The 274,561-nt window shown below is 56.0% G+C and overlaps 9 protein-coding genes and 1 long non-coding RNA gene across 23 annotated transcripts; 6 read left to right on the forward strand and 4 right to left on the reverse strand.

Moving 5' to 3' along the window:
- Window positions 1-4,020: 4,020 nt before the first annotated feature.
- On the forward strand, window positions 4,021-7,728 carry LOC116964529 (regulator of cell cycle RGCC-like). The gene is made up of 5 exons (XM_042807246.1): window positions 4,021-4,092; window positions 4,779-4,934; window positions 5,430-5,510; window positions 5,704-5,766; window positions 7,089-7,728. Exons 2-5 carry the CDS (start codon window positions 4,781-4,783, stop codon window positions 7,094-7,096), a joined length of 306 nt encoding a protein of 101 aa, XP_042663180.1. The 5' UTR covers window positions 4,021-4,092; window positions 4,779-4,780; the 3' UTR covers window positions 7,097-7,728.
- An 8,372-nt stretch (window positions 7,729-16,100) lies between these two features.
- Window positions 16,101-59,396, forward strand: LOC104360177 (H(+)/Cl(-) exchange transporter 5). 8 transcript variants are annotated; one of them, XM_042807271.1, is made up of 14 exons: window positions 16,101-16,212; window positions 16,464-16,540; window positions 32,362-32,511; window positions 43,864-44,015; window positions 46,283-46,382; window positions 47,847-48,031; window positions 48,670-48,792; window positions 49,314-49,520; window positions 50,455-50,535; window positions 51,439-51,981; window positions 52,930-53,116; window positions 54,516-54,914; window positions 57,227-57,443; window positions 58,056-59,396. In XM_042807271.1, the coding sequence occupies exons 2-14, from the start codon at window positions 16,537-16,539 to the stop codon at window positions 58,144-58,146; spliced, it is 2,439 nt and encodes an 812-aa protein (XP_042663205.1). In that variant the 5' UTR covers window positions 16,101-16,212; window positions 16,464-16,536; the 3' UTR covers window positions 58,147-59,396. The 8 variants fall into 8 exon arrangements, with proteins under 8 accessions (XP_042663205.1, XP_042663207.1, XP_042663201.1 ...); XM_042807273.1 differs by having other exon boundaries at window positions 16,464-16,516; XM_042807267.1 differs by having other exon boundaries at window positions 16,107-16,212; window positions 16,464-16,577.
- Window positions 59,397-65,881: 6,485 nt separating this feature from the next.
- On the reverse strand, window positions 65,882-71,971 carry LOC116964531 (tumor necrosis factor ligand superfamily member 10-like). 2 transcript variants are annotated; one of them, XM_033004397.2, is made up of 5 exons: window positions 71,681-71,971; window positions 68,671-68,817; window positions 68,330-68,366; window positions 67,760-67,867; window positions 65,882-67,514 (listed from the first exon to the last, which is right to left on the reverse strand). In XM_033004397.2, the coding sequence occupies exons 1-5, from the start codon at window positions 71,912-71,914 to the stop codon at window positions 67,072-67,074; spliced, it is 969 nt and encodes a 322-aa protein (XP_032860288.2). In that variant the 5' UTR covers window positions 71,915-71,971; the 3' UTR covers window positions 65,882-67,071. The 2 variants fall into 2 exon arrangements, with proteins under 2 accessions (XP_032860288.2, XP_032860289.1); XM_033004398.2 differs by lacking the exon at window positions 71,681-71,971 and adding an exon at window positions 68,938-69,803.
- An 11,290-nt stretch (window positions 71,972-83,261) lies between these two features.
- LOC116964530 lies at window positions 83,262-88,961 on the forward strand. The gene is made up of 6 exons (XM_033004396.2): window positions 83,262-83,402; window positions 84,103-84,432; window positions 84,541-84,810; window positions 85,008-85,067; window positions 86,043-86,094; window positions 87,163-88,961. The coding sequence occupies exons 1-6, from the start codon at window positions 83,318-83,320 to the stop codon at window positions 87,164-87,166; spliced, it is 801 nt and encodes a 266-aa protein (XP_032860287.2). The 5' UTR covers window positions 83,262-83,317; the 3' UTR covers window positions 87,167-88,961.
- A 972-nt stretch (window positions 88,962-89,933) lies between these two features.
- Window positions 89,934-127,097, reverse strand: LOC116964527. Its single transcript, XM_042807538.1, has 24 exons — window positions 126,745-127,097; window positions 120,782-121,001; window positions 119,503-119,557; window positions 117,401-117,736; window positions 116,147-116,416; window positions 115,524-115,640; window positions 114,871-114,972; window positions 114,190-114,312; window positions 113,871-113,963; window positions 113,391-113,483; window positions 106,655-106,829; window positions 104,462-104,516; window positions 103,280-103,411; window positions 102,324-102,645; window positions 99,115-99,378; window positions 98,874-98,990; window positions 97,714-97,815; window positions 96,796-96,918; window positions 96,480-96,575; window positions 96,005-96,094; window positions 94,783-94,859; window positions 92,293-93,837; window positions 91,051-91,206; window positions 89,934-90,400 (listed from the first exon to the last, which is right to left on the reverse strand). Exons 1-22 carry the CDS (start codon window positions 127,095-127,097, stop codon window positions 93,685-93,687), a joined length of 3,468 nt encoding a protein of 1,155 aa, XP_042663472.1. The 3' UTR covers window positions 89,934-90,400; window positions 91,051-91,206; window positions 92,293-93,684.
- A 309-nt stretch (window positions 127,098-127,406) lies between these two features.
- LOC122154853 lies at window positions 127,407-137,042 on the reverse strand. The gene is made up of 7 exons (XM_042807539.1): window positions 136,967-137,042; window positions 136,341-136,649; window positions 135,139-135,540; window positions 131,516-131,917; window positions 129,989-130,090; window positions 129,205-129,242; window positions 127,407-128,297 (listed from the first exon to the last, which is right to left on the reverse strand). Exons 1-7 carry the CDS (start codon window positions 137,040-137,042, stop codon window positions 128,196-128,198), a joined length of 1,431 nt encoding a protein of 476 aa, XP_042663473.1. The 3' UTR covers window positions 127,407-128,195.
- A 7,387-nt stretch (window positions 137,043-144,429) lies between these two features.
- On the reverse strand, window positions 144,430-163,090 carry TMLHE (trimethyllysine hydroxylase, epsilon). Of its 4 annotated transcripts, XM_033004392.2 has the most exons (10): window positions 162,947-163,090; window positions 162,558-162,788; window positions 157,633-157,693; window positions 156,625-156,806; window positions 155,047-155,223; window positions 154,033-154,312; window positions 152,798-152,917; window positions 149,447-149,683; window positions 148,567-148,705; window positions 144,430-147,421 (listed from the first exon to the last, which is right to left on the reverse strand). In XM_033004392.2, the coding sequence occupies exons 4-10, from the start codon at window positions 156,803-156,805 to the stop codon at window positions 147,290-147,292; spliced, it is 1,266 nt and encodes a 421-aa protein (XP_032860283.1). In that variant the 5' UTR covers window position 156,806; window positions 157,633-157,693; window positions 162,558-162,788; window positions 162,947-163,090; the 3' UTR covers window positions 144,430-147,289. The 4 variants fall into 4 exon arrangements, with proteins under 4 accessions (XP_032860283.1, XP_032860282.1, XP_032860281.1 ...); XM_033004391.2 differs by lacking the exon at window positions 157,633-157,693 and having other exon boundaries at window positions 162,558-162,748; XM_033004390.2 differs by lacking the exon at window positions 157,633-157,693 and having other exon boundaries at window positions 162,558-162,783.
- A 14,988-nt stretch (window positions 163,091-178,078) lies between these two features.
- On the forward strand, window positions 178,079-190,979 carry SPRY3 (sprouty RTK signaling antagonist 3). Of its 2 annotated transcripts, XM_032999457.2 has the most exons (3): window positions 178,079-178,304; window positions 184,035-184,996; window positions 188,908-190,979. In XM_032999457.2, exons 2-3 carry the CDS (start codon window positions 184,082-184,084, stop codon window positions 189,055-189,057), a joined length of 1,065 nt encoding a protein of 354 aa, XP_032855348.1. In that variant the 5' UTR covers window positions 178,079-178,304; window positions 184,035-184,081; the 3' UTR covers window positions 189,058-190,979. The 2 variants fall into 2 exon arrangements, with proteins under 2 accessions (XP_032855348.1, XP_032855349.1); XM_032999458.2 differs by lacking the exons at window positions 178,079-178,304; window positions 188,908-190,979 and adding an exon at window positions 179,863-180,277 and having other exon boundaries at window positions 184,035-186,883.
- Window positions 190,980-252,347: 61,368 nt separating this feature from the next.
- Window positions 252,348-255,566, forward strand: LOC116963292 (brain-specific homeobox/POU domain protein 3). 2 transcript variants are annotated; one of them, XM_042807304.1, is made up of 4 exons: window positions 252,348-252,459; window positions 252,888-252,965; window positions 253,813-253,915; window positions 254,522-255,430. In XM_042807304.1, the coding sequence occupies exons 3-4, from the start codon at window positions 253,829-253,831 to the stop codon at window positions 255,428-255,430; spliced, it is 996 nt and encodes a 331-aa protein (XP_042663238.1). In that variant the 5' UTR covers window positions 252,348-252,459; window positions 252,888-252,965; window positions 253,813-253,828. The 2 variants fall into 2 exon arrangements, with proteins under 2 accessions (XP_042663238.1, XP_042663237.1); XM_042807303.1 differs by lacking the exons at window positions 252,348-252,459; window positions 252,888-252,965 and having other exon boundaries at window positions 253,734-253,915; window positions 254,522-255,566.
- Window positions 255,567-258,500: 2,934 nt separating this feature from the next.
- LOC122154842 lies at window positions 258,501-263,111 on the forward strand. Its single transcript, XR_006166970.1, has 3 exons — window positions 258,501-258,540; window positions 260,440-260,777; window positions 262,289-263,111. It is a non-coding gene; the product is annotated as an uncharacterized LOC122154842 (long non-coding RNA).
- Window positions 263,112-274,561: the final 11,450 nt, after the last annotated feature.

Here is a 274,561-nt window from a genome sequence, read left to right on the forward strand (position 1 = left end):
ACCACTGTAGGGTCTTTCTACCACCACTTTGCAAGACTTGAAAACTGCTCAGCACTGCCGATGGGGATGTTGCTCAGAACTCCGCCTGAGGGCAGCCCAGGACCGGCCCGCGCCGCTTTCTGCCTGGGAATTGCCGTCTCTCAGCAGAACGCAGGCTTTTCTCTCCCTCAAAAGCACGCCGGCTGTCGCTGCCTGGCACGCCCAAGTCTTTATTTATAGCTTGTTTTATTTCAGCCTCACAAAATAAACCCCGCTTCACAAATCCTTCGCAAAGCACCGTCGCTCGTGGAGCGTTAGCATCGCTCTGGACCCGTTCTGAGACTTGTTACGCTTCACATTTAGTTATCGCCGGGCTCTTCCCCCCTCCTCCCCAGGCTGAACCTGCAAGCCTCTGCGATTTCACCTTTTCAAACAATCTGAAAGTTTCTGTCTTGATGTTTCAAGCCCCCGGTGCCGGCACGGGGCGGGGGGGTGGGTTCCTGTTGGGGGTGGGTGCTGGCTGGTTGTTAGCACCAACATCACCAAAACCATCTGGGGCCGCTCAGCCCTGGAGGGGTTTTTACAGCTGGAGTCAAGCTTAGAGGTCTTAGGAAGGGTGCAACAGGGAGTAGCTTGCAGCAGTAGGATCAGTTACTCACATTCACGAGGGAGTGATTTTATAATCAACGGCAAAGAAAGCAGGGTTCTTCTTTTTTTTTTTTTTTTTTTTCTTTTTTAACCCATGTGTCGCCCTGACGCTGCTGAATCAGGATACACACACATATTGAATGGCATCATAATGCCATCATCTAACACTTCATCAGCTCAAGTTCCCATGGTAAACTGGAAGAACATAAGTGACCTCAGATAAGTTCTTCCATTTTAAGCAAAAACATTGCCTTATTTGTATTTCTGAGACCAGAGAAACTGCCTGAGGGATTAAATCCAGCGAGGAAAGGGGTCACGCTCACCTGGCAGATAATATTGCCCCGGTCTCTTGAAGCAGTGCTGGGTGCCACGGGATCAATGCGTGATTTTGTTTGACCTCAGAAGTCCGTGAGGGTTCTCTGCAGCTGGAAGGAGCCGTCGGGGGAAGGAGCAGCGTGAGCAGCGTTTTGCTGGCAAAGGGCACGACGAGATGACCGGGACTGTGTCTCCCCTTCGGAGGGAGAGCAAGAGACGTGGAGCAGGAGCAGCCCGAGGCTGGCTGAGCATCACTCGCCACTCCATGCGAGAGGAGCTGCCGGGGCTCCCGGCTTTCGCCCAGCTGTGCCAGTCACCGGGGAAAATCCCAGGGCATGGCAAAGCAGAGCTGGGTCGCTCCCTCTGCGGCGGGCGAGCCTGCTCTGACGCCGCTTCCCGATGTGCAACGTCTGCTAAATACAGGTTCTGCACGGCAGAAATCACGAGCTGCACCACCCCGCGCTGGGAAAAGCGAGGGACGCTGCCGGCTTTGGTCACTGGGCATGGTTACCCAGAACATGAAAAAATCAGAGATGAACAGGAAAGATACTTTCCGTCAGTAACTGGCCTCTTCTCCCCTGCAGTGCCTGGCCTCCCGCACCTGCAGGAACCCACGTGGGCAGCCAGGTTTTGTCAAAATTGGATATTAGGAAACATTTCTTCACTGAAAGGGTTGCCAAGCACTGGGACAGGCTGCCCAGGGAAGCGGTGGGGTCACCACCGTGGAGGGATTTAAAAGGCGTAGAGGTGGCACTTAGGGACATGGCTTATTGGTGGACTTGGCGGTGTTAGGTGTACGACTGGGCTTGACAATCCTAAAGGTCTTTTCCCACCTAAATGATTCTGTGATTCTCTTCCGTGGAATCGCAGCACCAGGGGGGAATACTGTCCCCATCCACGAGCCAGCAGCTAACGGCGAGGGGTGGCGAATGCCTTCCTCTGCTCCGCAGGAAAGATGGGGGAGTCCCCAGCACGGCCCGCGATCCAGGCGAAGGTCTCCGGCTGACGACCCAGTGTTGTCCTTGGCACAAGCGGCGAGACGGCGGTTAAGGGCTGAGGACCCCCGGAATTGCTCAGCGCCGGGCTGAGCGGCGGTGCTGGCCGCAGCGATCGGCCGGGCAGCATTCTGTAGAACGTTGCCCGGACAGGATCACTCGACTTGAACTCTCCCTAGTAAAGCTGAAGGAGAGGAGCTCGCCCGTGTCACTCGCTCCCGGAGCCGCCAAGGTGTCAGCATTCACCCGTGGTCACATGAAGGAGTCAGAGCTAAAGAAAACACCAAGCCAGCACAGCCAGAAAGCACACGAGTGTCCGTGCATTCTGCAGGGGCTGTAGTTCCCCCCCTCCGGGACCTGCTCACCGGCTCGGGCTGATCCAGGGCTGGAAAAAGCCAGCAGAGCTCCTGACGAGCTCCTGAACCCAACGAGGCAGCGTGGACTGAAACTGAGACAAACCACTCGCCACTCTCAGCCTGGAGATGGCAAACGAGCTTTCAGCCCCCTCATTTAGATATTGGTCCTTAAAATCCCAAAGACTTCCAGCACAGCTGTTTTCAATACGCCCACCCCTCTACTAGAAAAAAAATAAAAAATACTGAGGTGGTCTGAAGATATTTAGGCAGTCAGGAGCATGTAGCCTCTATAAAAAGCAAGCACAGGCTGAACCCACCTTTTCCAAACCCGTAGATGAGAGTGAGGGAGCATCTGCTGCCATTGCCCTCCTCCTCCTCGCCCCCGGGGCAGTTCCTGGGTTAATGCCACCAGAAGAGCTGATGGCTTCTCGCTGGTGGCGGGGAAGAAGAGGTACAGAGGAGGAGTAACTTGGTGAGGGCCTCTTGTCTCAGGAGCTCTGTCGCGAAGAGGACAGACCTCAGCAGAAGCCGTGAAGGCAGAAATGATTGTAGACTGCAAAGCGCTATTGTGGGGCTGTGCCTGCCTTGGGCAAGGGGACATATGAGAGGGTAAAACACGGGAGAAAAAGAAAAATCTACAGCAAAGCCCTTTCTCACGTGCTGAGGGGTGACTTCAGGCCGCGGAAAGCATGAGGAGGGGGGAGCGCTGGGGAAAGGAGGCAAAGCTTGGTTGAAGGAAAGCGAATGCAAGTGGAAAACACCTCCTGCGAGACTTTTAAGTTCAGGTGGATGGACAGTGATGCAGGGAGGGAGACAGGGCACCTGGGAGGAAACCTAAAGGTCTCTAGAACATCGCCAGCCTCTGGAGAAGCCGGCCTGGACCTGGAACTGAAGGGAGAAGCGCCGAGGCATGGGCTGGGGGGATGCCACCGGCAGCTTTCTGCCGTGGGTGACCCCCCCCCGTGGCTGCTGTTGCATGGCAAGGCTTTGGCCACCCGGCAGTCATTGTCCCACCCCGCTCGGCGCTTGCCAGGCCACCCCTGGAACACCGTGTTTGGTTTTGATCCCTGCTATGCAAAAAACCCGTGGCCAGGCTGGAGGGGGCCTGGAGAAGGGCCACAAAGGTGATCGGGGGACTGGGAAAGGCTGAGAGAACCTTGTTCAGCCTGGAGAAGAGGAGGTTGAGGGGAGACCTTGACCCTGGGTGCTGGTATTTAAAGGGTGGGTACAGAGAAGAGGAGACTCCCTTTGTCCAAGGGGCCATGCAGAAAAGCCAAGGGGGGACGGGCAGAAGTGACTCCTGGGGACATCACCACTGGACACAAGAAGAGAATTTTTCCCAATGCGAACAATCAGCCATGGAATAATCTCCCGTGGGAGGCGGTGGGTTCCCCACCACGGGACGGGATTAAGGCTCAGCTGGGCGAGGGGCTGGGCCAGTTTTGCCTCGGCCGGGCTTTTTCCAGGCAAGGTCGGACCAGCGGATCCTCGAGGTCCCTTCCACGCCGCGGTTATTCCGCCGTTCTAGGAAGGTCCCCGGGGCGTCACCGCGGGGCCATCAGAGCGTGGGGACACCCCCGGCACCCCCACCCTGGCTCTGCAGGGGGGACCCTCGCCCGGGGACGGGCTGGGGGGTGACCCACGGTCACCCGTGTCCGGCGGGGCGGGGAAGGGCGGGACGCTGAGGCCACGCCCTCCCCCCCCCGCCACGCCCCCGCGGCTAAAACTGTCGCGCCCGGCGGGACCCGCTGTCGCTGTCGCTGCTGTCGCCGCCCGTCCCGGAGCCCGCCTGCCCGCCGGTGAGTGCCGAGCCTCCCCGGACCCCCCCCCCCCCCCCCACGCTCCCGAAGGGGCCCAGCACCGGTACCCGCCCCCCCCCCCGCCTTGCTGACCCTCCCGTCGGGAAGACCCGGGGAGCAGGACGCGGTTTACAGCGTGCGGGACGGAGGGGCCGGGGCGTGTGTGTGTGTGTGTGTCCCCCCCCCTCCCCCGGAGCCCCTCCCGTCCCGGCGGGGCGGGGGCTCGCCCAGTCCTCCCCCCGGCCGTGCCGGTGTCCTCAGTGCCCGCTCCAGCCCTCCCTCCCCGGGCGCGGACCCGAGGGAGCCGGCGGCACATCCCCCTGCTCCGCTGCTGCCGGTCACCCAGGCCCAGTACGGCCCGGTTCACCCCGCTGTGAACTCCCCTGAAGGCAGGAGCTGGGTCCAGGATGAAGATATTTTTGCCTGCTTAGAACCAGCTCTTACTGGGCTGGGCTGCTGCTCAGCTGTGGGATGAGCTGGAAGGACGGCCGAGCTGTCCAAGGATGCGCTCAGAGCTCGGGAGGGGGCTGTGGGGAGGGTGAGGGGCAGTGTCAGCCCTGAACTTACTGCATGGGGCGAGAGCTGGCAGCCTGGCCACGCTCCCCAGCCCACTACGGCTCCCGGGAGGCTTTTGCTGGGGCTGCCAGCCCCAAACCTCCCCTCTCCGGTGACTTCTTGCCCCCCAGCGATGGCTGATGAGCTCAGTGACCTGCTGCGGGAGTTTGATGAGGTGCTGGAGGACTTTGACAGGGGCCCCGCGTGTCAATACGAGCAGCACTTGGAGGAGCTGAAGAGGAAAACGGGACACAGCGTGTACGACAGCGGCATCGAGGAGCTGGAGAGTGAGTCTGGGGCTGGGGGAGGATGGTGTCTGTTGGGACAGAGTTGCTGTGGGAGCTGTGGGATTCCTCCGTGGCAAACCACGGAGCTTCCTGCTGATCCCGCCTGACTCGCCTCTCGCGGGCTGGGTGAGTCGCAGGGGGTGACGGTGACGCAGGGGACCCTGGCCCAGGGCCTGCCAGCATCTGCTGGGGCTCCTTCTGCTGGGTTGGCTGCTGCAGGACTGCGCGGGGCTTGAGATAACTGGGGGCTCCCAGGGAACCAGTTTGCTCTAGTAACCCCGAGGAGTCCCTGTGGCCGTGCCCAGGCAGCCTCTGGTGCTGTTTTCCCCAGCAGAGAAGCTCAGTTCCCTTTTTTCCAAGCATCCCTTGCAGCAGGGGAAGAGCTGACGGGCTGCCCAAGAGTGAGGGTGGGCCAGGGACCCTCTGCCACGCACAGGATCGGTCCCTACGAGGTGCCTGTGGCCACGGACAGCGACTGATGCTTTGCACCCGCAGGTACCAGCACGTCCCCAGGCAGCAGTCTCAACTCCAGCGAGGAGGACCTCAACACCCCTGCCGACGCTTACCCCTCCAAAGGTGAGGCTGAAGGATCTGTCCAGGGCTTCCTTCTGCATGCTTGGCTTGGCTCAGCAACGCTGGCTGGCGCAGAAGCAGCCGGAGCAATTGTGGTTAGAAGCAAGGGGCAGGGACCTTTCTTGTCCCAAATTAGAGCCGGCGGGAGGTGGGGGGGGGAATGGGAGAAACCTGACGGTGTGTTTTTCTCCGCTAGCTAAGCTCGGCGACACGCAGGAGCTGGAGGAGTTCATTGCAGACCTGGATAAAGCGTTGGAGGGTACGTAGGCAGCTTGGGTCCCTGCGCTTCCCGAGCCAGCGCGGCAGCACGCCCGGGCTGCGGCTTCTCCGCTGCCTCCGGCTTGGCAGAGCCTGGCCCAGCACCCCTCCTGCCTGGGGCTCAGGAGGCTTAGAGCCTGGTTTGGGCTGCAGGGGGGGAATCTTCTGTCTCTTATGGGGGGAGACACCTCAGCTGGATCTCGTCGTCACCCCCCACCATCCCTTTTCAAGCATCTTCCCTCGCCGGTGCCTCAGTTTCCCCCAGCTGGTGAAGTGGAGGGGGCAGCACTGTCCTGGTGGGGAGGGGGTTTGGGGGATGTGGAGGCCAGGTTGGCCGTGACAACCAAGACATGCAAAAAAGGTCTCCAAAGAGCGGCAGCCTGCAGGGTTACTGGTATTTTCAGGAATATGTGGAGATGTTTGGGGCTCTCTGCCTACAGACCCCTCTGACTGCTGCTCAAAGGCTTTTCTTTGCTGTGGTGGGGGGAAGGTGAGCAGGAGGAAAAGAGAATTTTTTTCCTTGTGGCATACCTCAGCCTGGAAGAAAAAAAAAAAAAAAAAAAAAATCAGCCCGGTGGAAATATCCCATCTGGAGGGAGGAAAGTGGGGGTTCAGACTCGATAAGTACCACCTACCACCCGTCCCTGGGGCGCGCTGGCACTGAGCGAAGCCGTGGGCAGGTCTGGGAGTGAGATTTCTGCCCCTGCGGAGGGTCTGCGCGGTGGCAGGGAGGGGAATCCCAGCCCTTGGGGAGCACAAACGGGCCGTGGTCTCCTCCTGCAGATGTTTTTCTCCTGGTAAAGGGTTTGGCTGCAGGTACCCCCGGGGAAGGCGGTGCTGGGCATCTCTGGCAGCTTTAGCCAGGCAGCTCTGCAGTCCTGAGAGGTTGGCTGACCCCCAGTAGCTTCCCTGCTGGGGAAACTGAGGCAGAGGCCACAGTTCCTTTCCAAAGGGGTCACTGGGTGACAGGCTGCAGGCAGAGAGAACTTGATTTAAAAAAAAAAAAAAAAAAAAATTTCCCCCCCTGGGCAGGCTGCTTAAGCCACAGTTCTCGGTATCTGTTCCCTTCCCAAAATGAGCGTCCAAAATAAGGCGGCTGGTGGGAAGTGCTGCGTCTGCCAGCCCCGAGCTGGACTGGGGGGGCAGTGAGGCAGGAGGGGGACTAGAGCCCCCCCCCTCCAGCAGTTCTGCTCTCACCCTGCTGCCGGTGATGCCTGGAGGGGGGGGGACAACACACCACTCAGCCCTCCCCCCCAACAGTTGTCTCACCAATTTTTTTTTTTTTTTTTTAATATTTTCCCCCCCTCCTTGATTGTCCTGCAGATATGTGAGAGGCGGTTTTGGTGGCGAGTTTGGAGAGGAGGACCCCCCGCAGCAGATGAGCCCCGTGCCCCTTCCCCCCCCCACCCCCCCCCGTGCACCCTCTGCTCCCCTGCCCCTGTCCCCCACCGCTCGCGGGGGTGACGGCTGTCTGTCCGGGCACGGGCAGTGAGTGGGGACCGATCCTGCACTGGGACAGGGCAGCTGGGCCCTACTCTGCTCCCCACACGCAGGGCAGGACTCGGGGGAGGTGGGACGAGCTCTCGTGGTGGGGGGGGCACCAGGCTTTGCCCTCCTGGGGCCGGGGGGGGGGGGGGGCTGGCAGCTCTTGTGCCTGCGAGGGTTTGGGGTGGGGGGGTGTCTATGCCACTGCTGGAGCCAGAAGAGGAGCCCTGGGTGATTTTAGGGAAGATCAGCTTGCAGTACATCAGTGAGACCCTGGGGTGTGTGTCCCCCCCCCCGGGGATCTGTGGCAGGCAGTGACAACCGCTGCTGGCCCTGCGCTTTGCACACCCGGCCCCCGAGAAAGCCCCTTCCCACACCCCGCGTGCCCCTGCCCCAACCGCTGCTGTAAATACTGTAAAAAGGCTGTTACACACTGTACAGAGGGGATGTAATTTTTATGAACGGGATTTTAAGTCTCTGTGCTTGTCTGTGTGTCTGTCCAGCCTTTTTCCCACAGGCTCTTCTCCGTAGCTGCCCACAGGGGTGGGAGCGGGTCTGGGCTGTGCCTAGATGTGGCTGCCCCCTCCCTGGAAGGGTTCAAGGCCAGGTTGGACGGGGCTGGGAGCCCCCTGGGCTGGGGGAAGGGGGCCCTGCCTGGGGCAGGGGGTGCCACTGGGGGGGATTTAAGGTCCCTTCCCACCCAAACCATCCTGTGATTCCACCCTAAAGATACATTGCAGGGTGTATTTCTTGCTCAGCCTGGAGAAACAAGAGGTGGAAGGAGGCTCCTTGCTGCAGAGCCGGGTTTGCAGCTCTGGGTTTGTTCCTGATGTCCTCGGAAAGGCTGGGGGGGTGTCGGTGGGTGACGCTGCTCCGGGGGTCCCCCCTTCCCAACCGACGTGCCCTGGTGACGCTTCCTCTGGTTACTGCCAAACCCGGGGAGCGTGTCCCCAGGGGATGGGGGTTTGCAGTGTTGGGGGGGGGGGGGGGAACAGCCCCTCCCTTGCTGTGTCCCTGCGTGTCCCTGCCGGGTGAGGGTTTCGGTGGGGTGGGCAGAAGGTGCTGCTTTTCCTTCTCCGTGACGTCCTCGTGGAGCAGGACCACGTGCTGCTCTGTTGCAACCCTCTGAGCAGGAAACAAGATGGTTTTTCGCGTCTTCCCGCTCCCCTTGGTTCCTGGGGTGCTGATCAGGAGGATATTGCTCATTTAATCTGCCAGCCCAGGGCTCGGCGCCGTCGCAGACGTTGGCTGAATGCACGTTAATCCCCCAAACTGAAGCGCTGGGGAGCGAGGGCAGGAGTGGGGCCCCCGCAGAGCCCTGCACCGGGCAGCTCACACCTGGGCACGCTTTGTGCCGTCACTCTCCCCACGCTGCGTGACGTGGCCGCTGAGCTGCTGCCCACACAGAGCCCCCGACCCCGGCCAGGGGCTGCCAGAAAACGGGGGTGAAAGCAGGGCAGAGGGACCGGGGGCAGTTGTGATGCTCGGAGGTCTGCCCGTGATGCTCGGCTGCACCACGGGGCCGGAGCACCCCCCTCACCCCCCCCAGTGGGGCCAGGGCAGCAGGAGCTGCGGGGACTGTCCCCGCCACACACACTGGTGACAGCAGCGATGTCGCTCGGGACAATTTTTTCCCCTCTGAGTCATTGCACACAGGCGTTTCGCCCCTGCAATCTAGCTCTGACTCCGGTATTTATTCCACCCACGGTCCCTTTCTGCCTCTGGGCATCACAAGCTCCAGCCCCATTCCCTGCGTGGGAAGGGGATTTTGAACAGACACCCCCCCCCAGCCCACCCAACCGTGGTGTCTCTGCCTGGGTCGTGGCAATTCTGAGTGCTGGGCTGGGGAACCCCGCGCCGTCACCTCCCCTGGCTGTTATTTGCCGGCTCACGCCAGCGCGGCGTCTGCAAACATTGCTAAACAGCCATAGATAAAAATACTTTCGAGCCCCAAGTCTGCTGCGGCTGATACACCCCTGCAGCAAAATAACAGACCGGGTGACGCTCCAGGAGGGGTGGTTTGTGTGGGGGTTGCCTGGAGAGGGGTGTGGGTTTCACCCCGGGGTTTCCTCCAGCCCCTCGAATGGGGCAGGCTATGTGGGTGTCCCGTGCTGCTCAGGATCCTCTCCAGGGCTCGTGGTACCTCCTGCACCCAGCGCTACAGCTGCCTCCTTGGGTTGGTGCTGGGCCCCCCACGGTGCCGGTGCTACGCGTGGGCGACGGGGTGACGTGGGACCTAATGCCAGCACCGGCCTGCCCGGCCTGCACCGACAACGGCAGCAACGGTGACGCTCAGCCTGACACCCCCCCGCCCCGGGACAGAGTCGTGCACATGGCTGCAAGCAGACCCCTTTGGGCACAGGGGCTCTGGCAGGTCCTCTGCTGGGATGGGGTGGGGATATATTTTTGCCTGGGGACCCTGGGCGGGTGTTGGGGACGCGCCTGGGTGGCAGAGTGGCACGGAGATGGCGGCTGCAGCATCCCACAGCGGGGACAGTTGTCCAAGGGCTGTTGTGCAGCATGGGGGGACCACTGCCTCCAGCCACGCTCACGGGGCGGCCGAAAATCCAAGAGCAGGGAGGGCTGAGGCTGAGCGAGGCGGTCGGTGGGGAGAGCTGCATGGGCCCTGCGTGCGTGTGCCGCGGAGGTGCTGCAAAAATAATCAGCGCGAGCGAGCCCGTCCTGCCACACGTCAGTTCCTCCCCTGGGCCCCTCTTGCTGCAGCAGCCTGGGGGGAGGCTGGACCAAGGCCGGGGAGCCCTGGGAGCGGCAGGGCTGGGCTGGCCTTTGTGTGGGGCTCTGCAAAGAGTCTTGAAGGTGCTTTGGGCCTGCCAGGGTGGGAAGCCACCCTCCGGAGGCACCGGGAGATGAGGGTGCTGGAGGAGCCGGGGGCAGTCAGCCCCTGCCCGGGTGATGCTGGAATCCCCAGCATCAGCTGGGAGCGGCTGGTCCAGGCTGGTCGGGGCGCAGGCAGCAGAGGGCAGGGATAACAGGCTGCAGTCCCCCAGTCAGCAAAGAAACCCATCCCAAGCCGGGCTGGAGGGCCACCTGCAAGGCTGGCACGACTTCCAGCCATGCGCCCTGCTCCCTGCCAACTGCTCGCTTGTTTTCTTAGAAGCGAGAGCAGCGTGCGCGGGGCCACCGAGGGACGGGAAGTGGCTAACCAGCGTCGAGGCAACAGCACGGGCCTCCTGCCTGCGCCTTTTCCTCCAAGCCCAGCTGCAAACCCAGCCTTTCCGGAGGCCGCGGCGGTTATTTGCTCGCGGAGCAGGCACGGGGTCCCACACGCTCTTTTAATGGGGTCTCCGGTAAGCCCCCTCCTCCAGGCTGGGGGCATTCAGCTCCAGCTGCGGTGACAGCTTGCAGAGGAGCAGATCCTGGGGCATGGAAAGGAGAGATTTAGCACCACAGGGACCACCAAAAGTTCCTCTTCATCCCCGCGTAGCCATGGCTCTCCGGTCCTCTCCGGGCTGCTGAGCTGGTGTTTTCTCCTCCAGCAGCCGGGAGGGCACTGGCGTGGTGCTGCCCAGGGCTGGGTGCGCTCAGGGACGTCTGTGCCAGGCTGCGTTTCAGAGAGGAACCACATCCTTCTGGGGGAGGGAAGCCCTTGGCTGCCCAGACAGTCTGGCCGTGGTGATGCAAGAGGCTGTGACTATTCTGGGAGATAACCTAACCCTGGGGATGCCGTCTGCTGCTGCCTTTCTTTCCTGATAAGCCCTCTCACATGCTTTGCAGGGATCTTTCTACATTTACAGGAAAGAAGAAGTAGGATCCTTTCGGGTCCTGATTTAAAAGTGTAGTTTCCACTACGCTTCTTAGCTGGAGCTGGAGAGCTGTGTGAGGGCAGGCACAACTCTCCTCGTAGGTCACGTTTACCCCAGTTCACTCCTCCTTGCTCAACCCCAGCTCATCCCGTGCTGGTTTGAGGGTGTGAGGTGCCCCCCCCCGGGGCTGGCCGGCTGGTAGGAGTGTGGGGAGCACCCGTGGGGGTCCCGTCCTGGGGAGGGGGCGAGTGGGAAGGAGCACCGGGACCTGACCGTGATGCCGGCTCTAGGTCCTAATTAGCTGGTCCTTCTCCTGATGGGTTTATATGAAAACATCCACGGCCGTGCCGAGCAGCTCGGCTCTCGAGACCTTCCCTCCCTGCCCTGCCTGCCTGCCAGCCCGGGGGGTGTGGGGGGGCTGCCTTGTGCCCCCTCCTCTCCCCGGGGGGCTGCCAGCCCCCGCTGCACCCAGCCCAGGTCCTGCCCGCGGGAGGTGGCCAAGCAGGACCTGGGAAGACCAAAGTCTCCATCACCTGAATCCCTGCCCGAGAACAGCCCCGGTGGTGCCTGCGAGGGGGCGGAGGACCGGCAGGACTGCTGAGCAGAGCCGGAGGAGTTTTCCCCGGGGCGGGGGGAGTTGTGTGTGTGTGTGTGTGTGCAGATCCCCGTTGCCCCAAACACCGACTCGCTCCCCTCTGCGGCCTCTCACTGCCTTGTCGGCACAGCCAGGCGCAGGCTCTGGGGCGCGTCTCGGTTTTGGGGACCAAGGGAGGACGGGCACGGTGACCCTGCCTGCCTCAAGACATAATGAACCCAACCACCTCTCAGCTCCTGGACAGGGGTCCCCGCCGTCGGCCACCCCAGGAGACACCCCGCTGCGTCCCGTGGGGTGGCTTTGCCTCTTCCAAGGGGGACCCACACGTAGGCAAGGGGGGGAGATGCATGTAGGCTTTGACTGCTCCTCTCTGTTGAAACTACTCCCCCAGAAACTTCCTTCCCAGAACCAAAAGGGGTGACGTAGCCCAGTGTCACCAGTCCTGTAGCCTGGTGTCACAAGTCCCGTCAGCTCTCCACTGGCCTTACCCACAGCTTCCACCGTGGAGAGAGCGGACTTTAGCTGCCATGCCGTGGAGGGATGTGAAACCACAGAGGGATCCGGCGGGGACATCGGGGAATTGGGGTGTCCCTGGTGATGGTTGTGCTGGGGGAGTCCCCGGGGCGGCCAGCCCGGCAGCGGGAGGGAATGGAGAGAGTCTGGTTGGTGTGGGGCTGCGAGGAGAGCTGTGGTTCGGGTTGAAGAGCCTCAGATCCCAACTGAGAGTGATGGGAACGTGGCAACATGGCCCTGAGGGGCCAGGCAAGGAGTCAGGGGCTTCAGTAGCCGTGGTGGGCTCAGGCTGCCCACACAGAAGACCGGTGCAAGGATGAAACTGGCTGAGCTGCAATGGGCAGCGGGGTGCAGGAGGTCCCCATCACACACAGAGCCAGGCTGAGCATGCGTCTCCATCCCACCCGGCCCCCGCGGAGTCCCCGGCTCCACCAGCCCTCAGCAGGATCTTCTCCAAGGAGCGGTGCATCTCTCCCAGACCGTCCTTCAGGATGTGGTAAGGCCTGCGAGCTGCACCCCTGCTCCAACCGGTGCCCAAAGGACCCCTTCAGAGCTCAAATTCATCCCCGCAGCGAGCCGGGCGGCTCTGGCTCCCACCTGTGTCCCTCCAGGCTGCTGAGAGTACTGGTGCAAAGCAGAGCTGGGGGTCTTGCTCCTGCTTTACACCCTCTGCCCTCACTTCTACGGCCAGTGCCCCGAGGAAACCCCAAGGACGGTCCCCACCTCTGGGCACCCCGGGGGAGTCCCTGGGAGGGTCGGCAGTCCGTGCAGGCAGCACACTATCTTTAAGAGCTACCAGGGCAAGCGGCGGGCTAAATTTGTCCAGGGTAGCCTGGAGGCTTGTGCCAGGGATGTCAGCGTCCCCGGATGAGAGGAGACAAACCCCTCCAGGTCCTCGCTGAGGTTTCACCCAGCTGGGGACCGAGGCAGGTGCCTGCGATCGGAGGGACTTTGTGTTTCTTTCCCCTGGCCGCTGTTCCCCGCTCAACCCCCCCACCGCGCTCTCTGGGCTCTCTGACTTCATCCCCCAGGTATCCAAAGAGACAATGCCGGCGGTGGCGGCCAGCGCGGCATCCTGTCCCTTCGCCCCCCCCGGGTCACTTCCCGGGATTGTTCTGCTCTGTTCGGACAGGAGCTGGCCGCTGACTGTCCCCGGGGACCGGGAACGGACAAACCTCACGTGCCTCTCGGCCGGTGGTATTTCATTCAGCAGCAGCGCACGTCTGAGGCATGGGATGATGCCAGGGAAAGGTTTTTCTGTCTCTCCGGGCTTTCTCTTGCCGACTTTCCCTCTTCTGGCTGCCCTCCTGCGGTGCCCACCAGCAGCCCCAGCCCGCGGGGCAGGAGCCCCATTTCCCAACGTTGCCCAAAGTGGCCCAGGTCTCGAGGGAGAACGGAGAACCGGGGCCGGGGCTCCCTGCTGGCTTAGCTGGCATTAACATCATGATTAAACTAATTAAACTAATACCAGGTGGGTCCAGCCCTGTATCACCACTCCTCAGGCACCAAGCCTTCATTCAAGCAGAGGGCTGCAAATAACCCTCCTCGACATAATCACACCCAATTTTCTGCACCCAGACGCTAACAACCTCTTTATGCAATGATCTTTGAACTTGAAATATCATTTTTTTCCCCTGGTAATTCTTTATGGTTTGGTTAGCATGATGCCCAGCTGCACACTCCTCTCCTCACTGTGTCCCATGAGTTCCGTGTCCTGCTTGTCCTATCTCTGTAGGGCATGTTTCGCTTTTGAAGTTCAACTCTTTTCCCATTTTGCTGTGATATTTGCTTATTTTTGGGGTGTGTTCCTTGCTATCTCTTGGCTCCCAGCTGCATGCTGGCTGTCAGTACTTGGAAGGCCGATGCTGGGCAAACATCACTGGTGGCCACAGCATGCAAATTTCAGGTGGAGGAAGCAGCATCCTCCTTCCCGCAGCCTCACGTGGGCCAGAGCATCCCCCTCCTTCACGCTCGCCTTCTGCGTGGTCAGCTCGGACCTGGCTCGTGATCCTGCTGCCCACCCCGGGTCACCACGCAGGGTCAGCAGCTCCATCCCTGCTGGGTCGTGGGGTGGGCTTGGACAAGAAGCTGGTTGCTTGCTTTTTTGAGGATCGCCTCTGGTTTTATCCCCACTGCGGGAGGGTACGGGGCTGGGCTCTCTGTTAGCAGCAGGATGAGGCCATGTCTTCTGCAGGCGGCAGTGACAGGCGGCACCCATCCCTGGGACCTCTCTCTGGGTGCCAAGTGGGGTGCCAGGTCCAGGGTGACCCAGAGCAGGGCAGGGACAGACCCAGGAGCACCCAGTGCTTTGGACTGGGGTCTGGTGGGATGAGGTGGATGGGGAGAGAAGAAGACCGCAGTGGCAAAGGGCAGCGGGCTCATCGCAAAATGATGCCAAGGGGCAAACCAGGGGCTGTGCAGACGAGGTGGTGGGACGCTGGACGCTCCCAGCTCCGCTCCCACCCCAACCATGTGTTTCCAGTTTCTATTTCAAGTCTTCCTGTTTCCCTGAACCGAGTGGCTTCCCGGCATGCTGGGGACAAGGCAGCCGGCCCGGGCTTGGCCCTGTCTCCTGTGTGATGGGGCTGATGTTCACATTCAGCCAGGGGGATTTTTTTCATTCTTCTGATGAAGCTCCAGGGCAAGCAGCTCAGAAAACAAGGAGCAGGAAATTGGGGATGGGGTCTGCTTCCCCAGTCCCCCTAGCTCTGCCCGTGGAGCGGCTGCAGGCACCTCCAGGTCTGGGTTTCTCTTCCTGGAGCTCTGCCACCTAGGATCTTGCTGTCAGGATGAGCAGAGCCCTCTCCTTCCCTCTCTTCCCCGGCCCCACAGCCCTGTTCCTCCCTCCCAGAGATTCTCCTTTCGCAGAAAGTCTGTTTTCTGCTGAGGTTTCCAAGCTGCAGCTCCCTGTCCTGTTTGTTTCTAGAGAGGTTCCTCGGGGAAGCAAAGGCACCTGTGCAGCATCTGCGCATCCCCGGGAGCCGGAGCGGGGGGCTTGCGGGGACTCCCCAGCCCGGTGACCCGCTGCTCCTGGGGCGAGGGGCAGCCAGGGGCTTGGACCCTGCCCTGGCCCGGGCCTCTTGCTGGGAACGGGGCAGGGTCTTGCTCCGTTTCCAGCAGCGTCACCCCGCCGTGTCCTCAGCTCCTGCTCTTCTGGGTTGTCTCCCAGCAGGGACTGGCCACGCTTCCAGGCCCAGAGAAGAAACCAGCTGGGATTTGAGCCAGTCTCCACTGGGAGGACGAGGAGGTGAGGAGGCGGAGGAGCTCAAGCAGGATGCTCCTGGCTGGTGGTGGCCTCTGCCTGGCCATTGCTGCCCTCTAGTGCTACCAGCATTCCCACTCCCGCCTGTCCCCAGGCAGACTGGGGGGACTGGTGATGGACTGGGAGGTGGGCTTTGGTGGCGGGGCTGCATCGTGGGGGGCTGGCTCCTACTGGAGGCACGATCGTAACTGTCCCAGCTGCTGATCCAAGGAGCTCAGTGCTGCTGAGGATGCTCGTGGCGGGGGTCGGGGGGGGGGGCGGAGAATGGGGGGCGTGGAACCCCCCCTAAAAACTGCTGCCCACGAGTCTTCCCTCAAAGCGCTCGGCCTCGGGAGACAGGCGGGGAGAAGGGAAACTGAGGCACGGTGGATGTCCTTCCACACCCCGCCCCCGGCTCACACAGCAGCTCAGTGACAGGGGGGTCGTCAGTGATGGGGGCATCTGCGGTGGGGGTGGGCAACGATGGCGGGGAGAGGGTACGGTAGGGCCGGGACAGGGGTTAGGGCGGAGGTGCGAGTCGCACTCACGCTGGCCCCACGCGGGGAACCTCCGCACCCTCTTGCCCCGCCTCTTGCGGAACGAGGCGCCTACCGCTTTAAGAGGCGCGGCGCCCGCACTCAAGATGGCGCTACGAGGCTTCAACACCAGCGCAACGCGCCTGCGCGTTAAGCCCTGCCCAGCCAGAGGAAGGGGGCGGGCAGGCGGGGGGGTGACGCCACGCCCCCCTCCTCGCCGGGGGTGGAGTCGCCCATCACGGAGGGGCCGCGGCGGCGGGGGGGGTGGCACCCGGCGCGGCCTCAGGGACGGAGGCGTTTGGGCGGCCGGGGGGTACGTGTGGGGCCCGAGGGTGCCGTTGGCCTCGGGGTAGGGGGAGCGGGAGCTTCGGCGGAAAGTCGAAGGGAGTGAGGAAATGGGAGAAGTCCCGGTGTGGGGCCGGGCTCCAGGGGCTGCGCGCCCCTCTCCCCCCCCCCCCAACTCGCAATGGCGCGGCTGGCACTTCCCTCACAGCTCAGCCCTGGGATGGGCTCTGGGGCCTGGCTGCCCGTTCTCGCCTGAGCGAGTCCCTCTTGCTTTTCCAGCAGCTCCAAGAAGCGTCAGAGTGAAGGCAGGAGCAGCTGAGCCTTGGGAGAAGGTACCGATGCCGCTTGTTGGATGGGTAAATGATCCTCTCGTAATCGCGGCTGACCTCTCCGGTGGGTGCTGGGAGCCGGGATGGGGCAGCAGACGGTGGGGTGCACCACCCCCTTCCATTCTGTCCGCGTCTGCCGGTGTGGGTGCTCGGGGAAAATTCCCACCTGAAGGAGCCTCCAGGAGTCACAGACTGGTTTGGGTTCAAGGGTCCCTAAAGCCCCCCCAGTGCCACCCCCCTGCCCCGGGCAGGGCCCCCTTCCCCCAGCCCAGGGGGCTCCCAGCCCCGTCCAACCTGGCCTTGAACCCTTCCAGGGAGGGGGTGAGAAACAGGGCAGCCAGAGTCTGGGAATCCATTAATCCCATGTGTGTTACCAGCTTCTGGATGTTGTGAGCTTTCATTTGTCCAAGCTTTAAAGCCTTCATTAATCTTGAAGGTTGTGCCTCAATTTTTTTTTTTTTTTTTTTTTTTTTTTTTTGGCAACCAGAACAAAAGGGGTGATTTAGCTTTTCACACTCGTGCAGGGCAGGTGTTTGTGAAATGCTCGTTTCCTCATTTTCCAGGTGTTGGTGGTGCTGTCCTGGGCTCCTCGTGGAGCATCACCGGCACCTGGGAGACAATGGGGACGTGTGGCTGGCAGACACTGCTGCACCTCTGAGTCCCTTTGATCCCAGAAGAACTTGAAAACAGGATTATTATTGTTTTTAAACTACTGCTTGAATGATGGTTGTATAAAATAATGAGTTGGTTTTAATTCTTTGGGACTCAAGGGCCAAATCATCGTCTTGCCAGCCCAAGCTGGGGCCTTGCTGTGTTGCTCCTCTCTGAAATGGCCTCCTGCCCTCTGCGTGGTGACAGGTGAAGGTCTGTGGTACGTGACCTTAAACTTGGTTGCACCAAAATATCTTTTGAGGTTTGCCCAGGACTTTGTGGTCTTGTCACTAATAGTTGTTCTCCAGAAACTCCAGAAGCTGAAATGGTTTGGGAGCAGCACCCAACCAAAGGTCATCTTTTTTAATGGAATTGTGTTGTCTGTGCATCTTCTCACCTGCCCGTCCACTGCACATACCTGAAAACATAACAGCAAATTTCCTTTGGTCTCCCTGTGGACTCGTAGGCCATGATCTTCAGCTACCAGAAAGCTGCAGAAGTTAGAAAATCACCGTGCGCCCTAAAATGCTAAAGCTCATTTCTGTTTTCTCCATCTGTGTGTTATAGGAGGTTCTTGAGAAGCTGTGCCACACGGACATACTTTTCTTTGCTCTCGTGTCCCTCACCATACAGCTGTGCTGCTCCTGTCTGCTGCTGTGTGTTCTTGGCACCCCCATTCTGTTACAGGACTGGGTAGTGCTGCGAGGCAGATTTTCTTTTAATCTACATACTTTCCTTTGGTCATTCTCCAGCATTGTTTCATCCAATTTGCATTTAATCTGGTTTGTGTTTGGGTTTTTTTTGTTGTTTTTTTGTTTGTTTGTTTGTTTGTGGGGGTTTTGTGGTTTTTTTGTTTTTTTTTTTTTTGTTTTTTGTTTTTTTTAAAAGCCATGAGGCTGGTAATTAAGAAATGTCGCTGTAACACAAATATTTCAGGAAATATCTGTTAATGATACATTATTTCTTCGGCACTAGATGTTTTGGCAAGGCAAAACACCGCTTGTGCAATTGTGGTGTTGCAGTGTGCAATTAGAACGTGGAGTCGCTTGCTTTCTGGGGAGAGAGCTGCTCTTCAAGCAACTGGTTTAATGGGAGGAACAGTGGAGTGAGCTCTCGGGCTGGCAGATGTTACTGTCACACGAGGCGGCGGGGTTCAGCAGGGGGGGTTTCAAAAATTGGGGGAGCCCGACGGCACAGCGGGGCAGCGGCTCTGGCCTGGGGCGGTGGTGGGAGGGTCTCCTGCTGCTGAGGTGCCTGGAAGCGTCTCCCGCAGCGCCCAGGCTGGTGCTGCTGCCGCCTAGATTTGCCATGGGGATTTTCAGCGCAGGCTGATGGACGCACGTTCTCTTTTTTTACTTGGGAATAGCATTTTCAAGGACGTGTCTGTGCGGCAGGGGTGGCATCCTCCCCTCAGACTGAGGTGCTGGCTGCAGCTCTGTGGGCTCTCAAGGCTCTTCTGCTGCTTTGCCCCGTGTCCACCTTCATCCAGCTCCTCCTTCTCCAACACCCGTATTGTTTCTTTCTCTCTGCCGCAGTTCCTCGTGTTCTTCTTCCATCCTTGGTGCGGAAAGTGGCACCAGCTGTGTCTCCAGCTGGATCTGGTCACTAGTGAAGGCAGGGAAACCTGCCCCCCAGAATTCCTCACCTTGAGCGTGCCTACCTAGGGGTAGAGTTCATCCGTACAAGTTCACAAGTCATTTGGGTGTTCTGGGGGCGGACGGAGTCCCAGGCTGGGGGTGGCTGACGTTGCCGTCCTCTGGTCTCAGACTCATCCAGCGGGTTTGTCCAGGAGTTTGGATTCAGGTCCGAGTGCCCGAGCGCAGAGCTGACAGCCTGGGTTTGAATATTTATGTGCATCTTGCCTCATGCTTTTAATTATTCCCTCTGGAATAACAACTCACTTCTGGTTGCGCAGCACAGCTTCACGTGCAGTTGTTTCCGAAGGACTGCCCGCCCCGGTTGTGGAAGAAGATCCTTTTCTGGAGGAGTCCCTTGAGCACTGAAGTGTCTCCTCGGTGTAGCTTGGGCAGCATCTGAAGGCAGAGGAGATGAGGGGCCCTGGGGAGCCTGTGGCGTGAGAGGGACCGGGCACAGAGCCTCAGCCAAGGCGACCCTGGGCGCATCCGCGTCTGCTCGGCGGCAGAAGCTGCACGGCCGGGGGATTTGGATTCTGCGGTGCTGCATACCCATCGCTGTCGCGCTGCCGGTGTTTGTGTAGCACTTTCAGTTTGAGGCCGGTGCTTGGATACTGTGAAGGGGCGTGAAAACACCGTAACTAGTGTTTCAGGGCTTGTGGTGGTGACGCTGGCAGTGTTTCATAGTTGTTCCCTTTCTGCACAGCTCTGTCGTGGAAGGTGGGATGTCGTGTGTGTGTCCCTGCATCCTCAGAGTGAAACCAGCAAGGGTTTCCTCAACAGTCGTTTCTCAAGGCCGAGGAACGGAGGAGCCTGTCTGCGGGCTGTTGCGGTGCCCTGTTGTTACCTGGAGAAGAAAGAAGAGGCTGTGGTGTAGGGCAGGAGCGGGTCATCTCCAGGCGGAGCAGGCTGCCGTGGAGGCTCCTTCTGTCTCTGTACAGCTCTTTTGCAGTCGAACTTCATCAGCCGACTGACTGAACTTTGGCTTTGTCTGTGTAGCGGATGTATCTGTTTTATTCAGAAGAAGGGATGCTACAGGCATGCTTGGATAATAGTTAGGGGAGATGAGAATACCCAGACAAGCGCTTTGGTCAGCTTTTTGGGGGGTGGGAGATTTTCATCACATTCCTGATTTTTCATCTTAATGGTCCTTTTGCCTTGTCATGGGTTTTTGCTTTAAGCAGGAAATTCTGAAGGAACTTAAGTACTGTAGTGAGACCTACATAGGGTAAGTAAATTTCTCTCAGTTTTTTTTTTTTCTTTTTTAATGACACCTGCTACAATATCACTTTTTTAAAAGTTTTAAATAGAAATACTGCTGCAGTCGGTGGCAGCCCATTTCTGCTCTTCTCTGAGACCATAAGGACTGTAGTCGATAAAGGGAATATCTTTTGTATGTTTGTACAGGGTCCGTGATCTCTTTTAAGTGCTGCATGACAATAAATTGAACAGTTCCTGATGAAATGCATGCGCACTTGCGTTTTCCAGAACACTTTATAGCAAATCATGGGAGGTGTCTGTGAACAGAAGGTCTGAAACCCGCGTGGTGACTCTGCTGTGTCTGAGGCCAGCCTGCTGCCGCCGCGGCTCAGCTCCCAGAGGTGCTTCCCAAGAACCTGGCTGGAAATTAAGTAGAGGGCCAGGCTGCTTATTTCAGTGGCCGTAGCTGCTTTGCTCTCTAGCCAAATTTCACTTTTCCCAAAGGGGATAAGGAAACCTCTTTGTATTTTGAGGGCGCTGGCATTGTGGGTAGCTGCAGAACATTTGGATACCGAAACGCTGCAGCTTCTGCTGCTGGAGGGTGGAAGGTGAGCTACTGAATGTGTGTCCTGGTTTTGTAGGAGGCTGAACTATCTGTAGAAGTTCAGTGAGTCCTGAGAGCTGCTTCAATATTGCAGTCAGCGAGTTAGCCCTGTTGTTTGCGTGCCAGCTTGTTCTGGTTCAGTGCAATGGGTTTCAGACCCGTTGGGCTGCAGCTCAGTACTTCCAAAATGCTGGTTTTATTCCGCCCTCTTAAGGAACTCCTGCTTGTTTTTTAAAACATCTAGCAGCTTTGCAAGGAAAGAGCGTGTACACTTTGGATCGAATAGCCAGTCAGCCTGAGGAGGTGCCTCCAAACAGGGTGAAATCCATTGCTTTGACAAAAATGTATGAAATCATCTACGTCATGTGCGCTGAGCAGGGTTGGATGGATTTCATGGAGAGGGAGATGCTGGGGAGGTAACTTGTGTGCGCGACACTGGGGGCCTGGCCGCTTCATAGCGTTCGGTGCATGCCAGCGGTAGTTCTCACAGCCGCTTGGCAGCATCTCGTTGGGTCCTTAACGCCACCTCCCTGGGGAAGCTGAGCAACAGTTCCTGCCAGGGCTCCGTTCCCCTCCCGTAACCCCCTTACTGTCGCGACAGGGAGGCTTTCAGGAGGCTTTGCTCACCAAGGATTTTGTGCGAGTTGGGTGCTTTACGTTCTCTTTGTGCCTGAGAAAACCTTGTTAAGTCCATTGTGGCCTATATTTCAACAACTTGGCCGTTTTCTACCTTGCCAATCAAGAAGCAGAACTGCAGTCTCCACAGAATAAGTCTTAACCCGATACCACGTAATGCTGTTTGAATTTCAGGGTGTGCTGTGAAGTGTCATAAAGACAAACAGAAAAGACAAGGTACTCCACTGCAAGAGGTACAGTCCTTGGCACTTAACAAAAGTATGAAGTGACAGATTTCCAGCTGAAACTTGATGCAAGCTTGAAACTAAACTGGACTATAAAATGTATTTGGGAATATTTGTTGAAATCTTGCTATCGTAGCCATGATGGTTCTTATTTGTTAGAAACAAAGGAAAAAGGAAAGGAAAAGGGGAAAGGAAGTGATGGTATTTGAGGAGAGATAATATTTTATCAGTGGTTATTTGGCTTTTTTTTTTGTCTGACACACTTTTGGGCATAAGCTTTCTCCATTAGATCTGAAGGACTTCAGCTCTGTAACAGCAAATTCTTGTCCTCTTGGAATTCCAGTACAATAACTAAATGTAACAGATACAGAAAGAATGGGATGATTGTAGGTAAATGTAATCTGAAAGTGAAGATCCACGGTGTTAGTGTTGCACAGCTAGTGGTTATGCTGTATGAGTAGCGTGTGACTAGAGGAGTTACATTTTTAACCTGGAAAGTGGAAATAAGTTTATAAAACACTAGGTCTGTGGCTACAGTAACTTGTTTCAGTCAGGAAGTAGAAAACTATCTGTACCCTAAATAAATTGACTAATATTCTTGTTTGCTCGACTGGAGTAAACATGAAAGCACCAGTATTGAAAAACTCTGCTGTCTGGCAAGTTGTCCTGCGTGGGGTGTGAAACTGTCTCGTGGGTGCTGAGTGTCTGTGGGTGTTGCTGCGGGTGAGTACGGGTGCGGAGCCCTGGCTGCGTGATGGCCGGGGACCTGGGTGGCCGTGCAGCGATGCCGCTTGGGAATGGGGGAGAGAATAGACATTTCTTGCTAGACAAGTTCTTGGGATCTGCCCGATGCAATATCAGGGATCTCATTTAAGAAACATTACTGAGCCTTGAAGTGTGTCTGGGTTTAAATGAGGCTAGCACGTATATTCTCTGCTCTTCCCTACCATAAAATGGAAAAAGAACACTTGATATAAAAGCCATATTTGTCCAGTACTATTTGTTTTCATGCTGCCTTGAACACTTTTCTGTATCAAGATCCTCCCGTCTTGCATCCAAGTCATTTTCTCACTTGATTTTGGGGCGGATGTGCTGTGGCTGGTCTGATGAACTCCTGCGTGTCGCACCGTGCCGGACCGAAGCCGCAGGTCACAGGTCTGGTCCCTCCGGACCCCGACACGGGGAGAGGATGGAGGGGGGGTGGTCCTACAGCCTTCATTCGCTGGAGCATCTACACTGCCGTGTGCCTGGGAGCCCCTGGCTCCTCTCTGCTCCTCGAGCTCGGTCTGTGGCCATCTCGCCTTGGAAACCGTCAGCCAAGAAGCAGCCCACCTCCTGAACGAAAATGGGGCCCGTAGGGTGGTTCTGCTTCCTAGGGCTCTCCTAGGAGAGGAGTTGGCCGTGAGCACAGCTTTGGTTGTGATCCAGTTTAAGACTGGAGATTTTGGCAGGAAGTGGCTTTAGAGTTTTCATCCAAGACTTTGATGTTTTCAGGACGAAAACCATGTCAGCTCTGTTCTTAATGCTGAGGCAGTCTCCCTGATGGAAACCACCTCCGTTTCTTCTGGCTGTTTAGCTCTGGGTCATGTGTTAATCACACTCTCCCCATTTGCACTGGGAAGGCTGAGTGACTGTGGTGACATCTGACTGTTTGTTGCTGAAGATTCACTAACCTCAGGATGGCCCGTAGACGCTTTGGAGTCATTGCATACCAGCTACACAGGTATGCTTTAAAAACAAGGCCCTAGCTCAGCTGATACTCCTACACAGAGCCGTGCTAGTCAACCAGTTTTACCAGCCTGGATTTCCAAAGAGGGTGGTAATGGCAGAGGTTCTGTCGGTTGTGTTTCAGTATGGAAACTGCTATAAATGACTGAATTTAGTCTGGAAAATACAGAAAGCTTAAAAACCAGTAGGAAAACCTCCTTAACTGTCTGTTGCATGGTACAATTGCGAACTGCCTGTATATTTTTGGTCTTTTGCATTTTCAAGTTAGGCTGCTTTTTATCAACACATTAACCTGAAAAGAAGCTGGAAGTGTTTTTGAAGAAGCTCTTGGAAAGAGGTGTCTAAGCTAAGATTGTGGCTTTTAACTGGAACTTAAAATGGAAATTACAAAAAGCTTAGGAGGGGGAAAAAAAGCAACCCAGCAAAAGCAAGGCAGTCTGACTTCTGTCCCAGCACGTACTGTGTTTGTTTGATGACGTGTCTTAAAAAAAGCAGTGACTTCTGGAAAAAAAGCACTGAAATGTCCGCGATCCCTGTAAACACGCTGGTCGTGCTGCTTTGATCTGAACGTTGAGCAAAGCTACAACAGGGGTAATACTGTACAAGAGGATAAAACCAAGCCTGTTGGCGAAAGCTGGGTGACTAAATGGGAGGTGAGCCTGGGCCTGAGAGCTGCCCGAGGCCCGTGCTCAGGGGTGCAAATCAAAGCGTCGTTTGGTAACGTGGAGGGCGATTGTGCAGGGCCTGGGCTGGAGTTGCTGTGGGTCCTCTCCTGAATCCTGGCTGGCTGGTGCTGGGCACGTCGCCGTGGGTTGGAAGCTGAGGTGTCCAGCCTGGGAGCAGAGAGAAGCAGCACGTACCTGGGAATGGGAGCAGATATGGGGGGAACCCAAGGTGTAGTCTGCCTCTGTAAACGGGCCGGTTATTTGAAGCGTCACAGAGGCTTGTCTCAGTGGAACAGGAAAAAATCAAGCCCTCTGAGAAGAGCGGTGTGGCTGCTCTGAGGGACTCTGGGGTCAGTCTGGCTGTGCGCACCCTCCCACGCTCATCCTCGGGTGTCTGCAGGGGGGGGAGGCCTGCCTTGCTCTGCGTCTCCCGTACACCAGTGTCCCGGCTTTTCTGTCCTTCCCTGCCTCCCACACAGCTGTTTGCTTCCAAAAGCCATAACCTGCAGGGACCCAGCTTGTAGGTATAGTCAGCTGTAGAAAAAAATGGCAATATCCGTAAAAATGTTTAAATGGCAGTTTGCTGCTTTGGGGGGGGGCGGGGGGTGGTTTGGGAGCTGTCGCTGTGTGTGAATAATTATCAGGAAGAACTGCTTTTTGGCTTTTAGGAAGTAGAGCAAAGTGGTGTAGCGTACCGAAAGGATGCTATCTCTTGGAAATGTAACCTGCAAGCGGTTGTAGGACTGATTCTGCTTCTGAACTCCTGTTCAAATTCACCTTCAAATAACAGGGAAAGCCCTGAAGGTAAGAAAGGCTTCGTGTGGGTTGGGGAGCTAACACCGCATACCCAGTGACTGCTTAGAAACCTGTTTCCCCACTCAATTTGTAAGAAACGGGAGTGCTACGTGCAGGTCAGTGCCCAGTGTTGGTGTGTTCGCTTCCCCTGGTCTGTGCCTCAGAAACTTGCTGATAACTCCTCTCTGCACAAGAGCTTTCCCTCTCGCTGTCTCGTGCCGTCGTAACAAGTTTTTAATGGGAATTTGCCCCCGGCCAAAACAGGATCTGGTTTGCCAGAGATGATTTAGCAGCCTAACAATTGGTAAGTCCAGTAATGTTGTAAACAGTCTTGTTTGCTGACTGTTAAATGTGACTCGTCTTGTTTTAATGCAATTCCTTAAAACTATACCCGATGTGATTAATACTGCAAAGAACTGGAGCACACCCAGGAAGAGGGAGGGAGACTGAGGATTCCTGGAGAAGCCAATTGATGCAGTGGATAACTGGGAGGAAGTAACTAAGAAAATATGTTTCTAATAATGAGGTTGTGATTTACTGGTGCTACCAGCAACAGCTGAGCTGAACTTGTTCTAAATAAGGTTTCTTTTAGTGTTTGGTTGGTCTTGAAAGGGGCCGGCGGTGCCTTTGGTTGCATCGGCGTGCTCCCCGCGTCGCGCTGCCCGAGCAGCTCCCCTCGCTCGGTACCTGTTTCGAGCTGTGCCCGGGGCGCTGCGGCAGGTCCCAGCGTGGCGGTGGGATGGGGAGCACGAGCACAGCGGTCTGCTGCTGGAGTCGATGTCACCTCGCCACGGACGACTGTTCTGAGTGAACCCACGCGGTGTGAATTCCCCCTTCCGCCAGCCTGGGCCCACAGGTACCCTCCATCCGAGTTGGTCAAAACCAGCAACTTCCTGCCATTGCCACAGGAAATAATTAAGCTTTTCCCCCCCTGTTTCGTGGATGAAGACGCTAAAGCAGATGATAAGCTTTAGCTAAAACCACAAGTTGCTTTGTGGGATGGGGATGCAGCCCCATGGCTCTTGGCTCCTGGTCTCGTGTGCCTGTGCGACCTTGTCCCGTAACGGCTTTTTGCTCGTTGGTACCGTGGGATGTGAGGGCAGGCTTCGTTGGCAAGGAAAGCACGGTGCAGGAGTGAGAGGATATCAGCTGTTTTCTTGAAGCCCTGTGTTCGTGGGGTGACTCTCGGGAGCAGATCTTCCCCAGGACTTTGACTTCCCTCTGCTCTTTTCCATCTCTTGTCTTCTGTGCAACCCGAGGGGTCCGTGGGCGGGTGGATGGGCTGGCTCAGGCTCTGTAATAGCACTAACGAGCCTGGGCACTTTGTGGACATCCTTGGCTTTTCGGAAAGCCAGATGTTTCCAGAGCTCCCACCCCACTCTGTCTTGTTGCCTTTTTTTTTTTTTTTTTTCCCCCCAAAGCACTTGGAAAATACGTTCCTAGGTAATTTTTGTTTAAATGTGCAGGTACCCAGGGATTAGGAGCAGCACACACAGTGTTTATGCTTATGAAGACTCAAAACTTTTCTCACAAATACCAGGTTTAGAAAGTTGTAGGAGGCCTTTACAAAGGTGTAGGCCTTCCAGGTACTGATGGGGAAAACTAGTTGTAAATCAGTGTAGAAGTTGGGTTGGAACAACTTCCTTGATTGTGATCTGAATAACAAGATCTTTATCTTCACTAGACGTAGCACCCTGTTCTCACTGGATCTGATAGGAATAAATACTGATTTCTTCAGTGACCTGAACAGTTCAAAACCGTTAAAGCTTCTTGTATTGTAGGTGTTAACTGTTTTCACGCTTATTGTGTGGAAAACACCAGGAGAGAGGTCTTTGGCTGCTCGTTCTCCTCTTTCCTCTTCCTCTTCCAGGAAAACTGACACAAAAAAAATTCCACCCCGATCTGCCCTCTTGAGCAAACCCGAGGAGCTTTCCTGCAATGTGCCTTACCGGTATGCTTGGCTTCCCTAAAGTCTTCTGACCAGCTGTGTGTAGCTGGTGTGAGCTCTGGAAATTCCTGGTAAAGCAAGAGAAACAGGCTGCTTTTTTTTTCATTTTTTCTAGAAATCCTTTTTATGCAATGCATCTGCAGCAGGAAACCATTTCTTTAATCAGTGGTGGATGATTGTGAGGGATTATTAACCTAATAAATACTGGAACTTCTTGCTTCTGGAGATGGGCTTTTCTAGTGAGTATACGTGATTCTATTAACAACACTCCCAGAAACAAGGTTTTATTTAGAAGCCAAGCGTAGTTGCTCACACGCCGAGGATGAAATCAGCTGTGATTTGGTGTTTGCCTCCACTTGAGTTTTCCACTGTACTGGGCTCAGTGGCATCAGCTCTGTGGAATGATGAATTACTCAAGAAGAGGTGACACTAACGCGGGCTTAGGGACATCAGCTGTAAGTGTCTGTGTGCCCGTTGGTACAGCAGCATCCCGGGATGGCAGCGAACCCCTTATCACGCTGTATCAGCCCGAAGTGCCAGGGGGACCTGGGACGTCGCAGGATTCGTACGCGGCTTTCCAGCCTTACCTGCTGGAAGGGCGTCAGAGCAGCGCATGGGATATCCTCCCCCTGGGGCCCGTGTGAGTACGTGTCAAAGAACAACAAAAGAGCCCCAAAGAGGCCCTAAAACAATTCAAGTCTTTGTGTTCGGCTTCTGTTGGTAGATTTCCCAGTTTCTCTAAAACCATCTATTGTTCCGGACCAACGCGGCCGTACGGCCCTTGCCCGATGCAAACAGCTTGCCCCGTGTTTGTTTGCCGCCGAGGACGAGATGCTGTGTGGAGCTGTGGGGTGGAGCGGCGGGCTCCCACGGGGTTTGGGGGGCTCCGTGCCTCCTGCTCCGGCCCCCGAGGCACAAATTCCCCAGTTCCCTGGTCCTGGGCTAGCGCTGGGCTGGGGCAGCCCCAGGGCCACCCCGGGAAGGGAGCTGTCGTCTCCCCTGGGGAGAGGAGGGGAAGGGAGGAGCGGATTGAGGCCGAAGCAATTGTCTGCTCTTCAGAGGAGGGACAGGCAGGCGGACAGCGAGAAGTGAATGGAGGTAAATAAATGCTTTTATGACCATAAAATGCAACGGCAAAAGGCACATTGATAATCTTAATTGAGCTGCTAAACCCTTCTTATATGCTGTTTGTGAAACCAAGCCATTGCTAATAGCAACGTGTCTTAGAACATTTAATTTCTCCCTGAAGATATTTGTATGTCACGTACTGCATTTAAAGGGAACTTAAAGATGGTGTAAAAAATTCCTCTTGGTTATCAGCTCGCCTGTTGGTGTAGTTTCATTCTGTACAGGAGGCGAGACTGGCTGTAGCCACTTCAGGCAGCAGCGGGAACTGGCGGAAGGAATGACTGGGAAAAAGCGCTTCATCTCTTTTATAAAGCTACTGAATAATACTTTCAAGGGTTCTACTGGTGCCTGAACCCTGATTTGTTTTCAGATGAGAGCTGAAAACCTTGGAGCTCTTCCAAGAATGCTGTCTCCAACTTTGTATGCATGCTGGTTTGATTTTTTTTTAGCAGTTAGAGAAGAAATTGCAATGGTTTTTTTTTGGGTTTGTTGTTGTTTTGGGTTTTTCTGTTAAGATCATTGCCCAGCCTCTTGCAATTCACTTGAAGTCTGCACATCGAGCCAGGCTGGCAGAGTTACGTGTTTCATGGACTGGGATATGACGAAATCCAAACCAGCTCACATAGTTAACCAGTGCACTGGTTTCTCTCTTGTGGAATCACCTCTTTTTTTTTTTTTTTTTAATGACAAAGTGAGCCTCTGGAGTGGTTATGTTGCAGGAAAGTCTTGCTCTGCTGGCTCCCAGCCAGGTACCAGCAGTATTGACATGATGGCTAAACGATATATTTTTCTCTCCTTTCCCTTGTTTTTTTTTTTTTTTTTCCTGTTTTTTTTTTTTTGTTTTTTTTTTTTTTTGTTTGTTTGTTTTTTTTTTTTTAGTTACAATTGGCTTATTCTATTTTTTTTTTTCTTATTCATGTACCACTGGATCTGGTAATTGTGGGAAGGGATGTGCCTGTGAAGAGATGCCATGGGGATGGGGAGGAAGAAGCTCCTGAACTTATCAAAGCTCAGTTTAGATTTTGCTGATCTCTGGGGGGAAAAAAAAAAAAAAAAGTCTTGTGATCTGGGCTTTGTTTTTTCACATGAAGCACCACTAGGTGGTAAGCTCACTCCTTCCCCTGCAGCAGCAACGACTGATGAGGGCGGCTGGTCAGGATTACTCCCCGCTCCTTTTTAAGTTGCAGTCTCTCGGTGCGATGTCTTGGTGGAGCCGGAGCCAAACCTCCCGCCCGACGGTGGCGAAAAAAAATGCCGCGGGGGTTTTTTTACCACGCTCTGGCTTGGAAAGCATTGAACCTGCGTGCCGGGCGGGGTGCTCCGAGCCCCCCGGGGGGTTGGCGGGGGGCAAACGTGGTGGTGGGGCTCGGCGGTGCTGCGCGCCGCTCCTCCGGGCGCAGCGGGGAGGGCGCGGTGGGGCTGGGACGGGTACCGCGGTGGGGCTGGGCGAGCGGGTTTGCTGGGGGGTGCCGGTGATGCCGAAGCAGGAGAGCCTGCAACGTCTGGGGGTTGCCTGAGAAGTGCTGCGAGGGCTGAGGCTCCAGCACCCCGGCGGAGCTGGGGCCGGGTTTGCTCTGCAGGCGGGCAGCGGGGCGCTCCGGCTTCCTGGTGGCGAGCGCTGTCAGCTGAGTCACTGCCAGGCATCCAGGGGCCGACCCCGGCAGGTTTTGCTTCCCTTTGCTTGACCGCGATGGGAAAGACCAGGACGGACTGCAAAAGGCAGAGGTGGTGAACGGGAGCAGCTGGAGGAGGAGGAGGATGGCTTCTCGCTCAGGCCAGCATTGGCTGCACCGGGAGCCTTTCGGTACGTACGTCTGCTGTGGGGTGACCCGGGCATGCACCTGGCCCGGGAGGAAAGAAGCAGCCGTTGCCTGATGAAGTATTGCAGTAAATTAACAACATAGATAAGCAAGAAAACAGTCTTTTTTTTTTTTTTTGGTGCACATGGTTTAGCCTGGAGAGGCATTGCTCACCCGTAGAGGGAGCGTTCTTGTAAGGAAAAATGACTTAAACCTGTATGTCCAGGGTCTGCTTCAGGACTTGGGAGAGAAGTGAGCGCTGAATTACCATCTCCCGTGTCCCTTTTGTGCTGCATACATGCTGGGTGTTACCTGGGCTCTGCTGTGACTGGAAGGTGGTGTGCTGGTTGGCTTGGTTTTGTTTTTTTTTAAGCTGTAGATGAGACATGACTTGGGGATGGATTAGGGGGAGCAGGAGGTGACATTGCTCCAGCTTTCAAACAGGGACCTGACAGTGCTGAGCCTTCTGTCGGGCTGAGGGACTTTGCCTCTGGCAGGGCTGTGAATTTAGGCTTTTTGTGCAAAGCAAATATGTGAATACAGACATATTTTGAAACTCCCCTCCCACATATATATATATATATATATATATATATATACACACACACATGCAGAATCTTATAGGAAAATACCTATAAAACCATGTTATGCTGCGGACAAGTCCTGTGACGCACGAGCACAGAGTTTCTTTAGTTCTCTGCCAGGGTGAACAGGCCATCCCTGCCTCCTGGGCTGGGAGCTGTGCTCCCTGGAAGCAGTTCACCGGCGGTGCACCACAACACTTTAATAAAACTTAATTATTTTTATTGTTAGCTGGGAAATAATAGCTTTGAATTCCGCAGTTTCTCCTGCCTTCGGTCCTCCACGCACGCTGGTGGAGCACGGCAGCCTGCGCTGCCTCTGTGCTTTCAGAGTGAGCTAAAAGCATTGCTGCTGGCCGGGCGGCATGCAGCAGCTCATGTACCTTCCCGAACACCCAGTTCTCCCCGGCCAGTGCTCAGCACTTTCTTTACTGGTGTATTCTGCTCCAGTTTAATGAGTAAACAGGGCTTGAAAGTTAAGTAACGTTGTGTTCCACAGAGCAAAGCTCAGCGAAGAGGCCAGTGCGTCACTTTGTACAATGCCAAGACTTTTTTTTGTGTGGTGTGGTGGCTTTTTTTTTTTTTTTTTTTTTGTAATAGGAAGTGCTTTTTGCAGAGTGTGTAATTCATACTGTTTGCAAATGCTGGCTGGCTTTTTCCCTTCCCGAAATAAGGCTGAGATGCATAGTTGGTTCCTCTATAATTCTCTTGAAAAATTAGTATGTTTTCAAGAGAAAAACAAACATGGCCTGTCTTCTCATTAAGATGAGAAGCTTCCCGCTTTCAGATTGCAAGAGCTATTTTTGAGGCTGAGACCTGCATTTTTCTTTTCCAATTTAGTTTATGTTTTCAGAGTTTGTGCTTTTGTAGCTTCCCTGCCATCCTAGAGAAGAGGAAGAGAGACAACAGGTCTTGTGTCGGTCTGGCTCGGGCAGCTGCTTGAGATGGCTGGGTCTGGCAGCAGGCTAAGGGCACTTAATTAAGATTATTGATGAAGTTTAACAACACGCTTCCAGATTGCATTTTGCAGCTTCACATGTGGCTCGTTAGGAGTTGTCATTCACTTGGGTTATTTTGATAGTTTGCCTACATCTTGGGGAAGGACAGGTAGGTGAGCTTGGCACATCTGGAGAGCATCACAGCTGCATTTCTGCTGTGAGGATCCTTCCCCTGTGATGGGCTTTGCACAGTGCTCTAGGATTAAATACAAGGACACTGTGGGAGGTGAAATGGCCAAAAAAAAATCAAAAAAACCAACCTATTGAGAGCATGTGCAGAAATTATTTTAAAAATACATTAGCGGATGTCACTCACCTTGTCTAACGTGGTGTTGACCTGAGCCATTTTTTACCTGCTGCTAGAGTGGATTTCTAATTTCTCTGTCTGGTAACGATCAGATAGAAATTGATTCACAGTCTTTGTGGGAAAAACAAAGGAGGAAAAGGAAGTACCATGAGAGGCTTTTTAGACCAAGGACTTAAAAATATAATTGGATTTCTATAGAGAAAAATGTTATCTGAGGCACTCAGGCTGCTCTTGTGTTTGAGATCATGGTCAAGGCAGTTATTGTTAACTTGTGCACGTTTTTCAGATAGTGGACTTGATGTGATGCTTAATTTTCAAAATGATCCCAGTGCCACCTCCAGCAGAGCTCTGATGCACCTGAGTGCGAGCCGTGGCAGCGGGTGACACGGGACAGTGCAGCTGAGGCAGGGGCTGTTAATAGTTTTTTTGGGGGTGGTTGCTTGCAGTTTGTTGGTCTCATTGCCTTGATTAAACCTGTCTCGTGGCTGGCAGCTGGTTATTCAAAATCCAGCATGAGCCCTTTTCCAGCAGGCGGTGGCCTGAGAAGTAGAGGGTCTGTGTGCAGGATCCCTTATTAGGGAAGGATTTTCCTCTGTGGGGCTTAGCTCGTGCAAAGTTTTCTAAACCCGTTTTCTTTTAAGAACCTGGGCACCCTAAAGCTGCTGTGTTTGTATGTCTTTCCAGTTGAGTTCAGATGCCATACTGGGACTTGATGTTTGTTTCTGGCATGTGGCAATAGGAAATGTAGTGCAAGAGCTTTGCTTGGAGTTGTGAACGTCCAGTTCTGTGTTGTTCTAGCCCAAATTTCACGTGGTGTCGCTGCATTTCTCCTTCACACGGGAAGAGCAGTGCAGCCTCCTCGTCGTGTTCAGGACAAAGCGTCAGTCCAGCTGGCTTAGAAAAATCAATCTTCATGCTAGCGCTCTTAAAAAATTTCCCTTTGCTCCCAGGTTTGGAAGCTCTGGCCATGGATCAGAAAGGCTATCGACGGGGGAGTTTCCAGAGCAGCACAAGTGATGAAGATATGCTGGAAATAGCAGGAGCGTCTCTGGACTTCTCGATGGTAGACGATGACCCACCACTCGACAGGGAGATGGGAGGTAATGCCCATGCATCTCTCCTCTTTCTGTTTCTCATAATGACTTTCGGTAGGATTTCACGTTCATATTTTCCGTGTGGGGCCCACTGACCTCTGCCTTGGCCGGGTCTTGCATTTCACCGCCTCAATGTAAATAGTTTGCAGGATTCTGCACTGCATTGCGTCCCTGAATAGGCTTCTGCAGAACAGCTGAACGCTTGCTCACGTGCCACATTTGGCTCCCAGCATTGCTTTGTAACGGAGGCTGGTGGGAGGCGTGTGCTCCCTGCAAAATAGAAAATCTCCTTAAAATAAACAGCAATTGCAGGAAGCGTGTGAGTGACTTTGTTGCGATGGGGAGGTGCTGCTTGTCTGTCCTCAGCAACCGAGCTGCCTGATCTTGGCCTGTGTGCATCCAGCAACCTGCCAGAGGGGAAAGCTGCTCTCTTAGCTGTCTGTGTGGTCACTTTGCTATTAAATGTAGCATATCCTCTCCCACCACTTTGCTTTTAGGGCTTCTGGATGGTCCCTTCCAGAGTTTTCCGAGGTAGCTGCTGTAGGGAAGAGCTGGCCGTGCCACGAGGGAGGTGTTGTGGGTGTGATGGGCAGGGATGACAGTGCGGAGCGATTCTTAGGGGTTTGTGATATGAGCAGGGACTCTCCCCTCCTCTCCCCTTCCCTTCTTCTTTACCTATGATTTTAAAGGTTGTCCATTGTGGAGAGGATCTTTAAATGGAAGGGCACAGAGGGGTGTGGTGCTGGGCTTGCACGCAGTCCGTGACACTTGGCTTCCCCTGCCACCACTCCTCTGTCCAGAGAGGGTCTGTGGCTGCCTCTTCTGGTCTGAGCCTGAGGTGGTGGAATTAATGGGGGGTGGGGGGGGGGAAGAGGAATCGGCGTGGTTTTGCTGAGCTTTGGCACTAGATCAGCCAGAGCGGCCTCATTTTTGTCTTCTGTGAATTATAAGCTAGTCTAAAAGCAAAAATCCTTAATTTTGGACAACAGACTGCAAGTCTCTGTGACTTCCCATAAACCTCGTCCTCTTCTCCGTAGGGCAGAAATTAAAGAGGTACTTCTGTTTTGCTTCTCAGCTATGTGGTCTGCCTCTAGGTAGTGCAGATGAAGACAGACTTTCTCAAACATTGCCTATCAGTAGCTGAAACGACCAGCTCCTCTGCTGCTGGAGGCCCTATAAGGAGCATGTCATTGTTTTCTACATGGCTTGGTCACTCTCACTGCTTTCAGGCTCAAGCGGAGGAAGGATCACTGTTTTTGTAGCAGTTGCATTAACTCTGAGTGATAAGCATTGGTTTGTGGTTAAAAAACCCTGGCAATGTGTGCAAGATTCACGTCCTGAGTGTGGTGTTTCCTGGGTTCTAACGCAAAGGAGGGCGGCTGGTACTTCAAAGCTCCTCACACAGAGCTTGAAATAATGACTTGTGACCGAATTTACTTCTGAAGATCTGTTAAATACTAGCATGTGCAGAATTAGGTACATAGAAATAAGCACACTATGCATGCCGGTAATGGAGTTGTAAATTCATATTGTCTTACCTGCGGGTGAGAACTGCTTTTTCTATAGCCATTGGGGTATCAGCTGTCTGAAGTTAAATGTGTGCTCGTGTTCAATATTTAAAGAGAAGGAGCTGAATCCTTTAACTTCTTGTAAGGAAATTTATTATTCTGTGAAGCTTAGAAGCAGTAGTGGGTAACTTGAGCTGGGTTTAGTTTTGCTGTTGGCCTGAAACAGCGCTTGGTTGTTTCTCTCCTTGATTAAATAGGCTTTTCCCATCTCCACTCTGGGCATTTGAAGGCCTGCGGTGACTTCTGTGGCAAAAGCAGGGGTCTGCCCCGCTGGCACGTGTGGCTTGGAGTGATGGTGGTGGGGCTTCAGGGGGGCTGCCCTCAACGCGGTGGCAGATGCTTAAGTCCGCGGCGGGGTTGGCACAGAAGTAAAAGAGGAAATTTTAAAAGGGGAAAGGGTTGCTTGCCCAAACGCTGGTTTCAGTTCACCCTCTGAATTTCCCCTTCTGACTTCAGGAAATGTTTGCTGGCAAATGTTCGGGTGCCAGGCGCTCAACCTGAAGATGTGGTGGCCCAGGCTTGACTGGAGCTGGAGGGGTGGGAACTGAGGTTGTCCCGTGGTGGAGTCAGCTGCAAGGCTCTGGCTGGGACCTGCTGCTTTTGCTCTCTGGTGTGTTGTCAGGTGGGGGGACGAGTTAGTGGCACCTTTTGGAACCAGAGCCCAGCCCTCTCTCACCACCTTCTCCAAGTCTGGCAAACTCTCCTGCAAAGAGTGGTGGCATCTCAAGTTGAAAAAAAACAGGCACAATTGGAACTTATAGATCCTGTCAAGTGACCAGAGGAGGAAGTGTCACCTACTGCTCAGTAGATTTGTAAATCTGGAGTGCATTTGGCAGCTGGTGCTGCTCTTTGCTGTCCTTAGGAGCCCTTGACTAATGAGCGACAGGACTTCATCCTTTGTCAGGTCCCCGATGGGAGCCACCAGCCTGGCCTGCTGCCTGGAGCACAGGATGCTTGTGGTGAAAAATACCTTCATGTAGGATCTAGACTGACTATGAAACTTTGTTCCTAACTAGTATTTGCAAGAATGCACCTGCCTCCCAAAGGCTGGAGCTCTTTAAGAGCTTGAGCCAAGACGTAGATATTCTGCGTGCTTCAGGCTTGTTTCGGTCCAAATGATTCAGCCAAAATGCCTGCAGTGGCTTTTCACGCCTGCTGCTGTGCTGTTTGTGTTACTGAAAACTCACTATGAGTAGCACATGCTCTCACTCTTATCTTTTCTGCTTTGGACTTCAGCATCTCATCAATAAAAGGTAACAGATAAGACTTTCCTTGATTTCCTCCCTTCCCCCCTCTCCCCCCTCCCCTGCTTGGGTTGTGCTTGGGAATCAAACTTGGCTTTTTTACAGAGTACCCTGATACTTTTCTAGATTTTCTTGTAGTCTTGGTACTAAGGTAAGGGTGTTACAGCAGGCAGCAAGTGAATCTTAGCAGTGCTTTCTCAAAATTGTTGTCAAAGCATAGATCTTAATCTTGACCAAAGGGTTGATGGAGTGGATGAGGCTTCTTAAGGCTACGGTTGTGCTTCCCAGAAGTTGTTTCATCTTGCTGGCATCACCTCCTTCCTGTGCCACAGTAAAGGTGGCCAGAACTACACGTCATGTTCAAGGTGTATGTGTACAGCAGTAAATCTTTTCTGCTTAAGGGATTTTTTTTTTTTTTTTAAAGCTATTTCCTTGTTGCCTGTTCTCAGGTATTGAGCAATGACTTGCAGAGCATTACCCGCAGACACTTGAATTTTTAAGTCAGACATGCTGACTTGGAGCATGACGTTGTTTACAGTTGTCTCTTCCCCCTCCCTTGCTTTGTTGGCATTGAGTTTCTTCTGTTCTCATGTAGTCCAGCTGCAGTCCTTCAAAGCCAGCCGAGGAGGTGCTGGTTACCCAGCACAAGTTACTGTAAGTGCAGGCACCACTTTTCCAGACCACTTACAAATGTATTGAATAGTCCAAAAGTAGCACAAATGAGTGGGATTCTCCCGTTGCCTTCATCCTGCTTCAAAACCAGAAATTTGTGCCTTTAACATCTTCTGTCTTCAGCCAGTTGCTTTTCTGTGAGAAAACTTTCCCTGCTACTTCTCAAGAGCTTAATTTGCTTAAGAGCTTCTAAAGAAAATTCTGTCCAAAGTTTCATGGATACCCAAATACATGGTCAGTTAGATTATATCTGCAGTCCTGCTGATTTTTTTTTTTTTTTTTTTTGGAAGAAATGTAAGATTTACAAGGCCTGATTCCTGTAGTAAAACCTGTTGGAACAGCTGCCTTACCAAGTAATACCTTGTAGATGAGGGCTTGCTTCCCTCAAGTGGTTTGTTATGAGGGTAAGTTGAACTGATTTCTAATTCCTTGATCTCCCTTTTGAAAACTATTAAAATACAAATGGCTTCCTCTGAACAGGTTAAAGTAGTCCTGGTTGGGTGTACGAGTCAGGCAGTGATGCTGGCTTATTTTGTGCTTTCTTTTGTCGGCCCTTTCTCCGCTCATTGAGGTGGTGCGGCCTGGGCATCATGGTAGTCTCTGGATGTACTTGAAATTGCAGGGAGCAAAGGCAGGGCTGGGTGCCCCACTTCTTTCAGAGGAGGATTTAAAAATGGTTCAATGGCTGGAAGGTCTCCTTTTTGCTTTAGGATTTAGGAAGGTTTTTTTTCCCTTTAAGGTCTAAGGTCAAGAATTGAGAATTGCAATGGCAACAAATAAAACCCAGAAGTGCAGGGGGGTTAATGAAGCTTGGTTTCAGGTAGATTTTTGGTTTTATCCACTACACTAGCCCTGCCCTTGCCTGTGCTCTCCAGAAGTACTTGCTCTGCGCAGTGGGGGCAGGTGGTGTAGCTGGCTCCAATACTGGGGATGGCCAGCTGGCTGCTGTTCTCAGAGGGATTAAATCTCTTTCCTTGGTTTGCTAGCCAGTGGATTTCACTCAGCTGCTGCACCTCTGGCGGGTTAGGCTATTTGACCCACCCGTTAGAAGTGCTGAAGGGCCAGCCTCTGAGACGGATCCCTGAGCTGGGAGATGTCTCCCCTTGCTTTTTTTCTTTACCCACCTTCCTCCTTGACCTCCAGACTGAAACCCATGGTTGCCAGAGCAGCCTCGGGCCTGCATATCGGGTGAGACCCAAGTTGCTAGGGTGTAGTATTTCAGCCTTGCCAGACAATGTTGAAATGACAAGCTATCACTAGCAAATTGGAGCCGGGAGAACTTAATCACCAGCCCCTTTGAGCTCTTATGTGCATTGAATGGCAAGATAAAGAGTGCTCCTGGGGCCCCTGCGGGGTTGGGGGAAGCGCTCTGAAGTATTGCCTGTGCAGAGAGGACAAAAGAAAAATTCCATGCCTGCCTGCCTCCTGGGAAGACAGTGAGCAAAGAGCACAGCTACTAGCTCTTCAGCAAAGCGTCAGCTAGGTGGGAAAAGAAAGGGTTTTTCCAGTCCACCTCTAACTGCCCCACCAGCGACAGGGAACTCCAGTGATTCTGTGTTTTCCTGTGCTGAAGCTTGACCTGGTCCAGACCTCTGGAAACGTGCAGGTGCAGAGCAGGGACTGTCCCGGACTGCAGAGCCTCACTGGTCTGACGTGGTTAACTGGGGGCTCGCGTCGGGGCCGTCCCCCCACAGATGGACCGTGGGTGAGGTGGTTCAGTGCCGGGTTTGCCAGATCTTTGGGGCTGGACCGGGGTGGGGGGGCAAAGGGGGGGTCTGGAGGTCTGAGTGAGCAGCTTTAACCTGCCTGACTTGGCAGTGCTTAGGCGAGCAAACAGCGCTAGCCACGAGTGATGCTCCGACTTAAAGCCCTTGCGCAGCGTCAGCTGTCTGCGGCACCGAGTCTGTGCAGCACGGCGCTCGGATGGATTTTTGTCCCCCGGGGAGTGTATTCTGCCAGATGAAATGCCCTGAGCGGCCCCGCTCGCAGCGTCGGGGTGCGTGGGGCGTCACGCTCCCTGGCCGTAGCCAGCTCCCTCTGCCCTTGCCCGTGAGTGAACCTCTCCCCATCCCAGCGAGGTGCAAGGGCTGGCTCATGTGACGGCCGCCGGTGACGCCACGCCAGGCGTGCAGGGAGGGCCCAGCGCTGCTGCGGGCTCCTCTTTGGCCAAGTCCAAACGGAAAGGGATGCAGCGAGTGCGGCTGTGAGACGAAAAAAAGCGCTCGCCGTCCCGCGACCCGTGCGGCCATGGGACGGACGGGCCCCCGGAGGTGCTCCCGCGGGAGGAGGAGTGGCTGAGCGAGGGTGAGGAACCCCGGCCAGGGAGGAAGAAGGGGACGGGAGCCAAGGGGGAACGTGTGTGCGGCTGCGGAGGCTGCGGGGCAGCAAACTGCTCCGCCGCTCGGATGGAGGGGTTGGTTGGGCAGGGCGAGCAGCCGGGGTGGTCTGTGGGATTTCTGCTGTGTAATGGTTGGTTGTTTACCGCCAGTCTCCCTTTTGTCTGCAAACCCCTTTCTTTTTTCCAGATTTGCTAAAGCAAGGGATGCGGTGTGGAGGCAAACCTCTCCCAGGTGCTGTTGCTGTTGTCTTGCTGTGCTGGCAGGACAATTAATAAAGCCCTGTGGGTTTGCTGTGCTGCAAATGACAGATGCCTGTAACTTTAACAAACATTGCCTTCTTTTTTTTTTAAGCCAGGCAGACTCTCCAAAGTAGAGCGTTAACCCATTTTGGGGAGGAGAGGTGATCAAAACGCTAACAAATCTCTGTTTAAAAAAATGAACTGTACTTCTCTAACGGGGTCTCGTTTAACTTGCTGTCTCCAGGCGTTAAATACCGATTTAGAGATCTCTGCGGAGACCTGTACGATCACCTTGATTGTGTTTTGGCAAGGCATTATTGAGCTCGTTTTCTTCCTTTATTCCTATCTGGTTATCCTAGGATCCTTGGTTTGCAACAAGCTGAGGCAGGCAGTATGATCTTGATAAATATTTATGGCTGTCAGCCATTTTATAGTTCAGTATTACTCCTGGAAAAATTATAAGGACATTTTCTCATTATCTCCTCTTAAACGAACAGCTTATCTGCTGGCAGGGCTGTGAAATTGCTGTGTATGGCCGGAGACTTTGGGGTTCTGCTTCTGTGCTATAAACCCTGGTGCGCGAGGGGCAGCAGGCCGGGCTGAAGGGGGCTGTGCCTGGAGAGCAGGATCAGTCCCCAGAGTGGACCTGGCTGGTCCCGTGCCTGGAAGGCAGGTCAGAGCATCCCTTCTGTGCTTCACCTTGTCGTGACGGCCCCTGCGTGGCTGCTGGTCGTGGCGTGGATGGGCTCGTGCAGGCTGGTACCGACGGCACAGTCGGTGCTGTGCATCGGGGCGCTGCTGAGGACGCGCTGACCTGCAGCCCCTCTCGCCTCCCCAGGCAGGGCTGCCTCCTGACTCTGTGCCCTCAGGCTTTTGTTCGTGTCGCTCTGTGGCAGCTCTGAGCTGGGAGAGTGTTCCCAGGGCAGCTAAAAGTCGCTGGTCCGAGCGGTTATTCCAGAAGAGTGAGCAAGGAATGACCCTGATGTCACCTTCTTGCAGAAAATACTTCTCAGAGTAGTCTGTTAGCTAGGTCCAGCACTGCTTTATTAATCCTTTTTTTTTTTTTTTTTTTTAGTACAACTGTATCTTTTTATCTATAGGAAAGACTGCGCTAGGTGTGCTGAAATAAAATTAGACAGTGAAAGCCTGCTGTCTGCAGCATGGAGACAGGAATTGTTGCACTTTTCTAGAAGAGTTGGTCATTCCTGTAGAAACAAAAGCAAGCTCCTCTGGCTGGGCTGCTTGGCTCTGAGAGGCGAGTGTGCAGGAGATAGTCGTTCATCTTCTGTTTCTCAAGATAGACTCGGTGTTGTCTTTTGCATCCCTGGGCTCGGTAGAAACCCGTCACCCACACTCAGCAGAGCTGCAGCCCCCTCCCACACCACCTCGTCACCTCTGTCTGAAACCGCTGTAAAAGCGATGCGGCCGTGGTGGTTCCCTTGTCTGGGGGGACAGAGCTAAAACGAATGTGTGGCTGGGTGCTGGCTTTCCATAATGCTGTTACTGACAGTCAGTAACCACCCCCCCCGCCCCCAAATTTATATTTCAACTTTTCCAGAAAAGCAGCTGCTATCTAAGCAAGGATGTTAAAAACCCACTGTAAGGTGGTGTGGGGGCGGACGCCCTGGAAATGGGAACTGGACCCAGGTGAGCAATCTGGTGACTGTGATGAGAAGGCCTGGTAGGCCAGAGAGTGGCCCCGATGGGCGTTGGGGTGTGGTGGGGTCTGGGAGGTAGTGGCATGCTCGGGGCCCGGTGCCACCATCCAGCTGAGGTGCTGGGTCCGGCCCTGGCTTGCCTGCCCGGCTCAGTCGTTCCGCTGCAGTGACGGTCTCCGCGTCCCCGGCTGTGAAGATCTGCAGCTCTGAACTCTAGGTGTGACTTGTCTGAGCTGTGGTTGACTGGGATGAGGCCTCGCCTGGTCCCCTATATCAGATAGCTGCTGTTCGTCCCCTTGAGAGGCTGTGGGGCAGCTCTCATCCCGACCGCGTTACGCAGGTAAGCAGGCTTGCAGGAGGAGCTGTGGCTCTCAGCGCTGTACATGCTGAACCCAGCTGGCTGCTGTTATTAGGGTGATTTATTCAAGGAGGTTATGGTCCATCAGATTTGTGGAACAGTGCTTGGGATTTCCAGTGGGGATATTTGAACGGGGAGGTGTCTGAAAGCGTTGATGCTAGTTTGTGTGTTTCCAAGCTGTTGGCCTCGTAAGTGCAAAAACGTCGTTAAAAACAGAAAAATTCCTCGAGGCTCTCAAATGTGCCCCATTTACAGGGCAAGTCGGGCAGGTGGGGCTCACAGTCTGTACTCTCACCTCTTGGGAAGAACTCTGGAGAACTTGAGTTAACCTTTTTTTTGTCCAAGATGAAGGAAGGAGCCTTTAAGTGGGTTATTTTGTAGTAGTTGTCAGTTTTGCTACATGACTCATCTTGTTTTCCTGAAGCTTTTCCTCTGTTAAGAGGCAGCTGTGCCAATCTGGGAAATGGGCTTGGGAAGACATCATCGGTCTTTTTTCCCCCTCTCTTCTCTCTTGCTTTTAGATGATGGGGTAGAGAGCAATTGTTTTGAATTTCTTACTTCTCCTCATCTGAAGATATTTTTGCGCTGGTGGTATCTACAACCTGAATATGCTAAATGAAATATTAAATATTATCCTTCTGTAGAAGAGTGTAATACTTCCCTTCCCCACCACCTTTCAATTTTGACTGGATTTGGGGTTTTGCATCTTTTTTTTTTTTTTTTCTTTCTTCTGGATGACTGTAAATGCTTTGTGCCTTACAGAACCAGGATTAGATTTACTCTCCTGTCCAGGTCTGAAAAACCAGCCCCCCTACCTGTGTCTCCATGTGTACGGCCTTGGAAGCTTCTTGTAGCAGCATATTGCTGGAGGAGGAACACGCATGGTTTATGTTCTACTAGTATGGATTACTGGGAGTATGTGAACTCCCGCTTGCTCTGTGGAGCATAGGGGGTATAAGTGGCTTTGATGTGCTGAGGACTGCCATGTGAATGATTTGTGATAATTTAAGGCTGGGGTTCCCAACTCAGGTGAGAAATGGGCTACTGAGGACTTCAGTTTCTTACTGAATCTCACAGATTTTCTGTACTCCGCTTCCCTTTGGTTTGCTCCTGGCTCACAACCACTTACTGGGATTGCTCAACTTGCATGTTAGCCGGCTGACAGCGCCTTATTCCTCTTTTCCAACCATCAATATATGTTGTACAAGACTGTTTTAAAAGGCTTTCAGAGCTGAGATGTCAGAGAATTCATCTGTGCAAATCCCTGTGGCTGTGCAGCTCCGTTCTCTGCCCCCTCCAAATGCAGAGTGCGCCGACTGCATCCCGCTGCCGCGCGGCCTTCCCAGAGGCAGAAGGTGGAGGCAGGCTGTAGGTGGAAAAGGAGGGGTTATCGGGTGCATCCTTCCCTCCTTCACATGCACTGGTTGCATCCTTTGCTCCTGCTCCATTCCTTAAGCAGAAGGGGGCACAGCAGGTAGTCTGGTAGGTTGCTGCTGGCTCCTTGGAGGGGCCTCGAAGTCAAATAGTGGCGGCTGAGCCCGTCGAAGGCGCCTGTGTAGCTCAGCGGGTATCAGACAACTCCAGAATGTGCTTTCGTAATCAGCCAGGCTTCAGGTAGAAAACTGACTGTTCTGTCTCCAGTTGGCTTGTAGCAGAAAAGCTGTTCTTCACCTGGGCTTGGTGTGGATCAGCGCGAGAGCGCTGCTGTGCAGAATGGCTCCAGTCCTGAGAACGAGGGGATTGATTGTCAGCCCTTCCTGGTTTGGGTGATTTCCTTTTAGCGTGGTTTTAGTTTTTAGAAGTGGAAAAAAATCCCCAGCCAACCCCAGATAGCACTGTAGCAGGTATAATCTTAGTTCAGGGGGTGTTAGGGATGTAGAGAGTGCCTTTGGGAGTGAGAGTAACACGAAAGGCTTCTTAAGGGAGTTTCAGAACTAGTATTTGGTATATAAGGTGGTGTCACTTGGATTTTCTGAGGATGCTTTTGCACAGTGGATAATAGACTGCAGGGCACCTTTCACCTCCACTGAAATTTAACAGAGTGTTGCTTGGAGTAACCCAGGCAATTTTTGCCCTTTCAGCATTTGGTCTCATGGAAAGAAAAATATATGGAGTTACTACTGAAGGATTCTGTTGGTGTTGTCTTGAAGCAGGGGCCTCGGTGCTTGCAGAAGCAAAGGAATGAAGCTTGGGCAGAATTGAGCAGGAAAACTTGTTCTGTGTCAGTCTGTCAAGAAAACTGATCGACTTCCTTGGATAAGGTTTAAAAGACCTTTGTTTTGGTTTTCCCTCCTATGTTTCAACACCTTCTTCAAACTTCTTGCACGGGACTTTAAAGGTCCCTTCCAGCCCCAGTTGTTCAACAATTCTGTGATTGATGGATTTCTTTTTTTGGCAGAGGGTGGTGGAACTGGGGGGAATGACACTTCGGAGGCTTTTCTCGGGAGCATGGCTTGTATGTTGTCTTCAGATGGACCTGGGCAACCCTCGTGCCGCTGCAGATTACTGCTGTTCTGTAGGCCCTCACGTTACCCTGCCACACGCGCTTGGTCTGTGTTCAGTCTCCTAACGGAAGAGACTCCTGTGACCAAACTTTGGGAGCGTGCATCCACACTAAGCATCGTTTTCCATGGGCTGGGGCAGGTTTGACAGAAGGCTGAGTGGTTTGACTGAGTGTTTCACCTGAAGGGAGGCTGCAAGCCCTGATTTGGTGTCTTCCCAAGACCCAATTTGATACTGTTTTCTGCTTTCCAGGCCCTCCTGGCCACCCCCCCAGCGATGGGGAGGTCGGATGCTTGGCTTCCCTCGTCTCCCTGCTCCCATACGTAGCCCTCCTGCTCTTTATGCTTTCATCTTCTCGGGATCCACCCGGGACTCCCTTCAGCTCTGCTGGGGAATCTCGAATATTCACCTCCTCCTCTCCCCTCTGCTTTCCTCAAATGGCAAAATATCATCATGACGAGTCCTGGGTTTAGGGAAAAGTTAATGCCTAGATGCTAGGGTTGATTAACTTTGGATCCTGGACACTTGTTTCCAGGAACAACCTCATCTCTGTGTCAACTGCTGAGCTGGGGAAGGGTGTACCCGTGCTGAACAGGTCATCCCTGGGAGGCTTGCTTGGGGTATTGAGCTCAAGGAACAGCTCATTAGCGCTCTGCTTCCACCGAAATCTCTGCTTTTCCCCCCTAAGTTAGTGTTTTGGTGGTGTGTTTGGGGTTATTTTCTAAAAAGAGGGGAAAACTAAGCAATGCTCAATTTTCCCACTTCCTCCCCCCACCAGGATTTTCCTCATATAATGGAGGAGGGATGAACGGCACGAGCACGATGATGGATTTCCTGGAGGAACCTCTTCCTGGTGTGGGCACGTACGAAGATTTTAACACTATAGATTGGGTACGAGAGAAGTCCAGGGACCGGGACAGGCACAGAGAGGTAAAATTTCTTCCTACTCCTTGCTGGCACTGCAGGCAGAATAATTAACTTGCTAAAGCTAATTTAATTCTGATTGCCAGACTAGGGAGGGCCTTACTGGAAAGACAGCTAGGATGGAGGGATTGCCCTTAGGATGGGGACTGAGAGCTTCTCCACAGCACCTTTACTTTGAGGAAGAGGAACACTAAATTGAACGTGTTGCAGTTTATCAATTGCTGCTTCTCTTCCGAGGGCTTTTATTTGCTTAAAAAGCTTTTGTGGATTTCTGATGCACATCTTAAATGCCTTAATGGCACATTTTCTTATGCCATGTTAAACTTGCTGGAGGCTGAAGCATAGCAAAACCTGCAGTCCTACTCATGGAAGGTGCACGCATTATTTGGCAGAACGTGCTATTGCACAGTTTATAATGGAAGAATCTAAGCACCCATGATCCCGTTTATTGATAAAGAGCCAGGCTGGTTTTTTGCTCATGCAATTGCACTTGTGAATTATGCTTTCTCTATTGGAAGATTTTTGGTGCTGCATCTTTGAGAAAACTAAGTGCAATTCTTTCACAAACCATTCCCAGAATTTCACCACTCTGCAATTAAAGGAATCTGCTTAGAAAGCAAGGAATGCTTTTAATAAAGTACCAAAGTCCCCAGCATGCTCCTGATTCACCAGAGACCTTTGCTGGCAGAACTCTTGTAGGGTGATGACTGAACTCAACTTGTCTATTTGCTTGCCAAAATATTCTTTTTTTTTTTTTTTTTTTTTACCCTGAGCCTGTCAAAACAACTTGTGTCATAACAACAGTGCACAAACTGAAAGTGGTCCCTGCTCAGTGTGTGAGTACACACGCTACAGTATAATGCCCAGACTTGAGCAAGTACAGACCCAGTGGAGGGGCTCCATGCCCCCACTACCTCCTGCCCAAAAATACTGTTCCCATCTAGGGATTAAGAGTGCAAACCCAAAAGACTTCTCACCTGTGTGCCCTGTGCACAGATATGTGTGGACAAAGATGGTGCCATTGGTGTGGAACAGGACGATCTATTTCCGATCTGCAGAGATGCTGTTGCATAAAAAGACCGCTTCTGTCTTTATTGAAAGAAGTTGAAATCAGGTCAAGGCAGAATTACTGCTGGCCAAAGAGGTGTAGGGTTGGTCCAATGAGAAGAAATATAAAGGAAATAGTTTTGGCATCCACCCCAACCCCTGCTTTGATTCAGTAGCGGTTCCAGTCATGATCAGTGTGGCGTTTGAAAGACAAAAATCCAGAGAAAAAAAACAAATGAGGCTCATTCAGGCAGAAAGGATTCTTACTTTATTTATTCCTCATTTAGGGAGTATTAGTTGTTTGCATCAATGTGCCTTTTTATCTGGCAGTAATAGTGGTGTACTGGAATGTTTCCCTTGGGAGAGGCAGCTGGGGTAATCGGGACACACAATAGCTGTTCTGTCACCCTTTTGTCCGCCTGTCAAGAGCAGTGAGACTGACAGGCTTCAGCCGTCCCTGCCAGACGCAGGCAGACCAGGCCCAGAGCCCCGGGGGAGCTCACCCTCCTGGGGCATCGTGGATGGGGTCGAGTCCCCCTCCCCGGTGCCACCAGCACAGCCTGGTTCCCAGCCTGACCGTTCCTCTGCGGTGGCATTAAACCTGCGGCCTGCCTCGTGTGCGGCCGAGCAGCGCTTGGCAGGGTCTCCGCCGCTCAGAGCAACGTCTGGTTTGTGTTGCAGACATCAGGGCAGTAGCTGGAGGCTGGGAAATGCTGGTGACAGCTGCTGCTTGCTCTCCCAGTTGGTGGGTATCGGTACCCACGAGGTGGTATCGATAAGTTGCTGGGGGCAAAGCGCTCGAACCGTTTCTTCAGTGTTCAGATTTGCTTGTGGCATCAGGATGTCGGTAACTTGCTATCACTGACAAGTAATGGCTTTAAAAGATTAGGGGATGGATTTTGTCTTTTTTAATGGAGAGGACACCTAGGAGGAAAGCGTGACTTGAATATTTTCTTTTTTTTTTTGCTGGGAAAGAGGGAAGTATCCTTGTTCTTGTACATCTCCTACCCAGAGCTGCATTTACTGCACCAGCTGTAGGAGCAGACACCGCCTGTTACTTTTTCTGTCTCACCCCTCAAAGCAGAATATGTCACGGTAGCTGTTGTTTTGAATGTTAGGGACTCTCTTCCGCTAATGACATCACCACGTAGTTTTTAGAGCATTTACACCAAAGTAGATCAGTGTCTCAACAGATTGTCGTTTCTTTCGGAAAAAAACTTTTCTAGATCACCAGTAGAAGTAAAGAGTCCACCTGGGCACTGATACACAGCGTGAGCGATGCCTTTTCTGGCTGGCTGTTGATGCTTCTCATTGGGTTGTTGGCAGGTAAGAGCAAACCTTGATTTAAAACGAAGTCCTGGTTCTGCACTGCAGCACCGGTAGCGATTCAGACCCTGGCAGACCACTGGAGCAGGAGGTTTGTCCCTGGAGCAAGGGCTGTGCGAGGGGCTGCACTGGTACTGGTGGCTCTGCTTGCTGCCTTGCAATTTAGAGAGAATTATTTTTTAAATGCTTTGAGGCTGTATTTGTGTAAATACGCAGACACAGAACTGAGACTGAAAGCTGTCCTGGACGCTGCTCTGAATCTGCTGCTGCTACTGAGCTCTGAAACAAGAATGAAAAAATAAAAAAAAAGATCAAAGCAGAGCTGATCAAAACGCTGGGTCAGAGGAGAGTACATCATCTTTGCTGAATGTTCTTTGATGACACTGGAGAGGTTAATGCCAAGGACTGCTAGCAAGATTAATTTTTTTTTTTTCCTCCCTTCTATACTTAGATATAGAAAGCAAGAGGGGTTTCTTGGGAAGTCAGGCTTCTTCCAGAGTTTGACTGGCTGAGACCTTTTAAATGACTTCAGAAGCAAACTTTGGACCCAGTGCAGCTGAAGTAAATCGGCTGGTTACAGATCTTCCCGATAGAAAGCAGCTCAGCATTCATCACAAGGAATGAAACGAAATCTTGTGTTAATATTTACCTAGGAAAGCTGCTAGCCAGTTTCTCATTAACTGGAAGATTTGCTGAATGTTTGTAGCTACCTCTGGAGCTTGTGCAAGCACTTGCTCACACAGGTCAGAGGTCTCTGTTCCTGGCCTCTGTGTTGATGTGGCGTTTTAGCTGAGAAGAGAGCTGATTGCAGCATTTGTCTTTGGGGATTGTAAGAGTTATTCTTAACAGAAAAATAAGGAATTACATGAAGATTCCTCTCTTAAAATCTGAATTTCTGTACTGCCTTTCTACTTGCTTTGTTTCACTTGGCACAGTTGTGACTTTCCCCTCATATTTTTTTTTTTTTTTAATTGGGATTGGAAATGTTTTCTCCAAACTCAGAGTTATTCCTGTCACAGTCTCAGCATTGTCAGTGTAACTCCTGGAGACCGGTGACACGGTTTGTCTGTGCCCTCCAGAAATGCAGTATGTCCCCCTCTGCCTCTCAGACTGCTTGCTGTGTCTCTTTCAGCGTAATTGAGAAGAATTAATTTCTAGTGCTGTAGGATGGGTTTGAATGCAGTTTGTGATGGTCTGCCTTTGAAATATTATTAGGCATGCTTTGTTTCCTGATGTTCTCTTTTCAGTATATATGCTTAAGCAAATCTTCCCGTTTAGCTCTCTATAGAATAAAAGTTAATTGTAGGCAAAAATATCATTACTGCTCTATTTGTTGGTAGGTGAGTCAGAAAAAATTAGTAGGGCAGACTGTAACCTTCAGATATTTGAGTCTGTGTAAGACAATTCTTAAATTTTAATTTTTTTTTTTTTTTTTTTTTTTTTTTTTCCTTCTCTTTAAACTAGGTTCCTTAGCAGGTCTGATAGACATTTCTGCCCACTGGATGACAGATTTGAAAGAAGGAGTGTGTTTAGCAGGCTTCTGGTTTAACCATGAGCACTGCTGCTGGAAATCCAACACAACCTTTACAGACAGAGACAAGTGTCCCGAGTGGGAGAGCTGGTCCCAGCTGATCCTGGGCCATGGAGAGGTGACGTGTGCCTACAACTGTTTTTGGTGCCGAATGTCCCGTTTCCCAGCCCGTATCGTCCCTTGCTAGTGACCTGGATGTATATGCCAGAAATGCAAGCTCCAGGTGGTTCAGTGGTTTAACATTCATCGTGGGAGTCTTCTGAGGGTGTAAATAAACAAGTTACTTCTGTGTTGTCCTCGGAGGGGATGGGGGGGCGCAAACTGACACGATTCCAAGTGCAGTGTTTTAATCGCGTGTCTGAGACTTGCTGCTTGGAGGATATTTTTGCCCATGAACCTTTTAGAGGAAGCCCGGGGGAGCTCAGGTCTTGTGTTTCTGGCAGCTCTATCCAGCGGAGCCGCCCGCTCGACTGGGACAACGCTCACCCCGGTACCAGGCTACTTGTGTACCCCGTTTGCTATTTTATGTAACAGCTTTGGAGAGGCGATTGGTTTGTATCCCCGCAACCCAGCAAAGGCAACTTGTCCTCCAGACCTCAGATTTGCCGTAGTTCTCTTTGGTTTTGGCTCATAACTGCATGTGAGATTGCTTTCTGTTGTTATATCTCTGTGTTTCTGTGTGCTCGCTTTAGCGCACAGGTCTGATGTCATCTCGGTTGAATTAATCTAATTTGGGTGACTTTTTCTGTATTTCAGGGGGCTTTTGCATATATTCTCAATTACTTCATGTACGTTATCTGGGCCTTGTTATTCTCCCTCCTTGCTGTGTTACTTGTGAAGGGGTTTGCTCCTTATGCCTGTGGCTCAGGGATCCCAGAGGTGAGTGAGAATGAAAGTGGGTTGGGTTTTTTTAGGGTGGGATAGGGATCCACCATCCAGAGCTCACATGTGCCTGCTAGGGAATGCTAGTTTCTTGCACTTTAGATGGTGGCTTGATATATGTGTTGGGTTTTTTTTTTCCCCAAACTATTTCTGAAACATGCCAAGTACTTAAGTCTCCATGCTTTAGAAGTCTCCATCCTTTAAAAACTAAAATGTTTTGGCATTTACTGCAGGAGGTACGAACAAAACCACGCTGTCTGTGTAAAGACAGGCTACAAAAGCTAGCCTCAGATTTTTCTTCAGCAGGGATAGTGGCCCTGTAGGAAGGACTCAGCTGGCTCTTTCTGCCTCTGCCCACAGAGATGTTTTCGCTGTCTCCGTGTTACTTTAGATAGCTGGTGGGGCTGAGAGCTGTTGTAGGGGAAAGTTGAGGGCAGGGTTGGGAGCGCTTAGCAAAACAGGAGCTCTGACCAGGGCTTGAATGAAAGCCTGTAGAGCTTTGTGTGCTTGACTTCCAGATCAAAACTATCTTAAGTGGTTTCATCATTAGAGGCTACCTGGGCAAGTGGACGCTGATCATCAAAACCATCACCTTAGTGTTGGCGGTGTCCTCTGGGCTGAGCCTGGGCAAAGAGGGGCCCCTGGTGCACGTCGCCTGCTGCTGTGGAAACATCTTGTGTCACCTCTTCACCAAGTACAGGAAGAACGAAGCGAAGCGCCGGGAGGTACGGCGGGCCCCCGGACCGGCCGAGGGGGTGCGGGGCGGCCGGCGGGTCTGGTGCTTTGCCCGGGGCTCGGCGGGGTCTCGGCGTGCCTGGCTGCCGCACCCCGCCTCGGTTAGGAAGTGACTCCGGAGCCTCATCCCCGGCGCGGGTGGGTGTCGTGGGAGCGTTCGCTGGCGCTGACCCGCTGCGGACCCAGTTCTGCGGCGCTCGTTTGGGTTTGCCGTGCCGCCTCATGAGCTGTGGTGGGACGGACTGAGGGGCCTGGATGCGGCCGTAGGAGTAGGGCCAAGGGCTTTGCTCTCCGGGACGCGGTGTAAGAACCAAGCTAACGTCCAACACGAAGCTCGTGAGCGTTTCCTCACAGTGCTGTTTTTCTCTGGACGAGTCACTGGAGAACAGTTAATGTGAGATGTGTAATATCACATTGACCAGTTTACCTTCTGCTAAACCAAACCAGACAGAATCCTCCCAGGGAGCTGACAGGGCTTCGGGCGGCTCCTCTAATTACACTGTGTTACGCTCTTCTGAGAAATGGTATGAGTGGGAGATGGGCAAGCATGGGACAATTCAGGGTGTTCCGGGAGGTGAAATTACTGCTATTCTCTTCTACTGAAGCTTTATCTAAGGTGAAAACATAGCAGGGAATCAGCTGAAGCAGCAAAAGGTAGTTGCCAGTGAGGCCACTTCTACTAATTTGGGGGTGAGACTGTTGAAACCTTAACACCGGTGGTTTTATAGCTCTTTGCAGCCCTTCTCCCTAGGGAATTGCTTCACTCCACCTTTTCCCTGTTCTCTTTAAAACAGGCCAGGCCCTGGCTTACTCTGCACTCAGTGGAGATAAAATTTGTACGAATTTAAGATGAACAAACGAAGGGGGAATGCTGGGGTGGGGGGGAGGCTGGAAATGTCTGACTGTCTTTGGTTTTTCTCTTAGGTTTTATCAGCAGCTGCAGCTGCTGGTGTGTCTGTAGCTTTTGGTGCACCGATCGGAGGAGTGCTCTTTAGCCTGGAAGAGGTAACATCAACATTTTCTATTAGCTCTTGGCGAGCTGTTTTATTGCAAGAACTGACCCTGCTGGTTTAAAAATACAGTCCACTCATAACTGCTTGGGTATGGAAAGGAGACCCTGTTGAATACTGATTGGTGGTGTATTTACAAGGCCAAGCAACCTAAAAGCTTATTGGGGTTTCAGGTAATTCTTACGAATACTGGAGAACTTATTTTGGATGATGTCTCTCCATAGCTTTGCAATAAACCTGTCGGTTTCCCGCGGTCTGTCCGTGCTCAGCAACACTGGCTGCTCACAGCCACAGCCTCTGTCATGTTTTCCACGTGTCCGCTGTCTCCTGACAACTCTGTCCCAGGGTACCTGGGAACAAACCTATCTGGCTTATCAAACCCCTTTTTCTTCCCACGGAACTTCTGCTCCTTGTTCTTTTGATCCAGACGTGAAGTGGATCGCCACTGCTTGCTTCAGGGCTTAGCTCAGAGGAGGGATGGGGTGGTTTAGGCTCAGCCGAGCAGTAGTTGAGGCGGCAGCCGCGGCGAGCACTGTGGTTTGGCGCTTCTGGGCTTTGCAGAGCATGCAAGGCAAAGAGTTCTCTGGAGTCAGCTCGCAGCTGACTTGCAACCGCGTTTGTGAAGCGAATCGGTCGCCTCCACGCCAGGGACCCCAGAGGGCACTCGCTGCGTTGGGAGGGAGCGGGCCAGGCCCCATCCTGGTCATCGCCACCCGCACTGAACGGGAGCTCGCGCTAAAGCCCGGGGTGCTTGGCTGGAGAGGAGGGTGTGTTGCCAGTGCACATCGAGCACGGTCCTTGCTTTTCCTTCCTGCAGCGGTGATGTTGTTACTGGGCAGCGATCGGTGTAGCGACAGGTGTTAAAAGTGACTGAATCTGCTTCGTTTTTCCTTTTTAGGTCAGTTACTACTTTCCTCTCAAGACACTGTGGCGCTCCTTCTTCGCTGCTCTGGTCGCTGCGTTTACCCTGCGCTCCATCAACCCTTTTGGGAACAGCCGCCTGGTTCTCTTCTACGTGGAGTTCCACATGCCGTGGCATCTTCTGGAGCTTGTGCCCTTCATCCTTTTGGGAATATTTGGAGGGCTTTGGGGAGCTTTCTTCATTCGCAGCAACATCGCCTGGTGCAGGCGACGCAAGACGACCAAGCTCGGTAAATACCCTGTGCTGGAGGTGTTTGTAGTGACGGCGATCACGGCCATCCTGGCCTTCCCCAACGAGTACACCAGAATGAGCACCAGCGAGCTGATTTCTGAGCTCTTCAACGACTGTGGGATTTTAGACTCTTCCAAGCTCTGCGAGTACGTGAACGATTTCAACAGCACCAAGGGGGACGACCTGCCAGACCGAGCTGCTGGCCCGGGAGTTTACACCGCCATGTGGCAGCTGGCTTTGGCCCTTATAATGAAAGTCTTCATCACCATCTTCACCTTTGGCATGAAGGTGAGGCTTGCCGGTAAAGGAGCTCGTGTTCTTCTCATTCTCTGCAGGAACCCCACATCTTAGAGTTTTCTTTGCTCAATAAACAGACGCGTTTCCCTCCCCAAGCTCTGTTGAGAAGGGGGCAAGGCGATAAACTGCAATTATTTGTTCTGTTACTCTTAACTGAGGGGCCTGAGTGTGGGCGCCAGATGCAGTCACTGAAGCTGGTGTCTCAGGGCTTCATGTCCCCTTTTCCAGACCCAGAATGCTTCCAAATTGTCCTGCCTTAAGCCTTTTTGATATATATGCAATATAAATCAATCGATACCTTTAATTTGTAAACGCTTACTTATCGTATCCGTTCCTTGGTCAGACGGTTCTGAGCTCGTTTGGTGGCAGCCTCCCGAGCTGTGGATATGCTGCCTGGGTCTGAGCTTTCCGGCAGCTGGGGGTTCAGCAGGTGGAGCTGAACATCTGCCCCTGCCCCCCCTAGCCCTTGAGCGGCCCGTCCAGAAAGGTGACCCCACCACAGAGGTCTGGGCGTCACTGTTGCTGTGAGGTGCTGACTGACATTCCGGGGTAGTCGTCAAGCCTGGGAGAAAGGCATACAGCGTGTGAGACAGCTGTATGACAAATGTGTAAAGGAAAGGGAGGGGAGGAGATTCTCTGACTGCAAAGAGCAGGAGCGTTTGGAGTGCCGGTACAGCTGAAGTGCAGAGGTGAACTGCTTGTTCTGTTCCACACTAACCTCTCGTGTGGCTCTTTCTCCTGCTGAGAAGGGAGCAAGTTCAAACTCTGTCGGAGGGAGTTTAGAACGTGCGGGTGCAGGAAGGGCAGAGGTGATAGAGCAAGGCATCCTTGCCAGCTTTAACTTCAGCACAAGCTCTGACTCAGTCCTGTTTTGAACTTGCAGCGCTAGTCTCTGGGATGGCCGAGGAACGGCGCGCTCACCGGTGGGTGTTTTCACAGGTCCCGTCGGGTCTCTTCATCCCCAGCATGGCGGTGGGTGCTATAGCAGGCAGATTGCTCGGAGTGGCCGTGGAGCAGCTGGCCTTTTACCACCACGACTGGGCCATCTTCAGCGGCTGGTGCAGCCAAGGGGCTGACTGCATCACTCCTGGCCTCTATGCCATGGTTGGGGCTGCAGCGTGTCTAGGTGAGCAAGGTGTCTTTCGGAGCCCAAGCTGCGGTTTGGGCCCTGGTTGGCCGCATAAAGCAGTGGAGAAGTGAACTGCTGCCACTGCTCGTGGAGGCTGGAAGCCTCCTGTTCCCTCGAGGACAGGAAGCTTTGTAGTAGAGCACGGGGTGTGCTCCTCCTCATCCTGTTTGCTTGCTTTTGCCAGCACCAACCTACCGCTGGACGTGACAGGTTTCAGTGGGGAGCCTCCTGAGTGGGCAGCTAGAACAAGAGGCTGGCCAGGGACTTTAGATTTTCCTGTGGGGTTTTAATTCATTTTGCTTCCCGTTCTGGCCTTAAATTCTATGATGCAACTCCTTCTTTCACACGCTCTGTTTTTTGGTAACGCTTCTTCCGCTTGGCTGAATTTGAGAAATTGAGTGCACGTGACTGAACTTCACTTTCACTGTAATTCCCAATCCTCTCCTCCATGGGATAATACGCTTAACTCTCTTAAGGGCCTGCTTTTACTGTATCAGGAGAAACTCTCATTTCAGGAACAGTAGAAACATGCTACCGAAACCCATCTTTGGTCTTTTTAAAGGGGACACACCTTCTTTGCGGGTAATTGATGAAAAAAATAATAAATACAGTTCTGCTTCATTAACTGTTCCGTTTACCACTGGACAGTGCTAAAGGCTGTGTGCCCCTTTACGAGATGGTTATTGGAGCAAAACTCCTCTGAAACATTTGGGAGTAGCTTTGAGACTGGAATCTCAAAACCATAATTAAAATATGCCAAGACAAAAAAAAAATGCTGTCGATATTGAAGAAGTCTCATCTGTTTTCTCTTGAAATGCCTCAGCGGTTTTAGTGTTGAAAAACTACGAAAGTGCAATGAATGGTAGTTAAAATGTCTGGCTGAAAGCCAGCAAACTTGAAAGGTGAGCTGAAGCCCTTGCTGTCAGGGGGGTTACGGCTGGTAACCAGAGGATGCCGGGGTGACCCTGGCCTTTTGCCTCCTACCTGCCAGAGGTCACGTTTCTGGAATCTGCCTGTGGAGGTGTGAGTAAGGCCCCTCTGCGGCGTGGCTGGACTCGTTGGCAGCTAGCGCAGTGACACGAGAGGAGGTCAGCTCTCTTCCAATGTCGCTTCGGGGTTCAGGGGAAGACCTGCCAAACCCGCGTTGCAACGCCGCGCGTGCCAGGGCGCTCTGGCAGGGGCGGGTGGTTTCAGTTCTGTCCCGCTCGTGCTCGGCTCCCGCTGCCGTGCTGGGTGGGGTGCGGGGGTCCAGCGGTACCGCCGCTCGCCGGTACAAGACCTTCTCGAGTCTGCGTTGGCAGACGGCGGCTCTAGCGAACCTCAGGACAGCTCTCGTGCCTGGAAACCCCCAGAACGGCGTGGTCATGTCATCCGTCTTCCTCTGTCCTCTCTGCAGGTGGGGTGACCCGAATGACGGTGTCGCTCGTGGTCATCATGTTTGAACTCACCGGTGGACTGGAATACATCGTTCCTCTGATGGCAGCAGCCATGACCAGCAAGTGGGTGGCCGATGCCATCGGGCGGGAAGGCATTTACGATGCCCATATTCGCCTCAACGGCTATCCTTTCCTGGAAGCCAAGGAGGAGTTCTCACACAAGACGCTCGCGATGGACGTAATGAGGCCACGGAGGAGCGATCCTCCTCTGACTGTCATCACTCAGGACAGCATGACTGTGGAAGATGTCGAGACCATCATCAATGAAACCACGTACAGTGGCTATCCAGTGGTGGTGTCACGGGAGTCCCAAAGGCTTGTTGGATTTGTCCTCAGGAGAGACCTCATCATTTCGATCGGTAAGAGGCAAGATTCTGCGTGGATAAATGATGCCGTCAGAGGCCTTAAATGGCACCAGCTGTAATTTACTTTATGGGTTTAAACACCTGGTAGAGATGGTGCAATGCTTACTGGTGCCCGCGCCTCCATCCCCGAGCGGCGTGGGGTCTGTGTGCACTGAGCACAAAGGATGGGATGGCTTGGTGCAATTAGCACGGCGCGATTAACTGTGGCTCTGCTGAATTCATAAACCCCAGGGCACAGCTGTGAAGCGTGAGACTTCTGGCCAGCAAGAACTAAGCCTTCCTGACTTTGTGGGTGACTGCAAGCGGAAAGCTTTCTTGACTGTTAATGTCTCAAACCTTATTTTATTTCATTATGGAAGAAGGTCTGGTTGGTCCACGCACTGACTGTTGGGTCACTTCTGAGGTGCTGCTGTCAAACCTCTAAATATCCATGCTGATGGCACAGTCTCCATCTCCCGTCCCCGCTGAAAGCCAGCCTGCTCTTGCCCTTGTTTCAGCTGTGCCCCCGCGCTGGCGGTTGAGGCAGGTGGTGTGTGGTGCTGGCAGGACTTGGTAAACACTGTCCTGGCATCGCTCAAATGCAGGTTCCATCCGTGGTGTGAGCTGAGCTCCTTTGGAAACAGCTTTGCTGTATTCAAGGCACATTGAGGTTCCTCTTGCTCTCAAGTTTCTTAGAAACCTGCAAGCGCTGTTTCCCAGCGTGAGACCTGAGTGGAAATGCTGTTCGTGTTGTCTCTTGCTGGCTTGGGTGGGACAGCATGTCTTCTCTTGGCGAAGCAGGAGGAATCTGTGTGTTAGGGTTGGGGGGTACGTGGGCCCGCCAGTCCTTGGAAATTGTGCCTGCAAGCCCCGCGCTCGTGGAAGTTGTGTCCGTGTGGTTTGTGGCCAGCTGCAGCTCCGGGCTCCGAGCATCTGTGCCGAGCCCGGGACTTGCACCCGGTGAGTTCGTGCAAGCCCCGTGGCGAGCTGGACGGGAGAGCTGATCCAGCCGAAACCACATCTCCCCTCCCTGCCCGCCGAGCCCCTGCGGGTCAGGCCCCTCTTCGGGCTCCGGGGGGGGCACAGGGGTGCTGGCACAGGGGAGCGGGTGAGAGCGCGCTGGCTGGGAGGGGGTGGCAGTGACCTTGGACAGAAGCAGAAAGCGATGGTGGGAATGGTGTGATCCTGGAGGGTTGAAGCCACGTGAGCCCCGGGGTGTGGCTGAGGGCACTGTCTGTAGCTCAGGCTGGACGGCTTGCTGTAGGGGAGGCGTGGAGGCTTGGTCCTGAACTGGCTTTGTCCCCTGGCAGAGCTAGAGTAGGGTCTAGCACTGAGTCGCCCGCAGCTGTGGATCAACCCTGTGTGCTCCCCCTCTCTGTTAAGGCAAGTCGTCAGTGTCAGTTTTAGGATGTGCAATACAGCCTTTCAGAACATGTGAATATTGCTTTCGTTCTTCTGTTAAGTGTCTCACCAAATATTTGTGACAATATGGAATGAAATACAACAGTGCTTTTTTTTTTTTTTTTTTTTTTTGTATTATGCACATTGCTTTCCTTCCGTAAGGCTGCTCTGTGGTATGACTGTGAATTCTTGCATCTGTGTAGGTTAAGAGTAGTCTTCTCCCCCAGCTATGCACAGTGATGCACTGTTGTGTGCCACGGGATGGGATTTAGCTTTTGATGGCCAACTCCGAATATCCAGGCTGGTGTTGGGGCTGCCAGGCTAGCCCCTTCCCAGTGAGGCTTGGAATGTAAACGCCAGATCAGATTTGCAATGTGGCAGATACCCAGATTGCCCGTGTGGCAGGAGTGTGATCCACCAGTGCACATATCAGAGTGGTGGCAAGTGCTTCGCTTGTTTTCTGTTCTCAACCCTCGTCACGGGCATGGAGCCTGCACCCAGCAGGTTAAGTGCTTCAAAATACTTCTTTAGCTACTCTGCATGCAACAAATTGGTGACTGATGAAAGTCCAAAGCACTTTATCTACCTCCTCTTAAAACTGGGAAGTTAAAGATCTCCAGAACTTGTGTTTACATGGCCAGGGTGAAATGCTGAGATGTGTGGTGGCAGCCTTGACATTAGGCCAAGCGTGTGCTGCTCTCGGCCCTGGGGGGAAACTCTGGAGAGCTTAGAGGTTACGCTCTAGTTATTGGAAAACAGGATGGAAACGTATTGCACCTTCCCTGGGTTTTGAGAAACGGTGTAGGTGAAGGGAAGGAATGGACTTTCAAGGCCATCCCAACGTGAGCAGAAAGAGAAGAGGGTATGCTCTTCAGTTTGGGGAGGAAAGGAGGGCTGATGTTTAATCCAAACATTTCTTTTTCCAGAAAACGCCCGGAAAAAGCAGGATGGGATTGTGAGCACGTCGATTATTTATTTCACCGACCACTCTCCTCCCCTGCCTCCAAGCTCCCCCTCTATGCTGAAACTCAGGAGCATCCTGGACCTCAGTCCGTTCACAGTGACGGACCAAACACCCATGGAGATCGTCGTGGATATCTTCCGCAAGCTGGGACTGCGCCAGTGCCTGGTTACTCACAACGGGTAAGAAGAGCGCCGGGGGCTGAGCCGGGGGGCCCCGGGCTCGCCTGAGCCCACGCCTCCCCTCCTCCCTGCGAGCGAAGCCTCCGGTGTGCAGGGCACCGGCGGTGGTTAGCGGGGAAACAACCCCGGAGCCTCTTGCAGTTGAGGCAGCGCCATGAGGCCGGCTCCCTCGGGTGACGGGCGTCTCCAAGGGAGGCGGGAAGGAGCGAGGGCAGAGGCAGGGACGGAGCGATGGGGCCGGCGTGGGGCCGGCGTGGCGGCGCCTTTGGCCCAGCCGCTGTTCCCAGCGCTGCGGAGGCACGGCTGCTGGGAGCGCCGCGGCGTGTGGTGCAGCACTAGACGCTCGGGTCGGCCCTTTCGGAGAGGGCGGGTGCTAGTTTGGTGCGTTTTGGTTGTAGCCTCCTTCCTTTTTTTTTTTTTTTTTTTAGTGCAGAGTGCTGGTAGGATTTCTGTTGGGGCTTGTGAGAGTCGTACTCGGGAGCACCAGCGCTGTGATCCACGAAGGCGCTTCAGCTCCTGCAAGGTGTTAAAATCGCCCTACGTGAAGCTGTGTGAGAGCAAGGATCCCTTCTGGGGGTGTTGAGGCGCTAAAAATGTCTTTTCGTTTTCCAGGAAGCTACTCGGGATCATTACCAAAAAGGATGTATTAAAGCACATTGCACAGCTGGCTAACCAGGACCCAGATTCTATCCTCTTCAATTAAAGGCAGACTAGTAGCTATTGTGTGTTCGACACAAGAGAAACTTTTTAGAAGATCCTCGATAAACTTCCCTATTTTTATTGAGACCATGGAACTGTTTTCAGTGTTTCCTTCCGTGGAGCTGGAGAAGATAATTTTTTTTTTTTTTTTCTACCAGATAACCAATTGCACTACATAATCTGTGGAACATAATCTTCTTTTTAGAAGAAAAAGAAAAGACTTTATTTACGTTGCTTTTGTGAAGTTGCATTGGAAAGAGTCCATGAAGGAGTAAAAGCAAAATGCTATAGAATTATATCTCCTCTTATTTTATTTGAACTTTTGTTACTAACGTGGGGAGGAAAAGATAAGGTCTATACTTTTGGAAGTTTTGAAGGAGAAGGATGATTTTGCACACAGCATTCAGGTGGTGGCAGAAAGATACGGTTGTAACTCAGGGGTGATGTATTCCCAGTTAGCCACTTGGTAAGAGTAAGAACCTTGTAAGGGCAAAATAGGGGAGGTAAAAAAAAAAAAAAAAGAAAAATGGGCTAGCTGAGGATCTTTTACTGAAAGAAGGCAAAAAAAAAAAAAAAAAGACGAAACACAACAACCCCCCAGAAGATCAGATCTCCTTAAAATTGGGCCTGGTTTCTGACTGGGAAGAAGCTTCTTTTGATTACTCTTCCGTGAATGTATTTAGTTGCTCTGACACTGCCTTGCCAGGAGAAGCCCGAGGAGGAGGCGGGCGGATTTCACACTTGTACTCTCATCGTGATCCCTTTTCGGGAGATACGCCGAAGGATCTCTTCTCCTCGATTGCCCTCGAGCACGTGATTAAAATCGCAAAGGCCGGGTCCTAAGTTACTGCCCCCCCCCCCCCCCCCCCACCCCCCCACCCGCCTTTACTGCCCTTCCCGGCAAACTCCGATCCTGTTAGGTGTTGCACAACTGACCTCTTCCATAATCAGCAGTGTCTTAGGGGGCTGAGGAGGTCCCACCGGAGAGCCCTGTGCCCGGGACGTTTACATGGATGCGTGTGCTGGTCCCTGCTCCTCTCCTCAGGCCCGGACCCCGGCTCGAGGACCGGCAACGCTGCCGCTTGGCCTGCGCGCACGCCGGGGCTCTCTCCTTCCGCCAACAACTATGCAATAAAGCCCTTCCCGACCCCTGCCAGCCAAGTCACTCCTTCCACGTCTGTGCTCCCCCAGTCCCTGCCCCAGATCTTACCAAATTAATTTTCCTGTTAATAAAACTGTGAGCGTTTGCTGGAATTTTGAAGGTATACGAATGCTTTCGGCGGGCGGTGGTGGTCGGCGTGGCTTCCAGGCTGCAGCCGACAGCCCTTGACGCCCCGCGGCTGAGGCTCCCGCGGGGCCGCAGAGCTTCCCTCTCCCCTCTGGCTCGCCACCGAGCCTGCAGGAGGGAGCCAAGCTGGCGGGTCATGGCCAAGAATTACGGCGCGAGGGCTCCGGCTCCGCTTCCTGACGGGCGGACCTCCGGCTGGCGAGCAGGCGCCGCGCTTGGCGCGGCCGCGGGCCGTGGAAGCACCTGCAGCCCCAGGCTGAGGTTTGGGGGGGGGGGGGGGGTTGTCCCCAACAAACCTCTTCCCGGGGGGAGCGGGGACTCCTGGCTGGAGGTTTGGTCCATCTTAAACTCTCTCAAATATAAATGATTTCCTCGTCTCTTCCTGGAGCAGAAGCCAGCCGGTTTATTTTCCAAAGCCACCTGGCAGCGAGTACCAGCTGCCGCCGCCTTAATGTGGCGGTGAGGGGGGCGATGACTTGAATTCTTGGACAGCTTAAAGCTGAATCGAGCCGAGATGTTACAACGGATCAGGTACCTTCTGCTCGGGAAATAAATGCCTTGACTTTGTCCGTGGTGGTTTTGTAGAGCGGGAGCTGGTTGCGGAGTTGAAACAAAGACCGCGGCGTGCCTGGAAGTCGCTCACAACTTGGAAATGCTTCGCCTTCTGCCTGGGCCGGGGCTGCCGGCGGAAGCTTTGCCTTGGAACGCCGGGGGTTTGTCCTCTTTGGAGGGGGTTGTCCCCCTCTCGCCGGGTGAATGCTCTGTGAGTCTGGGTCCGGGGAAGAAGCTGCGCTGGGTGAGCGGGCTGGAGCATCGCAGCTGGCCGGTGCCTTATCCCAGACACGGATGATTTTCCTGCCAACGGGGACGCTGGCTTTAGCAACTGGGGCTCTGGGAGCTGTGGGTGAGGTGGAGCAGGAGCTGGGAGCGTGGCTTTGTAGCTGCTCTGTGTGCAAAAATCTGCTGACCCCGGAGCCAGTGTGTCTGGGGTAAGGAAAACGCTCATTTCGGCGCCAGACCTGTTCCTAACCCGTAGTTCTCTGAGTAGGGAAACTTGCAGCAAAATTACGTTATTGCGTTAGATACAGCAGCCCTGGGCTGTGCCCCGGGGCGGGGGGGGGGGCACCTATAGACCTGTAGCTCTATCCTGGGATTGGTGCCTTCCCTGGCCCCGTGAGATGCGGGTTATAGCAACTCCTGGCTGTTCCCTGTCTGCTTTTATTGAATTTCTTTAATCCCTCCAAAAATAAGCTCAACTCTTCCATCAAAAATTCTGTGCAGGGGAGAGACCGTACTCATGGGTTTTGTTTTGTTGTGTGTTTGTTTTTTTTTTTTTTCTTAACTCGAGCGTTTTCTCCGTTGGCCCTCGTCAACAGCATGGCCTGGGAAGGGGTTCCCCTTCCCTGGGGCAGTTGGAGCTGCTGCGCAGGGTTTTGCCTCGTCCAGGTCCTGCTTTTCCATTGCTTTGCCTGCGGAGCGACTCCAGGAGGAGCCGTGGGGTTTCTGTGCAGCACAGCCGGTTGTACGAGGCAGGGCTGGGGCCAGGCCCTGCGCTGGAGCGATACCAGCGTTGCAGGGATCTCCCCAGCTGAACGAGGAACACCACTTGCTACCACTGGGCTGAACAGCCGGCGTGGGGTGGACGCTCTCGTAAATCCCTTTTTCACCTTGCAAAAACCTCCCCGCGGGGGTGACACTCTGGGTGGGGACGTGGCTGTGGGGCACCCTCCTCTTTACCCTCACCCAGAAAGGGAAGGGACCTGGTGTGTTGGGGGGGGTGTTACAATATCATATTTATGAAGTACCTTAGTGGGGACCTTTCCTGCTCCAGCTCTCGGCCTTCTTACAGGCGGGCTCTGAGTTGGGGTAGGCGACTTTGCGCTTCCCCCAGCCCCGTGCTGGGGTTTGAGGGGGGGGGATGCGAAATGCACGGGGTGGTTTGTCATGGAGGTACGGGGCCAGCGGGCTCTCGCCTCGTCTCCGCCTGTCCCCGGAGAAGCTCCTGTCCTCTGAACTTTGCCTTGATGAAATGCAGCGGACGAGGGGGCCCGACGCCCTCCCCTTCCACCCTTTCGGGCTCCCAGCGGGGCTGAGGCGGTGGGTATGGGGGTGTCTGTGAGGGGTGGGCTCCCACGAGGGTCAGGACTTTGCCTGGGTGCCCGGGGGGGGGACGAGCGAGGGGCTGGGCTCCTCCTGCCTCCCCCACGCTGCAGGCAGGAGGTGAGGGGAATTATTTCCTCTGCGTCTCTCCAGCTCGCCTCGCTTGGGGAAATAAAAGTGGAAAATCCACGTGTCCTCCGCACACGGGATCCGTGTGCCTGCCTGGAGCTGGCTCAGCTCCTTCCTTGGGGTGCTGGCAGGGGGGCCCGGGACCCTTCCAGGAGGAACGGCCCAGCTCTGGCACCCGCCTCGCCGCTGCAGCACCCCGAGGGCCGGTGCTTGGAGTCCAGGGCCCCGAGCAGCAGAAGGCGATTCACCCCGGGGAGGGGGAGAGAAATCGCCTTCAAAGCAGCATCTTCCCCCCGGGGGCTCTTGGTGGGACCCCGGCACGGGTCCCCGGGGGGGTGCCACCAGTTGGGAGCAGCAGGGCTCACCGAGGGTGAAACGGGGCTCCTGCCCACGCAGCTCCACGTTCCCCCCCCTGCTCGCCCACCTTGCGGGACCCTTCGTGCTCCCCCCCTGCTTTCACAAGCATCCCGCCTCCTTCAGCCACCCGACTCCTCCTTGCTGAAGGAAAAGCGACTCGCTGGTTTGTTTTCTTCTTTTTCAGGCTTCATTCGTGCTCGGGGCAGCGGGGGGAGGGAGCGGTGGCTGGGCGAGATGCCCCGAGGTGCCCCCGGGGCCGATGTGCACCAGGGCGGAGCGGGGGGGGGGGGGGGGGGGGGGGGGGGTGCCAGCGGCATCTGCACACGCGTGACACGGGGGTCACAACCCCGGGTTCGCTTTCTTTGTACGCCTTATTTACAATGTCCCAAGAAATGATTTCCTGGGGTGCTGACGTGGTTTTCGGTGTGGATTTCCTCCTTCCCGCTGTGAACTTGTTCTGGGTTCGGGACTTGAAAGTAAAACAAGATCTTGTTTGGAAGGGAACAAAAGACCTGGACGTAGCGATGAACCGGTTAATAACAACAGCGGGAGGCGGGGGAGAAAAGAGATTTCAGCCCCAGCATTTATTTTGAGACAAAGGGCAGCACAGTCAGCGCTGTAAACGCCCTTGGCTGGCTGGCTGGCGCGCTCGCCTGCGCTGGATGGAAAGCAGAGCTGCGCGGCGGCGAAGATAAGACGGTCCTTTGGCAGCGACTACAAGGAAGCAGTATGTGCCCGGATCAAATTGGCACCACGACGCCCTGAGAAATAAGGTCAACCTCCAAATGTTAGTAGAGCTGCAGCCGTCCCCCCTCGCCCCCTCTGGTCTTTTTTTTTACAGCCGGAGGAAAGGGCTGGGGAGGTTTCTGGGCTGTCACCTGGCAGGGATGAGGCACCCGTGCGGGCTGGGGAGCAGCTTTCAGTTTTGGGTGATTTGATTGTTGTTTTTTGTTTTTTTTTTTTTGTTTTTTTTTTTTTTTTCTCTAGATGCCCAGAGTGCTGGCACCAAGGTTTAGCACCTCTCCGCTTCCCCGCACACCCCTCTGCCCTCGCAGCCGGGCCAAGGAACCCCGGAGCACCCAGGCAGTGTTCTTTTAGATGCTCCCAGGTGCCACACGCCCCGTGGGCATTTACACACGCACATGCAGGTTTTTTTGGTGTAAAATCCCTGACGGCGGGCGGGTGGCTCGAGGCCTTTGCCCGGTGGTGTCTGTGCCACCCGAGGTGGTTGGCTCCTCTGCCACAGGCTCCTACAGCACGATTCTACCTGCGGGTCGCGGAGCTTTGACAAAGACCGACGGCCGTAGGCGTCTCCTACACACGGGGAAATCAAGGCACAGAGGCTTCAGGAGTGACCAGGTCTTCGGGTGAAGAAATGAAGTAGTGCCTGCCCGCGATCTCTGTCATTGCCCAACTCAAGCTGCTTCCTCCATCCCTGTCAGCTCTAGAAAATGAAGGCAGTGAGCGTTAGCAGGTTACGGTTGTGACTTCAACCCCCTTTGGTTAAAGGCTCCCCCGTCCTCTTCGTGCCTCTGGGCTGTTCTGCAGGTATTCCTGAAAAAAAAAAAATCTTTGTATAATGTTGTGTCAACAAACCCTCAGCTTGGAGGAAGGCGTGAGCTGGGTTCTTCTTCCTCTGTAAAATGGAAATGCCCAATTTCTGAGGCTGTTGCACACGTGGCCGTGGGGTTGAGCTTATCCAGTCTTCAGGACTTACCATTAACATCACACTTAGAAAAGCCAGGACCTGCTTTTGTACAAGCAAGCAGCAAGGCAGCCTTGCTGGGCACTGGAAGCGCCAGTGTGACTGTGGGAACACAACTGGGGACGCTCGGAGGGGTTAGGGCTGGGGATGTGCCGGAGCAGGAGGTTCTCCGGTGCCTCTCCACGTGGCCGCAATGAGGCTCTGGCTTCAGCCGCACTCGCTGCTTGTTGCTAAATTTCAGTCTAGTTTGAGAAACTGAAGCCTGTCTTCCCATTTGGCGCATGTCAAACCCGCATCAAATTCCCGGGATTGTTTTGGATTGTTTTGCTTTCGTCAGCCTTGGTTTTTTGGGTTTTGTTTTGGGTTTCTGTTTTTTTGTTTTTTTTTTTTTTTTTTACATTAAGCCTCCTCTAAGCTCACGCCAGGGCTGGGAAGGGTGAGGTTGCTCCAAAAGCTCCCAGGGAGGGGAGATGAAGACTCAGGACCCGGTGACTCTCCCGGAGCAGCCGGTGCCTCTCAAACCATCCCCCCCCCGTGCCTGACTCTCACCTTCCCTTTCTCTTCATGCCCCCGGGGCTCTGCAGGAGCCTGCTCCTCTCCCCGGAGGCGTCCGTGGGCCAGCTCCACCCCACGGCTCTGGGGACGGCCGGGGCTGGGGGGATGCCTGCCAGCCCCTCTCCCCACCGCCGGGAAGAGCCCGGAATGGGGAGAACTGGAAAAGCTGCCGAGCTGAGAGCCGCTCCCCCCCCCCCCCCCCCCCCCCCCCCATCTCTCATCGCCCGGTGCCGCTCGGCTCTCGCCAAGCTGCTAGCTGCCCCGATGCTCGTGGAGTTTATCTTCTCCAAAAACACCCGCCCACGATTCTGCTCCCTTCCAGGAAAGCGGAGCGCCCCGCTGGCGCGGAGCCCGGCTCCCCCCGCGACGGGGGGGTTGGGGGGTGGGGGGGGGCTTCACCTGCCCCGCCGCCGGCTCCTGGCTGCGTGGCAAACGGCAGCCTCCCACCCGCTCCCGGCCCGGGGGGCTGCCCTAAACTCTGTTTCCGAGGAAAAAAAAAAACCTCTGGACGACCGGCTCCGTTTCCTGCGGCCCCGGGTGGTCTGATTCAACCCTGAGATCCCAGAGCTGCTGCCGAAGGCAGCTCGGGAGTTGGGGGTGCAGGAGCCGGGGTGAGCGCGGGGGTCCCCGGGGCGGGGGGGGGTGGGGTGGGGTGTTGCAGGCTGGTACGGATTTTAAAAGCCCTGGGAGCCCGATTCCTGCTGCTGGGCACCAAGGTAGTTGAGAAAGCAGGAGGAGGAATGAAAGGTGGAAAAAAATGGGCCTTTTCAAAGGTGGTTTGGGAAGTTTGTGGGGCTTGGCAACCCCAAAGCAGAGAGAGGAGGAGCAGCCCTGGGGTCCCCCGGGGGCAGCTGGGCTAGATGTACACCCCCCCCCCCCCGAGAGCTGATGGGCACAGAGGAAGATGAGGAATGGAGATCCCAGGGGGGGCTCTGCCAGAGCCGGTGTGGAGCTGCCCCTGGTCCCAGGGGAGGTGAGGGCACCTGGCTCGGAAGCAGGAGCATCTCCCTGGGAATGCCCCGGGTGTCGGCAGAGCCCTTCGAGGGGCTATGGGTGCGAGTTGAGGCAGGAGCTGGTTCCTGCCTGCGGCTTTCGCTGGGCTCCGTCTGCAGCTCTCGGGATCAGAGCTCCTGGGAACTGCACCAGCCCCGTCCCCCGGGGCTGCCTCAGCACCCGGCAGCTCTGGCACCGCACCCGGGCTGCTCTGCTGCTGCCAGCATCCCAGCACCAGCAGCATCCCAGCACCAGCAACATCCCAGCACCAGCAGCATCCCGCAGCATCCCAGCACCAGCAGCATCCCAGCACCAGCATCCCAGCACCAGCAGCATCCCAGCACAGGTGGGCTGGCGTGGTGGTGGGGAGGCTGGAGGCAGCTGGGGGGAAGCTGCCCCTCTGCTCTGCTCCCTTGCAACCAGCCTCTGGGCTGGGCTGGGGCAGGGAAATGGGGGGGCTGATAAGGCCGGGGTGCAGCGAGAGGGGTTGCCCAGCACCCTGGGGTGCTGCTGCCTGCCAGCTGAGCCTGGAAGCTGGGCCAGACCTCAAAATCCCTGGTCTGCACAGCACCAAGCCTGCTCGGGGGCCCAGAGCCAGACCAGCAAGACCGGTGCTGGAGTACAGGGTTTATTTAAACCAGCACTGAGAGCCCCCTCGCTCCCACCCCCGCCGCCGTGCCCGCGTGGGGGGTGCCTGTACCCTTCGTGGGGGTCTGTGCTGCATTCCTGTCCATACACACCAACAGTCTTTATATGATACAGAGATTATACAGGTAATTACAGAGGGGGGGGCTGTGTCCACCCCAGCACCCACGGGCGCCCGGCTCGCCCGTGCTCTGCCCTGCTTGAACCCACCTTCTGCGTCTGACAGGGCCTTAAACACCGAGGGGTGGGCTGTGCTCCTCCGGGGTCCTGCGCCGCTGCCGCTCACCCACGAGCCAAAATCCTGCAGGTTAACGCTGGCCGGGGCTAAAGCCGTGGGCGAGCAGGTGGCCACCACGCTGGCCCTGGCTGCGCTGGCCCGGGCAACGGGGCTGGGAGGACCAGAAGCCCCGGGGATGCTTGGTCAGAAGCGAAGGGGGGGTGCGATGGCCAGCTCCCAGGCTGGATGGTGCTGTGCAGCCCGGCTGGGGCAAAACGCGCCTGTCTGCGGCTGCTTGGGCTGGTGACTAGTTCAGCTTCGTGGCCCTGCTCTTCCACCTCCCCCGAAACCCGGCTGCCGGCATCGCCCCCGGGGTTTCCAATTAACCCGCATGGAGACTCCTTCACGTGGCCGCTGCCGGACCCACGGGCTGGCCCCTGGTGTCCCCCCCCCGGGGGTGCCGGCTCGGGGTCCCCCGCCAGCGGTGGGGGTCTGCCTTGCAGAGGCTCGTCCCCCCCCCGCCCCGGGGACGCTTCGTCTTGGGGTCACAAACGGGGACACCCCCCCTCGGTGCTGCCTGCGCCATGTGCTCCCACGAGAGCCAGGGAGGTGACACGCCACGGGGGGCTGGGACGTTGTGCGTGTCGTGTGTGTCCGTCCCCGTCCCCCCCCCCCCTCCCTGCCTCATGTCTCCCGTGGGCCCTCGCAGACCCTTCCTGGCTCGTGGGCTTCCTCGTGCGGCACCCAGCGCCGCGGGTCCCGGCGGGCAGCCACCCCCCCCCAGCCCCCCAACGCGCCCTCCTCCTCCTCGTCCCTCGCCGCAGGGGACGGTCAGTCACACAGGGAAGGACCCCGCGCTGGAACAGCTGCTGCCCCCCGGGGCCACGCGAGAGGACGGGTGGGCAGGAGCAGCGGGAAGGTGGGAAGCGGCGGCGGCTGGTCACAGGTCGAGCCGGAAAGCCCCGAAGTAGCTGGCTGCTGCGTCGTTGTAGTCGATGGCCAAGGAGGAGACGGAGACGAAGAGCTCATCGCCGGCCTTCAGCTCGAAGAGTCCCCCCTGGTAGAGGGCGTGGAGCCCGTAGTCCGCTTCGGGCGCCCAGCACTTGGTGCCGACCCCTTTGAGGAGGAGGATGGGCTGGCTGTAGGACGTCTTCCAGTTGATGCACTGCACGAGCTGCGGGACGGAGACGCGGGCGCCGGCCCCGTCGCTGGGGTAGCGGAAATAGATCTGGGAGTAGACGTAGTACTTGCCCGCCTGGTTGACGCGCAGCCGGCCGTCCCGGTACGTGATGTTCTGCAGGTGGGAGTGGATGGTGCTGTCCTCCCAGCGGGCGATGGCGTGGCGGCAGGACTGGGAGAGGTTCCCGAAGCGCTTGGAGTTCCCTGGGGAGAAGGAAGGGTCACCGAGGGGCGCGAGATGCTCTGGGGGGGGTGTCGGGGTCAGGGGGAAGGGAGGGGGGTGGCTCTGAATCTCTCCCACAGCTCGGGGGGGTGGCCTTGGACTGGACAGGAGAAACATCTCCCCATCTGCCACCAATGCCATCCTGGTCCCCTGCCCTTCGGGCGAGACCTTTCCCCTGTTCCCACCTCAGAATCCCGCCGGTGCGCAGCGGGGCTCCCCGACTCACCATCCTGGGCCAGGCTCTGCGGGCGGAGGGTGAGATGTGCCGAGGGTTTGCCGGCTGTTTTGGGAGGAACCTGCCCCTTTGAGGTGTTGAAGGCGCTCCGCCGGGCCTCTGCGAGGAAAGGGACACGGGGCTGGAGAGGACAGAGAGCGTGGGGACCCCCAGCCCCGCGCCGGCAGAGCGGGTCCCTACTGAGCAAGCAGAGCAAGCGGGGCAGGGAATCGCCCCACTGACCCATCGAAAAGAGGTTATTTGGGGATGGAAATGTCTAGTCAATCATTATCTAACATTTCTGTGCTGTGTCCTGTGGCCCTGCTTCCCCAGACGCCAGACAGACGGACATGGCTGTCCCCCCGACCCGTTCCCCGGGGATGTTACACCCTTGCCCTGCCCCGTGGGGCAGTCCCTGCTCTCCCCTCTCCCGCCCCAGCTCGCAGCACCGTGCCCGGCGGAATTTGCCCCGGGAGCGACCGAGCTCCCCCCGGCCCCGCCGGCGTCCCCGGCCGCACGTGGACCACGCGTCCGTCTGTCCGGCTGCCGCCCCGGGAGGCGGCTGGGCCAGGAGGGACTCACCCTTCACCGCGCTCCTGCGGACGACGTCCTCTGTCACCTGGACCGTCAGAGAAGAGAAACAGTCCCACGGTTAAGGGTGAAGCGAGCGGTCCCTCGTCTCTCCCAAGCCCCCACCGCCTCGTCTCCCACGCCACGGCTTTGGGCTCCACCAGCTCCTCGCCGCAGAGGACGTGGCGTCCAGCCCCACTCCTCCACCCTCCTCTTAACCCTTCCTTGCAACTGCCCTCTGCCACCCCTCCGGTGAGGCCAACGGGGAAACTGAGGCAGGGAGGCAGAGGGGAGCTCTCCCATTGGTTGTCCCATCCTCCCCCAGGCCCTGAAGCTGGTGGGTCTGGGCTCACCGTGGCCACGTAGGCTTTGATGGTGTTGGCCAGCTTGAGGCAGGACTGGTTGCTGATCAGCTCCTCCAGGCTGGAGCCCTCCTGCTGCTGGTTGATAACCTGCAGGCACCGCAGCTCCTCCGCGCTCCCGGGCGCCTGGGCTTTCAGCTGGAACGGAAAACACCCACGGTGTCTCCTGGGCTGGGAGTGGGGAGGGGGGGGCCTTGGGCGGATCCAAAAGTCTGTCGACGATTAATCTGGTTTTGTGAATCTCAGGTGAAATCTCACCTTGTCCTCCTCTGATCCCCGGCGGAAGCGAGCCCTGCTCATCCCTCGCTCCTTGGGGAACACGACAGCCCCTTCCGCGGGGTCCCAGCGCCGAGCGCGAGGAGGAGGCGAGACCCGGGTAAAGGGAAAGCACCCAGATCTCCCACTCTCCAGCTCCTCCACCTCTTCCTCTCCCGCCCGGGGGTGGGGGAACAAGGCTCCTCAAGCAGTAAAACCCAGCCTGGGTGCTCCCCGGGGGAGCCAGGCTTGGCTCCGGACGGCGCCCGGAGGGAAGAGCTGCAGCTGCGGGCTGGACGTGCCCGGGCAGCCTGGGCTTCCCCGCCGCCCAGCCGAGCTGGGGAACTGCAAAACAAGCTCTCACGCAGCTCTGCCCCTCCGGCTGCCGAGCCGGGCTGGCTGGAGATGGGACCCCAACGCACCCGCAGCGCTGCGGCAGCCCCGGCCCAGCTCAGACACTTCCTAGGCTGCCTGGGCTCTGCGGTTTGGGCTGGGAAGCTTTCCCTTCCCCACGATGGGGGCTGCTGCACGGCGAGCTGCCCCTTCCCACGCTGTCCCGGGCCTGAGCCGGCTCAGCTCGGGGCCGTGGTGTTGCAGCGGGGGGACGGGGACGGCTGGTTGTAGGGGCTTCACCGCGCCGTGCTGCTGCCTAGAGGAAACTGAGGCACAGAGGGGACGGCTGCCCTGAAATCGGCGGTGCCAGGAGCTGGGAATGAACACGGGCACCTCGCCCGTCCGGCCCTTATCACCTGGGTCATTCCCAGATCCCAGGGCAGAACCCAGGAGTCCTCGGGTTTGGCCACATCGTCACCGGGGGCTTGGCCCCCTCCAGCACCCCACACTCCCCCCGGGGCCCTGCTCGCTCCGCACCCCCCCCAGACTCCTCGGCTGTGGTTTCGGGTACCCCCTTTGCCTGGTGCTGGGCTGCGCTCCAGTGCAGGCTCAGCTCCACCTCTAGTACCCGCAGAAAGACTGCAGCGAGGCCCAGGCTGCCGGCAGCACTAATTACGCCACGGGTCCATCTAATTGGGGTCAGCCCTCCTCCCACCAGCCCCCAGTACGGTGGTGGTGGCACCGGTGGTGGTGGCACCGTCCCAGTAGCGGCGTGGGGACTGCAACCGTGGGCCTCGTCCCTCTGGGTCCTACCAGCCGCCCGGCACCGACTGATCACGCTAATTGGCTTGATTAAAGCTCGCTGCGATGGGCTGCACCCCTCTCCTCGCAGGGTAACCCCGCCGCCCGCCTTCTCCCCTCCTGGGGCCCGTGCGCTGGGCAGGGTGTTTCAATTAAAGGAAAAAGGGGGAAAGTTTTGTAAAACTGGAGGCAGGCGGGCCCTGCCGGGTGATTCAGTGTCCCCGGAGGTGCTGATCACCAGCACAGATCCCCTGCGGGGATCCAGTGACTGCAATTAGCCCAAAGCGGGCAACTGAGGGGATTTTTCTCCTCCCTCCAGCCCTTCCCCGTGGCTCTGCCCCCGTCCCCCTGCGCCTTTCACGCAAACCCCTCGCAGCGGGTGCCACCCGGGCTCCAGGGACGGGAACAAAGCCCAGAGCGAGGGCTGGTGTCTGCTCCGAGGGATGCTCCGCTGGGCACCAGACGCTTCCTCCCGCATCCATGGGCAGGGTTTTTCCCTTTTTTTTTTTTTTTTTTTTTTTTTTTTTTTTGTTTTTCCCCATCTCTGTTGTGGTTTTGTGCAACAATCGGCACTGCGGGACCCGTTTTCGACGGCCCCTCCATCATCAGGGCTGGCGGGTACCAGCTGTGGAGTTGCCTGGCAGGCCTGAATTTCCCTCTCCCCACAGCAAAGACCCCTCCTGCTCCGTGTTTTTCCCTCCCTGACCCCCCTCCCCGCCGCTCGGGGGTTGCTGTGGGCCTGAAGCAGCTGCTGGGGGGGTGCGGGGGGGGTGCCTGTTAGCAGGATCAGGCTTGTCGCATCTCAGTTTGGGAATGGTTTGGCACAGTGTGCAAGCGCCCAAGAGCTGCTGGAATTGGGGGGGGGTGTGTGCGTTTCCCAGCCAGGCAACTTCCAGCATCTCAAGAAGTGGCTGAGGGGGATTGGGATGGGGTGGGGGGGAATGGAGGGGGCAGGGGGTGAAGTAGGATCCAGGGATGAACCGGGCTTGGAGCCCGCGGCAGCTGCCCCCCGTCCCCCCCCCGCCCCGGAGCTGCAGACTCCGAGGGGACCCCAGGGTAGGGCCCCCTCGCCCCCCCTCCCCGGCGCAGAGGGAGCCCAGGACAAAGGCTCCTTCTCTCCACATCTGGATCGGCGGCTCTGGGCGGAGCTGGGCGCAAGTGTCCGCCCCCCACCTCCCCTTCTAACCCCCCCCCTCCCCCCAATCTGGCTCCGCGGCTCCCAGGGGAGCGGGGGGGCAGCGTCCACATCCCCTCAAACCCCCCCCCCTAAACCCCCCTCCTCTCCTCCACATCTGGCTCCGCGGCTCCGGGCGGAGCTCGGGGCATGCCCACCCCCCCTCCTCCGCACCCCCCCCCCCCCCCCCCGCCTTCACATCTGGGTGGGCGGCGGGGGCAGCGCCGGTAACTGCCGTCCCCAGCGGGAGGAGGCGCGGAAGGGGGGAGCGGGCAGAGCCCCCCCCCCCCCCCCGCCCCATGCAGCCGCCGGTTCTCCCGTGGGGGCAGCACCCCCGCGGGGCCCGAGGAGCGGAGGGGAGGGGGGGGGGGGGGCCGGGGGAGCGCAGGACAACAGGACAAACCCCCCCCCCCCCCCCCCCCGCGCCGTCGGGCTCACCTTGGAGATGGCCATGGTGAAGTAGACGAAGAGGCCGGTGGTGGAGGCGATCTGCAGGGCGAAGATGGCCACCACGGCCACGCTGCCCCAGAGCGGCCCCCACCGCCGCCCCCCCGCCGCCCCCCGCGCCCCGTCGGACCCGGGGCCGGGCCCGGGGCTGTCCGGCAGCATCCGAAGGGCCGAGCCACCGCCGGAGCGCAGGTACCGCCCGGCGCTGGGCTGGTGCGGGGCCATCGCCCGGGGCCCGGCCCCGCTGCCGCTGCCCCGCGCCCGCCGCGCTCCGACGGGAGGGACCGGCCGTGGGGCGGGGCCGCGGGGCGGGGCCACCCCCCGAGATTTTGGGGGGGGGGGGTGGGGGGGTGGGAAGAGGGGGGGGTGGGGGGTGGGAAGAGGTGGGGGGCGACCCCCGGGAAGCGACGGGGTTGGGGGACGGTTCGGTCTCGGGGTGACCCCACGGGGTTGGGGGGCAGCCAGCTCCAGGCAGCTAGATCCACACACACCCCCCCCCCCCCCCCCCCCGGCGATGCTCCCTGCGCTGCGAACTGAAGGTCTCGGGGCTGGTGGGGTGGGCAGGGTGATGGGGCCACATGTCCGGGGGGGGGGGGGGGGGGCCGGCGGGGCCACCCCGAGATGCTCAGACAGGTCAAAGGTTTCAGGGAGGGGGTCGACGGCTGCTGAGGTTTGCAGAGGGGGGGGCGGCAAGACACCCCCCCCCCCCCCGCCTTGGGTCGGGAGCAGGGTGCCCCCTGCGCACTCTGGCGTTTGGCCCCTGCGCCCCAGCGCGCTGTCCCGCGGGGGGATGGAGCACCCACCCGCTCGGAAAAGCAAACGTGGAATTGTTTGGAAAGCAAACAGAAAAGGCCGGCGAATGGGCCGCTCGGCGGTCAGGTGAGCCCGCGGCTTTCAGGGGTTTTGCCTCTGAAATGAAAGCGAGATCCTGCTAAAGCGCAGAGGCGCTTCGGTCCCCGCCGAGGATGGGGCGGTCCCGGCGGGGTGGCAACACGGGGACCTGGAGGTGAGAATGAATTCGGACCCGGGTGGGACCCACGGTGGGGGTCGCTGCCCCGTGGCCGTCCCCAGGCTGGGACACAGCCCGGTTCTTCACCACTGCTGCTCTCCCCCCCCCGGGGAACCAAAGCCCTGCCAGGCTGAGCTTTGATCCTTTAAAACTGTCCGTGATGTTTCAGTACTAACAGCGGTTCAGGATGTGGCCCTTACTCCTAGATTTTCTGGGCTGGGTCTCGCAGAGCGTGTGTCACCCCCCAGTCTGGGGAACGGGGCGAGCTGGTAAGACGAGGCGGCTCACCGGCGGCTCGCTTCTGCGGCGCTCTCACACAAGGAAGGGGTTTTTGGGTTTTTGGGGTTTCTTTCGAAAAGGAACTTGTCCCGCTTCACATCCCACCTGCCAGGAATGGCACTGTCTCCCCCACCGAACCTTCTTGCACCCCCCCCCCACCCCCCGGCTTCGTGGAGGCCAGTTTCCTGCAGGGCACAGGGGATGCAGGAGAAGGCAGCTATTCACAGCTACCACCTAATTAAAAGCGGAAGAGCAGGTCCAATTTCTCTTTGGGGGGCTGAGGGGAAGCAGCAACTCCCTTTCAGGTCCCTAATTTCATCGGGCCTGGGGACAGGACTTGTCCTTTCCCTTCGCTGCCAGGGCAGTCGCTTGAAGAAAATCCTCTGCAGCATCTTCCCAACCCTACTTTTGGGCGTTCTTGTCCCCCGTCGCAGCTAGTGGCCTTACCCCCGTGGCACTGCCCACCCTCCCGCGGGGCAGGAGGGGGACGGTGAGGCAGTGTGAGGCTGTTTGGGGCTCCCTCCCCAGGAGACGGAGGAGGTGGCCCTTGCTGGAGGACGTTGGGGGGCTGGTCCCCCTGCTCATCCCCAAACTCAGCGGCCACTCAGGGTGTGGGGAGGCGAGGGGGTGGCCCTGGTGTCCCAGCTGCTCGTGCGTGGGGCAGAGCACAGCAGAGGATCAAGCAGGTCCTGCCTTTTCTTCTGCCCGGTTTGCAGCCATCCTGCCTGCACGGGGAGTGACCCCTGGTCCCTTCTTTCTCCTTTCCTGGTCACCCCAGGCTCTATCTGGTTGTGGCAGCAGTCACCCTGGGTGGCCCCGGGGTGTCCCCGGCCTGGGCCGGCGGCTGTTCCTGGCAGCGGGTGTTATCTCTGGGGCGGCCCGCACCCATCACGCGGGTGCTGCACCCTGGCACGGGGGTGCTCAGCACCCGGACAGGGTGGTTGGAGGCTGAAGGCGGCTTTGGCACAGGGAAAGTTGTCTGGAAGGAGCCGTCAGTGCTGCGGGGGAGCCCCTGCCCGGCCCCGAGCCCTGCCCCGCGTTTCTCCCGGAGCAGACCCTCGTTCTGGGGGTGACGGCTGCCTGAGGCCATCAGTACTGGCTCTCTCCTTGCTCCTCGGGCTGACACCCACACACGTGTCCCTCCTCCAGCCCTTTGCTCTCTGGACCCGTCACTGCAGCCGGGCTGGGTTGGCATCGCACGTAGCCCAGGAGCCCTTTTGAGAGGGTCTCCCCCACAAGCTTCCCCCCACCCACGTCTTGCTTTGCCACGAGGGGAGCGTGGGGACACTTAATCTCAGCATTTTGCTGTCCCCAAGCCCATCTTTATCCTTTGGCGTGCACAAATGTGCGGCCAGGCGTGTCGGGCTCCCCCAGGAGCAGGCAGAGGAGCCGCGTGACCGGCTGCCGTGACCTCCCAGACGTGGGAAAGTGGGTAACTAGTCACCTTATCTGCTTTTACTGCTTTTTTGCAAAAGTCTCCGCCAAGCCTTGAATAATGCAAGCTCCGTGCAAATGTCTTTCGCTCACCGATGGAATCACTTTCTCGCTGCACGCGTGTCTCCAGCGGACCGTGATGTGGGGAGGGAGAGGATGTGGGGCAGCGGGTGTGGAGGAGGCTGGCGGTTTCCTTGCTGTCTTCTGGGCAGCAAAAAGGTTTTCCTTTTGCCTCTTTTAAGCAGGAAGGCAGCACCGATGCTGCGCGGGGGCTGCGGCCGCCCCTGCCCCCCACCTCCTGGTGACCTGCACTGCAGCCTGCTCAGAGCAAAGCTGCCGGAGCAGGGGGAGGGAGGAGGGACCCTCTGCGGAGGAGAGATGGGGAAGGGGGGATGCTGGAGGGCCGGGCACTGATTTATTACCAGCGGTCCCGGCCAGAGCCTTTCAGCTCAGGCTGCTCGTGGATCTTGTCTTGCAGGGACCTGGGTGGGGAAAACGCTGCCCCTGCCCTCTCCGTGCTGTGTCGGTCGCACAGGATGCTCCCGAGACAAGGGGATCTTCCAGCCAAAAGCATCTGCCAAGTCCCTGAGTGATTTTTTTTTCCCCCCCGCCCTCCTCTGCCCCACACGCTGCCTGACCAGGAGCCTGGGAGAGGCAGGCGCTGCTCTGCTCAGCACCAGTGCGGGCACCAGCCCTGCCCTGGCAAGGAGCTGTTGCCCCAGGCGAGATGCCTTCGCTGGAGCTGGGGAAGGGCACTGAGCTGGGAGAGAGAGAACTATTCACTGCAAAAAAAAAAAAAAACAATGAAAAATGAACCCTCCTGGTCGTTCTCGTTAAAAACAGCTCAGGACGAGGGAAGAGCTAGAAAACGTCCATCTGTGGCACAACCTACTTGCAAAACTTTGCCCTGTTTTTGGTTTTGTTTTTTGTTGTTGTTTTTTTTTTTTTTTTTTCCAATTCTGCCTGTTTCTGGGGTGGTGGCCAAGGGCACCCATGGCTCTGCTGATGGGCAGGGGGGAGCCTGGAGCTGCAAGACCTTGGTGGCTTGGGGCTGCCCTCCGTGCCTGGGAGGGAGGAGGTTTGCAGAGCAGGGAAGCCTCTGAGGGAGGGCAGGACCAGAGCTGGAGCCGTGCAAAGCAAATTGGGTGGGAGCCAGATAAAAAAGAAAAAAAAGACTCCTGATATTGGCTGAGGAGTTGTTTTTCACTTTTAATGTTTCCTGGTCTGTGCACTAGGAGAGCCAGGGTCAGCTGAGCCTGGAAATTTGTTTCCTCAGCACTCAGCCGTGCAGAGCAAGTGCAGGAGAAGGTGTTTTGCTGGGGTCAGTGTTGTCAGCCAGGCGCTGGGGTGGGGGGAACCAGGCCGGGGGTGCCTGCCCGGGGTGGGTGAGTTGTGCGTGTGGGATTCTCTGGGCTGTCCCGTGGATTCGCCGGGGCTTTGCTTCAGGCAGGACGCAGGTCGGTGCCGTTACATCCCCGCGGGGCCCGGGGCTGGCCCCTCACTCCTCCCAGGGTCCAGCCGTGGGAGCAGAGCTCCAGCGCTCGGCCTCGGCTTCCCGAGGCTGCATTTTTAAGGCAAGCCACAGCCTGGCCTCCCTTGCTGCAGCCGCTGATGATTTCTAACATGTGTAGGCTACATGATCTTCAGCCAGGAAACAGCAGCCCCCCGGGAGGTGAAATCATTGCATGCAGCTCAGGAAGGCCATTGCTAACCTCCCTGGTATGCTTACTCAAACATTTGTCTTTTGAATTGATCAATTCTCTCGTGCTGAGATTTATTTTATTTTTTATTTATTTTTTTTTTTTTTTTTAGGGGGGAAAAAACCTCTTCCCCATCACACCGTCCTTCCAAGTCTCAATGGGGATGTGTTTGGTCAGAGGAGGGAAAGGCTGGTTTGGAAGGAGGTGAGAGATGAGAGAAGATTTAAATAGCAGGAGGGCTCCCAGATTATGTAGAAAGGTGGGAGATGCGGGGGCCAGCTCCCCCCCCCCCCCCCCCCCAGGGTGACACCACATTGCCTGGGTGATGCTCTGATCTGTGGGTGGACACCACCGTGGAGCTGGGCACTGCCCTGGGGCTCTGGGGTACGTCTGGCTGTGATGTGGGTCGGGCTCTACAGCCGATGGGTGCTGGGACCTCCCCCCACCCGTCTATCTGGTTCTTTGGGGTGCCCAGCTGCAGTGTGGAGGGGGTCCTCATCACCAGCAGCCAGCACCTCTGGGGGAGATGCCAACGCAGAGTCCCGGGGAAGAGAAGAGCCTTTAGAAAACGGAACTGGAGATGGATCCATGGGGACCAGGGTGGAGACCTGGGGTGGAGCAGGGTGGGCAACCTTCTTCTTGGCTGGGGCACCTCTGCAAGGCCACCACAGCGGGGACACTCCTGGGAGACACGGCGCTCACACGGCTTGATGCAGCACGGCCGAGTACTGGTCTTACCGGGGTGATTTTCTAGCTGGGGCCGTGCCAGGTCATCAGTGCCCCTCCCTGGGTGTAGAAACCCAAGCGTGGCACTGGGATCGGTTTGGGAACGAGAGGGATGTTGGGGGGCCTTGGAGCGCAAAGGGCTGGATGCCAGCAGCAAAACGCCCGGTGGTGGGACGCTGCTCCCACCTCCTGCAGTCAGTTTGAAGCTTTTCAAGAGCCAATGTTATCCCTTGCCACCCATTTCCGAGCAGAAAGTCACCATCCCTGCAACAGGCATGGGCAGAAACCCCCTGGAGACGGGCCGGGACAGCCCTGCTGCTGCCTGGAGCAAAGAGGGATGATTAAAGCCAGGTCTTTTATGTCCACCCCCCTCCAGAATACCTGTGATTTCACAGCACATGTAACGTGGGGAGATGTGGAGGGACTCATTTGCTGCGGGGTGGTCTGCTGGAGGGAATGCTTGGTTCTCCAAAGAGCCAGCGAGTCGCGGGCTGCTGCGGAGGGAGCTGGGCTGGGAGAAGGGTCTGCGAGGGGTGCAGGGCGGGGGGGACGAGGACACATTGGGGTTTGCCCTCTGGTGATGTGGCAGGCTGGGGAGGCACAGCCCGTGGGCAGGATGCGGGCGCCTGCGGTGCTGGGGGCCGGAGGGGGTCACGGAGGGGGGGGGATGCCTGGTTGGGTGAGGCGGCCACTTTCAGAAGAAATAAAGGCTCCGTTCAGAAGACAAAAACTGGAGTATTTCAGCCCAGGGCTTGTGGTGCCCCTGTGCCCTCCCCCAGAGCCGGGGCGGGGGGGAAACCTCGAGGTGAGGAGTGTGGGGCCACACGGTCCTGCTGCCCGCCTCCTCCCCCCCAGCAGCCTGGCTTGGGGGCAAGGATGTGTCAGCTGGACCAGGAGTGGGAAACCCAAGCAGACATGACTCAGCACCCAGACAGCATGACTCAGCACCCCAGAAGCACTGTCTGACAGCAGGTAAGTGCTGACGCCACAGTAACTGGTGCTGCAGTAACTGGGCGCCCAGTTTCTCCGTGGGCTCAGCATTTCCAACCTGCCTGAGCCCACCCTTGAACCAGCAGAAAGTCCCCCCCCCCTCCCCAACCACCCCAAAAGTTTGCACGATGGGAGAGGTCCTTGTCTTTGGGAGACGCCCAGAGAAGCTTTTCTTTCTCAGCCACAATCCAAAACATCCCTCGGGAACGGGAGCCCCAGTAAGGGGATGAGCAGGACGGTGCAAGGGGCCCAGGGGTGCCCCTGGAGGGTCTGCAGGGGTGAGCACCCCCAGCTCCGGGGGGGCCAGAGGTGCCGTTCTGGTTCAGGCCGTGCCGATGCTCTCGGGAAGGCTTGTGGAAGGGTTGTTTTAGGCTTTTTGACCAGTCCTAACCTGTCTCAACCCTCCTGCCTTTCCTCCCCCCTGGCCCAAGCGCAGGGGTTGGCCCCATTCCTTGCCTCAGTTTCCCCACAGCACTGTGCCATACACAGCATCCCTTGCTGCCGCGTGGTAGGAGTCTACAAACCGCAGTCCCAGCAATCTGTTTAAATTGAAACTTTGCTTTTCAGCCTTGTCCTTCCCCTTAAACTCACCCGGGCCAGCCTCGGACTGCCCGGTTTGCGCCAGGCCGGTGGCCAGACCTGTGCAGGGACCCTCCTGCCCTCCAAGAGGCCCCAGACCCTGCCCCCCCCCCCCGCCCACGCAGGCACACCGCTACGCAGCCTGCTCTCGCTCTGCGAGGGGCAGAGCCCCCTCCGCTTTGGTCCCGGGAATTTGGAGAACGGTGCAAGGCACGCGGAGGCTGCCGGCGGGGACACACACACACACACACACACACCCCAGTTTCAGCAAAGCCGTGGTTGGAGCTGACGCAGAGATTCCCACCACGAGTTTCCTGCTGGCTCAGGGCTTTTTTCATGCCTTCGTCCCTCCCCAGAACTATCCAGCTCCTTGTGAGGATGCTGAGATGCTTTTACTACCCGCAGAGCTGCGGGAGGCCCCTTCCCCTTGCCAAGGCACCTCGCGGGGCCAGCGTGTGCTCGCTGCCTGGCTCTGTCTTCGTAGAAACCCTCTTTCTGGGCGAACCTTGCTCATTTTGGGTTGAAATATGTGGTTTTGGCTGCGCGGTGCTGAGGGCCAGCAGGTTTCGGCCCCTCCGCTTGCTCTCAGCCCACGGCGGAGCTGCAGCAGCCTCCAGCCCCACGCCTTGCCAGGATGGAGGGGCTGGTGGTCACCCCAAATGGGACAGGATAGGGTGGCTTGGACGGGCGCAAGCCGCCCCACGCTGACCAGAAGCTCCCACTCCCAGAAGCTGGGATGGAGAGCTGGGGTGTGTGTCCTCCAGCTGCCCAGCAAGGTCTGGGCTGGTTCGGCCCCGGGACCCGTCGTTGCACCCCGAAGGAAGACGTCTCCATCCTTGGGCTGCTCCTGCCAGCCCTGAGCTGGGACAAGGTGCCCGGCTGCCCCTGGGCTGCGGAGGGTAACAGGCAGCTCCGCGTTGTTTTGACTCGTTGCCTGCGTTTTGCAACCTCCTGGCAAAGCAGAGCAGGGAAAAAAAAAAACAAACAAAACAAAAACCAAAAACCAAACAAACCAAAACAAAGAGAAAAAGAGGAAAAAGGACAGCCAGAGCCCAGCCCAGCTGGGGTCCGGTTGTGTCAGCCGCCTGTGCGGGTCAGCTGTGCCTCTTGTCCCCGGTCCCAGTTGTCCTCCAAGGCATCTGCTTCTGCTCCTGCTCTCCCAGCGGGACCAAGACCCGGGGGCAGCCCGGCATCTGGGCAGCCCCGCCGTGTCCTGCCACCGTCCCCTCCTGCCCAAGGCGTCCTACGGCGCAGGAGGGCACCCGCGCCCGTCCCCGCGCGAGGGGAAGGTGCAGGGGGGCAGGGAAAGGTGGGTCTAAAGGCGCCTGTTCCGGCGCTCTGCGTCCGTGGTGTTAGCCAAACGTGGTGGCAAGCCGTGTGCTAGGAGGGGGCACATGGGTGACGACTTACGACTGGGAGCCCAGGGAGTCGTAAAAGTTCTGCGATCCCCTCGGGTTAAATTAAGGTGAAATGGCACCAAGCGACCGGTTAAAACGTTTTGCTTGATGTAGAAACAACTTAAACATGGAAAGTGATGTGGTCTCTTATTGATAAACCTATAAGGAAGAAAATAAAGGAAAGAAAAGAAAAGGAAAGGAGGGGAAGAGGAGAAAAAAAATGAGTCTGGTTTACCACTCATGTTCCAGTATTGTCTCAGGTCTGGTTTTCTTGGGTGGTGGGTGCACACTCACAAAGTTTTGTCGCCTTTTGAGTTCATTTTATCAGCTGATCCTCACAGGAGACAAAGAGAGGCAGGTATTCCGGGAACTCGTGCAGGAATATTTGAGGCATTGGTTCTTTCAGTTCCTCACAGTGACCAAAACGCCCTCAGTCCCCAACCTCCTCCTGACGGCTCCGGGAGCCGCTGGCGAGGGCCAGGGCCGACTGGAAAACCTTCACAAAGTGCTGGGATGCTGCCTGCCCCCCTTTCCCCGTCCCCTGGGGATGGCCGGGCAGCAGTGCCAGGTCCCGGGGGGGCTCAGCTCTGCCCCGCTGCTGCCTCGGTTCCTCACCTGCAGCATCGGGGCGAGAGCGTGCCGGGCATCCTCATGGCTCTTCCCCGTGCCCGGGGCTGGGACCTGGAGGTAGCTGGGCTTGGGAGCCAAGCAAGAGGGGACGGAGGGGCTCCGGGGGGGCCGTGGGAGCTGCTCCCTGCTTTGCTGGTGGGAGTTCGTTAGGGGAGGGATGGATGGAGAGGGGGAGGCTGGGGCCGGCCCCGCTGTCTGACATCCCGAGGTGGGACTGCTCGCTCCCGGGACGTGTGTGGTGCCCAGGCCAGGAGCATCCCCCGGCTCAGGTTGGGGGGACGAAGGGCAGATTTCTGCCTGCAGCTCCTTGGAGTCGGGCTCCTTCATCCCAACCCTCCCGCCCGCCTCCTCACAGCCGATCTTCTCACTCCCTCTAGTGGGATGGCTCCGGGGCCTCCCCGCTGCTGCACCGCCTGTGCCCACGGTTCCTCTCTCGCTGTCCTCCTGGAGATCTTCCTCCAGCCACGCCGGGTCCTGCCCCTGCCTTTCCCCCCGCCTCTTGCTCCCCTCACTCTGCCCCACATGCAGGCTGGTACCCGTGGAGGGAGCAGAGCATCCTCCAAGCGACAACCCGAAAGCCTCGGCTTTGGCGGAGGCTGGCTCATGAGGTGGTGGCTCCGTCCCTGCCCCGGCTCTCCCTGAGGTTTTGGGCACACACAGCTGCCAAAAGGTGTGAATTCATGACCTGGGCAGAGCTGAGCTGCCTGTTTCCAGCCGCAGCCACCTCAGGCGTGTGGCCTCTGCGTCCTCCCGGCTACCAGAAAGCCAGAGAGGGACTTTATACAAGGGCACGTGGTGGTAGGACAAGGGGTGAAACCACAGGTGTGATATTGGCCATTCCCCTGACAGTGCCAGCTACTGTCCCCACAGCGTCGGTGGAGATTTCTACCATTTGGGTTTTATTTTTTTAGTGGTCTACAAGGTTTCCTCCCAGTGCTTAAAGGGGGGACAGGAAAGGTGGGGAAGGACTCTGGATCAGGGGGTGTGGGGATAGGGCAAGGGGTGACAGTTTTAAACTGACAGAGGGCAGATTTAGATGAGCTCTAAGGCAGAAATTCCTCCCTGTGCGGGGGGTGAGGCGCTGGCCCAGGGTGCCCAGAGCAGCTGTGGGTGCCCCCTCCCTGGAAGGGTTCAAGGCCAGGTTGGACGGGGCTGGGAGCCCCCTGGGCTGGGGGAAGGGGGCCCTGCCCGGGGCAGGGGGGGGCACTGGGGGGGCTTTGAGGGCCCTTCCAACCCAAACCAGTCTGTGATTCATTCTATGATTCATTCCATGATTCAACAATTCAAAGTTAAAGAAGCCAGAGGCCTGTCTGTTCATCTACACATCTCTGATTGACATATACATATATATATATATATATAAGATATATATCTATATACTATATATATATATATATATATATACACACTGTTTCAGGTGAAGTTTGCAGCCCTGCTATACTTGGAAGGACTAACAGTGCCTTTCTCTGGCTGTGGTCCCAGCACACCCCCCCGCTATTTTTCTTTGCTTCACCAGCCACAGGTTCCTCCAGGCTGGGCTTGTTCAGGCTGCGGGGTGCAAGCGGGGCCCCTGTGTCGGAAGATCCCCCCAAACAAACACCAGCGCCCCCCGGTCGTTGGGAGGGGCCCGCGGGGCCCCAGCCACGGCGGGTGCTGAGCAAATCGCATTTTTGGAAGCTGCGTGGGGTGGGGAACAGACGCCGCGGTGGTGCCTGAACCTGCCCTCAACAGGAAACGCTCCTGCACTGGGCGGGGGGGGGATTCTCAAACCAGTTTGGCTTGGCTCAGTGTGTTTTTATTTTTCCTTCTCCCCGTCTCTCCAGGGTTGTTTTCCGCAGAAGCAGGCCACGCACTGCGCAGGGTTTTGCCACGGCAAAACCGCCGTGCTCGCCCCAGCACCCTTTACCACCCTCCTAAGCTGCCAAGGTGATGGAAACGATGTGGGGAAGGGGAAAAAAAAAAATAAACTGCCTCCCCCTGTCTTGTGCTTTATGTGATAAAGCTTCTGTGGGAGCAGCGGGACTCGCAGGCAGAGCCGTTTCTCAGCCGCAGCCCCGTCCCCTCGCACAGCCCTGCCCCGGCCTCGGAGGCTGCTCCGGCAAATGGTTTAAACTCTGTTTTTTGCTGCCGTCGTGGGCTCCTTCACCTGCCCCCACTGTCCCACAAAGGACCTCAGGGACCACGGCGATGCCATTCCCCCAGCGCCCTTTCTGACCTGGCATTTGGGGTGGTTTTGTTTTTCATTTATTTTTGTGTGTGTGTGTGTGTGTGTTTTTTTTGTTGTTGTTGTTTTGTTTGGTTTGGTTTTATTTTATTTTATTTTTTTTTTATTATTATTCAACCGTGGCAAATAGAGCAGGTCCACAAGGGGCATTTGGGGCTTCTTCCTGCGGGTTGAGTTTGCCTGCCCTGGGGAGGAGAGGGGGAAGAGGAGAGGAACTAGGGAGAAGAGAGGAGGAGGAAGAGGAAGAGAGGAGAGGAAGAGGGAAAAGAAGCGGGAGAGGAAGAGGGAGAGGAAGAGGGAGAGGAAGAGGGAGAGGAAGAGGGAGAGGAAGAGGGAGAGGAAGAGGGAGAGGAAGAGGGAGAGGAAGAGGGAGAGGAAGAGGGAGAGAGGAGGAGAAGAGAGGAGAGAAAGAGAAGAGGAAAAGGGAGAGGAAGAGTGTGAAGAAGAGAAGAGAGGAAGAGGAGGAGAGGAAATGGGGAAGAGGAAGAAGGGAAAAGGAGAGGAGAGAAGAAGCGGAGAGGAAGAGGGGCCGGGCCGTTACCCCGCCCCGCCGCTGGCCCCACCCACGACCACGCCCCGCCCGTGCCCCGCCCCTTTCCCCGCCCCACCGGGACCCTCCCGGTGCCTCGTGGCGGAGTCGCCGCCGCTCCGGCCCCGCAGATGTTGCCCCTTTTCCTCCTCCTCCTCCTCCTCCTCCTCCTGCTCGCCTGCCCCGGCAGCTCGGCAGCCGGCCTGGGGGTCACAGGCAAGTCTCTGCCACCGCGGGGGGGGGGTGGGTGGGAATGCGGGCTCCACCCCCGCGTGGGTGCTCGGTCCCGCTCCACGGGTGCCCGTGGGTCCAGCGCCGCGCGGGTTTTTGGGGTGTTCTGGTGACCTGGGAGGAGTTGCGAGTGGCCGTGGGGCTGCGCCCCCTCGCCGGGCGTTTTTCCGGGCTCTTTTTTGAAGCAGTCCCAGGCTCGGGCGCTCCCCGAGCCCGGCTTTTCCCCGGCCGAAAGGTTTTTTTAAGGAAGCTCGGGAAGGGGCTCCCGGGCTTTCCCGTCTCTTCGCGCGTTTTCCTGGCAAGGAATCCGCCGGGAAGGCGCCGGCGAGGGCTCCGTTAGCTCAGTCACCCGTGGGCTGGTGCCCCCGGGAGAGCGAGAGGGAGGAAAAGGGCTCCCGAGTGGGAGCGGTTGGCTGAGCCCCAGGTACGAGCTGCTGGAGCTGTGCAGATACCCGAAGCTGACCAAAAAACTGTGGGTTTTAGGGCGGGAGATACGAAGGGAATTTGTACAGAACCGTCGGGACCTTGTGCTTTTCCACCTCGCTGCTTAAAGCCAGAAATAATTAAATCCCCAGCGCTGCCGTTGGCGGAGCGGCTGAGCCCGGGAGCGTTTCTGCAGCCGCCTCCCCGGGCGGATGAAGTTGAATCTCAGTAGCTGTTGAGTAACACCGGATTTCTTTCTCAGCCCGCACGCTTTCTCCGTGCTATTCTGCTGACCTCAGGCCGGCATCGGAGCGGCTGGTCTCGGCCGTGGGCTGCACTGTGCTCCTGACGGTCCCGCTGCTGAAAGCCAGCAAAGCTGTCGTCTGGGAATACAAAACGGGCTCGGGGGAAGGAGTCATCGTCGATTATGCTCTCGACAGACCCACCAACACGTCTCGCCTTTACGAGAATCGCACGAGGTTCAACGAAACGGATTTCTCGCTGCAGATCGTGCTGCAGCGGGGAGACGACCGGCTGTACCGGGCCCGGTCTGAGTCGGAGGCCACGGGCTGGTTCCAGCTGCGCGTTGTCGGTGAGTGACGGGGTGATAACAAACCCTCCGCCGCGGCCGGGGAGCTCGAGCCGCCGCGGGGGAAGGTGCTGCGGGTTCGCACGCTGACCGTCCCTCCGTCTCTCGCAGAACCGCTGGCCGAGCCAGAAATCCTGGGCAACTCCTCAGTGAAGGCGGGGGCCAACACCAAACTGGTTTGCAACGTCGTGGAAGGGAAGGCGGACTTGTACTGGTGGAAGAAAAACGGGGAGCTGCTGCTGGGAAGCGACCGCATCCAGTTTGTTGACAACACCACCCTGTGCATCGTTAAAGCGGCGATGAACGACAGCGGCTACTACGCTTGCGTGGTCCGCAACGAAGTCAGCCAGAATGAAACCTCCTTCCTGCTGCACGTCCAGAGTAAGTGGGGATTTCTTCCTGGCGCCCGGGAAGAGAAACAGGGGAAATAGCCCCCCCACAAAATATACCCTTTTGCCCGGTGCCTCCACGTCCCTGCGCCGAGTGGAACTGCCTGGTGGCAGGTTTTTGCTTGGAGGGTGTAGGTAGGGGGTTAAATTCGGTCTGGCTGCAGAGCCTGGGGATCTTCTCCTTTGCAGATGCTGCCAACGTGGTGTTGCCCATGATCCTGGCGTGTGTTGTCATCGGCTTGCTCGCAGGTGAGTCTTTACCGTGGCTTTTCGGCGGGGGGGGGTGTGTGGGGTGTGTGTGTGTGCCACGGCGGGTGCTGCGCGCGAGAAGGGAGGGGGTGAGAGGGTCCGTGCTGGGTGATGTGGCACGTCCGTGCTGGGTCTCCCACCCAGGCATCTCGTGGGCTTTGGCCCTGCTGTCACTTCAAGCAGGGTGTCCCCAATCCGAGGGGGTGATGTCATCCTCTGTCGCCTTCCCTTGCCCCCCTGCTCCCAGACGTGGAAGGGAGGGTTGTTGTGAAAATGCCTCCTGCGTGTCCAGAGCAGGCATCCGATTATATGTTCCTTATCTGGGTCAACCCCTGCCCCCACAAAGTCCCATGGGTGCTGGGGGATGTTGCACATCCCTTCTAGGGTAAGAGCACTGAACCTCCCCCCCTGCCACGTTCTGCTGCCGGTTTCTGCCCACAGAAGGGAAACGTGCTTCCTCCCTCAGTGATCTTGCTTTTCCTCCTTTTTTTGGAGCCGGAGAACATTTTTTCCGGCCCACCTCCAGTCCCTGGCAAAGTGGGGCTTTTAATTCTCAGATTGCCAACTGCAAACTCAGAGGGGAAAAAACAAAAAGAAACGCCCAAGTCCGGACCTGAGAAGAGGATCTGGCAGTTCAAAGTAGAAGTGGGAGGTTCTCCCTAGGTGATTTCTATCTGTGTTTTGCTATTGCACAAAGCTGTCAGGTGTTTCCTGTGAAAAGCCTCCAGGCGCTGGGTAGGTGCTGGAAGGGCTCATCGGTGTCCTCATCCCTGTGACTCTCCCCTGGTACCCGCTCGCACGTGGCCGGAGCTGGTGGCCAGCGGCTGGGCTGGGGGGACTGCTACCTGTGGGGCAGCGTGGAGATGGGCAGGGGTGGCTTCCTCCAGACCCCAGATAACCCGCCTGGCTCGAGTTTTCCTGGCCCAGCACCATCCTGAGGGTGTTTAATGGAGATGATGACTGGTTTGTCCCCAGGTGTCTTCGTCTGGTGCAAGAGAAGGGACCGCCCGTGTCGCGGCAGCTGTAGGTAAGATGCCTCCAGCCCCTCTCTTGGGGGTGGCCCTGCTCCTCCGGCCATATCCACGAGCCAAAATTTACAGTTGGTTTGGAACTAAGCTGGACAAGTAGGAGGGCTCGGGGTCCCTTGCCAGCCTCTCCTCACAGTGGTAAGAGGCAGCCCAAGGGTTTCAAAGGATTTGCTGTCCCCACTGGGATTTGCTCTGGAAACATCCTCAATTCCCCCACCCAGAGCCTGATACTGCTGGTTATCTCCAGCACAGCAGGAACCTTGGAATTCCTCCCAGCCCATCACCCCGTTGCTCCATCACCTGTTCTCCCTCTACACTCGTGTTTTAATTCTCATTAAGCTTTTTCTGAAGCCATGTGTACCGGGGTAATAAGTGCTGGTCGCGTCCCAATTCCTCCCGTTGCACGAGCAGTCAAAAACTTGTCCTGTGTTTTTTGGGAGATCAGAAGCTTGCCCGGCGTGGAAACGCTCAGCTTCTCCAAAGTACCTCTTGTGGCTCAGATGGGGCCAAACTCTGGTTTCCAGCAATCCTTTTCGGATTGGTGTAAGCCAAGCGGCAGCCTCTGGGGTGCAGCAGACGCAGAGGATGTGCAGACCTGCTCTGAAACATGCTCTGTAATGGGTGGTGGTTTTTTTTTTTTTTTTTGAATTCTCAAAAGGGCTTCAGATGTTTCTGGGAAGTGATTGATTCTCGAAATCTCAGAGCTTGCTCACCCTATGTGACCACAAAAAGCTTGGATTGTTCATTGAAGCTTCCTGGAAGGCGAGGACAAGGCTGTGATCCCCTAAGGATAAGAAACCTCATCCCACGTTATGGCCAGCTGAAAATAAGCGAGCTCTCAGTTGTCTTGTGCAGCCGGGTCCCAGATAACTCCTCCTGGAGATAAGTCGGCCGAGGTAGCTCCTGAAATTCGGAGTAAAGCACAAGTCCAGACCCTCCCAGCGTTTCCACTGCCAGCATGTGACACCCTGCCGCTGCCCCAGGCCTCGGGGGGGTCTGGGTGGGTGGCAGAAGGAGGATCCGCGTGCAGGAGATGGTTTTGATGGAGATCTCTCTTCTCCTTGCAGGTAGAGAGCTTGAGCGGCTGCGCCCTTGCTGCCCTCCCCGACGGGGCGGGGGGGGGGGGTGGATGCTGCCTGGGGAGCGCCGGACGCTTGATGCTGTCCTGACCTCTTCTGGGCTCACCTCGGAATTGCTCAAGCTGCTGAACCCCACAAATATTTTATTTTTATTTTTTTTTTTTTTTTTTGTGAAAACACAGGCTTGGACTATTTCTGTGTTGTCCTGCTCTTCCCCAGGGCGCCTTGCACATCCCTGGGGGGGGGAGGTGGGCATGGCCGTGCCTGTGGCCTGGCTGCTGCTCCAGACCCCTCCCCTGGCTTCCTCCAGAGGCCGGGGGTGTGTGTGTGGGTGTGGGTGTGGGGGTGTGGGTGTGGGTGTGTGTCAGTGCTTGTGATGGGCGGATGGCTCTGGAAAGAGCCACCAACCCCAGCCCCGGTGCCAGCCCCTGCCTCCCTGGGGCTTGAGCCCCTCACCGTGGCCTCCTGGTGTGCTTGGGTGCCTGGGACTTGCCAGGGTGGCACAGGGGCTGAGACCACGGGCGTTCTGCTCGGTTTGGCCCTCGGAGGGAGGAAGAAGGGCAGGATTTTGCTGTTCTGTTCGCTGGGGAGTCTGGTTGATGAGCAGAGCCAGGGGAGGGCGGCAGGGGATGGAGGAGCAGGAAAGTAGTTTTGTTTTAGAAAGGAAACCCCAAAGAAATCCCAGCTGTGGTAGAGCAGCGATGCAGCCTGGCATGGGACACATCGGGATGCTCCTGAGCCCTCCTCCTCTGTCCTCCAGCCTTGGGCTCCGGGGGGATCTGGGGGTGTCCCCTCCTCTTCCTCCACTGCTCCTGCGGGTGATGGCACACTTGGTCTGGTTTGCCACGGCCAGGGCAGCCCTGCCTCCTCCCCGAGTCCTGCCGCCTCCCTTCCCCATGCTGCTTCTGCAAAGCTCCTCTGGGCTTTGCTTGCAAAGGGGTCGTTATTCCTTTTTTAGAGCTGAAATCACTTAGTCTGGAGGCACAACTGGCATCTTCACCCTGGAGAAAACTGGACGCTCTCCCAGGAGCGCTGGACCTCGGGGCCGGGGCGTTTGCACCCGTCTTGCGTTCTGATGGGGACAACCCCAGGTCCAGCACCCTGTCTGAGCCAGTCCCCAGCACCGCTGAGGGGGGGCAGGTGTTTCGGGTGCCCTCATCTACCTACTGGGTGCTCACTTCTCCCCCAGAGCAGTTGGTGGCCTGGGGACCTCTCCTTGCTCCCAGCCACAGCCAGCAAATGCGGAGCGGTGCGGCTGGATGTTTCTGTTGCTTGGGTCTTGCCTGTAGACTTGCTTCTGCAGCAAAGGGCTTTCCTGGCTGGGGCAGGGGTGGGTTTCCCTCTCCTCGGGGTTATCAGAGAGTGGAATTGCACCCAGGAGAAGCTCGAATTGTATCCCATGGCGTGAGAGTCGCTGAGCTGTCTTACACCTCTGCTCGGGCAGGGGCTGCGGCATGGCTTGGTCCCGGGGAGATAACCGGGATATAAAGGGGCTGGCAGCAAAGGGCCATCTCTCAGCCTGGGATTTCATGTTGCAATTAAAGCGTTAAAGGAAGCTGAGCAGTTTGGGTGGAAAAAAAACTAGATTTCAACCTTTGTTTTAAGATGTAATGCAGATTGCACTTGCAGGTGTAAGATGAATGCAGCCACATGTTTTACAAAAAATGCATCTCGACTTTTCGGGGAGCTGTCTGTAATTCATTTTGGAGACCTGTTGTTTTGGTTTTGTGTTTTTTTTTTTTTTAACATCTGCTGCTACTAATAAAAGCGCATGCATTATCCTCGTTGATATTGCCGTGATCTTCAAGGGTGGGAAATAACCCCTCGGGGGTACCCGAAGCCTGTGGTTGCGGAGGGCTGTGCTCCCCACTGTCGGACCCTGAGTGGGCTTCAGGCTTTGGTGGTGGCTTGCAGCTGGTGACAGACCTTGGAGATGCTGGATTTATCCCTGACGTCTGGCTCTGTGGGAAGAGCCACCACGCTCGGGGGCAGCTGTTGCTGCTGCTGTGGGTCTCCTGCATCCCCGTCCCCTCCCTCGCCCCGCCAGCCCGGCTCCTGCTGCTGCGGTTTCATCTTAAGGGGAATGAGCTGGGATTAAAACCAACCCGGCGACCTTCCTCTGAAGCCGGGTGAGGGTATTTTTAACCTGCACCTGTTCCCTGAGTCATTGGGACCTGGCAAGCAGCTGCCCTGGCAAGGCCCACAGTCCCGGGGGCAGATGGATTTGTGAGAAGATGCCACCCAAATAAGAAAGGGTTGAAAAGTGCTTCTGGGCTGCACCCTGGGGATGCTTTTCAGGGGAGGTTTTAGCTTTGAGGTTTATCTGATGGCCCTTGTAGGCAGCTTTATGCACGGCAGCTGTGTTTGTAATCAGAAAAGCCTCCTCTAGGCTCCAGGAAATACCTTTGTGCAGTGTAACAGCTAAATCTGGGCCTTTGGGAAAGACTGAAAGTGTACGCAGAGTTTAAATGTGCCCTGGGTAAATAGGTCCCTGTGTTTGTACACTGGAGCACGTCAGATGTGCAGGGCTGTGGAAGAGATGTTGCCAGCATCCCTCTCTGCATCCTCCTGCTTGTGCCTTCGTGTCCTTCCTCCCTCCCTGGGAAGCTCTGGCTACACCTAATTAGCAAAGCTGTTACCAAAAGGCTGTGAAATCCAATCATTTTGCTCTAGCAGGGTAGACAAAATCTGACCGAGCACCTGTCCCAAGCAGCAGAAGCAGTTTGGCGTGCTCAAGTTTCCCAAGCAAACAAATTACCATTGGTAAAGCAAGTATGTATTTTACATTACAACAAAATGACTCCCAGAAAAGCAAGTATATGTATATATTTCAGGCTACTATCAAAATTACCACTACTAAAGCAGCAAGTATCTACTTATCTGCATATCTCCCTATCTGCATATCTGTATTAGAAGTATGTATATCTATGATTAATTCCTTATAGGAATACCTATATATACGTATTATTTGAAATGTTACCAGTATAGTGCTCATCAAAGTGCTCCCAGGAGCGAGGCCATTCGACGAGGGACACAGTCTGCCTGCACGGACGATCCATGTCTGGGAAGCTGGAGTCAGTCAGGCATCCCCCTGCACAGGTCCTGACTCATGTAGAGAAATTCTTGCAGGGAGAAGCTCCATTTTGGGTAGAAAGCGAGTAATTTTTACACCATAGCGACGTGAGGGGGCGTAGGACACCACTATTTGGAGCAGTTTCGGTTCCACCTGGAACAGCCCGTAGATAACGTTATTTTCTACTTTTCTCAGGTCAATTTTTGCTTTCCCAGGCTGTTTGTCTCTTCCTCCAGCTGAAGCAGCTGATACTTTTTGCCAATTCCTACATTCCTGGGGAGTTTTCCACCCTTTTTGTCCTCTTTTCCCCTTTCCAGATGGTGAGTTTGTTGTTGCTGTTTCTTGGTTTTGTGGCTATCGGGGTATCTCGGGCTGTTTCAGGCTCTCGGGTACCCGGCTGCCCGTCACGGGTGCCCGAGGTGGTACCTGTGCTCCCCACGGATGCTGCGCTGCCCAAGGATTCTCCCGGTCCCGAGCAGCCACTTTCTGGCAGCATTTTTCCCATTAAGACCTTTATGGCTGCTCCCATCGGCTGCTCCCACCAGTGCCCCTCCTCACCCTCCAGCCCCGTCACTGGCACCGAGTCCTTGCGGCGCATCCCGCACGGGATGGAGAGTGAGCTGATACAGATAAACTAAGAAAGGATTTAATAAGAAGCTGGGGCAGACTGGGGTGATCAGGGCTGGGTTCCCCTCCTTCTCTCCACCCCTTCCCCCAACCCCTCCTTCAGTATTTCTGCACAGCGCCGCATCCCCCCTCCAATAACCCAAACCCTCATCTTCCTCCTGCTCCCCTCCTCTTACCAGTTGCAAACTCCAGGTTTGGCCTCTCCAAAGCTCTGCCTGTCGGTTCTTCGTGGCCCATCAGTTGGTGACTGGAGATTTTTGGTCTTTGGCATCATCTCCCTTTGTCCCTCTACCTGGGCTGTGTCTCCGTGGGCTTTTGTTTATCCCTTCCCCCTTTGCACAGGAAAGAATCTTGCTGGAGTAACCTGAAATGAGCTGGGACAGGGTGGATGCAGCTCTGGCCCTGTACCCCGGGGGCCTGGAGCTCTCAGAGAGCTGTTTCACGGGGTTTGTCGCTCACTGTAGGAAATTCATTCTATTCTGGCTAGTGGCTGGAGCTCCCTGGGTTTGCCACGTCCCTCGTCCTGGTCCCCGCCATGGGGAAGCAGTGACTGCAGGCTCCCAGCCCCGCACTGCCTGGCAGGCAGGAGGTTTTTCCTCCTTTCTATGGGGCAGCAGCCCTCGCTGCCAGCGTTTCTCTGGGGCACAGCCCCCGAGCAAGCCAAGACCCCTGAGGTGCAAGCTGCCTGCCCAGCCATCGCTGCCCTGCCTTCGCTCCTCCTCCCCATCCTCCTCCTCCGTGTGGTCTGGGCTCAGTGGGGCAACAGATGGGGAATTCTCGGGTCTGCCCCCCAGGTTTGAGCCACAGCATCCCAAACTGCTCCCCGTTGGCTGCCGCCGGCCGCACTCTACCAGGCAAGAATTACAGGGCACACGTCCCTGCCCTGGGCTTTCCGTCCCTGGTCCGAGCCCCGCCGGAGGAGACCTGTCCCCAGCTCAGCCAGATCCCTGTGCTGCTGGGGGGGCAGTGGTCCCCTGCACCCCACATCCAGCCGGGGAGAGGGCTGTTGCTGAGGAGGGGCACCCTGAATCCAGCCTGGGGGTGAGGGATGGCCCAAGGCAGCTGGCAGGATAAGTGACAGTGGGAAGAGAGCCCGCCGGCACCCCCAGCATCCCTGCCGGACGCTCAGGCTTCAGGTAAGGATGTTGAGGGATGTGGTGATGGGGGGGGAAGGCCCCCCCACCCAGCAGGGGTGCAGCACCCAGCACCCTCCTGTGACTTAACAGCCCGGACGACTCCTGGCTGCACCAGGGGAGGACCCCGAGCCCCTCACAGGAAAAAGCAGGGCCAAGACAGGGCGGGAAGCCGGCTTCTCCCCCAAACCAGCGTTCCCCTGGCACGGGTGCCAAGCCATGCCCCCCCCCGGCTGGGCAGCCCGAAACTCCCCCCAGGGCCATGAAACCTGGTCCAGCACTCACCAGGGCAGGAACCAGCCCATCAGCGGGGCGGGGAGTAGGATGGAGTCATCCTGTGCTTGAGGAACCAAGATGGGGATACACATGGAAGTATCCTAGCAAAATGTATTTATTAGAACGGCTGTAACAAAATGAAGAAAAAATAAGATAAGGTATTTTTTTCCTTTGCCTTTTTTTTTTTTACAGATGACCATGGTTTAGAGCTGACATCCTGTCTGAGTGGAACAACAAAAAGGACCTCAGCAGAACTTACGACAACGTTACCTAAAATGCTACAACCTGCAAAGGAAACTGCTGAAGGCCATGGCATGAATTCAAGGGTGACGTCCTGTGGAAGGGAAACCAGCTCAGGCCAATCTAGTTTAGGAATGTTTTAAAATACATTAGAAAAAAATCCCACCCTGAAAGTACATAAGGGTGCGGATGGAGCTGCCTTTACTGGTCAGGCATCCTTCCCAAGGGCAAGGCATCCTTCCCAAGGTAGGGAGCGTGGGGTCGAGGGTGGGCCTGGAGGAGCTGGCAGCAGGCAAGGACAGAAGCAGGCGTAGGACAGACAGACAAGGGCTTGGGCTGAGTTTTCCGAGGAAGGTGATGTGGCACGGGGTCATTTGCTTTGCAAATTTGGGGGAAGGCAAGCTGGAGGGGAAGGTGCGATCACACAGCTGCCACCAGCCCCACCCGTTGCACTTTAAAAAGCGACTTAGAAAGGCAGGAGGAGGAAGCGGCACAGAAGCAGCCGTGGTCACACGTGGGTGCTGACACCAAAAACTTCACGGGGTCACAGCCCAGCAGAGCTCTGCTGAAAGCAAACCAGGGCCAGCTTAAAGCTTCGGAAGCAAAAACAGGGGCAGCAGCACATCTCAGCGGCGCTTGGGCAGTGTGGAATGTGCTTCTTTTATACAGGAACAAATATTGACCGGGCCAGCAGCTAAAGCTGGGACCCAGCCTGCTCTTCTGCAGTCGGCTGTGCTAATTAATAGCAGCGATATGTTCTGGTTGAGACGATGGCATCAAATTCCTTGACAAACTTTTTCCCTTGATCGACATTTACATGCCTTTTTGCTGTTTGTTTTTGGTTTTGCTGTTGCTGTTGGCTCATTAACATACTAAACAAGAGGGCACGTGGTGTGACAGTGTTAGTGAGGATGGTTAACCCCCAGCTTGGAGTCTGGTACAATTTTAGGCTTATGGAAGAGCTGCCCTCGCTTGGGTGGTGACCAGCATTAGCAAGAGCAACAGCTCGTATTTTCTCCTAGCCTGGGTTTTATGAATCGAGGGCAGGGAAAGCGGGGTGAGGGGAGTATCTTTTGTCACCTGGAGATATTGCTTGGAGAGCTGGGTGGCAAGATTTTTGCCAAAAGCCTTGCCTTGCTAGTGCTGGGCTAGAGGCAGATCTTAGGTGTGCATTGCTTTAGCCGACGGCAGGTTCCCAGCCCTGGGGGGCTCTTCCCCGGCTGCCCCCGACGTGTGAGCGCAGCTCCCCGGCTGGCGGGGGGGGCCGCCCGTTAACTCCCCTTCTTGTCTGTGTCCTTGAGTTTCTTCTATCACCTGCCGGAAACACAGGGACCATGTCCTTTGGTGGCACGACAGGGACGTGGCGAAGCATCCCACAGGAGGCCATGCTGCTGGGGGGGGGGCGCAGGATGTCCCAGCCCTGGGATATGGCACACGGTGCCGTTGTGCTCCTCTTAAACATCCCGATCCCTTAAATCACCCTAGAGACCTGCTGGGGGGCGGGGGGGGGGGGGGGGGGGGGAGGCAGTAAATCCCCCTCCCTGCACCACCCAAAATGCAGAGGTGCAGCATCAGCCCCCTGTGCTGCCACCAAGCCTAAGGCTCAGGTGCGGGAGAGGTAAGGGGGGGGCTCCCCTGACCCTCAAATCCTTCTGGCATCTCTGAAATAAGGAGACAGGAGAGGAAGGGGGTGCTGGCGTGGGAGGGAGGGAGGTTTCTCTGAGGCAGAGCCGGGAGGAAGGGGGAGAGTGAAGCGAATAGAGGAGGTGTGTGCATTTAGGGTTGATGTTGTGGGTGCAGGACCTGTGGTTTTCCTCTGTGCCTTCTTTGTAGCTGCTTGGGGTTAAGGTGTAGTAGAAGAGGCTGTTTTCACCCAAATCAAACTGCAGCAGCCCTGAGAACTGGCAGACTCGAGCCACCGAGATGTTTCTCCCGGCAACCGAGCACGTCCCTGCAGTGCTGGCACAGGCAGGTGAAACTGCTCCCCCCGAACCCCAAACCCGGGAAAGCTCCCCAGGACGTGGCAGTGACCCCAGGGGTCCCGTGGGACCAAGCTGAGCTAGGGCACCGGGCACCATCAGGCTCCCTGTGTCCCCCCCAGGGTGAGGACAAAGCCCATAGCATTCTGCAGTAAGGCGGGCAGATGCTGCCTTGCTATTATGACTAAAATATTAATAAATGTTCCTTTTGAATTAAATATTCATCACTACATAATAAGGATTTGCGATAGCGGGGAACCAGCTAATGGTAATGAGTTACCAAGGTGTCCGTGACTTGTGTGCTCCGGGTGGTGTGCTGTGTTTTCATCACCGCCTCCTTCCTCTTATTCCTGTGAACTGGAAATAAAAGAAAGGCCACATAACTCCCGGGTTTCCAACAACGCCCCGGCAATTTGGGCCGCACCCTGCACGTCCCGGGACGGGTGAAGAAAAGCTGGCTGCAGAGAGCAATGAAGATGGGAGCCTTTCACCCCTCTGTTTCCAAAAGCGGGAGAGCCCCGTGCTGGGGGGGAAAAGCAAGAAGGCAGCACGGCGAGTGGACTTCTGGCTACGACACCCGCCTCGCCGGCCAGCCCCCGCAGCTCTAACCTGCCTCCCTTTGGCTGTATGGACTCGCTGCAATATTTCTTATATTTCAGCCTTGGAAATGCTCTGTGTGCTCTGGGGAAGCATGCGAGTCCCCTCCCAGCCCTCTCCTGGAGTCCATCCTCCCCTCAGCGTGCTACTGACCTTCCTTTTTTTCCCGTTCCCCCGAGATGCTACCTGTGACCCCAAAGGCTGAGCCAGCGTTTTTGGGTACGCCGCTGGGGTGTCCAGCCAGCCCTCGCGACTGGGGGAGGCCGGGTAAAATTGCTAATCATGGCAGTGAGGGAATTCACATGGTGAGACCACAGAAACCAGGAACTTTAAAAGGAGAAGCTTGAAAAAATGCAGCAGATGTGGAAATCACCTTCCCGATCTCTCCCCTCCCATCCCAGAGCTGGTGGGATGGAAAATGAACCATCCGCCCACACCCTGCAAGCCTCATTTCACTGGGATGACTGGACAGCTGCTCTCCCGGGTCACAAGATGTTCCCAGACCTATTTCTGTCTGTTTATCAGATAGTTTTCTCCTCCCAAAGCTTGCCATAGCTGAGCCTTTTTTGACCAGGGTATGGCTATTGCTAGGGAAGACCTCAGTAGGATGTTCTGGAGAAGAAACTTGCTTTCCTTGAGCATCTGTGGGCGAAGCAGAGGTGGTGGCAAGGACCGTGGGCAGGACCCAGTGCCTACTGTGGCTTTCCGAAAAGGACAGACACCAAAGTTGGGTCCTCGGCGGATTTGCGCCGACCCACTCTTTAAAAGCCTGGCTTTTATCTAACTGAAAGCATCTTTCTTCATACCCACTGCCAGGGGAGGGTGTGAGAGCTGAGCCTGAGGGCGTTGCGGTGGCTGAGAAGCTCGTTACAGTTCTGGGAAGGAAAAACCGCGGGGCTACTTACACCAGAGGAGGAGGAGCAGCATTATGAGGACCGCGACGGCAGCAGAGACACAGCTGGTCAGCAGATCATCGGCCTCTGCGCAGCCTCGCTCTGCCCAAGAGGAAAGGAGAACTTGTCAGCAGTTGCTCCTCTGACCACCCCCCCTTCCTCCTTTGAACAATCTGGCGCCAGTGATTTAACCCAGGGACGTCCTACACGATGTGGGGAGGGGTGTGGGGGGGGGATCCCTGTGATCCAAATCACGGAGCCAGCGGGGCGAACCTTGCTTTGCCACAACCTCCCCACTCAACCCGAAGCTGCCACAACGACAGCTACAAGTTTTTTTGCAGGGCCAGCCATGCAAAACCACCTAAGGACTCTCTCTGCCCTGTGTGAAGACAACACGCCCCCCAAACCCTCCCCCCAGATACCCCACTGCTCCCCAGAAGAGAGGTGAGCAAGGGCACGAGCAGCACAAGCCCGGGCCAGCCCTTACCGTGGAGCTTCTGGATACTGCAGAGCAAGGGGGTGGCGAACAACAAGTTGACTATCAGTGTTGTGGGGGCTGTGGAGTTCCAGATGACACGGTACCCTGGGAGAGGGGAAAAATTGCTACTGGGTGAGAGGAGAATGAGTAAGGAATGCAGGCTGTCATGTGGAGGTGGGAGAGTGAGCAAGGTGTGGGCAATATCTCTGGACAGCGTGCCAAGCCTCTGCCCCCTCCCAGGGGGGAAAACCTACTGAGTTTGCTCCTGGGCTTTTATCAGGCCCTTTCAACCAGAGGTTTAGAACATAAAGAGTAACTTACTTACACGTTTTGATTTTGAAGCGTTTGAGAGTTGCCGGTCTCCACAGCACTGCTGCGACCACCTGGCCGGTTGCGATTAGGGCAGCGAAGAAGAACAGCCCAACCAAGACAAAGGCAGCACAAAGACCTGCGGGAGCAGGGGAAAACCAGGAGGTGAAACGGAACCCGGTGGAGGCCGTGGCCTGAGAGCGAGGAGAGGGAAGTTGGCTTGCGGCGAGCCTGCACCCGAGTGCTGCGTCTGGGAGCGCAGGAGGCATCACCCTGGGCTGTCCCCAAGGTGGGTCCCCAGCACCTGGGGACGGGGCTGGAAGCGGGACTGGCTGGGTGGCTGCTGGCCAAGGGACCGTATCTTACAGCTGACGGGGGGTTTTTATCCTGGAAGTTGGTAGCAGGCATTATTTATTATAAATATGCACACATAGGCAGCGCCCTTCTTTCAACAGAGAACAGGGGGAAGACCCGCACGTTTGGGGCGGGGGGGGTCCTGGGGCTTGTTTGGCTTCACGTCTGCTTGCAGCTCGGCGCATAGCCAGCGAGCACCCGCAGCACGACAAAGAGGGAGCCTCAGCCCGGGGCAGGGAAGAACTGGCTACAGAGCAGTTTTAGAAGAGCTGAGCTGTGTGTTCACACAGCCCACGGTTCCTTAAAGTCTGCTGGAAGTGGTTTCTGAACTGCCTTTCAATTTTTGACAAGTCCTCAAGAAGGGTAGCGGTACCTGAAGAGTGCAAAGGGACAAATTTAGCCCTTTGGTTTCGAAAGAGAAGAGACAGAGGAACCTGCAGGCTACAGAGCAGTGGAGATTAACTTCAATTTATTCAAATCAAATACCGCTACATCAAAGATGCTACTGTAAAGACCTGGAGGAAAGAGAAAGATGAGACACTGAAGCAATCAAGAACAAATCGTGTTAAATGAATCCTACCTTCTTCATGCATCCAGATGATGGAGGTGGCAAGAAGGAGGAGAGAGGAGACAAACAGCAGGATGTGAGTGGACAGAATTACATACTTATGTATGTCATTTCCTGGAAAAAAAAGGCAAATGTTAAAAAAATAGGTTTTCTTTGCAATGAATTGAATCCCTGAGGTTTAGAAACCCTGAAGAGAAAACCTGGTGAACTTTCAAGGGCTTTGTTTGACTTCGGGAGGAACCAGAAGGAACCAGCCAGATTTGGGGTTGCTCCACACTGAACCAGACACCAATTCCACCTAGTGAGCCACTTTGCCACACTTCTGCCTGAGATTTTGCCTCCTATAACGACCCGACTAGTGCTGGGTTGCCTCTGGAGCCCCAGTTCATGGGGGAAAGCCCACAGGGCACAAACTCTTGCCATGAGCACCAGGCATGGAGCACTCCTCGGGGGACACCACCCTGAAGGCAAGCCCAAACGCCACAACCTGCGTGCCCCGCGTTAAAGCTGAGAGACAAATACACACGGGGCAACTTTCCTGCCAGACATAGGGCTTCACCTCGGCTCTCCCGATGGAGAGAAGACCTCTGGAGAACCAGCTCTGTTTTCTGGGAATTACTCGTGGTGGGGAGAAGAACACACAAGCAGATTACAAAGACTCTGTGGGAGGACTTGCTGTCAGCTGCGTCTTTAGGTTTGTTTTCCGTTAAACAATATATATATATGTTGCTACTGAAGCACCCACGTCAACCTGTATGCTCCTTGGGTACGGATCCAATGCCATGACCCAAACACCCGTGTGCTTGGTCACCAAAACCCATGAGACACGATCTCTGGCCACCTCCAGGCAGGAAGGCTCTTCCCACGCAGCTTACGTCTGCTGCGCTTTTTTATTTCTTCCCAGGGATGCCCGAGGAATGACTCATATAGCTTGGTACTGCCATATTTCTGGCTTTGTCTCTCACAAAGCCATTTGGGATTAGCCGCTTCGAGGGAGTTTGATTTTCTGCGCAAGCTACAGAGGCATAAGGAAAAATGCGTGAGCTGAGGACGTTTCCTCCCACCACCGAAGTGAATTAGGACGACGGGGAGCAGGAGCTTGGTCTGCTCTGTCCACAGCGGGGAGAGAAGGGCTTAGTTTGGGGGGCTGGGGTGCAGTTCCTGGCACTCACCGAACCTGTGCTCCCCCAGCCGGCAGAGCAGGATAAGGAAGATGACGGCGGAGATGGCCACGAACATCAGCGCGACGACGGCCAGCCTCTGCGCGTAGTGTACACGGGACGTGAGACCTGCAAGGCAGGGCAGGGGGGAGACCCCGCGCTGGGGACAGCCCCGAAACCCAGGGCGCCGGTCTCGGGAAACTGCAGGGTGCTGGAAAACCTGAGGGAGGAGACACGGCGGGGCAAGGCTAACCTGTCACTGTCAGGTTCAGGACTGCCTCCTTCCAGCTTATCATGTTGCTGACGTTGCAGGAGTAGGAGCCGCAGTCCGACCTCCCCGCATTCCGTATCTGCAGCACGTTTTCAGAGAGCAGGTAGCAATTCTCGGGGAGAAGGGGTTGCCTCTCCTTCGCCCAGGAGATGGAAGTCACTGTTCCCTCTGGCACCGCGCAGACCAGCTTGATGGACGATCCTGCCAGGTTTGAATGGTACTGGATCTCCGGCTGGGGCACAGGCTCTGGAAAGCAGAGAGCAGCGTGGTAGCAACCCCAGGAGCGTGAGCACTGCCTTGTTTTGGACCCCAAAACTGTGTGGCGTGCAAGAATCCCGAGCCCCTTGGGGAGCGAGCGGGTCCTTCCCTTCTGATTTACACACCGGGTCGGTTTGGAGGGAGAGAAGATACTGCAGGAGCGGGGCAGCAACCCACCAAGTTCAAAGGGGAAGGCAGATGTCCCCATCCCTGCCACCGTGGCACCCCTAGGACGGGCACTACCAACCCTTGGAGATCAGGCACGGCACCCTGGGCTCAGGGGTTCCAGCCCGAAAGAGCTGGGATTACACTGGGAAGTGATGACAGGGACCTTCCGGACACTGTCTGGCATGGGGTGTCCTGAGAGGAGAGGAGGAAGGGGGAGGGGGGGTGTCAAAGAAGTCACGAAGTTCAGCCAAAGAGCAGGAACGTGGGACTCCGCTGCTGCCTGCGTTTAAAGCGGTTTAAATCCACGTGGGCCAAAGCACGGAGAAGCGAGCCTCGCGTGCTGGAGACCCCTGCCACAGGCAGCAGGAGGGCTGACGCCGTCCCTCAGCTAACGTCTTGGAAAGCAACCACAGGCTCCCGAGGTCCTTCATCCCTGGATGTCCCACGGGCGGTATGCTCTGCAGTGATGCTGAGCTCTGCGAAAGGGCAGTTCAAACCAGGGTGAACTCTCGTTTCTGTTTCTTTTTCAGGGAAATTCAGAGATGCCGGTGCGAAGGGGGAGAGCCTGCGAGGCCCGGAGCTGTGCGGAGGGAGGTCTTGCAGGGAGCCACATCTGCCTGGCAGACCCACTCTCTGGTGAAGAGCATCCGCAAACCCCGATGATCTCAGGGTCTGATCCTGAAGGGCTTAGTAAGGCAACTGGTGGGGCAGCAGCTGACCCTGGGATTGCTACCAAGGAGCTTCTGGCCCCAGCTCCAAGGGACCGGCCACAACCTGCAGCTCCTGCGTTCCTCAAATCATTACCGTGGTGTTTGTTTTGGTCATCAAATGTGAGCAGAAATCCCTTCTCTCGAGGGAGCTTGATGCCATACGCTTCCTGTGAGCGGCTGTTCATGACAAATCAACTAGAATAAAAGTTAAGGCAGAAGGTGTCCCCCGTTTCTATCGCTCCAGGATGTCCCAACCAGGAACTCAACCCACAGCCAGACTTGGTTCCAAAAAACCCTCTGGCATTTCCCAGCAACTCTTTTAGGGTCTCCAGTCTGTGCAGAATGTCTCCAGTTTGAGACTTGCTGCTCCAGCTGGATGCACATAAGCCCGATGGGATTCACCCCAGGGCACTGAAAGAGCTGGCCGATACAATCACGGGACCTCTCTCCGTTATTTTTCAATGGTCTTGGGAATCTGGAGAGGTCCCAGTCAACTGGAAGCCGGCAAAGGTTGTCTCAATTTTTCAGAAGGGTAAGAAGGAAGACCCTGGTAATTACAGGCCTGTCAGTCTCACTTCAGTGCCTGGTAAAATTATGGAGAATTGTTATTCTGGGAGTTACTGAAAAACACGTGAGAGACAATGCAGTCATTAGTCACAGCCAGCACCAGTTCATGAGGGTTCATAATTTCGTTTTACGACAAAGTCACTCATCTAGTTGACCAAGGGAAGTCAGTAAAAGTGTTTTGTTTTTATTATTATTATTATTATTATTATTATTATTATTATTATTATTATTATTATTATTATTTATTATTATTATCAAAGTTTTTGATAATGTCTCTCACAGCATCCTTCTGTGATGGATGTCACAGCACACAGCTAGGCTAGTCCGTAGTACGTTGGGCGAGCAATTGGCTGACAGGTCAGGCTGAGAGAGTTATAGTAAAAGGGGTGACATCAGACTGGTGGCCAGTCACCAGTGGGGCTCCCAGAGCTCAATTTTAAGGCCAGTGCTCTTTAATGTTTTTATAAATCATCTGGACGCAGAAGTTGAATGTACATTAAGTAATTTTGCTGGTGATGTTAAACTAGGAGGAGCTGTGGACTCCCTTGAGGGTAGAGAGGCCTTGCAGGGAGATCTGGATGGGCTAGAGAGGTGGGCAATCACCAACTGTGTGAAATTCAACAAGAGCAAGTGCCGGATTCCCCTCGTGGGAGGGGGTAATTTTGGTTATACCTACAAACTGGGGGACTAGAGGCTGGAGAGCAGCCCAGCGGAAGAAGATGTGGGCTTTGGGGTGATGGCGAGTTGACTATGAGTCAACAGGGTGCCCTGGCAGCCAAAAGGGCCAACTGTATCTTGGGGTGCATCAAGCACAGAGTAACTAGCTGGTCAAGGGAGGGGATCGGTGCAGCCCTACCACGAGTACTGGGCACAGTTTTGGGCATCTCAGTAGGAGGAGGACATCAAACTACCAGAGTGTGCCCAGAGGAGGGCGACCAAGATGGTGGGAGGCCTCGAGGGCAAGACTTACAAGGAATAGCTGAGGTCACTTGGCTTGTTCGACCTGGAGAAGAGAAGGCTGAGGGGTGGCCTCATCGCTGAGGGGTGACCTCTTCACACCCTACAACTTCCTCAAAGGGGTCAGCAAAGGGGGGGAGCAGCCCATCTCCCCTCTCCGGTGACCAGCGATAGAACAAGAGGAAATGGGATGCAGCTGCATCGGGGGAAGTTCAGGTTGGACATTAGGAAAAGGTTCTTTGCTGGGAAGGTGGTCGCTCACTGGAACAGGCTCCCCAGGGACAGGATCACAGTGCCAGACCTGTCAGAGTTCAAGGAGTGTCTGGATGATGCTCTTAGTCCTATGGTTCAGAGTTAGGTGGTCCTGCGAGGAGCAGGGAGTTGGACTCGATGGTCCTTATGGGTCCCTTCCAACTCAAGACACTCTACAATTCTATAACTCTACCCCGATTGCCATTTGGTGGGCCTGTCTGCTGCACTGACCGGCCAATCTTTATCTAAAAAACCATCCTCTCGAGGCATTTGACTTACTGATAACTTCAAGGAGGGTTGTCCTAGATTTATCCTGCATCAGATCGACGGTTGCTTTATAGATGCCGCTGTCTGCCTCTCGCAACCTCTGCAGGAGAATTGAGCCATCCTCTGGGTTGAAAACCACCCTGTCTTGGTAAGCTGTGTAAATGGTTGGAGCCTGGTGATCTGCATAGTACTGCAGGATGAATTTGTGAGTCCCGTTTCCTATGTATTCCCATTCAGTGAAGTTTACATTCTCGATATCCGGCGCGTACATCAGTACGGAGGATCCTTCAGCTGCAACTCTTCTTTCTGTGATTTCCACCACTGTGGAGGACCCCTGCAAAACCAGCAACAGGTCTGGAAATAGGAGAGATGCCGGAGCAGAACGGGTTAGTTTTAAAGCAAAAGCCAAGGAGCAATTTAATCTGCTTGTACATCCTATTTTTTTTTTTTTATTTCGGCACAAGTTACTAACTGATTTCCTGAAGCATGCCATGCCACATGTCTGATTTCCTTCCGCCGTTGTGATAAAAACCGTAACATCTCTGTTGGTGTGTTATATAAATGCTTCTTAGCTGGTTAAGACAATTCCTTGCCCTTTGGGATGAAAATGATGGGAATCTGGACTTTTGGGGGTTTATCTGCACATCAGGAGTTGCTAACAGGAACCATAATCTGTGCAACTTCACCCCTGGATCTTGAGCTGCTCCCTTGTCACCTGAAAGGAAGAGCATTGCTTGGAAAACAGGCTCTGAAATGAACTTCCTTGGGACTAGGCAGTCCTGGCTGCTAAATAACCAGTGTCTGAGAGCTGACCTTTCTGAACACTGTTAAAACCTACGGCCGAATTCAGCCTCAGCCTCACCATCCTCTCAAGAGGGGGGGGTTAAGCCCTGCAAAACTGGTGGTCCCACTTAGCTAGGTGCGCGGCCGATGCGAGCCCCCCGCCACAAATCCCTCTTCAGACTCACAGCCTGCGACGGCCGCCGCCGGCCAGGGTGACATGGTAAAGCCCTGCGGACGCTTTCAAACCAGCACGAGGGACGAGCTCCTCCCGCCGCGACGTGCTCTTGGGCTGGTTGCTCCAGACATGCTGGACGGGCCTGCGAGGGACACCGGGGAAAAGCGCCGTCGGCATCTGCCACGCGAGGGGCTGGGACGGGCGAAGGGTGCTCAGCGCAGTCATGGGGGAGCCCCCCCCAACCTTCCCCCCGTGCCCCCCACGGACCCGGCATCGCCTTGACAAGAGTGCCTGGCCGCTTCCTGCAACCCTGCCCGTGTGCTGCTGCTTTACAGTGCCGGCAGGGACAATCCTGCCTCGCTCCCTTTAGTATTTATTTCTGCATCTGCTGGCCATGAAATAGCCCATCAGCACTTAGCAACTACCTCCACAGCCTCCCAGGGTAGCAGGAGCCACACGCTCACACCCCAGCGCCTACACAAGCACCTTCTCTTCTCTGTTTGAACCCATTTCATCACTCCCTCGAGCAGCCCTGCCCCTTGTTGCGTGGCATGGAGGGAATATGGGCTCCACATCTGCCTTACGCAGCGCCTTCCCAACTTTGAAACCATCCCAACCCCTTTCCCATCCCCTCCTCTCCAACCTGAGGGCTCCCAGACTTTTCTGTCCCTCCTTGCCAGCTCTTGATCGTTATGGCTGCTGTTCTCTGGGTCTTCTCCAACTATTTTTAGCGACCTTTTGCCTCTGTTTCTTCGCTACAGAGACTGCAGCGCACACCGCAGCAGTGGGTGGGCATGAGAGAGCTCGGGAACAATCTGCCAGCATCCGACACGCTTTGCGATGGGGCATCGCTTGAACAGAACCGGTGCTCAGAACTGGTTTGCAGAGCCAGACTGGAAGCTTTAGCGTTTGGACAACAGGGACTGCATTCACTGTTGGGTTTTGCAAGGCTCTGGAGCAAGGGTGGGGGGCGGAGGACAGCGGGGAAGGGCACAGTGGGACCATTCTTTGGCAAAGGGTTTTCACTGCCCTGTGATCAGCCTCAGCTGGGCCTGGACGAGGGCAAGATGGTCTCATTTAGAGACGTGTTTTATTTTAGAAACAGCCTGAAGTTGGCAGTGGCTAAGGAGCTGCCTTATGAACCAGAGGCAAAAGTGTGTTTAAGGCTGAGCTCCCTTCGGGGGGACATTACCTCCCAGCAGCATCCAGGTTTCCCTCGGGGACTCCAGCAAACAGCAGATCTGAATCTGAAAGAGAAGCCGTTTCCACCACGGAGCTGCCCACGTGCCCAGCACGCTCTCCTGGAGCCAGCCAAGCATCCCCCCAGGCCCCCAACCCCAAGAAGGGGAAAATTAAAAAAAAAACAAAACCCCAAAACCCAAGGGAGGAGAAACCAGCCAGGAGCTGTCATGGTCACTCCTGCGACAGAGACCTCCAGCCCAGGATGTCCCCCCCACCAGAGGAGCCAACGGCACGTCCCTGGTTTTTGCCTTGCTAAAAGTAATTCAAGAAACACTGTACTGGGGAAAAATCACCCAAGTTAAGGGTGATTTAGCTTTTGTGAAGCTAAAAAAAAAAACGCATTCTTTGGGACAGAGTGGCTGCTGCAGGCTGCAAAGTCACATTAATGTGTAGGAAGATGATTATTTGAATGCCTTTGGGTCTTACACAAGCCCCTTATTGTGCTCTTCCTAGGTCAGCGGGTACGTGGAGCTCATGAAAAATCCTGTAATTTCTGTTGAGGATTTCCTCACAGCTGGTATTTTATTTGCTTGTTAACAAACAGGGCTAATTAGAATTGGAGAAGAAGCAGAAGACTCTATCCTCTTTCCCTTTGCAAAACGCCCGAGACTCTGGAGGAGGGTTTGAGATGGAAGGGTTGTGGTGCTAAAATTAGTGACCACTTGGCTGGTTTTGCTGGTATCCTCTTGCTCTCTGAAGTTTGGTCAAGAAATGGCTTTTTACAGGGAAATGAGAACCATGTTTTGTTCGGTAGCTTACAGGGCTGTTTTAAAGATATAAGAAAAGTAGCCGTGGAAAAATTATTTATGCTCTTCAGCGGTGGAGGATTTCCAAGCAAATCCAAATCAGTGTGAAAATTCCCTTCTCCCCACCCAGCACAGCTGGGCACGCCACTCTCCCTGTGCCTATGGAGAGGGGATAAGGGTTATCCCAGGGGATGGAGAATAAAGCGTATGTGGAAGGAGGGCACGTACCGCACCTCCGGCTCAAAGTTTGCTGTTTTTTTGGAAAATGAGTCCCCCCCTCCTCATCCTTCCCCCCCAGCAGAGCGGGGCTCCTCAGCTCCGCGCCCGGGGAGATGGAGGAGAGCCTCGGGGTGGAGAGATGCCCCCGCACGGCGGGGTCACGCTGGCTGTTTTATCTCGTGAAGAGAATCTCTCATCTCACACAGGGCATTGGCACAGTTGAACATTTGCAGTCTGAGAGGCCGTTGTAAATGTGAACCAACACTTCTGGTAAGGGGCGGATATTTGCAGAAGTTTTCGCGGAATCTTGCATGAACAAGGAGAGGAATCAGACTCGTGAGGTGCTTAAGGCTGTCATGTTTTTCTCCTTGGCTTTTAGGATTGCTGCTATGCTGTGTTATCTTTCATTTTTACAGAATCCACGTGGGAAAACTGAAACAGAAAGACACTGCAGCCTGCCGGAGTTTTACAAAGAGATCTTTTTAATAGATATCTTAGGCTCTTCATGACAAGCACGCATGTGGAACTTGCGAAGCACATCCAAGGCACTTCAGCCTCTCATCGAGGCCTTTGTAGGAATGTGCGTCAGTTGTTTTTCAGCTAAAAAAAGGAGCTCATTATCTGAACTGGAGCTACGCTATTGCTAAGGCACCACCTACCAGAACAAAAAAAATGTCTGTGTTGGGGAAAGGGAACCTCCCCAGCACTACAACGCCCTTCCAGGCTTTAAGGGCTGCCAGGGTCATTGATCAGCCTTCTGTGGGCAACGGCAGAGAGGCCTCCCTGCTGCTGGAGAGGGGCAAGAGGGGCCGAAAAGGTTCTCCGCCCGTATTGCAACCGCCTTCTCCTCCTCCTCCTCCTCCTCCTCCTCCTCCTCCTCCTCCTCCTCCTCCTCTGGCGGTTTGCGTGTAGAGTAGGCATTGGCAGCTGCCAACATCTGCAGGGAGCTGAAGGGGCCCGTGGCGGGCTGGCAGGGGGGTGACACCGAAGGCAATCGGCACGGGGACGGGAACCGCCGGCGTTATCGCTTCGCCAGCACCCGCGCAGGAAAGCGGGGAGGGTGGGCAAAGAGGGGCCCCGGTCCGTTATCAGCCCCGGCAAAAGGGCGAGGGCTGGGGGGGCTGCGGGGGCGGCCTGGCCCCGCGCAGGAGGGGGGCTGCCCCCCACGCCACATTTACCTGGAGATCCGACTCCTCGAGCGAGCGCAGCAGCGCCGGATCCTGTGGGAGGGTGCCACGGCCCCCCCTGTGTGACCCCCCCCGCAGCTTACAGCAGCAGGAGGGACGAGCGGGAGCTGTGCCTGGCTAATGGATAATAACTGTCCTTGTAACGAATCTCTGATCTTTCCTGGTACTGCAGGAAAAAAAAAAAAAAAAAAAAAAGATGCAAATGATGCTATGATAAGTCATCCCCACAGCTTTGAAATATTAAATATCACATTAGCAAATATGAAACACGACTGAAGGGAAACAGGAGGGCTGCTACGACCGATGACAAGGAGCGAAACTCTAAGATACTACTCAGAGGTAATGATTTGAGTGGAAGGGAAAAATATATTCATCTGAAACCGCAAGGGCCCTGTAAACAGCAGGACGGTCGTGAAGGTTCTTCATGGCCTATACTAACTGTGAGAAGATAAAAGGCCCACAGATTCACTCGTGCTTCAACCCAGAAGTGAGAGTAACCAAAAAAAAGGAGCAGGTGTAACACTCCTCTAGAAAAAAAAAGCAGCTTTATGCATAACTGCACCTCTAAATAAACCTCTACAGTGCGCCACTAAACAAACCAAGCAACCTTAACGAATTATGAGTTATTTCAGAGACTTCTGTAACTTCACCCTGCCCTTGCCTAATGCTCTTTTGTATAAAATTAAGCTTGGGGGACTGGGCAGCCGAAATTGCACGTGCAAGAGGCCACCAAACCTCAACCACAAGTGCCCTGGGGAGCTCCTTGACGTGCCGGGGGGCTGCAGCCAGGCAGCAGCCCGCTGCCAGCAGCGTGGCCAGCTCCGGTGGGGCCGGTGGGGGAGGGAGAGGCGGGTTGTTTGGGAGCTCTATAAACAGCACCGTGAGGATTTCCGTTGAATCTGCCTCCCTGCCAGTATTTAGTTAATATTTCTGAGGCTGCGTAGGAGGGGAGAGCTGACCCTGGGAAGCAGAGCCCAGCTCCTGCTGGGGGAGAGCGACTGCGGCCCTGCGGGGAAGTGCCGGAGGGGTGGGGGAATCCCAGCGGCCCCCACCTCATCCCTCTGTCCCCATTGCTCCAGCAGCCGTCTCTGTAACTCCAACACACATCCCCATCGCTCCAGTCCCCTTCCCCACGGGTCCAGAATCTGCCCCCCCCCACCACTCCACTCCACAGCCCCACCGCTCCAGGTCCCTGTCTCTGTGGGTCCAGTACCTGGCCCCTATCACTCCGGTCCCCAGCCCCACGGGTCCAGAATCCAGCCGCCGCTGCTCCAGTCAGTCCCCTCGCTCCAGTTGCCTTGTTCCAGTCCCCACCCCAGCGCTCCAGTCCCCGGTCCCCTCTCTCCAGTCCCCGGTCCCCTCTCTCCAGGACCCGGTCCCCTCGCTCCAGTCCCCGGTCCCCTCGCTCCAGTCCCCGGTCCCCTCTCTCCAGGACCCGGTCCCCTCGCTCCAGTCCCCGGTCCCCTCGCTCCAGTCCCCGGTCCCCTCGCTCCAGGACCCGGTCCCCTCGCTCCAGTCCCCGGTCCCCTCGCTCCAGTCCCCGGTCCCCTCTCTCCAGTCCCCGGTCCCCTCGCTCCAGTCCCCAGTCCCCTCGCTCCAGCCCCCTCGCTCCAGTCCCCACCCCAGCGCTCCAATACCCGGTCCCCTGGCTCCAGTTCACGGCTCCCACCGCTCCAGTTCCCGCTCCCGTCGCTCCAGCCCCCGGTCCCCCCGTCCCGCTCATCTCCCCGGCCCCACAAAGCCACCGCCGGGGGCTGTAGCCCGGAGCCGCCCCCGTCACGGAGCCTCGGGTTCCCCCCCGCGACACTCACCGAAGCGTGGGGACCGCCAGCCGAGCCGGGGCCAGGCGTGGGGTGGGAGGTGCCGGAACCCTCAGCCCCCACCCAAAGCCACCCAGTACGGCACCAGCTACTCCGTGGCTTGAGTAACGCTGTGGGAAGGGGTTCGCGCGTCTCTCGGACCGGGGGCAGCTGAAGCCGCTTCTATCGCTGCCACCTCTGCAGGGACCTGGACCTGCAGCTTCCCACTCCACGGGAGACACTGCGGCTCTGGGAGCCATCTCCAGCCCGTCCCCATCCCCTGGGACCTCTGGTCTTTTGGCACCGTCTCTCATTAGAGACTTCAGAAACAAGCCGTCCGACTCCAGGTCAGATAAATGAGTAGCGGGGTGGGTTGAAAACTGGCTGAAACCAACCCAATTCCTGGGACGGCTCCTCCCTGGAAGGGTTCAAGGCCAGGTTGGACGGGGCTGGGGGCACCTGATACAGGGCCAAGATAGGAACAGGGGATGTAAGGGTTAACATGAGAATAGCAAGAAGGGGATAATAGCAAGAAGGGGATAACAAAAGAAAATAGTTCAAGGGAAATAGTTTAGATAACGGTTAACAGTTCTGCTTAGTGAACAAACAGTTTGTAAAACACGGTGAGCTCTCTAGGCTTTATCAGTACTAAGCCGGTTGGAACTAGACCCGCGGTTTGGACAACAGCCAGTAAGAAACTGAGTTTGCGCAAAACCTGGGGTCACAGAGCGGACAGGAGGAAGAGGAGCTTGACTTCATCCCCAAAGACCCCCACGACCACCACCAGAAGACACTGCGCAGACTCAACTAGGAGGAGATTATGGAAATGCTAATTATAATACGAAGCGGGGATAGGTGTTGCATATGTATAGGCGTATTGCGAAATATTATGAATATGTAATCATTTGCTCTATAAATCTTAGGTAACAGCATCACACGTTGGGTTCACAATAGGAGGAGTCATCCCCTGTGAACCTCAGCGCTGAATAAACATACCTACTTTACAATCTATCAGATTGTGGAGTCTGTTTCCGCACGTCACACCGGGGCAGGGTGTGGCACTGGGTGGGGCTTTAAGGTCCCTTCCCACCCAAACCAGTCTACCACCAGCCAGGCCCGGCGGGCTGTCACTACGGGCACATCCCAGGGGCTGGTAGTGGTGCCAGTCCTGTTCAACATCTTCATTGCTGGGTGACTGGGGGACAAGGTGCACTCTCAGCCAGTTTGCCATGGCTCCAAAGCTGGGAGGAGCGGCTGGTACACCCAAGGGTCATGCTGCCATCCAGAGGAACCTCAACAGGCTGCAGGAACCTTGCGCAGTTCAACAAGGGGACAAGGGACCTGCCAAGTCCTGCCCCTGGGGAGCCCCAGGCACCAGGACAGGGAGAGCTGGGAAGAAGCTCTGCAGAGCCTGGGGGTCCTGGTGGCCACCGTGTTGTTGGCCACGAGTTGGCAACATGTGATAAAACAGAGGTGGCCAACAGTGTCCTGGGCTGCGCTGGGAGGAGCATCACGGCAGGGCGGGGGGCAGGGGGTGACCCTTCTCCTCTGCTCAGCGCTGGTGAGTCCCCGTGCGGAGTGCTGGGCCCAGTTCTGGGCTCTCCAGTGGAGGAGGAACGTGGGTTTACTGGAGAGAGTCCAGCAAAGGGCCATGAAGGCGGTTCAGGTTCTGAAGCTTCTCTCATCCGAGGAGAGGCTGGGAGAGCTGGGGCTGGAGGAGGGGAGGCTTGGAGGGGGCCTCATCAAGGGGGATAAATATCGAAAGGGGGGCTGTAATGAAGAGGGAGCCAGACTTTTCAGTGGTGTCCACTGACAGGCCCATCATGGGCACACGTTAAAAGGAAATTCAATCCGACCACAAGAAAATCCTGGTTTACTGCGAGGGCGACCCAGCGCTGGCGCAGGTTGCCCGGGGAGCTTGTGGAGTCTCCATCATGGGCAGCACTCAAAAGCCATCTGGCCAGGGTCCTGGGCAACCAGGCATCCTCCCCATGTCTAGGCTAGCAGGCTAGATTAGATCAGACACTTTTTAACCTTAATGGTTAAAAATCGGTGTTAGCTGACAACAGCTAAACAAACACTGAGCCTACAGTTTGCATTCACTGCTAATGGGGCGACAGGAAAGCAGAACATAAGGCTCAGAGATGTGCAAACACAGCCCCTGCCCCTCAGCAAAGCTCCTTTCCATCCATTATTAACTAGAGAGCCTTGTGACACAACGGCTTTCCATCCATTATTAACTAGAGAGCCTTGTGACACAGCTTGTAAAGGGGAGAAAATTCCCTCTACAAAGGGCAGGAGCCGTGGGTGGGTTTGTGTGTGCTTCCCCTCGGGCTGGCCCTGAGGTTTCCAGGACTGCAGGGCTCAGTTGCATTTGCGTGAATACCTGGTGGGGTGGAACTGGAAAAGAAACTTTACAAAGCCATGGAAATGGGTGAATTCTTAACTCCTACCTCTAATACAATTGTGCTCTCCAGTACAGCCAAGCAGGGTGCTCTCAGGTACCAGCAAGAAGCTGAATATTACCTTGGCATCCTGAAGGGCTGAGGACATTTTGCCCGAGACACAGCTGAGCTGCTCTGTCTCCCACTACCCGCTGCTGCCTCGTTAGCTTTGTGCAATTAGCTGGTGTCAAAGGCCGTAACGACCTCCGTGGTCCTTGATGTGCCTGAAAACTTGCCAGATTCTGAACACTCAATCTGAGATTAAGCTACAAATCGTGGTTTCCCTGTATCCCAACAGCTAAAACCTGTCACAAATAGTTGCTTAGCCGTGGGGTAAAACCACAGCGTCTTCAGAGTCTAAACCCTCACTTCTGATTTTAATGTATATTTTTAATTATATCTCCGTCTTACTTAACTCCTGATCTTCAGTTGCATGCTCCTCCTAAGTCGGGTTGTTTTGAGGGGGGGTCCACAAAAAGTAGGGTTCCTGCTGAAGGTAACAGGATTTTTCTGTATTTTCTTGAAACTAAAGGCCCAGGAGTTGTTGTTTCTCTATCCAGGATGGGTGGGAGCAGGGCGGGTGGGGGCAGCACTGAGATGCAGATGCGACATTGCCTGCTCAGGCAGGAAAAAACAAGGAAGAACCCGCCCCAAAAATTTAAAAAAAAAAAAAAATGTTAATAAGGATTCAAATTCCTGCTGACCACAAGGAACAAGACCCCCCTGCCCCGAAGTGCAGGCAGTTTCCAGATCCTGCCCTCCCCATCACCCCCCCCCCCCCCCCCCCAGCCGAGCCCCTCTTTGCAAGCAGGAAAACGCACCTGGGAGTGGAGGAGGTAATATCAACACCCCCCGCACCCCCCCCGCCGGGGTCAGGGCTCGCCCAGAGTGATTTGCATCTGAGCAAAGAGATTAAAGAGCAGGCTCAGAGCAGCTGCTGCACCCCCCCAGCCGCATGGGGGGGGGGGGGGGACAGTGGTCCCCAAGTGATGCTGCCCCATACTAAAGGGGACAGGCAGCACCCAGACCTGTGGGTTCAGGGGGAGAAAGCCTGACACTCCCCCTCCCCCCCCAAAAAATATGCCCTGACATCATCTGCACCGGGGAACCAAGAAGGCAAGCGTGGCAGTTGGGAAAGGGTGGGGTGGGTGCATTTGGTTACCCACATGGGTTTAAAAGAAGCTGTGGCCTTATTCTTGTGATAAACTGGTGAGAGAGACTTCTGTAGCTATTTGTAAAGGTGTTTCTCTACTTTAAGGCCTGGTTTTGAAGGGAAAAAAATGCGCATCTGGTTTCCCCCCCCGGGTTCTGTGTTCAAAAAAAAAAAAAAAAAAAAGAAAAGGAAGGGCAGAAATGAGTTGATGTCACTGCCGTTTATTACAGGTATCGCAGGGGATCAAACCCATTAAAACCGAGAGCCCTGAACCCATTAAACCCCCGACAAAGATTGAGTTGACTCAGCCAAGCGAGAAACACCCCGACCGACCGCTAACAGCTAGAAACGGCATCCTTGCCGCCGGGCTGAGCCTTGCCGCCGGGCGACCTGGAAGGAAGAGGAGGTGGGATGTGCGGGCTGGGGGCTCTGCTGTGCCCACCCTGCCCTGCCCCTGCACCCGGCAGAGCCGCAGGCACACCAAGCCCCTGCAGACGCCTGGGGGTGCGACACTGGCTCCCCTGTATCTCGGGGGGGTGGGGGGGTGGGGGGGGTGTGGGGTGGTTTTGGCTGGGTGGGGCAAAGAGAAGTTGGCTGAGGCCCCGTGAGGATGGGATGCCCCGGGGGCATTCCCCCGCAAGGCAGGCGGGTTGGCCAAGCCCAAAGGCACCCCCGGCATGGCTGGAATACAAAGGGCTGCCACGAAACCGGCAGGAATTAAGGTTTAAAGGCTTCAGGCGGAGGCCACGGCGGGGGGGGGGGGGGGGGGGGGGGGGGGGGGAGAGGTTTGTGGGGAGGTTTGAGCAGACACTCAAGAGCTTTGCTGGGTGGGGACGTCCCCCCAGAGCCACCCAGGGGGAAATCAGGGGCTGGGAGCGCAGCGCCGGACTGCATCTTTCTTGGGGTCTAGGACTTAAAACGAGGCACAGGGGGGTTCCCATATCCTGCTCTTTTCCTTTCAAGACGGTATGAATTTACGCAGAAAAAGGTGGCAAGAGGATCTACCTGGCCTTGTCTGCCCAACTGCAGTCACGTTCCTTCAGCCAGCCCTGAGTCGTGTGATCTGCGAAAGGACAAGTCTGTTCTGGGTGGCAGGAGAAAAAGAGACCCTGACCGCACAGGATGGGATGTTGCACCCAGGGGATGGTGTCTGGGGCTCGCCGGGGAAGGGAAACGGACAATGGGGGGGGGGATCTCGGGGTCATCACAAGAGCCGAACAATTTTTAAATAATTCACGTGGCTGGTTGATCGCGTGGGGACGGAAGGAAACCAGATTGCTGAATATAGGGCACGCGGAGGGGCAGGGAAATGAAGGAGCGGGGAGACTTACAGCAGAGGAAGATGGCGAGGAGCGGGAGGGCCGACACGGCCGCCGTGCTGACAGTGAGGGCGGTCACGTCCACGAACTCCGTGCATCCTTCTTCTGGGGTCAGGCGAGCCAGGCGTCGGCACGAAACGCCGTCCGAAGCAGGGGGAGAGAAAGGAGGAGGGCAAATTGCCACCGCGAATGCATGCACACGAGGGGAAAAAAACAAAAAAAACAAAAAAAAACCAAAAAAACCCACAAAAACAAAAACAAACCAAAAAGGGAGGCGTGTGTTGAAAACTAGCTTTGGTTTGGCAGAGATTTCACTTCTCTGAAAGTCCGGATTTGTCGGATTTTTTTTTTTTTGTTTGTTTTGTTTTGTTTTGTTTTTTTTTTTGGAGCAGGTCTAACTCCGAATGGCCAAGTTGAAGGGATATCGGGATTACATAGTGTGGAGGAGTTTTGGCCTCAGCATGAGAAATCCTGGGGAGCAGCCCCTCTCACCGTGGCGATGGTGGATGTTCTTTATGAGGAAGCTGGTCGTCAGCACCACCGAAACCACTCCTCCAGGAGCAGCGTAACCCATCGTGTGCTGTTCTGCACGAGAGAAAGACGACAAAGGGGTGTCAATGGGTGTTACGAGAGGCGGACGGGGGCTCTGCCCTCACCCACGGGCTGGCGGGGAATCCACCAGCCTGAGTTAGCACAGAAGCAGAAATAAAGTTTTCATTTTAAAAAAGCTAAGGAGGAGGTTCGGGGCAACTTAAAAACCCCGTGGAGCAGTTTTATCTCCCTCCCTGCCACCCTTGGTAAAACATTTTGCCTGTTTTGCTTTTCAGTTGGAGGAGCTTCGTAGGCTGGAAGGTCACGGTGGCGGAGACCAGGAAGGTTACCACGATCACGTACGTAAGGGCGATCTCTGGCAATATGATCGCAATAGAAGGGCCTGGAAAAAACACACAGGACAAGACAGAGTGGCAGCGCTTGCATCTGTCTACCACCTTCATCATTTCGTGACCGCCCATCGTACCCCTGTCCCACCCTTTCCCGACTCCCAGCCTTTCCAACCTGTCCTCGCAAGGAGCCTCCTCATCCCTTGATCATTTTAACAGCCCTTCTGCAATTAACACCAAAAAAAGGGCTTTGGGCGAAGGGGAGTAACGATATTATTTGGGTGGGTGGGTGTGTAATCCATACGGTGGTCCAGGCCCCCACGACTGCCTGAGCCCCCACGCGGGGAAGGCACGTGTCGCTCAGACAGGGTCTATCCCCACGTGTTTAACTGTGTGACCCCCCCCCCCCCCCCCCCTCCGGGGCACTGCCTCCCCCTCCGTCTCCCCCCACCTCCCCCCAAGACCCTACACCTCCCACGAGGTCTGCACCCCACATGGTTCGCACAGCAAGGATTGCTTTTCTCTGCTGCAACCTGCACGGGGGAAAGGAGTGGGGTCTGCACCCCCCGCGCCCCGACACCCCCCCCCCCCCCCCTGCAGCCACCTCCTACCTTCCTCTTGCATCCAGAGGATCCCGGCGGTGCTGGCCAGGATGGAGGCGACGCACACCAGCCCGCAGGTGTAGGCGCTGAGCCACCTCCACAGCTCCCCCCCTAGAAACCCAGAGCAGCGTGGGGTGACTGCCGGGAACCCCCGTGACGTCCCACCCCAGCCCCCACCCCTTCCCCAGAGTGGGATGCAGCCCCTCCCCACCCGGGATGCTGCCGTGGGGTATCCCTGACCGGGGTTTGACCCCCCTCTTTAGTGTGAGTAGCTGGAAAGGGCTCTGTGCCCGCTGGTACAGTGTATTATTAAACATTCTCTCTTAAAAATGGAACCTTGTCATAAAAAAAGTGCTCCCAAGAAACTTTTATATTCTATAAAAATGTCAATCAATCACCTCAACCCTCTAGAACAAAAATGGCTGGGAAGTACCAGGATCTAACCTAGCTTGACAACAGAGTAAAATCAGTTTTCACCATTAAATATATTTCTGAGGGAAAGTTTCTCTACTCATATAAAGACCTGCCAGATGAAACGAAGACATTTAGACAGCTGGAAAGCGAAGGAACTGATCACCAGCTCTTCCCACAACAGTGCTCCTCACGCTCCCCCACCAGACGAGGGAAACGAGGGGCTCTGCCCCCCTCAACCGCAGACTCACTTATTCTTAGCTTTTCAGACTGGCAGACGGGAAAAATTAATCCCCATCCCGAGACGGCAGCAAAAACCACAGCAACCACCGCAATCCTCAGCACATCCTGCAAGGGCGGGGAGAGACCTGGGAAGAAACAACCCGAGGAGCCGGGAGTCGGACCCTGGCAGGGCCGGCACGGGTGGGCCACGGGGGCTCCTCCATCACCGTCACAGATTCGGTTTATTTGCCAGCTGGTGGCCAGATCAGCGCTTTCTGCTGCGGGAAAATTTCATTGCTGTGGTCCATGAAACGTCCGACCCGGGACGCGTGCTGCCCGTGCTGGGCTCCGCGTCCGCCGCCCCCCTGCTCAGCATCGCCTCGGCCAAGGGCCATCGCTTGGGACCTTAGCCAAGAGGGAACAGCCCGTCGCCCATCCTGCCAAGGGCTGGGCCTTGGTGGGATCCGAGACCGGGAGCTGCTGCTCCTCCTCCTCCAACGGGGAGCAGCTCTCAACAGCCCGTGGGCCACAACCTCCTGAGAAAGCAGGCTAGACCTTGAGGGACGGAGGTAGAGGGATGGGGTGAAACCACCCAGGGAAGGGGTGGAGGGCAGGAGGAGTGGTGGGAGGTGAAGCCCCCAGCCAGCATCACCTGCAACGGTGACGTTCAGGGCGGTTTCTTGCCAGCTTATCTCATTGCTGGCGTTGCAGGAGTAGGAGCCGCAGTCCGACTTCTCCGCCGACTTCAGGTGCAAAGCGCTGAGGCTGTCAGAGAGGTGGAAACCTCTGTCCGGGGGAAGGGGCTGCCCATCCTTCTTCCAGGTGATGGTGTCCACCTTGCCCTCCGCCACCTCACAGAGCAGCTCACCGGTGGCCTGCGCCACCAGGGCACTGCTCCGGAGCCGAGGGCGAGACACGGGCCCTGCAGAGGGGACAAACACCAGCGCTCCTCTCGGGCACGGCCCGGAGCATCCGTGACGGGGACCTGGGCTGCGATTGCCACCGCAGCATCCTGGAGTCTGCACGGGTGCAATCCCAGGTGCCTTCCCCTCGGGAATCCCTGCGCGGCACAGGGCTGCTGCGCTTTTTGGGTTTGGGCATTTTTTTGTTCTTCTAGATGAGTCATTGCTTTTATTGCATTTGGGTAAGTACAAGGCTTTTTAAGTATGGCAGAAAATGAGGAGAAAAAAAAGAGGAAAAGGATGCAGCTCCCATTCAGATCTATGTGTGGTGGGAAGGAGAAATGCGTGGTGAAGGGCTGCGGTAGCATTATGGCAGCAACAAGCATTAATATAGCAGAGAAAGGATAATGTCAAAGGAAATTAAGGGAATTGCCAAGGCTGATATTGAGGAGGAACTTCTGTGTAATTTAAAGTGTGCTCTTATCTCAGTGACAGCAGCTGGCGCCTGCAAATTGCAAAGACTATCAGCCAGCATGGTCCAAGGGGCACATTTTTTTCGTGACTTCTCCATAAAGCCCACCCCGCTGGGCTGAGCTCCATCGGCTCTGCCTGGCTGCCCTGTAAAAGTGCCGGAGGTACCCTCCGCGGGTACGCAGCATCCCACCACTCCCCCCATCCCTGCACTGGGAGTAGAAAACAAGGGAGGAAATTGTCTTTCCAGGATGGAGCCCAGCCCTGTCACAGCCAGGCATCCTCGAAAGCCTCCTTGGGCAGCACCACCAGATCTCCTCCACTGGGACAGGTTGGGAATCTCTTCCCAAAGTCTCCCTGGTGATGTCTGCATGCAGGGAAGGTTCAAGCCAACTCATGACTGGCCCATTAGACCCAGCTCAAGTCCCTTCTCCACAGCCCTTTGTCTGGCCGACGGTCTACCCACGGTCAAATCACGCCACCGCTTGCTGGCATCCATCACCCCCCACCTCCCTCCCATGCCCACCACTTACTGAGGACTTCCAGCAGGATTTTCAGGCTCTCCTCGTCTCCCACGTTGACAGTCACTTTGTAGATGCCACTGTCACTTTCCTGGACGTCCTCCAGCAAGAGAGATCCGTTGGATGGATGGAAAATGGCTCGTCCTGCGTAGGGCGCGTGGACGGCTGGGCTGCGAGACCCCCCGTAGAACTGCAGGACGGTGCGGGAGCGGGTGCCGTTGAGGTGCTCCCACCGCGTGGAGCGGATGAGCGTGACGTTACCCGGCCCGGGAAGCAGCACCGAGGAGCCCACAGCGGCGGCTTTTCTCTCGAGGGGACCCGCAGCCTGTTGCAAAGGGACCAGCAGCCCTGGGCGGCCGGGGAAGGGGAGATGGAGATGAGCCGGGGAGACGGAGCAAGTCGGCAACGGCTTGGGAGAGGCTTTGCTACCCCCTGTGCCAAGGACACGCATGCGGCACGTGGACCGCTCGGTCACGAGCTCTGGCAAAGCCACGGCCATCGCCTGTCACGCTGCCAGGCAGGGACACAACCCAGCCGGGGCTGGTACAGGTGCCAAAACCCAGCGCAGGGTGCGCAGGGACACCCTGCTGCGAGCTTTTTCTGCCTGAGCTTTGTTTGTATTTGGGTGGCGTTTCCTCCCAGTCTGTGCGCAGAAGGGACTGTCTAATCTTGATCTAGCTTCCATGGCTCATTCCCAATTCCTGGTCCTGCTTGGGGCTGAAAGCGTCCACGCAACCCCAGCAGAGTGGGATGCAGCTGTTTCCCCAAAACACGTGGCGATTTCTGGGCTTGTCATGACCCTGATTCTGACGTGCTGGAGGGCTTTGAGAGGAGCTGCTGCGAGGAGGTCACAGCTCCCAGCCCCAAGAAAAAAAAAAAAAAAAAAAAAAGGAAACACAAAAACAACAAAAGAGCTTTCTAGCAAAGCCAGGCAGAAATCACTACTGCAGTCCTATCTTCCAAAATGGATTATTAAAAAAAAAAAAAAAAGAAATATAAAGGTGAGGTTAACAGGTTTAAAGCAAGGAACCAGCCCTTGGCCGAGGAAATGAAACAAAAGGTATTTATCTACCCAGGCAGAGGCCCAATTCATTGCCAGTGGCAACCCTAGAACTCCTGAGAGGCTGCCCTGAAGGAGGCACCAGGATTTCTGCTAAAAGTCCTCTTTTCCTCCCCAAAGCTCTCAGTCCAGCCCTTGCACGGGACCGTCAGGGCTGAGGCTCGCCGAGGCGGGGGCCGGCGGCACCGATGCCAGCCTGCCCCCAGACACCCGCCACCGAGCAACCGCAGCCGCTCCCCGACACAGGAGACGTCAGGAAAACACCTTCCCGGCACGGGCGGCCCCCGGGATGCCCCACAGGTGGGAACAACCCGCCTAAATTAAGCTCATCCACTGATTTTCATTTCCCACTCTCACAGCCTTGAGAAACAGCCATTGGTTGGTACTCGCGCGCCTCTGTGCCCCTCAAACTATTAGATGTGCTGGGCGGAGAAACAATCTTATGACTGAAACCCCCCTTGCTCTAAGAGAACACTATTTATACAGAACATGCGGCACCACTAGCGGGAGGTAAGAGAAAATATTTCATCCCAGGCATCTTTTTACAACATCCAAAGCTCATTCTACAGACACCCAAACAGAGCTCACTAACACCACGGCATCTGGAAGCCTGGGTATACTGTAAGGGTTTTCTTTTCTATTTTAAGATGCTTGCCCTGAAGATCTTTGTACATTTATGTTTCAGGGCAGCTGGTGAGTATATAAGGATGACAGTGAGATTGCTCACACGAGCGTAACTGCAACCAATTTTGGGTTATTACATATATCAGCCCCAGTATAAATCTATCTGCAGCAGGCTTTTATAAAGCCTTGGCACCGTGCCTGGCTCTTGAGCTGCTTCTACCCGCTCTGCCTTTGGAGAGCGGAGCAGAGACACACTTCCCTTTCAGGTTAAGCATTTTGCCCCATCTGAAAAGTCCAACCTATATGGACCAGAGATCCCCGTGCACACCTGCAAAGCTCCGCTGAAGCCCCGGGTTCTCCGTGGGTTTGCAGCGGGCGAGGATCTGCCCCGGCACCGACGCTTCGCCCACGCTGGGGACAATTTATTTACCTGCAAGGAGCACCCAGCTGGTCCCCAGCAGCTCCGCGGGACGGCCCGGCAGCATCTGCCAAGGAAAAACGGCTCAGAAATTGCCATGCTTTCAAAATCAGTCCGCGCTGCAACGAGAATAACAGGTGAGGCTGTACCGTGTGGGGTGTTCTCGCAGCCTTACGGATTTCTGACGCGCACAAGGGCAGCGCCGCGGGCACTCCCAGCCTGGACCGGCTCCAGCATCGCTGCTTTCCTGCTGATTCCTCCTCTCCTTCCTCGCCGCCTCCTCTCCTGCCCTGCTGCCGGGGACCCTCCCGGGGCGGCTGCTCCCCGATTTCGGGGGGCGGCTGCTCCCCGATTTCGGATGCCGGCCGCTCCCCGGTTGCAGCACGGGGAGGCAGAGCCGCCGCGTCGCTGCCTGTGCCGTGGCCGGGACCACCAGCTCCCGGTGCTGGGAGCTCGGACGGCCCTTTCTGCCGGGGCAGGGTGGAGGGGGGGGGATCCCGGAGGGGCACCCCAGAAGCGACCCCGTTGCAAGAAACGCTGAGCTCGGTTGCCAGGCCGGGGAGATTAACCCGCCTGACTCCGCTTCTAGGAGGGGTTTCTGATTTCAGTTCTCGCAGCGACAGAAATTACACGGGATGTCCCAGATCATTTCCATGCCCTGAGGCCAGAAGATCCATCCCCATCCCTTTCTTCTGGCTTAGTCACCTTCTACCCTGTCCCTGGGAGAGGAGCCCAGCTCCCTGGGCACGGCAGAGGTTGAACTCCTCCTCCAGGCTGGTTTTAGCGGCGGCCAGGGGCTCAGGCAGGCTCTGAAACACTTGTCCCACCGCGAGAAGCTTTTTCCTCCACCAAGGCAGATGTGGGCTGGGATCATCCATGCCCCACGAGCTTCCTGCAAAGGCCTTTTCAGTTTAAGGGAGAGACACTGCTGGGATCACAGGAGCACCCAGGGACCGAGTTTCACGCTCTAAACCGAAGAGCAGAGGGACGAGAGACTTGGGAAGGTCTGAGCTCTGCCCCAGAGCGCTGGGGGAAGCTTTTCTGCCCTGCCAAGCACGGCTGGTCCCCGTCTGACTCCCACGGACCACCAAAACCAGAGTGAGATGGATGCTGTAATTCCTTTTCCCCCGTGGGCCCTCATTTTGCTACATCCATCCCCAAATCAAGCATTGCTGACACCACTACCTAGACAAGCTCAGCTTTAGCTGCTATTGCCGATGAGGTCATACCTAGGCAATACTGGCTTTGCAAGTCTTCACCCCAAGAGGTCCCCAGTGCTCCCCACACTTACCTGGGGAGTTCCGTGGTTTCTCTCCTCCCCCAGCAGCACCTCGCACACCAGCTTTGCGTTTCGATGCTCCTCACGCTCTGATCTGTCATGTCTGCTGGTCTCAGGAGTTTCCTGCACCCTGGCCAGGCTGCTCAGCCTTAGGCCAGAGCCTAGGCAGCGACTGCAGCATTTACCTACAGCCCCAGCAGGACAGATACTTTTGGACAGGAAGGACAACGACCTTTAAGACAAGTGGAGCTTACAACTAGCTCAGTACAAGCAGAACTCTTTTCGTTTAATTTATTTTTTATTAAAGGGGAGGCTGCTCCCACTCCGATTCTGCCTTCCACGCTGTTTTGTGGCCAAATGTGCATTTTCATTTTTAATCGAACTTCTCTTTCTCCCCATGCCCAGCAGACTACGGGTTCTCTGTTCCCATCCACTTGGTTCCTCAGTTCAGGGCTGGGTATTTGTGGGGTCACATCACCCAGCCAGTGGCGTTTCGTCATCGCAGCGAAGGGCTGCCGCATTCTGCACGCAGTTGACATGAGCTTGGGATGTCTGAGAAGCTAAAAGCGACCGAAAGCGCAGTGCGAAGGCACGGGCGCCTGACACGAGCAGGAAAATGCAATTTGTGAAAAGGAACGACTGCTCTGTCCTTTCCCCAGGGACGTTTCTTGGGTAGCCCGGGGCAGCTGAAACGGCTGCATCAACGTGCACCAGCAACGTCTGGGGTGACCGTTCACCCGAAAGTGTCTTCAGAAAGACACCGAAGGATAAAGCTTTCATCCTCCAGGCAGGTATTTCATTTGCTTGCAGGAAGGATGAGTTGCCCACCCACCGCTTCCACCACGTCCCCATCATCCATATCCACCTCTTCTTTTAACTGCTCCAAAGAGTAATTTTTATCAGTCAGGCCACTCTGGCCCTATTGATTCTTCCAGGTTGCTGGAAGGAAACTTTAAAAATATATTTTCCGCTTAATCTTAGATAAACTAAATTAAAAAACTGAGGCAGGTTTCTGCTAGCACTCAACTCCTTTCACAAATATTTTAAAAGCTTTTCCATCACTTGAGTTACACCCTGCACCTTTCGGGGGGCTGGGAGACACCAAACAGCAAATACAGCAGCACAAACCTGCAAATATTGGCTGCAGAGAAGCGTTTGCACAGCTGCTGCTTCAGGCCAGTGCAGCTTATTGTGGTTGGAGAGAGGTATGAAGAGCAGGCAACCATCAGCAGACATGAAACTCATGCCACAGACTGTCCTAAAGCACAACCCCAGGTCCTTCTCCCCACTCCCACGCTGCTGCAACCCCAAAGGCACGAAGGGGCGATCGTCAGTCTCTGCTAGAAATCAGAAGCGTGTGGATGAAGAAATAAATGGCTTTTTCTGGTCAACCTTAGCATCCCTGTTGCAGACAGTGGTCAGAACCCCCCCCCCCCCCCAGCAGGACTGAGCCCAGGATGCAGCAAGCACGGGCCCTGTGCAGCTGATGGCTGCTCATCCCCTTCTGCGGCCTCTGGGCTGGAGGAGACAAACTGCCACCCCCCAAAGTCAAGGGCAACGGGGAAAGGCTCGAGTCCTGCCCTCAAAACTCCTGATCTGGAGAGCAACACGCTGGGGCAGCCCGGGCGAGGAGAGGGCTTTGCTGGTGAGCAGCGTGCTCCTGGTAGTCACCGGTATTCGTGCGGGTGCTCAGAGGAGGTGTCTGCGCAGAGTTTTGCAGAGCGAGGGGGGGGTTTCCTGAAATTCTCCGTCTGGGATTAAATGAGAAGGAAAAAAAAAAAAAAAAAAAAAAAAGCAGCAATTAGTAAAAAGGATAAAAACGTAAAAATTCACCTGATCGGTCCCAGTGAAGGAGGCGGTGTCGGGAGAGCCAGCTCGGGGAAACCAGGGCACAGCGAGCTCCTCCAGCCCGCGCACGTGCAGGGAGGTGCAGCCTGAAGCCTCGGCCGACAACTGTAATCTTGACCGTGCTCTGTTCATCACTTTAAATCAGCTCAGGTAGCCACGAGGTGCACCCCGTAGGCCCCGAGCAACCCCTCTACAAGGGACAACTGTGATGCTTCTTAGCTCACACGGGGTCACCTAGAGCAGGTTGCCCAGGACTGTGTCTGGGTCTGGTTGCTCAGCCAGTTTTCAACCCATGCGACTGATAAATCCACTTATCTAACTCATGCTTTGTCAGCTTCTCTATGAGGATATTGTGGGAGATGGGGTCAAAAACCTTCCTAAAGTCAAGGTAGACAACACTCACAGCCCTCCCCTTGCCCACCAAGCCAGTCACCATGAGGTGATCAGGTTGGCTGAGCAGGTTTTCTCATTCATAAATCCACGCTGACTCCTCCTGATCCCCTTCTTGTCCTTCATATGCTGGGAAATGGTTCCCAGGATTAGCTGCTCCATCACCTGCCCAGGGACTGCCCCTTAGTTCCCCGGGTCTTCCTTCTGACCCTTTTTCCGAGGACAGGAGCTCTCCTCCAGTCTTCAGAAACCTCTCCTGGTTGCCACCACCTTTCCAAGGTTACCAAGAGCGGTCTCGCAATGCTGTCAGCCAGCTCCCTCAGGACTTGTGGGCGCATCCTCTCAGGGCCCACTGGCATGTCCAGCTTGCTTAAGTGCTGCCTAACCCGATCCTCTCCCACCGAGGGAGTCCTCCCTGCTGTGGACTTTCTCCAGGCTGTTGGGTTGCTGAAGGCTGGTCTGACTGGTAAAAACCAAGGAGAAGAGGGCACTGGGTGCCTCAGTCACGTCCTTTGTCACCGGGTCCCCCACCCAGTCAGCAGCAGTCTCGAAGAATGATATTCAGCCACATGGACCTGGGATGGATCGAAAGATGGAAGAATAAAGAACAACGAGCAGCAAGGCTGTTGAGGGGACCGTCTGAGTTCTTTAAAGTACAAAGCTAGGCGTATCCAGTGGTAGGAAGCGTGCTCTGAGGTGCAGCCAGCGAGCTCCTGAGGTCTGCAAGCACCCGGCCATTTACAGCCACAAGAAAAACCACGCTGACCTTTGTGAGCTTCGAAGAACATGCAGAGAAGGGCCTGGTGGGCAAAACCCTGCAAAGAAGCTGATGAGGGAAGGAAATGAAAAGGCGGAGGCAGCCGGTGAGACGGCAGAGTGGGTTAGAGACAGGGACGGGAGGCACAGCGTGGGCGAAGACCAAACACCTTCTGTGGTGGGAGCTCAGGGTGAGCAAAAAGGTGGAGAGAAGGTAGAAACAGAGAAGCACCAAGAGCGTCACAGGGCAAACGTGGCCAATCTGGTCTCTCCTCACAGTTTCCGACCCCTTTGCCCCCCGTTCACTTCTGCCGTTTCCTCTCCGTTTTGCACGCGGCGTGCTCTCCCTCCCGCGGAGGTGAGGACCCCACGGGCGCTGGGGCTGCAGGAGGAGCTGTGGGCTTGCTGCGAGGGCTTTGCAGCCCCCCAGCTGCACAAGGCAAGCGCGGGACCTGCTTTCACCTTCCCCCCCCCTACCAAAGACCTGCGGACTTTCAGCAGCTGGATGCCACCAATGCATCCTGTTAGCGTACCAGCCAGCACCCGGGGCGGGTTTAGGCCAGCCTCATCAGCACAGAACTGCAGATAATTAGTGCTAATGCAGCTTCCTGCCAGCCACCAGCAGACACGCGCCTCTGCAGAGGTGCTGGGGTGTACGGCCACCCAGCTCAAAGCCAATACCCCAAGGCCTGGGAGCTCCAGAGCAGGCAGACAGGAGAAAAGCCTCTTTTTCCTGGTAGACCCTTTTGGCAAATCATAGAATCACAGGATGGTTTGGGTGGGAAGGGACCCTAAAGCCCCCCCAGTGGCACCCCCTGCCCCGGGCAGGGCCCCCTTCCCCCAGCCCAGGGGGCTCCCAGCCCCGTCCAACCTGACCTTGAACCCTTCCAGGGAGGGGGCAGCCACAGCTGCTCTGGGCACCCTGGGCCAGCACCTCACCCCCCGCACAATAAAGAATGTCTTCCTTATATCTAACCTAAATCCTTCCTCTTTCAGTTTAAAACCATTACCCTTCATTCTGTCCCCACATCCCCTGATCCAGAGCCCCTCCCCAGCTTCCCTGTCCCCCCTTTAAGCGCTGGGAGGCCGCTTGAAGGTCTCCCCAGAGACACACACATTACACAACTGAGAAAAAAAAAAAAAAAATACGAGTGCAAGCAGCACCGCACTTCCAGCATCAGGCACTGAAGTTCCTGTTAAACCCTTCACCCCAAATCCTGCCCAGCCGAGAGACAGCCTTCCCCCTGTGCATGCCAGAGACTGGCTGAGCACGGCAGACGTTGAATTTTAGCTCGAAACAAGAGGGGAAAAAAGCAAGCGAGTTTCCAGAATAGAAGCCAGGCTTAGTCTTCCTGTGGGCACGTTACAGCTAAAGTGAAAACTGTTAGACTGAAGTGAAATGTCCAGGAAGCTGCCGCAATCTCCCGTTGGCTCTAGATGAGCTCAGTGAGACCTCTGTGCTCCCTTCCCCTCCTCGCCACCCCCAGCTCAGCCCGTCAGCCTGGGGCCAGCCCCATCCCACGGCTCCTTCAGTGCCCTCTACACCCATGACCCCAGGCCACAGGGGCGTCTTTAAAAAGCCAGTGCTAGTTACTGATGGGGAATAAACCTGGAGAGGCAGCAGGCTTCAGCCCTGGGGACAGGGTGGGTCGCAGAGGTGGCTCCCACGAGGCTGGGGGGGGGGTGTGGGGGCGTGGGCGTCAGCCAACCACAACAGCCAGCCCAGCGGATTTTGCTCAATAGCTCTGTTTTCCAAGTCCAAAATAAAATCCATATTAAATTGACCTGCCAGTTTGGCACAGCAGCGGGATAATCTCCCAGCCTGTGCTCTTTTATCTATCTGGCCCATCACACGCCCTGATATTTTTGCACGGAGCCGCAGCAATCGGCCTGTGTCACACTCATACTCAGTTCCTCTTCCTCCCTACCTCCTAACCAGAAAGCAGAAGGATAAACGAAAACTCTGGAAGCTCTTGCAGAACTTCACTTTCTGCTGTTTTCAGCCCATCTCGGGTATAATTAGGGAGAGATCTGTCTTTCTGCTGATCACTGAAGTATAATTTTGGTTCAAGAGGGAAGGTGCTATCACCTATCTGGCTGTTTAACGCAAATCCCATTTTTATACTTCCAGCAGCACACAAGTTTCCCTTAGCTGAACTCAGACCGTTAGGGAAGACAGTCAAATCTTACCTTATTTCTGTAGCTCAAGAAAACACTCCAACAGAGATAGCAGCTCGCGGCGTGTGCAGCCTCAGGGCGATGGGTTTTCCTCTCCCTCCGCAGACGCTCGGCACCAAACGCTACGAGGCAAGCGGAGGGACCCCACGCAAAGCAGAGGACAGGGGAGGGTGGAGGGGACACGGGAGGGTCTGCGCGGGCCCTGCAACAGCTAAACAGCTTTGCTGCGGGCTCACGGGGCTGCGGAGGGTCAGGGCTTGCTCCTGCCTCTTGGTATTATCTTCTGGGAAGCAGCAGCTCGGCCCGGGGTGCAGCACGGTCCGTGGGCTGGGCTCCCCCCGGGGCAGAGGCTGCTCACGGAGCGGTCGTGTTTCTGGGTGATGAGGGGGGGGATACACGAATTCAGTTCTAGGCCTCCATTTTGCTCCAATCCTGAGATTATTTTGTGGTTTAGCAGGCACGGGGAGGGGGGGAGACCAAGAGGTTATTCTGCCGACCCTTCCGATGGGCTCTGTGGCTCTGGCAGGGGTTGAGGACCGGCTCTGTGTCCTGCGCAGTCCTCCCTTGCCCTTCCATGCTCCCCAGGGATGGTTTTTCCAAAGTCCTTCATCAGTGGGGCAGAGACAGACCCCCCAGTTCTGCCGAGAGGACTGTTGGTAAGGCAGTGACCATGTGTGCTTTAGCCTGAAGAGTGAAAACCATATTTCCTGTGTGCTTCTCTGCTGCTGCTTCGCTTTTTTAGTACTTCATCTCTCCCGCTGCTTAAGGCCTCACATTAACCGCAGCAGTAAATCCGTCTTCACCTGGTGCAAGTGTTCAACTTCTGTGGCTTCACTGAATCACAAAAACGCTTCTGTTTGCTGGAGCGAAGCTCTGCCCTCACGAGCACCGAGAGCAGAGCGGCCAGGCCAGGAGGCAGCTCCAGGAGAGGGGCTGGAGGACGCTCAGCTGGAGATGCAGGTGAGAAGAAAGCAAAAGCCGTCTGTGTGTCTGTCCTGAAGAAGGTTTCTTCCCTCGCTAAGAGCCGGCAGGAGCGTTGGCAGGTGCTGGGTGCTCTTTCCTTCTCGCCTGGAGGGAAGGGGGCAGCACCAGTGGGAGCAGGTTCCTTGCGCTTGGCGCTTTGGACATCGCCTTCAGCATCGTCCCTCTTGGGCATCAGCCCAGCCGACAGAGAAGCACCTGAAAAGGGTGAGAAGCAGCAGCAGTTTCCATGCTCTGCCCAAGGGAGTCCTGCCCCACAGCCTGGCAGCGCTGCCCGTGCCGCCAGCGCCTGCGCTTGGGAGGTGCCAAGGGCTCTCATCTTTTCACAGCATCCATTTATTATCAGGGACGGGGCCCCATGTTTTGGCACACACCACCTGGCTTTCTGTGAAAGGCAGAGGGAAGCAAAATCAATTTATGCCCTCGCTGCTTTTTAAAGGTGTCTGAAAGTGCTGGTGCTGCTGGGGGGACGGGCCGGGACAGGGCCTTTTAATTTTGAACTAGGATTACACAGCTCAGCTTTCTTCCACCCATGCACACAGTTTTGAGGAAATGGCATTACGTGCCAGGAAATCAATTGTACAGAAATCCCCATCTCTTTGTGCTTCAAAAGGGACATTTCAAAACAGCAGAGGAACCTGTTGCTCTGGGATCCTAAGGTCAAGCAGATTTCATTGTAGGAAGTCTGCTCAACAATTACTTGGCATACATACAAAAATAAGAACAACTTTTCAGGCCAAAGGATCTTTATATATTCTTTTAATATGCAAGACTATTGGTAGTGAATCTAGGAAACATGATTAAAATCCTTTTAATGCTCTCCATTACCCCACAAATTAAGGTGAGTCTATGGAAACAAGCTCCCCATGGATGAACTGTTGATTTGCCTTTGCCTTAGGCATCTTTCTCTTACTCTGGATGTCTTCATACTCTCAGGAAGTCTTGAGGAGAAACTAAAACCAGCTCATCCCTCGACTTCCAGAGAGGCTGCAGTCTGAGGCAAACTAATGCGTTTCTGTACTCTCTTGCTCCAAATCCTTTCCAGCCTAGGCTCAGCGTGCGGAGCTGCTGGCGGGGGAGCTCTGAGGGTGCAGCGTCAGCGGAGACAGCGTCAGGGACAAAAGCATCCTCTGTGCTTTGAGGCACGACTACCTCCTGCAAAGCTCCCGCCCAGGGCAGCTCCCACAGTCAAGCTGGGAGGTGGCAGGGTCCAGGGTCCCAGTCCCGGTGGTGCCGGAGAAGTTTTGGATGTGCGCACGACCTCTGGCATCGGTCAGGGCAGCGACTGTTCAAAGTTGTCTCCAATTTGGGCATAAATGGTTGCCATGTCCCTCCCCATGGTGCTTTCCATCTGGGATTCCTGCACGCTTGAGACCTGGAGAAGTACAAATGCCAAAGATGAAGAACCCTCTCCAGTAAAGCCCAGACGGCTTTACCGGCGAGAGCGGTGGGGGGACACTGGTGCCCAACTCCCCCCAACCCATGGATGCAAAACTGGCTCAGCCCCTCAGGTCCCCCGGAGGGTGACGTCTGCTTTGCCCAAGGACCCCTCAGACAAACCAGACACAGCCTGGAGAGCTCGATGGGCACTGGAAATGGGGAGGAAAACCTTTGCTGAAGTTTTGTCGCTGTTTCCAGACCAGAGAGCGCAGACCGGGGACCCTACCCTTGACCTTGGCTATTTTCACTGGAAAAAAAATCATCACAACCCCCTCTTTGTGTAGAAACAAGTGTGGGCCGGTCACATCTGCCAGACAGGCTCCCTGGGGTGCTCTTGCACTTCGGGGGCACTTGCGCCCACCACACAGTGCTGGGGAAGGTGACAGAAATTTCTTGAGCCATCTCGCTCTCACATCTCCTGCTTCTTTGCCTCTTTCTCTCCACTTTATTCATTTTTCACAGGTAAAACTGTGTGAGACAAGTCCACAGATCCTCCACACCGATCCCTGAAGAAGTGCCTTAACATAAATTCAGGAGACTAGGAAGCAGGGAGGGAGGATTATCTGCACATTCCTCTGAATTTAACCTTTCTGCATTTTCCTTGCTGCTGCTGGCCACAATTGTCCCAGGGCTTCAGAGCCATGAAGGTAAGGTTCGTGTTGGTTTGGGGGCTGCCGGGGAGGGAGGCGGAGGGGAAAGCAGCCTTCCCTTACAGGAATGAATTAACTTTCTAATTTTATACCCAGCGCCCGATTCTTGCAGCTCAGTACATCTTATTCAAGCCAGCAGTTAGCAGGTACCCAGCTGCCCGTGCCCAAGAGCTTTCAGATTTTCCGCCGTACCTGCTGTTGTTTGACGATCCTCCTCTTCCACTGTTGAGCTGCACCCAGGGGAAAAAAAAATAAATAAAAGGAGTTTTATTATCTGGCAGATACACCGATGGTCTGCATCTTCCTCTCTCCCAGTGCTGGAGAACCAGCATTACTCTATTGGCTTTCACCAGGGAGGTGATGTGGGTTTTGCCTTTAAGATGGAGATTTTGGAAACTACTTTCTCTATGTGCAAGTGAAATCTCCCCCTTGGAAAGAAGAGAATTTGTTTCCTGACAGAGTCACCCTCAGGGACAAAAGTTTTGAAGACACAGCTGGTGGAAACTGTGGAGGTGTGCACCACGTTGGCTTAATTTTAAGAGGAAACACCCCAAGTTATTCTCCCCAGCTGGAGTTTTAAAGTAACTCCAACAGAATTGTCATGGCCACACGTAGAGGATGCATTTCAGAGTCCATGAAATTGCAGCCCTTTTACAGACTAGATATGCCGCAGTGTCTTGATTCTGCTCCTGGCCCCAAAAGGTATGAGTGCTCCAAAAAACTGCTGCAACAGCCTCGTGCTGTGCTTCCGCTTCCTCGAGCTACTTTATGAACTTGCAACGTGCTCGGCAGCTCTTCACGGCTGGAAGGAGGCGGCACATCGCAGAGGTGAGCTTAGAGATGGAATCAGTTTGGTGCGAAGAGCAGAACCCAGGCGGCTTCTGAGCCTTCCACTACCTTTCACACCCAAGAATGTGCCTGGGGAAGCAGGAGGATGCGACCTGGAGGGATAAAAATCAGGAGCAGAGCCACTCACCTTGGTGCTTTATGCAGCAGCAGGACAGAATCAGCAGGAGGAGGGAGGTTGAAGAACAAATTCCAATTACAGGATAATTGGTGTGGTGCTTCCCCGTGTCTGCTGTTTGGAAGGAAAGAGGTGGTGCGAGCATTTTCTAAACAAGTAATCGCAGCGGCTTCGCCGCATTTTGTCCAGCGTTCCCGCTGACCCCAGCACCCTGCTCGGGCTCAGAGCGCAGCGCGAGGAGCTGGGGAGCGCCCGCAGCTCAAAGGAAATTCTGCGGTGCAGAAAGCCCAGCCACCTCCGCAGCTCGAGTATTAAGGATGGGTATATGCAGGCAGGGTGCCAAGGGGGGGCGTGGTGTGGGGGGTGTGGGGCTGGGACCCTGACACCACAGCCCTGGGGGGTGCCAGGCCCGGGAGCTGCGGGTGCTCTGAGAGGAGCCGGGCAGGGCTCAGGCTCAATCCCGGCCCCCGGGGGGTTTGCGAGGGGCAGCTTCTCCCCAAAGCCGCGGGGAAGCGCAGGGGCCGCCCAGGAGGGTTCCCTGTCCCCGCTGCCAGGAAAACAGCCGAGAGAGGCACGCCGGGCCCTTGGAATGGAGTTTAAATATCAGCCCCCCAAAATATTTCCTGGGATATTTATATCCCGGAGAGGGCACGAGTCATGTGCATGTCTCATAGCACAGCTGGAGGGGATGCGGGAGTGGCTCCCATCACAGAAGGCACCGACTCCTACAGCGATTTGTGCTGAACCCCGGCAGATACCGCCATGGAGATTATTTCACGTGCTGTGTACGTGGGGTGGCAGCGGAGCCGCGGCAGGGTCATTGGGAGAGAGGACGGGCGCTCTGCTTGGTGCCTTGAGAGGTGGCAGAGATCCAGCAGAGGAGGCGAAACCCGGGGAGGGAACCGGGAATTTGTTGAACGCAAAGTTAGATCTTCAGAACCTCGTGCTCATTGCGGAGAGGGATAAACCAGGGCAGGGAACAGCAAGACACAAACACAAAAAGAGAGATGGGGGTGAGGAATATGGTCAGGGCTGCGTGGCAGCGTGAATAAACAGCCAGACTCAGCGAGGGTAAAGGCGGCTCCCGTTTTGCCAAAGGACGGTGGCCACCAGTGTACCCAACCGCCCCCGACACACAACCTGCACAGGCATGAATAGCAATTATTTGGCCTATTTTTCTTAGCCCACATGGCCACAGATTTATCCCCAAGTGCTCTACTCTCCCCGGTGAATACTGGATTTATTCCAGTACGGGACCCAAACGCAGCGCTTAGGTTTCTCAGCCCATCTCTCTCATCAGTATCCATTCCTGTCGGATAAACGCAAGCCTGGCAGAAGCGCATTTCTCAGGTAGAGACAACCAGCTGCACGGGAATCCCTTACGCTGTGATTAAGCTGGCACCGAGGGACAGGATGGGTTTCTTGTCATAAGAACACCTACAGCACCGAAATCCTCTCAAACACTCTGCCAGCACCCACTCCCGGGCGGCCGGGGCAGAGCGGGGGGGGGTGGTCTGTGCTCCCCACGCTCACACTCACCTGGGTGCTCCGGGGTGACACGCTGCTCGTGCACGGTCAGGGTGACGTGCCTGCCGTGGCGTGACAGGCTGAAGGTGACACTGTAAACCCCGCTGTCGCTGAGCCGCAGGTCCCGCAGCACCAGGGACCCGTTCTCGGGGAAGAGCTCCACACGGCCCTTGTGCGTGGCGTGGACGAAACACCTTGCCGAGCAATTGCTGGGAGCCCCCCCAGCACCCAGGGAGCAGTTCGTCACCACGCAGTTGACAAGCTTGTCCACTCTGTTGCTGAACACCCAGTGAAACGACAGCGGGAAGCGAGGGGCACCGTCAAACCTGTAGGAGACGGGCAGGAGCGCGGACTGTCCCACGGTGCCGTTGATGGAATCCTGATGGATTTCGACCAGGACGCCCAGGCTTCCCCCTGCCGAGGAGGGGAAGGGGCAGATCAGCGGAGAGAGGGCAGGGGCTGGACCCACAGCCCCTTCCCCGCTTCGGGCACGGGTGTGCGCAGCTCCCCTCGCCCACCCCCGCCGGCGGCAGCTCCACGCACAGGAGCTGCTTCTCGGCGACGTGGGGCTGCTGCATCCCTAGTTTTTGGGGGAGGGGAAGGATTTTATGGGGGATCCAGGCTCTGGCAGCGAAGGGCTCTGCTTGCAGGGCGCTGCATGGGCTGAGCCTGCCCGTGAGCCGAGGCAGCAGCCCTGGGGATGTCTCCAAACCCCAGCGCCCTCAGCGCTCGTTGTCCCTTGGCACTTCAGGACACGGTGCCGCTCCCCTGTGCCCGGAGAGGAAAGGGGGGAGGTGGAGGCTCAGCCCCCTCCTGCTCTTCATCCACCGGTGGCTGGAGCAGCCCCTGCCACTGTCACCCTGCGCAGGTCCCCGATGCGGATGGGACGAAGATCCTGGGGGCCCACGGGCAAGCTGCCACTGCCACCCCCCCCAAAAGCCACACCAGCGTCCCTCTGAGCGGCACCCCCCCCTCCCTCCGGGCTGCTCCTGGCAGCGCACCCCGGCCCCGGGCACCCCCAGCCCAGCCCTGACTCACCAAGGAGCAGCAGGAGGGAGCCGAGGCTCCAGCGGTGCCAGCCGAAGGACATCTCGGGGTGCTGGGGGCCAGCCCCCACCCAGCAGCAGAAGCGGGAGCTCTGGCTGGCTGGTCACCTCGCCCCTGGCACAGGCTGGGACCCCCCGGGCCCCACGAGCATCTCCGAGCTGTCGCCTCGGCACAGGAGGAAGTCGGTGACTCTTCCTCAGCCCCCGGCGCGCCGCAGGGTTTATCTGCGGGTGTGCGAGCCCGGGGTTTCTTCCTGTGCTCTTGGCAATCGCGGCTCGTGGGCTGCTACGAGTGCTGGAGGTGGGACGTGGGGAAGGGGGGGGGGGGGGGGGGGGTGTCCCGGCCGGACACCAGCCCAGCTTGGCCCACAGGGTGCCAGGGAGGAGCTGGCTCTGCTCCCCGGCCTCCACCCCAAGGAAAGAGTCATCGGGGGGGGGACACAAACCCCCAGGGCGGCAGGTCAGAGAGGGGCCGAAGCCCCCCCAGGCCTGCAAGGATGCCCAGATGGGGCGGGAGCAGGGGGACAGCCCTGACCCTGGGCCAGCTCCCCTTCTCCCCAGCTCCTGCTCCCCCTTAGCGAGGGTGGGAGCAAGGCAGGGGGTCTGGACTCCCTCCCACGCAGCTGCCCCCTCTATTTTAACTTTACTGGTGGTTGTCGCTGCTCAGAGCCGCCGGCGGCTTCGTGGCCACGACAGCAGGAGGTGGGCGAGCGCTGGGGGGGAGCCCGGCTGCCGGGGGCATGTACATCCACAGCAACACTGCAAGACCCACGTGGGGGTCACCTCTCCCCAGGACACACAGCGTGGGACCCCGAGCACGGTTCGCAGCGCATTAAAAGTCCCCACTCTTTCACCCTCAGGGGACAATCAGCGAATACCCCGCAAAAACAGCCTCTGGTTCCTGGCAGCCCCACTGCTGAGGTGCCTTGACTGCCTGGGGCTTGCCAGAAAATTTGGAGAACTAGCATTTCCCGTCTCGCTCGGCTGCTGGAACAGCCCAAAGCGATGCTGCAGACGCAGCCTCGGGCTCTGTGGGGAGCAGGGTGCTGGAGGAAGGGGTTTATTTGGCTGGGGAGGGGGCACTGGGTGGAGAGAGGGGTGGCTGCTGCCGCCTGGGGCTTCGAGCGGGGCAGCCCTGGGGCTGGGCACGGGGTGAGGCACACGTCTCATCCCCAGGAGGAAAGACGGGCCAGTCGTGTGGGGCCACTGGAAGACCACTTTATACTGGGGAAACCACAGGCCTCTGCCTCACCGGCTGGCACACCCTGAACGCGTCTGCTCCTGCGAAGCACGTTCACTTTGCAGCAGGGCAGCCGTTTGCTGGTCCCCGGCGCTACTCCAGCACCCAGGGAAACACCAGAGCGGGTGACAGAAGGGCAGCAAACCCTCCAGAAACAGTTTGGTGCTTTAACTCGTGCAGGCAGCGCTGCCGGGGTGCTGCCCCGCGCCGCAGCTCTCCCTTCGGGGACCAGGCTCTCGCACGGTCGCCCGCTTCTCTCGAGGGGCCCCCCCAAAAAAGCTTCTGGAAGCGGCATCCCGGCGGCTGCGGCTCGCTCTGCCGGCTCCCGGTGCCCGGCCGGCAGCGGGACGCCGTGTGCTCGGTGCCTCCCGGGCGTTTGGCTGCGGGCACGAAGCGGGACTTACCCCAAAACTCTCAGCCCGGCGCCGCGAGGGAAGACACGGAGGCCGAGCGCATCCCTTGTCCTCTGGGTCCGCCGTGTCTCTCCGGTCGCGGCCGTGCGCTGGCTCCGCTCCCGGGAGCGGCATCACCCCAGGGAAATCGCCCCCGTGGGGTGCAGCTCGGCTGCTCCCAGCCCCCACGGGGTGTGGGGGGGGAACCGGCTCCATCCCCCGCCTTCCCACGGGACCCGAGCGCGGGGAGGGCCGCGCTCACCCGGTGCCAGAGGAGGTGGAAGAGCAGCTGCAGGAACAGCAGGACCAAGCGGCAGCAGCCTCCGAAGATGCAGCAAGGGATGCGAGCGGCCGTCCCTCCTCCAGCGAGCCCAGCGCCTGGGCTAGGAGAGACGGCGAGCTTTCCCCGGGGCTGGTGGCCAAGGCTGCAGCCCCACGTCCCCTCCCAAGCACAGCAGACGCCCAGCCCGTCCCTGGGGGTGTCCTGCAGCTACTGGTCCCCCTGCCCGCCTCGGCGGGGTCCTCGTCCCCCTCCTCTTGCTGGCGTGGCCGAGCTCTGCCGCTGGCCCGGCACGTCTGGGAACGCTGCTGCTCCCGAACGCTGCCCGTCACCTCCTGCTGGCAGGGGAGCAGCAGAGGGGACCCTGACCTGGCGCCATCCCACAAAACAAAGCTCCCGGTTCCCCCCTCGTGACTGCACTGGCCGCAGCCCTGCGCGTCAAAGATTATTTCTTACCAGATGCGGCGGGGGAATATGAACCCCCCGTTGCCCCAGACACGCCACCCCCCCCCCCCCCCCCGAAAGGTCTCGATGGTGCCGAGATGGGGTTAGCGGACACGCACAGGGACAGGGTGGCAAGGCTGGCCCGTAGGCCTGGGCTCCTCTCCTCGCTCCAAAGCCCGTTTGTGGGCTTCATCAGGTTTGGGCACCGGGTTTGACCTCACGCTCACACTCACCTGGGTGCTCCGGGGTGACACGCTGCTCGTGCACGGTCAGGGTGATGTGCCTGCCTCGGCGTGACAGGCTGAAGGTGACACTGTAAACCCCGCTGTCGCTGAGCCGCAGGTCCCGCAGCACCAGGGACCCGTTCTCGGGGAAGAGCTCCACACGGCCCTGGTGCGTGGCGTGGACGAAACACCTTGCCGAGCAATTGCTGGGAGCCCCCCCAGCACCCAGGGAGCAGTTCGTCACCACGCAGTTGACAAGCTTGTCCACTCTGTTGCTGAACACCCAGTGAAACGACAGCGGGAAGCGAGGGGCACCGCCGAACCTGTAGGAGACGGGCAGGAGCGCGGACTGTCCCACGGTGCCGTTGATGGAATCCTGATGGATTTCGACCAGGACGCCCAGGCTTCCCCCTGCCGAGGAGGGGAAGGGGCAGATCAGCGGAGCGAGGGCAGGGGCTGGACCCGCGGCCCCTTCCCCGCTTTGGGCACGGGCGTGCGCAGCTCCCCTCGCCCACCCCCGCCGGCGGCAGCTCCGTGCACAGGAGCCGCTTCTCGGCGACGTGGGGCTGCTGCATCCCTAGTTTTTAGGGGAGGGGAAGGATTTTACGGGGGACCCGGGCTCTGGCAGCGAAGGGCTCTGCCTCCCCAGCGCTTGCAGGGAGCTGCATGGGCTGAGAAACAATTCTTTTTCCCTTCCAGGAATGAGCACAGCCAGGGGTTGGGCCAGCTGCTGCGAATTCCTTCTCATGGGTAAATTTGTGATTTCTAACCCACATCTAGAAGCAGAGAAAGTTTTTTCACATGTACGATATCATCATAGAAAATGAAAGAGACAAGAAAGCAGAAGGGATCTTCTGACGGTACAGCCATCCTGCCGTTATCACCCTGCATGGGCTGCTCAGAGATTACCAGGGGTAAGTAACACTGTGGTGGTGCAGCCGTAGAAGCAGCGAAGAGGAACACAGCGAAAAGCTGCGCTGGGTCCAGCTGGACCACTGCCCTCTCAGTGGGTGGCTTTGGGAGATGCCCGGTGGAGATTATATGACATGTTGTGATGCTCCCCCCCGCCCCAATTTCTAGCCTTCTGTGGTTCAGGAGAGCACTTCATGGTCACCACCGGCTACTTCCCCTTATCCTACCAGCTCAGCATCATCCCAGTCCCCGCTTCTACAGCCTCAAGGTGCTTTCTGCCCGCCCCATCCCAGACTTACCGACGAGCGTCAGGACGGAGCAGAGGGTGCAGCATCCCTGCAGCGAGCTCACGCCTGGCTCGCCTCGGAGGCGCAGCAAAAGCGCGAGCGTGAGAAGCTGAGCGTCTGTGCTGACCTCAAAATCTGCCTGAAGACGCGTCCCAGGCGGGAGGTCAGCAGCCAGCGGCTCTGGGCCACCGACTTTTAACCACTCGAGACGGCCCTGGTGAAGTCTGGCCGCACGCCAGAGCCTCCGCAGCCTCTCCAGCTCAGGATGAGACCCGCCGTCACGACACGCAGGTCTGCTGCAGGATCTGGTGCAAGCGCAGACTAGAGAGCACACTCAGACAGAAAAATAAGTGGGAACTGTCCCTTTTATCCCTCCTCCTCTCTGCTTTGCCGTGCTTGTTCTTTCCCCTTGACTCCCCCCCCCCAAATAAACAACCCACCTTTAATTGCTTTTCACCCCATTGCTCCCAGTTTTGCTACACCCAAATTCAGAATTTCCAACACCATGACACAGGCAATCTGATCCCAATAAGGCATCACTCCTCGCAGACTCTGCGAGGCTCACTGGCATCCCTCTTCAGTCACCTGAGAGGTTTCTTACATTACAGTGACATAACATCTTGGAGGCAAATTATTACCTGGTTCAGAATTGTTTGCTGTCATGATTTTAAAGTGGATTTGTCCTCTAAGGTCTAGCAAAGTGACTGCCACCATCACGGATTTGCACCCAGCTAGGATCACTCCTAAATCAGGGATTTATTAGTTTGAATGTTCACAGAGTATAAACCCAGGAGTGACTCAGGCACAAAGCACCCGCTGTTTGTACGCCCCCAGTTAGATCAAGGTTTGAGCTAAACCTCTTGATTTACATGTAAACACTCAAAAATGTATCCTCAGCAGCCAACTCAGCCCTACGCCAGCGGTCGGTTAGATGTCACGCAGCTGTCTGTGTCAGAGCAATTTCTCGTTATCACAATGCATTCACGGTCCTGATCCTCTTTTATAAGCTGTAGCGCTGAAGGTTGTGGGGTTTTGGTGGTTTTTATATTAAAAAACCTTTTAGTATTTAATGACTACAGGAAGTACGCAGGCTGATACTCCCCCTCTCTCAGCACCAGAGGAGAGGGGTTAGGGCAGCATTTCTGACGCCTGTGAAAACTTCAGAACTTGCCTTTAAATCTCAGAGTTTTCTGCAGCTAAGGAGGTCTACAAGAAATATGAAATGTTGTGGCTATGAGGGCTTCAGTTCACCAACAACTCCAGCCCAAGGAGCTCTGAAGGATGAAGTGAGGGCAGGTGGAAGCTTTGCCCCGGGGGTCCCTCCCTCCCTCCCCGAGCTGAAACGTCCCCTTACTTTTCAAAGGTCCCCAACCTTGTGAAATGCATCACAAAATTCAGGTTCGCTTGGCAAAAGCCTTGCGACAGCCCAGTCCTGAGCACAGCACTCTGTGTCCCTTACCTCCAGCCTGTTTTGGACTGATGGACATACCCATGGGGTTGCGGAAATCCTCACACACTTCAAGAAGCCTTTCTCTGCTCGAGTGGCTCCACTTTGCCGTGGGACAGCACCTCTGGGGGTCAGCTTTGGGAACAAGAGCTGGGATTTAGGGGCAGACTTCAGCCTTCCGCAGCTGCCCACAGACCCCAACCTTCGCCTAAAAAGCCTTTCAGAAACGGAGTTTGCAACCCCAGCAGACGAGCTCCGTCTCAGCAGCCTCCCACAAGGCAGAAGGTCCCTTCCCTGGTACTTTTCCTGGTGCTGACATCGAAACATCCTGCCTACCCTTCATAGCTTTGTAGTTCTGTCTGAAAAGAAATCAGAAATGTATAAATAATAATTCAGAAATAAAGTTATGGCATAGATGTTTTCTTTAGAGGCTTCTTTTGCTTCCAGAGTTGCACGCGCTCTCAGGAGTTGATGTAGCCCAACACCACTAAGCCCCCACTGCAGAAATACCTGAACACTCATTTCCACGCGTCCGACCTGCATGTCCCGGCGGCTGTGGGACCTTTGCTTTGGTCTGGGGGCTCCTATGCCACATCATCACTGTCAGAAAAGGCCATTCTAGAGCCGTGAGCGACACCAGGGCGGGAGGCGAGAGTACCAGGGCTGCAAAACGGGCTCAGCATTGCCGAAGCGTGGGAAACCTCCACCTCGCACTGAGATGGGGACCCTGCAGAGCACTGGCAGGGGCAGGACAAGGGCAATCAGCAAGGGAAAACTGAGGAATTTAAGAATTCCTCCGTCTACAGCACAGCTGTAACAAGGATCTGCAAAGCACCAAGGGATTAAGAGTGCAAAAGTGATCAAAACACGACCATTTACAGCAGCCTCCGTGACACCCTGAGCTGCCGGGCTTTGTGGGCGAGCAAGACACGTCCTGGCTCCTACCCCCTCCTTCCTCCCCACGAGCATGGCCGTTGTCACCCCCGTCACAGCTGTCCCCACCTGCCTGGGGCTGGGTGACATGCCCCGTTTGGGTTTGCTGTCCGGAGGTGACACCGTGCCCCCCACCCTCTCGGCAACCGGGACCCGTTCTCAGGGAAGAGCTCAGCGCGGTCAAATTCAGAACATCTTTTCTCCAGCTCAGGGACCCCCCCCCCCCCCCCCCCCCCCATTTCTCTAATATCTAAAGACAAATGCCCTTGCTTTCACAAAAGCGTGGCAGGAGAGGTTTCTTCCTACCACAGCCCACTGGAGATGCCTCCTTTGACACCCTCAGCACTCTGAAATAAGCCCCAAGCCACAGGCGCCGCAGAGGGTCATCTCCAAACCGAGCCACCCTGGACACCACCCCCTCCTCTTGGCCCAGCTCAGGCACCTTTCGGGCTCCCAGCCCCACAGCTCGGACCCTCCTGGGCTTATTGGGGAAGAGCAGGGTGGGGCAAGCAACCGGCACCATGGGGATGTGTCGGTGTCCCCTGGGCCAGGGACACGGCCAGGCCACGGCCACGGCCACGGGAGCTGCTGGTGATGGAGCTCTGCAGGGCACGGGAAGGAGCTGGGAGCCATCGCTGGGAATTTTCCTCCCGAGGGATGGAGACTCGCAGCTCAGGGGGCAGAACAACCCCTTGACGCCTCTCTGGGGCCACTGGATTCTCCCTGCACACAGGAGCTGAAGGTCTCCAAAAGGCAACTGCAGCGCAGGGGCGAGACACCAACCTGGCGCCCCACTCCCCGAAGGTCAGGGAGGTGCAGTCCAAAACCAGGCAGGACGCAGGATCTCCCCCTTTTGCCCCCCCAAAAATCAGAGTTTGAGTGGATGAACACAATTTCTCCATAAAGGAGAACTGTAGTATTTCACCGGCTGCACAACAACTTCTGTTTTTCAGGCTTTCTCTGTTTTCTGGCCCTTTTACAGCTACAAATATTAAATACATACAGTTTGTCTCTGCAAGCACGTAACAGGTAAAATTCATGGGAGTTGTTTTCTCTCTCCGAAGTGTCTTGAAATTGCTCTTAGGAAGTTTTTTTGATGGTGGTGGGGAAGCAAGCACCCACTGAAAAGGCTTTACAGACCACAGGTGTCATCACCGGCCCATTGCCGTGGGGAACGGCACAGCCGTCGGCCAGGAGTCACCGGGCAAACAGTGACAGCATTTCAGTCCAAACAGCCCGTTTCCCCGGCAGAATTACCGGGCGTTTGGCATCACGTCCTCCCAGGTAACGCCTCTCCTTAAGAAACCCCACAGATGTGCCTTTTGCAGGTTATTTTGGGGATTGCTGTAAGACTTCCTCCTCAGGAGGAGCCTCCAGCCCTGTGCACGCACCAGCCCGTGCCTCCAGACTTGTGCTTTAGGGGCAAAGAGGAGAAAAAAAAGCATTACTTTACTCAGGTTGATGGTTTTCCAGCAGCAGCATTTTAGAGATGAACCTATTTTCTACAGTCAGTTCCCAGGTCTGCAGAGCGAGGCAGGCAGCGGGTACGTGGGGCTCTGCCCACACTCCTCTTGCCACAGTTTCCTCTTTGAGAGGGTTAAAGCATCCAAATCAAAACCCTTAAAGAGTTACAAGCATAAAGAAATTGAACTCTAATCTCAGTACAGCCGAGAAATAATCAAGCTGAAGGAAAAAAATTACTCATCCAACACGATCACTTTATATTTCAATAGGAAGAAATCAGCTTGTAATCAGCAATGGTAGCAGCAGCTGCCAGGTAGCCATCACCCACCTCACCCCAGGCCACGGCGTGTTCTCAGCTCTTCTCAGCTGAGGAGTTAAGACTCACAGAGAAATTTATTTGTATTCATTAGCATCTGACAGCCACACCAGCCTGCGTGACAAGCGCATCCCCCTTTCTGATCAGCAACACTTAAAACAGGATTTACTGCAGCCCCGATCCCCGGAGCGTGTGCTGGGGCACCTCCAACCCAAGCCAGCATCTCCGCCAGACAACACGCTGTGCAGCGTGTTTGACCACCGCCAAAAAACGCCCCGTTTTCAGAGAGGACAAGCTGGAAAGAGGAGAGATCCTTTCCTTCGCTTTCAGCCTGGAAACCACCAGCGTATTTGGGATGGAGGGGTACGTTCTCCCAGTGAGCGTCACCCAGTTTGGGGATGCAGCAGTCTCCTGGCTTCCTCCTCAAAAAAACCTTTAGGAACAGTGGAAAATCCCCCACCCTACTACAAACCAGAGAGCCCATTTAATTATTGTTGCCCACAAAAAGACACACCACTCCCCCCTCCTGCAATACTTGCCTACCATTCGTTTTGTGCACAGAAAAACACCACAACCCCCCCAATTTCTTTTCAGAGGAAAGCTTTGAGACTGATTTTTATGGGCCACAATCCACCAACACACTCACAAGGGAAAGCCCGCCCTTTTATTACCTAATTGCCTTCAAATCCTCTTCACCTGGAGCCACATTAAAGGAAAAGGGTTTGTTTGCAGTATCCAGAAAGATACACACAAGGGTGGCTGCAAATGCGTGGAAAGGCCGTAGAACTAAAATGGGAACCGTGTGGAAATCAGCATTAAAGCTGAGAACAGGAGGAAAAAGCTCATGTGCCTCCTCGATTGAGGGGATTTGCAGCGCACTTGCTGCTGCAGAGCCCTGGCCCTGTGCCCGGAGTGGCTTTGGGCTGGGTCTCCAGATGAGCTAAATTACAAACTCCCAAGGGTTTGGGTGTATATAATCTCGTCACTCAAAACATACTCGTTTCCTCCTTCCCCAATCTGATGCGGGGAATGGTTTGGCCCCTTCCTGCATGAGCGTAAAGCATCACTGCCTGGGACTCCTGTATGTTATATGAATGCACACGTCAGCAAAATGCAAACCTCAAAATGGAATAAATGCTTGCAGACGGAGAGCGGGGATTAACGAGCGAGATGTGTGACACCCCCCACCCCCTCACATCCACTTGCTGGAGGTACCGCCACGAACGTGCTGCTTGACAGATGCTTTCCCCTGCAAAATCAGTTTTCTGCACAACCAATGTTTTAACAGAAGGGTTTTGATGCAGGAGAAAGGGCTGAGGGCCGGATTACTTGTGCTCTGTGTCTTTCACAAGTGCCTTTTTTTTAAACTCTTTTTTTTTGAAGTCGGACTCAGCAAATGTTGACAGTGAAAATTCTGGTTACATTTCTCCAGGACTCAGGTCTGCATATTTAAAAGTATCCTTAACTGGTGCTGGACAGGGACTGCTTCTTTAAACATGCAATATCTTCTCAGAATGTAACTCTGACTTCTGGGAATCTCTGTTCTCGATTTCATCTTCTTTCCTGCTCCGTAGAAGCCTTTCACTTCTTGCTGCCTCTTACAGCTTCTGCTTTCCACCTTTCCAGTGTTTTCAAGCCCAAATTCATCAAAATCATCATTCTTAGTTAGAATTCCCTGCTGGTATTTCCCTGGGGACAGGATTGCTCTGCCCCAGCGGGTTCCAAACAGGAGTTTTTGAACCACAAAACTGGTTTTGCCTTCAGTTTTTTTTTTTCAGTAAAATAATAGAATTCCCTGCCTGTAAAAGATTCAGAGGTTTGACTACTCTGAGAAATCAAACTGCTTTGGAGCACCAGGTTGTACAGTGAGCCCTAGTGGCTGTTTTTACACAAACCCCCATTTTTTTTGGTCCCTTTTTTGCCTCTTTGGGCTGGAGGGCAGAGGATGCTCTGCCAGCCCTGTCTCCCCAAGCTCCTTCAGCCCGGCTGCTGCTGTGCCCAGCCCTAAACCCTTAGAGGTGTCGCAGAGGATTAATTAACCCCAAGTCAATCCTACGTATCTGGCAGACGGGCTGGTGTGAAATAACAGCAGAATAACAAATCACTGGGAGAATCTCAGTCTGGGGCGACAATCACCAGACTCCTACAGGTTTGTTAAGGTTTTCCCTTTATTTCATTAAATCTATTGCAGTTATTAAAGGGGGAGCCAGGTGATACTTCGCTGCCCTCCCTCCTCTGATCTATTTATCCCTGTTACATCCCTGAGGCTGGAAGTGCTACACAGCTGATGAGCAGGAACCAGATGGAAACAAGCAGGGCAGCAGTGTCTGTCAGCAAATACGTCATTTCTCTGGCTAAAGACTAAGGAGGGCTTTGACCTGCCATCAGAAAAAGGTGAGGAGAAAAGAGACACGGGGGCAAAATTAGCAGATCCTGATTGTTTGAAACCCGGGAGACAGAGTACTCGCAGGTCCCTGCTCAGAACTCCACCCGAACCAGAGACGCCGTGGTGCTGCGGATTATTTAAAAATTTAAGAAGAGCCAGGAGGTGCAAGGAAACATTTCCAGGACAGTTTGCTACTGTGGGGTTTGCTGTGTGGTCTGCATGTTATCCTTAATATTGCACATTCTATAAACAGCATCCCACCCTCCCTGCATGTTTCCAAGGTTAATCATGAGGAAATGCGCTTGTACCATCTGTCTTTCCTCAAAATTGTGATACTTGCCACATATTAATTTGCTTCCGCCTTGTTTTGCTGTAAATTCATATTGCCTCATTTCTGTAGGAAAACTGCTCGTGTGTCTCTGATTCTGACGGTTCAGGCTCGAACTAAGGTTTTTAATCAATAATTAATTTTAGGGAATACATTTTTAGTTAAGTCCACTAAGGGCCCTATTAAAATAGCTTCTGTTTTCCAGTAGCCCAAAATGAAAGAAACGAGGAGTAAAGCTAAAAATGTAAGTATTTTTCAGCCTAGTTAAGAATAATTTCGGTACAGCAAGCGCAGAATTAAAATATTTTTGTTATACTAGAAAAGGCTTTCAGTCGCTACATGTAGATTATACTTGAGGGAAGCACGGATCAAACAGTTCCAAGAACGAGATGTATGGTGGCCTCCCTTTTCTGCTAGCCTCTCTTTCTACCACACCGTTCTCTGCTGGGTTAAAAGCAGATTATTTCTTTTTTACACAGGTCTGGTGAGGAGCGAAAGGCTCCTGGCTGCCCCAGAGGGGACCTGGAGGTAAAAGGGAGATGCACCAAAAGCTGAAACAGAGCAACCCCCAGAGCTGGGGGGTCTAGAACATACTGGGAAGAGAACAGAAAGCTCTGGGGCATGCTGGAGGGAAAACAGGGGGGTCCTGATGGGAGCAGCAGGTAAATGGGGGGGGGGGGGGTCTGGTTTCACTGAAGGACTCTGGGGAACACCAAAGGCCAAACGATGGGCGCTTAAAGGTGCACAGGGGGTGAGGGAACTTTTTCAGGGTGCCCAAGGTTAGGGAGAGATGGCTCCCAGTAGCAAAAAGGGCCAAACTGGGGGCCCTGGGACACAGAGAAGTGGGAGCCAAGGGCCCCAGGGCCCACCTTGCCCCCCCCTCCCCAGCTCCCTTCCCCTCTGGGTGCCTGCACCTGAGCCCTGTTTGCCCCCAGGCTGTGCTCAGCCCAGCTCCCTTCGGCCCCACGCACCCCCGGCATCCCCGCCCTGTGTCCCCTCACCCCCCTCCCTCCAGCTCTTCAAAAAGGGTCAGGGAGGCTCCTGAACTGCGATTCCCGGGGTTCCCCGGAGAAAGGGACAGAGCACAGGAGAAGAAACGGAACCAGCATCACGGCCAGCCCTAAAGCCACCGAGGGAGGGGACTTGGCCCGGGCTTTTTAATATTTATTTTTTTGCATCTTCTGCCATCGTGTGGCCAGGGAAAGAATGAACGCTGAGATGCACCCGTTCACTGCTTCTCACGTTTATTCCACCTTTGATGGGCAATACAGACTTAGTTTCAAGTTCATGAGTGCTTGAAATATCTATTTTAAGCTGACCACTTTATAAATCGTTTATCTGAAGACTTGAAAAAGTTTTGGAAGAGGTCTTAAACACAAGACATTGGCTCACCTGCGTAGCGGGAAGGAGAAGGAAGCAATTCATCGTTTATTGAATTGGAAAAGCTTAATTACAAAACCTGATCTGGTATCGCTACAGGAAACAGAACCTGTCCCCTAACACGGCCCAACAAGCGCCCGTGTCAGGCAGGCGGCAACTGCCAGGAAGTCCTGTAACTTCAAATGAAGTGCTGATGCTCACAAGCTGCTTCGGAAGAATTTAGCCCTCTCGGGAAGTGGGGAGAGGTGAAGCACGTGATTTAAACAAAGCTCCCCCCACCCTGCATTTTATTGCTGGGGTGGCTAAATGAATTTGAGTAATACCTGCGAGGAACTGCGTTTCTTCTGCGTTCGCTGTGAACAATCTTCCCCAAAACAGATGACACGGGCGCCCTGGGGAGCGTGTGGGCTGGCAGTTGGCTCTCCTGAGGAGGCTGGTGTCTGAGACCGCAGCCCCCGGCAGCGGGAGGCAGAGCTACAGCCACCCCGTTCCTTGTCAGAAAGGCACCTATGTCACGACAACCCGTCCTCAATAACCTTGCTCTGTTCTCCCTCGTGCCAGCCAGAGCGCTGCAGGCTCCAGCTCGGGGTAGCGGCAGGTTTTCAGCTGGCAGCTGATAAAGATGGAGGTCCCCTGAGCAGGGGAAGGCCAAGCTGATCTCCTGGACCAAGAGAAGGTTTCCACATCACCCAAGCGCTTCCCCTCGGACCCTGGGGGCACAGGGGAGCAACAAGCACCCAGGGACCCTTGATACCCTCAAATAATTCGAGAGGGCTCCACTACTCAAGGGTTTTAAATACTGATCAGGTCCTTTTGTCAGCTACCACAGAGACTGTGGGTTTTTTTCTTGTCATCACCTCTTCCCCCCTGCTCCAGGCCACAGCTTCCCCCAGAAGCACAGGATGAAACCAGCCCCGGAGCACCCAAGTGGGGCCACGGGAGGCACAGCACACGTAGCCTACTGTTGGTTACTTCAACAGTGTTAAAAAAAGATTCGTGAAACCCCACATCTAAGTTGTGCTGGTGGAACTGGTGCCTAAGGAGACCTATAAACAAAATGCCTGATAAGGGAAGCAACAGAATATATGCTGCAGCCTGCTCCAGGAATTCACTGGGTCAGCCTAGAGGGAAATTCAAGTTCCTGCCTGTGTCTGAGGCTGCTGCTCACAGACGCACCTGACAGATGCCAGCTCACTTCAAGCTTGTATTGACCTGCCACCATTGCTCACGTGTCACTTCTTCACATTCCCTGGGATGAGCAGCTTCCCACCAAGCCCTTCACTCAGAAACCCCTTTCAACGCCTGACGACTGCAGAGGTGGCTCACTGCAGATGGGAAGGACTGCGAAAGACAGCGTCGGGTAGCTCAGTCCACACGAAAAGAAGCTTCCAAGAGTGCTTCTTAACTCTAGGATCTATATATTCAGTATTTAGATTAAGTGAGGGCAGCAAGTTTAGCACATACGCACCCGTACTGCACTCGTACCTTGGACACATCTTGCTTGCACAGGAAAGCCAGGAGTTAAAAGGACCAGCTCTGTTCCAAGGTCTAGTCAGAACAGGGAACACCCCCAAAGATATGGAGGGATGAAAACTAAACAAATCCTATAATCCCCTCTTGGTTCTGCAATTCCAATGTTTCTAATAATGACAGGATTTGCTTTTGTTCCTTACACTGTGGCCCTTCAATGTGCCGGACTCTGATTGATCCTCCCAGCTACCAGGAGCTGAAAGGCACCTCCATGTTCATAGGCAGGAGATTCTGGTAAAAAAAAAAAAAAAAACACAAAAAACAAACCAGAACAGCCAGCCTCATCCAGCAGCCAGGGTAATGATAACCTGACACAAATTCCTTCTTCAGAAAAGATGAAAGAGCAGGCACAGCGGGAAATTCGTTGGCAAATACTGCAGCTGCTGAGCCTTCGCCCTCGATACAAGCACAGTGTGACAGGCAGGCAGAATATGAGCATTACGTTACTAGAAGTCAAGGAAATGTGCGAAATACATCCCTCATCTAACAGTCACCTCTCCTTCCCAACACGCACATCTTCCTACCTCCCCCTTTCCTTCTAACCTAAACCTTTTCAGAAACACCCGAACTGCACCAGGTTCTCCTTCCAGGCCATCCCCCAAGCAGCACGGCTTGGAGCAGTGACTGTTACAAGGGTACGTAGAATGTTTGAGAAGAAAGAAGTCACTGAAATATGCCAGCTGCCCTCAGTTTGAGCAGTGGCATTTTTATCAAATTGGGACCATAGATTTTCATTTGCTCTAGATGAGGTAAAGTCCATCCCGGGGTGAGATAAGACCCCAAAGATTTCCATTCTGCTCTGTTAAAAAAGCTGCCAGCTGACAAAAAGGCTGAACAACAGGTTAAAACGCAAACATTTCAAATCCTGAAGGCACTTGACTGGAGGAGCCCTTCACATCAATAGGTGCTGCCGCCAGCGCTTCGATTAACCCTTGCTCGGCAGAGCTGGGGCAGCCTGCCTGGCAACACCAGGCCGGGTGCCCAGACGGCAAGAGCCGACCGTGCTCAAAAGGCAGAATACGGTCCCAGAAAGCTCCCGTGACCTTTGGCTTCCACCTGCTCCCTCTCCTGAGGGGGGGGCCGCCGAGAGCTGCTTGGAGAAGGTGGAGGTGTCCTGAGGTATGTGCAACATCTTCGGCGCGGCGCCAGCGTGGCGGTGCCGGAGGCCTGGCCTGGGCTAAGCCTGGAGTCCCAGCAAGCGTGCGGTGTTCAGCACGTCGTCCCTCGTCAGGTAGCAGCCGCAGAGCTGGCGGTACCCCGTGAAGGCTTCCCGCCCGTGCAGGACGCGCCAGTTATCTATGACCAGGGCCTGCAGAAGAGGAACGGCCGTCAGAAGAAGAGCAAACCACCCTCTGACAGGGCAGCTCCCGGAGCTGGAGATCCCCGGAGACTGGGACAGAGAGTAAGGGTAAGCCACGGCGGGCACGACCCTTCCTGTTCAACACCGGCAGAGGAGACCACAGCCAGATGTTTCACGGGATCCAGCACAGCTGTTTTAGCTGAAGCCAGCAGTTCTGCTCTGCTGCTAACCACGAGTTGAAACATGACAGCTAGCGAAGCACAGACGTGCGCTCTAGGCTGTTTCTTTGCTTTTCTACTGGAGAAGTTGGGCAACAGCTCGCCAGCAAGAGCCACCGGCCATCTTCTGCCTCCACGGGTCACTGCCCCCCTGGCATCCTTGGGAACAGATAGCTGTAGGGGCTCTGACTGGACCCTTTCGTTTTTGGGGCCCTGGGCTTAGGCTGAACCTAGACCCTGTAGGAATAAAACCCCTTCAAGCAGGCACAGCTGAAGGAAGGAGCCGTGCACAGTAATGCCTTTAAGTCTACAACTGTGGATCTAGCTCTCGGGGCTCCTCCAAAGCTGCACCCAGAACCAGCCTTTCAAACACAGGGCAGAGCTTTTTCCTTTCGGTACCACGGGGTGCTAAGGCACCTTAGCCACTGCTGGGACAGTGAGGGTAGCCGAGGTCACCTGTGAGTCACTGGCAATGCAAGGATTCAAAAATAACCTCAGAAGGCAATTCAGCTTTCCACACCTTTGTATTTCCATCAAAACAAAATTTTCTTCTGGAAGAAGCTTGAGGGTGAACATTAAGTGTTGCCAGCCTCTCTGCTTCTGAGGGTCCTCGTTTCAGTGACTGTAAAGATTTTTCCTCCTCTCCTCCAGCCAGAGGGGGAAACTGCCCTCGCTTTCCTCTGAGGCAGAGTTTGAATTTAACGTTTCTGCCTGATGTGAAAGCTCGTATTCTCTCAGGACAGCAGGGACACACTCAAACCAGATGCTAGCGCCGTGATGCAGGGCACCTTAAAACAGCTGTAGAGAGGAAAACTGCAGCATACGGAACTCACGTGAAGCATTTACTTTGGTGGCAACAAGCTTGCAGATCCAAAGGAGCCCTGGGCCTCCCTCCCTGTCCCAAACACACCCGAGCCTCCCAACTCCAAGCCCTACCTTGCCCGGCTTCAGTTTGACCCACAGTTCATTTTCCGGTCTCCTGAGCTCTGCGGTGAGCGTGCGGTGAGCAGCGTACCAGCGATGCACAACGTCGTAAGGCACAGTGTTGATGACAGCACGATCGTAGTTATTGTATCTAGAAGTAAAGAAGAGAAAAGAGACTGCCCACATGGCTCCACGAGCACAGCCAGGCATTCCTAGAGGGAACCTCAGGAGCTTGTAGGATTAGTCAGTATTTAAGGCAGGCTATAGGGACTGGGGGGGGTGGTTATGCTGCAAGTGCAGGACTTCCAGGAGAATACACACCACTGGGAGCAAGGAGGAGTTCACTGACAAGTGTAAAACTGTTCTTGTTGGTTTTCCATGGAAAGATGCACCACAGCAATGGGTAAGACTGAGAGCTGTTCAGAATAAAAAGGCAAAGCAGTGCTGGACAGCCTCCTGTGCTAAGGCAAGCCGCAGTTTCTGAAAGCAGACCAAATTTCCTCTGGGAGGGGGATCAGTCAGCGCTCTCCCCGTTCCCTGTATGCCACGCTATTTCTAGAGGCTCTTTCAGAGAAGGGCTGAATTCTGCTGCCTCACAAATGAAGTGAGATGAGGGCATGGAGTTGAAGGGAGGATGACAGGAGTGGGGAGGAAAAAAAGAAAAAAAAAAAAAAAAAAAAAGAAAAATCAAAGCTCAGCACTGACATCCCTCTTTGTATCAGTGGTTCTGACACTTCCTCTAAAGCAGCAATAGAGGAAACGCAGGGTATTTCTGTGGTTTCACCCCAGCCCCTCAAACATACGTTGTTTTTTAGTTTATGATATTCTGGAAAACCACTACCGTCCGCCGCAATGCCATCCCCATCAGCGAGAGGCCTCACGTAGATGTTACCTGATCAGATAAAGCTCGTTGTTCCAGGGATAGACGTTGAGAACCGGCCCGACTCCGATCATGTGGTTGTGACAGTCTCCCACGTTCTCAACGTACTCGTGCTTCAAGGGCACCTTGCTGAGCAGCTCGAACTGATCAGGGGCTTGCTGGAGAACCCGCTCTGCCGCGTAGAAACCATCCACCAGCAGCGTCCGCCCGCCCGTGCCCTCGTGCTTCAGGCAGTGGAACACTTGGATGCTGCGTGGGCGAGAGAATCCAGAGCACAAAAGACCTTGGGTGCCTGTCCCGTGGACAGCGCTCCCCGCAGACCCAGTCAGATGTAGATGGGTGCACCACCCTTCTCATTTCATTAATATCTGCCAGGGAATGGAGAGACCAGCAAGAAATGGCTGTACCTGCCGTTTCTTCAGGCCCAATTTCACACATTTTGCTTCCTGAGAGGGCAGCTAACTGCCTGCGCTGCCTCCCAAATCAAGTGACGTGAATCTGGGGGACTTCAAGTGGTGTTGGGTCAGGCCCGTGCCACCCAAAGTCCACCCGGGAAGTGGAAGAGGTTCAAAGGCATAAAACTGACTTCCCTAGATATATCTCAGAACAAGTGGACGGTTAAGGAAGGGCTGGTTGTACTGTTGAGGTCTCCAGGAACTACAAGGGGAGCCCAGGGTGCCTCTCACTCAAAGGCACGCGCACCATGGTCTCCCACAAGCAGTCAGCAGTCCCTCAAGGCACCACACTGCAGCCCCTTCGGAAAGCTTGGAGCACAGGAGCCCCAGTGAGTAGCTTACCTACAGGGACATCCCCCTCCCTACTGGGGAAGCCATCCAACTCGGCTTGTGTCCTTCTATTACTTCTCTGAAGCTCCTCTTTTCCTTCCTCCAAGCAAGGCAGGCATTGTACTGTTAGGAACACATACCCAGGAACTGCCTCCAGCCACCCACTCCCAACTTTCACAGTGTACCAGCTTCACTTGTTAGAAATTTGCCACCTTCTGGGAAAGTCTTTATCTTCCCATCTCCCTCCGGGGCCTCTTAACTCAGTCTCACAGCAAAGTGATGTGGCAGGACCTCCCAGCTCCACCCTCACCAGCACCTTTTCACCCCAGGGTGCTCTAACCACCCTCCTACCCAACAACAGTTTCAGGGTAATTTTACAAAGTCAGTCCACAAGCACTGGAGCAAAGGATGCTGTGCCTCAAAGGCAACAACCTCCTCCTGCAGCTCAGGGCACTGAGAAAGCATCTTCTGAGGGCAGGAGGCTCTTTGGTACCCGTCGAGTGAGATAACGTTGCAGTCTTTCCCATAGCTTGGGGAGTTTGTATCCCTTTGCAATAATGTGAGGTTTGTCAGATTGGGCTGATTTCAGCCAGAGCAGTGGAAGAAAGACGACATTCAAATGAACACATCTTTCTTGAAAAACACCTCATTTCATTTAGAAGCAGGTCAAAGACTGTTTCAAATGTTTTGGAAGCAAGTCTGAAACAGCCTGGGAAGAAGGGATTTCTTGCAGAGATGGGGGCTCAGGAAAGCCAGAAATTCATGTTCTTCCTGCACAACGATGGTTTTGCAGAATTACAAGCATTAATGGTTAGCCCTGCTAATCTAGCCCATCCTCTCATTGCTCGATATACTTCAGTTGGCTGCAGATGAAGACACCTATCTGAAGGGAACCCTTCCAAGCAGAAAATAAATAAAGGTATAAAAACAGCTAATGAGCTCAATAGTTCTGGTACGGAACAGTTTCAAATCAAAGCTCTTTTGTAGGCTGAAGTTCTGATTACTAATTACTTTTCTTTATTTGATTTTGGGAGCTCCTAAAACAAGTCAGCCAAGCAGGTAACACTGCAGGTCACGAAAGCACATGGGTTCTGCAGTCAGCTGTTCACCAAAACCAGGGAAGCCAACTAAATCTGGCCCGAAGTGCGTGGCAGGACCTCTGCTTTATGCGTATACTTGTAGCTCCACAGAGCACAAGAAAATCCACTTTGTTCCCAACACCGAGCTGCTTCAGAACAAACTCTACCACCCCAAAGCTTCCTGCCTGGTTGGGCAGAGACCAGCGCTCAGGGTGCCACCTGGGTAACTCTGCCTTTCCTGGTCTGCAGGGCTGCTCGAAAGTAAATTCAGGCAGCCAGCAGATCTCACCCCTTAGTCCTCCTCTGCTTTTACAGCTCTGCACCACAGACCTTTCCCATTAAGATGTTTAGCAAGTTAACAGCCTCACTAGGGAAGAGCTAATCCTGCCCTAGGGCAGGAGGCGTGGACTGGATGACTTCTCTTTGCAGCCCTAGCTCCCTAAGAGATCACAATACTTCCACCCGTTCTCCTCCAGGCCATTTCCCGATGATTCCCGCCTTGATTGAGATGAAAGATGACAAAAAAAAAAAATAAAGCAAGCTATAAATTAAGCCTAAGTCTCCTGCGCTTCACTGTGAACCACGATCAGGGCTGCTGCCTGCCTTTCCCCAGCTGTGTATAAAACTCACAGCCCAGAGGCTACACCAGAAAAGCAGTTTGCAAACCAGTGTCCGGGCGACAGCGCTGACGCTACAAACGGCTTTTAAAAGCAGAGAAGTGCAAACTTGGAAGGGCTGGGGGAAGCCTGGTTTCCGACTACCGACAGGGCTGCACCACTGCCAGAATGCAAACCCCAAAGAGCCCAGAGACAGGCGGGCACAGCACGCATGTACGGCAGTTACCACGCACGGCTTGGGAGGGCAGAGACAGTTGCTGCAGGCTGGGCCAAGGTGACCTGTTCCCTGTCCTTTCCGTGAAGGTACCGCTGACAGAGCTCGGCCAGCAAGAGAGGCAGGGCTGATGTGGGCAAGGAGGGCAGGATTAAGACAAAGGAAACTTTTGCAGCAGCTTTGTACAGCTGCTGCTAAGGGGCACTTGCAGGAGGAGCTGAGCCTCGCCAGATGTACCCAAAAGACAAATCACAACTGCTCCTTCCTGTGAGGCTGAACGCTGGGTGTCACTTTGGAGACAGAGGAGGGTGATTTCAGCACGGACTGCCCGATCAGCTCCAGGGAAGCACAGAAATGACTACAGGGCTGAGCCTTCTTTGTGGCTACAACGACCACCCGAACCACAGCCATACCAAGCAGCAGCCAGCTATCTAACAGCCAAATCCTTCACTGTCCTGCATTCCGGAAGACCTACAAGTTTCAAGTAAAGCTATCCCAGTCCCCAGGGCTCAGGGCAGGACGCAGAACTGCTGCGTGACTAGCAGCAGCAGCAGCACACCCCAGCAGCACCACTGGAGACGACGAAAGCCCCGTGCTGCGAGAAACGGCATCACTGTGAATCGCCCCTGCCTCCTGCACCGTGCCCGTGAGCCGGCAGAAGCGCTTACCCGCAGGGCTCCTGGAAGTAGGTTGTGTCGGTGTGACGATCCAGAGCCAGCTTGGTGTAGGCTGTGTCTCCCCGAGAGAAGTCGGAGGTAAAGTACCACATCCTACCGTAAATGGTCTCCCTGCAAAAGAGGTGAGCGGTCATCACCAAGCGCTGCGGGGGGTCGGCGTGGTGGTAAAGCAAATCCTCCTGCATTTGGGGTTACTCCCCTCCATCCGACATACAGAGTAAATTAAAGCAGAACTTAAAATCCACGTTATCAAGAGATGGATTCTTCTTATGCCTCCTCTAGTATTCAATTTCTCTCTTTCCTCCCCAAATGACTGATGGCAATGGGTCTCGCCTCCCCTCTGCAAACACAGATGTTCTTTCCACGCCAAACGCCAGCCCCAGTCAAATCAGCGAGGCCACAGAGTGACCTCAGGAGTTGCCAGAGTGCAGCTCGCCCTTGCCTGTACCCACCGCAGCGTTACCCAGTAATCCCATTTCTTGTTCTCCGGATCCTGCGTTTTCACCCACCTCCCCGCTACAACACGCACAGAAGGGAACAGACGGAAGACAAGGACAAACAGGGGCTACAGGGTGAGGGAACCTGGACAAAAACGTTGGCTGATATTCCTTGGAGCCCCTCGTTTCTATTTGCAGTCACTATTCATTTAAAGAAATCCCTCCTCTCCAGTGGCCAAAGGCAAGTTAAACTGTTTCTAAAGCTTGGATAAAACCTGAAACTCAAACCCCAGCTTGCCATGCTGGTGGTGTGAACTAAACACAGAAGAAACATTTCTCAATATTTTTCTTTAGTGAGAGCTACAAATTGTTTTTGATCTCCCTGGCTCCCAGGGCCGGGGCTGCCCTCCTAACCTTTCAAGTCATAACAGGAAATGTCTCTCCTCGCAAAGCTCTAGGCTTCCCAGACGGGCTGCTTCCTCCAGTCACTCCTCCCTGTGTGCAGTCCCACTATCCCAAAAGTCAACGTATACTCCCGAGGCAGCCCCATAACCCAGTGACTCCGGGCTCTGCCCAGAAGAGGCCAGGTCCCCAAGGGCAATAATGCATCTCCATTCAACAGAGTGGCCAGAGGCTGGAGGAGACTCAGACCTTGTGTCTGCAAACCAGGCCACGCTTGCACGATATACAGGGTAAGACAGCAGCACCTTTCCCAGTAAAAAGAAAATAAGCCTACCCTTCACAGCTCCACACAAAGCTGTCAGTGGCCTGATTAAGTGTCAGAGGTACCTGATTAAGCTGATCCTTTCCGCTAGGATCTCTGTGTCCTCTTTGGTGGGAGTGACGTTCTCTACAAAAGCAATCCCGTATAACAAGAAGTTTTGCAGGAACTCCTTCAACCCCTCGTCTGTCTCCAGGAAACTCCGGCAGTCGACGGATGGGACCTGGGCTTGGCGGTAGATTTCTGCGTTCCAGAGAATCCGCGGGTGCATGACCCGCTGCTTCTGCCCCTCGTAGCTGTTCTTCACCAGCCACTCCAGCCCGTACCGCGTCACGTGCCCGTCCGGCCCTTCGACAAGGGAGAAGGGTCACAGTCACCGCAGTCGCACTGGACAGCCCGACCAGCAGCCTAGGACAGTCCTCACCCTTTTCATTTTGTCTGCTGACAGGCTCTTTGCACCCTGATGCCACCCAAAATGTTACCTGGTTAAGGCCACAAGTCCCACAAGCATTGTCATTGCTGCAACAGCTCCAAGCGTTTCAACTTCAGTGGCTTTGTTTTCTACTGACAGGGCTCTGAGGAGAAGTAAAGCACTGAAGCCAAGCCCATAAATAAAGGTAAGCTACAACAAAAGGAAGAAGGCAGCTGGGAAGCTGAGCAAAGGACAGAAAATGTGAATTCTGCTCAGGGATACCAGCTCAAATAGGACAGGGGGAGGAAAAGCAAACCAGCCATTTCTTGACCCATCTGCTCGCTACCTGCATTGCTGCCGTGTTCACACAAACCAATAAAATACCCAGACGCTGAGGATACACACATCTCTAGCCAAACAGGGCTGGGGGAGAGGGGGAGGAAAAACAGACACAGATTTAAGACTGAGGCGTGTTTGCAGTAACAGCGCTGCTCAGAAGAGCGGTGTTTAAAGTCTGCTTACAGCTAAATCTCTTCCAAACCAGCTACTGATTTAGAGATAAGGCCGCCCTCTCCCAGCAAACCGAAGAGTGGGATCCATCAACGAGGCTCCCTCCAAGCAGGGCCGGTGGTCTGTAAAACGCGAAGGGCCCGGGCACTTTGCTACTCACACGTGAGGAAGAGGGTGGTCTCATCCACTCGGACGGCCTTGGGTTTGATTCCCAGGTCCACGCTCGCTGTGTCCAAGCTGCGCTGGTTCGTCTTGGCGTTGTAGCAGGAAGCTGAGCGGCAGTGGTCCCGCAGCCAGACAAAATCGAAGCGCATCAGCGTGTTCGCGTACCTGAGCTCTGCGAAGAGGGGAAGGCTCAAAAGATGCATTGGTGTGAACAGCGAGGGAAAAAAAAAAACACCACGAACTGAAACTGAGAGCCCACAAGTTACAATCCCACTCAGAGGGGGTGCAGAGGCTGTTTGACTTAGCACCTCTAAGTAAATTAAACCAGCTCGTCACACGAAGACCAGGCAGAGCAACTTCAGAGGCGGCCTGGCCTGGCTGTCAGTGATCTCGCTGTGGTCTCCCTTCTTACCAAGTCTACAGGCAGCCTCATCTGCAACGTGAAGGAGCACGGCTAACAAACACCCTTACCTCTGTCATCTCTCTTCAACAAGTAGCAAGTTCAGAGCCGTACAGCAGCTGCTGTACGTAACAGTTGTAGAGCCCAGCACAGGAATAACAGGTAAGAGTCAACCAAATAATGACACCAACATCCCAACTATACAAGCATTACAGACAACATCAAGACCTTGATGCAAAGCTTTGATATCCATTTAGCACTGCACTAAAGCCTCTCCTCCTTGTTCCATCCTGGGGCGGCTTTGGGAAACTCAAAGCCCTTCAGAAGGGGTCAGAGCCAGCAGAGGCAACAGGAGAGCCCCTCCTGCTCTAGTCCTCCTCAGCTTTGAAATCCAAGCATCCAAGGTCACTTTGCAGTGGGAAAACAACAACATCCTTTCTTGGGGCCACTGTGTTGGATAAAGTACTGGGCAATTCCCTTATGCTTACACGTGACTTTAAGAGTACCAACATCTAATTCACTGCAGTAGACATCAGCCAGGCAGACTGGATCAAACCAAAGAGGCCGTGGGGACACATGTGCCTCAGTTACCAAATCACCTCCACAAACAAAAGGACAAAAATCAGCATTAGACAGAGAGGTAGGATTTGCATCAGAAAGGCTTTAAGGCCCCCCTCCCTCCTGCTGCTCATGCCAGCCAGGCTGCTTGCAAACCTGCTCGGACAACTGTGGTTCACCCATCAGTGTTGTAAGGAAAACTGGCCAAGTGGGGGCAAGAGAGCAGGGCACACACCCGAGCAGCCATCCCACCTGGCAGCCAGAGCCCGGAGCATTACACAGAAAACAGGGGACTGGCAGGGCAAGGCTCAGATGCAGTTATTGATCAGGAATCCCTGGATTTGATTTCCAATTCAGCATCGCCTCGTTTATCGTAAAAGACTTAACGCCAGCAGACAAACCCACTCCATCCTGCCTTTGGGAATTCCCAAAAGGAGCACGAAACGCAGACTCCAGCACCCGTCCCTCTAACTCAGGCCATTTCAAAGGAAAAGAAAAAAAAACAAACCAAAAAAACCCCCAAAAATATCACTCCTGGGGAACAAGGTCAGGAAAATCTCCCTCCTCTCCCCAGCCAGCCTCCAAAGCAGGCACACACGCACCCAACACACCTACCTAGGTGGTCGCCGTGCAGCTGCCAGGCACACTTGAGGGACTCGGGGGCCGTGTGATGCCAGCGAGCCGCAGCAGCAAGGACACTCCTCCTGTCACGGGGCAGCCCGGGCCAGCGACGTCTGGTGCTTCCACTCAGCCAGCACGGCACCCTGAAGAGACACGCCAGCCTCCGGCACCACATCCTGCACAGCAAGAGGGGGGGGAAAACGAGGGGAGTGGGCTGCGCTCTGCTGCGTCGCAATCCCCCTCTCGATCGCGGCGCTCTCACGCCGGGCACTTGTGGGCAAAGCTGGTGTCACCCTCCACGCCCGCCACTTACTGACAAAAAGAGGAGAGCGAGAACCAGGGCACTGAGGAGGAAGGAATGTCGTGGGCATGACAACCAGCAGCCTGGCCAGAGGAGAGTCACCTACCTGCCAGGCACAGCCTGGCCACAAGAAAATAACTAAACGCGGAGTTTGGCGAGTCTCGTATTGAGCACCTTCACTGCCAAGTCTGAGTACCAGCATCACTTCTGCGTTCTCCCAGTGGCAGTGCCAGCAGGCACGCCGCCGAGCTTCTTCCAGCGCCTACAATCCACGCTTAGCGTTAACACCACACAGACCACGCAGCAATCTCCACGGAATTGGGTGCTTCACCCTTGTTCAGACCAGCGGAGCAGGTACTTTTGCAGACCTCACCAACACCCCGGAGGAAGACCCTGACGTTGCACGCGAAAAACTGGCTGCTCTCAAAAACTGCATGGGATGGAAAGCAACGGGGGATTAACCGTTAGGGGGTCAATGGATTTTTTTTAAACAAACTAGCTAATCCAATCTGCACAGATCAGCTGGAAACAGAAGGAGGAGAGACAAGGGTGTCTTGTTTATTTTGTCACCACCATAAACCACAGCAGAAAACAGTCCTGAGAAGAAACAAATGAGATCCTAGGATTTATCAGACAAAGCAGTTCTAGAAGACACAGCTGTGTGTTCAGTGCTCATGGGCAAAACACTGGCAAAGCCTCACCTGCTGCAGGTCTGGCCCCTCCCCAGCCTTCTCGGTTTGAATTCACCATTTCTGGACAGAACTACAGGAATCAGGGAAGTAAAGTGACCTTGGTTAGAAAAGCAAGAACTAGAGGAATCCAGTAATTAGGTCAGTACTAGAAAAAGAATGCAAAACAACGAGGAGGAGGAAGATCACTACTTCTGCTGAAGGTCAGCTGGCGTGGAAGAGAAACCAATTGTGGTTAATTTTAAGCTAGAGATTAGGAGATTTCTCAGAGGGAGATTTGTAACAACTCTTCAATACAAAGAGCAAGGGCAAAAACCTTCCAAGTTTTAAAATATGAAGCCACGGTCTAAAAACCCCTTCGTGTTTATTAATTCCTGGAGGTCAGGTCTAAACCCAGCAGGATTTTAACAGCGCTTTGGTCTCAGGCACGTAGAAATGTGGTATCGCTGGATAAGACACAGACTCGGAAAGCATTTCTTATCCTAGACTTCTGATTTTCCTTCATTTTCTTATCTGAAGAGTACAGGCACTAGTGCTCTGGCTGTCCAACCTGCTTCTCCACTTCATAGCTGACTCAGTGCAGAGATCTCAAAAGTTGGTAATAACAATAAAATCAGAGGTGCCATATTCCCAGGCAACAACTTGCTAAGCAGGAAAAAAATAAATATAAACAGCCAGCTCTGGGAGGGGGGCGGGGGAAAGTGGAAACATTTTTATAAAGAGAATGTGGAATGAGATTAAGATGCACATTTTTCAGCCATCGAGTTTGGCAAGGTTCTTGGCCGCGGTCTTTGCACAAGTCACTGACAGCTTTAGCACTGCAGAAAGATTTCAACTTAGAATTTTCTGATTTCTGCAGCTGCTAAAATGCAATACTCCTCAGCAGGCTGCAGGGAATCAGGCCGTCCTGCAAGTCACAGAATCGTTTAAGTTGGAAAAGACCTTTAAGATGATCAAGTCCAACTGTAAACCCAACACTGCCAAGACTAAACCATGTCCTCAAGTGCCACGTCTACACATCTTCTAAATCCCTCCAGGGATGGTGATTCACCCCCTCCCCTGAGCAGTCCGTTCCAGTGTTTGACAACCCTTTTGGTGAAGAAATTTTTCCTAATATCCAACCTAAACCTCCCCCGGCACAACTTGAGGCCGTTCCCTCTCATCCTATCGCTTGTGAACCCCACCCCCCCCCGGCCGCTCCCCCCAGGCCTTGTGCTCCAGCCCCTCAGCATCCCTCCTGGAGTGGGGGGGGGGGGCCAAAACTGGACCCAGTATTCAGGGTGCAGCCTCCCCAGTGCCAAGCAAGGGGGGATGATCGCTCCCCTAGTCCTGCTGGCCACACCCTCGCTGACACAAGCCAGGATGGTGTTGGCCTTCTCAGCCACCTGGGCACACTGCGGGCTCACATTCAGCCGGTTGTTGACCAGCACCACACCCCAACCCCCAAGGCAGCTTTCCAGCCGCTCTGCCCCCAGCCTGTCGCGTTGGGTGGGGTTGTTGTGCCCCAAGCCTTGTTGAACCCGACACAACTGGTCTTGGCCCATTGCTCTGGCCTGTCCAGACCCCTCTGTGCAGCCTTTCTGCCCTCCAGCAGATCAACGCTGCCCGACCTGGTGGCCTCTGCAGACTTACTGAGGGTGCGCTCGATCCCCTTGTCCAGATCACTGATAAAGATACTAAACAAACAGATGAGAAGCTGACATTTCACTCCACATCACATAAGAGGCGGCACCGGGAGCTCCTTGCTTGCTGCCCAACACCTGCAGTAGCCAAGATCTCCATTAACACAACTGACCTTGCACTTCAAACACAGCTGTGGAGCCTGGGAAGCTTTTTATAGCTCCTGAGCTGCAGCATCCTAAAAGACTCCAGCACTCTCACTACAGAGAAACTGGGGCACCAGAGAACCTACACAGCCTGAGCCAGAGCTATCAGGCATCAGAAGACACACAAGAATACTTACTTTTTCCCTTTGGTGGTCTCCAGCCAGCCAGAGTATCAGTTTGTGTAGAAATATCAATGCTAAGTTCTGGGAGAATGCCTCACCTCACCTCTCCTCCCCACCAGCTTTGAAAGTTTAGTCTAAGAAAAAGAATTGGTCAAATTTGATATGCAAACTTAGTTATTAAGAAAATCTGCAGCTGTAGAAAACCAGGAGCTGACTATGATGTTTATTGGCTTTACAAAGCTCAAAGAAATGATTTAACTCCCTGAACCAGGCATTATGACTGACAAAGACTATTCTTTGAGACAGACACGCAGGAGGGCAGACCCTATCCAGTTTGGCTCTTGGGTATGAAGGATATCCACTAACCCAACCGAGGGGGAAAAAAAGCAGCAGCTTGTTTTCATATGCCCGGTATCTCCTCATACAGGACCCAAAACTGACAGGAAAACTCATCTACAAATCCATTTAGAAAGTGGCCTCTGCCTGGGGCAGCTCCAGCCGTAGCTATCTCTTGCTGCACACGCTCCTTTTATCTCATCCTCTTCCACTGTCAAAACTTACCAGAGAATAAACACAGGTAACGGTAAGTGACCCAGATATTTAATCTAATCAATGAGACCTCTCGCTTCTCTGCTCTTCCTGCTGGAAGCAGACACCACAAACAGCTCAGAGAAGCCTTAAATTAAATCTTTCCAAGAAATACTAAAACTAAGAGGAGTTGAAACCAAAAAAAATCCCTATGATTAGAGAGAATTTACGTTGTACCTCTGCGTGTATTTAGTAAGAGCTAACAGCTCTCTCCTGGCTGGAGTTATGTGAACAGCTAAATCTCTCTCTCAGGCCCTCCGTTTACCTCACCTTTATGCTTCTCATCTTTACATTGTCCAGACCACACACAGCTCACCTGGGGAGCAGTGAAATGCAGCCACTGAGAGATTTCAAGACAAAATTTCCCTTGAAATTAAAAAAAAAAAAAAAAAAGGGGCAGGAGGAAGAAGACATTAAACCACTCTATGTGTAAATGCAAGTAGATGTTGAGAAGGGAGAGATGTTCAATTACCAGGTCTGCCCCTCTGCAGAGGCAAGGCAAAAATCCCGTGCAGGCATTATATGTGAGTATCTTCTGTGTGGCTCAGCCTATCCAAGAGTCCACCCTGCAGTGGATGAAAAAGAAGAGCGTGCACAGGAGCCACGCTAGAAGTGACAGAGTGAACGGGACGAACAGAGCTGTGGGTGCCGGAGGGAAATACAGAAAACTCAAACGTATTGTGATTTGAGGAATTACCAAAAGTCTCTTGAGAGAAAAGCCAAGAGCCATGCTCTGAAAGGAGGAGGAAGGAAGAGCGGCCCTCGCGAGGGGCTCATCTGTCCAGGAGACTTCCCCCGCCTGGCGCTTCAGCAGTTTGTCTTACTGCTGACAGAAGCAGCATTTGAAGCAATCATTCTGGTTTTTAAGCTCTTTGATAAAAAGCCACAATTCCCATTTTGAGCAAAGAAAAATACTGAGCTGGAAAAATTAGTAACCAAATAGTTTCAGCGATGAAAACACACATGGAAGGAGAAACCACACAAATCTGTGGTGTTTAGCCAGCTTTTAGCAAAAACCTTGAAGGAACACGGTGACACAGGGCTGACAGTGCTAGGGAAACTGTTGTGATGCCCTGACTGCTGGTGCTGAGAACAGACCTGTTTCATCACTCTGTGACAGCATGTCCAGCCTGTTTTTCAAGCTCATTTGGCATCTGAAAGATATTATGTTTTTTTTCATTAAACATTTCCAAACATTCAGTTGTTTACATCCATGGATCCTTTTTCATTGCTAGAAGCACCTGGCTAAAGCAAAGATTTCTGATCCACAAAAATGGGAAAGTTTCAGTAGCACAACAGGCCTTACACTCCAAAAAGAGAGAGAAAGAGAAAAGAAATTGTTTTTCAAGGTGGGCTGAGAAATAGTCTGCCTGCAAGTCTCAGGTCCTGCTGGCCCCTTGGCTACAAATATGTAATCTGACATTCCTGTTGGCTTTGGAAGACGTACCCAAACACCACACGGCGACACTGCTTGAGCAAGGGAAACCTTTATGAAGGGAACACGGATAAAAAGAAGAGTGCTGCAGAGGCTGAGGCAGAGCTGCTGCCCTGAGGGGGCTGTGTCAGACCCAGGTGAGCCAAGAACACTAACCCAGGTGACAAAGCCCCTGGCTGGCCAAGTCCCCAGGGGTGGCAGGCACCTCTCAGACACAGGCACTGGCTTGCTGGCAGAGTTAAAGGTTTAACAGCCTGCGCCGACCTAGCTTACCTATTAATTACAAAAGAAACAAAAGGCAGATTGGCTGTCCCCTGCCGAGAAAGGCTCCTGCTCCCCTGCAGCCCCCACTGCTGCGGCAGACAACTATATTAGATCTCTGCTGTCAGGAATCAGATTCCCCTTCCAGCCCTTCCCCACCAGGGATTTCAATTAAATTAAGGAGCTAATAAAGACATCCCAGACACTGCCAGCTTCACAACTACTTCATTTGCCTTGAAGTAATTATCTGCTCACCCCACATTTAACACCAACCACCTGACTCCAGACCCAACCCCCCACCACCACCTTTTCCCATAACATTATTGCAGTTCCTTCATCCATCTCAAGCACAGCCTTTCCAGGCTGCACAGCTTAACAGAAACAAGCTCTAATTCTTTTTTCCAGCAAAGCAGCCAGCCCTCGTGGTACAACCCCCACAGGGATACTTACTGCAGTAAATTCCTGTTAGTAACTCACTTCATTCACCCGCTCTAGGTCCTGCCCTGGCAGAGAGGGGCCAGGCGGCTCTCCCAAGCAGGGAGGCGTTGTTGGTTAGTTGGTTTTTTTTTTTGTTTGTTTTGTTTTTTGTTTTTTTTTTTTTTTTTAATCAGGGAAGGAGAGAATACACCTCTGCCCACGAGCTGCAAGCTCTCGTTCACAGGCTGATGGGATCTGAGGTCGGAACTGTGGGTCTGCTAAAGTTACCTGGGACCGTGCGAGCGCGGGGCAGAGATGAAGCGAGGCTTCGGATGGGCTGGGGAGGCGGAACGAGTTACCGAGGGTCTTCACCGGCGGGCACGGCGCTTCCCGGCTTCCTCCTCCCGGCGCCCGCGCCAGCCAGGCCAGCAACGCCGCTCGAAAGCTTTCACGCATTAACTGCAGGAAGCCGACGCCACCTGAGGAACCAAAGGCTCTTAAATCAGGGTGCCCGCTGACCTTTTAAAAAAACGAACAGAAACAAAGGAAGACCCACGTTACAAACCGCGTTTTAGAGGCCCTCAGCTGCGGCGGCTCCCAGGCCGCCGGCTCCCGCCCGTAGCGGCGCGGGGGGAACGCGGCCCGGGCTGGGAACCCCCCCCCCCCCCCCGACCCACCTCAGCGGCTCCCCCCGGGGCTCGGGGCCGACCCCGGCTCCCCCTGAGCCACTTTCCCGGGCCCCAAACCGGCGGGGCCGAGCGGGGCCGGGGGCCGCCTCAAGCGGCGCCGCGGGCCGCCCCGGGGCGGGGCCGCTCCACAGAGCGCGGGCGGGCTCGGCTAGAGCGCCGCCCGCCATAGAGAGCGGGCCGCCGGGTAGAGCGCCTGCAACCATAGAGGCGGTACGAGGAGGGGATGAAGCGCGCAGAGTGAGGGCACGGGCCGGGCCGGCACCGCTGCCAGCGGGAGAGGGACAAGGCGCGGCCTGCACCGGGCGGCAGCGAGCGGGACATCGCACCGAGCCGCTTTTAAAGAGCTGGGAGGCCGTCGGATAGAGCGCCGCGCGCACCATAGAGACCTGGTGGGCGGGTAGAGCGCCACTCCCCCCCCCCCCCCCCCCCCCACTATAAAGAGAGCGGGCTGTCCCGAGAGCGTGGAGGCGGTAGGAGCGGCGAAAAGTCTCTGGGAATAGAAAATTCCTCCCGCCATCGTGCAGGCAATGAGAGGCCGCTGCCGGCCGAGCCCAAAGCCGCTTGGTTTTAAGCGTAGAGCGCCTCGGAGGCGGGGGGCGGGGGGGGAGACCATAGAGAGGCGCGCTGCGGTGTAGAACGTCGCGGGCGGTGGGGCGGCTGCGCATGCGTGCGGCGCTGGCGGGAGGAGGCGGCTGTCATGTTGCTGGTGGCGCCGGGGCCGGGGAGCGGGTTCAGCCCCCGGGGGCGGGAGGGGCGCAGGCACCACCTTTTGGTGGGGTAGGGGTATAAAAAATGCCGATTTTCTGTCGAAAGGTACCAGAACGCCAGGTTTTCTGTGTGGGTGTGGAAGAGCAGGCGGGGGCAGGCGCGGAGCTGGGCCGAGCCGAGCTGGGCCCCCCCCGTCGCCCTCCCACCGCCTCCCTGAGGCCAAATTCCCAGCCCTCAAGGTTCCCGGGGGGCTTCTTCCTGCCAGGGCTGGTGGCCACCTTCCCCTGAGCACGGGGGGGGACGCGGCGAGGTACCTTGGGGCAGCACCTCGGCTCCCAGATACCTCAGGTTTATTTGTTTTGCTTTGTTTTTTCTTTGCCACGAAGCATCCGCAGGGAAGGAGAGCGGTACCGAGTTGCCTGCGGGAGCAGCAGGGACACGGGGCTGGCAGCGTGGGGTGAGGATCCGCGAGACGCTTGGGGTCTGGTTATGGGTGGATTGCTGAAACCCACTGGTCCCAGGCTAAAATGTGATGTTTCTGTAGAGGCGTGGATCCCGTCCCCCTCCCTGCACCCCCTCTTGCCCCATCAACGGTTGTCCATGCCCCCCTGCAGTGACTAACCCTGCAGCCCCCCCAGCCCATTGGACACATCCTGAGCGGTGCTGAGCCCCGGCGTCGCCCTTGGGGGGCCAGCACCCCTGCCTTGTATTTTGGAGGTGAGGCAGGACTGGGGCTCAGTTCTCCCTCCCCAGTACCCGTGTGGACAAACCACCCCAGCGCAGCACCCGGGGCTTTTCCCCGGTGTGTCATCTCTGCTGTGCTGCAGTTTCCACACCCGGTTTTCCACAATTTGGGCTTTTTGAGTCCCTAATTTCCCTGCTGCCGGGTGTCCCGGTCTGGCAAGAGGCAGAACCGCCGCTTGCCGCGATTGCCTTTGCAGCGAGGGGCCGTGGTGGTGTCACCTCAGCTTTCTGTTCTCCGAGAGTGTTTTTCAGGAAAGGGGTGGGGGCGGCGCCTGGAATGGGCAGAGGAGCTGGCGGGGGATCTGCTGCTTCCCAAAAACCTCAGTGCAGCTCCCAGGGGAGATAAACAAGTTAGTCAGTCGCTGAGCTCACGGCAGAGGCATCTCGGGCCTCCATGAGAATTTGTCGCAGGCCCTTCCCGGGGTGCCCCAGTGCCGGTTCCCTGGAGGAACCGGCGGCCCTGAGTGATGCTGGTGCTTGGGCAGTGCCAGTCACCTGTCCCTTGGTCCCTTTTCTTGTGCTCAATCGGCTGAAGGGCTGCTCTCCAGAGTCTGGGGGAAACTGGGGGGCCTTGGGGAGGTACGATCCTGCTCCCGTGGTGTCCCCACTGGCCACCTTCGCGACGGGCAGCGTGGCTGTATCGGGATATCCCTTGCTTTGTGGCTCATGGGGTTGTTTCTTAGATGAGCCACCCTTTGGGGCGTGGAAGCGGGTTCTCTGGAGCTTGTTGTCCCTCCTGTACCCCACGGAGCTGAGCCTCTGCTGCTGGCGCTGGGTCTCGGGGAGGGGGGGCAGGGGCAGGGGCAGGCAGGCTGCCGTCTCCCCCAGGTGCTTCCCACACGCACCTGTGGCACGTGGGATCTGGGAAAGAAAGCGCCTAGGAGCTTTGTGGGGATTTCCCAGGGCGAGTTGGGATCTGGGAATTTTCTGTCCCCTTTCTCCCCTCCTTCCTCCAGCAGCGGCTCTCACTCGCGTGCTAGTCCCAGGGTCACAAACGGGTTTTAAAAAAAGCAACAGCCCACACAATGCTCTTCCCTTCTCTAATGGGCGCTGGTGACGAGATGCCGCATCCGGCCCGGAGGACGCAGAATTAGCCCTCTGCCTGGGAAAGGCCCCGCCGGCAGCTCCAGCGCCACGGGGCTCCGAGGTCAGCGGCTCATCGCCGCGCGTAGAGGAAAGGGACTCCGCATCCTACAGATGCATCCTCCGCCAGGCTAGCTCGCTCCCCTCTTGAGTCGTGCAAGGAATCGGTCCCTGTTCCCCGCTCGTGGGATTTCTCGGGGGGTCGCCTTGCCCGCGTTGACGTGGAGCGGTGCTTTCGGTGACGTGCAGGGCACGTGCAGGTTTCTTTCTACATGTGGCTTCTGCGCTGGCAAAAACGAGGGGGGGATATTTCCGCAGGTCAGGACAGGGGATTCACATTTTCCAGGAAACGTGGCAATTTCCACAAGAGCAGCAAGATCAAAGGGCGGCTGAGCAGATAGGGGATATTCCTGGAAATGGTTCGTAGGACAAAAATGCTGAAAAATGTCAGTGTGGGTGTAGGAGCTGTTTCATTTTGACGCACGTCCAGCCCAACCTGAATGTCACCATCCAGCCCAACTCAACCTGATATAACCCAAACACCACAACTCGATACAGCCCGACCTGAATGGCCCAACCCAACATCAATGACCCATCACAACCTGGATGACCCAACCCAACTCAACATCAATGACCCAACACAACCTGGATAACCCAACCCAACCTCAGTGACCCAACACAACCCAACCCAACATCAATGACCCAACACAACCTGACCCAACACAGCACAATGAGAATGACATGACCCAACCCAGCTTGACACAACCCAACAAAGCCCATCCTAGATGACACAGCACAGCAAGATCAGAGGAGAATCCAGAGGACCTTTCAGAAAGGCCAAGAGGAGGGTCCATGGCCTGGAGCTCCACTTGCTGGCTGGTCCTAACCTACCTCTGCTGCAAGGCTGTTGTGGTGAAATAGAAAGAGCAAAACAACCTCTACCCACCAGGACTTCCCTCTAAACAGGCTGTGAACTGGGGAAACGCGGTGGTGTGCTAGGGACCTGAGAGTCCCGGGGGATTTTCTGGTGTGTAATAAGGGGTTGAGCCTCTCTGCACCCCTCCTAACTCTCTCGTGACACTTACGAGGACTAAAGTCACCCCCAAGCTGTCTCGTGCAGTGATGTTGGTCAGTGATTTCAAGAGGGACCCGGAGCACGCAACCGTGTTAGGAAAGCGAGCTCAAACCTGAGGCAGAGGCCCCGCTGCGGTGCCGATTCGAGGGCTGTCGGAGCCGAGGGACGTGCGCCGGGTCCGCTCCTCGTGTCTCCGGCTTCACTGCTTCGGTGTTACTTCTCCCTGAGGCTGAGCTCCCACTCCCAAGAATGCATCACGTCCCCGTGCAAACACAAATGCTTATTTGATTTGTTTCAGGTTTTTTTTTTTTTTTTTTTTTAATTTAATTCCCGCTCTGTCTCTTTTTTTTTTTTTTTTTTTTTTTTTTGGTTATTCGAAGGAAGGAAGGAAGCCCAAACTCAGATGTTTGTTTGTTCTGTCCTGGCCGATGTTCCCTTGGTTGTGCTCCAGTGGCCGATAAACTGGCAGGGAACCGGAGCGCGGAGCACGGCAGAGCCTGGGAAAGGCCGGGACCCTGCCTCCCCCCGCCTTACGTCACGGTTTCTCTCCGATTAGCTCGGCCCGGGGGCTGCGTGCTGCCTTCGCTCCCTCCGCTCCCCCTCGGGCAGCGCCTTTGTCACCAGCTCACGGGACCGTTCTTGGTGGGATGGCTGCAAGGAGGACATCTCCCCGCAATCCGGGGTGCCCTCCACCCTGCCCTGGGGTCATCTTCTGAGCCCCTGACCCACGTTGTGAGCGGGACCCGCCGGCTGGCACCCGCGGTTCACCCCCGGCTGTGCTGCTTACAGACCCCAGGTGGAGGAGGAAGGGCGCTCGCAGGTCTGAGCTCACCCCAGCAGCTCCTGACTCGAGGCATTAGTTGGAAAGTCTTCCTCCAAGGTGGAATATGGGCTCAACGTGGCCCCTAAGAGGCAAAATATTGAATATGAGTGAAAGATGGGGGGAGCTGGAGGCCTTGCGGGCTTTCCTCTCACTCCCTGGTCCCTGTCGAGGGCAGGGGATGAGGTTCAAGGGACAGGGGAACGTGCAACGGGGGCTTGCTCGGCTCAGGAAACTTCTCCTGGGAAGAGCATCCCCAGGGCTGTTGGGGCGGCTCGGGGGGAGGTGAGACCCTGCCTCATCCCTCAGGATCCCTGGGGTCCTTGGCACATTTGGGTGGGCTCAGGAGGCGAGTCCCTTGCGGGGTAAAGGGAGATACTGGAGGGAGAGGTGTGGTGGGAAACGCTGGAGCAAGGGAGCAGGGGGTTGTGTCTCTGTTAGACATGGAGCATTTGCCCTCGGTGGTCTTTGCAGCAGCGGAGGGGCCCTGAAGACACCCTTTGGGTGTCCCCCGCCACCACCCAGCTCCTGCTGATGTCCCCGTGCAGGGGACTGGAATATCTCCCAGCCAAGGCAACGCGGGCGGCTCCCAAACCTCCTGCCTCGAGCCCCACATCCCAGCAGCTCTTCTGCCTCCCGCTCCCCGGCCATGCAGCAGTTTTTCCCAGGGCTCCCAGCAAATTTCCTCCTCCGATCCAGCATCTCGGTGCCTTGGGAAGGTCGGGGATCGCTCAGATGATGCAGAGCACTGCCGTGGGGCCAGCGAGGAGAGCACGAGGGGCTGAGGAGGAAGGTCTCTCTCTCTGTGCCCGTCTTTTGGCACGTCCCCTGCCCCTTCCGCGGTGCCAGCAGCCGCGTGGTGGGCTCCCCCCACCTCTGGCTCCCTTCTCCCCACCCCTGCGTTTGTCCCGAGCCGTGCCGGGGGAGGGCGGTGGGCACCGAGCTTTTACCCCGGGAGCGAGTGGTGATGCTGGGGTGTGGGGGGAAGGCAGGTCACCCCCAGCACCCTGCGGTGCAGCAGCCGCTGCGCTGGCTTGCTGCCTGCTGGCGGGGGCACTCGCTCCAGAGGATAATCTATAGCTTTGATGCTGCTAATTGGAGCTCTTTCCCTACACTTCCTCCTTTCAGTCTTCCTCCGCCCTCGGCTCTGCAGGGTCAATAAGTGATTCGCATTAACGCAGAGTCTCTGTCGGTTCCCGTGTCTCTACAGCAGCCGGGTCTGTGCCAAGGGGGGGGGGGCTGCAGCGGCGGGGCGAATCCCCCAGCCCCTCCGGGGATGGGAGACAAATCCTTGCAGATCTCCTCCATCCAAATCTTCCGCTGCCACGTGGCTCTGCTGCCTTTCCCCGAGCCCCTGGGGTCCCCCCACTCCGTCTCCCCCCCCCTCGCCTCAGCCCCTGCCTCTCCTCCGCCCGGTCCCCCCGCCCCGGTCTGGCCAGCAGCAGACAGCCGTTATCGATTCGCCTGGTTCAGCAAAACCCAGCCGGGAGGGGAGCGCGAGCTGGGGCCGGGCAGTGGCGGTGACAAGTGCGAGGGTGAGCTGTCACGGTCCCCCAGGTCCCTGCCACACCTGGGTGGCTCTTCCAGCCCTGGTTCATGAGATCCCGTGGTGGGGAAACGCAGCTCCTCCACGGGACCCTTCTGGAAACCCTCCAGCTTCAGGGATGAACAGTCCTTTGGTCTCTCCAAACAGACCCAGGTGGATCTGGACGTGCTTTCCCCCGGGAGCCTGTGATTTTCTCGAGCCCGTTCCCAGCTGAAATGCCACATGTGCCCCTGAGCTGCCTGGGGACGCCGGCACTGGGGGGAGAAGCTTCGTCCAACACTGAGGCTGGATCATTGCCCTCCTCCCAGCCTGCTCCGTGATGAACCCCAGCGAAGGAGCTTTGGATCGTGGCGCCTTGGAGAACAGCGGCCACCCTCCTCCTCTGAGTGTGCCCTGGGGGTCTTCCACATCTCCCATAGCTTGGGAGTGGGAAGGATCCCTCCCAAGTCACTGCAGGCCGAGAAGAAGCCATTGCACCTACTGGAAGTGGTAAGCTGAGTCAGGAACTCTGAACCGACTTATTTTCCCCATTTCCATGAACGTGTGCTCGGCGATGTCCCCCTGAAAAGGGAGGAGTTGGCCAGCATGGGCAAAGCCAAGTCCTTCCGTTGAACTTTATTGCCTGGGTGTTTGTTGTGTCCTCTCCCAGGCTGCTCTCACACCCTCCACTTGTGGAAAATAATAAACCCTTCAGCTTCACGTTGCCCCCGTAAGAAAACCTTCAGCCTCACGTTGCTTCCCCACCCTCCCGCCCTGGGAAAATGGGGTGTCCCTGGAGGGACAGACACGCCGGGTGATGGGGCAGCTCCCCCAGCACAACGCCGCCGTCTCTCCTTGCAGAGTGCCCGGCTCCGCTGGGTACGACCCCCGAGCAGGGGACATCCCGGTGCCACCCACGTCTGCGGCAGGGGGGGCAAGAGGAGGGGTGCTGCGTGAGGGTGTCCCCCCCCCCCCCCTTTTTGCCGTCGGACGTGTTTTGGAGCAGAGGCAGCTCTGCCTGCATTGAAGGCAGCATGACCACGGAGGGCTGCCTGTTAACTGCCCCCCATCCCCCTCGGGGCACCCCTGGGCTCGCCCCCCCTCCACCCCAGGGACACCCTTCACCGTGGGGTCACTGCTTTGCCTGCTGCACAGCCCCTTTCCCCATCCACCCCGGCTTTCCCACTGCCCGTGCCCGAGCCTGGCCCTGCCCCAGCCTCCCCCCTCGGGTCCGGCTCCAGCGGAGGAATGAGGGTCTCCACCCCGGGGCGGGGGATCTTTGTCCTAATAAATGGGGGTGGTCTCGGGGTCAGGGTGCTTGACACAAAGGCAGACAGTGGGGTTGTCCCCACCCAGGCAAGCCCCTGTGCTCAGCCCACCCTGGTAGGGCAGCAAGGACCAGCAGCATCCCTGGGGAGCATCCTTGGGTTCCATCCCTGGGAGCATCCTTGGGTTCCATCCCTGGGGAGCATCCTTGGGTTCCATCCCTGGGAGCATCCTTGGGTTCCATCCCTGAGTAGCATCCTTGGGTTCCATCCCTGAGGACCATCCCTGAGGAGCATCCCTGGGAGCATCCTTGGGTTCCATCCCTGGGAGCATCCTTGGGTTCCATCCCTGGGGGCATCCTTGGGTTCCATCCCTGGGGAGCATCCTTGGGTTCCATCCCTGAGGAGCATCCTTGGGTTCATTCCTTGGGTTCCATCCCTGAGGAGCATCCTTGGGTTCCATCCTTGGGTTCCATCCCTGAGGAGCATCCTTGGGTTCCATCCCTGAGGACCATCCCTGAGGAGCATCCCTGGGAGCATCCTTGGGTTCCATCCCTGGGAGCATCCTTGGGTTCCATCCCTGAGGAGCATCCTTGGGTTCCATCCCTGGGAGCATCCTTGGGTTCCATCCCTGGGGAGCATCCTTGGGTTCCATCCCTGAGGAGCATCCTTGGGTTCCATCCTTGGGTTCCATCTCTGAGGAGCATCCTTGGGTTCCATCCCTGGGAGCATCCTTGGGTTCCATCTCTGAGGACCATCCCTGGACTGCCAGGACATACCTGGCCACTCTGGGAAGCTCTGCAAGTAGCTGGGGGGAGAGCCCAACCCCATATAGGGACCTTCAACCTCCTCCTTCTCACCTTTCCCAGCCCATTAAGGGGCTTTAGGCACCCCTGCTGCTCGCCGTCGCCAGCCCTGTGGGGGGCACGGGGCTGGAGTTCACCCCACATGGGTGCTGGTCTGCGAGAAGAACCCCACACCTTGTCTCTCCCATTTCTCCCGCTTGTGGATCCCACCACACCAAGTGCCGGTGGCTGGGATCTGCAGCCGGACAAGCTCCAGCCACTGCTGAAAGGTGGGGGGGCTTTGGGGAGGAGGGGTGTGTGCACACCGCACACCCCCCCCCCCCTTCTCTCCAGTGGAGCCCCAAATCCAGTCTTGGAAGATGCTTTTCCCACGGCCCCCAGCGAGGGATGGAAGAGCTGGGTTTGGGAAACCCTGGAGCAAAGCACCACGGGGCTGAGCACCATCCGCCCCACCTCGCTGGCTCCAGCCAGGCTCAGGCTGGGGGGCCGGGGGGGAGGGGGAATCCTCGGGGTTTTTTTGGAGGTGGGAGCAGCCCACCCTTCTGGCGTGACCTGGGGACCCTCAACCTCCGAGGCATCGCCTGCCCCTCCGGGGCTTGCTTACGGCTTTCGGGCATCTTCTGCTGTGCCATGTGCCATGGGTGGACGTGCCCAGGGGGCCTGGGGGGGCGCAGAGCAGAGCAGAAGCCCACGGCGAGGCGGGAGACGAGCTGTGTCAGGGGGCAGCAAGGGATGGGGTGTCAGGGGGGCACGGCTGCGGGGCAGAGCCTCTCTGTCTCCGCAGAGGAAGGCAAGGAGGTGAGAGAAGGTCAGAAAAGTTTTTGCCTGGCCCAAAAGCGCTTAGGCAGGAGGGTCCAAGCCTCCAGATAACCACTGTTATTTAATTTATTTTTTTCTAAATAAAAAAAAAGGAAGGAAGTTAATAAATAATGTAAAGTGGAGAATGCATTAATGAAAGAGAGAGCGAGGGAGAGAGAGGGAAAGAGAGGAAGGGACAGGGCAGAGTGAGAGTGCGGGTGGGGGGGGAGAGAGATATTCCTGCCTGTATCGATTGGATATGATTACATTAGACCTATCAAATATTCATACTACATTCCACAAGAGGTCATTGTGTGTGTTTTTCCAATTTAGCTCTGCCTTGGCGCAGGGAGCAGGCTCCGAGTAGGAAAAGGGCTGCGCAAACAGCTCCAGCCCCGCGGCCCCGGGGCTGCCCCTCGCCTTGGGGCTGTCACCCACCGGCCACCCCGGGGTGGTGGCGGGGGCCGGGTGGGATGTTGGGGGCTGGGGGGGCGAGTGGGGAGGGAGGTGCTGAGCCGGCTGCTGGCCCGGCGGGTCCTCTGCGAAGCCCTTGAGGGGCTGCGGGTGCTGCGCGGACACAGCCGCCGAAATAGAGCCGCGAGGACACGCGTGTCCCGGTGCCAGCACCTCGCTCCTCCCTGGGCAGCATTTCTGCTCCCTCCCTGGGCAAAATCAGCGGCTCGGGGCCACTGTTCACCTTCTTGTTCCTTACCCAGGAGCACCGTAATGGGGGATTTTAACTGGGATGTCCCTTGGCTGGCCGGGAAGGGGTCGGCGAGGCCACAAAGACGGGCAGGAGGTGGATGAGATGCCGTCCGGCGGGCAGGCAGGATTGGGGGGGCAGGTCTCTCGCCGCAGCACCCGGCTCCCCTGCCCCCCACCCCACCTCCAGCCCCTCGGCGCTGCCTTTCCTGGCCGGGATCCTCGCGGAGGCGGCTGCCCCTGGGAGAGGACCGCAAGGGAGAAGGCCCAGCATCATCAGAAACCCACCCACGGGGGTTCCTTGCCCTGGGGAGGCAGCTCGGGGACCGCTGCCCGATTTCACTCCCATGCCAGGCGCTTCCCTTGCCCGTGCCTCAGTTTCCCCGCACCGCGATGCCGTCGGCGGGGGATGCAGCCCCGCGCCTCCACCATCCCGCGGCATCACCGGGGGCACCTCTGCCACCCCCCGCAGCCCCTGGCCCCGGCTGCTCTGCCGAGGCCCCCGCTGCCCTCCGCCCCGCTGCGGCCCCGGGCGGCGCGAGCCAGCGCTGCGTTCTCTCCTTACATTAATAAAAATTTTACAGCACGGTGGCAGGAAATGCATTTTCAGTTCATCTGCTGCAGCTATTAGATTACCAGGAAATGGCTGGCTGGCCGGCGGCCAGGGCCTCCAAAGGGCCGGTGCACACCCGGCGCGGGGTGGAGGGAGAAGGCGAGCGGAGCTCATCGTGCTGGCGGGCACGGGGCTGAGCTGATGAGAGCAGTCCCCATCGTCCTGGACGTCCCCGTGGGGTGCTGGGCTGTCCCCCACCAGCTTTGCTCACGTGCCTCGGCATGCCAGGGCAAGGCTGCCTGGGGATGCAGAGCGGGGGGATGCTCTGAGCTGGCGGGGACGGCCCCGTCCCCCCCCGGTGTTTTGGGAAACTGGGGTGAGCTGAGGAGGCTGAACCTCTGCTCCATCCCAAGAGCGGCAGAGCCTGGACCGGCTGCAGCCTCTGCTGAAGCTCAGTTGTGCTGGGGACCGGGGAGCGGTGGAAGATTTGGGGCTAGGACAGGGAAGGTGCACGCACCGAGCCGGGGAGGTCTCTGCAGGGGTTGGTTATTCCTATCCATGGGGTTCAGGGCTGTCAGGCTGGGCTGGAGTCAAGGGGAGCATGGGAAGGAGTTAAATTCGTGTTGTCTTTAAAAAAACCAGGAGGAAGGGGTCAGCACTGGCTATAAATACCTGGAGGTGGCCGTGCTAATGAAGGGAGGGAATTGTGAGCAGCCCCTCGGCGAGGAGGGCCGGCAGCAGCAGCGGTGGCTCCGAGGGCCCGGGGGAGGGAGGAGGTTTTTAGGCTAGATGGTGTTTTTAGGAGAGCCCTCTTAGAGGGGACTGGGGCCGGGGCACCTTCGGGCTGTGACCCCCCTGAGCCCGGCCCGGCAGCGGTTCCCCCCCCCGCGTGAGCGTCGGGCACCAAAGCGAAACATCTTCCTTTGGTGGAGGTGATGCCCCGGGGCTGCAGCTGGGCTTTTGCACCTTCTTGGGGTGCAGCGGGGGGGGGGTGGTCCCTCCTTTTGGAGCATCCACACGAGCAGCCGGGAGCGGGGCTGGGCTCTGGGGGGATGATTGAGGCTCCTGGTCTCTGCCTGGCAGCGCCTCGGGGGCCTCAAGCCCTGGCTGCCTCCTTGGCCTCCCAGAGCCCCTGGCTCGGCGTGCAGGATGCTGATTTGGGGTAGGAGGAGACCCCCGCCCTCGGCACCCCCAGCCCCGCCGCGGTGACATCCCCACCCCGGTCCCTGCGAGCCGGGACCAGGTGGGAGAGGACACCTGGGCAGCGGGAAATGAGAGATGGGGAAGGGGGAAAGCGAGGGATGATGGAAGGGATTGGAGCAAGCAAGGGAGCAAAGTGTGGGGAGAAAGCAAGGTCTGAGCCTTGCCGAGGTTTATTAAAGTTTAACAGAAAAGAAACCCTGGTTTGCGTGGAGGGGACTAGCTATTTTTAGCCGTGGGTAGGATGTCAGCTCTGAAAATAGCCTGCTACCAGATCCTAATGAAATCCTCTCTCTTTGGCTCTCACCCGGAGCGAGTTTGGAGGGGGAGGATCGCTGTCACACCCGCAGCCGAGGAGCTCCTGACATTCACAATGACTCGCCTTAATTTTTTTTTTTTTTTTTTAAATTTTTTTCCTTCCCCCTCCGGTTTCTCCTATTCTTCGCTGGCTCTGCCTTACGCCGAGCAGAGGAGTCACCAGCCAAAAAAGTGAATGCGGGGGTGGTGCTGCTTAGCTACGGCCAAATCCCAGGCAACATGTGACCAGATTGGCAATTTAATACCAAGCCTTTCTCCCCTGCACACGCACGCGCTCAAGTTAAAGTGACATTGAAACGGGAACTCAAAGTGCTGAAGGCAAAGAAATTGGGGGGGGGGAGCTGCCTCCCGCCCGCCGCCTCCATCGTTGGGGAGTGGGTTTTGCTCAGTGGGGCGTGAGAGGGCTTGGTCTGGAGTGGGAAGGGTGGCACCCGGGTGAGGGAGGATGCTCGGGTCAGGTACCCGGGCTTGGAGGGGAGCGAGAGGTGGAAGATCTGCCGCTGGACCAGCTGGTCTGAGCACAGCTGAGCACAACTGGGCATCTACAGGGGGGATACCCGTGGTGGAGCTCAGCCTGGGACCTCTGGAAAGCCTGGAGATAGAGCTGAAGCAGCGGGTGGTGGCTGATCAGGACGGTGGAGAAGCATCACAGGGAGCTTGGGGCATAGAATTCAGGGAGAGGGATGGCCCTGAGGGCTCGGGGGCAGAAGAGACAGTGGTGGGAGTGTCATGTCCCCATCAAGCCGGGGGCTGACGGTGCCGTGCAGACACGGGTCGGATGAAGAGTGTGTGTCCTGTGGGTCCACGGGCTTTTTGGGGCCACCGCGGGTCCGGAGGGTGCAAATGGGGTGTTTGATTCCCCAGTGGGTGTAGCGATGGGTTTCGGGTGGGGGGAAATACACGTCACCCGCCCGTGGCACCCCACACAGACCTCAAGCTTGGGGTCACCAAAGGCAGCCAGGAAGGGTGCTGAAGGAAGGAGCTCCGGCTCCAGAGCATCTGCTCGTCCTTCCAGGGGGCTGGAAGGTGGAGGGAACAATTTCCCAGCGAGGAAATGCTTGTATGGACAGGCCCCCCAAAATCACTACTCCCGATGCCCCTCCTGCCTTTACCCACCCCGCTCAGGTGCCCGAGGAGCTTGGGGCCGGGGTCTGTGTCGCGCGTTTCGAGCTGCCCTTGCTGCTTTGAGTCATGTCTTTGCGCTGGTTTCTCTGCTGGGAGGGAGACGTGGGTTCGGGTGGGGGACCCCGCGGGGGGGCAAGCATGTTTTCTGCGGAAGAAGAGCTGCCCTGGAAGCACAGGGAGCCCCTCCATGCGCCGGGACGCCTTGAGCTTTGCCCAAGGCTTGGCGCTCGCTCCACGCAACGGCACACGGAGCGGGGGGAGAAAAAACAAAACAAAACAAAATTAAAAAAAAAAAAAAAAAAAATTTAAAAATCCGCTTTTATGTTCCACCTCCGGCTGGGTTCACACGCCGGGGTACCGGCTCAGCCCCGGCGCTGGATGCTCTCCCCCGAGACGGCACCTCCTGCCTCGCCGCCGGCGGCGTGGGGACGGAGCCATCTGCATCAATGAGTCAGCAGGACCCACTTAACACTTCTCCAGCAGGATCTACTCCTCCTGACAGAATGGGCAGCTTCTGGCAAGCTCCGTCAGCGTGTTACAATCTCAGCTCATTAAAGGGACGCATCCTGAGCTCTTTATTGATGTTTTATGCCGCCTGGCTCCATCTTCAGAGAAAAACTCACATTGCAGTCAATGACTACACCTCCGCGGTGCTGCAGGCTGAGGAAGGAGCTCAGGATCTGGCTCGCGCGGCGGGTCGGGCTCAGCTCCGCTTGCTACGAAGCTGCATCGCTGCAAGCGGTGGGGTTTTACACCAAAGCAGCCAAGAGACGTCTCGGGGCTGGGATCCCTGCAGGGAGTTTTCTTTCCAGGGACTAGGGAAGGTTCAGCAGGAAAATGCAAGGAAGGGGGTACTTTTTTTTTTTTTTTTAATTATTATTATTTTTTTCCTTTCTTGCTTATCCCTCTTTGCCGGGCAAAGGAGCTGTGTGATATGAAAGGGAAATGACATTTTTTTTTTCCCCTTGCTCAGCTTGAGCCCGGTGGGTTGGATGTACCTGGCCTCGCCCTTACCAGAGCCTCTGCCGGGAGCCACATGTCCCTCCACCTCAGGAGAGTCGCAGCCTTTTAATAAGTTCCCCAGCGCTTGCCGTTGCTTCTAAAATGCCAGTGGCACTGTCTGGCTTCAAGTGGCTTTTACATAATACAGACTGTCAGGCTAGATGAACATCACGGTCCCTTCTGGCCCTAAAATCTGTGAATCTAAAAATTAGAGGGCACCAGCACCTCATTGTTCCTGCCTGATTTAATCAGGGGAATCGCATGTTCTCTTTATCCTCTCCCTTTTCTCCCTCATCCCCGGCGCCCCACATCACCTTTAAGTGAGGGTGAATCTGCCCTCCTCCCTTTGCCCAGGCTTGGCTGAGAGCATCGGAGGAGATCTGACATCTCCAGCCTTGCTCTGGGATATCCTCCTCTCTGCTGCCCGCTTCCGAGCCGACCCGCAGCGGTTAATTGTTCGGCCGCCTGTGCTGGCAGGACCCGAGCTGGTCAGGCTTGGAGGCGGCTGGACAACGTGCGTAGAAAACAGCGCCGAGCTCTCCTGGTTCTTTTAAAATTGCAACTCAGCCCTTCGGGCTCCATCTTTAGCTCTTTTGGTTTTGTGAACGTGCGTTGTGTATCTAAAGGAATTCTTGCTGAGGAGGGGAAGGAAGGCGAGTAACCCCCCGCTTGTTTTTCGGGGCGTTGGGGATGTGCAAGGGGAGCGGGAGGAGCAAAGCAGGGAGGAATTGCCGGCGACCTGTGGGGATTGCCGGGGACGAGGGTTCCCCCAAGGCAGAGATGCCCAACAGGCACCGAGGGCTCGTGGAGAGGGCTCACTGGGGCTGGGAACACGGGGCTGCACTGCTGCCATCCCAGTGCCCGTATCTCCGTGCTGTCGGCTGTCCCGGGCAGGAGATGTGCTGGTAGCCTCTAAAATAAAGGCAGAGAATGGGGCTCCTGGGAGCTGCTTCTCTCCCCATCCCTTTGGCCAGGACCCCAAGGGTGTTCGAGGGGTTAAAAGGTGGCGGATTCAAACTGGGAGAGGGAGTGGGGCCGGTTCCAAAGGCCGGTTGAGAGGAGCTGGGATGAGAGAGGAGCCGGGATGAGAGAGGAGCTGGGATGAGCCACAGGTAGCGGCTGAGGCAGCGGTGCCCGAGCTGTTGGCACGGCGGGAGGGATGTTAAACCCTCATCCAGGGGCAGCCGCGGACCCTGCGCCCGGGAGGGACGATCAGAAACCCAGCGGGGTCTCACACCTTCCTCCGGCGCGGCTCACACCGCGGCTCTGCGCCGTCAGGGGACCACATCCCCCTTCCAGCAGCCAAAAACCCTCCCAAAACCTGCCGGGGGCTGTCCCAGCCCCTTCCTTTGGGAGCGGCTCGGAACTTTTCTGCTTTTGCAAATGCAGCCGGGTTCCCAGCCCTCCTCTTCAGAGATGCTGCGGTCAATAACTCACCAGGAGGCTGCTATTCTCCCTCCGCTTCCCACCCTCCCACTTGTCTCGGTATCTCTGCATTCATGCCTTTTTGGCCCTCCCTCGGCAGCGGGTGAGGAATAAAGCAGCGCTGGCTGAGCACGACGCAGGCTGCGCTAGGGATGCTGTGAGCCAGCGAGGGAAGCCTGAATCACCGGCACCTCAAGGTGGGAGTGATAGATTTGGGCTGGGAGAAAGGGAGGACATCACACGTGCTTGGAGGAGTCAGGTGCTCACGGCCAGCTGGCAGGCGCTGGGAATTGGGCAGCTCGGCTCCTTTCTGCCACCTTTAACGACGGAGCCGAGCGCGATGGGGAGGAGAGGAGGGGCTCGTGGGAGCAGGGGGGGAGATGCAGCCTTGAGGCTCTGAGCTGTAACTGAGGCTGAGGGATGCTCTCAGGGACTCGGTCCTCTTAGAGAAACTCCTCCCGGAGGAGCATCTCCGGTGGGATCCTCTGGAGATGGAGAAGCGCTCAGCCTAAAAATAATGCCTAAAAATGCCTAAAAACGACCCTGGAAAGGCTCAGCTGGGGACCACGCCGGGAGGGCAGAGTCACTGGTCCCTGCTGGGGAGCACCCCAGTGCTTCTGCTGGCATCAGCTGGGAGGGAGCCGCCGAGCGCAGGGGGGTCACCCTGGTTTAGACCCCTCCGTCAGAGCAGCCAGCGGCACAGCTGGTTCTGTCACCCTTACTCAGGCTCCTTCTCCTGCCGTCCCCCCCCCCCGGCCGCCCCCGCACCCCCCAGCCGAGCCCCAGGGCAGTGGGTCCCCGTGCTGCGAGGGACCTGGCGGGGAGCCTTGAGGGCTCGGTGGCTTCAGCTTCGCTTCTTGGAGGGAGGATCTCAGCCCTCCCTGAGCCGGGGATGTTGCTTTGCTCATCCGGTGAGCGCTCCCGGAAAGGCTGGGTGACCAACCTGGGAGGGTCGAGAGGAGTAAAATGAGGGTGGGAGCTCTGGTGGGGTCCACGGCCAGTGGCCGGTGTCACTGGGGAGAGGCCTTCTGTCTTTGGGGCTGTCACACCAGGTCCGATTTGTAAATAAATGGGGCCGAGGGGTACGACAAGGTTCCTTGGCGCTCCTGAGCAGCGGTTGCTGCCTCCAAGAGAACAGCGCAAGGAGGGAGCACGCAGCGGCTCGGGGACACGTCTGGGACAGAAGCTCCAGGTCCTGTTTGGACCCTGAACCGGAGGTTTTTAATTATAGGGAGAATTTGGGGCGTGCGGACTCGGTTCTGCGGTACAGAAAAGCCCCTTCCCAGCCGCTCTGCCCCGAGCTTCTCCTTACAGGAGCTAATTTGGGGATTAGTTCGGGTGTTTTGGTAGTGTTGGGGGGTGGGCGGCACCGTCGCCTCGGGAGATGCCCAGGGAGAGGCGAGAGGGGAGAAGGGGACTGCGCCCGCGTCCCAGCCATTCCCCAGTTGGGGGGTTTCGCCCCCCCCCCCCCCCCAACCGCCGCTCCCGACCCCCCTCGGCATCCCAACGCATCCTCCCCCCCACGGGCTCGGCCCCAACCCAACCGGGTGACCCCCGCGGCGGCCCGGCCGGCAGGTGCGCCCAGCGTGGGCGCCCCCCCCGGGAGTGGGTATGGGGGGTGTGTGTGGGTGTGTGGGTGTGCGTATGGGTGGGTGACGGGTTGGGTGGGCTGTCCCGGTGGGCGCAGGGTGGGAAAAGCCGACGGAAATGTTTAAATAGCGCGTGCTGGGTGGGAGCCATTATCTGGGGAGCGGATGCCCGGGGCTCTGTGGGGACCGGCTAATGGGCCGAGGCGGTTGCCGCGGGATGACGCCACTTGGGTGAGCGTTAAAGAGCTGCGGCTCCGGGAAGGCAGCGGCAGAGCGAGGGAGAGCGAGCGATGGTAACGGGCGGCCGCAGATCCCTCCCCGCCTCCCTCCAGCCTCCCCGCTGCCCCCCGGCGCCGCGCAGCCCGCCCGGGCCCCCCCTCGCCGCCCCCACGGGAGACCCGGCGCGGCGTGGAGCACCCGGTTGCGGGACCGGGTGGGCGGGAGGTGCCCGGCGCTCATGGCCATCGTCCGGTGGCCCTAAGCAGCCTCCCGGTGGCCCGGGGCTGGTCCCGGCCGGGCTGGGCGATCCGCGGGTGGATGGACCGGCGGGAGGAGGCGGCGGCGGCGGCGGCGGCGGCGGGGTGAGTCCGCCCGTGCGCGGCTGCGGGACGGGGACACGCGTGGGGTGGGCGCGGCAGGGGGGGGGGCTGCGGGACGGGTGGGCTGCGGCGGGGTGGACACGCGCGCGTGGGCAGTGCGTGTGGAGCGGGGGGGGGGGGGGCTTGGGCACGCGTGGGGTGTTCGCTGAAAGGGACGGGGAGGGGGGGAGGGGGGGTGTCCGTGAGTGCGCAGCGGAGCTGGGGGTGCCGGGCACGCCGCTGGGGGGGCCTGGGCACGCGTAGGGGGGGGGGAGGGGGCCGAGGGTGTGGATCGGGGTCACGCGTGGGTCGTGGGCGCGGCGGGGCTGGGGCGTCCCGAGCGCCAACGGGCTGCGCGCACGGCGGTGCTCGGGGGGTGCCGGCAGCGCGTGGGCTGCGCCCACGGTGGGGCTGGAGAAGGGGGGGGGGGGCGTGTTGGGGGGGTGGCGGGCCGGCTCCGGATCCGAGCCACGCGTGGGTTTGTGTTGCACCGGAGGGCTGGGGCGGCGGGGTTGGGGGGGACCCAGCCAGCACACGGCGGGGCCGCTCACGGGGGCTGCAGCCCGGATCCGGGACACGCGTGGGCTGGGCTCAGCGCCGGGGACCGGGGGAGCAGCCGCCCGCCACTGACCCCGCTCCACCCGGGACGGGGCACGGGGGTCCCTCCGGAGGGAAAAAGCCCTTTTCTCCCACCTGGGCAGCTCGTCCCCGCTTGCAGCCACCTCCAGCCTGTAAATCATTTGCTTTTACGATCCCTCCTCTGGCCCATTATCACACGAACTTTATATGTTTGGGGCTGCTGGCGGCCATAAAGCTGGCCGGGTTTCCGGGGCTGGCATGCCTGCCTCGCAGGCAGGGTGTGAGGAGGAGGAGGAGGCTGGGGACACGCTGCCCCGAGCCCCCCCAGCCTGGCAGGTAGGCAGGGAGGGGTGCGGCAGAGCCGCGGGGCTGGTGGGACCGCTGGGGACTGGGGTGGGGACTGGTTGCAGCCCCAGGGTCGGGCTGGAGCAGGGAGGGGCTGGGAGAGAGTGGGGGGCACCCACCCCGGGGTGGCGTGGGCAGGCTTCCCCCCATCCCGCTGGACTGGGGGACCCACAGGTCCTCTGGCTCACATCCCCTTGGGTCCCAGAGGGAGCTTTGCCACCCCCCAGCCAGAGCATCTGGGTCCACGTCTAACCCCTACGCCTCGGGGACCGTGGGTCCAGGAGCGTTCGGACCCCAGTTTGGTGCTGGGGGTCCTCCCAGGACCTGCCTTGCCTGGGGTGCTGGGTCCAGAACTGAACCCAGAGCCCAAGGGCCCTGCACGGCCCCACTGCCAGCTCCTCTCTCTGCCTGCTGTCCCCAGGGCTCCGTTGCTCCTCGCAGCGTCCCCCGTGCATCTCCTCCTGCCTGAGCACGGCTCACGGGGCTCCCCGTGTCCCCCGAGCTCCGCATCTTGCACAGGGGATGGGGTGTAGCTGTTCTGGCTTTGCCCTTTGGCTGCTCTTTATCTCCCCGTTCCACCACCTCCAGCGCGGTGGGACTCGTCCCCCGCCTCGCTTTCTCCCTTGGGGTCCCACCTTGGGTCAATCCCCCCCCCTCAGGGGAGGGGAACCTCACGGGAGCCTCGCTGCCCGAGCACTGCCACATCCCAGGGCGCAGCTCGGAGGGCACGCACCCCCCAGATATGAGCAGCAAATCCCCGGCGTGTAAATGTAAATCCGCATCGTCCCCGGAACGATCCCACCCCGAGACGGGGTCTGGGTCGCGAGGGACGTGGGAACCCGCCGAGGCCGCTCTCTGCTCCCCTCTGCATGGTCCCAGCTGCAGGCTGGGCTGTGCCGGAGATTTTCTGGGGTTCAGGGGGCTTCAGGGCACCAGCCTGTGCGTGAGTGAGACCCTCCCAGGTGAGGAGCTCGGTGGCGGCGGGTACCAGCTCACAAGAGGTTCTTTTGCTCATCCGGGCAGCGTGCTTGCCAACCCTTCCCCGGGCCGGCCGTGTCCTCCTAATTCACCTTGATGTTCCCGTTAAACAAAGCGGCGTCCGAATCAATCGGGGGGGTCCTGGGAGAGCAGCTCAGTCACTGCCGGCGTCGCCCTGGGCCGGGGCTGAGCATCTCCCCTGCGCTCGCCCGGAGGGGGCGGCAGGTGGGCTCCAGGCGCAGGAAAAACCCAAATCTAAGCAGATCGGTTGCCTTTTCTTTCCGGGGAGGGGGGATGGGAGAGACCAGATCTTGCTTGAACAGTCAAAGTAAGTTGCCTTTGCTTTTCCCTGCTCTTCAAGGTCAGCCTAGCTAATGAAAATCAATCTTCCCTCTGCCTCTCTCTGCTGCATGAGCAGATTCTACCTGTGGCCCCTCACCTACTCGCAAGCCTCCGCCGCCGCCGGCCGCCTGGCCTGCTGACCATGTGCAACGCCGGTGGGGAGCTTCCTCCTGAAACAGAGTCTTCCTGCGGGCCCGGGCACCGTGACAATATCTGTGTCACTGAGGGATCGCTCATTTGATCTGCCAGAGGAGAATGGCTTTGTCCCGGGGAAGTTGGCTGCGCGCGGGAAGCACGTCTCCGAGATTGAAATCCGGGCTGGAAGTGCTGGGGGAAAGCTCTTTGCTGGGGTCTGGCGTGTAACGAATGGCTTCCGTCCTCTGCGCGCCCCCGGGCAGCTCCGTTTTGCCCGCAGTGGGAGTGGGAAGCTTCTCCCTCCCTCCCTCCTAAGGGCCAAGACCTGCCTGGGTGGCACACCCGCTCCCGCTGGCCCCTCTCCTCGCCCGGCCCCACCGAGGTTTCACCCCGACGGCAAGGTTTGGGGCAGCCCGAGGTTTTGGTGCTGGCGCTGGTGCCACGAGGTCAAACCTGCCGGGGGGGTTGGAGTTACGGGACACGGTGGGGGGGGGGTTCCTCCCTACCCCAACCCGCAGCCCTGGGATGGTGGTGACCCCTCGGGATAAAGCCAGGACCTCTCCCAGCGCCGCAGGCTCGGGAAGTGCCGGTTCCTGAACAGGGCAGCAAAGAGCGTGGCAGCCTTGGTGTGAGACGGGGCTTTCCCTGCTTCGCCCTGCCTTTGTGCCGGGGTGAGGGAGAAACCTGCCCTTCCTGATGTCTGCGACGGTGGGGAAATGGGTTCCGGGGCTGTCGCTGGGCTGCGCGTGGGAAAAGGGGGGGATGCTGCAGCGGGAACCGCCGGGACGCAGCGGGGGTCTGCGGGCTTGGCCTGTCCCTGGCCGAGCGTGTGTCTCATGAGTTGCAATTTATTGCTGATGCTGCCTGAAATGAAATGTGTTCAGGTCCCCTCCATCCCCGTGGCCCTGGTGTGTGGGATGGGGTACGGCACCGAGAGGCTGCTCGGGGTGTGCTGGGAGGTCCCCAAAACCGAGTCTCCTGCTCCGGAGGAGATGTCGTTCCCAGCTCCGTCGCTGGCTCTGGATAAGTCACAGCTTCAGTTTCCCCCTCCTCTCGAGAGGGCCGGCCCTTCCCCCTGGGGAGGGAGAGGGAGGACAGACGGGGCCCATCAGTGCTGGCAAGGGGTGGGAAATCCTCTGGAAGGACACAAGAAGCAAAAAAAGCGTGGGGAGATGCTGTGCTGACCTGTTTCGAGGACAGATCTTATGGTCCTTGCCTTTTGGACGTGTCCAGCCTGGGTCTCCCCAGGCTTTGCCTCTGGTGGTTGGAAATAACTTCACAAGGAGTTCTCCAGCCAGTCTCTGCTTCCCGGTTTGTGCAGATGGATCCGTCGTAAAGCGTAACAGAAATGTTTTCTCTGTCTTCCTGCCCCATCTTTTAGGATTTTTAGATGTGCCCTGATGCCGCAGGGTCTCCTCGCTCCCGGAAATGCAGCTCTCTTCCAGTGTGGCTGAGCTCAGCTGCGACGAGACGATGGACCCGCCCGCGGAGGACTTCCAGCAGGTCCTGTCCATTGACCAAATCCGCTCCATCCGCGCCAGCAACAACTACGTGGAGAGACCGGCTGCCTGCTTCCAGCAAGCCCGCTCCAACCCGTCCCTGTCCCAGCCACCCCCCAAGCAGGAGTGGTCCCAGGACCGCCTGGTGTCTTCCACCTTCCAGGACCTGCACCGCAGCCACAGCCAGCAGCACCCGATGCCGCCCCTGCAGCCGCACATGAGCCACTCCAGCACGGCCAGCTCGGTCTCCCAAAGCACCACCGCCTCCGACCAGCGCCTCCTGAGCGGCCTCACGCCCTCCCACTCCGGGCATTCCCTCGTCCGGACGCAGCCCCGGGCCGGCGAGCTGAAAGCCGAGGAGTCGCCGTTGAAAGGGGCGGCCGAGAAGCCCACCCTCCACGCCGGCCACCTCTTGGTCTGCGAGGAGTGCGGGCGGTGCAAGTGCGCCCGCTGCACGGCCGCCCGCAGCCTGCCCTCCTGCTGGCTCTGCAACCAGCGCTGCCTCTGCTCCCCCGAGAGCCTCCTCGACTACGGGACCTGCCTCTGCTGCGTCAAGGGGCTCTTCTACCACTGCTCCACCGACGACGAGGACACCTGCGCCGACGACCCCTGCTCCTGCGGGCCGGGGTCCTGCTGTGCCCGCTGGGCTGCCATGAGCTTCCTCTCTCTCCTCATGCCCTGCCTCTGCTGCTACTTTCCTACCCTGGGGTGCCTCAAACTTTGCCAGCGGGGTTATGACGGCCTGAAACGACCCGGCTGCCGCTGCCAGAGCCACACCAACACGGTCTGCAGGAAGATCTCCTCCTCCAGCGGCACGCCTTTCCCCAAGACGCTGGATAAGCCGGTATGACCCTCCCGGGGAGGAGAAGCAGGCTTTACTCCTCTTCCTCCTCCTCTTCCTCCTCCTCCTCTCCCCTCCATCCGCCTCCTCCTTCGGCTCCCTCCGCTCCGCAGCGCTCCCCAACACCCGCCGTCACCTCCCAGCAACAAGACGGGTGAACTGGGGGGTCCCCCAGCCTCTGGGAGCACCAAGGCGGCTGGGCGCCCCCGGGGAAATGCTGGTTTTCGCACAGGCGGGTGCGGGACCCGGCGAGGCGGAGAGAGCTGCGGGTGCCCTCCCCGGCCGTGCCCTGCGGGGAAGGGTGACCCGGGGTGTGTGTGTGGGGGGGGGGTCCGCAGGACTCTGCTCCACAGAGGGTTTTAGGAGCTGCCGCTGCCCCACGGTGTGGTCCTTCCCGACGGAGGGGAAGAGGCAGATCGACGCGTCCCCCTGTGCAAGAGTCCTCCCGGAGCCAGATCTCCTTCTGTGTCCCTTTCTCCCCCTCCGGCACTTCGCGTGGGTGACCCCTCTCCACTCACGTGGCCGTAGGGCCGCTTTCCCCAAGGGGCTGGGGGTGCCGCGGGGTCCCACCAGTGTCGGTGGCTTCCCGCTGGGCTTGGAAGCCGCTGGGAGAAGCAAACGAGCTTCAAAATGAGGTGGCATCGTATTTTTCTGTCTCAAAGAGGAAGGGAAGGTGTGGGAAGCTTTAGAAACCTTCTGGCAGGGGAAGGAGCTATCGGAGGCAGCCCAGCCCACTCGCTTCTGCCCGACTGCAGCGAGGGAAAGGTCCCCTCTGGGATTTGGCTGAGAACAAGGAGCTGGTTTGAAATTGCCATTCATTTCTCGCTGCCTTGAAGGGCTGCCTCCAGAGCGCAAACCCTGGCGGGATGGGAGCTGCCACCCAGCTCCATCCCACCGCCGAGCAGATGCCACAGGCACCGGCTCTGTGCTCGAGCCCCGAGAGCCCCGATCTGGTACCTTCCACCAGCACTGAATTCACTTTAAAAAAAAAAAAAAAAAAAAAAAAAAAAAAAATTAAAAAAAAACCAAAACAAAACCAAAAAACAAATACCCCAAACCCAACTGTCAACAGCTGCCCCTCGCACTGCTCTCCCTGTCTCCCCGGCACAATCCTGGGGGACTCCCCCACGGGGACTTCTGCAGCTCCTGCTTTGGGCTGGAGGGAAACAGAGAGCAGAAGGGGGGTGTGGAAAGACGGGAGCCCGACCTTCCTTCCCTGCAGAAGTTTGCCTTTGAGTCCTCACCTCGCTTTCCCCGGCCCACCGGCGTGTCACCCTGGAGAGGGGCCCAAACTGGAGATGGGTCTGACCCCAGCTGCAGACCAGAAGGAAACCTGCATCGGGGTCGGCGCTTCGCGGTTTGCTTGCTGGGGTGATAATAAGCCCGAGGCGTCGCTGCGGCTGCGGGGGGTCCTCCTGCTGCTCCTGGACTCAGCCCCATCTCCGCTTGCAAAATGCGGGGTGCCAGCTCTCAGCTGTGACCCCGCTGGTATCGGCGGGGCGGGCGGGGGGAGTTCGGGGCCGAGGCCACGTCCCAGCGCCCGGCCCTCCTCCGAGGTGCGCGAGTGCAGAGGGAAGCGAATGGTTCCCCTGGAGAAATATATGCAACGTGTCCCTTGGCTTCCTCCAAGACCCGGTCATCCAGGGCTCATCCGTCGCCTTCCCTCAGCCACCTCTTCACGTAGAGTTCTGTGGATCTATTTTTGTATATATAAATATAACGTTAGGATGGCTAGGTCTATTACTAATAATATTCATGATACTGCTGTGAATGGTGCCAGATGCAAGGTTTGGCTTCCTGGTACACTTGCACATGCTGGAAGATGATCTCCCAGTCTGTTTATTGCTAATCCTAGACCTTTAGTTCCTAGGTAGTCGGGAGAGGGGGAAAGGGAGTTTACAGATTGTCCGGGGGGGGGGTGGGGTGGTTCTGCTTTGCAGAGAGAGGGGGAGGGTTTAGTGCTGGCTGTGGGGTGAGGCAGGAGGTGGACTCTCACGATGGGATTCCTCTTTCCGTACATTTGCTATCTAAAAACCACGGCTGGTCCAAGCTCCCTCTGTTGCAGAGAAAAGCGGTTCCAGAGGGTGATTCATCCCGCTCGAAAACATTATTCATTAAATCATGCTCCGGCGGTGCCTGTCTCCTTTGACTGGAATGGGACCCAAACACTGAACTGGCGGTTCCATGGGGAAGGGGAGAGGAATCCCAGCCCTGGTGGGAAGTTTGTGCCCACGCGACCAAAACCCCTCACCCTGATTTCACCTAGAGCCCGAGGGGGGATGTTGAAAGGTGTTTCCCCTGGCCGAAGACGGAGACCCTGCTTCCATCGGCTGTGGGGAATCCAGGACGGTGCTCTGGGTTACAGTGAGGCTCTCCTGGCATCGGGAAGGGAGGGGGCCACGTCCCTGCAGTTTGCACGTCCCCTGAGGCCAGCCCGCGACTCGGAAATCATTTGGGTTTTAAGGCAATGACCTGTAGTGTGTGTGTGTGTACCCCTGTAAGATCAGGCCATGTCTCTGTGGCAGCAGTATATTGCAAACGTATTTATCCATATGCCAATAATCGCTTGGCTCCCTACTTCCAAGAGATGTCTGGGGGAGAGACTTCCACCAAGAGGCACCCTTCCTTTTGAACGCTCGGCTCACTTTTCTACTGGTGCTGATTAAACTCCTTCTTCCTAAAAAACATAAAACTTTTTTAGGGAAAAAAGATCCCTTTTTCACTGAAGATTTGAGGAACTGTCTCACTTGAATGAGAATGTGAAATAGTTCATTGAAACTTTTTAAAGAAAACTAATGAACAGAATTTTCCAACTTGCTCTACTTTGATTTTTTTTTTTTTTTTTTTTTTTCCTCCTCCTTTTTAAATGGATCCTACTTGTAAATTTAGTTACCACCTCTGTATCTTTGCAATTCATTGCTTCCTCTCCTGATGGTGGAATGACTCAACATGTGAAGCTTCATCATTTTCACGGCCTCCGAAGTCATGCAAGCACGGGGTGACCTCCCCCAGGTGCCGGAGCTGTAGGATGCGAAGATGGCTGTCCACATATCGGCTCCCCTGAGCCAGTTTTGCTTGGCACCAGCACGGCGAGGCGGAGCCCTGCACTACTATTGCAGCATATTTACCTTCAGGAATTGGTAGGAGGCCAGCACGCCTGCCAGTTGCCTTCTACCTAAATGGGCTTTTTCTGGGTCAGTGCAGAAGTCCCATTCCTCCCGGGGAATCGTGCCATAGCCCATGGGGGCAGGGCTGAGGACTCCGGCCAGGTCTCTCGAATCTCTCATCTCCAAGAAATGACAAACCTGCAGGACATACCGTATGACTACATCGAAGGGAAGTGGGGAGGAGGAGAGCCCCAGGTGGGCTTTCAGACCAGCGCAGGGCTTCGGGTTGGCTGCGTTGAGGGCAAAATGCAAAGCCACATCCAAGCCTGGCAGTTGCGTGGGCTAGAGAAGTTTAGAGCTGTTGGTCCCTACCCCGCTCGTAGCTTCACGTGGGGTTCTTGCTTCCCCCCCCCACCCAGAGCCCCAGCGACCTCCCGTTTCTCGCTCTCAGCAGAAGGGACGAGTTGGGATTTGCCAAGAGCTCTCCAAGGAGGCCAGCTCTGGTTCACTGAGCTCAGCTGGCGTCAGGAAGGCTGTGGGTAGCCTCTGAGCATGTTTTTTTCCCCGAGCTTTTCCTAACATCTTCAGACCAGATCCATTCTCCTCCCTCCCCATCTCCGGCTGCCAGACAGTTTGGTTTCCCTGCAGAGAGGACTCCAATTTTGGTTGGGGTTGTGAGCCCCTTTCCTGCCCCACCCTGTAATGAGTCAGATAACATCTGCTCCAGATGTTTGTTTGCAGCTGCTTGTCCTGGCAGTTTGGGTTTCTCTCTGTCCTGACGTGTCTTTTTTGGTTTTCTTTCGGGAGAGTCACATGTTGAGGCCGCTGCTTTCCTTGCGCCCCTGCGATTTGACAAGGATGGATCCGCTTTGCGAGGGACCGTGTCTCTGCGTTCTGGGTCTCTACCGGTTGCGGGCTCCTTTGCCAGCAGACGGGCAGGGCTGTAGGGCAGATTGAGACGGGGAAAGAGACACTCAGGTGCCAAAGAGCAGGAGGCAGGAGCTACCGAGCAGGACCTGAGCTCCCCCTGCTCTGCTGCCCATGCAGGAGCCTCCTCCTCCCACCCAGATCTCCAGAGCTCCAGCCCCGCAAGGGCTCCTGCTGGTGTTTGCTTTCTCCAAGGCTTCCCTTGGCCCCACTCCCCTCCCTCCCTGTCGCCAATCTGCCCAGCACCGGTGAGGAGGGGTCACTGGGGACCAAGGTGGAGTGTCCCTCCCATCCCAGCTCCCCAGCCCTCCTGGTGGCAGAGGTCCTTGGGCTGCTGTCCGCCCATCCTGAGAAACATCAGTACCAGCCAAAGACCTCAAAGAACAGGGTGGGGGGCGGGGGGAGCAATTTGGGACTCTACTCTCTGATTCCCATAAAATCCCGCGGGGTTCGCTCTTCGTCATCCCCACACGTGAACCCGAAGACCCGTCGGGCAAGTGTCATCGGCCAAGAGAGGCCAAAGCGTGGAGGAACGGTTTATGAACGGCTGCTTCAGTGCAGTAAAGGAAGAGCGGAGCGGGGAGAGGAGCTGCTGCAAGGTTTGCAGGACCGGACCGCCCAGGGAGGGAGCACACCATGCCCCAAACTTGGCGTTTCCAGCAGCCGCTTTCTTAGTTTGCTCCCTGCCTCCGGCCCTTGGGTATTTCGAGGCTGGAGGAGGCTGGGAGGTCTTCAGATCCTGGAAAGTCTCACTTTTTGTGATCAGCGTGGGAGGAAAGTAGATAAGGGATGTACCCCCCCCCCCCACCCACCCCAAAGCCCATTCTTGGTCTTTAATAGGATCCGGTCCGGGGTTGTCTCCTTCAAGGAGCCCGTGGAGCCCAGACCTGCGGGATGCTTGCAGCGGCTGGAGGCTGCTGGTCGCCCTCTGGTCCCTGGGGGCCAAACCAGAGCTCTGACCTCTTTGGGCTCACTCCGCTCCGGGTCATTTCTCAGTGAGCGTCGGGATCTCTCGCCAACTCTTGTGCAGGTTGGGACCTTGCGCGGGTGGGATCCGTTGTCCTGCTTGGGGTGATGGTGCGGAAGGATCCCCGGGGGGCACAGGCGGGGAGGCTGAACGGTCCCCTCGCAGGGGCGGGGGGGCCGGAGGGGGGGGGACACACACACGCGCATCCCTTTGGATGGGTGGGCAGAGGTGACACCCCTGCGTGGGGCAGAGGGCGGGTGCGTGCTCGGGGTGGGGGGAAGCAGCGCCAGGTCTCTCCCGCAGCACCCCAAAAGGCTTCAGCGGGGGCAGGACCGACCCCACCGGGGTGAGCCGGCCTGGGCACGGCGGGAGGAGGGTCCTCACCCCCGCCCCGTGCCAGCGGCAGCCGGGAGCCCTGTGCTCACCCCGGAGCTGGCATGGGCCCCGCCAAGCCCCCCCCCCCCCCCCCAGCCCCCCCCGGATCCCCCTGCCTTGGCGATGCTCAGCCCCCCCGGGGCCCTCAGCACAAGGTTCTCCTTAGAAGACGGATCACCCTTGGCTTCAAAGGAGAGTCTCGTACCAAGAACCGAAGCCTCTAATTCTCTGTTTAACTGGTACAAAGGCATTCTGTACAGTGTATAAAGAGATCCCTCCCCTGGCTGTCTTTATTTGGGTTCCTTTCTATAAGGTATAATATATGTTTATAACCCGATGGCTGGTTTTTGACAATACTCTTGTACCTTTTAAGGGAAAAAAAATAAAAAAAAAAAACCAACAAAGTATTTATTTGAAAAGTTTATTTTAAAGATAAGAAAAAAAAAATAACCTATTTATTTTAATGCACCCTCTTCTATTTGGTTTTCTTCTCTTGCAAAAGCTAATAACTGTTACTGAACCACTGCTGAGATGAAAGAAGTAATTCTATGGGTGGCTTCACAAGCCCACTTAGAGCAACTATTCAATAAAAATATATATTAATTTTGAACGTGGTCTCATTCTTGTCTTCGTGCTGGCCGGGGCGTGCCTCAGGCTCCTGTTTCGGCAGGGCTCTGACTGGCTGCAGGGTGCTGGGTGGCTGGGCTTGCGCTGGCAGGGACTGGGTGTCGGGGGGGGATCGTTGTTAACTCCGTGAGCTCTCCCCTGATGCTTAAAGAAAACCTCAAAAATCGGAGTGTGTGCGTCGCTGCTGCGACTGTGCCAGCTCCTGGAGGAAGGGCAGGCTGCTCTAGCAAAGGGTAGGGGCAAACAGGGAGGGACTGAGGTAAGAAAACCCTGAGATTTGGGGGATTTCGGTCACTCCACAGAGATTCCAACTCCTTCCCAAAGCCTCTTCTACTGCCAGAAGAGATGGGGCGATGGCGCAGGGCGATGGATGGGCACCTTCTGCAGGAGGAGCTGCAGTTTGGGCACGGCTGTCTGTCCCCACCCGGTGCAGAAGGTGCCTCGGTGATCCCCGTAGCCCCGGGAGGAGGAACCTGGGCCGTAGCACCGGCAGTGGCTGGATCGGGCTGGCGCCTCCGGTCTCACCGTCCACGTCACAGCCCATCCAGAGCCCATCGCTTCTTGGCTCAAGGGGGCCTTCTCTTCGCCTAAATCTCCCACAAAGATGGTGGAGCTTCAGTCAAGCACTCCCAGAACTTGACGTCCTTTCACATAAATGCAGTGGCTGGTGAGTCCCAGGGCTAGTGGCACCTCCCTTGTTCCCATTTCAATCTGTTGCCTTCAGCTTCTAGCCCTTGGCTCTGGCTTGAAAGCTTTTGTAGGATGCTTTCGCTAGGCTAGACCTGTGCTCAAGAGCCTTCTCAACCTCTGTGCTTAATTAAAACCATGTATTCTCCGTGTGTCTCGCCATAAAAGCCTTTTCCCAGGCTGTTTTACTGGTTTTGGAGTCCTGCTTGTACCATCGCTGGTATCAGAGCATGCTTTCCAAATGATGTTCCAACGCCGCAGCCACAGCGTTCAGGATCTGCCTCAGGGTTGTGGAGTACAGATGTGAGTCCAATCCCTGCTGTGACTCACTCTTCCCCTGCTTTTAAAACAAAAGATGACTTTAGACCATTTGTCACCCAGTGGCTCTTCTCAGTGCCAAAGTCCCTCTTTCTTGGACACAGCCGACCGGTTTCATTCCTAGATGCACGGCCTTCTTTTAACTATGTTAAAGCCCTTTTGGTTTGTATAGAACCACCTTCCCAAGCCTTCCCTGTGCTCATCAGCTCATGCCACCAAATCTTCCTGGCACCTACGGATCTTTATCAGTTGTGGTCCTGTCGAGGAAGGCTGAAGGAGAGCTCAGGAGCTGAACTGTAGTGTGAGATTAGTAGAGAAGCACAGGTGGGTGTCCTACAGACCGTGATGATCTGAAAAAGATGGTAACAGCTTGCTTAGACGTTTTCCTTTTCCCGTGTAAAAAAAAAAGTCATTATGGTCCCAGGAATCACAGAAAAGTGATGAGGGTGATTCTTTAAATGAGAGCCTTTTCTGTTTTGCATCCCTGTGAAGACCAGGTAGAGACTCCAGAGGCTCCAGCACACCATGGCACACAGGGTAGAGCCCAGGGCCCCCCCAGGTGAACTGGTGGCAGCACCTGGTTGCAGCCACGTAGCTGTAGCACCTGGATCATTGGATCACCCTTACTGGTTTAGCCTGGAATGCTAAGCCACTTTTTCTCGGCTAACACAGCCGGGTGCTTCTCAGAATTGACACGGCTTGTACCACGATGTTCTAGGACAAGCCCAGCTCCACGAAACCCTCCCTTAGCGGCAGAGCAGGTTTTCCACAAGCGGATTTCCACCCTTTTGGTGTTGAAATCTTCCCTTGCCTTCTGAGCGAGCAAAGTAAGGCCAGGCTCAAGTCCCTCTGAGGATGTCGAGGTGTGATCCAACCTTCTGCCCATGCGGGAAGCCCCCAAGAAGCCAGCACCCCTCAGCAGCCTGGGAAGGGTGCCTGGTGTGCTCCAGGAGAGCCGGGGTAGGTGTCTGCAGTCGAGAGGTTGGCTGTCTAGACAGTGGAAAGAAACAAGCCCTCTTAAGGACTCATTCATCTCTTCCTAAGATGGCTAAATAGGTCAGATGACTCATGCCCTGAAAGTGCCTATTCCTCTTCACTGACTACAAAGAGGGAAGGCGCTCTCGGCAGCCCTCCGCGCCGAAGACATCTGAAGGTAACGGATCTGCACCCGGCTGCTGTGGTGGTTTTGGTGGGTCAGCAAAGGAAATCAGCCTGCCCTGAGGCTCCAAAGCGCCGCTTCAGCAGTGACTTCATCCCGGTGATGAGGAGACGAAGGAAAATAATTAAATGCTAGCTGGTTTTGAACTCGTGCTAAAGGTGATACGCGTGTAGGAACCTGGGCATACAGGTAGAGGACCGGGTAGAAGGTCAAATCTAGTTCCCTGCTGTCACCATCGGTCGTAGAGACCATGGAGCAGCAGTTTAGGCTGGAGGGATTTGCAGAACGGCTTCTCCACAACCATAAACACCTCCCCGCTCGGCCATGGTCATCCTCCACGTAACAGCTTATTCCTCCGCAGACCCCTGACCACTGCTCAGGCTGGAAGGAGCTAATTCTGTGCTGGTCTGGGCAGATACGAGAGCACAGTCTGATGTTTTCCCCCTCCATCTGCCTCTCTTCCCCCTGTCCGGAGCTGCTGAGTGACGGGTGGGAAATGGGGCCCTGGAGGGACCAGGGGTCTGGGGGGTTCGACTATTCCAAAGGCGACTGGGAGCCTTCGGAATAGCCCAAACAAGAAATGACACCTGCAGAAGGTTCAACCACGCTGTGACTGCAGCCCTGGGGGATGCGAGGGGGCAGGAGGGTCCCCGTGCCCCCAGTGATGAGGACGTGCCACGGTCCTTTTGCAAAAATGGGCAGTTTGCATGTGAGCGCCCAGAAGCGCCCGCAGCTTGTGGTGCTGTCCCGATATTGCAGACCCGTGCTTTGGCCCTGCAAAACATCACGAGATCGGCTTAAAAATCAAGATGCAGCTCACAGCAGATTCTTGTTTTTCGTCGCTGCTTTTGGAGGCTGACTGAGTCATGCTCACAAGCCTCTTTTGCCAGACACCGGGGCTAGCAGCTTCGCTGAAATAATTAAATGAGCACGGAGATTCTCATGTGAGCCCAGGAGCCGGCGGTGCAACCGGTGCCCCAGACGTCGCAGCCCGGGGATCAGGAGTCAGACTGGACACCCCAGACACATGTCAGAGAGCGCAGAAAACTGTGCAGAAAGGATCTTAAACTGGGGATGAGGCACAAAAAGCGGGAGGGACGGGAGGTCCAATTTTAGCCCAGCCACCGACGGGCTCTTTCCTCTGGACACCTCCCTCCTTCCCCAGGCTTTGTCCTCGGCAGCTGCTGAGCGCTGATGCACCGAGCTGCGGGGCTGCTGCTCTTCCTGGGGTTACCAACATACCCCTACAAGCACGACCAGCAACCCCCCAGCCTCTGGCTCTGCAGCCAACTGCATTTTAAAGTCCTCCACTGGTGTCTGAAGAAGCAATGCTTTTCCCTGCCTGGAGAGCTTCTCACCCGGGCATCCTCCCTCTCCATGTTTCTGGTGCTCGGGGAGTGGCTGAGGTTGGGGGATATTTCTTCCAGGCACGTTCAGAGCAAAATTGTTTTCGCGAAATGAAACTTAAACTCCAAATTCTCCTCGGTAGCTTCTGAAGGATTTATTTCCTGTATCCACTTCCCCTGTGCCTTGCTGTTATTCGTAAGGACATTTGCATGAAACAGTAGGATCTCAGTCTTTTGATGTGCAATTATCATCTGCAGAAATGACTAATCAATTAAGGACAGTCACTACCAGGCTTTCTATTTATTTCTTTCTCATTGAAACCAGAGCAAATGTGCCCTTTTTTTTTTTTTTTTTTTTTTTTTTTTTTCACAGGAAAATGCTGTTTTTTTCCAGCCATCGCTGCTGAAAACTTCCTGACGGATCTGAAAATTACATCATGCCCTTCTTGGTCCCTGCTGTTGTCACCATCAGCGCTGAGCTGGCCGTGCTGCTGACAGCGAGCGGGCAGACGAGCAAGCCCATGTCCCTGGCCCTGCCAGCTCAGCGGTGCCAGCGGGAGCGGGGACGTGCCAGGAACGGCTCAGGTTGTGCTTGGAGAGCAGCTCAGGTGCTCAGAAAAAAAGGTGCCCAGAAGTGCAAGCAAGCAGGAAGGTGCTTCATCCAAAAGGTGGTCCACCACGAGTGGGTTCAGCTAGAGAAGAGCCCAGGCTTAAGCTGCGGGTCTTGACTTGGCCTAGGCATAAGGGAATTTTGATCTGAGGGGCTCAGCCCGTCTTTAATCACAAAGCACTGCGTGGGATTCTCTGGCGAGAGGCGGGAGGGCTGGATTGTCTCTCCCAGACACATCTGGTGACATTGGTGTGTCCTCCTGACAGGAGTGTCCCCATTTCTCTGCGTGGTGCCGCCTGTCTCAGCGGTTGTCCCCACGCTGGTAGGGGGGAGCCGGGGATGGGGGGCTGGACATGGAACCAGCAGACAGCTCTGGCCGGGCTGCGGGCAGGAGCTGCCGGGGGGTACTGGTAGCGGCGGGAGGGAGAAAAAGGATAAAAACAGAGTCCACAGAGGGAATGAGACGAGCCCTGGGACTGCCGGCACAAACCACCTTACCCCGACGCTTGCCAGGGCACTGCCCGACCCCTGCGCTCTCACGGCTTTGGGGTGCTGCTGGCCCAGACCTCTGGGGGCACCTCCAAGGGGACAATGCTGTCCCAGATGGGTGACCACGGGTCGTGACTGGGAGAGGCAGGTTCTGCACCAGGGAACCGGGGCATCCCTGCCTGCGTGCGTCCGCACGTAGCACAGGGACACTGAAATGAGGGTCCAGGGGGTCCTGGAATCCCACCCTCACCCTGACCCCTCTGCCTGAGGGAGCTCCCCGCAAAGGGAGAGAAACACCCGCCCTGGCCAGACAAGCCCACTGGCCCGGTTCCCTCTACAGACACGTAGACACCTGAACTGGTCCAACGTTCAGCAGCCGAGCGGGCAAATGAGCTTCGGAGCAATGAGCCACGAGAGAGAGGAGGGCCTTGCGCTTGCCACCTAGTAAATAGTGACAGCCCGATGCTCTTGGGAAGGAGGTTTGCAGGAAACCTTTGCAGCTGAGCGTGCTGGGCACCGCCGCTGCCCGTGCGTATCGCTGCCGCGAGCAGCCCGAGGCGCAGAGGGGAGGCTCCCGCCCCAAGGATGGGGTTTCTCGCCTCCTCTCCTCTGCCCGCTCACACCTTTTCTGCTCCCAGAAACTCTGTGTGACCCTGACGAGGGGCACAAAGCTGGGGGGGGGTGGCCCGGAAGAGGCGAACGAGTTGAAGCTGAAAGAGAAGCAGAGCTGTTTTGTAACAGCCTGCCCCTGGGGAGAGATCACACCACACCGGAGAAGCGCCTCCGGAGAGGTGCGGCAGGCACGGAGGTGACCAAATGAATCGACACCAGGCAATTCTCACCGGAGCTAAAGAGACAAAGTAATTGAAAATAAATGAAGGAACATGACACCTGGCTGGCAGATCAGTTATCTATAGCGTGCCTTTCCTGAAATAACTGCTTCCTGAACATCATATGCTGAGGCAAAACCAAGGAGATGCACATGTAAAATAGGCCACTCCAGCAGGGACCTGAAGGCCCCTTTATTTTTAATCGAAGCTGTCAGAAGGGTTAATTAGATGGTGCATATCTAATACCCTCTGTCTGGGGTATCGGCTCCCCTTGCCACCAATGGGTCCTGTGCACTCAGTGTAAGATGCCCCATCGTTCTTGTCCTTGGGCAAACACTTGGGTCGCAGACCAGTGCAAGTGGGGGCTTTCCTGGCTCTCCAGCCTCCGAGAGAAATCCAGACGCCCCGGGGAGATGCGCCACCAGGATGTGGTGCTCTCACCCCACAGGGCTTTGGGTAACCGGGGTAAGGGGGGGGGGGAGTCGTCTACCCTTCTAAGCTCAAAAAATGCCCCCCCTCAAAAGTCCTCTGAGAGGGTCATATGCAAGCTGCTGACCCCAAGCTGGTAGCCTGCAAGGGCTGTTCGACAGTGCTGAGCTTTTGCAGAGCCTGGCACGGACTGTCCCTCCCTGGCTTGCACGCGGTGGCCGAGGGCACGGCCGTGCTCTCCCCCCCGCAGCCCTTGGAGCTCCGGGGCTTGTGCCGGGGAGGGGTTTTGTCCCGGCTCCGGGTCTGGCACTGGGCACGGGCTCTCCCCAAGGGAAGCAGCGTGTCGGTGTGCTGCAAACGGGGCGGTAGCTCCGTCGGCCTGGCCCTGCCTCGCTCGCGGCGCCAGACGCCGTGGGGACAGGACCCACAGCAGCCAGCGGAGAAGATCCTGCAGACGCTGGGCGGCTGGCCATTGCCAGGTGATCAGTTTTGGTTTGGGCTTAACTGCTGGGCTTTCCTGCCTGACGAAGCGAAGCTGGGTTAAATCTCCCTTTGGAAGCAGTACCATCAAAGCCCTGCTGTCCCAAGGAGATACCGCAAGCTTTTCCCCTTTCATCTGGTCTTCTCCTTGTTCCAAAAATGAAAGCAACCAGGGCAGAAAGCAGGTACCTGTACCTTTTGCACAGAGAAGAGGAGAGAAGAAATAAAAGGCCAGGAAGAAGGTCTGCACCCGAAAAAAGAGTGGCTTTCAGATAGTGTGGCCTGAGAAGGCTCTGTTCACACAGCCCCTCAGCGGGGTGGGCTGAGGGATCCCCACCACCGTGCCTGCGACGTGGGGTGCAAGGCAGGGACGTGCACCCCAGCTGTGGATCCGCAGCACCTTCCTGGGGGCTCCTTCCCCGGGGGGCGGAGGCTCGGCCGTGCAAGAGGTTGAGCTTTGGGGGAGAGAAATGAGGTGCCCCCTCTGCGGAGCAGAGCCGTCGCTGCCAGGGCTCTCGCGTGCAGACTGAGAGACTTTTAATGGGTCCCTCCATCACAAGGGAGACTGAGACTTTGCACCCCCAAACCACCCTGGCTGTCTGAAAGGGTTGGGCCTGAACAATTCCTTCCTTATACTGAAACCCGCTGCTGATCTTTCTCCTTTACCTTTACAGGCATCCTGAATTTTAGCAGTTTTCTTGCTCACTTTCCTTAAATGAGGCAGAGGAGCCAACAGGCAGCCAGGAGCTCTGGTGTCCCAGCTGGGCTAAATTTCATGAAAAGAAAGCAAGAAAGAAAGCAAGAAAGAAAGGCTCTCCCTCCCCCTCCAACAAATGCAGCTGAAATCTCGTAATGAAAACATGGCCAACACTCTGCTGTGCCCTCTGCCCTTTACGGTGCGGGTTGCAAGGTCACAGGGACGTGGTCCCCCGGTATTGATCAGGACTCTTTTGGGCTGGCATATGGCACCAGGTTTCAAAGGCCGAGCAGCTAAAAAAGAATTAAGTGGGGGCAAAGAGTGGAACGTACCAGATTGAACTCCTGACACGCAGGGGTCAAAGATCACTGGAGATAAAGCGGGTGCTGGAATGGCCTGTGCAATGTCAAAAATAAATAAGTAAGCATTAAAAATCAATCTACCCCCCCCCAATGCTCAGGCTAAAAGCCCACAGAATTTCAGAGGGAAAGAAATGGGCTGGATGAGTCTGACATGCTAGAGAATAGCCAACAGGGAAACTGCCCTTGTTTGTACCTAGGGATGAGCGCAAGAGTGCCTTACCTGGAGAGCCCCTGTGCACTCGATCACCTGGTAATTTGTGAGGTTTTACCTTTTTTTTTGAATGTCCCTCAGCTCCTCAAGGACAGAAAGACCAACTTCAGAAAGAAAGGGAGAGAAAGTTAGAAATTAAACAGAGCATCCAGCACATCTGGCTCTGCAGGAGCATCCCTTCTTAACTGGTGACTGCGGTGAGAAGCAAGCAGGAGACTCAGCAGTCTGTGCTCCAGAGCAGGAAGAGATGGGAGAGGGGGTAGAGTTTGAAGAGGACTGGAAATTCAAGCCTATCTCAGAGGTTTTTTCCTCTACTATGAGCCACTGTGTCCAAAGGGCCAAGCCAATGGGGAGAGTGTATGGCAGGGGACACGTAAGGAGATGCTGAAGGAAGAGAACTGGGCTCTGCTCCCTCCCGTCAGTGGGTCCTTCTTGTGTTGGGGGCATGAAACGTTGTGCCAAAGTGACCCCCGTGGCAAGTGAACCAACAGCTTCAGCGATAATGCTCGCGGGACGCTGTGTCTGGGTTGTGTCCCAGCGAAGGCTGTGGCTTCGGTCCCGCATCGAGGGGCTCTCCCTGGGATCAGCTGGTTGCTTTTGTCCCCACCTTACAGCGCACGGCGAATGTCAGCTCCTGAGCTACGTTCAAAGCAGAAAACTCCAGCCTGGCTCTTCCTTCGGGTCCCCAAAGAGGGACAGCCCCCCGAGGGAAGGAGAGGGTGGCTCAGTCACTTTCCTTTTCCATCCTCGTGTTTCCTGGTTTTCATGCCCTTGCCTCTTCTGAGTCTTTGCAAGTGTTTGGTAGGACGTAGATCCTCAGCTCCAGACACGTGCTGAAGGAGCCACCGATGGAGACTAGCTGGTTGGTCTCAGAGGAAGGGGAGACTGTCAGAAATCCAGCAAAGGACGAGGGAATCTACGGAACGCTTTCGGTGCTGGGTGGAGGCTGGTTTCGAGCCCGCTGGTGCTTCTTTCCACGCATGGTTTGGACCTTGCAGGGGAGCAGGGGGACTTTGCAGGACCTGTCACCTCTGTGGGCAGCTCCACCAGCAGTACGGCCCTGGTGCGAGGGACCTCACCGATGCGCAGCAGTATGGCTCATCAGCAGGAAGGATGAATCTCCTCTCCAAAGCAATGACTCAGTAAAGGACCAAACAAAGAAAAGGTGGGTGAGGTTGTAGGGCTTTCTGGAGCTATCACAGGACCTTACCAGGCACATCTGTGCTGCCTATTACTGAGTCTACATTTGTCTTCCAGACCAGACTCACCACAGCCTTCAGTGGAGCTCTCAGCCCCATGCTGGGACCTCTGGGGAACAACATACTCAGAGTAAATTCAGTATATCGTGGGAACCCGAAATTCACTCAATCTGGACGGGCTGGGAGCAGGCAGGGCTGGGAAGGCAGCAGACAGCCCAAATTTTGTCTCCCTGAGTGTGTTGCGGATGCTTTAAGTCCAAGTCACAGCAGGTTGAAGATCTTAAACCCGATTTTCGAGCTCCCTCATCATCTCCCACATGCAATGCCAGCCTCTACGATCTCCAGAGTCGTACTGAGGGTAAGAGGTACATGGCCTGAGGAAAAAGGCGTGAAAAGGAAGCAGCCTTTCAGTTAATGGACTTACCCAGGGCGTCCTGTGGTTGTTCCAGTTCCTCCCAGCATTGCGATGCTCTGTGGGAAGCCGCGTGGCAGTACTGAGATGAATGAATCACACGGTGCCCCCATCTCCGTCTTTACCCCCCAAAATCTCTAGTGCTCAGTGCCGCGAGTCTGTGGCTCTTTGAACAAAGCGGTGAGCTTGTTTTCCCGTCTGAATTTCGTTGCCTCCTCCTCTTCTTTTATACCCAGCCAAAGTGCTCTATCTTCTTCCCCAGTTCTGCCTGCAGGGACACGCTCCGCTCTGCTATTTAACGTGTCTCCTCTGCTTGGTTCCTGATAAAATGAATTGCTCGGTGTGGTATGCAGCAGGGCCGGGTGTGTTTCCAATCACAGATTAAGCATCCAGAGTCTTCCCACCTTGCCTTTCCACCAAAACACTTCCCCCCCGTGGACACCAAAGCACCCGGCGGCCGTGAATGTCCGACAGCAATTTCTCACGATTTCCTCTCCGCGCATTTCTAGTTGTGTACCGAGAACAAGGAGCTCCCATAATGCTGATCACCTTGCAAATATTCACATTCCCCTGGCTGCCAGGGTGAGAACCCTTCAAAATGGGAGTGGGATGAGAGGCAGCTCAGCAGGCAAAGGGAGCAGCTGAATACTTGGAGGAACGGGAAAGCGCCCACCCGTGAAGCCCAGTGACACAGCTCGAAGGTTCCGCCACATCTGCCCTCCCCGTTCCCCTCTCAGGTGTACCAGACAGGATGGGCAGAAAGGGATTTTGTGCCCTCATATGTTTCTTCTACATCCGTGTAGGTGGAATACTCTAAATGGCATATTATCCCTTCCACTCCGCACTTCCCCCTGGATTTGTACTTCTCATGAATGTTAGAAAATATGTTCTAGAACTGCTGTACGATGAGCAGTCAGTGCTTAAAAATGCTGCCTTCTTTTTTTTTTTTTTTTTCCATTTTTCGTGGTGAATTTAGTACCAGATGGTAGCCTTGCAGCCCTGAGAATGAAGTGCTCCATAATTGACAGCATAACATGACTAGCAGCAGCGAAATCTTCCTCCCCTCTCTTCCACCGCTGAGACTCCGATGGTGCAGAGTGAATAATTTAGCAGCCATCTCTCATTCAGCAAACACTGCCGGTGAGCTGTGTGAGGATGATTTTTATTAACTGGACGGCTGGATGCAATTTTCCAGCAAACCCTGTGTGCAAACAAATTGTAGCTGACTGCTGGGTAAGTGCCAGTGCTTATGACTGTCTACTGGTGTGGAGAGATTAGATGCCCACATCCTGTTACACCATCTCCTCTGCTTGTGAGCTGTTTCCCAAGCCCACAAGTAACTTTGCTGGTGAACAATCATGGTTTCATATCAGAGAGACTGTTTTCAGCAAGACACATGTGCATGATGGTTAGTTGTTGTTGTTTTGTTTTTTTTTTTTTGTTGTTGTTCCTTGGGAACACTTGAGCAAAATCACGCTGCCCAGCCTGGTCTGCAAAAGCCATTGCGGATATTGCTGATGGGGCTCGTGGGATCTGACCGAGAAAAAAACATTTGTAAGCCCTTTTGTTTTTGCTCCGTTTGTCCGTTTCCGCCTCATTCCAGCATCGGGGCGACCGTGTTAGGGGGTGAGAGTGGCATGTGGTGTCACTGGCCCCCTTCCTTGCCCTCTGCCATCGGCAGGAGATGGTCGTGGCCCGCCGGGGACCACGCTGGAGCTGCGGCAGTAGCCAAAGCCGGGCAGGTGCTGCCAGCCAGACGCAAACCCCTTCGGTTGCAGGGGAACGTCTGCCTTTGGCCTCGCCTCTCCCACACCAGTTTTTTCTTGCAGGTGACTGCCAGAAGGGACGGCGGGTCCTGCCGGCCGCTGTCCCCGCGGCAGACAGAGCCGGCAGCTATTTCGAGGTCTTCCAGAGCCTTGTGGTTTCGCGACGGCACATCTAGATGTCTGTTGGGAAGTGTGATGGAGATGAATCCTGCAGTGGGCAGGTAAGAAAACTCGGAGTTTGTTGGACAGGTGCCTGGAACATTAGGCTGTTATTGGAAACATGAGGCTTTTATGGTAAGTAATTGTGATGTTATTGGGCGTTTTCCTTAAATAGTCCACCAGACTCCCATATGCCAGCAGCTGATGCTGAAGGGAGAGGTGTGTGCGAGCGCAAAAAAAGAAGGAAGATGGAGTGTTTTTTGTTCAGATGGGATGTAAAATGGAGATCCGGGGCAGCCGTGGCAACGAACATCTCTCTGGCTCTTTTCCTGAGCAGAGGGGCGCGTGTCCCTGCTGCCCTGGACCCTGCCCAGCTCAGATAGTTTGTTTTTGTTTTTTTTTTTTTTTTTTTTCCAGCTCTCTACGAGTTCCTGTGTGCTCGCAGGTGGATGTGGCATTCTCCTCCTCCTCCTGCCCTCGGCCGGACCAGGAAGGCACCTGAAGCGATGCAGAGGAGAGCGGTCCCTGTGGCAGTGGAGGCGTGTTGTGGGCAGAGGGCTTGTTTTCAGCAGGAGCAGAGAAGCCCACGGCGTTCAGCCGGGTCTGGAGTGGGCCGGTGGCTCATCCTCACGGCCGGCTGCAGGGCTCGGCAAAGCCGGCGCTTTGTGAAGCCCTCGTGGCATTCGGTGCTCACCGGTGCTTGGTCATTCCTGGCAGCTTTGTAAGCCAGCATGGAGTTTTAGAGGGATGCAAGACTCCCAAACATGGAAACGCCTGCTTTACCCTGCTGTGTTCTCCCAGAGGTGTGGGAAAGGCACCTTCTACAGAGAGAAAGGAAAATGGCACACCAGAAACGCAGGCAAGAGTCCTGATTCACCTCTCCTTTTCCCTGAAGCAACTCAATCCCAAAAGACCCAAACGCTGAGTCTTTTCCAGTGTCCCTGGACACGATGGTCTCCACGGAAAGACAAAGCTCTAGTCTGAAGTCCCCTTTGGTTTCTCCCTGCAGCCTGGCCAGGTTTCGTTACCAGGTGGCCGAGCGCAGGAGACCACGCTCCCTCCCTCCACCGTGAGGGTGGGTCAGAGCTTGCCTGTGGCCAGTAGCCCATCTGCTCACCATCCGGACATCTGAGGGGCATGGGGCACTGTGCGTGGTGGGAGCATCAGGTCAGAACAGGCAGGGCTTTGAGATCAGCAGCGATGTCGTGCCAATATGATATTTCGTCCTCTCCTGGGCACCTGAGGAAGAACAAGAGCATCCCCAGAGCTGGAACCAGCGAGAACAGCTGCAGCAACTAGGCCGCCCTCGCTTGAAATAGCCCATGGGGCAGGATTAGCATCGTTTCCCCCACGGAGCACCCCAAGCGTTAAGACATCTCCCTGGAAAATTTGATATTTTTCTTTTTTCTCATGTTCAGCCTACAGGAGCGTCTCTCTGCTCCTCGCCACCCGCCCTTTCTGACTCCCGCCCGTGTACAGGACTGTAAGCAATACCCCGTCACTCCTCAGGCTCCTGGCTGCTCCTCAGTTACTCACAGGCGATGAGCCATTTCCACGCGCACATGGTCGCCGTGCAGTTGTCCAGGAAAGCTGGGCTGCCAACATCTGACCGCTATAAATAGCCCAGAGCTTGCAGGAGGCAGGAAAACACCTTTGAACTCCCCTGAAATCTGATGGAACCGGAGAGCTGCAGGGGCACAAGCCATAAATATTTGGCTCAAAATACACCCGCGCTCTGCCTGCTGGGTGGGATGGGTGGGGAGGCTGGAGGCGGCGTGAGCCAGCGGTTAGAACGGGCAAGTAGCCATCGGGACTGACCGGTCCCACGGGGAGCTCAAGCGGTGACGCGCGCTGGGAGCGGGAGGGAGCTGGGGAAAGGTTGGGGCCGGGAGATGCGAGCAGGAGGGACCCCGCTGATGTGGGGCTCGAGCCCACGGGCCGCATCCCGACCCCCTCGCTCAGCCCGCTGCCATTCAGGGCTCAGCGTCGGCGTCTCCCCTTCCAGCGGGAGGGTGCCTCGGAGAAAACCACCCCAGCTGCTTTTTGGGACACGCTTTTGACCGCGCTTGTCCAAACCGTCCTGCTGCCGTCTCTCACCTTCCTCCCCATCGGCCCGCTCTCCTCCTCCTCCTCCTGTCGTCCTGGAAACCAGAGGCCAGGATGCCTCGGCCCCGGGTGACAGCCCCGCAACAAAGGCGGCTTTCACAGTGCTGGCGGGATGGGGCCGTCCCCAGCGCCCCTTCCTCCCCGCTCCCGGGGCACAATGCGGGGCGGCGAGTGCTGGGGGTGGCCCGAAGCCCCGCGGGATGCCCGGTGCCGGCCGACCTCGGCGGGTCCCGGCTTCCCCCGCCTCGCTGCCTCCTCCCTTTCGCGTTTGGCGGGTCAGGGGGACCAGGGTTCCCGGGGCTCCTCTCGGCGACGGGGCGAAGGTGGATTAAGGAGGGGGCAAGGGCTCATTCTTGTCGCGGTTGCAGGGTGGAGACCGGGTCAGCCGTCCTTGAAACCCCTCACACACCCCGGTGGGTCCCCAAGTGTCATTCAGCGTGAAGGAAGTTGTCCATCAAAGCTGGGGTGGAGGCGGGGGGGGGGGGACGGGGGGGGGACGGGGAGGGGGGGACTGTGGGAATACCTGCAGGCAGTTTGCAGGCCAGGAGATACAGGGATGGTTTCGGGGAGCTGAGCGGAGGGACAGCAAAGCAAACTTCTGGCCGTGCTGCTTTTCCTTTTTCCCTCCTCTCCCACAAACAAGCCACGCTTTCCTGGGCCCATCAGACCCAAGCAACTCACTGGTTCAAGCCTGGAAACAATTTTCCTCCAGCCAGACTTTGCATTTGCTTGGGTAAAGCATGGGGGGCTGGAAAGCTATTTCAGGGAAAAATCTGATCTGCAGATAAAGACTTGTCTACCAGGTGTTCTTGCCTAAACCAGGGGTAAATCTACCTCAGAGTCCCAGGAATGTCAGATGCACAGCAAGGGCAGGCACGCATTTTGGAGACAGTCAGGACACTGAGGCAAATAGGCTTTTCCAAAAATATGAGGCAAGAAGGAGGAAATCCTGCTTAAATGCACCCAAAACCTATCGGACCCGTATTGCTGGGCGGGTGGGTGCAGCCGCTGCAGGAGATCACACCCGCAGGTTTGCCCCTGATTATCACATCTGCTTTTACGGGCACAGGGGCCGACTGACGAGGGGACGTGCTGCCCACGTTTTTGCCAGCAGGGAGGCTGGGGCTCTGCCACGCCTGTCCTTGCTGCCGCGCGGAGCCGGGGCATCACCTCACCGGCATAAGGCAAAAACGGATCCCGGTGACACGCGGGGGTCAGACAGTCCCTGGGTTTGGGGGTTTGCCTTAAAGCCTGGGAACTGCCGCTCCAGGCTGTTTTTTTTTTTTTTTCTTTTTATGCCTCACCTACCCTGTTTCCCAGGCTGTCCTCCAACACCGGGGAGGGAGCATCTCCTGCCCTCTGCGCCTGGCTCCAAACCCTTTCCAGCATGCCGAGGTCCCTTAGGCGTGATTGCAGCCATCTCACACCTCCCTCCTGCTCTCCCAGCTGCTGCGGGGCAGCTCTGGGGCCCCCCTAAATCCTCCCCCGCGTGCCGCAGCACCCCAGCCCCTCGCCAAGCCACCCTGCCTCCCTCCCCAGCCCCAGCCTCCCACTGCTCCCACCAGCAGCGGCGGGGGGGCGAAAGCCAGCGACTGGTGTGGCCTCTGCGGGGGACATCCCCCCCCCTCCCCAGCCCCGGGCTGGGGGTCTCACAAGATGCTCTTGGAGGCTCCCACGGCCACCTCTGCCCTCTCCTGTCCTGCCCCCGGCTCGGCCCGGGGCCCCTCCACCGTCCCTGCGTGCACAGGCGGGCAAGCGAGCATCTTCCCCTTGTTTCTGGGACAGAGGAAGGAGCCTCGGTGGCTGCAGGCAGGGAGTGCTCCTCGTATCCACCCTCCGGCTCCTTCCTGCCTTGTTAAGCTCCGCTTTCCTGCAGCCAGGTCCAAGCTCTACTTGGCCCCTGCATCCCGCCTAAAAATAACTCCCCTGTGCAGGTCCGGGGAAGAGCTTCTGGGCTGGAGGTCAGTTCAGGAAGAAAAATGAAATCACCAAGAGGCAGCCAGCGCTGTGAGGCACTCTTGCCCTGCTCAGCCTCAGGCGCTGGGTCTCTGCCCCTTTGGGCGCCTGCGTGACCCGTTTGGGTACCTGCAGAGGGATGGGGAGCGGGTCCAGGAAGCAGTCCCACTTGCAATCTAATGGGGTGATAGGTTTTTTTTTTTTGGGGGGGGGGATTCACTCTCTATGCTAGCTCACAGCACGTGGTGCCGTGTGGGGTCAGGTGTGCCCCGGATGGGGGTACCACCTCTCCCTTCCCTCCATCCCTCCCTCCCTCCCTCCTTCCCCCCTCTCCCTCTCTGTCCCCAGGAACCTCGTGCTTTCCTGGAAGTGGGGTAAAAAAATGGTGTTAACGAGCCTCTCTGGCAGAGGTTTCAATGAACGGTCTGCTGGATGGGGACAGATGGGTTCAGGGGAGGGGAAAGCGAGGGGGCATGTCTGGGGCTGATGAACCTCCTTCCTCTGTGCATCGATCAGCTGCCAGGCCAGCGGGGAGGCTCAGAGCACTAATCCCCTGGTGACAGCCCAACGCTGGGGGGGGCGGGGGGAGAGTGTCCTGGGTGGGCTGAGACCCAAGCCAAGCCGCGTGGGGAAGAGGAGAAGCCGCCTCTGACTGCTGGGTGGTTTTGTTCTCCTGGAACTCACTGCATTGCTGTTGCACGTTGAGCATCGCAGCTGGCTGGAGGGGAGCGGAGGGTGCTCAGAGCGTTTCTGGGGAGGGACGTGTCCCTCCCCTCCTGACAGCTGCTGCAGCCCCTCTGATGCCACCGAGGTGCCCAAGCCACCAGGTCACTCCATGTTCCAGGACACAGAGTGGGAGGAAGTTCTCCCATTGCTTCCTCCCCGTCAAAGTGACACCCTTGGCTGGGGCTGAAGTTAATGGCTTTCCCTAGGAGTGAAATTTGGGAGGATGATCCAGATGCTGTTGGGGTGACGGGAGCTCCATGGCAATCTGGGGGGCTGAGGCTTTAGAAACCCCCTAGTTTTCCCCCCTCTCCCCTGGTTTTGCTGCAGGGATTTTTGTCTGCTGAGCTACAGCTTGGACCTGCAACCCTGCCTGCTGCCCAACCCGGTGGGCTCTGCCCACTGTATTATGGAAAAGAAAATGTTTGAAGGCTCTTCCTTGCAGAAGCAGCCCCTTCATTTCATTTCCCAGGGGTCTGTCTCGCCGTGGATGAGGATGCGAGCATCCATCTTTCTGCTGGCTGGCTTACACGGGCTGCACGGGCATAGGAAAAAAAGACCAGATGGCATCAGAGGAGGCTGGCCCGGCCAACGTGCCTGCCGTCAGGAGGGCTGGTGGCCCAGGTGGATGTCAGAGGGCCCTGGCACATCCCATGTCCTGCCTCTCTGCCTCCTGACGCAGCCCTGATCTTTATATAGCCAATGCTTCCTGTCTGTGGGGTGCGTGGGGGGGCTGCTCGCTCCCTCGCTCGCTCTTTTCCCTCTTGGCTGAGGGCAGGAGGGAGTCAGTGTCCTGGGAAAAGCAAAACTTGAAAGCAAAGCTGGGCTCTTCATTGTCAGGAGGCTTTTTTTTTTTTTTTTTTTTTTTTTTTTTTTGATGCGTTTCCTCTGGGTCGTTTCCTTTTCTTTCGAATGCGGGTTAAAAATATGTTTCCGCTGACATCACCCCGCTGTCCCTTTTTGGAAGAGATCTGGGGCTGGTCTCCATGAACACCCCAGGGCTTTGCATTCCTCCCATGGCCATGAGAAACACGCCTGGAATGAGGAGCTGGGCCAGCCCGGGGCGGCTGGTGGGGACAGGGGAAGGACCAGCCAGGGAGATGGGGCTCTTGGATTTTTTGTGGGGGTTGTCAATGGGGCTTCTTGGCGCTGCCCTTTGCACGGGGGAAATTCGACCCTGTTTGCTTCCCACCATTAAGGGCAGCTTGGGGAAATTCAGCTCTTCTCTTGCCCCAAGCAGCGGATCTCATGGAGGAAGAGGATGAGAGACCGTGTGCTGCCCCGCTGCTGCTTGCGGCTGTGGTCGGGTTTCTGCTGGGGAAAACCATTGCTGCTCTGGATCTAGTCAGTGCTGTGCAGGTGTCATGGGACAAGCAGATCCCCAGAAGCAATAGTCACGTTTTGCCCCCCCAGTCTCTGTCCAAGCCCCACCAGCCCCCAGCACAGGTCTCAGCGGGAACTTGACCTGCGGACGTTGGTGGGCTCAAGTGAGGTGGTCCCAGGGTCTCTCTCTTGCAGAGCCGGCGAGCCCCGGGGGGCCAGCACCTTCCTGCCTCACATGGATCCATTCCAAGGCCTCCGTCCCATCTTTCCAGGCTCACAGGACACCTTCCCCCCACCCCCACCCCTCCAGCATATCCCTGGTGTCCACGCTGCTCATGAGATCACTCGGCACCTTCTCCACTCGCCTGCCCTGTGGTGGTGAGCCCTCAGTTATCACTTCTCATGGAAAGGCTGGAGTTGTTGGCAGCAGGTCGATGCCTCAGAGATGTGTGGAGGGATGAACACATGGGTTGCTTGAAAAACCAAGACCTTTGCTGCACCCCAGCTGCAACTCCATGGGAGAGAAGCTGGAGCTGTTCCCTCTCTGGAGCGCACTGGGGATGGGGGGGGAGGCTCAAGCATTTCTCCCTTGGTTGCTGCACACATGCTGAGAGGTCCCAGGGATCCCGGAGGAAGGGTTATGGCCAGCGGCCCCAGATGTTTATACAGCTGTGGCTTCGTGCTGTTTGCTTTGTGCTGGGTGGCCCTGAACTTCCACAAAATATTTGGTGTGTGGGGAAAAGGGTCCGCGCAGCCATGCCTCGTGCTGCTGGCTTGGACGGGGAGTGAGGGAAGTAGCTGGGCTGGTCTCTGATGGCCAAAGTTGCTGAGAAAGGATTTCTCACTGAGCTCTCGCAGTTTTCCCATCCTGATGAAAGCTTTTGGGAAGCGAGAGGCCAAATAACTATTTTGAAGCTGCTCACTCCTAAGAGGCCATTTAGTTGTGTCAATCAGCTTCAGAGCGAGTTTCAGGAGGGAAAAGATGTCCTAAGAAAAATGTGGCTGTGGAAAAATGGGATGTTTCAACTACTTCCAAGCAAGATTTTAAAGAGGAGGGATCTGGAGGAGTGGAACAGCCCCAGTTCAAGTGAGCCGTCATTTTCTGATGGAAGAGGTTTGCTTGGGAGGCTCCTGGCTGGCAGGAGTCACAGGGAGTCACTAGGAACAGCCACGCTGAGCCTTTTCCTCACGGCCAGATCAGCGGCGTGATGCCTCCCTGGCACACTGCGCTCTCACTGCTCCACCTTTCCAGACGTGCCCCTTTGGCTGAAAAAGGGGCATCTTGCCCCGTTTTATTTCCTTCCCCGGATACCTCCTCCAAGAGACCACCTCACTGCTCACCTCCTTCATCGCTCCTCCACCCCCTCCTTTCCCACGGGCTGATGCCAGCCTCCCGCATCCCTCCTCAGCTCTTTTTTCCCTCCCCACCTTTCCCAGGCTGGCCGTCTCCTTCCTGCCATGGTGCTTGCAGGCAATCCGTCCAACAATCCATCCAACAATCCATCCAACAATCCGTCCAACAATCCGTCCAACAATCCATCCAACAATCCATCCAACAATCCGTCCAACAATCCGTCCAACAATCCATCCAACAATCCGTCCAACAATCCATCCAGCAATCCGTCCAACAATCCGTCCAACAATCCGTCCAACAATCCATCCAACAATCCGTCCAACAATCCGTCCAACAATCCATCCAACAATCCATCCAACAATCCATCCAACAATCCGTCCAACAATCCGTCCAACAATCCATCCAACAATCCATCCAACAATCCGTCCAACAATCCGTCCAACAATCCATCCAGCAATCCATCCAACAATCCATCCAACAATCCATCCAACAATCCATCCAACAATCCGTCCAACAATCCGTCCAACAATCCATCCAACAATCCATCCAGCAATCCATCCAACAATCCGTCCAACAATCCATCCAACAATCCATCCAACAATTGTCCAACAATCCTACCACCCCCTGAGCTATGGGGCAGCTCTTCCTCTGTCCCCGACGCTCCTGGAGGGTTGTGAGGTGCAGCCACATCCCGAAATGCCAGGCTGTGACCTGTGTTGTTCCCAAGGGGCGTTTTGCACCCCAGATGGGTCCTCAGCTGCCCGCTGAAGCTTGAGGGACACTTGGGTGCGAAGAACCGAACTCATGCTGCGCTGTCAAAGAAGGGTTCATCCCCAGTAACTTTGGAGACACCTAAAATATGGGGATCGAGACATTTCTAGGTGCTGCTCTGGGGCAGCACCCACCTCCTAGATGCAGAGAGCCCAGTGGTAGGAGACACCGTGGGGTGGAGGTGGGACGTGGGAGCCCGAAGGCAGCTGGTGTGGATGGTCCCAATGGGCCTTTTGCTGGGCACTCTGTGCCACGTGCTTGGGCTGGGAGTGTGGTGCCACAGGGTGAATTTGAGGAGCAGGATTGTCCGGGTCTCCGCTGGGGCAGGGACCTGGGACCCCAGCAAAGAAAAACCCGCTGATCTGGGTTGCAAAAAATCCCCACCGCCCCCTGCCCCCTCCCTCCCAAACTGGCTGAGGTACAGCCGGGTGGTTTCCAGCCAGGAACGACAAATAGGGCAATTGCTCCATCTTGTGACTCAACCTGCAAACGCAGCAAAACTGTCGGGGACGATGATGGGAATTACGGTGGAGGTTGCTCCTGGCTCGGCCTCTCCAGTGCCGGGTCCATCATCCCACCGCTCAGGCGAGGAGCTGGCGGAGAGGCTGGACCCAGCAGCAAACGGTGACTTTGTTGGCTCAGTGTTAACTACATCCAGTTGCTGATCCCTCTCATCACTGAAAAATCTGGGTAGGACGGGACCTCTGCAAGCCTGAGGGCCAACCTCTTGCTTTCCCTGATGGAGTTTACTTCGTAGCACCTTTTGGCCGCCGACCTTTCGCAGCAGACCTTTGGGGGACTGGCTGTGCCCTGTCCATGATGCCCCATTAGGTAGCTGAAGGCAGCAGTTACATTCCCTCTCCAGACTTCTCTGCAGTAAGAAACCCTGTTTCTTCCACATCTCCTTGTTCACCATCTGCCTTGTCCCTCCTGACTTTCCCGATGGCCCTGCAAATGCCGGGAGCCTCGGGGGAAGGAGAGAGGGAAGGATGGATGAACAACTGGGGCAACTGGTGGTTTGGGGAGCAGTTTGGGCTTGTGCTGAGACAAAGTGGCATGTGGCCAGCGCCCAGGAGCGAAGGTGAGAGCCGAGGCATGCCCTGTGTGAGCTGGTGGGCTGGGAGGAGGCTCGGTGCCCCGATGAGGGCCAGTGAAAGAAAGTGTGGAGGCATTAGAGAGGTGGAGGCTGGGTGCAGGCCTTGCAAAAGGATCAGATTAGGAGGAAATGCATTGTGATGGGCAATGAAAATGGTAAAAATGGTGACGGTAGCAGTGATGAGCTGGGAGAGCAGAACCAGCCTGCAACACCAAGCTGAAGCTCAATGTGTTGCTGTTAGAAATGAGATGGCTGATTTCTACCAAGGGGTGAGGTGGGGTCTCTGATGGGTACAGAATCTTTTCACGGATACAGAACCCACGGATACCCACCAGCTAGTGTGCCTCTGGCCCACGTCCCCTGCCTGCCTGGTCCTGCCTCCCGCCGGCAGCGTGAATCGCTGGCTCTGTCTGTACCAGATGATTTGGGATGAGTTTCTCCATCACCGTCCCACACGGGTGCAGCAGCCATGGTGCTGCAGCTGGGAACGCAGCTGATATGTTGGAGGGACCCTTGCTCCCACCCCCCTCCCCAAAAAACCCTCCCTTAGGGGAGGAGCCCTTACGGCTTTCTGTCCTTTCTCTCCCGAGGCTGACCAGCCTTCCCTTGTCTCAAAGGGTGCAATAAAACCATCCCTGCTCAAAATCCATCTTTGCAGGGATGCTGGCGGTGCATGCCTGAGCACAGAACATCTCTGCAAGGAGGGGCTGAGCCCGGAGGAGGTGTCGGAGCACAGCAGCCCTGATAAACCAGGGATACCCCAGCAGGCGCAGCAGCATCTCCCCTTAAGCCTTTGTTACCTCCTTCCTCCTGCCAGTGAGAAATGATGGTGTGGAAGAGGCAATTATTGGGCACCAACTGCATCTGTCCATCTCCGGCTCGGGCCCGGGAATGATCTTGACTGACAATGAGCCTCCTCGGCTTTGCTTTAGGGCTGCCCATTAATGGGAAAGCAGAAAAAAAAAAAAAAAAAAAAAAAAAAAAAGGAAAAAGTGCTGAGAGATGCCCGAGAGCTCTGTGGGAGAACCAGCAGCAATTTGTTGTGCTATAGATCACGCAGTTCCCCCTCCGAACATAAAAACAAAAATTAAAACCATTTACGAGAAAAGTCGCTTCCTGGTAATTTATAGCCCTTGGCTCCGGAGCAGCCAAGCAGGGGAGTTCAGGGCTGCGGCATGGGCCGACGCTGCTCTCCCCACCTTTCCTCCTTCCCGTAGCATTTCAATTTGGGAAGGGCGCTGCTGTTCAGCTCAGCCCCCAAATTCCCATCGCTCACACTACTCAGAGGAAACCTTCCCGCTGAAAGGTTTTGCAAGAGTAATTTAGAAGTCTTTTGTATGGCTGCCGCTTGCTGCAGGGACTCTGCGTGTTTTGACAGCAGGGAAAGGCTTGAATTAAATCTGCTCCCGGTTCCTCGGAACGGTGTGTGAATCTCGTTTCAGGCTGCCGGGGTGCTCCTTCGGTGACTGAGGCTGCATGAGACCCCCCCAGAGCGAGAGGCTCTTGCTGGTTTACTGGTGGGTCTCTGGTCTGGGCATGGGGACATCTCGAACAGAAAAGCAGATATTAAAGCAAACAGCTTTACTCTGGCCCTCTCTCAGAGACTGCCATCCAGGGGCTCTTCTGGAAAACCAGACTCCGTCTTTTAACGCTGTTTGGATAATTTGCTGGGTGCAAGGGTGGGAAAGAGACACTGGATATCACCAGGAGCTTTTGCCGGGGCATAGGATAATATTTCTCTTAGTTTCATGGATAAAGCACCGGTTTGGGGCTTGGGATATTTGGCCTCAGCCCTGTGCCCATCCCAAATTTCCTGCACGAGGTCACCTGTGCCCGAGCCCCGAGTGCCACGACTGTGACACACGAGCAGTCCCCTTCGCTGGGGCTCAGGCAACCGGAGTAGTAACAACTCTTCCTTCTCCCCCCAAACCCGTTCTGGGGACTGGGGAGCGCTGGTGGCGATGGAGTTAGTCTGGGCAGCCCAGAGAGGAGCAAACCAGAAAGTTCAAAAGCAGCTGTTGGCAATTTGGACACATCCATGGGGTTTTTATTTTATTTATTTATTTATTTATTTATTTATTTATTTTTTTTTACCAAAAGTGCAAATAAGGTGTTTTCTCCTAGGAAGCATTGCTTCCAGACGGACAGAGTGCCGAAGCCGTCACCCCCCAGCAGTGACGGGCGTCTCGTGGGAGAGCGCGGCGACGAGGCGGCAAAGCAGAAACCCCAGAGCTGCCACGGCGCGGGGGGAAGGCGGCACGCCTCATGCATCACCGTCCGGCATGCCTCACCGCTCACCTCCCCGGGATGTCACCTCCCTCATTGAGATAAATGGGGAGGTGGCCCCGGGAGGACTTGGGAGTCACTTCCAGTTAGCAGCTTGCAGGATCCGGCCGGAGACGGGTGGGGGGGGGAGACAAATGGCCCCACGGTGGTCGCGGCTCAGCTCCGCCAGGAAGGGTGAGCCTGTCCCACGCCGTAACGCGGCCGTGCAGGCAGGGAGGGGACTCGGGGTGTCCTCGCAGGCAGCTCCATCAACCCCATCATGGGGCTGCAGCTGGGGGTGGGGGGCAGAGGCTGCGCTTGGGGGCAGTGCCATGGGTCACAGGAGTGGGGATGGAGATGTGTCACGGGCTGGAGAGCACGCACGCGCGAGCTGTGCCACGCGGTGACATAGCGGGGCCTCGCTGGAGGGGGGCTGCTAAAGGCATGGGAGGTAGAGGATGGCTCAGCTCCAGGAAGACGGGGCCTCTGGACACTCCGCAGAGCTCTCGGGCTTCGAGATATAGGGTGTGCCTGCGGTTTTTGTGCATCAGAATAAAAATCAAGACAGGCCAGGGAGAGGTGACTGGCAGGGTGGAAGGGCTGGGTGTGCGGTGCTCTGAATGGATGATACGGGGGGGGGGGGGGGGATTGTTTCTCGGCAAAAATGGTTACGCAGGGAGGGAGGGAACATGTCAAGGCATAAAGGGAATGCAGCAAAGAAGAATGGGGCTTTTAATGTAAAATAAAATGCTCGGGGAAGTGTCTTGACAGAAGGATGTGTCAGGCCATAGAAGACTTCCCAAGGAAGCGTCGGAGATCCCATGGGGGCACTGGAAAACATATTAGAGAAAAATGCTCTGGTCGTGGTGGGGCATCCAGCGTGGCCAGGAGCAGAGGTGAGGGAGGGGGCTTGGCCCCTTCCAGGCTCAGTCACTCCTGGTTGCCTCCAGCTGGGCGTGGGGCTTCCATTCGAGCAGTTTTATCACTGTTTTCGGTTGTGAAAGACCAGTCTCTTTCATCTTTGGACCAAGCTCAGAGATTCTCCACTTCACAGGGAAACTCACGAACTTAAGAGCTGCCCGTCCCCCAAGGAGGTGGCTTCTTGAACATGAAGGAGAAAAGTCCGTCCTGGTGGAGGATCCCCAGGGAAAAGGAGATGTCACTTCCCCGACTCCCAGGGAACAGATCCATCCAGATCCTGCCAACGTGTGGGCCTGGGCTGCCTTTAAGGCCTGCATTTCTATGTGCCTCCTTTGATTTGACTAATTGGCCGGCGAGCTGCAGGGAGACCCAAGCGCCGTGTTAAAAGGATGAGATGAAATAAGAGCGCAGAATAAATCATGAGCCAATTTCCAGCATTTTCTTGGCTGAAATGGAATGGCTAATCATTTTGATGGCAGAATTAACATAATTACTCTACCCACTGGCCCAGGCCAAGCTGAGCAGGGAGAAAAACAGGCTGTTGTTTCAAAGGAAGATGTTTATGGGAGTGATTGAGTGAGTCGTGGGACTTGGATCTGGGAAGAGACCGGCGTGGTCGTGGGGAGCCACAGCTGCTGGACGGGGGCTGAGCGTCCCGTTCGCCCCGTGCAGCTGCTGCTGCTTCGGCAGAGCCACGCAAGCAGGATTTCCCGTGCAACATTTCCACCTTTCATGTACAAGATTCAGCGAGCGACGGATGAAACCAGAAGGAATTTGAAAAAAAGAAGCCAAACAGATGAAAGCTGACAGTGTTGCGGTACATGGTTTAGCGCAGCAGGACCTCATAAGCTCCTTTTCTTACACCCCGAATACCCAACGAAATTGAAGCCAAAAATCCTTCTTGATGGACCCAATCCCACAGGTTACTTTGCACCTACACCTCCTGCATTCAGCAGCGTTTCACCTGAATTTACTGCAAGTGGGTACTACCTTGGTTTTCTTCTCTTTTCTCATGTCACACTCCTATCTTTCTATGCAAAACCATCGTGGACCCCACAATGTGGTGCTTGTCATGACTTTTGTCAAATGTGGTGTTTGTAGGACTTTGACTTATCTGAACTGGGAGGGTTCATATCGCATGAGACTCTGGCTTTTAATTGGATCCATTGTAAGATCAGTGGCTAAAAATTGGCGGCAATAACTCTCACATTCCTTCTCACCCAGGTGTTTTGAGGTGGGTGCTTTATAACGAAATCTTAATGTGCATCTTGCATCTTTCCAGATCTCCCATTTGACGTTCTGTCTCCTGCAAGCAGCCAAGCCGGGTGAGAGCTTTTCAAACCCCCTTTAACTCAGGCAGCAGAAGACCATGTGCAGAGATGCAGGGACTCTTGGTTTCATCTCCCTTCCCAAGCAGGGATGTCAGGACATTGTTCATGATGATTTCAGGCCTTTCTGCTGCTTCTTTCCTCCCTCTACTCTAAAAGTATCTAAGGCAGTGAAGCTATAGGCAACTTTGCCTCTTGACTCTATAGCCTTGGTGCCAAACTGCAGTCTTAGGGCTGAAAATGTCACCGCTGTCTTAGGAGTGTTCGGGGATTATAAGGCAGCTCCCGAGCTGCTAGGAATTGATCCACTCAAGCCATGACATCCTGTGCAGCCCTGTGTTTCTCTGATCCGACTGAAACATTTGAAAGAAATTCTCATATTGCTTGGGAAAAAAAAAAAAATCTGATCAGCAAAGCAGAAACCTTTTAATGACAATCTGAGTTAATGTAGTAACAGAGCCTCCAGCCACCCGAGTTTCCTATGAGGTTATCGATTGTAGAACAACACTTGTGTACTGTGTTAACATCGTTCATGAGGAGGACAGTCCTTGTTTACTTGTTTTGTTAACATTGGAAGACTCCAGGGCCTTCCCACACACATTCATTTGCATGTTTCTTCCAATGAAAAGTAATAAAATATTAATATCATTAAAGGAAGGGGGGGAAAGAAAGAGGCCTTGGACTGCTCCCCTGATTGAGTGAGTAGGTGAGCTGTGCGTTCTCCAAGCACGGGAGGATGGGGGGTGCACAGAGATTTTACCTGGGTAGCCTGGCCCCTCTGTGACCGCAGCAAAGACCCGCGGAGCATCCTGCAGCGTCTCGCCCGCCGTGCCACGCTCCTGCGCTCCAGCAGACCCGGGCAACACAGGGGCGATGCTTCGCCAAGGCTCCCCCTTCCCTGAGCCTGCTGATCCCTCCTCCTTCCCTCCCACCCTGTGTCTCACCCGGGTCGGATGGCTCGGACCCGTTTTTGCACCCTGCAGCAATCAGCCGGTGCCTGCACCCGCCGTGCCGGGGGGGAAGGTCCACGGGTTCGTCATCTCTCGGTGCCAACGTGCAGGGCCCTGGCCAGCCACGCTGCGATGGACCACCCGCTTTTATTTCCTTGGTGAGGAGCAGAAACACCCCGGACTCCAAGAGCTGAAGTCATGGGCTAATCAGGATGTATAGCCAGCCACTGAGGCCATGTATATTTAATGAGCCCTGTTAAAGGATTTTTAGAAGTGCTCTCCCCATGGACACGACAATGACTTCTTTGTTTATAATTTTTTTTTCCCCCTTTCCTGTTGCCACTAATCACTAACTCTCTGCTCCTTAATGGCACCTTTGGGGAGCTCTGGGGGATGATTGATTTATTTATTTATTTGCTCCAGACTGGAGAAAAGCACCTTCCCTCCCTGCCACTGCCACGGGCGGTCGCGGGTCTCAAGGTCCATGTTCCACTGGAGCCTTCTCCCGGGTGGTGACTCCAGGTTGTGGTGGGCTGACAGAAGCAGGATCTGGATCCATCCCCTCCCTGGCTGACAGCTGAGAAAAGCTGAAGCGACGAGCGGAGAGGAAGAGGAGGGGACAATCCCTGCCCTGGAAGGTGGCTGCAGGAAAGCAGGCTCCTTCCTCCTGCGCATCTCCGGGCAATTCCCCGCTCCCAGCACATCACGAGGGTCGGATTCTGCATCTCTTCCCAGGGCCTTTCTCCTTCTTCTTCGGGGCTTTGCCAGTGAGTGGAAGGAGCAGCTAGGCCCCCGGGGGGGACCCCGGGGGAGGAGCGAGTGCCTCGTAATGGTAATGGTGATGTTAATGTAACGCTGGAGCGCCCCGTTTCGCTCAGCCAGCCTCTTGCTGATGTGACCTACTTTGCTGGAGCTAGGCTCACGCACCGTGCTGTGCGCCTGCGAGCGCGGCGGCTCACGTCCCCTTTGACCACATCCTTCCCTCTTGCCAGGGTCCCTTCGAGCCTTTCGAGGGAACCACGCTCTGTCCATCACCTTGGTGCGATCCGCTTGGGTTACTCTTTGATGCTCTGAGCTTCAGCGTGTCATAAACCCAAGGGTATGTCAGCGGGGACCATCGTCCTCGAGCCTCCTAGGAAGCCCATAGGAAGCTGCTGCCCATGTCCCAGTGCAGACCATTGTAACTGGAGGTGGGGACCCCCTCAGTGCCACTGCTGGGGGGCTGGAAGTCCTCACTGATTGGTATCCTAAGGCTCCTCTGAGCTGAAAGTCCTAGGGACAATCTCCTTTCATCCTGAATCCAAAACTGGGGGGAAAAGCTGCAATGCAAAGTCTTCACGAAAGGGTTTTTAGCCAAAACCAGGCTGGGAAGAGAGACCTGGGAGCATCTGGAGCTGTGCAGCACTGGGGTAGTGCTAGTTATTCTTGATTAATTTATATGGGGACATTGGGTCGTCTAAACTCACCTGCAGGCAGCAGGAGGAAGGGAGGCTCTTTAGCCTTTGGGACTCAATAGTTTTGAGCCATCTCTGGGTATTTCTCTTGCTCTTGGGTGCTCAGGCCTGTATTTCTTTGCTACAGCTACCATACCTGAGGACAAGGCACCTAAGGACCAGATGCAGGGGCGCATGCTGCACAGGATGGAGGAGCTGGACCATACCTCGATTCTTGGCCCAAAGATGCAGATGACAGCCCTGATGGCCCTGGTGACCTTAGATCATACTTGTGGATGATAATTAGCTTGCTGGCCTTTTCCTGAAGTGTCTGAATGTATCTTCTCCCTCACACAACCTTGAACATTGCCAGCTGGGCTTGGAAATCGGTTCCAGGAGGAGAAAATTGGACCTTCTTTTTTTTCTTTTTTTCTTTTTTTTTAATTTATAATTATTTTTTTTTTGACGATGAAAGATGAAAACTCTGTCTGCTTTCAGAGGAAAGCGCTCCCTCTTTAATTTTACGAAGCAGAAAAAGAGCCAAGAGCTGAAACTTGCTGATTCAGGTTCCCAGGCTTCTACCGCTGGTCTGGTGCCCCAGTGTCACTCCAAATCTTCCTTCTCGCAAGGTCACAGCCACCAATTTGCGGCGGAAGGCTGGGGGTCTGGACCTCCCTCCGGCCCCCTGCTAACGCTGCCCGGCTTGCCACAGTCTCCCCCAGTCTCATGTAATGTAATGCAATTAGAGAAAGCAGAGCCGGTCCCAGCCCCGTGCTCTTCCCAGCTGAGGTTGCTTTACGTCGGGGCTGCTCAGGCTGCTGAGTGGCAGAAAATTCTCCTTCCTCCGTGCATTAATTTGCACTTGGTTCTGTTGCTGGCTCTTCCTCCAAGCCAACCGGTAGTGCTTTTTAATTGACTGGAGGGAGCCAGCTGAGCTGATGAAGGGCTCTCCAGAGCCTGAGGTTTTTTTCGCCTTCGTAGCCTTCTCAGCCACCGGTAGGTAGAGAGGCAAAAACCAAGATGGGGAACTGAGCTGGCTCTTCTCTGTGAATGCTCCCATACCTCTGTGGTCGGAAACTGGTTTTCCAGCCCTTGACTTCATCCCTCTAAGTGGAAGGGACTCCCCCTTTCCCTGCTCCTGCTGTGAGAGGTGTCACAAGGCAACCGGTTACTATTCCCAGACGTCCTCCTCCTTCCCACTATACTGCACTTTGACAGGGAGCGGTGGCCAGCACAGGACACCCCGCTGCCATCAGCTGAGTTAAATCTTTTAGTATTCCCGAACTGACACTGACCCTCCACATCTGTCTCTGGCCACAGACTTCTCCCTGGCCGGCGCTAGCTGCCCGCAGAACCCAGGAGCTGTTGGCCCAGGGACCTGCCACTCACCCAGCCCTCAAGACCCCCAGGAGCCAGGGAGCTCACCCACCATCCTCAATCCCTGGTGTAGCTTGTGCAGCCCTTTCCTGCCCCCCCCCCCGACCCCAGCCCCTGCTCTGGGGAGCTCAGGTGGTCCCGCTGCCGGGGGGAAACTCATGGGTGAGCTTCTCGTGCTGGGGTCGAGACCAAGGACGTGGTGGCAGATGCCACAACACAGCCTGGGTCTTGTGGATTCAAACCCCATTCTCTTTGCAACCTGCCTCCCCCAGTCTGATTTCTGTGCCCTTTGGTGCTTGAGCCACGTGTCAGCTTACCCCAGGGTGAGAAACCAAGTCGTGTTCCAGATGTGACCCTGGTGGCACCGAAGCAGAGAACCCCATCCTCTTTCTCTGCTCCAGCACAAGGCCATTGCATCCTGCAAAGAGTAAAGGCAAAAACCATCCAAACTCTGGCCAGGATTTCCATGTTTTTCACCCCTCAGGCTGCATTCCTGACCCAAGGGGGCTGGAGAAGTGGCTGGAGCTGAGCCCTGCCTCCCAAGGCCCTGCCTGCTCCTGAGTGCGCCTGCGTGTGTCCGGGCACGCATGCCACGCACGGAAAGTTCTGCAGCAATACTAATGGCATGGAGAAAAGCCATTAAAGGAGGAAGAGTTGAGGTTACAATATTGTGCTGAAAAGTTTATTGCTGCCTGTAGAGACATCAGGTCTGTACTTCCAGGATTACTCAATGCTTAATGCCGAGCGCCTGCACATTAGTTTTGCCGGGAAGCCCATTTGGGGTTCTTCCAAAACGGAAAAATTTAAGGGCTTCCCTAATAAATGTGCTCTCCAAAAAAAAAAAAAAAATAAATAAAAAGAAGCAAGGCTCCAAACCCAGCGCAGGAACCCAAATTGAAGCAGCCAATGTGGGAGGAAGGCAGCACTGTGGAGTGGGGGGGACAGTCCTGCTGTGACAGAGCAGCATTTGCAGCTGGCAGCTGAGGGAGGTGACATTCATTTCTCCTCCCTTCCACTGTTAGGGTCTCCTGAAAGTCAGCTGTAAAAGGGTAGGATGTGAATTTACACAAGAATTTGGGTTCACAACAGGTAAATTTGCTTGGGAAATTCTTCTCCTTATTTTACCGACAAAGGGAAACTCTGCTCCAAAGAGGTGCTGTGACTTGCTCGTAGCCTTGCTCTCTGTCTACTCTCTGCACACAAGAATGCGAAACCAGGTCTTTTGAGTCCCGGTCTCACATCCAGGCTGTCGGGCCACTCTTTTCCCAGCATTTAGCTTATAGCTGGGAACACAATTAGTGCCTGAAATCGATGCAGACTGGGTGGTGTGGCAGCAATGATTTGGGGAAGCGGTAGTATTTCAGCCCTAAGTCAGGCGGTTGGGCTCACTCCTTGCTCCCGTTCTGGCACCTCACTCCTATCTGAAATCAATGAGAGTAAGGTGCCAAGACGCGAGTTAGACTCCGTGTCTCTTTGCAACTAGTAGATGCTATAACTTCACGTAGGCACTGCCTGGAATCCGAGTTGAGCGCGGAGCAGCAGTTTTGGGCTGTTCTCGGGAGGTCCCTAAACTGCCTGGGTCAACAGAAAAGCCTCGAGCCTCTTTTGCCTTGCGCGGGTCGGGGTGGTTTGCCCGCTCTCGTCGTCGCCAAGCGCTGGGGTGGGGGAGCGCAGGGGTGTCCCTGTGCTCCTGGGAGGGGGGTGGGTTTGGTTGGCCATGCCGGGGGATGACACCGTGGTTCAGTTTGCCTTGGGAGAGGAGGTTGGGAGCTTCCCCAGCAGCCCTCTGCTCCTGGCGAGGGTTACTCACCAACGTCAGGTCTTTCACCAAGAAGCGACACCTGCGCAGGGGATTTTTCTCTTCATGGTGCCCTCAGGAGGGAGTTCATGGTTTGGTGAGCCCCTGGCCGGGCTGGGTCTTGTAAGAGCTGACCTGGCTGATGGGCAGGACCTGCTGGGTGCTGGCGTGTGCTGCCTGTAGCTGCAGGGCTGGGAAGGCAGCCGTGGCCCAGCCGTGCGCTGCGCTCCAGCTGCTGTTGGCCTTGGTTAAGCAGTGCTGACGCTCAGGCTTCAGAAAGAAAGAAGCTCAAGCCTGTTCTTGTTTTGCACTCAGGTCACAAGATATCCAGAGAATTTTCTCACTTGGTTTCCATTCCATTTCAACATATTATTTTTTTCCTCCAGATAAAGCCCGTTGTCCTTGTTTCTGCTTCAATCCCCCCTTTAGCGAGTCAATGCCAAGATGTGGATTTGCACATCTGTCATCACCCGCCGTTGCCAACCTGCCTCTCCAGTGCTCTGGAGAGCTGTCAGAAGATTGCTCATGCCTCTGCGCTTGAGGAAAGGCAATCAGTGCAATGCAGACTTACTGCCTGAGCGTGCTTTGGCCACGCATGTGCTGTTCAGCGGCCCATGGCCTCGGCAAGACGCCTCGGGCTCATTGCACTCGTTGGATTTCCCTCGTAGAAGGTGTTTACCTCCCACGGTACTTTCATTCCCTGGTGATGTCTCCTCTCCTTGTCCTCCTCTTTCACGAGGCAGCATGCTCCTGGTGGGGATGGCATAGGAGGCTGAGGTCAGGCGGGCATTCCAGCCTGTCCTGCTCTTCAGTGAGTCCCCTGAGCAACTGCTGCTTCCTAGTCCTTCTGTCCTGTGCTCTCCCACCTCCCAACTTGGCTCCTCCAAGGTCTGTTGGGTTTCAGCCATTGCTCTTCCAAAGGGCATGTAGGGAAGACCTGCTTGGTCCTCCCTTCAGACCTCTCCATCCATCCCCACTAACAGACACAAGCAGGATTTGTTTTGGTGAGCTGCAGAAGTTGAAAGTGAGTTATTTGAGGTCATGCACCCACGGAGCTATATCCTTCAACCTGCTGTCCTCATCAGTTGGTGGTCTCATACATTTATGGGAGAGGACACACGCTCTGAAAGGTTTTGTGGTGTCCAGAACCAGAGAACCGGATGTGGGAACCAGATGTCTGCTCTCCTTTCTCACAGCCCTCTGAGGCTAGATCCTCATCCTACACCTGGGGAGCTCCAGCTGTCTGTAACAACTAGGAATCAGTCCTTCTGGCTCAGTTTTTTGGCACAATTACTGTGCCAGGGACATTGTCTGCAGCGGGACTGGAAAGATTGCGTGGCAGATAAGTCAAGTGTGAGGATATTCTGGGAAGAGCAAGGAAAAGTGAAGGAAGAAGGAGAGAGGAGAGAACAGTACAGGCATGGAAAACCCAACCAGCAGCAAAGCACTGGGAGCTCCCCAGTGCAGAGATGGGGAGGGGGTCAGTGGGACAATGCTGATTGGCAACTCTTGGGCCAACGCCGCTGCTGGGAGGTTCCTTGGACTCACAGGTTCTTGCCCAAGACTGTGGAGGATGCCCCAGCCCTCCTGGGTGGCCCATGGGTGGGTGCTCAGAGCTCAGCACCGCCGCTCATCTGCAGAACAGCCCACGGGTCTCCTGCTCGGGCTGCTGAGGGGCTCCCGGCCATCAGTCCTGTCTGGGAGATGGGGGGTTCAAAACTTCCCCTGTCAGCTGCTCCCTTGGCTTCCCTCTTGGTCACCCTCTCTCAATAAACGGGGCACCCCAGAAGGACTGTCCTGAGCTCACTCCAGAGGTCTTCTGAAGGCACCAGCCCCAACCAAACCTCCTTCAGCATAGGAAGAGCTCACATGAAGAGCCAGGCTTGGCAGGGTGGATGCTCACGTGAAGATGGGTCTGAATGAGCTGTATTCCGTGTCTTTAGATGAAATTAGAAAAGGGAGAAACCTACAGTGCCCAAAGTTAGTAGAAAAGAGGTGGCGGTAGGAGGTGGGTGGGTAAGATTGCAGGTTATGGGGAAGCAGTGGAGCTTGGGGAGGGGGAAATAGAGCATTTTAACCTTGGGGAGCTGTGAATTTCCTTGCAAAGACAGATCACTTTGGAAAGTCAGTGCGTCCAAGCTTCACTCTTCCAGAGTCTGGGTGCTCTGCCCACCGAGAGCTCGCGAAGCCCATCCGTGCCTCCCTCTTTAATGCCTGGGGTTGCATTATTCTCCATTTACAAATCCTGCTGGGGAGAGCAGGCTCTCCGCACTGCCCCGGGCGGGAGCTTGGCAGGCAGAGCCATCTGCACGGGGCCACGCCAGCTCCTCTCCTCACCGCAAATCCCTCTTCTGCTTTCCCCGGGGAGCAGCTCAGTTTGCTCTCCGAGCCACTTGAGCAGTAGGTTCATTAGCGCACATTAGACGGGTCTGTTCCAGAGCTCACAGCGTGAGACAAGGCGTTGTGAACTCTGGGGAATACGTTCCGGTTTCTCCACTCTTTCCTTGTCTGCAGCTCCTCCCCTGGGCCTCAGTTTCCCAACCTGTGCAAAACAGAAACTGTCCAACCTCCGTGCTGTTGACATCCATGACTTCTTGTCCTGTCCACCAAGGACTGCTGCCTCTCTCCTTGCAGGGACATCTTGCATATTTAAGCAGATTAATGTGTCTCCTCTCTACTCTTGGGTTTGTGGTTTTTTTTTTTTGTTTGTTTGTTTGTTTTTTTTTTTTTTTTTGCCATTGCCATTTTTTTCTAGATCTTTTATCTCTGGACTTTTTCCAGTTTGTATTTCTTACTAGAGACAATCCTGTTTCTGCGTCCTGGAATGGTGGTTTGTCAAGACTGGTGACAGCTGAGTGACAGCTATAGGCAGAGATAGGCAGCAGGAAGGGAGGGAAGGTCTTAGTTTATTAGGCTATATACTGCCGAGGGAGGGGCTATGATGGTTGATATCCCTGTGACTGCTATGAGGAGTTATTGTAATGGAGTGTATGGAGTTAAAATCAGCTTTGAGAAACAGGAGAGAACAGGGACCTGAAAGAGAAACCCCGGCAGGAGCCACAGCGTTGGACAGCCAAGGGTGTGGAGAGAGTGCACGTGAGCTGGGGGACAGGGACCCCTTTCTCCTTTTTGCCATCCAAGGGGAACCTTTTGAAAATGAGTGCTGAGCACTTTCTCCACTGCTTGGGCAGGTGATGTGACCTGTTAGTCCCCGAGGAGACGAGTCAGAGGGAGTTTGGATACAACAGCCCGTCTCAACTGAAGAGGGACTCTGCACCACTTCTCCCTGTGATCTGCACCCTGGATTAGCTTTTCCCGTTTCTCCCTCAACCAAATTCTCCGTGGGGAAAGCAGGAAGGTTCAAATTGCTCAAGCCCAGAGCGGGAAGATGCAGTGGAGCATTCCCCTCTGTGCAAAGTCTCGACTCCATCCGTGCTCCTTTCCTCTCTGTACCCAGGATTAGAGGAGCGACCAGGTCTGTTGGCAGCTCACAGCCCTCCAGGAACCATTTTGCTGTGTGTTATAAATTCCATGGGGGAAGATAATGTTGTCTTTCACAGCTCACGTGTCAGCTCTGCCTTCCTCATGAGTCTCCAAGCCAGTTCTCTGATCAGATTGATGCAAATGTGCTTTTAGCATTGACACAGAGCCTGAGGTTCGGGAGAACAGGATGGAGTATCTAGCTCAGTGCTTGAGAGCTGGACCACTTACTGGCCTTGTGACAGCCCAAGCACTGCCCTGAGAGAATGAGGCAGGACTTGGCCTTGTCTTTTCTAGTGTTTCTTCATCATTTTTACTCAGAAACCTCCCTTGCCTTGGGGGAAGATGGTCCATCGCTCCTCTGCTGGCTTCTTTCTGGGTCCTGCTCTGCTGACCACCGCAGAGTAGCTCCGATCTCTTCACCCATGGCTATTTTCCAGCCTCCTGCATCTGGTATTGCTGTGGGCCAAGCTCCTGGAGGACTCGCGGAGGCTGGCTTCTCGAAAGCAGCACTTTTCACCTGCAAACCAAGGGCCCCGTGATAGGGAAGTCATCCACAGAGGGGAAAAAAAACTTGAGGAATATCCAGCCTGGTACCACTGCTTTTCTAACCAGAACTGCACTTTAAAACCAGGCATTTCCTCTCCTGAGTCAAACACCTGTTTCTGCTGAAAAGCCACCCACCACTAGTCTCTCCGACTTGAGAGGCTAGTATTTTATTTAGGGCTGATCCATTTTTCTTTTAATTCAGATCAATGCAGGTTAATTGAGAGCAGCTTATTTTTACTTCTGCTGGTATCTGCCTGCCAAGATCAATACCAGTCATTTCCACTTAAACCGTTGTACCTTTACTGGAACTACCAGAGCACCCAGCTCTCCACGCAGCAGCGCATCACGGACCAGCCCCGTCCATGTGGTTCCTCGTGTTATAATTGAAACCAGGCTCTCGTCAGTCTGGCTGCAGCGGCATCCTCGTAATGCTGGAAGGAAATGGAGACATGCTCAGCCTCAACCAGGAGATATATATCACAGCGTGAAACATTTGCACACTAAAAATACTCAGCGAGGGGCAACCGTTCATTGATCTCTCCGGCATTAATGGGGCCGCAGAGATCCCTTTGCCACTAGATGGGGCGATGCAGCAGCAGCTGCAGCCCCAGCGCCACGGCCGGAGAGGTGGCATCCCCTTCCCCGTCCCAAAGACACCCAAGGGGTGACCGAAATCAGACGGACACGGGGGAGGCAGAAGATCCTCTGCAGCCCACCAGTTCGGCGTTTAAAGGTCCTTCTCCTCACAATCTGCTTATTGGGCAGAGGCTTGTTTCAGCCGGAGCTTTGCTGGAGCAGTTTTCTGCTCCGATGGTTGTCTGTCCATCTGTACGGACACGGGCCAGCTCTGGAGGCTGTTGGGTCTTGTCCATATGGAGCGGAGGTCGGTGAAGCCAAGGGAGAAGGAACCATCAAAGCGACAGGAAAATCATTCCCTCCCTCTCCTTCCCTCGCAGCGGTCCCTGCCGTTTGCTGCTCTTCCCAGACCAGGCAGGTTGAGATCTCCCAGCCCAGCTGTGGTGGCTGATGTTTGGGGAAGAGAAGAATTACCAGTTTCCTGCTGGGTAAAACCAACAGGCTTGCAGAATCCGTGGGGACAGAGCAGTCAGTGAGTCCTGGTCATAAATGTCAGAGGATAATGGCTGTGGCCCATACCCCTCAAGCAGAACTGATTTAAAGGGTCATTAAAAACTGTTGGTGTCCATAAGGGTGGGACACAGGGGCTCCAGCCCAGGTCTTTTATTCCCTCTGGCTGTATCAGTCAAGGCGATGGACTTGGAGAAGCCATATGTCAGCTAAATGTGTCTCTAATTGATTTGTGGATCTGCATGGAGTGTAAACATTTTACCAGTCAGAGAGCAGCTGATCAGGAGAGGAGGAAAGAGGGTGGTGGGAGGGGAAAGGATGGGAGAAAGTCTGGTGTGAAGCAGTGGGGGAGTCTTGGAAAACGACTTTTGTCCGGACCCATCAAACCCCAGTTTACCCCTGGCCCTCCACGGGGTTCCCTGGTAATGGAGTCACTCCCACGGCAAAAGTTAACTCCAATTAGAGGGTTTGGAGAGAGGGTTTTCAATCCCACGTCTTCCCGCAGGAGCCGTGTCAGCTCACGTTATGGAGATGGACCGGCGGCGGGCCGGGGAGCAGCTGGGAGCAGCCTGTGGACAATGACGGGTGTCCTGGGAATCATCTCCCCTCCTCCTCCTCCTCCTCCTCTTCCCCCTCCTCCTCCTCCTCCTCCTCCTCCTCCCCCTCCTCCTCCTCCTCCTCCTCCTCCTCCTCCTCCTCCTCCTCCTCCTCCTCCTCGCTCTCGGGGTGCCCGGCGGCGGTGGGATGCGGGGCTCACGCCGTGCAGCCTGCGTGCACCCCTCCGCAGACCTCCCCCGCCACCAAACTGCACCTCCAGTGCAAGTTCTGTGCTCCCCAACAGGCAGGCACCCCATAAACCGCCTCTATGTACTCGTCCCTTGGGCACAGCCTCCTTTTAACCCCTTCTTTGCCAGCCCTCCTCAGGTGAACCCCACTTCCCCGTGGGCCCGCTGTGTGACCAGCCACCCTGGTGACGCTGGATGAAGCTTGGTGGGACCAAGGAGGTAAATCAGTTAAAAGGCTGATGCTGCCCCTGCAAATCTGATGGCCAAGAACCAGAAAACAGGTACAGGCAGCCAGGGGCAGCATTAACCTGTTGGGTCCCTGGGATTTTTCCAGAGAGGTGGCCCTGAGGCAGGAAGGAGGACCAAAGCCACAGTGTCACCCGACGTGAGAGCCCCAGTGGCATCTGAAAAATCCCCCCCAATGTCCCGTGTCCCCCCCCCGGATGGTCCCCACGATGTCACTCCGTGCATTTTCCTTCTCACCTCACCTCTTAGCTGCCACCAGCTCCAGGATGGGCTGTTCAGGTGGTAAACAGAGATGGAAGCCCAGAGATCTTCAAGCCCTTAGATTCCCTAGGTTCTGCTTTCAAGATTTTACTCTAGAGCCACAAAGAGTAGGGAGGTTTTCTGGATTATCTTTCTGAGCATGAAAAATAAGGTCCATAAGAAAGCTCCTACTTCAACTCAAGAAATAATCAGCTCTAAATGAGCCTTTTGATAAAACCACAAAACTGGACAGATCTACTTCTTTTACAAAATACTGTGGAACTTTTTATTGGAATAAACCACAGTGAATCATGCTTCAAATCCTGTTTTTCGTCCTTCCTTCCTCCTTCCTTTCCTCCTTTCCTCCTTCCTTTCTTCCTTTCCTTTCTTCCTTTCCTCCTTCCTTTCTTCCAAGTCTCTGTTAGGCAAAGCATTCACTTGACTTGGATTTCACAAATGTGTTTGCCTGAACAGAATTGAAACCATTCGTGAAACCCCAGTCAAGTTCAAAGACAAGAGTAAGTGGGGAAATTATTAGAAAGTGTTAAACAGCATTGATATAGGGGGGAGTTGTGGGGCTTTTTGCTTCAGAGTGGTGACCTGGTTCTTAAACTGTCCTAAACTGGGAAATGACAAGCTGAAAACACGTTTAAGCTGAAGTCCAAATAGCTGCCAAATGAAATAGTGTTTTGTTCAGAAAAAGGGTAAGGCACCTTTTTCATAGGAACATTTTATTTTTTTTTTTTTTTCCCCAGGTGAGGAAAACCAAACCAAACCAAACCAAACCAAACCAAACCAAACCAAACCAAACCAAACCAAACCAAACCAAACCAAACCAAAACCAAACCAAACCAAAACCAAACCAAACCAAACCAAACCAAACCAATCCAGCCTTTCTGTGTATCCAAACTGACTTTTTTTCCCCCCTGCTGTGACTCAGTGGGTTTTGCTATACCTGTCCCAGCAGGCTGGGGCAGGAGCTGGGCGATGCCTCCCCGCCGCGGCACCCCACTACAAAAAAAAAAAAAAAAAAAAAAAGAATTCAACAAAACCCCACCAACCCCTGAGCTCCAGCTACGCTTCCCCCCCCCCCCCCCTCACATCCCCGCCGTCTGCGGGTGCCCTCCGGCCGGCACCAGCCAGGGTGGGTAATTGCGGGGGGCGGCTCTGCCTGACAGCTGCCGCCGGCTCCGGTGACCCCACGGGCCTCCACGCCACATCCCGCCCCACGTCTGGCGCTGGACCGCGTTGCCCGGGGCCGGGCCGGGGCGTTGCGTGTGTGCTGGGAACGGGGGTGTCGTCCCCCCCCCCCCCCCAAAACCACCGCCTGCAGCAAACCGGCTTTTCAAGCCCGGGCTGAGGCGTGCAAGCTGCCGGCTGTCGGGTTCGGGGGGGTGGGAGAATAACTCTACACGGTGATTATCCCGCCTGGGAAACTGCCGGCAATATGGTGAGCAGGGCAGGTAGTAGGGGTACAGCCCCCGAGCGGGGGCGGCGGATGGAAACCCGTGCGGTGGGAGCAGCTTCCAGCGCTGGTCGCATCCAGCCCTCGCTCATCCCCGCACCGGGCTCGCAACGGGCGCCGGGGTCACCGTGCTGGCAGGGAGGATTCGGGGCTGGTTTGGGATTGAGCGGGAGAAACCGGAGGCAGGAGCAGTGACCGCTGTCGTTGAACCCCCTTTCCCTGCTCTCCCCGCCGCCCCCCCCTCCCTCCGGGGGGAGATGACCCCTCTCTCCCCCTCGCAGCCCCCCGCACTGATTTTTATTCCGCTCTCACTGAAGCGCCCTCCCTCCGGGTTTGGAGGTGAGCATCTCCTGCTCCGGCAGCCGCTCCCGCGGCGGGCTGTGAGCGGCGTGCCACGCGAGGCGTGGACGTGCGCGGGTCACCCCGCCGCCCCGTCACGCCGGGCCGGGTCGCGGGGACCGGGCGGCATCCCACACCTCGGCGGGTTGTTCCCGCTGTCCTTGCTGTGCCGATGGAACTCCCGCCACTGTGATGTTTGAGGCCGTCCCGCTCTCGCGTGGGCGCGGTGGGTGGCCGGAGCCACACCGCCAGCGTGCAGCGGTGCTGTGCAGGAACACGGAGGGGGGCGGGAAAAAAAAAAAAAAAAAAAGACACCTGCGACAAAGGGAAAGCCGAAGGGGGGAGCTGAAAGTACCGGGAGGTGTCTGCACGGGGGGGGGGGGCGACATTCCCAGAGAAATGGAAACTTTTAGCCTGCCCCCAAGCACCTGGGGGGACACGGGAACAGGGACCTTCTGCAACTGGAGTTCTTGGGAACGAGCCTTTCCTCATCCTGCCTCCTGAGGAGCATGAGCCCTCGTTGCCCTCAGCGCAGGAAATCGGCAGGTTTGGGGTAGCACGGAGGGTGCTGTGTCCCCCACGTGCGCGTCTGTGGGGCAGAGGAGGGAGAAGAGCTTCTGTGGGAGCTGGAGGTGTATTAAAAGAGGAAAGCAGCACCAACGGATTCCTCGCTGCTAAGAGCTGGCTGCAGAGGAGCTCCGCCTGGTTTAATTAGGCAGCGCAAAGCCGCAATGATAGAGCTGGCTTTCTGCAAGCTTTGGAAAGGAACTGGGTTTTGGGTTTGTTTTATTTTTTTTTATTTTTTTTTTTTTTTTTTTGCAGCAAGCCCCTGCACGTGCTCTCCTTGGAAGAGCCTGGCCACAGCGACGCCAAACAGGGCCCAGGCCAGCGCAACGCTTCGGCAGGAGCAAGACGGGGCGTCCACAGCCCTTCCGAGGAGGTCGGGGTGCCCGATAGCTCAGCAAGGCGGCGAGGCCGGGGGGGGATGTGCAGCCCCGCTGAGAGGAAACCCACCGCCTTCCAGCTGGAGAGCGTGGGGACCGTGGCTGGGCGGGGGGCCGGGGTGCGAGCGGGTGGTTGCTGCAGCATCTGCCCATCGCCTACTGTACTTTCAGAGCCGGGGGGGGGGGGAGGCGGCGGGAGGGGGGGAGGCGAGCGTCAGCCGGTCCCTCAGAACCCGGGCTCTCATTTCCTCCCCAATAGGCATCTATTGGCCGGGCACCAGCTCGTGCTCGAGGGACGGGTATCGGGTGGCCGCGGCTCGCATTATCGGGCGGCTTCCCCGCTCCGTTTCTGTCCATGTGTCCCGGCGATGCAGCTCAGGTTACGGGACCTTCACAAAGCACCAGGCATCTATTATTCAGCCGCTGCACGCTAAAGTATACGTCGGTGTGCGGAGCTGTGCAAGGCCTGCTCGGGCAAGGTGGGCCGCGGGCGAGTGCCTGCGCGGGGGGGGGGGGGGATGCTGCTGTAAATCACCCGCCGTGAATTATCAGGATGCGAGCAGAAGGCTGGCGGAAACCACCCGGAGGTACCTGGCTCCAGTAATGCTTTATATAGCGAAACCCACCCCACGAATTCCCGTCAGAGGGGCGGGCGAGAGCAGCACCTTCCCGCCCGCGCCGCTGGAACGTGGGGGGGGACCTCTCACTGGGTCAGACCCGTGGGAGATGGGTCTCACCGCCCAGACCGCCCAGCAGACGGGAGGCAAAAAGCCGATCGGTGGGAAAAACCTCAGAGTCGAGAGGCTGCGGGTCCGGGAGAGCCGGGAGGAGGGAGCAGCGGACGGGCTCTGGCCGTGGCTCGTTGTTCAGGGCATCGCTCACGTCTCCTGGCTGCTAGCATCGAGGATCCGGGGACTTTTAGTGGATGAGGAACGCTCAGGACAGAGCGAAAGGAAATATTTCCGCACGGGTCCCCCCAGGGAAAAAAATCCCCCTGGGTTGTGTCTTTTGTGGGGAGGTGTTGCGTTGTTGTCACTGAAACGGAATTCGGGGTTGGCGGGATAAATCTGTCCGGATGAAATTTCAGTTTGGAAACAAGCAGACAAATAAAAATGAGCAGAGTTGATGGCAATGAAGTTCTGTTTTGTTATGGTTACAATATAACATTTTTGTTTTGTTTCCACATCGACTTCCTTCTAATTCATTAAACTAACTGCTTTTCAATTTTTTCTCATATTTTTTTTTTTTTAAGCTCAGTAAAAACACACACGTTATAGCGCTGTCAAATCGGAGCAGCCTGTTCAACCCAAACAGCAGGCCGGTCTCCCCCTTTCGCGTTCTCCAAACATCATCTTTTACAGGCAAACCCGACCTTAGCCTTTGCCATCAAACAGAAATCCAGGCTCCTGCGTGGGCCTGTGTTTCTCACCGACGCACCTGTAGAAGTAACTGTCCCAAGTAGCAAAGACATAAGAAAGCATCAGACGTCTGTGCAGGAGGGGGGGGTCTCTGGCAGCCCCACCAGCGGCATAACAACTCGTTGCTCCCCCGTTTCCACCATCCAAGCTTTGAGCCTCGTCGGCGCGTCTTCCACTTTCCAGTTTCCCCCACCTCTCCTCCCGCCGGAGGCTGGGACAGGCGCAGAAGGTGGGAGCACCAGCAGGACACCCGGCTGGGCAAGATTTGGAGACCCAAACCCCCCCGGGAGCTCTGGGGTCTCCAGATCACCAAGCCGACGGAGGAATGCCCGCTTTTAACCAGGGCTGGTTCCCCGAGGATCTGACGAAGCCAGACCTCCTGCTCTTCTCCCCCTGCCTTCCAGGGGAGCCGGGGGGGGGGGGGGGGGGCGGCTGGGGGGGGCTCCCTCAGCACCCAGCCACCCTCTCCCACCCTCCGGCCCTGCTCCCACCCTCGCTTTCCGCCTGCGGAAGGACCGAGTTGCCCACTCCACGCCGCGCTGCTCGGCTTCCCTGCCCGAGCCTCGCTCGCCCCGCGTTTTATTTCTCAATGGACAAGCTTAACAGAGACGTCTTGGGTTTTTAAAAATAGTTAATATTTAAATATTAATTGAGCCATTAATTACATCTGAGGCCCAGAACAAAACAGCTGTGAATAATTAATGAGAGGGCCTATGGTAAATGCCTCTAATAATTCACAAAGCAACAGAACCAGGTATATTCAGAGCATGCAGTGAGAGGAGAAGCGGGGGAGAGGGGAGGCAGGCAAATTCAAGAACGTCGAGGGAAGGGGCGAAAAGGAGAGGTGAAGCATTATGGGCTGTTTGGTGTTGTTCTTCCAAGGCTTTATCAGCATTATTCATCTCCGTAACGCCCCGCTACTGGGGAGGGGATTTCCCCTGTGAGTTGCAGTGGGGAAACTGAGTCACGGGCAGGCTGAGTCTCCCCCAAAAAGCAGACTTAGGAAGACAAGCAGGACTCCTGGCATACTCTCCCACTCGCTCCACAGCTGCGTCTCGGGTGTTTTGGAGCGTGGCTCTCTGAAAAAACGCCTCTGGCAGAGGTGCTGCCCCAGCAACCTGCACTGCAAAAGAAACCAGCCCGTCAGCAGGAGGGAGGTTTTTATCCGTGCCCTCGCTTTCCTCCCCCTCCTCCAGGATGTTTCAAACCCTGGCTCGGGGGGCCGCGGCGAGGAAGATGATGCTCTGTAAATACACGCCCAGAAGTTGCAGGGCCTGGGAACGGCTCCACGTCAGATAGTCGCGCTTAATGACTGCCATTCTTAATTCCGGGCGGTTTGAGCCTCGAGTAAGGCCGAGGGCTCCGGCAGACGACGGGGATCCCCTCGCTGCCTCCTGGAGCCGGGCACCTTAATGGGCTCTTTGTGCGTCCGGTGGTTCGTGCAGGAGGGTGAGACTAATGACCCCATTCGCCCGCTCCTGGCCGTGGCTCCCGGGGTCCTCGAGGCAGAGATATTTCACGTCCCGCGGCCGCCCACGAGCCGTCGAGGCGGCAGGTGGGTGTCCGGGGGCAGCGGGGGGGATGTCGGAGGCAGAAGCTCCGGCAGCGAGTCTGGACTGCCCGGCGCAGGGGAGGGGGGGGGGGGGAATCCCACCTCTGGCCACGCAGCAGGACGGCTTTTCGCTGCTCTCAGTTGCAGCGACTAACGATTGCATCACCGGCAGTGAGCAGAGCATTATGTATGTTTTATGATCCCATTTTCCAGTACCCCAGCCTCTGCTGGTGAGTAATAACCCCGGCCTCGCTCTGTGGCTGATTGACAACCGTTAAACGAGCGCGGGGTTGCCGTCCTCCTTGATGGCCCTACAGATACATGACACACACCCCACTGTTACCAAAGCAGCTTCTCTTTGCAAGGGATGAAAATGATACAACTCACCATGTGCTTGAAAACTGTGACCCTCTCAACCATATTAACAACCGTGTAATCAGCAAGCATCAGGGCCTTTCTAATGAAGCCGTGCCATTCTCCCCAAGCCACATAAAGTGTTGGCTAAATGTGTCTTTGTTCCTTTTAACAGATGAAAAATTCAGTCGTCTTCCTTAGCTTATTGACCTCCTACAAATACAGGAGAGAATGAAATGGATCCCTTCCTGTCTCTAATAGCACGATATTCACAACTTTGAGTTATATGGACAATAACAAAATGGATCGGAATAATTATTATCAATGTCTACTTCTCTATCTATGTGGATGTAGCATTTATAAATTAACCAAAAACACTTGCAAATCTGCATAACCAGTTACCCATGTTCCTAATGCTTTCAATTTATCCTAATAGACATTTAATGAATACTTTATAAAGCCTTAGATGGGGAATTTTAAAATCAATGGTGCTATTTTATTGCTGTTTGTATTATCTTTATTTGGATGGTGTCTTAGGACTCTGATGCCCATCGATTTCAGGCCTTGATCAATGAAACAAGGTTTCGGCTTAAATACATAGAGCTGCACAAGAGAGGCTGGATCTGGGGGTGGAGGGTTCTTTCCCGGGTGAGGCACGGCTAAATTCACGCTCGCAGCTCACACTAAGGGTAGCGCCAGGTAATCCTAGATAGCGTCCTTGCACGGCTCTCCTCTTACCTTGTGGCTCCTGCAGCTTCTGGGGTAACACAATTAATCATCCTCAAAGCAGCTCTGCGTGGGAGGGGGGCAACCAGCCCACCCCTGCCCCTTCTTCTGCTCCAGCTGGTTCAGTCCCAGGCTTCTAGAGACGCTGGGGTGTTTTATCTGCAATCAAATCCCGGGCATTCTCCTAAATACCGCTGAAAGCCTTGTGCTAGTGCTAGCTCAGCAGCACTTACGTGTGTTGTGGCGACTATGCCCAGAACTGATGGATAGAGATGAAGCTTGACAGCTTCTCCCATCAGTATCAGCTCGTTCAGCTCCACGTCCATCGATTTCCCGTTTCTGTCTCTGGTCCCCTCCAACCTGGCTGAGCGTAGGTGAACCCTGTAATGAAAGGGGTGAGGTCCGCAGTAACACCAGTGCTTTTTTGGATGGGTTTGGGGGAAAAAGCTCTCCGAGCTAGGAGAGACATCGTGGAGGTTTTTTTCTTGGATTTGAAATCAAAATCAAATTGCAAGGCAACCTGGAATTTTTTCCCCCCTGCCTGGAGAAGACTGCAGATTTCACTCAGTTTGTCAAACGGTGAACATGTTGCATGAAATAGGGGGGAACTGGACCGTGTCAGTTAGGAAAAAAAGGAAAGAAACATCTTTTGGGAGCTAATCCCACCAAACGGAATACAACGAGGTGGGTCTCTTCCCACCAGGGACAGGGAAAAGTTCTCACGCAGCCAACAGGACCTGAACCAACCCCGCCTCCCCCGGCACGGCAGCAGGTCATGGTGACACACTTTCCGGAGAGATCTGCTTCATTTTGCATCCATCACTTGAAAAGTCACAGGAATAAGGACCGAAGTGGACATGTCTTAACTACTGGACTCAAGTCATGATCACACGCACCCCTGCGTGGATATCGAATCGTTCCCAGCCACGCGGAAGAGGTTTCATGGGAGTGAAGAGCTCCGAGTCCCAGAATAGCCTGAGGTCAGGATTTAGCTCTAGCACGACCAACCTGAGTTTAAATCCCTTCAGGAAGCGATGGGAATCATACTCAAGGCTTCCCCCAAGATATTGGAGCTTTCCATCATGAAAAGATAATCTTTTCTCATTGTTGCCCTTGTGAACAGCGTCTACCTAAGTCCTGCCATCCATCCGCCCTCCTTTGCTTTTGCAAAACTCATCTGCTTTGCTTGGCCGTGCTGGTTTTGTTTGACCTGGGAGGTTTTCTGGCTCAGGCAAGAAAATCCCAGATCGGATCACTTCTGAAATCTCCCTTTTGCTCTCCCTCTGCAATTTCTTAGTTCAACCAAGCAGCCGCTATCTGTAGAGCCCTACTCCTGCGGTTGCGGCTGTGGCTCAGCTGCACCCCTCGTGCTAATGCACTGCTGAGGGCGTTAATTAGGGCTCCCAGGAACTAGTGCGCAGCAGGTTAACCCATCGCATGTCTGCTGGGCAAGGGCAGAGCTTGCACAAGGCTTGGTGTGAGCCCTCCCTCACTTGTGGGCAGCAGCTTTTCCACCTCCCTCAGCCTGGTGCTGAGCTCCTTCCCGGCTGCCTGGCTCGTGCGGCTCAAGGTTTGTCCACAAAGTCCCATCCCCAAGTCTTCTGAACCTCCTCGTGGGGACCTTTCTGCTCTTGACTTGCTGATGTCCTCTGGGAGCACACGAGCTCCAAGGGCTGGAGCTCTTTCCCTCAGAGCAGAAAGCTGATGTACCTGGTTAATATTCTCCACCGTCCCTGAGCATCCTTTCCCCTTCCAGCCCTCTGGACCTATTGTCCATCCAGCCCTTTCCTGCCTCCTACACGGATATCCAAGCATTTTGGAATTCAAAGATCTGCCTCTTTCTCCTCTGCCCTTCATCTCCAAAGTGCCTGCAGGGCACAGACCAGGTTAATCTGCTGGCTGCTAATCTCCGAAGTGACAGGGGATAAAAAAAGGGACAATATGGGAAGATCTGTGGGTCAGCCCATGGCCTGGAGGGCTCTTAACCCTTTCTTTTCTTGAGTCCTCAGGGTCCTGCCTGGAAGAATCCTGCCTGTTGGAAAGGACGATGAAGATTTATGCACGGAGGTCAAATAAACCATCCCGCTCAGATATTTCAACCCCTCTCAGAAAAATACTCTCTCCTGCAGGGCTTGTTAGACACTTTCCTCTCCTATGGCCGCAGAAGATCTCAGGGGATCCGAAGACATTTTGACACCTTCTTGTTCTTGCTGTTTTGGTGGCAAGTTAGGAATCTGTGTCTGTTGTGTGTCCAAGTGCCTGGCACCGTGGTGGAGATGGCCGTGGACTTTGGGTGAAGCTAGCCTCACCCGGCGTGACACCCCTGCTTACCATCACGCGGCTGCTGAAGAGGACAGCTCGGAAGTAGCTTGCGTGTTAGGTGAAAGAAGGAGAAGCCATTTCAGATGGTTTTCTCCCAAATTGTGCGTTGATTTTCAGCAAAGCAAGCTGTCCTGGTGTGGCGGGTGAGCTCCTCCGGGCAAACCCAGGGGAGAGATGCTCCCAGGCCAGCTCATCACCTCCGGGCTGCTCATCTGACTGCTACGAGGATGGCCACAGGCGGGGAGAAAAAGTGCTGAACACCAGTGTCTGAGCCACCAAAGCACCAGGGAGCGCACTGGGAGTGCTGGTGCCCTCTAGGACCAGGGGTTAAAATCGGGAGGGGGGGGTTAGTACGTGAGGCACGGGGCTGCTTTGATCCCATTCCCCAGGAGATGCGGGTACGCTGGCGCGGTGAAAGAGCAGACAGCTTTGTCTCCTCTGAAAGGAAAGAAACCTGCCAAAGGGATAAACTTTCCCCGCGTTAGATGCCTCCCCTCCGCTTGGCTGGTGCCCTGTGCTCGCTTTCCCCGGCGGAGCGGGGACAAAAGCGGGGCTCCTGTCACCAGATCCCCTCGCCAGGAGTCCCGGCTGCCCGCGTGGGCACCCTGCCTGGCCCCGTCCCACACGGCCGGCGACGCCGGGGAGGGTTTGTTCACAGACGGGCTCTTCCCTCCTGGAAAGCCCAGCTGAACTGCTGCCCGAGTGCGATTTCGGCTCAGCCCTCCTTTGTCCCCAGAACAAAACCTGCCTGCACCGTACAGCTGCCGCCGCGCGCCCGCGGAGGGGCTCTGGGCTAAAAATCCCCCTTGTTTCCCACCCATGGCTGCCCCGAGCGCCGCACCCCTCGAGTGGGCTCGCAGAGCTTCAGGCTGGGCTTTTCCCCCTCCGTGACCTCGGCTGGTGTGAGAGGAGGGGGGAGCAGGGCTGGAGGGTGGAAGCTGGGGACGAGTCTTTGGGACAGCAGTGACAGTACATGAGTCGTGGAAGTATCTGGGGCTGGCGGATGAGAGACTCATTTATTCAGGCAAGCTTTTCTGCCTGCGGGTCTCCCAGAAGCAAAGAAATTTCCTCAAGTGGCTTTGACACTTGGAATTAGTCCTTGATTTGTTTTTGCTAATTTTCCTTCCCGGCTCCGGGAGGGTCAGGATTCGAGCTGCCCGTGCATTTCAGTGGGGCTCAGTTTGGTACCAGCCCCTGCGCCCAGCCCAGCCCGAGGCGGCTCCTCTGCACTTGGCTGTGATGGGTCCCCCTGGCCTCCGAGGATTTCGGCTGCGGCTCACGCCGGTGATGCTCAGCCGAGGCATCCCGAGAGCCCCAGCCCAGGCTGCCCGGGTGAAGGGGGAAATGGTGCTGCCCAGGCAGGAGAGACATCCCGACTTGAGGTGGGCTCTGGTGCGGGCTTGGCGTTGGGGCAGTGGGCGAGGGGCAAGGGCAGAGCAAAGGGGAGAGAGGCAGGGAGGCAGGATTCCCGGGCAGAGCTGGGGGAAGCGGCACCTGCAGATGCTCAGGACACAGCCCGGCTGCCTCCGCTTCACACCGCGTGAAGGACACGACCTCTTTCCGCACCGAGTTTCCATCTCGTGAACATTAAGGCACAATTGCCTCCGTAGAAACGGGGGGATTGTGCCCAAATCCCGCCTGAATCGGGACCTCGGAGCGCTCCGGAGTCACGGCAGAGGCAGCGCTTTCGCGGCCGGGCAGAAATGGTGCAGCAAGATCAAAACAAGCACGAGCAAAACCCTCTGGATGAATCTTTGCCAACTCGAAATGCTGCCCTGGATGCTGACATGTCCTGGTTTGATGCTTTTCTCGATAGCACATGTTGACGTGGTTTTTGTTTCGCAATGCCTGCTTGAAATGGAACTGGGTGTTTCTGGTCGTAAAAATATTTCCAGTAGCTGGAAAAAGTTGAAATGAAGGGGGTGAGTTTTAAAACTATCTGATAAGCTTCGTGTCAATCCCTGATAATTTATGTTCAAGCTGTTTTTCACGCACATTTGGCTTTTCTTTTTTATTCTGTTTAGAAACTGGAAAAAAAAAAACACGACCCTACCAGTTTTCCTAAAGAATAGAGAATCTGATTCCAGTTCAGCAGAACACAAATTGTGTGTATGTGTAAGGCTGGGATATTTTTGGCATGAAAAGGACCAGGGTGATCTGTCAGAGCAATCAGTATTGCTCATGTAAAGATTTTTCCTCTGGTCTGGTTGCAAGGTATAGTGAATAACCCAATATTAGAACTACTCAGCACAACCAAATAGTTTTCGCCTTCATCAGATAATCACAAACTGACATTTCTTGAGTAATTAAAAACCCAAACAATTTCAGAAGGAAGCTAAAAGGAAATTAGAAAATAAAAAAAAAATGTGGGCTGGAGGTCAAAAAATATTAGTTTTTGGGCTCTTGGTTCTCCAGTAAAGAAAATAATTTTTTAAGGAATCAGAATGTTTCCCATGAACACTTCTGTTTAATCACAAGGGTATTTTTATGAGCATGAAAAGAGTAGTGGAAAATTTTTGGTTTCCCACTTACACAATTTCTTCGCAGGCTCAGTTTGGAAATAATCAGCTTTCTAGAGGGAGGACTGGGGACATTTTGGCCTCCCATACAGCCGGGGATGGATCCCTAACGCCAGGAGCCAGGTCCTCAGTCCTGGCTGGGAGGTTTTTGAGCCAGACCCACTCCCAAAGGGTGCAGAGGGGCTCCCCAGCCCCGTGTTTTATTCCCGGTCTGCGTGGGGTTGTTAAACCCAGCCCCGAGCTGGTGCTGGTGGACGCTCTCATACACCAGGGATGCCCTGGGGGGTGCACGGAGGGTGTTCCCCCCTGGCCCAGCGCTCTGATTTAAACCCATCAGCCTTGCTCCCCTTTTTAGCATCCACCCCGCCGGCTTCACCTCCCTTCCCCCCATGCCCCCCCCCCCCCCCCCCCCCCTTTTTTTCTCCTCCCTCCCAGGAGCTGCACAAGCCCCGGCTCCTCCGAGGGGTAATTGAAGCAGCACGTCGAGCATATGGCCGGGCAGGGCTCCCTGCTGGTGCACCAGCTGTGAACTGGGTGCTGGGAGAGAGCAGGCGGCGAGAGGCTCCTGTCTCCCTGTCTGGCTGCCTCCCTCTGCCCAAACGGTTGTTCTTAAGGAGAGCTGCTTTTTGGGGTCTCGTCGGCTGGCTGGGGGCTGGGAGGGCTGAAGGGGGGGGGGGCAGTTAGCAGTCCAGGTTTCATCCTGGTCACCCCTGCATTGCTCTCTTCCCCTCGCCCTCAGCTCCCCGCCGGGATGGTGTTGCCCTCCCCAGGGGCTCTGACCCCTTCTCCTGCGGCTCTGCGCTGGGATTTGGGGTCCCGGGTGGCGGTGTGGGGCAGCTTCGGGGCTTGATGGGCACCCGCCAGCAGCCACCCAGGAGCGGGTCCCCCTGCACCAGGCCGTTTCCCATCAGAAGACCCTGGCTTTGCAAATGAACTTACTCCAGCTGCCCCCCTCTGCCCCCACAGCCGGGTTTTGGTCTCCCCAAAGTTATGTCTTTTGCTCGCTCCCCCCCCCTTGAAGAATCCCTGAGCCTCTGTGGGGCGCAGGGTCTCAGGGCAGGAACTGGGGTGACGCTGCTCTGCGGTGGGAGATCTGAGGATGGTCCTGCTGCTGCAGCTCAGGTCCCTCCCCTCCTGCCACACGGGCTGAGGTGGTGGTCCTCCATAAAGTGTTCCCACACGACATGGAAGAAGAAGCCACATCAGATGTCCAAAGTGCCCCTGCATTTCATCTCGAGTCAGCTGGGGGACCGTCCAGGCTGGGTAAGTTTTCAGCCCCTTCGCTGCTGCGGTGTAACTTCGTGCCTCAGAGACCAGCTTACGTGGTGACTCGGTGACCCACCCTCGCCCCACATCACCCGTCGGGCCAGCAATGGGACAACCTTTCACCACGCAAGTGGCACCAACCCACGAGGTAGTTTGGATCACGTCCAACGGCCGCTGCGAGGTTTCCCTTCTGCAGCTCGGTTTTGGGATGAGCCAGACAATGCTGGGAAGATGTCCTGTCCTTAGGCACAGACCCCAACAGATGCTGACCAGGCAGAGAAGATCCGAGCACAAACCCATTCTCACCTTGCTCCTCCCCACATGGATTTTTTTTTTTTTTTTTTCCCCCACATTTTAGTCCGCTGCAGGGCTGGAGCCTTCATTTCCTATTTTCCATGTGATGTGTCCCACGAGGCAGCTGCCTTCCATGACTCACATACTATCGAGTATCCTCTTCTGTGCCTCCTCAAAGGTCCCCTATAGAAAAGACTGAATGAGGAATCACTCCACTCCCGGCCTTCCTCTCCAATCCGTTCAACGCCGCAGCCGTCCCACACGAAGGATGTTGCCAACCCTACCTTTGATGGAGGGACTCACCACTCCTTCTCTTTCCAGGGCTATCACAGCCTTCCACCTAGCCCCTGGTAAGGGTTTCCCCTATCTGGTTGGGTCTGGGTTCCACCAGACAGAGAAGATGTCCTTCCTCCAGCTTCTGCCTCTCCTGTCTCTTCCTGCCCCCCAGGACAGGACCGGGGACGCTGGGTCTTCTCCTTTGCTTCTCAAGTGGCTCAGCCTGGGAAGGGTGATGTGGTGGTTCACCACCTCCATCCCTTGCTCCACCACTGGGCCGCAGTGAACCCCTATAGCTTCAACTATAGCTGGTGGTGCCATGGCCGTGTGGACTATGAGGTGGAGGAGAGTCATCCAAGACACCCGGTAACCAACCCTGGGCCACCTGGCTTAGAGCATAACTGGGATTCCCTCCAAGGTAGAAACATTTGGGATGGGACATCTCTAGTCTTCAGGATCCCCTCTCTGTGTCCTGTCAAGAGCTGAGGAGGTGGAAAAGGCTCTAGTTCCTCCAGCACCTCCAGCACCGGCCAGGCTCATCTTCTGGGATGATCCCCGAGCTTCTCGCTCTGGGTGCAAGGACAATGTCCCAGCCACCCACGCTGGGCTCCCAGCTGGCTCCCCGTGTAGGGGAGGGGGCAGGGGGGGACTCTACTGAAAGGAAAGGGGCTTCATTTGGAGCAATTATTCTCAAACTGAGGTGGAGGAAGCCGTCATTTCAGCTGTTCTTTTTTTTTTCCCCCCCTCTTTTTACATTTGTTGTGTGTGTTTTTCTAACACTCTGGCAATGGCTGAATATCACACAAGCACCCTGTCAAGAGATATATTCAATAAACACTTGACACCCAAGCTCAGGAATACATGGCCCGTGGCAAACATGAATTATTCAAATGGAAATCAAGATAATTTTGCTTCTAACTCAGAAAACCAAGACTCTCTCTTTCCTTCCTTATTTTTCCTCTCTTCCTCTCCTCATTTTCTTCTTGTTCTTTCTTTCTCTCTTTTTTCTTATAATTTCCTTCTTGTTCTTTCTTTTCCCCTCTCTCTCCTGCTGGAAATCCGAACTGCATTAATTTCTAGGGAACTCGCTTTGTTGAATAAACCAAGGTGAGGACCAGAAGGTGCCTCCTTTGGATGAGGAGGTAGCCTGCATGTTTGTCCCCTGTGGCTGCTGTATCCCTTTGGCTGGGGCTCATGAGCAGTGGGACCTCTGCGGCCGGGTGCCTTGGAGGTGCCTTTGCAGCTACACGTTGGATCGTCAAAGCCAAAACCTCTCCCCGTAGTCAAACGGGACCTGTCTGGGAGAAGCAGGATGTCACGACCGGCCTTTGGGCTGCCTTTCCTGCAGGATTGGGCCTTGCCTCTGCTCAGGTGAGTCTCCTGCCAGCTGTGGGAGTTGGTCAGGATGGGGTGAGCTTATGGCACGAGGGGTTTGGGATGCTGGGCTGGACTCACGAGAGCAAGCATTTGCTGAAGAGCTGAAAGAATGTAGAACAGGGCCACAAGTGATGCCCAAGGCTAGAGGGAAGGGAGGGGTCTCTGTTGCTACCTCTACTCATTCTCTCCCTCCCCCTTCCTCTCCTCTCTCATTCCTTAGAAGTGTGGTCTCGAGCTGATCAGCACCAGGTGGTACCAAAGGCATCGGCTCGCGGCAGCTCTTCCCCAGCCTGGGACTAAAGGGGACACCGAAGCCCTGTTGGTTACTGAGAAGAGCCAGAGGTGACTCTTAGGAAGGCTTTAGAAATGGGATGCCTTGCCCAGAGTTGTGGGCAGCAGAGGGGGCCTTGTCCTGGTTCCTCCCACCCTCTCGATGTGGAGCATCTTTCCAGCTGTCCATGGACTTCTCTTCCAGTGACTGATTGAGCTTTGGCCTCTCCACCGACTAGCGACTCGCTGCCGGGGCGCGCTGCCTGCTGACGTGTGGGCTGAGATCCTCCACTGAATCACGGCACAAGGAAGAACTGAAAGAGTTTGTCTCTGCCCAGAAACACGCCGGCTTTTGATACGGTGCTCTGGCTTACAAAGAAATACAACACGCTTGAGCCCTCCAGGCACACAAAGGGGCTCTTCAAAACGGCACTTCTGGCCTATTCCAGGCTTTGAGGTGTGCAGACACACGTAGCAATGTTGTCCCCGTCGGTACCCGCAGTGCTTTAGGAGCCACGGGGCTGCAAGATGGGCCAGAGGAGAAGCAATCCCACCAGCAGTCCATGGGACCTCAGCCACCAGCTCCTGGCGGACCCTGGTAGTGGGTAGGACGGTGCAGATGCTTTCCATGGCCGCTTTCATCTAGTCCAAGCTGTCAACTATTTTACGGCTCCCCATCTTCCCTTGGCTGGTAAGTTGCCCCCTGGGCGGGTGTAGGCTCCAGCCAGCTCCATCCTTCCTTCCTCTCCCTTTCTCCAACCCCGCTGGCAGTGCTGGAGTTTCCCCGCTCCCGGTGAATGGCCGTGGTTACTTGTGAGGTTGGGACTGGCTGTCAGCCAATCCCAGCCCAACAGCAGGGATCTAATAGCCCCGGCGCCAGCCATTTAAGAGGAAGGAGAATATAGGTCATCAGTGACATCATCTCTCGGAAAGGTGGGGGGGGGGTGGGGTGGGGTGGTAGGGTGGTTGGGAGGAGAGGGGGAAGCAATCGTTTAAATTTGGAGAGGAGCTAACTGGAAATTTGGGCCATCAGGAGAATAATGGGCCGAGAGGAAGAGATGGGGGATATTAATAGAGCTGGTTTCTGTAAGAGCTGGAGCGAGCAGCAAGGGATGGAGAACCACAGAGAGCCTCCGCGTCGGCTGGCGTGTGTGTGCTGGAGCAGGCTGGGAGCCCCCAGGGGCCCAGGAGCATCAGCCTGGATTCCTGCGTGGCCACGCTGTGCAAAACCTCCCTCTGCATCCCAGGAACCCAGCAGGTCCCTCCTCCTGCTCCTCACCCGATGGCCTCCCAGCCCCCCGCTTCACCCCATCCTGACCGGCTGCCCCGCTCCCAGCGACGGCAACCACCGCCCCGAGAAACCCTCTGAGAAACCCCAGTGGGGTCGTGGGGACCGGTGTGGGGTTTGGTGTGGGTCCCACTTGCTCCTCTCTGCCCCGGCTGCTGGTGCCACCGGCGCCTGGTTCCCTCCATCCGCAGCCCCGCGGTGTTTGCGTGCTAAATCGGGAAGACGCAACATCCCCCCGGCAAGTTTGGGTTGCCTTTATGGATCAAGATCCTCGACACCCTCTCCCTGCTCATTCCACCAGGGCCCAGAGACGCTGTGGCATCTCCATCCTTGGAGACGTTCGAACCTCACTATGCAAAGCCCTGACCAACCTGCTTTAACTGGCCCTGCTTCAGACAGCGTGTTGGGCTGGAGACCTCCATCCACCTCTTCCAAATCTGGGACTCTGTACCCCTCCAAAGGGCAGAGGACCTGCAGACTCCCTCCCCCCCTGGGACAAGACTTGGACATCCTTTTCCAGAGGGTGACGCGGCTCCACCTTGACCCACCTCCCTCGCTTGAGGGATGTCCGAGAGGCACCCCGGAGCAGGGCCGGGTGTCTGGAGGCACCAGCACGGGGAAAGGTGCTGGGGAACAGCCCTCCCGGGGTGCCGAAACTCCCTCGGCAGCCTCTCACACTAGGGGTGTGCTCCCTGGCGTGGTTTGACCCGAATCAACTGGTTCCCTGCCACAGCAAACTTGGGGGGGGTGTGTGTGTGGGGTGTGCTCGGGGCGTAGCGCAAGTCCCGGGAAGCAGCCTGCACAAGTCGGGGGGTGTCCAGCAGCGGGGACACGGGCTGCTCCCCACTCCTCTCCCTCTGGCCCAAACACCCTTCACAGGCACGTTTAACTCTCTTCGCTCCTCCCAGGCTCTCACTGTGCCTGATCCGTGGCCACCTCAATTAATTCCCCACCGCCCGTGCGTGCCCGTGTTGCACCGCAGTGGAGGAGAGCGGGAGGGGGGCCGTGCCGCCAGCTGAAGGAGGTGCAGGACTTGAATATGTATGAAGAGGGGAGGGAGAGAGGAAGGGGGTGTTCCCCTTGTTAAATATTTACCATCCCAGGCGGGTGATGTGATATTTCCTACCCTCTAGGAATTCCTAGGGACTGGCAAGGTTGACCAGAGAGGAACAGGGGCTTTCTCCCAGCCTCATCCGAGCAGCAAAACCTTGTCCCCGTGCCAGGGGTGTTTGAGGCCGTGGGGGGAGCAGTGTCCCTGGAAAGGTCTGGCCTTTCAGGTGGGGCACGGAGCTCGTTAATCCTTTGCTTGTCAAGGCAGCTGGTGGTGCTGGGGTGGGCTTGGACGGGCTCTAGCAGAGCAGGGACCTGGGATTTCCTCCCAGCTGGGAGAGGAAGGAGAGAAGTGCTTTATTCCTCGTGGAAGACAGTCTGGCGGGGGAGTTTATGAATTCCCCTTTCCCTCCTCCTTTTGCAACCAAATAGCTACAGCAGCCATTGCGGACTGTCTTCTGGGAGCTCTCTCTTCTTTGGCTGAAGGAGGAGGTCAACCACCTCTTTCCTTTTCTCCATCAGCATCCTCCAGCGACCACCAAACTCCGTGTACCAGTGTCTGCCTTGTGTTCCTGTACCTGGGTAGAGCCAGTGTTACAGCTGGAGCCGCCCAGACACGTGGTGTGTGAATCACTTCTGGTGTGCGTGCAAGTAAAGTGCTACTAGCATATGATTTTTAGGAAAACAATGCTACCCACTCTATTCTTTGTTTGTCTCGGGACCTGGGTCAGTGATTGCAGGTCTTAGTTGCTCTTTGCTGACTTCGAGGTAGTTAACTGAGCTCACGGGGAGCTCCCAATGAGCAGTGCTGAATTCCCCCAAACCCGGTCACAAGGACAGTCCCGTTGGCAGACCCAGGACGTGACCAGAAACGCTTCAGTCAGTGGCTTGTCTTGGTAGAGGCATCAGGGCGTCACTTCACCGGTGATATCCAGGTTAGACTGGCCAGGAAAAAAATGGAGAAGCTTCCCAAGCTGAACAGAAATGTTCATTTGCCTCCTTGCTGCTAGAGGAGGTCACTACACGGGGCTTGTCTCACCTCTGGTAGTCTGTTCTCTTTTTCCCAGCTCCTAATTTCATGCTGTTTTGCGGAGGGAATGTCTTGAGGTCTTTGCTGCTATTCCTCAGCAGTGACTTCAGGACGAGGGCCAGGACGTGAGGGCCCTGGCTGACAGGCTGGGCTGTTGAACTCTTTTCTGGCTATAATTCAGGGAGGGCACTGAGAAAACAGAAGGGGGGAGCGGGGGTGGGAGCCAGGCTCCCCAGCAGGTACCTCCCAGCCACGTCCCTGCTCCAGGAGGGAGGAGGGCAGGTAAATTCCCTGGATTTTCCTGGGGGTGCAAGTGTACCTGAGACAGTGGCATACTGCAGAGGGGGAGATGCTCTCCGCCCCTCCCCAGAGGCTATGCCAAATTAATGGTGCTACAGATACGCGTGAAAAGAGGGAGAAGGCGAATATCCCCGGAACAAAACTGGTCCTCAGAGGGGATCCTGTGAGGTGGCCTTGCCTGCTCCTTCAGCATTTCATCAGGCAGCAGGATTCACCTCGTGTGGCAGCGGAGTCCCTTAAAAGAGAGGTCCCCTTGCAACCAGGGAAGCCTTGCACACCTTTCCCCTTAGTTTTCCAACCAAACCGAGCTGCTGAACCGTGCAAAGGGAACAGCGTGAGCTGGGGCAGCCGCCCAGGTCAGGAAACAGCCTTTGTGGGCAGCTGAGCCTCCAGAGCATCTAGTCCTCTTTGCTTGGGCTAAGGGACAGTCATCTTCTCGGCACCGGAGCTGCCAGTGGCACAGGCTGGAGTGGAAATAGCCAGGAGCCGCGCAGCGCGGGCTGCACGAGCTGGGACCCCTTGAATTTTTTTTGCAGCCCACCTCCGCTGCTGGCAGCCACAGGCCCCTCTGCTGCCCTTCCCACATATCCCCATCCCGCTCACGGTCCTGCAGCCGAGGTTTGAGCCAAGGCCAGACCGTCCTGCCACTGAAGGGCACCTTTGCACAGCCACCGCGACCCGGGAGCTGCCCGGGGAGGGGGGGGGCAGCACCCCCGAGCCATGGGCAACAGCAAAAACTGCTTATCCTGCTGGGTGGCTGAGGAAAACGCTCCCTCTGAGGCACGGAAAGAGAAACTTGGCCTGCTTCTGTAAAATAAAACTTGGTGCAGGAGGAGGGCCCCTGCTTCCCGGTGGACAGCACGCGTTCCCACAGAACCCAAGCGCACCCTGAAAATGGGCTAAAGCGTGCCCTTTGCAGTCTGCGTGGGCTTCAAATGCGTGGGCTTAGCACCAGTTACACAATAGAAAGGGCTCAGGTACACTCTGGCTGCAAATACATTTGATACACTGAAAGGGTTGTGGGAGCCTATCAGACGAAGTTCCTTACTTTGCTCAGGCAGCCTATCAAATATTTAACGGGCTGCCATAGGCAATTACATTAGAGGAGATAGTTAAACACCCCCTACCCTAGGGCACCCCCCTGCAATGTAAATCAAACAAATTGGACTCTTTTCACAATTGACACACACGATTTTACTTACTGTAAATAATTTAGTATTAAAAAGTCGAGCTACACTTTGCCCCATCTGGATTTTCTTTTCTCGTGCTCGCTCGCCTGCTCCGCGGAGTCGAGCGGCGTGGACGCCGGGCTCCTAATGCAATAGATGGAGTGGAGGAATTTTGCTGCCTGGGTGAGCTGTTAAAAGATTCCCATTTCCTAATGGAAGAAACCACATTCAGGAAACTTGTGAAGTTGCCCATTTAAAACAGCCAGAGATGTTCCCTGCCAGCTAACAAGGGATGGGAAAAATCCCTCCCTCCGGAAGGACTTTAGTCTATTGCTGGTTGGCATCTCCTGGGGTCGTAGCAATCTCCTATAAAAGTTGGCTGAACGGTTGCACTTTTTAATTAAAAGCTATCTTTCACGATTAGGCTCAGTGGGGTTTTAATAAGGATTTTTACAAGCTGGCTTGCAGCACTGGCCTGCACGGATAGTCTTTCTCTTACACCTAAAGTGCTAGACCTGTGCATTAAAATACTCTGTGCTATTCAGGCTAAGGGAGGGATCTCGTCGTCATCAGGAGCTGCTTCTGCATTCCTCTCCCAGCCTCTAGAACAACAGGCGTTTTGAAAGCACGATGTTTTGCACCACGAGCTGATGTCTCTTTCTAATTCCAGCCCAGAATTTGGGCTCCGTCGAGTCTTCTGCAAGGCCGCTGTTTGCCAGAGTCGCACGGGGGGATCACTTCAGCGTGTCGTGACCCTGTTCTTGATCTCACACCAAGTTTAAATCAGCCTGGCAGGGGAAATGTTCTCCTTGATGCCATGGGCCTCTCTCAGAAGTGAGACGCCTTACAGGACTTAGTTGAGGTAAGAAGAGCTTGGGGCTTGATTTTCCATTCTTGCACTCAAGCAGGTGACTCAAACCATCGCCCGATCTCCGTGCACGGACCTCTGGCAGGTGGAGCCGCTTACACATCTTCTGACAAGACTCATTTTCATCCCAAAACGCCGATTTCAGTGAGCCCGAAGCATTTAATCCCCGAACATCTTAATTTTGATGGATGGATCCTCCCAAAGGGTTTCCACAGATGGTGGCAGGTTGCGTCAGAGCTGCCAAGGGCCCGAGGAGGGCGGAGGGGATGTGCTAACAGGGGCCTGGGGCAGCGAGGAGGCTGCCGGGGGGCCAGGCAGAGCCGCTGGTGGGGACTGGGACAGCGGCCAGCGCCGAGGACTGTTGGCTATTGGGGGCTAAAAGGAAGCGTAAGCCTAAAATTGCCAGCGCGCTAGAAATTCTCCATTTTTCGGCTGGTTCCACCTGGCCAGGCCCTGGGAAGGACCACGAGGAAAGGGGAGGGGTGGGGGGAGAAGGGTCCCCCTACTCGTCACACCGATGGGGTTGGGGGGGGGGACCCCCTCCGTGTGCCAATTCCCTGATCTCTGCATCACCCCCCACGCAACGTTTTCCCGGAGCAGTCCTGACAGCCAGTCCAGAGGGGTGGGAGGCTGTCCCCTGATGTCCCCGCTTTGGGGTGACACCCACCCTCGGCCGCCCGCCAGCGTCGGCGCCTTTCCCAGCGCCGCTGCTGGGAGAGCTGGTGGGGAGCGAGCCCCGGGGCGGCCGAGCTGGACCTCGGCTGCTGAGAAAAAAGTGGCAGCGGTCACCCGGGGACAGAGGCATCTCCAGCCACCACGGCTGGCTGCTCGGGAAGGACCCTCTGCTCCATCGTTCTGCGGAAAGTCCTGGCCCTTTTCCACCGGATTCTCTCCCGGAGACCTGGAAAGCCGTGTCCCCTCTGCTCTGTGTTAGCGTTGTGCTGGAAGCTGTTAATCACTGCCAGTGGGTTTAATTGGTAGCTAGAACACACAGACCCCATTAAAGCCCACGAGGGTGCCAAGGGCTCTCATTCAGGCACAAATGAAGAAGCAATCAAACCCACTTAGGTAATAAAAACAGCTGGAGTCTGGAGGCAACTGCCTGAGGCATCAAACCACATGGCAGGCAGGACAACCCTCTAAAAGTCTGCATTGAGTTATCCTTTGATTGAAAACACGGGGATTAGGTGGAGTGTTGCAAGATTTTATTGGTTAGAGGCAGGAAGCCAGACCAAGAAATTATGGGTCATCTTCAAAAAGCAACAGAGAGATGGAGTTTCTTGAACACAGACCTTGCTGGAGAGCATCTCCAAGGTTATTTTTTCCAGTGGGAATGATGAACGACAGCACCTGATGCACTGGCTGTAGGTGTCATGGTACCCACAACATCCCTGACGCCTTTTGTGACTTTTTCATGCCATGGCAGGTAACCACAACATCTGACCATCACGAGGAGCAGCAATAACAGGACGAGCTTTCTGGCTCTTCATTCCTGTATGGGGATTTATCTCAGAAAGGATTCCCAAAGCCACCGACCAGGCTGGGCTGCCAGCTCTTGGCCTGGAAGCTGGACTCCCTCCAGAAATAATTTGTTTTCAAAAGATTCAGGTCATGAAGCTCTTTAGTCAGCGTTTTTATTTGGTCTTAATAGGAGAGAACCTGACTCTCCTCTCTTTTATCCTGATTCTAGTGAAATATCTCCTGCTTCACAGGAGTTTCTGATACAGATGGGTAAGTGAGGAGGGTCTGGACTATTGCATTTATGGATCAATTAGGGAAGAAAGCTAGTATATATATGAAAAGACATTGCAGAACTGCCCCATGTTACTCGAGAAAGCCATAGCTGAGCAGTGGCAACCACCTGAGAGCCCGGCCTGTTCCTTGCAAAGGAATTCAGAAGTGCCAAGGGCTAAAGAACCCACTGGCACACCATAGCTGTGGAAGTGGGTTAGACTTCAGTTATTGTCACTGCTGTAGAAACTTTCCTCCTTGAAAGGTGCCTCGCACGTTTGTGCACATCCTGGTGGTAAGACAGCTGGTTTTCCCCACCCAGGAGGAACTCCTGAATAAATCCAGAGGTTCTGAGAGAGATGGAGGTCCTGCTCTCTTCCCTGCTGGGGCCAGCCTGCAAATCCATGCAGGAGCCGGTGGGTTCGTCCCGGGGGGTCCCTGCTGTCACCGTGGGGCCCCATCGTGTCCCTTGTGCACGCACGGGTGTCAGTGCTCGGGCGTCAGTGCCGAGGTGTGCAGAGGTGCCCCGGGGGATCCTACCCTGAGTATCTCTTGCCCCAAAAGTTCATTGCCAAGGTAAAGCAAATCCAGGGCAGGGTGCTCGGGTGTGATGAGGGGACACTCAAAGGGAGGAGGCTTGGCTGTTTGGAAAAGAGGTCTGGTAAACTCTGAGGCACAGGGGAATGAAAGGGAGAGAATGCCATTTACTTCAGCTGTTTCTTGTCTGATTTTCCTAGATGAACCCCCCAGACCCACGGCTCGCTGTTCTGCAGCTCCAGCAATCACTTCCGTGGTGGCAAGTGGGGGGAAGGAGATCAGAAATGGCTTCGTGCTGTGGAAGAGGTATTTCTGTGCATCCTGCTGAGCTCGCTAGCCTTGTGCTGTGCTTGGGGTCTGAGTTCCTTCAGGTCCTGAGCTTCCTGGGGGTGTGGAAAACCAGCCGTGAGCCCCCAAAAGAGGAGACTCTCACCCGATTCCCCCTGCTCCAGCTGACTCTCTGAGGGAAGTGCTGAAGAGGAGCGTGCCCAGGTCTAATCTCAGAGTCCTCAAACTCCTGGGCATGTTCTGGAGCAGAGTCTGGAGTCAGTTCCTTGCAGCAAAATGCAGCTTGGCACAAGGTTTGCATCCTCGGGGAGAGTTAAATCCAGGGCTAGGAACTGAACTGCTCTCTCGAATCTTCCTTCTCGGAGCTGCTGAAATGTGGAGAGTGGGGAGAAAGGAGGTGGAGGGGTCACCAAGTGAAAGAAACTGTGAAATAGCCCGACTCGAGCTTCTTCTGGCTGTCATGAGAGAGTTAAATCCAGGGGTTGTGAGCTGAAGGGGAGAGCAGCCAGGAGGGACAATTCCCCTTTGCAATGATTCTGCCCGAGTTTCCGTGGTGGATGGAGAAAGCTCCCAGTGAAACTCCCCGGCAGCCGCTCGCCGCTGCCCATCCCCTGATGCTGCAATCTCTCCGCAAGCAGCAGAGGGGAGACCGTGACTCAGAGAGCTGTGCGGAGAGAAAGCAGGAGGGGGAAGAGACTCCCGAGCTCAGAGGCAGGGCAGCGGCACGTTGGCTGGCCACGCCGCTGGGTCTGGTGGCCGCTGGCACGGGTAGGGTGCTCGAAAGAACGGGCAGGTCTGGCTGGCCCGTGGTGCGTGGGGCTGGCCCATGGACACCCTCCCGTCTCTCAGGCCACCGGGGACAGGGCTTTCCTGGCAGCACCTGAGCGCTGATGCAGTTCTTCCCCCAAGCAGATGGTTCTAGAGTGGGGATTCAGCCCCCCGGGGGCCTCTCCCCCATCCCCCTGCACAAGCCACGTGCGACGCGGGTCCAAGTTGAGGGAGCCGCTCGCTGCCTGAACCCGGGCAGCAACGCACATGGTGCTGGTTTCTTCCAAAGTCTCCTGTCGCTGGATTTGACCTTTTCCCTTGCACATCCAGAGCCTAAGACCCATCTTTTGGGGGACACTTCAGCCTCTCAGGTAAGGCTGTGATTAGGTGAGGATTTTCCTTTCCTCGTGACTCTTGTTGTCCCTATCCGACCCACGGTCCCCCGGCAGGATCCCCACGAGAAGGGATGTCTCAGAGGAAGCCAAGTGCCGGCTCTGTAGAGAAGAGGGTGAGTGGGAAAGGGGCCGGGAGAACTGGGACTAACCCCGACTCCTAAAACACCTGCACCGTGTGTAATTGTCCTTACTGGACTGACTGGATTTTCTGGGCTGGATAAACACCCGCTGCTCCCTTGAGGAGACATTTGCTCTTGAGCATGACCAAGCTCCCTCCTGTCCTCCATCAACCCCACAGACACCGTCCCCCTCTCTGTCAGTGCCCCCCCCTCACCCCAAACCAACACACAGCCACCAGAATTCACCCCCACATTTTTTTTTAATTTTTTTTTTTTTTTTTGCAGCGACAGGATCTGGGCTTGGTGGCAGAGAGGGGGGGAAACACCGTGGGCAGCGGGCTGCACGGACATTCATCTGGATGGGTAAGTGCGGAGGCAGAGAGGCTGTCAGGGAGAGACAGGCAGCGATGGGCCAGAGTGAGGAGGATGGAGAGGTTGCAGAGAGACAGACAGACAGATGTGGAGCCTGTGGGACACTGCGCTGGCAGGAGGATTTGGGTAGTGGAGCCAGGTGGCTTCATTGAGATGGGGAGGGGGGGGGGGGGGGGGGGAAAGAAAAAAAAGTTGGTGAAACTTTTCCTTATTGCATTGTTCTTTATGGTTTGTAAGCCCAGGTACTCATTCCCTTCACGGAGGGGGAGGAGGGGGCGGGAAGGCTCCGGTTCGCACCCGGGCTCGGGTCTGCTTTGCTCTCCCCAAACCCCCCCCGGGGGATCCCAGCCCGGAGCCGCGGGCCGGGTTGGGTCGAGCCGAGCACCGGCCGGTGCCTCCCGCCTCCCCCCCGCTGCCGGTGCGGGCTGGAGGGAACCCGGAGAGACCCCCCACACCCCCCCCCCCCCCATCCCCGCGACACGGGGAGGGGGTGTGGAATCGGGGAGAGGGGTTCCGGGAGGGAGAGCGGCGCAGCGGCCCGGCCCCCCCGGGGATGCTCAGTGCCGGGCCGGGGGGGTGTGGGGGTTAACCCCCGTTAGTTTGGGGGGGGGGGGGTTACAGCCGGGGGGGGGGGTGTGTGAGCTCACTGCCCGGGGGAGGGCGGTGGGAGGTGCCTCCCGAGACCCGTCCAATGAGCTGGCGGGGGGGCGGGGGGGCCGGGCTATAATGCTATTGATGCCGGGCGGAGGAGACAGACAATACCGCGCCCCCGGAGCCGGGCTGCCCGGAGCGCCCCTGCCCTGCCCCGCTCCTCTCCCACCATGATGTCCATGAACAGCAAGCAGGCGTTCAGCATGCACCCCATCCTGCACGAGCCCAAGTACCCCCACTTGCACACCAGCTCCGAAGCCATCCGCAGAGCCTGCCTGCCCGCCCCCCAGGTAAGCCCCGGGGCCACCGCGCCGGGGGTCCCCCCTCCCCGGGTTGGAGGGGTTTGGAGGGAGAGGCTGGCGTGGGGTGGGGTGGGGTGGGGTCCGCACCCTCCGACCGCGCTGCGCTTTCCCCAACTTCACCAACCGCTGGTTTCCGTCTGGGTTGGGGTTGCTGTTGGGTTTTGGGAAGGGGGGTGTGGGGGGGTGGGGGGGGGGAGTCTCTCCGGGTCCGGCGGGCTGGGGGGTGTCCGTGCCCCGGCGCGGGGGGGCGCGGAGAGGGGCTGGGATGGAGCTGCCGTCCTGCCCGACTCCGCCGTGCCATCCGGGGGAGCGGAGGCTCCACGGGCCGCCCGCGGCTCCGGCCCCCTCGGCGGCTGCTCGCTTTTTTGGGGGGAGGTCCCCCCGGGGGGGGTGAAGGGTGGGTGCCCAGGCTCCGGCACCCTCCTCCTACTCCTCCTTTGATTTGGGGAGCGGGTTGAACTCGGGTCACCTCCCCCGTCCCAGGCGCTGCTGGAGGGGCAGAGCGGGATCTCCGGAACGCGGCTTTCCTTTTAATCCTCTCCCGGTCTTTCGGTTTGTTTTTGCTTCCCCCCCCCCCTTTCATCCCCCGTCCAGATCCAGGGTAACATTTTTGCGGGTTTTGACGAGACCTTGCTGCGGGGTGCTGAGGCTCTGGCCGCTGTGGATATAGTATCGCAGAAAACCCACCCCTTCAAGCCGGATGCCACCTACCACACCATGAGCAGCGTGTCCTGCACTCCTACCTCGTCCTCCGTCCACCTGCACCACCCGTCCGTGCTGACCACGCACCATCCCCACCACCACCACCACCACCAGTCCTCCCAGGGCCTGGACGGCGAGCTGCTGGACCACCTCAACTCTGCCCTCCCGCTCGGAGGGGTGCCGGGCCCGGACGTGGGCTCCACACCTTCTCACCCTCACTCCCACATGTCGGCCATCAACCACATGGCCCATCACTCCCAACCCATGAACATGTCCCACCCCCACGGCCTCGCTTCCCACGCTGTCATCTCCGGCCCCGAGACGGAGACGGACCCCCGGGAGCTGGAGTCCTTCGCCGAGCGGTTCAAGCAACGGAGGATCAAGCTGGGGGTGACCCAAGCGGACGTTGGCTCCGCGTTGGCCAACCTGAAGATCCCGGGGGTGGGCTGCCTTAGCCAAAGCACAATCTGCAGGTTTGAGTCCCTCACCTTGTCCCACAACAACATGGTGGCCCTCAAGCCCATCCTAGAAGCGTGGCTGGAGGAGGCCGAGCGGGCCCAGAGGGAAAAAATGACCAAACCCGAGATCTACACGGGGGGGGACAAGAAACGCAAGCGCACCTCCATCGCCGCCCCCGAAAAGCGGTCGCTGGAGGCCTATTTCGCCGTGCAGCCGCGACCCTCCTCGGAGAAAATCGCCGCCATCGCCGAGAAGTTAGACTTGAAGAAGAACGTGGTGCGGGTCTGGTTTTGCAATCAGAGACAGAAGCAGAAAAGGATGAAATTTTCTGCCACCTACTGAAGAATGGGGGGGGGGGGGGGCAGTGGTGGGGGAGCACCTGCCCCCGTAACCAGCCCACCACGGTCCCGGCCCCGCCGCCACGGGCAAGGCTGGGGGGGTTCTTGGCTTTTTTTTTTTTTTTTTTTTTTTTTTTTTTGGTTTAAAAAGAAAAATAAAATTGGAAAACAACGAAAAAAGGAAAACCTAAAAAAAAAAAAAAAAAGGGAAACCCACTCAAAGCAAAGCGAACAGTTTGGTGCCGGCTCCTCACCCCCGGGCGAAGCGGCCCCACTGTTGTGACTGGTACAGACTGCTTTTGTAGGTAAAACTGGAGAAAAGATGGAGAAAAAATGAAAAGACAAAACGAAAGGTCTAAGGGGGGAGTTTTGGGGTGCCCGGAGTCACGGCAGCAGCAGCGAAAACCTGGTGGGTTTTGTTGCAGCCCCTCAGCTGGGCAGGCGGAGGCCACGGCACCGCTTGCTCCTCTGTGCCCGGTCCTCTTCTTTTAAAAAATTAAGGTTAAAAAAAAAAAAAAAAAGAAAAAAGAAAACAAATATGGAAGAAAATGAGCTCCGAAGCCGCCCCGGAGGGCTGTAAATATGGAGGTGCCGGGCTGTGCTCCCCGTGCCCGCTGCCAGGGTCCCCGCGCACACACGCGCACACACACACGCTTGCATGGTTTTGTTCGCTCTCCCCTGCCCTCAGCAAACCCATTCGCATTTTTGCAATAACGTTTCTGTTTCTACCTCATCGGCTAAATTAAAAAAAAAAAAAAAAAAAAAAGGATAAAAAAATAAAAAAAGAGAAAAGAATAAAAAAAAAAAAAAAAAGAAAAAAAATTTGGCACGTCCCTGGAGTCGCGGTTTGTTCGGGGAAAATTATTTATTTTGCTTTGGTTTCACTACAACTGTTCGATATCCGTATGATTTCACTGTAAAAAAATATCCTACGCTTCGACAATCAAGTCATTGGGGCTCCGAGGAGCGGCCCGAGGCAGCGGGGATGGGCGGGCGGCCCCGGCCCGGCGCTCCGCGGAGGCGGCTGCCTTTGCAAATAGTGAACTCTGCACTTTCTACGGCAAGAATACTCTTTTTTTTTTTTTTTTTTTTTCTTTTTTCCTTTGCATATTTAATAGAGAAATTTGCCTCCGTTTCCTTTTTTTTTTTTTTTTTTTTTTTTAAAAAGAAAAATTTAAACAAGATTTCGTTTCGCTGTGTGTGTGCTGAATGAAATTTGGTGTCTGTGTACGCTGCAGCATTTCAAATAAATCATGCACGTTTTACCTCACCCTCCTGCCTCCTGGAGTTACTGCGGCCGCCGGGGACCCCCCCACCCCCCCGGGCCGGGGACCCCCTTTCCCCGGGGGCTCCCCCAGCCCATCCCCGCCGCCTCCGGCCGCCGGCTCCTGTCGGGGTAAGGGGCGGCGGGGGGGGGGGACGCGCACACACTCGCTCCTTCTTCCTTCGTGGGGAAAGAAACGAAAAGCAACGAAACGCGGGGCAGAAGCGGCCCTTCCCCACGCGGGACGGCGCGGGGGGGGGGTCGCCCCGGGTCACTCGTGGGGTTTCAGCCCCGCCGGCCGGGTCTGGAGCCGGGGAGGAGGGAGCGGGGTGTGTAGAGGGGTTTCACCCCTTCCCCACCCGGTACCCAACCCAAACTCGGCGTGTTTCGAAGCCCCGCGTGTCGCTCCACGGGTGGGTTTTGTTTTGAAGCCGGGACGAGGCTCCCACGGGTTAAATCCGTTGTGTGTGTCTGTTGGGGGGGGGGGGGGAAGCGCTGCCGCAAACGACTGCGGGGCCGGGCTGAGCCCCTCGCCCCCCACTTCGCCTTCCCGGGGGGGCCCCCTCCGGGCCCCGCCGCGCTGCCACTCGAGACGGGCTCACAAAGGGATATTTTAACTCCCGGCTCTGCTCAGCCTCGAGTTTCGTTTCCCGCAGCCGATCGCATCGGGAAGGAAGCGAAGCCGCTCGGCAGCGGGGGGAGCGGGGTGTCCCCCCGCCCCAGCGGGTGCGCCAGAAAAATAAAGTGATATTTTCCAGGGGTTTGGGGTTTTTTGGTTGGTCGGTTTGGTTTTTTGTTTGTTTGTTCGGGGTTTTGTTTGTTTGTTTTTTGTTTGTTTTGTTAATCTTTTTTTCTTTTCTTTTCTTTTTTTTTTTTTTTTTAGAAACTTATTCGAGGGGGGGGAAATATCCAAAGGCAAGGAGCCGGGAGGAGCGGGGGGGGGGGAGCGGGGGTGCGATGCTGCACCCTGACAGCCGGAGCCCTGCGGTGGCACAGAGTGGTTCCCGAATCTGCAGATTTTTACAGAAGAAAAAAAAAAAAAACCCAGACCCAAAAAAATAGCCAACAACTGAAAAAAAAACCCAAACACCTGAAAAGAGGGAAAATTGTGCAGCGCCCGAAATAACTGTCGGGGGAGCTGCTTCCCCCGGGGGAGCAGGGCAGAGCCCTGCCTGCACCGTGGGAACGGGAGCAGCCCCCGGCCCCCCCCCGGCCCCCCGGCTCTATTCCTGGGGCTCCTCACAAACCCCCCTCCCCGCCTTTGTTCTTCCGCTCCGTTCTTGTTTTTTCCATGAAGCGAAAAGCGCATTTTCATAAATAGACCTTGGCCAAGTGCTGGCGATGAAATTTTAATGAAGGCTGGATGCTGAGTGCTGCCCGGGGGGGCCTTGGAGAATCAGCTCCGCGCAGCATTAGCAGGGCCCTGTTCGCTTTCCTACCCCCACCTCCTCGGCCCCCCCCCCCCCCCCCCCCCCCCCCCCCTTTTCCCAGCTCCCTCGCAGACATAACCCACTCCCGTCTGCCGCTGCTCCTGCCTCGCAGCAGCACCCCCCCGGGCGCCCCCTCCCCAAATTAGAGACACCCCCCCCCCCCCAGCCCTGTCCGGGGTGCGGTGAGGGGCGCCGGGGGGGGTCGCTGCGTGGGTTTGGGGGTCGGCGCCGGGTGGCGGCAGCTCGCGGGTGCCGCTCTGTCCCCGCTCTGAAAAGTTTGCAAAAGCGAGCGATGCAATATTTATCACCCGCGATCATAAAAAGGCGAGTCGGTTATTTCCCAGGCACAAATGCAAAGCGCTGGGCTCGGGAGCCGGAGAGGGGCTGGGGGGGAGCAAAACCCCGGTCCCGGGCTGCCAGGTAAGGGCTGGGGTGGGGGGGGTGGGGGGTGAGGGGGGGCGTCCAGCTGGCAACCGGCACAAAGGATGGGGCAACCCCGGCCAAGGAGCCATGGCCAGCAGGCTCCGAAGGGTGGGCAGCGGCTCCGGGAGCGGTGATGAGGCCTGGCGAGCTCATCACACCCGCGGGAGGAGGGGGGAGGAACTGGGCAGGAGGTGGCTGAGGGACCGATCCTGCCCCTGCTCCAGCTGCGCCCCGGTGGGGTGCGAGGCTGCGGGGTGTACGGCGGGGGTGAGCTGGGAGGGGGGGGGGGGTGGAGAAGGGCCCATTTTGCAGCCCACCCCCTTCTCCTCAGTAGCCACCTCCTGGGCACCCGGCGGGGACAAGCTGCTGGTCCTTCCCGGCGAGGGGGGGGGGGGTGGACAGGACAGCCCCGGGGGCCACATCCCAGCCACCGTCCTGCCTCTTGCTGTCTGTCCGGCTCTCGCTGCTGCTCGCCGGGGTGCCACGGCCGGGGCAAAGCTGGGGGGGCAGGGGTGGGGTGGGGGGAGCCCACCCCAGAGGCTGCGGGGCTCCCCGGCCGTCCCTCCTCGGGGGTCTCACCTCCAGCGCTCAGGCAAAAGCTGGGAAGGTAACCAGCACCCAAATTCAAGCTCTTTGCAGCCCACTTTGCACGGGGGGGAGGCCGGGGGGGGGGGGTGAGGCCAGGGCGAGGGCAGCAGTGAGAGCTCTGGCAGAAGGCAAAGGGCACACACAGGGGTGCCCTGGGCACAGGCAAAGGACACCCCTGTCCCATGACCCTAGAGCTGAAATAACATTAAATGAAAGGTGTATTGATCAGACTGGACACTCAGCTCTCACCATACATTTTTTTTTTTTTTTTTTTTTTTTCCACTTGAGCTTTGATATATAGGCTAGCCTTGAGATTGACCAAACCTGTCGCTTTGGCAGCAAGGCCACCTCTAAGGGCTCCTGCTCGCCCACCGCTGATGCTGGCCCAGAGCTCAAGGAGAAGCGGGTGGCCACCTCGTAGGGCTTGGTTCCTAACCCACCTCCGCGCTGGTGGATTGGGTGGGGTGGGCCAGGCCTTCCCCCTTCCCCAGGACATCCCGGGAACTCAAACCACAGGTAACTAAACTAACTCACCGGGGAGCTGAGCCCTGATAGACATGCGTCTGGGGGGCTGCAGAGCAGGACTGTAGACCTCTAGGCTCCAGTTATGGCCAGTGGAGAGGAACCAAGGAGTCTGCGGTGCAGCTCATCTCCTTCTGACATCGACCTCTGAGGTGGGGCAGGCGGCTGGTGCTCCAGAGGCATCTTCCTCCCCTGAAAGCCTACAAAGGTGCTGAACGACCAGCTCAGCTGGACACCCCTATCAGTGGGGATATGGCAGAGACGAGCCCTGCCCCTGGTGCTGCCAAGGCTTCCTGAGGAGAGGTGCCCACCAGTTCTGGGCTGCTGCAGCTCTCAGACATCGGTTGCTGGAGCTCTGCCCAGCGAGCACTGGGAGCTGGTGTGTCACCCTCTAGCAAGGATCTCTTTTGCAATACCATGCTCAATTCCCAGCTGTTTAGCTCCATGCCATACTCTTTTATACCTCTTTTTTTTTTTTTTTTTTTTTCCTGATATAAAAGCCAAGACCCTCTAAGAATTTGGGCACCTAGATAAATTGAGCATATAGATAAATAATCCAGGCTACTGTGTCCATGCCGCCGCCCACCAAAGTGCGCAGCAACGTGTTTAAAGTTATCCGTGCTCTGCTGAACTTGAGTTTGGTAACTCCAGGCAAAGGCAGAGGTGTTTAAAGAGATCCTGGAGGAAGCACTGTCCCTCCTTCGCCTTTGAGAATAAAGCAATATATAGGATGGCGTACGGCTGCGACGCTGCACCGGGTCCCTTTCACCTCACTTTGTTTCACAGGGACCGGCTGTGGCTCCTGAGCTGTAGCAAATGGGGCCAGCACAGCTCTCCCCCGGCCACGGGGGCTGATTTCCCTGCCGGGATGGGAAACAAGCCAAGGAAGGTTGTTGGACCAGCCATCCCCCAGTAACAGCAAGAGGCACTGCCCGATCCCGGAGGGATAACTCCAGACTAACACGCGTGCGGCTGCAACCAGCCCGGCCGCCAGAGTGGGGATACGTGAACCCCCCTCGTTCAAATATTGCTAGCACGTCACAGCTCTGCGCTCAGCTTCGGGTCTGGAGGAGAGAAAATGCTCCATGTTCTTTAAAAGATTCCTGCCTTTGAAAGCCATCCAGGTAAAGGGTGCCCCTGCTGACGGACTCTCTTCTATTATTCTATGTGTTTTAGTGCAGCGCAGAGCAGATGTATTTTTAAAGAGGCCCGTGCTTGAAGCAGGCTCTGTTCCACTACAGGGGAAAAAGGAGCAAAGCAGTAATTAAAGGCTTCATAGGTGCCCGAGCGGGGAGGAGGACAGCCGGGCTCAAGGGGGAACCAAAGAATTTGGGAAATGGGGCAGGGCGTTGCATGGGGCAAAGCCCCTGGCTGACTGCAGGGTAGGGGAGCGGGCAGGACCCTCACCCCCTTCCCCACCAGATCCATGGCTCTTCGCAAGTACCAAGCCCCCAGTCGGGCCGTGAGCCCGCCCGTGCTCTTTGCTCACTGCTGCCAAGTCCTGCCCCCAGTTCGGGGAAGCTGCTGGGGGTTTTGGCTGAGCAGGGAGCGCAGCATCGGGCCCTGCGTTGTATCTTCCAGCGGGAGCTCGGCCACACCAGGTGAGGAAAGGTCCTTCTGTGCTGTCGGACGAGGTCAGTGGCAGGGGTAGGTTGGGGACTTGCTCTGAGCAGAAGAGAGGAGGAAACATCTCGGTGGGCAGGGGGGGATGCCCGGGGCAAGCCGAGGTGGCCGGGCTGGGCTGCGTTACTGCAGCCTGGCACGCAGACCTGGGCAAATACTCACGGACCTCAGCGTTTGCGCCCCCGGGAACCTCATCTGCGCTGCAGAAATTGGGCCACTTTCCGCTCAGTCTGGTCAGAAGAGGGTGGGAGCTCCAGAAAGCAGCAGAAAAAAAGCTGGCTGGCACTCGCCCCGGAGGTATCTCCCGGTTTGCATTTCCAAGGACCAAATTCTGAGTTTCCTTCGCTCTGTTACCAAAATGAGGACTTGGGGCGCTCAGTCTGCCTGCAGTATGAGCAGCTTCAGCTCCAGCATGCAAAAATAGAGCTCCATGATCCACACGCTCATCCCAGTGACAATAAGGGATCCTACAAGTGTTATTATTTTTTTTTTAAAAAATCGGTGTTAAAGAAATACTTCCAGAAATTTAATTTTGTGCTTTTCCCATGCAAAGACCAAGGTCTTGATCTCACCAACCCTCGCCTACAGGAAAAACCCTCTGCTCACCAGCAGTCCTGCTGAAGCCCTGTGGGAACAGTCCCCCATCTTTAGCCATAAGCTCTAAGGAAGCGCTGTGGGATCCGGCTTTGGATCACTGGGTGAATCAGAGAGTAGGGAAGCTCACAGGGGATATCAGAAACTTGGGGATCCTGGAGGTAGAGAGATCAGAGATAAAAATCTATATTTCATCTGCAGCACCTCACCAACTTTTCCAGCAGTTATAGGAAAATAAGAGCTCTGTGAGAAATATGAAAATGTCAACTAAGGGCGATGTTTTATTTATACCAGGCAAGGGAGGTTTTCTGTTTCACACAAGAAAAAAAAAAAGCACGTGTGCTTGTACAAAATCTTGCTCAACTATTCTGTGACTACCCAACTGCTACCTGCGAATCAGAGGGAGTTTGTTTTGCAGAGCGTGTTTTCAGCGAGGTACACCGCAACCCTTGTCTCCAGCTCGTCAGCAGAAACTCTGCCTCATTCTTCACCAGCTCCAGGAAAGCACTTCCCAGCCTCTCTGCACGTTACCGTTGGCTAAACAGTGGAGCAAAGCCACGTTTGTCTCCCCCCTAAAACAGAGCACCCAACTCAAACGCCTGTTGGCCTTTGCAATGTGATGGGGGGGGGGGGGGGGTGTCCACCACACGTTTTTGCCCACTCTGAGTCTTGTTATCTATCCAGACTTTGAATTAGTTCCTAACACCAAGATTAACACTCAGAGCAGCATTTCTCCTGTGGTTTATCAAAATTTAGGTACCTTGGGGTCCCGAGGGAGATGAGCATTCAGGATCCTCAGATCAGGAACGGCAAATCCATTGTCCCCTTTTCAGCCGTGCGCTGCCGACACTAAAGCATGAATGGAGAGCTGGGCCAGGGTCCCTCTGGTGGGAGTGGAAGTTTGGGGCAGGACTGCTGCTTTCCTGCAGTCACCTAAATCAGTTAATGTAATTTTGGATGCCCCGTTCCTCGCTCTGAGGCACACCACGGGTGAGTCTGGTCCCTGTCGTACTCGACTTTTCATTTTCTCCCTCCACTCCCTCCATCATCTCTTCTGCTCTCCTCTCCTCCCTCTTCCCCGGGCAGGACCCCCAGTCCTGGCCACCTGCCCTCTCACACGTGGGCCACCCTCGACTAGCCCATCCCCTGGGAAATGCTGGCAGCGTGTCCCAGGCTGAGCGTGTCACCCGAGCTGAGAGGGGAGGGCTGTTTCCCTCCCAAACCCACCCAGCCTTCCTGGTGTGGGGGGACGCCCGCATCCTTGTGTGTGGGGGGGTTCCATCTCCTGCCGGCAGGACCGCGGATGCTCGCCGTGCCTGGCCTCGGTGCTCTCCCACCTCCCGACAAACCGGGACCCACCCGACAGCGAGGAGACACCGAGGGGGTCCCGGGCTCCAGCCTCCCCCACGAGAGACCCAAACCCCGCCGCGGCGCGCCAGCACAGCCCAGGGGCTCATGCCTTCTGCTGACTTTTCCCGGAGATGCTTCGAGCATCTTTGCCCGGGTTTCTCCCTCTCAAACCGCTCCGCTCAGCGCCTCGTGCCCAGTTTCAGCTCTCTGCCTCTCCCCCGCAGCCGGCGTACGGGAGGGTTGACTACCTCCGGCTTCTCGCATGGATTTTTTTTTTTTTTTTTCCCTCACCCTCGCTGTGCTGTTTGGTTCAGATCTAAGCGAGCTTTTCAAGCGTGCTGTCTGGATGTCTTTATTAAAAGGCACAGCTTAAGGAGGGGGCTGTGGGGCGAGGGGGGGGGGGATGGATCAGCTCTAGATGCTCTCCGTAGCCAAAACCATGGGAATCTTCTGCTCTGCAACTGTTCAGAGCCCCCAACAGCTGCGCGGTACAGCCGGCCGGATCAGCAGGACACGGGGTCAGTGCTTTGGCCATGACTAATTCATCACCGGGTGCAGCCCCCTCTGCTTGTTACCTTTGTGCTGCTGTCTCCTCTGGTGTAAAGGCAGGTGGGCAGACAGGGACGTGTCCCCGAGGGGTGCGAACCAGCCGGGGAGAGGGGTGGGGGGGCGAGGGCGTCGGGGGGGGGGGGGGGAAGCTGATGGAGATGCGGAGTTGTATTCCCCACGGCTCGGGGAGCTCTGCCGTGAGTCAGGGGGGGTGAGGAGTGGCCAGTCTATTTGTGACACCAGCTTACGAGGTATAGGTTTCCCTCGGGAAACTTTGAGCCCCGGATCAAATTTTGTTCTCAGATACCTTGAAACGGAGGCAATCATTCCAGGCGGTGCTGATATTGCCAAAAGCCGGGTCTCTGGGAGTCCCTCTGACCCTCTGGAGTGTCGGCGGTGGCTGCTGGGCCCCGGGGGGGGGAGCAGGGTCCCGGTGTCTGGGCATGGACCCCCAGCCCTGACTTCTAGCAGGAGCTCCCGGGAGCTGTCAGTGCCTGCGAGCGGTGAGAAGAGCAAGCTGGCCTCTCGCCCGAGAGCTGGACTCCCGTCAAAACAAAACGCTGGCCGGCACTTTGCTGCACCAGCCCGGAGGAGGGCAGAGGCTCAGGCACAATTAGGGACTCGTCCCTGTGACGTCCCGACCCTCAAGTCCTGGCCAAAGGCTCTTGACCTTCTGCCGCCCCAGATCGACCCCGCCGTTCGGTTTAGACGTGGTGTTTTCCTTCGCTCTGTGTCTGGAAGAGCGCTGTTAAGCAGCTGCCGTGCTCGGCACCAGAAGCAGCTGCATTAAGCGCTCCTCTTGCCGGGGGAAGTGCCTGATTTTGGCCGTGATGGCTGTGCATCTCCCCTGTGAATGACTGGCTGTTGTAACGATACTAACTGAGCCAGCCACATGCTTCATAATGTCAATTGTAGTTCAGTGTTAATTATTTATGATAAAACTTCATAATGTGCTGTTAAATGGGCTGCAGGATATTTTGGTTAAATTAAGGAAACCTTAAAGGTCCCTCTGTAGGGCCTTGCTCTTTGGGCCTTGCTGAGAGCAAAGGTTCAATTAAAGCTTAGGCGTTGTGGCCTCTGCCTATGGCCTCCAATTATTGAATTCAGGGGAGCATGGCGATCAGTTCAATAGCTCAGCTTCGTCGTTTCCAACAGCGAAATTCTAGGTGAAGCGTTTACTGCGAAGACGTCAAGACCGGGTCTGCAGAGTCTCCCCTTGAGTCTGCAGAGAGCCTGAAACAGGGGCCGTGGTGCCTCCCAAGCTCGGGCTCGCCCCCTGCGCTCCCCCCCCGGGGCCACGGAGCCGTGTTTGCTGCTGGGGGGGGGTCGGCCAGTGCTCTCACAGACCTCGCAGTGCCTTTGCAGGGTCGGCTCTGGGCGAGCATGTTGGCCTGGGGCCCCTGCACGGACGGGTCTGGCAGCCTGAGCTCCGGAGACCCGAGCCACCCCAGTGGGGACAACCCTGAAGGGATGTCCAGGCCACTTGTCCTGCCCTTCTTGGGACGCAGGTCCTCCATCCCTCTCCCCAGGATCACCTCTGCCAAGCTAGGGAGAGGGCGCTTGGTCTGCTTGGCCCCACAGACACAGCAGTGGCCCTTCCACGGAGGTGGGGGGGTGGCTGATGCTTCCACTGGCCCTGAGAAGCTGCTTAACTGGTACGTTAGTTCATTAAAATCCTCAAGCGATTTGGAGTCCTTCAGAAGCGAAGGAGGACAAGGGGTGACCTGCCCTCACCACCCCACAGGCGAGGGGATGAGCCGGGGTGGAGCAGCTCTCAGGGGACTTGCCAAACCCCCGGAAGGGACTTTATTCCAACTGCAGGAAGATTTCAGAGAGCGGGAAAACCAGTGATCAAAACCAGCACTCAGGGCCCAGACCTTGCACTCAGGTGGCCGCTCTTACTTCACTGCCTGCTTTCCTTAAATATGGCTTGACCCTACTTCTGAGCAGGGTGGACAAGAGCCCCAAAGAGAGAGGAGAGGATCTGTCTGTCTGTCTGTCCTTCCTCCGCAGCCTTCCTTTTCCAGAAGGATGAACTTTGCACCCTGCAGCCCCAGACAAGCCTGGCCCTTCCCGCCCGGTGGCTTGCATGGAGCAGGAGATGGCAAGCTGGGGAGGTCTGAGCATCAGCCAGCTCTGCCAGGGCAAGTCTTTTTCTGGGCCAGCAGCACCCCGTGCACGGCTCTGAGCGAAGGCATCTCCCTCAGTCTGAAGCAAGGTCCTCTCCAGGCTCCCTCTCCCGGGTTTCGTCCCCTTGCAAACCACCCAGCTTGCTTCCTCAGCAGCACTCACACCCGGGCCCTGCTGCCCCTTGTCCCTCAGGCTCTGCGCAGCGCTCGCACCAACCGTTTTGGGGACCAGAGCTGCCCCTTGGGTGGCCCCTGAGGCAGAGCTTGGCTCTAGCACCCCGCCGTGCCCTTCACTGCTGGGCTAGTGCATAGCAGGGGACGGCTGCTGTGCTTTCTGAAAAGCAAGGGGTGCTGCTCAGCCCCTGCCAGATAATGTTAGTCAGGATGTATCCCGTCATTAGTCCTAGCTGGGCAGGCTTAGCAGAGTCCCTGACTGAAACTCCGCTGGAGGTGGGGTTCATATACCACCCTGGGGAGGGGTTTCTTCTCCACTGAGTCTCACCCTGCCACCGCGCCAGGACACCCTTCTCCAGGGCCCGAATGCCTGCATGGACTTGGGAGCCCAACATGCATTTGGGATCTGTGAGAATCAGATGGCTCAGAGTGAGGTATCGTGGCACTTAAATGTTTAACGGGATCATCCACACCAAACATGCATGGGGGACCTGAACCTAAACAGGGACTCGAGGCCAGCTCCCCCGCTTGTAGCCTTGTCTTCACTTCATTTTTGGGGTTTCTACTGAGTCTACAGCTTGGCAGGACAACATGTTGCATCAGGCCCTTGGTGACTCCCGACTTCACCAGATTTTTGCAGGCTGTGAAGATGGGCCAGGTCGCTCCCAGATTCTCTTCTCTTCCTTATCCATGGGCAGATGCACTGGATTTTCCTCTCACCTGATCAAGAGCTTCCCAGCAAATGGTTAAGGAGCTGCTTGCAGGGCCTGCAGCTCCGTTTGTTTGTTAATGGTGTTTACTCTGTGTGCTCGCCGATGGTTTAGACCATGACGTTCCAGCTCTCTGCCTGGAAAGGGGCCAAAGCCACAAAGTCCTCTCGGGGTGGCTGGGTGAATGCACCTTGCATCGATCCCCCTGCAAGCTGGGCCATGCACAAGTGCTCCCCCTGCTCAGTGGAAAGCCCATGGGGATGCAAATGAAAACAGCGATGAACCCCACGGTGGGCTTCGCTTCTGCAAATACCTACACATTTTCTCAGTGGCCTATTTGCTCTAACGGAGGGCACCATGTCTAGATTTGTCTTTAAGCTGGCCTAAAGCCTCCAGTGGGCAACTACCTGCAATGCAAAAGCTTATCTCAGCCCCTTCCACATCAAGCACCTTCATGGGATTTTGCTTTTCCCCCTGTTTGTCCCTTGGTCCCGCTGTATGTTCAGTACTTGTGCAGCCATGTGAGGCTCGGAGGAGACCATCTGGTTGCTGCCCCCAATTCCCTGCATCCCTCACCTTCTCTCCACGGCCCACGTTGGGGCACAAACTCATCCGATGATGAGCAAACCCTGGAGGGTCTTTGACATCATGCGGTGCCAGGGAAGGTGTCTGTGCAAGGTGTAGCTGGATTTGCGTGGCCACGGGCTATGACGGAGATGAGGATGGTTCCTGTAGCTCAGTTTGGGTGAAGGTTGATTGTGAAATCAAATTAAGCTTCTCTGGTACCATAGCTCTGACATTGAGAGCGGGAGGGATGAGTGAAACTTCTAGTACCTGGAGATCAAAGTTTTTTCTTGCTTTGGGTATCACTGAACAATAATGCAATCTAAATAAGTCCCTCCCACTCACAAACCCTGTGCCATTCAAATCTCACAGCCTGAAAACAACGTGTCCCTGCTCAGCTTGGCCACCTGACTATACACACCATGTGTATGCCAAGCCTTGAATTGCCTTTGTTGCATTGGACAAACCCATGTCATTTAGTGTCAAATTTTAATACCCTCTGCTCTGTGTGCGGACGAGAATGGGAGAAATGGGCTGTTGTGGTGGCTCCTCAGCAAAATCAGGCCTGAGGACAGCCCCGGTCTGGAAAGACATGGACTGGCTGATTCACTCCCTGCTTTCAGGTCTTCCACAGCAGGTAGGAATAATCCCTCTTTTTCCCATCCCTGAGATACAACTCAAGCTACCACCTCTCTTGCTTCTCTCTTGTTTTGTGCTTTCAGAGGTGATGCCCAAGTCCACTGTGTCTGGTTCTGTGCAGTCCAGCTCTGGAAGTATCCTACGTCCTGCTGACACGATGAAGCAAGGTTAATTTTCAGGGTCTGCTTCCAACCTCTCCCCTGTGCAGAAAGAGGTGAGCTGGCACACAGGGAAGTTGGAAAGGAGTGTGAAAGCAAGGCATGAACTTCTGTCTTCCTACGAGGGACTTGGCCCCATCAGAGCCATGATAGTGGATAGTTTCTTCGATTCATGAGGGAGCACCACAGAAGACCTTTTCTCCCTGTAGCTGTTCCCAACATGGTAGCCTTCCTTGTGCATGTTGCGTTGCTCAGCTGAAAGCCTTGGCCTTCTCCTGCTGCAGGTTACACCTCGTGGAGTTGCCAAGGTCTTGAATCCTTTGCCATGGGTTTTCCATGGGAGCAGAAACTAATCCAGTAAAGGATGCCATGTCCCCAGCTGGAGAGCAGGGAAGGAGATAAAGCGGGGTTAGAAGAACCCTAAAGGAGCCTCTTTCATCAGGTCAGTCTCACACTCCTTCTCCAGCTGTTTCGTGCCTTGGAGCATCTCAAGCTGACTACGAAGCAGTGTTGGAGCGGCTCCCACAGGCATCTGTCAGCAGTGTCATGTCTTGACCCCGGAGGTGAGACCACCCTAGGGCTGGTGCTGCCGCCCTGGCACACCCAGGGCTGCAGTCATAGACTTGCCGGTGTTTGTGCTTGTGGGCCCATGGCAAGAGGTGGTGTTAAAAAGGACCAAATCTGGCTGGTGGTGCAGAAATAACACCCCCCCCCCCTTTGCTGCACTTGCTCTGATGGCTACAGAGATCTGCAGTGATTTTGAGATGCTCTAGACAGACTTTTTTTGAAGCCTCGTTAAAGAAACCGATTGACACGACTCTGACAGAAGAGGCATTTTGAACTCTTACCTGAGTATCCCCTTTGGCCATGCTGTTTCTTCCCATTCTCCCACCATTTATTACTAATGTATCGTATCGACGTGGCTTGCTATACTACTCATGAATGAGGGAACATCTCTCTCCCTCGACTGATGGATCAATGTCCTTCCAGACCAACTTTCACGCCTACGATTTTGCCAACCTTGATGTTTCCCTGCTCTTCCTACTGCCAAGAAAATCCCTTGATTAGGAAAGGTTTGGGTCTACACCATGAGATGAGGCTTCCTTTGTGCAGGTGTGAACATCTGCAAGAGACACAGATCACAGATCGGGCAGCGGGATGAGCTTGACCGTGGGGCTGCTACAGTGTCTGCTGGTGTCCCAGTCCCACAGTCACGCCCGCGTGGCCACCTTCCCCACTTCTCGTGCCATTTGATACTGGCACAACAATCAGACAGCTGACCCCAGATAGCCCTGGTTTATGAGTTCTATGAAATTGCAGACATAGTAGGAGCAAACTGAAACGAGTCATCTTTTCATCTCAAATAGCCTCACGGTGCAAAGACAGGCTCTTCTGACAGGCCATAAATATAAATATCCCAGCTGCAGAATTATGGCCTTTTGGCGTTACCACGTTTATCTAGCTGACCCTAGCAGATGTCTTCAGACCATCCCTGTGAAGACCTCTGCTTCAGCTATTTTTTTCCTATCTTTTTCCAAGCACTGACGACACAGAGATGTTTGGTGGCTGGGGACAGATCACAGCGCATCGTACTCTTTTTGCCGGGCGAGATTGGAGTCAGGCAGTCACTGGCATGTTAGAAGCCATGACCACCAGCACAGAGGATTTGATAAAAACCTGCTCCTAGGCATCTTTCCAAAGGCGGGTGCGTGGAGGAGAGAGGGCTCGGGCTGACTGGCAAGGAGTTGCTTTCTGCTCCCAGCCCAGCCTTTCACTCCAGCAAGGCAGCTCGCTCCTTAAAAACAACAAGCACCTGGAAAGCGAGCGCGGATACAGAGAATACAAGGATCCACTTAAAACAAACCGGGAGGGAGTCGTGAATGAGTGACTGTGCACTTTGCAGGAATGGAAAAGCAGCTTGCCTCTGCGCCAAGCCTTGATGGCTCCATTCTGCTTCGTAAGCTCCCGTGGGCTGGAGCCAGCCTCCCTCCGAGGGCTGGAGAGGGAGGAAGGGGGCCTCCTGCAAGCCACTCCAAATATTTCACTCAGTAAAAAGCTCTCCTGTTCAGGGGTCTACGTTCTGCTCTAGGTTATCACCTCAATAGATGCTCATTGCCCTCGGAGGGATCCGGGTGAAGCCAAACACTTCCAAAAGCAAATCCCTCCCCAGTGCTCCAAGTCCCACTGCAAAAGCACAATCTCTGCCTCCATATTAACTTTTTATGGAAATAATAAAGCATCCGGCAAACATTTCCATACAAAGACCTTCTGCCCTCATGGCTCCCTTTGCTAAAATCCTCATTAGACAGCAATTTTCCCTCATGGCCTTAATTTGTCAGCTCTGAAACCTTCCCATGAATAAAAGGAGATCTTCAGGGGTATGATGCCGAGGGAGAGAGGTGGGCATGGGAAGTGCTGGGGGATTTGAGCTGCTGGGTTTATTTACTGCACGCTGTCCCAAACCAGGGCACTTGTTGGTCACAAGCAGTTAAGGGGTGAAAGCAACCCCCCCCCGAAATCACCCTGCTATCCCCTTCCTGTCCTCGTTACAGCTCTCGGGGAGGACATACCCCCAGAGATATGTCTTCAGCTTGGCCACACCGCTGTGACCGCAGTTTCCACCACAGAACCTGAGCCCCGGCGGGGACTGAGGTTGTGGTGTCAGGAAGAAATGCCCCGGCGGTGGCCAGTGCAGGAGGAGATTTGTGGATGTGCCAGCTGTCTCCAAGCCTGGCGAATAAGCTCTCTCACCTCCCCTTGTCGCAGAGATGCTCCTGGTCCAGCATCTGAGGTCCTGGTTTATCCCTCTTAATCATGAACCTCAGAACACGTGGATAATTGGGGAAGGCGAGGCAAGGCAAAAAGCACCCCCAGCCCACTGCAAAAGAAGGGTTCCTGTCTTACCCTTGCCTGGAAGAGGGTGGGGGGCCTGGGCAGTTGCCCATCTGTGCTTCCATGACGGACAACCCTTTCCCTCACCCCCCACCTCCGTGGAAGAGGACCCAATCCTGCTAATATTTTAGCACCTCCGAGTACAGCACAGCCCTGCCCAACCTTCCTCTCTTACCGTTCCCAAATTCAGATCCCTCCTGGTTCCTTCCTCCCGAGGGTATTTGTGTGCCCCCTGGAAGGTGAGCTCTGAGGATGGGCAAAGGCAGCAGAGGGGCTGCTCGATTTTGGCTCTGGTTGGAGAGTAGCAAATGGCAACTGCTCCAGCAACAGCCCCTGATCAATGCTCTGCGTGCCCCGCCGCAGCAGTGGAAAAAAAAAATGCTCCCACCGATGGTGTCAGCCTCCTCTGATTTTGGAGGGCTCTTTCTTTTTCTCTTGTCTCTTTTTTTTTTTTTTTTTTTTTTTTTTCCCTCAAGCTTTTCTCTTCCTCTTTTTTTTCTCTTTCTCTTTTTCTCTTACCTCACCCCCCACCTCCCCTTTTTCAGCCTCTGTTCTTCATCCATTATTTAGGCTTTTCTGACTGTAACAGCAACATTCACCTTGTATACGTTGTGTGGGGTTTAAAATATAGATAAAAGCAGAAGGTCGGACTTGAAACACAGATTCTGACGGTTGCTGCTGACTTTGTCTGGAAGCTACAAAATCTGGAGCTGTCTGTGCCCAGTGATGGTATTGGTACAGTCGGTTTTGTTGTGAGTTTTGGTTTTTGTTTTTTTTTTTTTTTCTTTTTTCCTCTGGTTGCTATATCTGTAAACTGTCTTGGTATTTGATGTTTTAATCCAGCCTTTCAGTTTCTAAAAGTTCTGGGGCCTGGATGCCTTCAGGACAGGGGAGCTGGACTCATGCAACTTTTGCTTTGAGGCTGCAGGTCTAATCCTGACCCAACATGGCAGCACCTGCAAACGCCTGCTGCTCTCCTGCCCGAAATGAGCCGGGGAGGAATAGGCAGGTGTCTCCATCCAGACTCCAGCCGTCTCTAATTGGCACCTCCGGTAGGAGATTCAACAAAGCTAAGGACTTTCCCTTTCAATTATAAATGCCCATGTTTCTTTTATGCCTGCTTTCTTCAGCCGTCGAAGCAATTGGATTTCGAGGACAAATGTTTGTGGGAAACAAATTTCAAAGTCAATGTGTGAACTGTCTCAGGAAGCACACTTTCTATTTGAATGGGCAACAGGGCAGCCAGGGCATCCTTCCAACCAGGAGACAGAGATGTGCCATGTGATATAGCCGACCAATTGCAAACGCGCTCCGATTTTGAATATTCATGATGGATCCAAAGATCTGATAATGAGACTGGGTACAAGTGACGAACAAGGAAATTGGTCACCAGCTAGGGACATTCCCCAAGCATAGAAAAAGAGGAGAAAGTCAGTGAACAAGACGTGATTATGCATTATTCACCAATGGTTGCAGGTCAGAAATACACAGCACATAACATTAGGAACCAGGAGCCGAATATCTTAAAACTACTTGTACATGATTCCTTTTTTCACTTTATTGATGCCTGAATGCGAAAGCTTCAGGGAAGACATCTGTCCTGCAGAAGGATCTCAGTGAAGAGGCTCCATCTTTTGATATCTAGGAGGGGTTCTAGGGAAGAAATCACCCGATAAGCACTATCAGATGTCACAGCAACGGGAAACTTTTAGTGGCAAGAACAGCTCATCCGCAGCAAGGACTGCTCAAAGGAAGATCTGTAGTTAAAACACAAAATACGGTGGTTTTGCTGGATAAACTTAGTGAGAGAGCATGTTCTCATTCTGCACGGAGTTTTTACAGAGAACAAAGGGATTGGCTCGCTTAAAAACAGACCCGAGACTTCCAGTCACCACCCAAGCCAGGAGCTCTCTCAGGAGCTGTCTCTCCACGACCAAAGCCCCCAGCCTGTGCTCTCACTCTCTTTGGCACTGCTGGACCCTGCAGGGCTCTGCGGCGTAGCTGCAAGCTTCTGCCTCCTGTGTGCCAGCAATCCTGCAATAGAGCTAGATAATTTAATGGCAGGCATTGTTAAGATGTCTCCATAGCCCATCTGGCACCCTCAAAACAACTTTTTTTTCACTCTAGCCCAAGGGAAAATATATCTGTCAGGATAAGGCAGGCTGTGGTTTCCTTCCAGGCACTGTTCTTATCCGAACAGGATTTGGAAGGAAACAGAGACAGACTCAACAACTTTGATGGTCTTTGGATGATATGGGGCACCACTGACCCCAGTGAGACTACGGGAGTTGGGGTGAGTGAAACAGGCTGGACAACCTTGCACCTCAAAGCTAGTGCCTAAAGGCTTTGTGTCTGAAATACATCATCTGCCACTCCCTAAAAGTCAAATCGGGTGGTAGATGATGGGCGACATCTGGGGCATGGACCAGCCTGTGCTGTGTGGTTACAGCAGCTCTGGGAATGGCTGGTGAGACGTGGTCACCAGGGAGTCATCCTCTTCCTCTCAGCTTCCCCAACGTGGAGCGTTTCCTTCACTGTGCCTACAGCTACAGGTCCTCTGGCAGAGGCATCACGCCGAACACAAGAGGGAAGAGGGACAAATAGAAACATGGTCATTTACAAGAGCAATAGAAAAACCAAAACGCATTATGAAAGGGTATGCCCAAGATCAGCAGCTGCTGGTGAGCCAGCACGTCTGGGCTGGGGGGCCACAACAGCGCTACATGGGTTGAAACTGGCTGGTTGTGGGTTTGTGGGGCCTTCAGAAAGAGCATCGAGGAGCACCTCTAAAATCCTTGCAGGTGATATCTTTAATTCATCAGCAGGTTGGCCAAGCCAGGTCCACAATTTGCTCTTCCGAGGATGTTAAACATCAAAAAGAAATAAAGAAATGAGACTTCCAATAAAGCCAGGAATCACAGCACTGCTAATCAGAACCGATTAAACTGACATCATTAAACTCAGAAAGTTTTGAGCTAGGAGTACAGGGCTCTTTTTATCTGTACAAATGTGTCCCTTCAAATCTCACTAAATTCCTGGCCTCAGTGGCAGGCTGACACTGAATAATTATCCATTTTTAAAGTGCCTTCTTTCCACTGATGTTCAGTACAGTTGGGAATCCATTTCCGTTCTGACGCTTTGAACATTCACTTTCTGACACCTAAAGCTAGGTGACTGTCCCCACACTTAAACACTGACATACAGAAATCACCGAATACCCCGCTGCTCCTGACGAGGCTGATGAGAACTGCAAGTCCCCCGTGCTCTGGGAAGGGAACCTAGAATTTTGACCAAGAGGACTTTCCTCTGGGTTTTGGTGAGAAATGTCCAATGTCCCGAGTTCTTCCTGCTTTTCTACTGTTCCCGCTCCTGACAGATACCGAGTGCTCGATGCTCCCGCTGATGGCTGTGGGGACTGAAGACACCCCAGTTTTCCAAGACCGGGTCTTCTGCATGCAGTAATCTCTCAGAAGCCTGATAGGTACTTTTGTTTTCTTCCACTGGTACTGTCCATTTTGCCTTTGGC

This window comes from Tyto alba, unplaced genomic scaffold (assembly GCF_018691265.1).
Source record: "Tyto alba isolate M040663 unplaced genomic scaffold, T.alba_DEE_v4.0 Super-Scaffold_5, whole genome shotgun sequence".
In the NCBI taxonomy this organism is placed as follows: domain Eukaryota; kingdom Metazoa; phylum Chordata; class Aves; order Strigiformes; family Tytonidae; genus Tyto; species Tyto alba.

Coding starts and splice junctions, on each gene's coding strand:
- LOC122154853 (XM_042807539.1), bottom strand. CDS start 137,042: ATGGTGGCAGTCACTTTGCTAGACCTTAGAGGACAAATCCACTTTAAA. Junction 129,243..129,988: donor CTGCTGCATAAAGCACCAAG/GTGAGTGGCTCT, acceptor CCCTGGGTGCAG/CTCAACAGTGGAAGAGGAGG. Junction 128,298..129,204: donor GGATCGTCAAACAACAGCAG/GTACGGCGGAAA, acceptor GTACTTCTCCAG/GTCTCAAGCGTGCAGGAATC.
- LOC116964530 (XM_033004396.2), top strand. CDS start 83,318: ATGTTGCCCCTTTTCCTCCTCCTCCTCCTCCTCCTCCTCCTGCTCGCC. Junction 83,403..84,102: donor AGCCGGCCTGGGGGTCACAG/GCAAGTCTCTGC, acceptor TTTCTTTCTCAG/CCCGCACGCTTTCTCCGTGC. Junction 84,433..84,540: donor GTTCCAGCTGCGCGTTGTCG/GTGAGTGACGGG, acceptor CGTCTCTCGCAG/AACCGCTGGCCGAGCCAGAA.
- LOC116964531 (XM_033004397.2), bottom strand. CDS start 71,914: ATGGCCCCGCACCAGCCCAGCGCCGGGCGGTACCTGCGCTCCGGCGGT. Junction 68,367..68,670: donor TCAAAGCCTACGTGGCCACG/GTGAGCCCAGAC, acceptor CTGACGGTCCAG/GTGACAGAGGACGTCGTCCG. Junction 67,515..67,759: donor GCAGAGCCTGGCCCAGGATG/GTGAGTCGGGGA, acceptor CCTTCTCCCCAG/GGAACTCCAAGCGCTTCGGG.
- SPRY3 (XM_032999457.2), top strand. CDS start 184,082: ATGCAGCTCTCTTCCAGTGTGGCTGAGCTCAGCTGCGACGAGACGATG. Junction 184,997..188,907: donor CCAAGACGCTGGATAAGCCG/GTATGACCCTCC, acceptor TTCTTTCGGGAG/AGTCACATGTTGAGGCCGCT.
- LOC116964529 (XM_042807246.1), top strand. CDS start 4,781: ATGGCTGATGAGCTCAGTGACCTGCTGCGGGAGTTTGATGAGGTGCTG. Junction 4,935..5,429: donor CGGCATCGAGGAGCTGGAGA/GTGAGTCTGGGG, acceptor TTGCACCCGCAG/GTACCAGCACGTCCCCAGGC. Junction 5,511..5,703: donor CGACGCTTACCCCTCCAAAG/GTGAGGCTGAAG, acceptor TTTCTCCGCTAG/CTAAGCTCGGCGACACGCAG.
- LOC116963292 (XM_042807303.1), top strand. CDS start 253,796: ATGATGTCCATGAACAGCAAGCAGGCGTTCAGCATGCACCCCATCCTG. Junction 253,916..254,521: donor CCTGCCTGCCCGCCCCCCAG/GTAAGCCCCGGG, acceptor TCCCCCGTCCAG/ATCCAGGGTAACATTTTTGC.
- TMLHE (XM_033004391.2), bottom strand. CDS start 156,805: ATGTGGTGCCGGAGGCTGGCGTGTCTCTTCAGGGTGCCGTGCTGGCTG. Junction 152,918..154,032: donor GAAAGGATCAGCTTAATCAG/GTACCTCTGACA, acceptor CCTCTTTTGCAG/GGAGACCATTTACGGTAGGA. Junction 149,684..152,797: donor TACTTCCAGGAGCCCTGCGG/GTAAGCGCTTCT, acceptor TCGCCCACGCAG/CATCCAAGTGTTCCACTGCC.
- LOC104360177 (XM_042807267.1), top strand. CDS start 16,523: ATGCCGCTTGTTGGATGGGTAAATGATCCTCTCGTAATCGCGGCTGAC. Junction 46,383..47,846: donor TCTCATTGGGTTGTTGGCAG/GTAAGAGCAAAC, acceptor TCTTTAAACTAG/GTTCCTTAGCAGGTCTGATA. Junction 48,793..49,313: donor GTGGCTCAGGGATCCCAGAG/GTGAGTGAGAAT, acceptor CTTGACTTCCAG/ATCAAAACTATCTTAAGTGG.
- LOC116964527 (XM_042807538.1), bottom strand. CDS start 127,097: ATGCCCAAGAGGGACGATGCTGAAGGCGATGTCCAAAGCGCCAAGCGC. Junction 113,964..114,189: donor CCAACTGAAAAGCAAAACAG/GCAAAATGTTTT, acceptor TCTCTCGTGCAG/AACAGCACACGATGGGTTAC. Junction 99,379..102,323: donor AACCCTCCTTGAAGTTATCA/GTAAGTCAAATG, acceptor TCTGCTTTCCAG/AGCCTGTGCCCCAGCCGGAG.